This window comes from Dermacentor albipictus, chromosome 3, assembly GCF_038994185.2.
Source record: "Dermacentor albipictus isolate Rhodes 1998 colony chromosome 3, USDA_Dalb.pri_finalv2, whole genome shotgun sequence".
Taxonomy (NCBI): domain Eukaryota; kingdom Metazoa; phylum Arthropoda; class Arachnida; order Ixodida; family Ixodidae; genus Dermacentor; species Dermacentor albipictus.
Window position 1 is genome coordinate 146,696,334 of NC_091823.1, and position 284,092 is coordinate 146,980,425.

Consider the following 284,092-nt stretch of genomic DNA (forward strand, 5'->3'; position numbering starts at 1 on the left):
ATATAAGTGGCATGCACTGCTTTGTTGGTTTCCAACTGATATAGTTCCAAATTTCGTGTGATACGTCCTTTACCTATTAAAAAGGCAGAAAACATGGAAGCATTGATATCAGCTATTTCGGGCACAATTTTTGGAGACATGCTTGTATATTCGTTTATGAAAAAATACATATTTTACTTGTCTTGAGAGTGCGTAGCGTTCAATAATTCGTTTGTAGCATTTTTTGGCAGTGGTAATTCAGTGTGATGTGTGGTGCGCGACATGGTGCGGTGGTCGGGAAGGTCAGGAGCAGACGACGCTGAGTGCACGCGCGCCGAGGTGGAAGAACGAAGACAACGACGCCGAAAAGCGTCCGGTGCGAGAACGCGCAGCGCATGAAAAACAACAAAAAGAAGAAAAGCAACCAAATAGAAAAGACCACGGGGCGTCAGGCAGCCAATCCGAGAATGCGAAATCGGCGAGACCAGAAGAAAAAGCGTGGTGCGCTGGCAGAACGGAAGGGACACGCAAGGAGACGCAGAGGAGACGCAGGGGAGACGCCAGGAGAGTCCCAGGAAGCGACGGCAGGAGGCGGTCAACGACCGGAGCGGGCGTTGAAGACGGGCCGTCGGGTTCCGGACCCGAGCCCACCAGGACTTCACCCGACCGGCGCCTCCTGCCAACCTGTTCCTGTGCGTCGCCCGTCTACCCGAGCGTGTCGTCACCTCGTCAACGCCGGTGAGCTTCTGCGCCAGTGCGCAGGACGAGAACAGTCGGGCTACGGGCCCGAGTTCTACGCCAGCTGCCCGTCCAAAACGCCACCCCGTCTGTCGTGCCGCTTGCTGCCTTAGGCCGGCGTTCGAGCTTCTGCGCCCGAGGGCGAGACGAGAGCAGTTGGGCTACGGGCCCGAGCTCTACACCCAGCTACCCGGCCAGAACCCCGCCGCCGTCTGCTCGTGCCACCAAGCCGCGCGTTTTACCTCGCCTAGCCAGAGCTGGCGCGCTCCGGTCGCCCGGTCGGTCAGCTTACGCCGCGCCCTATGGTGAGACCGGCGCCACTCCTTTCGCCAGCTTGTCGCCGTGTTGCAGCGTCGAGACTGCCCTCGTTGCAAGCCCGGACTCACGCACTCGTTAACCTCATGCTAGCCCTATGTGTGTTCCTTGCCGCAATGTCTGCTTGAGTGTTTATTTTAGGCATGCTTGCTATTTCCTTCTATTTGCTTTATGCCTCTTTTTAGTTTGATTAAAAGTCTTTGTGTGTGTGTTCAAACCAACGGCTTTGTCCTCAATTGGGTTCTCGGAGGCTCCGCCTTAGAGAACGAACCGAACCATTGAGTACACGAACCTTTGCCCCATATTAGGGTCATCACATGCAGCTATTATCAATGTATTTGATCGCTCGACAAATTCTATAAAGAGGAGGCCGAGCTGCAACGTGAACCTGCCCGATTAGATGCTTCTAAAAATAGTTTTCCTTCTGTATTGCGAGTGACGCCTGCCTTACGCACCTGTCACCACATTTATTGATTAGGTTGGCCTCTCAAATGAGGCGGGTATTTTTCATTTTTGTTTGTCCAGATTACACTTGTGCGTTCAAAAATGGCCTTGCAACTGCAAGCTGTGCAATGGGTGCTCAAATGTAATAGACCAGCGTTCTTCATTCTGTAAGAATGTTCTTGCAACCTTTTGTTTATACACCTGCCCGTTTGGCGGATGTAACAAGAGCCACATGACAAGGTAATCTCGTACGCAACATTATTGCAGCAAGTCACGAATTCAGGTCTGTGCTTTACATGAATTGTGCGCAACTAAATCTGACACTTTTGCTCGTGCTTACACAGACTGGCACAGAGTGGATAATTTATTTGGAAATAGAAATAATTCTTGAAACCATAACGATTCCCGACGTTGTTTAGGCCATGTGCCAGCCTATGTATATAAGCAATAAGTGCTGGCCTTTTGCGATGACCAATGTCACTTCGATCGCTAGCCCTTTCTCTGCTTTTTAACAATTTCGCCTGTTTTTCGCTGTGAGCCTGAATATGTGTTCAGGATAACCAGCCATGGTTAGCCTGGTGACTTGATCCATAGCCGCATCCAGCAAGCAGTGCTGACAAGATTTTGTTATGGCGAAACGGAGGCAAAACAGGGCGATACCATATTTTACCAATTTGCTGTGTCACGAATTGCTTGTGCAAGGCATGGACGTGACATATGAACTCTTCTTCCTGGCTTCCACAGAATCTGCGGAACCGGCAGCTGAAATTGCGCCCGCCGCAGTGGTATAGCGGCTATGGTACTGCGCTGCTGATTACGCGGTCGCAAACTCAAACGCGGGCTCTCATTTCGATGGAGGCCAAATGCACAAATGTCCTTGTCCTTCCATTAGGAGCACGTTAACTGTCCTTTAGTGGCCAATATTAATACATTATCCCCCGATACACAATGCCTCATAGCTTCATAGCCTCATAGACAAATCGTAGTTTGAGCATGTCATAACCATAGAAATCCATTCAGCTGAAAGTGCAAACGTTTCCCGCCTCAAGACGTACTCCACTGCGTGATATCTACCGTAGAATGAACCAGGACGCTGCATTTGCTGTCGGGGTTCGTGTGTCGGGCGATTTGTGTCACGGTGAAGATGATGACACTGTCTTGGCGCACACCCTGTGCGGGTGCTGTCATACTAACAGTATGTTTAAAAGTGTTTTGTTAATTATAATCTCCCCGTAACAATACACATGTCGGAAATGTGTTCTGGACACTCCCAGTTAAGAATGTGAAACGTGATTCCTCCCGAATGTTTTATTATCGACAGCACTATCTTCAACAGACAAATATCCCAATGATACTGAGCGTGGTACTGCACACGAAACTGCCGAACGACCGGTTTCAAAAAGAAAGCATTAAAAATATATCATTAAGAATTGCAATAGTGCGGAGTAACCATGTAGACTGCGGTTCCCTGTTAAAGGTAAAACTACAATTTGTGATTGTTAGTTTGCAGGAGCTAGATGCAAATTCTGGATGAATAAGCGCCAATGCACTACACAGCCGCGTAGGAAGGTGCCACCGCCAGCCACAAGGCATCTGCAGCAAAGCAGTGCAATTGTACAACGCTAACGGGAAACATCCACACGGGATATGATCATGTCCCTTTTTACCAATAGATTACACTGTACGCAAGTGTCATCATAATCATTAATGATTAGTCACTAGTCTTACGACGTCTGCAAACATGAGGCTAGAACGTTGTCATATGACTTCCCCTTCCCTCTACGTAAGAGTTCCGTCTCGGCATGCGCCCGACCGTCCATGTTACCCAACGCGCAATTTATCGCTCACCCAAGGCGGCTAAGATGGCGGCTGACCAGAACACCTCGCCACAGAGCGCCGGCAGGAAGAGCAGGCCACCCATGCGGGTTCCGAAATGCTTCTGGAAAGGGTCCAGCATCGTCTTGTAGCCGGCTTTACGCATCTTCACCGCAAAGAGGTTGCCACCTGCGTCAGTATGCAGATGTGTTGTATGTGTGTGGGGTAGTATCGCCGCATATACCTATGCAGATAGGTCTGGTGAAGGCGCAGATCTTAAGTTTCGGCGCAGAAATCCTAATGATCTGGAGGCGTTAGTTAGGTAACGCGATTAATCCATGAAAGTCTTTCTGCAAGGAGCACTCCTAAGTACTTATATCCAGTGTTGTGGTCAACTGTGTTAGAGGCCAAATAAGAAAAGTCATATATATATATATATATATATATATATATATATATATATATATATATATATATATATATATATATATATATATATATATATATATATATATTATCACTTCGTCACATCACCTTTATTTCAGCTAACGCCTCCAGCCCATTAGGATTTCTGAGCCGCAACCTAACTGCGCCTTCACCCCTACGAAAACTAGCTTAAATAACTTTTCTACGGCTGCAAATTGAGCACGCCTCTTGTATATCGTTACTTCATCAAAATACGTTATCGAACTCCTGGAGAACATCCGGAATAGAGCGAGCCGTTTCATTTGAAAACGTTATCGTAACCAGCCAAATGCAACCCAAATAGAAGTCGAACTTTCGTTGCATCCACTAACCACTCACCGCGATATTTCCCTTCTATTATTGTTCTATAGATTCATTCACATAGTTGGCCTATCCTTATCCAACCTGAAGAAACGATCCTCGATGTCACAACGACTGAACAATCAGTTCAGCCACACTTGAATTTACAGCAACACACGCGCTTTCAATTTTTCAGCTTTTACCCCGTGCGGTCCGTTTAGGAAACGCTCTCCCAAATAACATCGCTTTCCAATTGATACATAGGGCATTTCACAATCTCATAATTAATCAGTATGCCGTTTCAACAATCAAACATGTCTTGCGTTCTTCTAATTTGTTGCATTTCTTACAGTATCTATTACTGTATACATGCAAAAACATTTATAATGCTCGTATGTTATGTTATTGTTTTTTGTTATTGGTCTTCATGCTGTATGTGCAATATCGTAATAATTTTCCGCTTTTTCTCCGCTATTCCTATACGAATGTGTTACTGTATTTGCCCCTTAGCACAAAGCCGTCTCGAAGGCTGTAAGGTACTTGTAAATAAATAAATAAACAAATTTCCGCGGGCGAGAAGACGACTGCAGCATTAAGCCGGCGCCGATGAATAAGAGGTAGAGGTTGGTCTTCGCCGTCTTGGCGGTTCTTACGCCTGGGCTACTCGCGTTTCTGGTAAATATTTGTAAATGTAGGTTTCTTGCGCCACATTTTAAGTGCGGAGTACTTCAGAATCCGGGAAATCGTCCGTCCAATGTCCTTGGGTGTCGCGCACCAAGGCCGATACCGTAACTAGTCAAGAGAGGGCGCCACAGCGTCTTGGGCGTCACGCACCTAGGCTGATGCCGAAACGAATCAAGAGCCACAGCATCAGTCAGGAGCCACAGCACCTAGGGTGATACCGAAACTAGTCAGGACAGGGCGCCACAGCACCTAAGCTGGTACCGAAACTAGTCAGGAGCGGGCGCCACAGCACCTAGGCTGGTAAGTAAGTAAGTAAGTAAGTGGTCCTGATCCCTTTTGACTCAGGCCAGGCGTTTGTCAACGCCACAGGAGATGTTCAGAGGACAAGAAGGAAAGAAAGAAAGGAGAGAAAGAACATAAAACACAGGTTTGTCACTGTCACTGTCTGCGAGTCCGTCTGGCTGGTCCGGTTTGTTGTATTCTAGGCTCCAGTCGCCTCGGATTTCACCAAAGCGACAACAATCCAATCCGCCAGCCATACCGGTTCAAGTCAGTGCGTCCCAGCTGCGTCGCTACCTCGTTTGCCGTTTCTCTTAGGAGCTCTTGTAGCTGAGGTGGTCGGCATCAGCGGCCACTCGCTGTGACTGGGCGGCTCTAGCCGGGCGATGTCTGTCTGCGGGTTTCCTTCACCTATTCGGCTCGCCTGCTCAGTCGTTCCCACTGTTCTAGCCGGATCTTCGTAGTCTCGACGCGTGCAGTTCGGTCCTCCTCGGTGAGACCAGTCAGCGCCAGGCTCTCAGCCAGGGGGCACGGCCGGGGAACTGCGGGAAGTCTAGGACATTGTTGTAGCACGTGAAGAAGGGTTTCTTCTGGTGCACCGCACAAGCGGCACGTCGGATCCACGCCGAATAGTTCGTGTCGGCGTTGGTTTGTGAGGAGAGCGCCAGTGCGGGCTTGAAACAGCAGGGCGCTGCCTCTATCTCCTCGGTAGTCTGGTGATGGGCATGGTTCCGGCTTGTGGTGGTAATATAGTGCCAGGCTTTGCTTTTTTGCCACTGTCGTGCGCCAGATCGTTTTTTCAGCCTCATTGATTTCCTTGATGACTGCCTTGCGCCAATCTGCCTCCGTCTTGGTGTCGTGTTGTTTTGAATTTTCGCTGTATTTCGTGTCTAGGGACGTGTATTTCCGAATCCAAGCCGTCTTGATGTTTTTGTATCTTAGGTGTAGGTACCAAAACTAGTCAAAAGAGGGCGCCACAGCCTCTTGTGTGTCACGCACCCAGGCTGATGCCGAAACGAGTCAAGAGAGTATTCCACTGTGAGGTTAGAGGAAGGTGAAAAATCCCTGTCGTAGCGACAGTAGATAAAACGAACAGATTTCGTTTGTAAGGACTCAATCTTGCTAATATCATTTTTTTATCAAGAGGGTTCCAAACTATATATGCATATTGAAAGATAGGGTAGATTAGTGTTTTGTATGCTACCAGTTTGCTTTCTTGAGGAGTCACACGAAGGGAGCGTTGGAGATGGCCGATGTTTTCGATGAATTAGTATATATTACTTCAGCAGGCTTGCTCCAAGTTAAGTTGTGGTTGAATAAGAGTTCGTATTACTTATATTCGGGTATTCTTGGTACGAAAGGAGTCACTGAAAAAGTACTAGAGAAACGAAGCAGTTAAAAGCCTAGTGAATGTGAATGAAACGGCTTTCGTGAAGTTCACACTCATCTGCCAGGTGTTACACTATCAGTAGAAGTGTAAGAATGCTAATTAAGAGCAGTATCATCTTGAGGGGAGTTAATATTGCGGTAGAGGATGCAATCATCAGCATAGAGACGCATGTTAATTATGTTTTGTGGCAAGTCAGTTATGTAAAATAGCAACAGAATTGGACCGGGCAATGCACCTGCGGGGCGCCAGAGGAGACATGATCAATAGGCGGGTCAGAAGTATTGTAGCGTGCAAAATGGGAACAGTCGGACAGAAAACTGGCAATCCAGTCTGCGCAGTTAGGATTATTTAGGATGAGGCTGAGTTTAACTAGTAGATTATGCTGAACCACAGTGTCGGACGCTGTGGACAGATCTATGAAAATTTCGTCAACCTGTGCACCATGGTCTTGTGCTTTAGCAATGTCATGCATGAATTCAACCAGATGAGTTACGGGTGCAAACACCGCGACGAAAACCATGCTGGCAATCAATCAGTACGTTAATGGATTCTAGGCAATCTACGATATATTGTAAACTATATGTTCGAGTAGTGTGCCAGAATTACAGGTTAGGCAGATTGGTCAGTAGCTAGTTGTCATCATCTTATTGCCAGATTTGTGAAAAACCAGACATTTAACACGTCGCCACGAAGAAGGAACAAGGGCAGTTGCTAATGATTTGTTAAACATAACAGAGAGATAACTATTATACCAAAGGAAGTAAATAACAATGAAAGCATTACAAATGCCGCCAGGACCACAGGACCTTTTACTGTCGAGTTTACAGTAATACAGAGAGGTCACTAATTGTTGAAGCTATATAATATTGAAAAGCAGGGAGTTTCAGGTGGTCTTAAATCGAAACGAATTGAAAATATTAGTTGAAGGCACATGCGGTTTTATTGGAGTTACTAGAAGGCTTCCCAATAATTACAAAAGTAGTAATATAATTTGCGCAAGGCAAGATAGACTGCAAAAATTTCTTGGAAATTGGTTTTTAGAAGCTGAGGAAATATAACTCTGAAATATAAATCTTTGCCCGATTTGAGTTTACCTCGAAGTTCCTGCTTCACTTCGTTAAACATTACAGTTTTAGCCGGATCACTACTCAGCTTTGAGCGACTTGGTCTCGTGACACATCGTGACAAGTGCAAAGCACCTCTCGTCAGCCATGTTTCAGCTAAGTGTTGGTTTACTGCGTTATAAGAGCGACAAAACGGTGAATGTATGAGGGAATAAGGTTTTCGAAAACAGAAACTAAATGATTAACATCATCATCGGCACTCATTTAAACAGTTATTGACATTTTCACTCAGGGTTTCAATAATGGAAACATTATTAAACGTTGGGAAGCGAGGAGTGCAAAATGTGTGGCTTTTTTGCCTGCAAAGCAATACAACCTGCAACTACCCGAAATCGCAAATATCTTTAGTCACTGCGCATTCAAAACTGCCTTCCACGAGGCATTGGCTGAGAAAGTCTAGATCTAGAAGGTCTTCACTTCTGGTAGGCTGGCTGTTGTTTAAGACCAGTCGACTGTGACAGCTCCCGAAAACTCCTTCGATGAGCGAAACTCATGACGAGGCAGGGCTAATGACGACCATTGATATACCTGGAGCATTAAAATGCCCCATAAGCAGTATGTGTGAAGATAGGATGTTGCACTCGTGCGAAAACATATTCAGACTAGATAAGCCGCCATGAGGTGAACGGGGCAGCAATATAGGATGCCAATTATTACTGATCTATTTTCAAGGTATACCTTACGCCAAGCAGACCCTAGTTTGATCAGAGCTTGGATTACATAATGGTCACATTTCAGGAAAAGGACTGCACCACCTCCTCGGCCGTGTTGCCTGTCAACTCTAACAAAGTTGACATCAGGTGGTGCTATTTCATCATATATATCACCGTGTAGCCACGTCCCTGTGACGCCTATAATACAAGCATCGTGACAAGTAATGAGTGTGAAAAAGTGACTAAATTTGTTAAGCAAGTTCGTGGCATTGACTTTCAGAACTTGTAGGTTACTATGTGAAGTAAGATAATTTCATCTAGTTTTATGGGCGGGATTGTGTGCGGCAGCGCCTGACCTGCGGTTGAATGCTTCGACAAGATCATTGGTGTATTTATGCCAGTTATAGCATACGTTATCGACGAACCTATTATCAAAGCGTATCCTTACAGAAGGCCCAGTGTAACGAAAGCATGTGGTAGCATCCCATAGATGCTTACATATTCGGTTAGAAAAATCCTGCCGAATGCTTTAGCAAGTGTCTTTGTGCTTGAATTCCTGAGTACCTGTATTTTCTCATTCAAATCCAGGAAGTTAATGAACACAGGACGTGCATTAGTTCTGCAGGCAACACCTATAATACCTAAAGTGGTATTATCAGTTGGACAAGGTATAATGGATTGCCAATTTTTTTGGAATTGCTGTTTAAAAGCCGAGGCAGTGTTACTCTGAAATGGAAGTCCTTGGCCGATTAAAGTTTAGCTCGCAGTTCCTCCTTAACTTCGTTGAACATTGCTGATTTAGCGGGATCACAACTCAGCTCTGAGCGCCGTAGTTATTGACACGTCGCAACAAGAGTAAAGTATATCTTATCATCCATACTTTATCCAAGTTATTGTTTACTGCGTTTTAACAGGAACAAAATGGTCAATGCAGTATTATATAGTGAAATCTTTCAATGCTAGCGAACTGCATTTTAAGCACATCCGATAACCACAAGGATACACTCGAAAGTAGTACGTCGTCGTTTTAGTCTTGTACTTCAGGTAATCCATGCCAGACCACTTTATTTCTACGCGACTATTTTCGAAATAATCAACGCTCAAAACGAGCTAACCAACTGTGTCAGTAAAGTGATCCTGAAACTGCTGTCTTTAGCATTTATGCTTCAGACGGTAGTGTTAACTTTCTCAGTCAAAGTACACGTTCAATTTCCCATTTGCCCACAACGCTTTACTGACAGAGCAGATTCAATGGCATTCACACAAGATTCCAGCGCCTCGAGAGGCGAATTAACAGGCTGTCCGAGTAACTTAATATCAAAAGACATTTGTTCCTGGTCAGCAATTAGCCTCGCAAATATATCAGCATGTAAAGTATGACGCTATCTGCAGAGCAATCAACATTCAGAGAACCTGTTCCTGCGACATTCGTTTGATTGGGGTTCAGGTTACTTCCAGGACGCGTACTGTTGGCAGTATTGCGAGGGCCTGCATTTAGTCCAATAGCCCCGATTAAAAAGACATCGCTGAAGCAATTTAGTGCAATAGGACATAAGTAAAAGTCACCGCCCCTTCCACTTCGTGAAGATGGTCGAAGAGCGAAGCGGTGCTAGTTTTTTTTTTTTTTGTGAGGGTTAATGCCTCAGGGCATACAGGCTTATAGGGTGCGGGCGAATGAATAATGAATAAAATTATGAGTAAATGAATAAAAAAAGATTTGTGGATCTATTGAAGTTCAGGAGGGATCGATAATGCGGACCCTGCGTCCCAGCAGTGCAGTCGCTAGGATTATGCGGCGAAAGTCCCGCTGCTGCGAGGTGCCGGAGCATGGTCAGTTTCAAGGCAGGGCAAACTCACAGCATGTGGGGCATGTCGGCTTCGGCACTGCGTGACTTGCAGACCGGACGCCTAGGGCGTGGATATAACTGGTGAAAGCGCTGCCACTTCCGAGTCATGACAGGAGTGAGGGCAACCCCGACGCGTATCCTCTGAAGCACAGCCTCCTCTCACGGGTAAGACCACCGCGGGAGAGTTACCGCACACGGAGGTACGAGAGCACGTGTGCGGCGCCGGAGGTGATCCTTTCTTCTTAAAAAGAGGGTGGCATCACCTCGGTATGTGGTGTTACTGGCACCGAGTGTTACATCATGCAAGTCAAACTTCACGAGCAGTCTATATTGCAAATATTTTACCATTCTTTCCCACGTATCCCGCGCGCACTTCGGGATCGGCCTCCCAGCACTGCCGTTTAAACTATGCGTCTCTGGCGCGCAGCAAGACGTCGGCCCTACGATGACGAGTCCATTAACGAGCCAACTCTCACTGACGCTCGCGGTAGGCAGCTTTTCCCTGAGGAATACGCAATTCTCGTGGTATTCTCATAGTTGTAGCTGAAATCGAACGTATGGAATCACTAATGCAAAGCAGCGTAAATTGGGCGCGAGGCCCACCACTGGAGATCCGGGTGCTGCCATCGTTTCCACGGGTGGTTGGTTTGGTGTGGCGTGTCTTCCAGCACTTATTGCGCCAGAAAGCAGTGCCGGCCGCCACGCGCTCTTCGTATCGCGTCTATCACGCGTACGTTGCTGCTGCCATGCCCACTGAAAAAGGAATGTGCTGCCGGCGCCTTTATACACAAAGGCTCGTGGCTGACGTCACAAACGTGAACGTCATGTCCATTTTTGTTCATCAGGTTTTTGGCAGACAGGTTGACAAGCAAACCAAGATTACCATTCGCTGGTGATACAAGCGTTCTTTTGCACAAGGGATCCGAAATGTGCGCATGTACTGTGGTAGTCGAAGATGCGGCAGCTGCCAGATAAGAAAACGAATTCTGCACGGAATGCTCGTGTGGGACCGGATGACCGAGGCAGGCAAGAAGCTGTGTGAAAAAGAAAAGACGGTTCAGCATCCTGTGTACATTGCTGAGTCCTCACCCACTATCGCCGGCTTCTGACACATTGACAAGCATCGTTCATCGTGAAATAGAAGTAATGTCACCAGCTCCATTGTCTCGACTGCCAACAAGGGTATGATTTCTTTCGTTCAAGCTGTGGTTCCACAGAAGGTCGCTGATTTGGAACTACCCTCTGTCTGATCTATTCGTGTTCGAAACACCAACCACATTCCGCAAGTCTCTTCGAGAAAGGAGCTCTTACTCCCGATGCCGCCACCTTTCTGAGTGGAGGAAGCTGGATAATCGCCCAATGTGTTTCACGGCCTCTTTAGGTGGGCATGTTGCGCGACACTGCTGGAGGCACCTTGAGAGAGCACGGTCTCACTGACGACGCCGATAATTGGACGCGAGGAGTGGAGGAGCCCATTTCGCAAAAGTCCGTAAGCACGGATGAATGCGGTTTTTGTTTCCTTTCACGACTGCGGCGCGAAGGCGGTCGGCCGCGACGTCATGTTGACACAGTGACACCAGTGGCTGCAAGGGCAAAACATGAATTGCTCTTGAGTTGTACCGGACAAGAGAGGTGAGGCAAGCTTTGTCATGGCCTTGACCTTCCCTGTGTTGGCACTGACTTCTGTTGTGGATACCACATTCCTTAGAAATGCGGCTTCGGTTTGACGAAATGTGCTTGCCAATGTTCAGGGTAACAGCTGTACCAACCAGCTTCTTTAGCCCACGCCGTAGATTAGCATCCGGGTCTTCAATTGTCGTTTGACAGAATGCTGTGTTCTTGCAGAAAACTCACGTCGGCTAGTCCTTCCAGCGCTCGGAGCATGTCGCGTTGGTAGAACTCTGCTGCCGTGGAATTTCCGAATAATAGTCTCCAGAAATAAAACCTTGCGATAGGTCTGATGAGAGTTGTGTATTCGCGACAATTTTTGGGCAATAGAACGTGCCAGTATCCTGCTCGTGTATCCAACTAGGCGGTTAAACACTGTTACACACGCCAGTTTTGCGAGACACTCGTCGCCATAAGCAAGCGATCATGAATTATCTGCTGAATGAGCTGGGCATATCAACGCAGATGTGAAGCTCGTTCTTTTTCCTTCCGACGACCATCGGAAAACACTATTGGGTTGTTCGCTCTACTTTCTGGATGACATCCATGTTAAGCATCCTTTTCAGCATCTGCACAAGTGGGTAACGGTGGATGTGGGTGCACTAAATGTAGTTATAGACAACTTATTGGTTTTCTGAGCCTGAGGTTTCACCTTTGGGCTTCAACAGGCGCGCGGAATCGTAGTGGCCTTTCGTCCCACAATGGTTACGTGTCTTGTTCGCCGTAGGGCACTGTGCCTTCGTGTGGTCGCGCACGCTGCCACACCACGTGCAGCGTTCATCTTACAGCTTCATTTCGCGTCGTGGGCACGACGACCTGAAAGGGCCTTTTTTTACCTTGCGGTGGGCTTTACTGCTGGCCTAGCCGCGCACTTCTACGCAAAGAGCCGGCTGTTAAATGGAGTGCAGTTCTTTGCGTTCAGGTTTCGCGGCCTCTGAATTGCGGGCAGCTGTATAATCGCTTTCTACAGAGTGAGTTCTGCGTCAAGCTGCAGCTTCTCACTGACTTTCTCGTCATGCAAGCCAACCACGAGCCTATCCCGAATCAATTCGTCTTTGAGAGTTGCGTATATAGTCGTAGTTTTCTGCAAAACGCTCAGTAACGAACGCATCGGCGCTTTCATGTGGCTCTCATTTCCGAGATTTGAATCTCGCTCGCTCGTATGAAATTATTGCAGGACAGAAAATACTTTTCAAAAGCATTCACTGCGACATTATACGATGGCATCTGTTCGCCAGTCAGTTTCATGGAGATGAGCAGGTCCACCTCTTCTTCACCCGAGGTGCAGAACAATGTGGGTCCGGTGGCAGCATCGCAAACATGCGCTGCAAATTTGCCTACTTCTAGTTACAGATTGCTGCAAGTACCTTTTTCCACAATCTTCAATGTTGTGATCCTTCGGATTACCGGCTCGTCGGTCTGCCCCACCGGACGGGCGACGCTTGCTCAGGAAGCTTCACGAGTCCATTGCCAATGAAGGCACTAAACGCAAACGTGTCAGCCGGCGTGGACTGCTTCCTCCCCTGCTGGCCAGCACTAACCTGGCGGTACTGCGCATGCTCCGGCACCTCGGCGACATCTACGGGCTCGCAACAGGATAAAGGATGAACGCCTCTGCGGTTCCACTTCAGTGGGTCTGGTGGCAGCATCGCAAACATGCGCTGCAAATTTGCCTACTTCTACTTACAGGTATGCAATTGGTATGGTTGTAAATGTTATAGAAATGATGATCGCTTCTTGTTGCTGCTGCCGGACCCTCCCACGTTCTTTTTCCCGAAAAGTGGTATCTCTTGTGCACATGTTGAAAGGCCTGTTGATTCTTTCAGGAGACATAGAAACTAAGCCGGGTCCCGTCACTGAAAAAATGTTCGCCGAATTGCTGTCAGGACAGGCTCGCACAAGCTACGAAATATCTGCACTAACCTCTAAAATTGCCTGTTTCGATGATCGTCTCTCTAAACTAGAGTCATTTGTCGCCAAGGCCAAAGATGTCGGTGAGCGCGTGCAGGAACTAGAAAATACTGTTTCTGGTCTCTCAGATATGATCCAAAAGCTGGAGCGTAAGAATGACGACCTTGAAAATCGGTCGCGACGGAATAACTTGGTTATTCATGGTTTATCTGAAACACTGAATGAGACACCTGAGGCAGTTCTTACTTCAGTACTAAGCATGCTAACGTCAAAGCTTGACGTAACGTGTGATAACATCGAGCGTTGCCACAGACTTGGGCAAAAAAGGACAGGTAAAGATAGACCAATAATTATCAAACTGTTGGATTTTCGAACTAAAATAGATATCTTAGCTAACGCACGCAAACTGAAGGGTTCGAACATTTACGTCAGTGAAGACTTTTCTGCACGCGTGCGACAGGTGCGCAGAAGCCTATGGCAGAATTCAATGGAACTCAGAAAAGTTGCAAAGAAGGTACCGTTACAACAAGAGCACCTGATTATCGACAGTGTTCGATACGAGTGGAGCGACGCCAGAAAGTGCGTTGTTAGGGCGGCTGATTACACCGCTCCCAGGAATACCAACTGACTTCCACATAAAAGGAAACTGACACTTCTGAACTTTAATGCGCGCAGCTTGGTTAACAAATATGTTTGTTTCAACTGGCTTGTAGAATGTCACAAACCATCAATAATATGTGTTACTGAGACTTGGCTAAATGACTCCATTTCTGAGAATGAATTTTTGCCACCTGGTTACTCAGTGTTGAGAAATGACAGGACTGTTGGTCGTGGTGGTGGCGTAGCACTTTTTATTTCTAAAGATATTAAATACGTTTTGCTGCCGAAGCTTCATGACAGCGAATCGGTTTGGTGCAAGATTGACCTTAGCTAGCGGCTTTACTACTGTGATTGGCGCTGTATACCGACCGCCAAATGATGTCAATTCTATCCACGCTGTCTCGGATTATATTGCAGTGAACAGGCTACAGAAAAGCCAGTTAATATTATGTGGCGATTTTAATGCCCCCTACATTGACTGGCGTTCTCTTTCTTCTACTGGACGTGATCGACCGATCTGCGATGCTCTAATCAATCTTGCTGTGTCGTATGATTTAACACAGGTCGTTAGCTCGTGCACCCGAGAATCTGCTATTTTGGATTTGGTCTTGCTTAGTGATGGGCTCCTGTGTAGCGAATGTGACGTTGTGGAGGGCATCTCCGATCACAAGGCGGTAATTGTGCACCTAGATATTGCTCTAGAGCCCAATAAACCAACGTATAGTACTGTCCATGACTTTTCTCGAGCTGACGACAATTCTATCGTCGCCTCGCTTGCATCACACTTTGATGAGTTTATGTTTTCGAGTGATGCCTTAAGTGTTGACTTGTTAGTTGAAATGTTTCAGAAAATTGTCAAAGAGTGCGTAGCTAATTTTGTACCAAAAAATGTGTAAAGCATAACTCGAAACACCCTTGGTACACTAGAGAGATTATTCAGTTGATTCGCCGGATAAAGCGCTTCCGCCGTGGCTCTCGCACTCGGAATGTCCGAGAAAACTCAGTGCTAACATCGCTTAGACAAACTCTTAAGACTAAAATGCAGCACGCTAGAGACTACTACTATAACAACACTCTAACAACATTCCTAAAAGACAACCCATCCAAATTCTGGAAAACAATTGTTCCTCCTGTGCCCAACTCAACTTCTATGGTCATCAAAAGACAGTCGTGTTCAAATGCTGTTATGATCTCTGAAGCGTTCAATAGATATTTTAAATCGGTTTTTGTTGAAGATAACGGCATTATCCCTAAGTTTCACTGTGATAGTGCTTCAGCATGTTTTCCAAAACTTCAGTTAACGATTAGCAGAGTTCACGCCCTCTTGTTAAATATTGATACTAGTAAAAGTGCTGGACCAGATAACATTCCAAACACGTTTTTAAAAAGATACTCAGAATACTGTGCGCGGTATCTCACTATCATATTTCAAAAATCTGTAGAATCGCAAACTGTTCCCCGTGTCTGGAAAGTTGCTCAAGTTGTACCGATACACAAATCTGGCATTAGGCAATCAATTTCCAATTATAGACCAATCTCGTTATTATCTACTTGTTGTAAACTACTAGAACACATAATTCATAAACACATTATACAGTACCTAAATAATAACAACATTCTTTCACATCATCAGCATGATTTTAGATCGGGTTTTTCCACGGTTACGCAACTAATTGAATTCACTCACGACGTTGCTACTACACTTAACAATCGTGGCCAGATTGACGCCATATTTGTTGACTACTCCAAAGCGTTTGACAAGGTATGTCATGCTAAGTTACTCATGAAGCTTGACTCTTTATTCAGAGGCATACACGGCAATCACTTACTTGGCTGGGTAAGAGACTACTTGCACCTGCGGTCCCAGTTTGTCTCATTTAATCAGGCGCAATCATCCTCAGTAGGTATTTCTTCCGGCGTCCCACAGGGCTCCGTACTGGGACCACTTTTATTCATTATTTACCTTAATGATGTCGAGAGTGTTGTTACTAACTCTGCTGCTAAGGTCCGTTTGTACGCAGACGACTGTGTCTTGTACTGCAACATCGCCAGCGCCAGTTCTCAGGAGCTGCTGAATAACACGTTCAATGCCTTCTGCAACTGGAGCAAGACCTGGTAAATGGAAATCAACTTCGATAAAACAGTATCAATGACCTTTTCAAACAAAAAGGAACCCCTGAAGTTTGCCTATAGTAATGATGAGAAGACTTTGACTTCCGTCACCGAGTTCAAATATCTTGGTGTAATTTTTTCTTACAACTTAAAATGGCACAAACACGTCGACTTCATTTGTTCCAGGGCTCTAAAACGACTTGCATATTTAAAAAGCACACTAAAACCAGCAACCAAGGAATGCAAACTAGCAGCTTACAGATCCCTCGTGAGGCCCACTCTAGAATATGCATCTGTCGTCTGGTAACCCAACTGCGTATATGATGTATCAAAGATTGAGGCTGTGCAGAAGAAAGCTATTAGATTTATTTACAATCGATACGATCGCAATTTCTCCCCTTCTCTGCATGCTGGCCTGCTATCACTTGAGCCATTGGCACATAGGCGCACGTGTGAAAGGATTATATTGTTGCACAAAATTGTACATGCTTCTGTCACTGTCGACGTACTTGACATTTGTTGGCTCCTCGGCACGTGTAACGCGAAGAGCCAATCCCTTGATTATTGTTCCCTTTAGAGCTCACATAGATAGCTTCAAATTTTCTTTCTTGCCATTAACCATTGAATTGTGGAACACGCTACATACTAATCTACGAGAATTGTCACTTGAGCGTTTCGTGGACGAAGTTCGTTTACATGTGACATGTTGATTGTATGTTATCTTGATGTACTCACCCACTCCTGCTATGTCTCAATTTTGAGACAGCATTATTTGTAAATAAATAAATAAATAAATAAATAAATAAATAAATAAATAAATAAATAAATGTGTTGGTTTGTGTCATCTAGCCCGGGCTCTTGAGACCGAATATTTAAAAAGACAGTAACCTTCCCGCCTACGATGCCATTGAGTACAATCTTCATGCTTGCGGAAGTGGAGCTTTGTCGGCAGGTCTGCGGCAAGCGGGTCAAACGCCGTTGTTGCATGGCGCCCGTTTCGGTGTGCGGCTTACTACGTCGAGATGGCTGTACTCGTGGGCACCTTCTTACCTTGGTTATCCCACCGCTGCCTTCATGTGGTAGTCGCGGCCAGTAACCAGTAATGAAGACTGCTTTGCATTACATTATTATGCTGGCGGGCTGACTTAGCGGTGCCGTTGGGTTTACTGCTGCGTCTCCGCTCGTGTGTGGGAGGCCGGGGTTTTCTCAGGAGTCCGCTTGGCTTTCTGGCGACTTGGGGTGGTGCGCTCGCGATGGCTGTATGGCATATCCGATAAACTCAAGCAAGCCGAGTGACTGTTCGTCACCACCGCCGTGCAAAGGGAATGGCAATAAATCATCATCGTCGTCGTCGTCGTCGCCGTCGTCGTCGTCATCATCATCATCATCATCATCATCTTCTTCTTCTTCTTCTTCACCACCACCGACAGGAATTATACGGGTATCAAGAAAAAGAACAATCATACGACGAAATCAAGAAGTTCTGTGCTGCGTGTGATCAAGAAGTGACCTTTCAGTTGTCAGTGCGCCTTGCGATGGTCTCGCACTCCTTGGTTGTTGCTCGTGTTCTCTGGCAACATCTCCTCCCCGCCCCCCGTTTGCAGCTGTGATAAACCCACTAGCTGAAGAACAAAATAACATGTTTCGACTAGAAATGGCACCCATCGTGGTTGCTTAGTAGCTATGCGGCTGAGCTGCTAAGCACTAGGTCGCGGGATCGCATGCCGGTCATGGTGGCCGCATTTCGATCACGGCGAAACTAGGAAACACCCCTGCGCTTAGGTTTATGTGCACGTTAAAGAACATAGGGTCGTCTAAATATCAGGAGTCTCCCACTACGGCCTACCTCAAAATCAGATCGTATTTCTGGCCATCATTAAAAAAATAACTAGCAACAGCAGCTGATATTCATCGCCTCGATGCTGCTGGCACTGCGCGCCACTGGAGAGTTCGACATATCCAATGTCCAGTTAATTATAATGGAGTTATTTTACATCAGTATCGCGCAGTAGGTTCTAGTGTTCTGCATAGAGAATAATGCTATTGATCCGGGTTCGGTATGGTTGGATTCAACTGTAAGCTAAAGTTTTGGTTATGTTTGCAATCTCGTCTCCTCAAGTCATATGCATCAAAATATTCTCTGAAGTTCACCTACATATAGCTGTGTACGATGCATACCCCGTATGTTTATTTTTGCAATTACTTCGTTATGTGAGCCTTGGCAACAGTACGGCTCTATTCCTAAGCTTGATTAGGGAGGCTTAATTACGAACTTCTAGCGTAATATTTTCTGCATATTTTGAGCAGGAATACAAATATTTTACCCACAACATGCTTGTGAACGTTATTTCCGTTAGCCATTTGTGTCAGGCATACAATTTTAAACACACAATGAAGTTCGTGTCTGTTCTCATTTCTATACAACCAGCTTCCAAAGTCTGTCGCGAGCATTCAGGGTTATCCAGCATTTCAAAACCGCAATAATAAATATCTCTTATTAAATGGTGAATCATCATTCTCCAGTGCTGTTCTCGTATTGTTGCATGTGTTTCTATGTAATTGGTGTATTTTTCGACATACCGATTGTCTAAGGCCACCTTACTGTTTTAATCTCTTACTTGCCTGCATAATTTTATGCGCGCATATTTGATCGCCCCTGCCCTTTTAATGTTTCTATGAAGATGCAGCGTAAAATAAATGCCTAAAGGGTCCCTAGCGCTTCTTCTTTTCATTGCGAGTGCTACGGTTGCTCCTTCTTTCTCTCTCCCTCTCTCTCTCTCTGTCTCTCTGCGCACACTGAGCCCACACACATGGAGGTTCCCTCACCGATGGCAAGGCTGATGGCGTAGCCGAAGGGAGCCTGGCACCAGGCGAGGCCGCTCACGTAGATTATCTCGGCGGTGCCATTGATGTACCCTCCGCCTACCCAGGTGGCTGCGCAAAACATAAAATGTTAGCAGCACAACACGTCGCACTTTCCTTACCAATATTCAAGCTGTGGCGACATTCATTCAACTGTAAGGACAACTGGATATCTAGGATTGTGTTGTCGTCACGTCAGACGTTCGCCGCACGCCACAGCTTTGTGCCGGCACAAATATGATTAGGCGCAAAGGCATTTACGTGTGCATCCATAATTCTAAAATATGTAAGGTGGACATTCGCTGGCAAATGTTTTTCATTAGCTGTATTGAAGGAAATGTGGACCTATGTATAGCTCAGTGCAGGCTATGCATAATCGCCTGCGACATGTTACATGTGCGCAAAACGTCAAATTGCTAGCAGCAAATAAGCAAAGCAAAATCTGCTTACTAAAATTTTAAGGTGCACAAAAAATATTTATACACAAGCGTCACGCCCATGTGCCCGCACCAGTTACATTTTCGTATTCATCTTTTTTTTTAACGCGCAGCACCCGAATGAAACGACCTTTCCCACCACATCGCAACAATCACTTGTTCATCAACCTTCTTGAAGAGCGTAACCGATTTTCTTTCCGATTGGCAGCAAGTGGCTATATTGTGAGCCCGCTTTTATGTAATATCCCCTAGAGGGGTCTTTAAGAAAATAAAGCGATGTGATCATCACCATCATCATCATCAGCCTGGTTGCGCCCACTGCAGGGCAAAGGCCTCTCCCATGCTTCTCCAACAACCCCGGTCATGTACTAATTGTGGCCGTGCCGTGCCTGCAAACTTCTTAATCTCATCCGCCCACCTAACTTTCTGCCGTCCGCTGCTACGCTTCCCTTCCCTTGGGATCCAGTCCGTAACCCTTAATGACCATCGGTTATCTTCCCTCCTTATTACATGTCCTGCCCACGCCCATTTCTTTTTCTTGATTTCAACTAAGATATCATTAACTCGCGTTTGTTCCCTCACCCAATCTGCTCTTTTCTTATCCCTTAACGTTACACCTATCATTCTTCTTTCCATAGCTCGTTGTGTCGTCCACAATTTGAGTAGAACCCTTTTCGTAAGCCTCCAGGTTTCTGCCCCGTAGGTGAGTACTGGTAAGACACAGCTATTAAATACTTTTCTCTTGAGGGATAATGGCAACCTGCTGTTCATGATTTGGGAATGCCTGCCAAACGCACCCCAGTCCATTATTATTCTTCTGATTATTTCCGTCTCATGATCCGGATCCGCCGTCACTACCTGCCCTAAGTAGATGTATTCCCTTACGACTTCCAGTGCCTCGCTGCCTATTGTAAATTGCTGTTCTCTCCCGAGACTGTTAAGCATTAATTTAGTTTTCTGCAGATTAGTTTTTAGACCCACTCTTCTGCTTTGCCTCTCCAGGTCAGTGAGCATGAATTGCAATTGGTCCCCTGAGTTACTAAGCAAGGCAATATCATCAGCGAATCGCAAGTTACTAAGGTATTCTCCATTAACTTTTATCCCCAATTCTTCCCAATCCAGGTCTCTGAATACCTCCTGTAAACACGCTGTCAATAGCATTGGAGATATCGTATCTCCCTGCCTGACGCCTTTCTTTATTGGGATTTTGTTGCTTGCTTTATGGAGGACTACGGTGGCTGTGGAGCCGCTATAGATATCTTCCAGTATTTTTACATATGGCTCATCTACACCCTGATTCCGTAATGCCTCCATGACTGCTGAGGTTTCGACTGATGCAAACGCTTTCTCGTAATCAATGAAAGCTATATATAAGGGTTGGTTATATTCTGCACATTTCTCTATCACTTGATTGATAGTGTGAATATGGTGTATTGTTGAGTAGCCTTTACGGAATCCTGCCTGGTCCTTTGGTTGACAGAAGTCTAAGGTGTTCCTGATTCTATTTGCAATTACCTTAGTAAATACTTTGTAGGCAACGGACAATAAGCTGATCGGTCTATAATTTTTCAAGTCTTTGGCGTCCCCTTTCTTATGGATTAGGATTATGTTAGTGTTCTTCCATGATTCCGGTACGCTCGAGGTCATGAGGCATTGTGTATACAGGGTGGCCAGTTTCTCTGGAGCAATCTGTCCACCATCCTTCAACAAATCTGCTGCTACCTGACCCTCCCCAGCTGGCTTCCCCCTTTGCATATCTCCTAAGGCTTTCTTTACTTCTTCCGGCGTTACCTTCGGGATTTCGAATTCCTCTAGACTATTTTCTCTTCCATTATCGTCGTGGGTGCCACTGGTACTGTATAAATCTCTATAGAACTCCTCAGCCACTTGAACTATCTCATCCATATTAGTAATGATATTGCCCGCTTTGTCTCTTAACGCATACATCTGATTCTTGCCAATTCCTAGTTTCTTCTTCACTGTTTTTAGGCTTCCTCCGTTCCTGAGAGCATGTTGAATTCTATCCATATTGTACTTCCTTATGTCAGCTGTCTTACGCTTGTTGATTAACTTCGAAAGTTCTGCCAGTTCTATTCTAGCTGTAGGGTTATATGCTTTCATACATTGGCGTTTCTTGATCAGATCTTTCGTCTCCTGCGATTGTTTGCTGGTACCCTGCCTAACGGAGTTACCACCAACTTCCATTGCACACTCCTTAATGATGCCCGCAAGATTGTCGTTCATACTTCAACACTAAGGCCCTCTTTCTGAGTTAAAGCAGAATACCTGTTCTGTAGCTTGATCTGGAATTCCTCTATTTTCCCTCTTACCGCTAACTGATTAATCGGCTTCTTATGTACCAGTTTCTTCCGTTCCCTCCTCAGGTCTAGGCTAATTCGAGTTCTTACCATCCTGTGGTCACTGCAGCGCACCTTGCCGAGCACGTCCACATCTTGTATGATGCCAGGGTTAGCGCAGAGTATGAAGTCTATTTCATTTCTAGTCTCGCCGTTCGGGCTCCTCCACGTCCACTTTCGGCTATCCCGCTTGCGGAAGAAGGTATTCATTATCCTCAAATTATTCTGTTCCGCAAACTCTACTAATAACTCTACCCTGCTATTCCTCGTGCCTATGCCATATTCGCCCACTGCCTTGTCTCCAGCCTGCTTCTTGCCTACCTTGGCATTAAAGTCGCCCATTAGTATAGAGTATTTAGTTTTCACTCTACCCATCGCCGATTCCACGTCTTCATAGAAGCTTTCGACTTCCTGGTCATCATGACTGGATGTAGGGGCGTAGACCTGTACAATCTTCATTTTGTACCTCTTATTAAGTTTCACAACAAGACCTGCCACCCTCTCGTTAATGCTATAGAATTCCTGTATGTTACCAGCTATATTCTTATTAACCGGGAATCCGACTCCCAGTTCTCTTCTCTCCGCTAAGCCCTGGTAGCACAGGACGTGCCCGCTATTTAGCACTGTATATGCTTCTTTTGGCCTCCTAACTTCACTGAGCCCTATTATATCCCATTTACTGCCTTCTAATTCCTCCAATAGCACTGCTAGACTCGCCTCACTAGATAACGTTCTAGCGTTAAACGTTGCCAGGTTCATATTCCAACGGCCGCCTGTGCGGAGCCAGTGATTCTTAGCACCCTCTGCTGCGTCGCAGATCTGACCGCCGCCGTGGTCAGTTGCTTTGCAGCTGCTTGGGACTGGGGGAAGCGATGTGATGCGACACATTGAATGAGACAGCGAGATTTTAGACCCGATATATTCGCAAGCATGCAGAGAAGAATGTGTCTACGATTTCCATACACCGCATCCACAAATACAGCGTCTTACAGAGATGATCGAAGCACATAGAAATCATGTTTATCTTTTGCATGGTGCTCACGTAATTGTTCCTCATGAAATGAGGAACAATCACGTGACCAAAGCTTATTCGAATACGCGCGTTGCGACTGATCAAAAGAGCGAGCCTGCCTTGTTTAACTTTTGTTGTGGAGGGCGCAGAAGCTTTTTTTGTTTTGCTTTTTCTTTGAAGGTAGTGCCTTGAAAAAAATTTCAGTATGCAAAATTACAGAAAGATTTTATTTGTAACTGTGCATAGCTAATTATTTATATGCCTCCACATCACGCGCGCCGTGTTATTCGTCTGCTACAGGCGCGTTGTCAAAGCCACTCAAGTTCGAGTGATTTTAGGCCTGAGAATAGCAAGGCATCTTAATCAGAAAAAAACGCTATATGTTTACTGGTTACTTGAATGCAACATGGCACAATTCCGCGAATACGTAGACATTAGACTTCTTTTACTTATTTTAGTACAGAACGTAGACAGTAAGCGGCAAGCTTCCTTGGTCATCATCACGCTCTATGCAATACTGCCAGATGGTTTTAGATAACAGCAAAAGGAAGCATCGTTTCAGGTGACTGAAACACGTCACAGTTTGGAAGGGCTGAAATATAGGATGCGTGGTTGCGATTCTGTAGCGATCCCTTTTCTGACGCTATTGCTTTTCCCGGTTTATGCTATTCTTCAGTGATCAGAACGATTTTCCGACCGTGTTATCAGACGGATATGCCGGCCTTGAACGGTGGCTGATAAGAGTGGCGCAGAATCGAGCGCAAATCAACGCTGCGAAATCGCAGCACTGCATCGCTCATTCGCACCTGTCATTGTGAAGACGCCGACAAAGAGGCCGATGTTTCTTCCGGCGAGCATGATATTAGACTGGTCGCCAATGGTGACATTCTGTGAGTCCTTTTCCGGGCCGCCACCTTTGCGTCCTGCCCAGATGCCTACGACAAGGATGACCAGGTAGAAAAACACCATGGCCACCAGGCCAGGGACGTTGATCGCCATGGCCTCGGTTTAAGAAAGACGGAGAAGGGCTCTTGACGCTTGGCGTCAGTAACTGCTTGCCAGCCGTTGCCAGTCTTCTTCTTCCACGCACATGATTATGGCGACGACGATGATGAGGAGGAGGAGAATTACTATGCTGTCTTCAATAAAAACTGAGAGAAATGCCTAATTCTTGGTCTGTCCCTGCACTCTGCGAACGATAAGCCAATTTAGAGTCTGTTTCGGGTGGCACTAAGTGGGCACGAAATCATTGTTTCGGCTTTTAAAATATTTTCAATATATTTGAAAATATGGCACGTACCCATGAGGAGGGATTTATATTTCATTTGAACCTTCATTGAATAAAAAAATGAATTCTTTGCAAAAAACTGTTTGTGCCGATAGCTGCGAAGGCTACTGGCCGGTCCAATTCAAAAATTCAAAATACTTTATTTATTAGTAATTACCCTCAGGACCAAAGGCAATAATGAGGGGTCTGGGTTACAGCAAATGAGCAAAAAATATAATACAAGACATTCATTCCCGTTAGCAATGAGGTATGTCTTCTCGCTTTCAGAAAAACAAGTTCACCGATGATTACCATACTCGCTAATATGAATTTAGAGCGCAGCTTTTCAGGTGTTTAGAATTCGCTATATATTGTGGCAGTGAATTTGATTCTGAACGACAGGTTCCTCTCGGAGACGGCGCTAAGCCTCTGCTTAGGCAGCTATATTAGACTCGGCGGCAGATGAAGCACTTCCACCTGTTGCATCCCTCATTGTTCAGAATGAACTGGCTGACGACATTTTGGATCATGATTATATTCTTCCGTGGCAGTGAAAAACAACACAGTGTCGAAACTATGCATTCGACATTCAACTATTTATTTGGCGAACTTAAGACGGCAAACAAGTTACACTCAAGCACAACGATAGCGGTGAGCGAAGTCGGTGATCGTCGGCAATCTATCTGCAGGTCAAGCGCGTCGGTTCTCATACGTGATTAGTTGAATGTTCCAGCATCGAGAGACATTCAATAAGAGCGGACCCTCCCATAGAGCCCAGCGGCCGCATTGACTGTAGTGCACCAACCAGATGAGATTCACTTTCGGTTTCGGTTCTAGGCGCGCGTATTTTGAACGCTAGCTGGCACGTGCTACGCCGGCAGGGCTACTCGGCGCTTTTTTTTTATTACTTCTGCTGCTCAATCGTGCGCGGTAATGAATGATTGCCGAAATGAGTTAAGTGATATTAACAGGATTGCAAACAATGTAACGTTACAAGCCTCCATTGAATCTGCGCCACGTGTAATTTCATAAAGTAGACGCAAAACGCCTTGTAAATTAGAAATCGTTTGTTTCGTTCTAAATAAATACTGGTTCCGCCCTTTTTGTGCGTTCATCCAACGTTGTGGCACCAGATAAGTAGCAGTAGTTCCCGCACGAGTCTACCGGATTACGTCAGCTGAAAGAATTTAATTACAAGTACGTATCATTTTGGTATTGGGACCTTATTGTAATACTGCCTGTAGAGGAGAAACGTGCGAAAGTGGTGAATGCGGGACGTTACAGACAAAAGCAGTTCACGTTTACGTGCACGGCGTTGCAAATACCCGACTCATTCTAAGCCTTACTATAAATCATGAAGAAAACATCCAATTTCCAAGGAATTTCCTACTCCTTAAGAGCACAATTCAACGGCGACTGTGTTTTTTCAAAACAACTCCGCTTCAGCAGACGCGATAGTGCGCTACACACATAGAAGTTGCCACAACACAGGCTCTCAGCCGGACCATGCTAGACGCTCGCAAAATACCTTATACTCGCACTCAGGAGAAGGGCGTGGATGCAAAGCCTGTTTGCAGTCGTCCAGAGGACGGAATTTTCATGTTCTTGATTTTTGTGCTCTTCGGCGTTACCTTTCGCGCGTTCTCCCAGCGCAAGAAACAAATTCCAGTGTTTTAACTCTTGGCAATCACTCGTCGTGTCTTCCACAAGCGTGAATACCGAAAGTAGGTATGTGTCACGGGGCCATAGAAAGCGCAACAAACTTGTCTCCATAAAATTCAGTACATGCCCAACTTACTGCGTGACACGGCCAAGCAGCTTTTCGTAAGCTGCGTCACAACTCCAGGCGCGGCGAGCGTGCCTCTGAAGTATCACAAAAAGTTGCGAAATCAATTACAATAATGTTGGGGGTCAGGGAAAGCGTCACGAACTTGTCCCAGTCAAGTTTAGCAGACGTGAAACCGTCACCACGATCGAGCTACTTTTCGCTCACTGCGTCAAAAAGCCGGGTGCGGCGAGTGCAACCAGAAACTACATAAATACGGTACTATGAATAATGTTGGGGCTCAAAGAGAGCGTCGCAAACATCTCTCAGTGCCACAAATTATCTGAAATTAACTGGTCGAGAACGGCCGAGCTGTTTTTCGGTAACTGCGTCACAAGTCTCGGTTCCGTGCCGTAAAAGCCAAAATTGCTTGAAATGCGTCGCAGACTGTCGAACAAATTTTCTCACCTTGCCGTAGTCCAATAGTGCAGTGGTGCCGTGTTGAAGTGCAGAAAGAACGCAAGAATGCGCCGGGAGCCCAACAAACACGCTACATACAAAAGAGGCGGGTCGCCGATAGATGGATAGAAACTTTATCAAATGGAAAAGATTTGAGGGTGGGGTGGTCAGAGCCTCTCGGTCCAGGGCTCCACTGGCCTCTGCCGCCTGTCTGAACTGGCTAATTAAGGACTTTTGTACTGCCAGGTCGGAGCGGGCGAGCTGCGCCTCCCACTGCTCCATTGCGTTACTGGTATTTGGCCTATGGGGGTGCTTGGTGCACTCTCAGGTTATGTGTATTAGGGTAGGTATGCCACCGCAACAAGGACAGTTGGCCCTATAACGAGTGGGATACATGGCATTTAGCTATTTTAAATGGCAGAATACCCCGGTCTGTATTTTACGCCAATCGGCGACCTCTTCCCCGCTAAGTTGTGGGTGAGGCGGCGGGTATTTTTGCGGACACCGCGCTGATGAGCAAGGATGTCTTTGGCATTTGAATTGGTAGAATTTTGTGAGGGATAGTGCGGATGGTTGGGGTAAGAAGAGGACGCCGTCGCTCGGTTAGTGAACCCTCGAGCTAACGCGTTAGCCTTTCCGTTCCCCTGTACCCCCGCGTGGCCTGGGCACCAGAGTAGGCGATGATGGTGGTTGAAGGATTTGGGGATTATCGCGAGGCTAGCCGCAGTCACGTGCCTCTTGAGAAACATGCGACATGTCTCCTGGGAGTCCGTGACCACGACAGAGTCCCTTGGCGGAAATCAGCTTGTTCGGGCACCGATGAGTGTCGTGCCCCGCCGCCCTGCACACGGCGCACTTCACTGCACATTCGTGTCCTTGCGGGGGGGAATTTTCGAGTCCACAGCCACGACATATGTTCTTCGCGTTCGGACAAACGTCCCAGCGGCGTCCCTCTTGCATGCACTCCAGGCCCATTTGGATTGTTGGTCTGTACTCTGTACACCGCAACTCTACTCCTATGTAGTACACGCATTTGGGGTGCGTGCCTCACGAGAAGGTGAGGACAGCGGTATTTGAGCTTCCTAGCATTCGGGCCCTTTCGATGGTGACTTCTTGGGTTCTGCTTCGTAGGTGTTGCTGGAGATCTGCTGATTCAGTGCGTGCTGGAAATCCGTGCACCACCCCTCTGTAGCTATCATCTGCATCCACTACGTACACGTTGAAGGGGTGGTGCTTGCCTCGAAGCTCCATGCACTCGATTCGACGAATGACGTCCGCCACTTCCAGTGAAGGTGTGGAGACGATGATATTCGTTCCCTCACGGATTCGCAGTATGAAATCCTCTCCAGCGATTTTTCACTGGCTCGGTCCGTTTCCTGCGATTATCGTCCCAGTAGCCCGAATAATCGCTTGTGGTATTTCTTTCCTCAGATATTCCTTGAGCATTAGACCCTTGTGATGCCTCAGTATTACCTTGATGTCATTCTTCGGTAATGGTGGCAGAGGCTTCCCCTTCCTCGGGCGCATGTTGCAACGACCGATTTGCCCGTCTCCTCTCGCGCCTACTGCTGATGGCTATCCGTTTATGTTATTCTTGTTGTTGGAAGCCGTTTCCTTGTCGTTGTGCTTGACAGCCTCTCGCTGTCGCCGCGATAGAACTAACTGCCAGCTGTCCGTCACCTGATTATAGGCGGCGATCTCTTGGCTTTTGCTAGTCCCCGCTTCAGAAATTATTCTTGTGTCCCCGTTTTCGTCCGCGTTGTTAACCGGATGCAAGGGGGTCATTTGGAGGTCCATGTGTTCTGATGTAACCATCTCATACGCTAGGCAGAAGCGATCCGGTTATTAAGTGATGAGGCGGTCGCTCACCCGCTAAGCCTATCGAGGCCTAACGGGCTTCCGCCGCTTCGAATTTTCCACGTCGCGTGGGATGACGAAAAATTCAATTAGGGCTTGAACTTGGTCTTGAAACGGAGCTTTTGTAGAATGGAACCAGATCGGATAGTCCAGGCTGGTGCTGTTGACGAGTTTTCGGCTAAAACGTCGATAGTCGGCGTAGCGCATGTGAAAGAGCGTGTTCTGCCGGAACTTCTTCATTTTCTCCCCGGGTCGCCAAACAAGCGAACTTCGCATGGGCAACCGGCCTCGCTGGCTTCGGTGGCCTTTCTGGCGCATGACGCACGCATGATTGCATACATGACGCATGCATGTCGCTCCTCGCGTGCCGTTAGCCTGTTGCTAGTGACGCAAAAAAAATAAGTCGCAAAGTACAAGTTTATTTATACGCAAAATATCTTATTTTTAGCAGGAGAGCAGATAAAAAAAAATAAAACGCTTCCTGTAAGTTTATTTCATATTCTTTTCTTCCAATGCTCGCGTCAACGGATGAAATTGACACTAGGCGTGACGTGTTTCCTTTTGCCAGTTTTCGCCGAGTATTACAGCGTAATCCAGCGATTCCAGTGTAATCGCTGAGGCCCGCATAGCTTCCAGAAAGAACTACGCAATACGCGTCGCGCATGCTGTCAGATTACAAAATTCGCAAACCATGACACTCGAACCAAGCGCAAACGATAGTAAACGAAGCAACCCAAAGAGCCACGAGCGAGAGCTGACGCGAGCAGACGATAGAACGAAACGAGAAGTGAGATGGCTTCGTATGGCACCAGTTTTGCGCGAGCACTTCATTGAAGGGGTCACTCTCATTGGTCTCTGGCATTCGCATCTAAAGTTTTTCATCTCCCCCTGAGCATTCGCTCTGTCTTGTGTCGCTGTTTGCGTTCGCTCGGCTTCGCTGCCGATGCCGATGCTCGCCGCAGGAATGGGCGCATGAGAGCTGCGCTCTAAAAATTGAAGGTAATGATGAAGAAGTCCTCTTGAAATAGTAGCAGAAAAACTAAAATGCGAATGAAAATACGCGAGAAACTATAGAGTGTACTAGAGTACGGTTGAGTGGGACGAGGGGCCAGTGTGCACATTCTTTGCAGTAAGAGAGAGAGAAACAACTTCATTTAGTCGCCTGCAGAACGACGCCATGACTAAATGGCGCCGTGACGCGGACCCTGACGTCTTCTCAGCGGGTGGTCTCTACTTAACTCCAGCGCGTGTTACTCCCGGGGTTGGTCGCCCTGAGGGGCAAGGTTCCGTCGGTTTCGCTCTACCTTTGTCTTTCAAGAGCCGCCAAGACGGGATGGACGGCCCAGGTTTGGTTTTCTTAGTGGTAGCATTCCGCCGCAGCTGCGAGTCGTGGCGGAACCGTTGTACTTGCCGAAGCTTCATCGGGGAACTTGGTGCAATGCCATAGGATGAGCGTCAGGGTGGCCCTCTCCCGTTGGCACACGCGGTACACATCACTCATAATTTCGGGTACAGATGATTCATTAACACTGGAATGGGTAAGAAACAGGCTTGTAATTGTCTGAACAGAGCCCCGGGTGCGGGGGTGGGAAAGTCTTTCTAGCCAGGCGGTGAAACTGTGTAAGTTCGTTGAACCTCGTCATGCGGTCTTTGGCACTACACCACGTTGGACGGTCGGTTGCAGCGGCGTGGTTGGTTAGCACTCGCGCGTCTGCGTGTGCCGTCTCGTTGTGGTTATCACGCTTCTCCGACGCATCGTTGCCCGCGTGCGCCGGGAAACACTTCATTTTAACATACCTATTCTCTCGTTGCAGGTCAGCCGAGCACACAGCGCGCACAGCCTCACCACACACTTTGCTCTTGACATAATTCCGCAATGCACTTCGCGAATCACACAACACCGTTTGGCACCCAGGGTCGGCAATGGCCAGGGCAATGGCCCCCTCCCCCGCCTGAAACGCCTCGCGGACCCGTAAGCTCGCCGCTGCCCTCGTCGCACCGGATGACGCCTTGATGACGGTAGCTACGAAAGCCGCGCTGTCTGTGGTATTCTGCCGCATCCACGAATCTTGCGTGCTCGTCCTTGGCGTGAAAGTCGATGAGAGACTTGGCCCTCACCGCTCTTATCTCCTTGTTAAACTCCGGGTTCATGTTTTTCGGGATGCGGCTTACCCGAATCTTGCACCTGGTCCCGTCCGGAACAGAAACGTCGCTGCTCGCCTTTCTAGGCCCGGGCGTGAAGCCCAAGTATTGAAGTATGCACCTGCCAGCTTCGGTCATAGAGAGTCGCTCCAGCTGGGCGGTCCATTGCGCTTCCGCAATTTCCTTGAATGTATTGTGTCGTCAGCTTGTTGGTGTTCGTACACTCGAATAGCCCGAGCGCCGCCTTGTAAGCTCGGCGTATCAGGGCGTTGATCTTATTCGCCTCACACTGCATCCAGTTGTGGAAGGCTGCAACGTAGGTGACATGGTTGATTACGAAGGAGTGCACAAGCCGAATCAAGCTTTCCTCTTTCATCCCAGCCACCTGTCTGATGAGGCGTATTGCGGTGCTAATCTTGCCTTTAAGGCGGGAAATGGTCTCGCCGTCGCCCCGTCGTTTGTCTATAATTATGCCAAGCACCCGAATTTTGTCGACCTCCGTGATTGCTTGGCCGTTCCTCGTCCCGATTTTGATGGCCTCGTAATCCCTCGGTTCACTCTTGTTATGTCTGACGTACTTCGGCGGTAACACCGGCAGGTCTGACTTGCTGAGTGAGCAGATCAAACCGGAACCGTTTAGTTGGTCTTCGATTGCGTCGACGGCTTCTTGCAGCGTGCTCTCAATGTGACCATCACTGCCTCCGGGAATACACAGCGTTATGTCATTGGCGCTGATGGTGTGCCGGACCCTCTCGTCTCAAGAGAGTCGCTTGGCCACCCCGATCATAACGAGGTTGAATAACAATGGCGCGATGACTAAGCCTTGGGGGCGCCCGACACTGGCGAGCCTCTTCTTCTCTTGGAGCCGTAGATCGCCGGTGCAGAGCTCGGTAGTCCGCCCCGTCACAAAGTCCTTGATGTAAGTGTACGTTCTTGCGCCCATGTTGACTCTGGACTCCTGGGCTAGGATCGCAGAGTGCTTCACCTTGTCGAAGCCGCTCCGCAGGCTCAGCCCCAGGGTAGCCTTGTTGTCTTTCGTTAGGGGTTCATCGTCAATGATATCTTTCTTCAACAGAATCATCGCGTCTTGGGTGTCGACGGAATGCCGAAACCCGATGATAGTGGTAGGGTACAGTGACGACTCCTCCAGGTAGTCCTGCCACCTTCACATGAGGACGTGGTCCAACACCTTGCCCACGCAGGACGTGAGCGAGATGGGCCGTCGGTTGACCGCGTTCCCCGGCTTACCTGGTTTGCGGATGAGGGTGGTCTTGGCAGTCTTCCACTGCTGTGCCAGTGACCCTGCACTTTGAGGTTCTTGAGCGCTCTGTTCGAGATATGATCCGGGCAGGCTGCCGACTTGCTGTTTAGTTCGTGCAGGGCCGCTCGCACCCTCTCGACACTGATGACGATGATGATGACGAGGCTGGTCATGATGTCGAGCTTCTCGTTGGCTTTACCGCCGTACTCGGGATGCCTTTCTGTGGCTGTAACTGTGAGGTACTTGCCGTCTATGCGTCTGATAACTTCGGGTTCCGCATTTTCCTTGACTGCTCTGTGAACGATCTTTGCGAGGTGGTGGCGTTGGCAGGGTTTTGTTTTAGTCTCATCGAGCATTTGCCGCATCAAGTTCCAGGTCTTACCGCAATGCATCTGCCCGTCCGCAGCGCTACAGATTTCGTTCCACTGTTGCGAGCGGAGCACCCGACAATGGACTTCGATGGCGCAATTCAGCTCCGCCCCCTTCTTCCCCAGCTGCAGATTTTGTCGTTGCTTTTCCACCTGTTTAGGATAGATGGTTTTGCTTCGATTTAGTGCGCAAGGTGGCTGTAAATCTTGTCGTCCTGCTCATTCGTTTCTATGAACTTGGTCGCCTCCTTGATCTTCCCCGCGATGTAGGCTAACCATTTTTCTATGTTCTCGATATCCGGCATCTCCGTTGGTAACAGGATACGCAAGGCATCCCAATCTGTATAATTATGTTTTCTGGTGTCCTCCCAGGCCTTGACCTCATCAGGTATGATGTCCTCTACAATGTAGTGGTCGCTGTCGAGCTCAGACCCCGTGATGCGCCAGGAGATATTTCCATTCTCATCGTTCCCCACGAAGGTGAGGTACGGCGTCATATCCCTGGAGACAGAGTTCCCAATCCTCGTAGGATCAGTCGGGTCTGTGATGAGGGCGAAGCCCAGGTCTATTGTGTCTTGGAACAGGTCTCGCCCCTTGGCCAATTGTTTGTTTTATCCCTTTGCCGGCTGCACCGCGTTGAAGACCCCGCAGGTGACGGCCCTGTGCGTTCCCGCCACGGTGCAGGCTCTGTGAAGGAGCGTCTTGAATTTTTTATTCCAGTGTGAAGGGCTACTGTAGACGTTAAGAAGAAAGGTGCTGTTCTTTTGTTTCTTGCCCGTGTTCCCTTAAACGCATGTTTCCTCTTTTGCGCCCAACAAGCTTTCGAAGCTGTGTTCTCAAGTTTGCTGTGAGAGCAGGCGGCAGCCCCGAATGCTTTCACAGCAAACTAGAGAACACAGCATCGGAAGCTTGTTGGGCGCAGGAAAGGAAACATGCGTTTAAGGAAACATGTTCCCGTTCAAAGGAACATGCGCGAAAACTAAAGAAAAAGGAGGATAAAGGCGCACATTTGGTGACCCATGTTAGGGCATGTGGTTGTGACGCTCGATTTTCTGCGACAACTCTTTTGGGCAGGAGCGGCAACGCCTCTTCTAGGCTAGCTCTTGAGGCCTTCTTTATCAAGAAGAATAGAGATATGTGTGTAAGTGAGCCTCCTACCACATTCCTAGATGACGACTTTAACTTCTTGCGCAACCGCCTATGTTTTGCATGCGCCTGTTTCTCTTCTGCTTGGTAGGCGCGTGCGTGACAAGAGGATATATGTATTCTCCTTGACTCCAATAATAAATTGTGAGTAGTGCTTGTCCTTGTCCGGCTTTCTTGTTTCTGTGTTTTTAAAAGCGAATTGGGTCGCACCAAGAACGCGACGTTGGTAACTACTGGCAATACTGCTCAGCGGGGTCGTTGATGCTGAAACCCCTGAAACTGCAAATTAGCGGCACGCTTTGAAGAATGCCGCCTCCTGAGTGCGTGCCCTCGAAGAGGCCAACGACGCGTCGCTATTGGCCTAATAGCATCACGTGGCAGCTCGTGCCTACTTTGTTTGGTTACAGTCGCGGGTCACCACTATTTATGGTCCAAAAGCGTCCACCTACTGGTGCGAAGCACATGCTTGCGGTATTTCTCTTCCGTGTGTGTTCTGTTTGTTGTTTGCGGTCGCCCCAAACCACATTTTATGCTAAGTGCGACGATGCACCACGGTGTTTTCCATTACAACGAGCTTCTCAGCCTTCGGATGTAGAAATAGACTCACTGAAGGCAACAGCCTCTTCGCGATATTGTCCGAAAAGCCCGTCCGGGTAAGAATAAAGACGTCGGTTAAGCGAATTGGGAGGGAGAACCTATGACCGACATATTTCACCGTACTATGCGAAGTAAATTGCGAATCTCTCATGTGTCGAGAGATTGCGTAATTTGCTACGGGCCATAACGTAGTATATATGACACAGTTCTCTGAGCACGTTGCCCTCTATGTGCCCATTTTAACACTATTCCTACGCAACGGATACTTTCGTTTATAAGAGTACTACCTGCTCGTATTTTGTGTGCTCACGCGCTAACAGTCTTGAATTTACTGCTTCACGCGGCTGCGTCTGAACACTTGATCGTAAAACTATTAAATCCAGGAAAGTATTTTTACAGAATTTGAGGCTGGAGCGAGAAAGGTATCTTCTAAATGTAACTCTCTGCCTTTTGTAGTTACACAATTACTAGCCTTCTCTAGAGCGATTAGCTTTCTTTGTCGGTCATTGAATTTACGATACAAGCACACCGATTAAAATCGTGCGCGCTCTCCCGAAAGTGAGCTACGGGACGCGTTCTTAGCCAAACAGCATCATAGGCCTTTGAAACGCACGGGGGATTCCAGGTGACGTTTAAAGTGTGTGATATTTCAGTAGAGTACTCGCAAAAAAAATATAGGGTCGCCCACTGTGCCATTGGCTGGTTCAGTCGTTTGCTCGGTCATAATTTGCCTATACACTAATATCTTGCAAATGGAATTTCGGAGCGACTGCAACCGTCCTCAGTGCATGCCCCTCTAAATTACTAATGGTGCAACTCAATTCACGACAAGTGCATCGCTTCATTGTGGAACGAGCTAACGCACGATAAAGTGTTACTCGGGATCAGTTACTAACCTGAAAGACTAAAATCAATTTACTCAGTGTAAGCTTTAAGCTCTTGCTTGAGGCTTAGTCAAGCGTTGTTACCTCTTTCGCGCTTTGCGAATGAACGCTAAAAAAGTGATTTAATTTTCTACGCACGCCCAGTTCTGACTGGATGATCGACCGCGCTTATTTTATCGACTTCGAGGCAAGAAATGCACAATAGAATCAATGCCCACTTCTGAGCCTTTGCGCGCGCATAGAAGATTGGCAAGCACGCACGAAGGCTAGGACGTTGGCGGCACTGTTGCTTGTAATACTCTATCGAATTTTAGAGCAGTGATTGTTCGTGCCCTCAGCCAGCCTTTGTGCGTCATAGCTGACGCACGCCGGAAATTCACCTACTAAGGACGGTGCCGATTATATAGGTTACTGAGGGCTTGCTGAGGGTCGGGATATTAGCATTCAATCGTAATTTGCAACCATTTGCAACAAGATCTTGCGACACGAGCTCGACAAATGTCGCGTACCTAACTGTAGCGTACGCGATACATTCCTAATGGCCATGGGACTACGTTAGTGGTAGTTTAGATACTTTTTTTGTAAAACGTTATCAACACAGGAAACAAAGTTGCAGTTACTGACTTTGTATGGCCCTCTGTAAAGAAATTCTATGCTGTACACGAACTTACTCGCTGCTAGAAAGCCAACACGAGTGCTTAATGCGCTCCACCTTGCTATACGTGCATTCACTCTATGAAAGGTCGTTTGCTATGCTTACGCATGGTAGGATGTGAGCTCCAACAAGTCTGGTGAGGCCGGGGTAACCACACAGTCCCCACAAACCCAACAAGAAGACTCGAGGTACGCCTCAGCGGGGGCCTCATACCTGAGAAGCCATTGCTGAGGGTGCTGGGCATGTGGCAGCAGTCCAACCAGCGGGCTACACAAACCCTTACGCTCCTCAAAACCAGTGTCAAGGCGATATCACGCAAGATCTCCCGCGTAACATCCAAGAATCGAGGCATGAAGGAAAGGGACACCCTCCGACTGGTCAGAAGCCTGGCGTTGAGCAGAATCACATACAGCCTGCCCTACTACCACCTCGCACAGTCCGAGGCGAAGCAGGCCGACACAATTTTGAGGATGGCTTTCAAGACCACTCTCCGACTGCCAATGAGTACATGGACTGAAACAATATTGGCGCTTGGGTTGCACAACACCATCAGCGAACTGATAGAAGCCCTTTAAGTGTCGCAATAACAGAGACATGCGCGGACTCTCATGGGCCGGCAGGCCTTACAAACCTTGGGGTTCCCGGCGATAACAACACAAACCCAAGAGACCTGCATGATACCTCGTCACGTCCAGGACAGGTTTCAGCTTGCCCCGATACCACGCAACATGGACCCTAACCTACACTCCGGCAGGAGGAGAGCAAGGGCCCAGTACATGGAGAAAGCATTCAGGTTCAATACCACGGCCCCTTTTACGGACGCCGCCATGTATGGGACGGAGAACAAGGGCGCAGTAGCAATGGCATGCGACCACCGAGGCTACGGTAACTCCGCTGCATCAACCCGCCCCTGCGTGATTACGGAAACCGAAAACCTGGCCAACTGTTTAGTCATCCGCGAGGGCTACACGTAAACCAACCACTGACGATCCTCGCGGATTCCCAGCAGGCCTGCCGCAACTTCCTACAGGGAAGAATTGGAAGACCTGCTGCACAAGTCCTAGCCCGAATGCTCAAGGAGGACACGGAGGACTTCACCACCCAAACCACCATATGGATACCGGGCCATAGTGGCATTACGGGTAATCTGCAGGCCGACAGCTCGAGGATTCGTACATAACCGAGTACTGATCACGCCGGCTGCAAAAGACCCGGACCCTGTCGACCTTGAGCCATCGTGAACTGCCGCAGATGGCATCGCTTGCGTTATCCACCACCCCACCGAAATCTAAAGACAGAGGATGCCAATGCCTGGCGTAGGCTCCAGGCAGGCACTTACGCGAACCTACACATATTACATCGGATACACCCCACAGCCTACAGGGACGAATACCTATGGTGTGGGTCCACACCAAACCTATACCACAGTACGTAGGCGTGCACACAACACATCATCGAACACCCAGACATGAACATCACGAGGGAGCAATGGGAGGCACTGCTGTCCAGCTCGGCCCTGGACGACCAGCTCAACCTGATAAAGAGAGCTGAGAAGATGGCAACAGCCAGCGGAGCCCTGGACTAGGGGCCCCGACCATTACTGGTTTTTCTGATTATTCTTTTAATAAATATTATCTATCTATCTGGCAGCACGGCGGAAGAGAAAGCGCGAAAGAAAGGAGAAACAAGGAGAAGCGAAGGCAGAGGAGGGGAGTGTTGCTACTTTAAGAACTTTCAGGGGCTTTAGTTCTTGATACTTCACACTTTTGTATTTGTGGTCGGATAAATCAAATGGTGTTCCTAATCGCATATGACGGGTATTTATGTCTAAAGAATAAATGCATTTATTTTTAATTTTTTTTACGCGGCGCGTTGATTGCGTGTGAATTGTTACCGCAGTGTCACCTTTCATTCTACTATGGTATTGTAGTCGGGAGGTCGCAGACAGCCACACGAGTCCAAGACCACATCTTGGAGGATCTGCCAGCAGAGTAGGAGTCTTCGGGGTTCAGCACAAACGCCCTTGCTTGTTACCGATGCACGAATTATCATAAATAGAGAAATACTGCAGCACCAGAAGAAAACCAGCATGCCAGCAGAAAAACTTCGTCGTCGTCTCTAATTGTAAGGGTGCTGTCTGTTACTCGACCGAGCATTACCGCGACCTATTGAAAGGGTTGAAAGTCGCGATATGCTGGCTCGAGTAACAGACAGGAATCGTAATGAATTGTCTTTGACGCCCTGTCGTAGGCTAGAGGAGTGGCCAGTGCACAGTCAATGACCAACGTTCCGGATGCCCGATAATTTGGAAGGCTTTGCGGCACCACCACATAGCCCATAGAGTCAATGTATCAGGACGTCTGAACTTTCGGATGCGAGAACCCTCCACCGTACGATTTTCCGGACTTTTTGCCGTTACCGCAGGTCTGAAACGGCATTAATCAAAGCAAACGCCATTGCCATTTTGATTACCTCGCCGTCTCGAACCGGCGCTCTCGTTCGCAGATCCGCTGGCAGCCATAACCACCACTGCGGCAACGCTAGATCTAGCTGCTTCGACGTTCGCTATTAAGCTTCTTGCCATTGAGCGCCATGTTTTTCGTTGAGGGAATTAGCTTCTGTCAGCAATGGCACCGACTCCGCTTTGTGGTCCTCGCGATTGGCTTAGAAACTTGGAAAGCACGATGCGTTGCATAGTGCCAGTTTCCGAAAGTCAGCTTCGCCTCTGCATATAAATGTTATTTGGTGAAGCATCGGCAAAAGTATTGCAGTGAAGCATAACAAGCGTGTGAACGGGCTATTGCCTTGGGACACAGTATGTATTGTTTAATTAAACACGAGTGTACCTTGTATCTACTGTTACAGTCCGAGCACCGATATGCCTAATACGTGTGCCGACATGCCTTCAGAGCGTTTTTGAATGTGCCTGTGGCTGTTTGAGACCTTAAGGGTAGTAAATACTATGCATTTATTTTTTCCAACTTGCCGAGTTTTCGGACGTTTTCGCGGCCCCTAAGGAGTTCGACAAATCAAATGTCGGCAATGCAGCTGACAAAGAAGATGCTTGAAATGGTCCGTGGGGCAAACGAGTGGTGGAAAGAGGACAAAAACAGAAAGGACATATGCATAGAGGAATGAACGGGAAAGCAAGTGTGCTGCCGCCGTTTTGAAGGAGCTTGAGCTCAAAAAACAGTGTTGCTTGATGCCGAGATGCAACTGTCCCTCATCCAAACCAAAATAAACTCTTTAAAACAGTGAAACCCAACACTGAGGCGTCGTTTGCGGGCTGAGAGTATGTCAGGACAGTTGAGGTTGAACTAAAAGCCGGTGATAAAGAATCTCAGTTGTGACAAAGCTCGGGCCTCATACCACTGAGCTTGGCATCAGTTGATAGAAATAGATTATATTAGGAAATATTTGCTTCTACATGCATCTCCTTTTTATTCGTATTTGAAAATTTCCGACACAATTTGCAATATTTTCCGAAGACATTTTATTTGCTGTGCATTTTACTAACCCCTCGTTTCTATTCTCTTATTGAATAACATAAACACTACTCCTTAGTATTCAAATATGATTAAGTCCTTTTTTTATTTTTTTCATATGCTTACTACAGAGTGACATCATCGGGTGATATGGTTTCAGCCCGTTTTGACTTAAAACATAGTTCTGCATCACTCAGCGAATTTCGCAAAGGCACTCAGGGAAAACCTGGAAAACTCAGGGAATTCGGAAATGTCAACTTGGTCAATTTATGTCAATGTCAATTTATCGCTTCTTTCTTTCATTTATTAAGCACAAGTAATTCCCCCTATGTTGTCCTTGGTGTCAGTGTTTGTTGGCTTCTTATGATATTCCTACGGCACAATATGTGCGATCACGAAAGGCCAGCAGTGTGAAGACGACGATGACGAAGCTAGCGTGGGCTGTTGCCTCTTGGCCAAGCGCAGCGTATTTTCCTTGTAAATATATTTGTACGTAGCTTTTCGTCTGCGTCTCCCTACGTAACATAACCCCACCCCAGTCGCCTTAGTACCACCGACTTCGTTCGCTTGCCCCCTTCGGCACTGACCTACGTTGACCTGGTGTCATCCCCACCAGTACCCGACGGTCACTACATCGCGGCTCCTATGCAGGACGTCCTCCTTACACACGGGATCACGGTACCCCATACAGTTTTATCTATTACGGCGACTTGCGTCTGCCTGCCAGTGGTCAACTTTGGCTTGACGACACAAGTGCTGCCACGTGGGATGTCTTTGGCCCAGCTTTGTTCATTCGAGGATCACTCAGTAGCATCCATTGCAGTAGACGACACTTCATCCGATACTCCTCTACCATCGCAGTCGCCAAATTGTACCATCGCTGACTTACGGAAAATGATTGCCCCTGACTTGCCCTCCGTGCACGCTCGTGAACTCTGCCGCGTTCTGTTTTCCTACCACGATATTTTTGACTTTAACGATCGTCCTTTGGCCCAAACTACAGCTGTCAAACATCGCATTAATACCGGCGATGCCCCTCCTATTCATCGCCGCCCGTATCGAGTGTCACCAGCTGAGCGTCAAGTTATTCACGCAGAACTTCGCAAAATGCTTGCCAAGAACATTATTGAACCGTCATGTAGTCCTTGGGCGTCACCGGTTGTGCTGGTAAAAAAGAAGGACGGCTCATGGCGCTTTTGCGTGGATTATCGGCACCTTAACAGGGTTACCAGAAAGGACGTGTATCCCCTACCTCGGATTGATGACGCCCTTGACTGCCTCCACGGTGCTCGCTATTTCTCCTCTATTGACCTTCGCTACGGCTATTGGCAGATTGCCGTGGACGATCTCGACCGCGAGAATACTGCCTTTGTAACACCCGACGGTCTTTATCAATTCAAGGTGATGCCGTTCTGCCTATGTAACGCTCCTGCCACTTTTGAACGCATGATGGACTCCCTTCTTCACGGTTTCAAATGGTCCACGTGCTTGTTCTACTTGGACGACGTTATCGTATTCTCCCCAACGTTCGCCACGCACCTCGAGCGCCTCTCAGCAGTCCTGGACGTTTTTCGCCGAGCCGGTCTTCAACTCAACACATCGAAGTGCCAATTCGGCCGTCGCCAGATTACCGTCCTTGGACATCTCGTTGACGCGAACGGAGTGCAACCGGACCCAGGCAAGATCCATGCTGTTACGCACTTCCCTGTTCCGAAGTGTGTCAAGGATGTGCGCAGCTTCATCGGCCTTTGTTCGTACTTCCGCCGTTTCGTGAGGAATTTCGCCGCCATAGCACGACCACTAACCGACCTTTTGAAAAAAGATGCTCCTTTCCAGTGGGGCGATAACGAGGCCTCTGCATTCTCTCATCTAATCGACATTCTCACAACGCCTCCCGTTCTGGCCCATTTCGATCCTTCAGCGCCTACCGAAGTCCGTACTGATGCCAGCGGTCACGGAATTGGAGCAGTACTGGCACAACGCCAGCGTGGCCACGACCGTGTTATCGCTTACGCCAGCAGGCTCCTCTCACCCGCGGAGCGCAACTATTCCATCACTGAGCGTGAGTGTCTGGCCCTAGTTTGGGCGGTTGCGAAATTCCGCCCATACTTATATGGCCGATCCTTTTCCGTTGTCACAGACCATCACGCGCTTTGTTGGTTATGCTCATTGAAAGATCCTTCAGGAAGACTTGGTCCCTAGGCCTTGCGCCTCCAAGAATATTCGTTCTCTGTCACCTACAAATCTGGCCGACTACACAAGGACGCTGACTGCCTGTCTCGCTACCCGGTAGACGAGCCTGACGACGCCGACAGTAGTACCGCCGACGGCATTTTCTCTGTGTCTGCCTTCGCTAACATCGCCGATGAGCAGTACCGAGACCTATCGCTGCGAGTACTCATCGAGCGTCTGCGCTCTACACCTACCGACGCATCCGTTCGCCGATATGTCCTCCAGGGCGGCATTCTGTACCGAAGGTGCTTCCTCCCTGATGGCCCTGATCTTCTTCTTGTCGTGCCAAAACATCTACGACAGACTGTGCTCTTTGAGATGCATGACGCACCACTGCAGGACATCTTGGGGTAACCCGCACGTACGACCGCGTCCGCCGCCGCTTCTGTTGGGCTCGTCTCGCCCGCTCCGTTCGACGCTATGTTGCTGCCTGTGATCCCTCCCAGCGTCGGAAGACACCTCAGGTGCTACCTGCCGGTCATCTCCAGCCGATCACCGTCCCTGTGGAACCATTCTTTCGTGTTGGATTAGACCTGCTCGGTCCCTTGCCCACGTCATCCTCTGGGAACAAATGGGTAGCCGTCGCGACTGATTACGGCACCCGATACGCTATCACTTGGGCTCTCCGTACCAGCTGCGCCACTGACGTCGCGGACTTTCTCTTGCGTGACATTATCTTGCTTCATGGCGCCCCGCGACAGCTGCTTACTGACCGTGGTCGAAACTTCCTCTCGAAAGTTATCGCTGACATTGTGCGTTCCTGTTCCATTCAACACAAACTGACTACTTCATACCATCCTCAAACCAATGGCCTGACAGAGCGGTTAAACCGTACTCTTACCGATATGCTGGCCAAGTACGTTTCAAAGGACCACCACGACTGGGACATTGCCCTTCCTTACGTAACATTTGCGTACAATTCTTCCCGGCACGACACCGCCGGATTTTCTCCCTTTTATCTACTGTACGGTCGCGAACCTACCTTGCCCCTAGACACGGCACTTCCTCCTGCTGCGGTCTCAACAAGCGAGTATGCGCGCGACGCCATCGCCCTCGCCGACCATGCACGCCAGCTTGCCCGTGCTCGACTTACGGCGTCACAGACCACTCAGCAGTGTCAGTACAACGCCCGCCATCGTGACGTACAGTTTTCACCTGGTGCGCTCGTGCTCCTGTGGTCGCCCTCTCGTCACGTCGGACTTTCAGAGAAGCTTCTTTCGCGATACACAAGGCCCTACCGCGTGCTGCGCCAGGTGACGCCTGTGACTTACGAAATTGCTCCTGTGGGCTCAACCTCGTCCTCTGCTGTGTCATCTAGTGATGTCGTACACGTCAGTAGGCTCAAGGCCTACTACACTGCTTCCGAGTCCGAGCTTTAGTCGCTCCGGGATGGCGCTTTTGCAGCCGGGGGTAGTGCTACGGCACAATATGTGCGATCACGAAAGGCCAGCAGTGTGAAGACGACGACGACGGTTAGAAGCTTGCGTGGGCTGTTGCCTCTTGGCCAAGCGCAGCGTATTTTCCTTGTAAATATATTTGTACATAGCTTTTCGTCTGCGTCTCCCTACGTAAGAATATGACTAATAAAAATCGGGACCCTCGGTTAACCCCCTCTCTTCTCATTTCTTGCTAACCTATAGTTACATTTGCAGGTTCACATAGGTTGGAGGAGTACTCATCGACGAGGTGTTCCTGGAACAGCTTAAAATGGCCTGCCAAGTTGGACCAAACGAGTTTTCAAGTCTTACTCCACCACGTGTTCACAGAGCAGGAGCTCATGGGACTCTCTTTGGACAGAACAGGGCAAAAAGAAGCCCTTCACCTTAGCGGCGTCAATGGTCTTCTAGGCAAGCGCCATACATCCTTTCCCATTTCATTTTCGCATTCACATTTCGGACTTTAAGACCTTGCGATTAGCATAACATAAAGACTTCAAGTAGCCTGTGATTGCAACTGCGTGCTACAATATTCTGCCATCGGGAATGACTCTCTTCGTCCAGTTCTTTAGCGCTGTTTGCTACTCGCAATCCTGAGCCAACCTGCCCAAATGCGTACTCTTCTGTAATTGCTTTCTTCTTCTGCCGGGATGCTTTCTTTAACCAACATCAGCAAATATATGTAGCTTTCCAAATGTGTCAGTGCCGAATTAGTCTCCGATTCCTCTGTTAGCCCTTGCTGTGGTATTCGTCTTTCCTTTCGCCTCTCACAGTCTTCTTTTTTTCGAGTTTTTCGCGCTAAAAACAGCATGTTAACCTATCCTCAGAGACTCTCACTGAGCCGGATGCATCCTCGCTAGAGCATTTCCACTAGTTTCACTAGCTATGGGATGTGATTCCTGACTGTCTACGTCACGACGAATATTTTTGGCTTCGTTGCCGTTATTTATCTCCACCGCGATCTCTGGAGCCTCGGTGGTGGTGGTGGCGGTGGTGAATTGTAGCAACAGGCGGGCTTAGCCTGGCGATCAAGGCCGGCAATTGCTCCGCCCGAGCGTCTCGCACAATACTGCTGAAGGGTTTCACCATATGTCCATCAAACCAGTCTCTCTTAAGAATTCGATGAGGAGACGGGAAGTGCCTTTGCGGGCCCTCGGGAAATATAAGGCGCTGCAGGCGCGCATGCGGGAGGTCCTTGTTTTGCAGACTCTTCAGCAGAGTGCCTCTTTCATCTTGGAATTGCTGGCAGGACCAACGCATGAGGACTTGGACTGTATGGAGGCCAAAACTCAGGCCCTTTTTCTTCAGCAGTATTTCCAAGTGCTTTCAAGCTAAGTAAAATAACATTCTGACAGATTTGGCGATACTGCCGCTTCAGTCAGCAATAGTCCAAACGGCTCTTCAGTCTTCACGCTGGGTGTGGGCAAGCAAACAGCATTCTTTTCGACCACCTGCCGGATCCACGCATATTCCCTGGTGATATACATAGGTTTCACAAAGGCAGAGTCGACAACGTCCATTGCCGTAGCTGAGTCTCTAAGTATCTGAGATGGCATTTCATACAGGCTGCGAAGGTAGAATTAGAAGAGGGCCAAATTGCCATCATTGCCATTCACGAAAGAAAACACAGTTCTAGGATTCAAACAGTCGATCGCATGGTATCCAGGCTCCTGGCAACAGAAACAGACCCCTGGTTTTCTAGTCTCAAACACTTTTTCTGTTTTTTTTTATTTTACTGTGGTGATTTTCTCTCCTGAATCATCGGACTGCATGCCTTTTGTACGACCTCCAGCTTCATCGCGGTGAAGGGGCGCCTGTTTTCCTCTTTGCTCAATTTGGTGAACGGCCTGAGGCGCGTTTTTCGGGATTCGCGACGTGTGGCGAATTCATCTCGAAGAGCTGCAGCAAGTTTCAAGCCTTTTTCGCCCTACCTTCCGTGAATCCACAGGTGCACCTTCTCGCTAAAGGATCCATAGAACTACTCCCTGGAGATTAGCTCCACAACCTTGTCGTGACAATCGAACGCACTTTCTTCTTTTAGCCAATCAATTAAACTGGATTTCAGCTTGTAAGTGAAATCTTCAAGCGACATGCCCGGTGATCTGGCTGTCTCCCGAAATCGACGGCGGAAAGCCTCCCCTGAGAGCCGACATTGTCTTAGTAACACAGATTTTACTTTCTGATAGTCATATGTGTAGCCTATCGTTAGCTTTGCAATTATTTCGCTCGCTTCCCCAGCAAAAGTTGACAGAATTTGTTGCAGCCAACTATCTAGTGCCAACTTGTTTTTCTAACAGGTTAGTTCAAATGTACCGAGAAACAATCCCATGTCATCGTTCACATTGTACAACGGCATGAGATCCATTATTCTCACTTCTGCATCACCTGAACGTATCTCATTTGTCGAGAAGTTATTTGCTGATTGCCTGGCCAGATCCCCTTGCACGTCTAGTTCTTTCAGCTTTAGTTCATGAGTTCTATGTTCCTTTCGTTCCATTCTTCTGCAGCTTCATTTTCGTTTGGTTCAGCTTTCTCAGCATTCTGTCTTTCTTCTGCAGTGGTTTGTTCAGCTTTCTCAGTTCGTTTCTCCCTCTCTTCCCATGCTCCTGAAATTTCGTCCCCATGAGCTCTGCACTTCTCAATCCCCTTAATAAGCTGCGGCTTTCTATGACTTGTCCAGACGTCACTTCCTGCCTCTTGACAAAGTTATAACTCTGGCTTTCTCCGTTCACTTTTATCCATGGTTAATCCCGAACGAAAATGTTCTAACTTTCATGTGATGTGAGGAAGCTTCAACATGGCCGTGCACGTACATAAACTAATTTGTCGTATTAGAAAACAGGCGAGCTAAAGGATGGCAAATTCTAAAAGAAAGTCAAGTGCTCACCAATCTGCTTCGGCCAGTATAAACGGTGGAATACCCTTTGCTGCCAACCAGCTGATACAATCTGGACCGGGTAGATGCGCCTTCACCGCAGGAATAAAGAAACGACGACGCAGGTGGGCATTGCAGTGGTGAAAAAAAAGTAGAAAAGAATGCCCTAGCTTCACTGCTACATAGTTATGACTCTCTACGAATCTCGAGCGGTTCTGCCATACGCGGGAGCCACGACGGCCTTAAATACCCCTCGTGGTCTCTTGGTAGTCAATGCCTTGCAAAACTTGGGGAGTTCGTGGAAGTGTCAGTGCCTTTGTTACGTTGTTAAGCCGAGGACCTCCTCCCCTTTGTGTCTTCTCCTCTTGGGCCCTCGCCTTTGCGTCTGCTCAAGGTGGAGATAGGTGACGCTTTTTCGAGGAACAGGCGAATAATCTCGACATGGGAGCACCTGATGAAATGTTTCCCACACTGAGAGGTCGATTATAACAGTGCCAAAACTACGATAAGATTGAAGGGCTGGCTGTAGTGGCGGACTCCGGAAATTTGGGCCACCTGGGGATTTTTAACAAGCACGTAAATCTAAGTAACTAAGGGGACCAATTTCAATGCATGCTAGGTGACCTGGAGAAGCAAACCAGCAGCAAAATTAATCAAAATTAATCTGCAGAAAAGTAAGTTAATGTTTAACAATCTCGGAAGAGAACAGCAGTTTACGATAGGTGGCGGGGCACTGGAAGTGGTAAAGGAATACATCTACTTAGGACAGGTAGTGACCGCTGACCCGGATCATGAGACTGAAATAATCGGAAGAATAAGAATGGCTTCGGGTGTGTTTGCCAGGCATTCTCAGATCATGAACAGTAGGTTTCCATTATCCCCCAAGAGAAAAGTGTATGACAGCTGCGTTTTACCAGTACTCACGTACGGGGCAGAAACCTGGAGGCTTACTAAAAGGGTTCTCCTTAAATTCACGACGCAAGGAGCTATGGGAAAAAGAATGATAGGTGTAACATTAAGGGATAAGAAAAGAGCAGATTGGGTGAGGGAACAAACGCGAGGTAATGACATCTTTGTTAAAATTAAAAAAATAAATAGGCATGGGCAGGACATGTAATGAGGAGGGAAGATAACCGATGGTCATTACGGGTTACGAACTGGATTTCAAAAGAAGGGTAGCGTATCAGAGGACGGCAGAAATTTAGGTGGGCGGATGAGATTAAGAAGTTTGCAGGGACAAAATGGCCACCATTAGCACAGGACCGGGGTAGTTGGAGAAGTATGGGAGAGGCCTTTTCCCTGCAGTGGGCGTAACCAGGCAGCGGCTGCTGCTGCTGATGATGATGAAATCTAAGTACTTGGGTGTTTTCGCATTAGGTCCTTATCGAAATGCAGCCGCCGTGGCTTAGGTTCGATACTGCGACTTCGTACTTAGCAGCCGAACGTCAGACCCAATAAGCAATTACGGCGGGTTTTTTGTTTGGTTGTTTCGATCAAAGCGACAATGGGGATATAGTTGTCAGCATCACTAAGGTCGTTCCCAATAGATCGGGAATCTTCGGCGAAAATTGGGTCAGAACAATATGAAACCGACGTCAGCAAGGGTGGTTATGGAAGCAGAGAATATGGAGCTACTATGCGAGGAAGGAACGACTATTGGGAATTTTTTTTAATTTAATACAAGGTATAGTTTGATTCATTCAACAAAAATAGAACACCTAACCAATTTAATTTACGCGTGACGAAAAAAGACAACGCTATTTTACTCATTCCTTGAAATAAATACCTTTTTTCAGCGCCAACCATAAGAGAGGGTGTTGACGAAGTCATTTGAAATGCAATCTAGCTCTTGAATTGTCAACCTTTGTCAACGTTTTTCTGAATATGATGGCACGTGTGGTTTCATCATTGCTCAACCTGTTCAGTCAAAAGTAGCGAGTTACGATCGCCATATAACCATTAAGTTTAGCAATTTTCGTGGCGCAGTGCTGGCTGACCGGCTTCGCGACGGGCGATAGGACGAGCACTCTACACCCAAAGCTTTCGTCGCCCTCCAAAAAAAGTATGTTGTGTGCGAGGCTGCAATTTTGACACCCGTACGCCTCACCCTTTGCTGCATCGCTTCCTGTGCTGGAAGCTCGAAACGCCCATCAAGTCGAATGGCGGGCATTTAAGCATACAGTTCTAATGGCAGGCTGTCAAAACAAATTTCTTGCTTTTGACATCAAAGTGGCGTCGCTTCTGTTTTAGAAGACATGGCGTCACATTACTTTTCTTCAGCCGGAAGTATTCCCTCGCCACACAGATGGCACTAAGCCCCTTTGAAGTGCCGCTGAACCACCATGTTTTGAACGTATGAGTTTCTATGGAAGCTTCGCTACAAGGTGTACTTACTTTGGCATCAATGCCAACATTCCTAGCTGCAATGAACGCTTATTCATTCTAAGCGCCTAATCTATTTGTCAAGATGCACTTTGTCAGTTTGTATTGTAAGATATGGTAAAAAAAACATTATGTGGTTTTTCCTGGCATATGTTAAATAAATTGAGGAGCACTGAATAGGCCCTTGACATCTACAGTCTAAAGCTTCTTAGAGACCATGGGACATGTCCACTGCCCCATTCAGAAATCGTTGGAAGTGTCTCCTGCTTTCTTGCTTCAAGCGAGCGCTTGCCAGTTTACAGGGTTATTATGAACCATTATTCAAGTAGCCTATGGGTTCAAATTGATCAAAAAGATGAATGGGCTCTCAAGTTGTCCTTGTTTAATTGGTTGAGGGTCACATTTTGGGGGGAAATATTTCTCGCAATTTAGGTTTCATATATTTTTTCGGTTTGCGAATACTCGACACTTTCAAATAACGAACTAAATAGTGTCCCATTTGATACGGTTTTCGAATACAAAGCCGCTATTCGTAAATGTAAATATTTTTTAATTGATGAATCAATCAATGAACCTTTATTTCAAACAGAGACTGGTTAATCGAGGGGGGAGGGTCCCTTATTCCAGGAATCCTTTCCCCTGGAATATCTTTCAATAGTATTCAAATATTTCCAAAGACCAATTAAACATAAAATTGGAGCAATAGTACGGTAAATTATAACCTTTGCGGGCTTAGTATCGAAATAAAACATCAGAACTTGTGCAGGTGGCGTCGCTTAGGTAGGTAGGTAGGTAGGTAGGCAGGTTCGCTTAGGTAGCCGCACTTTACAGGCTACGCAACAATCATTCACGCTTACTGAAGAATCCTATGCATCTGGAAAAGGAACTGGTTTGGTGCTTCATTTGTGCTTTTATTAAGCGCTTCATAAGGTACTATGCAGTGACAGAAACTTGGCAATTTTAAGAATACTAGGATGTTAGCATGCTATTATTCTTGGTCTCCTGAAGAGCCCAAGTTGTTCATCTGAAACCAAGAACCAAGTTTGCTTTTCTAAGTGTCGATATTTTTATACCAAATTCAATAATGTTTGTTACGTTAGTCTCCTATAGAGTCCAATTCAAATTTCTGAAACGAGCGAACAAACGTTGTGTTTTTGTAACTCTTCAAATTTTATGTTAATTTGAGTTATGTTAGTTATACTGGTCTCCGTAACGGCCAGTCATTGGTGACTGAAATCAGAATGCCAGTGTTGTGCCTAGTTCTTACCAGTTCTTAAGGTTTTACCTAGTTCTGCCAAATATAGTGTTTGTTTACTACGTTTACTGTTTTGTGTTTTAGTTATCTTGTGTTTTTCATGTCATACAGCCCAGTTTTGTGAAAAAAAATTGTTCCATGGTGCCACACCATTTCAAGTTACTAAGAAAAAGTTTCAGAAAATTTTGTTTCATGCATATGTCTGCAAGTGAATCAATGGCATTGTTGGAGTGGTTCTCGTTAATAGAAAATTTCTGAAATTCTGGAAATTGCACGTATGCACATATTGCCATGGCCATTCCGGTGGCAAACAATGTTTAGGGTTTAGTAAACAGCTGACAGATTTTTCTCGGCGCTTCCAACCCCTTCAGTGCAATCGTACCAATTGAACCGGAACTCCGGCCACTAGCGCGCATCGACGGAGCAGAGCGCTCAAAATCGAGCAGCTGCCGCGGTAGCGCATGAGGAGTGGAGTGATGGGAGAGTGCATGGCCGCGAAGCCATGTCATCTTCACTGCCGCTCGCGCAAGCATGAGTTATGCGCGCGTTCCTTGCTCCCTCAAGCTCTCGCCTGCTTTCCCACTGCGTCTCGGTAAGGCCCGATGAAAACAATTCCAAGCGTCTCAATGCACTCGCTTGCACGCGAGGTGATCAAAACTCGAAGGGCGCTCAGCAGCGCTCACTTGTGCATTTAGCCACCCCAATATCTCAAGTATGTTCACTCCCAAATTTCAAGTTGGCCCAGCCGCAAATTTAGGTCGGCTGATTAGCAAATTCATTTCAAGTTGGCTCAACTCCAATTTCAAGTTGCGCACCCCCAAATATCATGTTGGTCCACCCCCAAATTTTCATGCCACTACTCGCGCGTTCTTCGTCGTCTTCTCGCACAGTTGGACGCCTCTATCTTGAGAGCAATCATCTTAGGCTAAGGAGGGACGGACGGATAGTTTTCTCGTTTGGTAACGATGGAACTGCTTACGGATTTAAAACTGTGATTTAATTAAGTTCAGGTAAATGTTTTTTTGCTATCCCGATACATGAGCAAAAATGAAAGGTATCAGTTAACTTGAATTTAGGGCACCGCAAAATCTGTCGAGTAATGGCAATGATGTGCCATTCATATATGCATGAAACTAGATTTTTTGGGAATTCATTCATTCTATGTTTTCTTGTGGCACTAAACAAAACTGAAATGGAACTCATTCGAGGAATAATTATTTAATGTCTTCGAGAAGTTCACTAGTATTCACAATTTTTCGAATAACAATTTGAAGCATTTAAAATAAATAACTCGCTTGGTACGCAACAATAAGAAATACAGTAATCCATGCCAATTAACCCACATTGCACTAAAAACGAAGACTAAGAAATACGTAGACACTACACTTTCAACTGGAAAATTTATTGAATAAATGAATCAGTATTAACTTGAACAGTGCATTTGCGCGTAAAGCACTGAATAATTCGCGATAAGTATTCATGGTCAGATCAGGTTATACAACAATACTAAAGTAATGAATTAACAAGGATCGAAAACCAGCGTGCTGATCGGCTATCAAAGACTTGCGTGGTCTAAAAAGGAAATTTACCTTTCTTGTGGGCTATTCACAGCCGAATAATACAATGTGGTCCTGCTTTAGGTATTATATCATCATCAGCCTGGTTACGCCTACTGCAGGGCAAAGGCCTCTCCCATACTTATCCAACTACCCCGGTCATGTACTAATTGTGGCCATTTGCATTCTATAGGCATCACAAATCTGACGCGTCAATTAGTCTGGATGGCGAAAATGAGTCTCGGTGCGAGCGAAATCTGCGGTGCAGCCGTAATCCCTGCAACGCACTGCCAAGTAAGAAGAGAAACCAGTGCCTTTAGCGCATTTGGGTGCTCCTTGACGTGCACGTTTGCACATAACCCTGATTGTGCCACCTATACTGGGCCACACGTGAAGGGATGCTGTTTACTACCCTTAACTAGCTTCGTGGAAAAGGCACAAGTGCAAAAGATATCTGCCCTGTATATCTGAACACACACTAATTTGTGTGTGTTCTGTGCCTCTGGGGTAGTGTGCAGCGTCCCCCTCACGTGTGGTCCAGTCTACGTGGGACGATCAATGCGGTATGCAAAGGTGCACTTCGGGGAGCATGGAAGTGCGCTTAAAGGCATTGTTTGCTTTTCACACTTGAAAATGCATTGCCTTCACAGCGGGCTTCTGCAAAGGCTACTCGGGCCGAATGTCTTTTTCGCCATCCATACCAATGGACGCACGAAATTTCTGAGTTATTTAGCATACAGAAAACAGGACCAGATTGTCAGCCTTAAATGGCCCTCCAAGAAAAATAAATTTTCCTTTTAAAAGACGAAAATAGTTGGTAGCCGAGCAGTACGCTGGTTTTGATTTTTCTTAATTTATTGTTGTTTGGTATCACCTGACCTAACCACGAATGCCTGTCATGAATTGTTCACTGCTTGCAGGCGCATGCGCTGTTCAAGTGTATACGAAGTCGTTCATTTATTATGCTTGCCAGTTGAAAGTCAGCCCTTGTGTCGGCGTCTTCTTTCGCCTTTGTTTGCAGTTCACCCTTGCTTAGTGGCCTTCGAATCAATACCAACTCGCCCAGCTTTCTATTCCTTTCAGTCTAGTAATCATAGCAGGAAACACGAATGGTTCTTGCGACAAGCAAAGTAGCGCAATAAACTGCTACTACGGATTCACTTATTGAAATTTCCATGTTGTTTCCGAGGTCGACCATATTTAGCAAAATTGGCACACACCATTCAAAAATTAAATAGGAGGATTATACGGGGTGATCATTTTATAGTTCTGCGGCATTTTTAATTATCGCCTGTGGCAGATAGCAAATTGTTGTTCCTCAGCTGATTATTCATAGAGGTAGACATTATCAGTCCAAGAAATTGAAAAACCTACACTATTCCACTAATAAACACAAAGTTAGTAATTCACCGAAATAATTGCTTTGCGGCACATATTGTAGTTTACAAGCTTTATCCGGTAAAAATTCAAGACGTATTCATGGAATTTATCTTACAGAATGACAGCATTTTCGAAATATTTCCAAAATATGCTAGAAAAGACAGGGGCATTCCAGTTGCTTTTGTGTTTCAATGCAACAAAATGTTTTTTTTTGTCATTTTGAATAAGTGCAACAAGAGTGAATTTCCATGGCCAGTATTGTGGCGTATATTTAGAAACTGGTGTCATTCTATAAATTCCTTCAATGCATGTGTGTGGCAAATTCCGTGGCAACAATTCGTAAATTGGAATAGGCGCCATCAAGTAATTAAAAAAAGTAGATAATGGATTTTCGTTTTTCTCTTGAAGATGTATTTTAATTTCTCATGCAAGAAACGTGTGCCTCCCTAATTCCGCTCAAGGACTGGAATTATGTTATCTGCAACAGCCGATTTTCTTTTAATTCACCAAAACTTATATATCACCACCTAATGTATCAGTGTTTGCCATGTGCTTGTGCGAGTCGTGTCTTGGTTACTGTCACTGGCTACCTAATAAATAAATCAAGTACCTTTCTTGAGTGTTTTTGTCTGCTATGACGCAGTTCTACTTGCATATAATTTAATTGCTTGTTATATGTTTTGCTATTTATTAAAATAGACAAAATATTTTACTTCAGGGCCACGCAGACTTTACATCTGACAGTATTAAACCTTGTTATGGTGTCAAGCTATAGGTAGTTTGTACTTTACAAAACCTTTTAGGAAGCTTCTGTTGTTCTCAAGCTGCAAATGGTTGTACATTTACACAAAGGTTTGGTGACAAGTAAACATTTAGAAACATGGTTTTAGTCTGCATCAATTTTAAATTGTTCATTTTGAGAAGGAGCATTCATTTCGCTATATTGTGCCAATTGAAAAACTGGCATAACGATTGTACTGGCAGCTTTGCAATATGGTTTATTCCAGGCTTATCACAGGTTTATAGGTTTATTAGAGAGCAGCATGCTTTTAAGCCTAAGGCGACCCACGCCTGCCATAGAGATGCACCCGTATTTAAGTTTGCCCGTGTCGTTTCACATGCAAGGACTATATCAACATGATGGCAAAGCTAATGATGTGTGACATAACATAGCTGAACAGAATTGTAATAAAAGTGCCGTTTTAAACATCAGTCAAGAAACATTGCGGGCGTGATTCAATCGACTTTCAACATCCTTTCAATGTTGACGTTAAATAAAGCTCCAACAATATTGCGACGGGCTTTCCCTCTTCACACGCAACGCATTTGAAAAATGTTTCGATAAGTTTTCAATACCGACATGCAACACATCAACAATGCTTCAATGGAGCCTCACCATTTACATTAAACATGTTTTCAACAGATCAATGATTTTTCAAAGGGAAGTGTCTGAATGGTTTTATACAAAATATCATGGGCCCATTAACACTTGTCAACGTCTTCCTCAGAGGTGTTTCAACAACGCCACAATGAACGTTCGATGGCATTTATTGGCATTGACCAAAATATTTCAATAACTAGTGAAATATTTTTTTGTAAGGAAAGGTTGTGTTTTACACCATACATAGTGGCCCAATGCCTGAACGACGTGAAATATGAGGTAGTGCCAAATGGTGAAAGTTGCACGCGGTCCCAGAATACCCACCCAAAAGGGTGCATGTGGTGACATGAAATCGTACCTATACAAGTGACTTACGTTATCATGTTTTCTGTAAAGATGTTACGCATCGGTACGCTGCTTTTTTTTTCCTGTGGAATGCAACTGCCGCGTCTGTAGTGCAATAAGGACGATGAGATGTATCGGCACTTTAAAGAACAATGATGTGACTTACGCACGATAATAAATCATTCTTATTACTGCATCTCATAGCAAGTGTTTTTCTTTATCGCGGCAATATGCTGGAATGCTCGTTCTGTCAAACGAAGGCAGGCGTGCTAACCGCCATACTGGTGACACTGACACAGGCGTATATATGCTTAGCATAAGTCAATCAATGGTGGAATAAACAGGCAAGGCACGGAAACAGCCAAGAAATTTCCAAATCCAATCATGCGCACTTCAACTTGCCAGGTAAAAACTTCAAAGAATTTAGAGTATTTACAAAATGTACAGCTTTTACAGTATAAAGTATTTACTGTCACACTTTCGTTCTCACAGATCCAGAAAATATACAGGATTGCATCCCATCCTGAAGTTCGCTGCACTGCAACCACCAGTCAGAAAAGTTTCAAAGGCAGCTCTCGAACCTGTTTATTATAATATTGAGAAGGAAATAAAAGCAGCCCTTAGCTTTTGTGGTGTTATACCTATTCGGAAGAGAGCTAAACTTATCGTAAAACCCTATTTTTTATTTTTTTTTCACACAGGTCAGTTTTTACTTATATCTCACAATAGTTTACTCTCAACTTGAGTTAAATTGTAGTGGCGATCTTTTTTTATATTCTGTGTTATATTTATTGGCTTTTTCACCTTTTGCTACCACAACTTCAGCAAGACTATATATTCATGCTCATTGTATTAATTTCTCCTTTGCATTTTCACTCTTAACCAGTAAGCTGTGACAGGGCTTCCTTTAAATTATTTTGCTGTTTATTATTCCCCTGACCAAAGCCCCTGTACTTTTACTGAAGGAAAGATAGAGCATACCGAAATGAAGAACACATACTGGCGAAAACGTTCAACTAATTTATATCAGAAGCCGGCAATATAAGTACGTTATCAAACAATGACAGTGAGGCAGGATGGAATCACTATGCAAGAAAGAAAAGTAGAGTGGTAAAACGTGGACGATGTGCTGGCGCCTTATCGCCGCTGTTAAGAAGGTAGCTGCTGTTTCGCCCACATATGCGGTATCTTCAGAAGTCATACACAAGGCACCAATCAGCTCGCTCAATGTAAATGTTTTCCTTCTTTCCAGAACATTGATCCCTCCGCGTCACCAGCACATAGGCACGGGCAATAATGCACTGGCAATTTCGCACTACTGCTACATTTGATCTAATGTTCGCACTCTCCTTGCAGCTAGGGCAATAATGCAGTGCCTTTGAAGTGCAGTGTGAACATAAGAGCTGTTTTATCTCTCCTTTCTCCGACAGATACGTCCCTATAAGTGTCCTGCGAGTGACGCACAGCTGAACTAAACAATCCGCTCCAGTCTGTAATAAATGTGACGTTATTGGACTAGTACTGACTTCGCTTGTAGATTCGGTATATTTCTTGACTTACGAGCGCTTATCAATATTTATCTGACACCACCGACTGTATTCTGACGAAAGCCCTACCCACGACCGAAGCACAAATAATTTTTTTATAGGTAGTTTTATTTTTGCTTTCAATATTTCACGATGCTAATAAGCGCTTCCTCTTGTTATTGATTCATTCGATGTTGCACCATTGGGTGAAAAAGAAGCAAAAGTAAACAGAAGTGCGGGGCAAATTAGCTGTTCCAGTAAACTGACAAAATGCGTTACATAAAAGTTGTAGCGGCAATATTTTCCAAGATGTTTATATACTCAGGGAACATAAAGTGCGAGTAAGGAAAACGAAGAGAAATCCATGGGCGGTGAAAACGCTGGAAGACCAGTTCGTGGCTGCTTGAAAACCAACTACGTTAGGTAACATGTTGTATTTGACAAGTTCCTACTGCAGTGAATACCTAACGAGAAGCCTCGATAATTAGTTATCTTTAACTGAGCTCCTGTGTACGCCTTGCAGCTAAAATTGGATATTATTTCGAACACAATTCGCAATATAATGTAAGCGTGCCCTGGAAGTTCCAGACTTCGTTCAGAAGGTTGCTGTGGCCAGACGCAAGCTTGAGGAATAAATCATCGGTAACCAGTCTCCAAACAACATTGGGCTAAAAAAGAAAACAAACATTAATAAGAATCCTAATGTCTGGAAATATATTTTTTTTCAGAATGCTCAGCGAAACTTCTCCGTAAAACTAAAACGCGCCTTCAAAGCAAAGTTATGATGGCTGTGGCTCCATTATTCGGACTGCGAAATTCCCGTGTATAAGAACGACAGCTCAAGTAAAATGAACCCCATAAGTGAATATTTTGCAAATGTTATATGTCAGTGGAAAGAGGTAAAGCTTATATTATTTGTGACAAGAAAACGATAAGAATACAATGTGGCGTGTAGCGGCTCGTTTATATGACTCATCAGATTACGAGTAGTCATAAGACAGCCCTTGAGTCATGGGGGCCTCCCTGTCTGCATTCGCCAGTCAATTTATGGACGCTCTAAACTCCCATATCCACATAAATTTATTTGCACTAAATTATGATATGTCTCACACTCTTCATTAGTAACATAAAACCCTGAATCAACTACAGTTCCTCAGAATCGTGCAATTATCGTGTTTATCCAAATGAGTTCAAGTGAAAAACTCAAGTTGAATGAAATATCGAGTTCCATGACAGAAAACTCGCAATGCAGCTCCTCCTCCTCCTTCCCTCACAATAGCATAATATTGTTGCCGGGGGGTAGTATTACGCCGCCGGGCGGGGGGGGGGGGGGGGGCGGTAGTATTACGATATGATCAAGCGATCTTCAAGAAACGAGCCGCCGCGAGAACGACGATGAAGTTGGTCTGTGCCCTTGGCGCGAGCGAGTGTCGGCCTGGCTGCCTGGCTCCAGTGTAAATAGCCTGTAAAAAGCGTCAACCGGAAAACTAGGCACTGCAGCTTCTGGAGGTCAAGCTGCGTTGTCGACCCTGCTCTCAAATCCTCTGCTCACGTTACCTACAAACCGAAACCTTCTTGATGTTGACGTTGACGGCTATCCTGTCACGGCACTTATCGATACACGAGCACATCTTTCAATTGTGAGTGCTGCCTTCCGACGACAATTGCACAAGCTCCTTACCCCAGCGTCAGCACGCGTCGTCCGCGTTGCGGATGGCGGTACTGTGCCTATCATCGGCATGTGTACGGCATGCGTCAGCATCGCCGGCCGCCACACTCCTGTCCTCTTCACCGGAATTTCTCATTGCCCCCGCGACCTCATTCTCGGCCTCGATTTTCTCTCCGCACATTCTGCTCTTATTGACTGCTCTTCCAGTACCCTTCGCCTAGAGTTGCCGATGCTCGCAGAACCTTCTGACGCACCCCACTGCCGCTCACGTTCCACCGGCTTTCTTCGCCTGCAGCCAAAGCCAATAGCCTACATTGAGCTGTTGTCTTTCCCACCAGTTCCTGATGGCGAGTACCTCGTCACTCCTCTGCCCGACATTCCAATAAGGTATGACGCCACGGTGCCTCACAGTATACTAATTATTACTGGGAACCGCAGTCGCCCGTGCCAAGCGCACCGACCAACTTAATCGTCGTTCTCACGGCGGCTCGTTTCTTGAGCATCGCTTGATCATATTGTAATAATATTATAAATAACCGTTATGATGCAGTCTATACGAAAACTGATCTTCACAGTTGAAAAGCAGTTTACCAATGATTGGTAATGGCTCGCTCCGCTTTCTTTCTTGTGCAGTTATTCTAGCATATCATCGAACAGGGAGACGAGCGTATGGCACAGCCAAACCGAATTAACCGACAAATCGAAGAGCTGAGGCCGTCACGTAATGCAGTTTACGTAATTTACACGGATATTAGAAGGTTCCGAATGTTTTGTGTAAGATAAGCGTTGCTGTAGCAGCGTGTTACAACGAAATGAACTGTTGTGAACACAGAGGCAAATTTTCATGTTCAAATGCAGCTCCTCCTTGTTATGAGATCGCATCAAAGGCCACTGCATTTTCCAGCAATAGTCTAGATTCTGTTTCTAAATGTTGTCTAAATGACTTAGCTAGACAGCCATTCATTCTAATCCGAAGTGCCTCACAACGACACAGAAATTCATCTTATTCTTGCATGCTGTAACCCTTCCAGTCGTGCTTGTGCCGGCGTCAACACACTTTCCTGTTGAATAAAGGGGAAAATCAGATATCCACCCGTTCGTAGCAATTGCTACAAAGGAAACCCATGCGAGTTCGGCGAAAGAAAAGCCTCATAGTTGAAGAAAAATTTGTCCTGGTCCGGGACTCGAACCCGGGACCACCACCTTTCCGGGGCAGCCGCTCTACCATCTGAGGTAACCAGGCGGCTAGCAGATGGCAGGGCGAAGTCGAATTCGTCGACAACACGAAGCAAAGGCAAGAGTTTGTCGTAGCAGTTCTACGGGTGGATGTCAGATTTCCCCCTTTATTCATTACTTCTCTCCACCTTGCAGGTTTCCGCAGAACTACTACGACAAACTCTTGCCTTTTCTTCGTGTTGTCGGCAAATTTGACTTCGCCCTGCCATCTGCTAGCCGCCTGGATAGTTCAGATGGTAGAGCGGCTGCCCCGGAAAGGCGGTGGTCCCGGGTTCGAGAACCGGACCAGGATGATTTTTTCTTCAACTATGAGGCTTTTCTCTCGAGGAACTCGTATGGGTTTCCTTTGTAGCAATTGCTATGAACGGGTGGATGTCTGATTTCGCCCTTTATTCATTACTTCTCTCCTACTTGCGGTTTTCCGCAGAACTACTACGACAGACACTTTCACTTTCCTTGTTGTGTGAGTGCTTCTAGCGACAAATATTTCTTTCACATAATATCAATTATTCCGCGCATTACCTCTTAATGAGCGCAAAATGCTCTTAAAACTTTCAGCCGCTTTCGTAATCTACTCTTCTGTAAGATAGAAAACGCTTACGCGTTATCCAGTTACTTTGAGTGCTCCGCAGATTGCTATTATACGCAAGTATCTACCGCTTCCTCTATATTGGCACACGCTAGTTATGCTAGAAGCCGAGGATGCAGAACTGTGCATGGGGCCTGCTGAAGAAACGCACAGTAAACGGCCGTTCGCTTGGAACTGGCTGCTTGCCTTTTCCTCTCGCGATAGACTGGTGGAGACGCCGGGTACGCACCCGCCCTATTCCTACTGGTCCTGAAGAAGTCCTGTTTGCTTACACGAACATTAAACATACATATATGCCGAAGGAAATGCCAATGACGGAACCGTTTACACAAAGTAACGCAAACGGAAGATACTTATACGCACTTCTCTCTAGCCTACTTATTAAATTTTGTGTTGTCGGACATTTTCTATGGTTGCCTGCTGCCTTGCTTCTCTACACGGGTACCTAATTGGCCAATAATAGCGAACGCAAGCCGGCCTCCTCTGCATGCACTCTTCCCTCCCTTCAGTGTCTATCGGCACGATGGGAAGTAGGCCCTCCTATATTGCAGAAGCTAAGGCATCGTTTGGCTCGTGGTAGCTTTCAGTGACGACCTCGTAGCGGTCAAGAACGGCCACCCGCCCTACACACCCTCCCCTATACACCCTCCATATGCTTGGTGGCTAGCAATTACCGCTTGCCTATTACGGAACAACGGCCTGTTTCTCACGCGCCTTTCCTTTATAGAACTTTCAAAATTGTCACGGGGCACTCCTTTCTATAGTAATTTCTTTTCCGATGTATACGTTCATGCCACCGGAGCCAGACTTAGGATGTGACGCACTGGCTCGCTTCCATTTCCGGATCAATCGCCGCATGTGGCCGGTCCTTTATATTGTCACGGAAGTGTGAACGAAGAGAGGAAGAAGAAGATCGCGAGGCGCTGGCTGCTGCGGGTTGTTGGTGGTCAGCCATCTTAACTACTCAGACTCATTATATCGCGACAGCGTTAAGGAGCTCGTGTCGCAGAAAAGCCGGTGTATTCGGCGTCGGCGGCATTGGCCATGAGCGAAAATGGCGGAAGTCACTTCATAAATAAAAACAACTTACAAGATGGGCGGGGTGGGAATCAAATCAGGGTCTCCGGAATGTGAGACGGAGACGCTACCACTCAGCCATGAGTTCGACGCTTCCAAGCGGGAGAAAAGCGCCTCTAGTGAATGCGGCATTGCCTTAGAAGCGTGCCATAGAAAGTTATACTGCGGTGTATATTGGTATAGTAGCATGTAAATTACAGAAGTCGCAGTTAAACGCGTAGCTAAGTACGTTACCGCTACATTTCTTTTGCGCTTGGCGCGCATGTAGAGCCCTCTTGCGGCAAACACAGAAGACCCCCTTCTCACAATGTACGGCGCTGTCCGAACATGTGGCGCGCCACTCGCCCGCTCCTCCCCTTCGTCTCGTTTGAGCGCATTGGGGTCGTGCGGGGACCGGTGCGAGGATGCCCCAATACCCTTGCGTTTAATAAGTTTTCTCGTTCTCTCTCCTTCGAACTTCCAGCGTGCGTCACATGAATCCTCGTGTTTAGGCGACAAGGCTCCTCTTTCCGCTCACAGCGCGATTCCTAGGTGCAGCGTCCGATGCGGCACGCCTCTGACGTGATCGCTGCGCCGTAGTGCGTCTGGCGCGATAGCTTTCTCTGCGAAGTGTGCCGTACTGCTGGCGAGGAGTCATGCGTCTGCGTGGTGCTCCCAAGCGAGATAGAGGATCGAGGCGTCAGACCCACGATCACGTCTGCCTTTATAGCGCGTCCCGGCCCGGCTGTCCGTGCCGATCACGATGTTTGGCTCTCGTAGATCGTTTCTCTCTCCGAGACACCAAGCTCTTTAGTTCCTTCCGCTTGCTCTGGCGCACGTTTCGTCTTTGTATGACTCAAGAGCATGCCGTGCGAATGAGTGGCTGGTGCGAACGGGGTGCGATAACGCTAACGCGTCCACTTTTGAAGGCGAAGCTTAAGCGTTCTCGAAGTTTTGGTATATATATTGTAAATATAATATTCTATACTCTGAACATCCGCGTTACATATATGTGAAAGGTGCGGGGTACCACGGCTGGAAACGAAACTACGCAGTGGACGTCGCGTCACCGTCCGCACCATGAATGACGGTGAGCACGTGGGATCAACGTCCTTGCCGCCTTCTACGTCACCGTCGCCAGCTTCGTCGCTGTCACCTTCGGTTGTCGTCGTGCAACCCAACGATCCTGGAACTTTCTGCGGGACCGATGGCGCCGACGTTGACGAGTGGGTGGCCATGTACGAACGCGTGAGTGGAATCAACAGATGGAACTCTACGCTTACGCTAGCTAACCTGTTGTTCCACCTAAGAGGGACGACAAAGATGTGGTATGAAAACCAGGAAGTGGAGCTAACTGGATGGGACAAATGCAAAGAGAACTTGACAGACTTGTTTGGCAAACCAGCCAGCCGTAAAATTGACGGAAAGCAGGAACTGGCCTCCAGTGCCCAATTCCCCCCGGACGCCTATTTCTCATACATCCAGGATGTGCTGGCACTTTGTCGTAAACCCGATAATGACATGACAGAAGCTCAGAAGGTCGGGCACGTGCTTAAGGGCATTGCTGACGACGCGTTTAAATTGCTGATGTTCAAGAGTTGCTCTACAGTTGATGCAATCATTTAAGAGTGGTGAGAATTCGAGCACGCCAAAAGCCGAGGCATCTTGGAACCACTCGCCAGACTTCCCAATACTGCGGCAATCTGGGCATTTGAAGATCAACCCGCACAGCAGCATTCGTCGCCATCAGAGGATGTGGTGCGAATTGTTAGACGTGAACTGGATGCGATGGCTCCCGCAGCTTTCTGTTCGCGTAGCCTTGATGCTACCACATTTTCAGTTATTCTTGTACAAGCAATCGTTCGCCAGGAACTCGAAAACGTTGGTTTACATTGTGCGAGCGCTGTCGCTAATCCCAGAGATAACGAACGCTTTCTACTATTTTCGCTCCACCCCGATGCTTCTCTCAGCGTTATCGGGACACGACTGAGTTGAGAACTGCGGACGACCAGCCTATATGTTTCACCTGTCGCCGCATTGGTCATGTCGCCGATACTGTCGCAACTCGCGGCCGTCAACACCTCGCGCGCCCACCAACCTGAGCGATTTTGATGGAAATACGGGCAATGTTTCGCCTACCGCCGATTCTAACAGCGCGGACAACTCTGCTAGGAACACGCGGTACCGCCGCTCACCATCACCACGCGCACACCAGTCTCGTTCACCGCAAACACGTCGCCCACCTTCCCGTTCACCGTAGCCACGTCGCCGTTCGTACCCTGTGGCGCTTGGTCGCACTTTTTCGGAAAACTAAATGCAGCCCTTGGAGGTGGCGCTGCATCGCCGACTTCCGCAGCAAATACTCTGTCTGCGCCCACAAGGAGAAGTGTAATAGACATTAAAATAGACGGCGTATCTGTCCAAGCACTCGTCGACACTGGAGCCAACGTATCTGTGATGAGTGCTAGCCTACGTAGACGTTTAAAGAAGATCCTCACCCCAGCAGCTGCCCGAGTGCTTCGTGTGGCCGACAGCGGCGTGCTGGTTGTTCTTGGAATGTGTGCTGCGCGTTCCATTATATTCGGCCGCCCTACTTCTGTTCTTTTTGCTGTGATCGACAACTGTCCTCACGACGTTATCCTTGGATTACGCTGCTTATCCACTCATTCTGCTCTAATCGAATGCGTGACCGGCGTTCTTCAGTTGGAACTGCCTCAACTCGCCGATGCGCCGAGTACCCCCCCACAGCGCCTCTGCTCGCTTCTAGCTGTGCGTCTGTTACCCGAGGCAGTTACTTACGTCACTTAGACCACCCAGCCACAGGTTCCTGACGGTGAATATGTGCTTCGCCCCATCATCGACGTGCTTTCGAACAGGAAAGTTGCTGTTCCGCGTATGTTGGTCACAGTGACTAATAACGACATCGTTCTACCGCTTCTAAATTTCAGCCTGTGCCCTCAAGTGATTCCGGCAGGGATGTTCTTGGCCAGCGTTAGTACTTGTTCCGAATTTGACATTGAGAGTCTGAATGCCGAAAGTGGCTTATTAGCACACATTGCAGCTCACAGCACTGGTTTCTTAACGGATGACTTCTCGAAAATGATTGCACCGGACCTCAGCTTTTTACAGGCCACGGACATACGTCACCTGCTTGAATCGTACAGAGACACCTTTGATTTCGGTGACAGACCTTTAGGCCAAACATCTGTTGCGCACCCCCGCATAAACACTGCGGACACAAATCATATTCGTCGGCGTCCCTATCGGTTATCGCATGCTGAAAGTCGAGTCATCCAATCATAAGTGGACAAAATGATCCCCAAAAGGGTCATCGAGCCATCAGGCAGCCCTTGGGCTTCGCCTGTCGCCTTGTGAAAAATAAAAATGGTACCTGATGTTTTTGCGTCGATTATCACCACTTAAACAATATCACGCAAAAAGACGTCTTCCCACTACCACGCATCTATGACGCCTTGGACTCCTTGCAAGGAGCTAAATTCTTCTCGCCCATCGATCTTCGATCCGGCTACTGGCAGATTTCTATTGAAGAAATGCACCGCTAGACGACATCTTTCATCACGCCGAATGGCTTTTCCCAGTTCAAAGCCATACCCTTTGGCCTATGCAATGCTCCTGCGACATTTGAACTTCCTGGACTCTCTTATGCGAGGCTACAAATGGACCACCTTTCTTTGTTACCTTGATGAGGTTATTTTTTCTCTCGCGTTCGGCAGCCACTTTACCCGACTCGCTGCCATTCTTGAGGTCTTGCGAAAAGCCGGCCTTAAACTAAACTCCACGAAGTGTCAATTCAGGCGCCGTCAGATTACCGTGTTGGGACACCTCGTTGACGCATCTAGTGTCCAACCAGATCCCGAAAAAGTTCGCGCCGTGCGCAGTTACCCTGAGTCACGTTCTGCTTCTGACGTGCGCTGCTTCGTCGGCCTGTGTTCTTACTTTCACCATTTTGTCAAAACTTCGCCGACGTTGATCCGCCTTTGACAGATCTAAAGAAGAAGACGCCATTCTCAAGGGGCCCAGAGCAAGCTTACGTGTTCGCCGCTGTCATCGGGTTTCTGACCACTCCTCCCATACTTGCCCACCTTGATCTATCTGCACCAACCGAAGTCTACACTGGCGCAAGCGGCCATGGCATCGGCGCAGTTCTCGCCCAACAGTACCGAGTGCGTGATAGCTTACACCAGCCGCCTGCTCTCACTTGCTGAGAGAAATTACTCCATCACCAAGTGGGAGTTCTTAGCTTTAGTTTGGGCTGTCACCAAGTTCTTGTCATATTTGTACGGCCCCACGTTTTCGGTCATTACAGACCACCACGCCCTCTGCTGGCTGTCTTCCCTGCGGGACCCCACAGGACGGCTTGGTCGCTGGCCTTTGCGGCTCCAGGAATTTTCATTCTTTGTCAACTATAAGTGTGGAGGTCTGCACAAAGACGCTGACTGCTTCTCGCGTCACCCCGTGGGCCCCCCTGATCCTGTTGCGCATGATCCGGTAACCTGTGTGATGGCTTTGACTGACATGACCGACATGCGCGCTGAACAACAACGCGATCGCATCCTTACAATTCATCATTGCCAGAGTTCAACGTGGCAGCTCTGATGGCACGTGCCACATGTTCGTGTTGCACAACGGCATCTTTTACCGCCGTAACAATCAACCCTGACGGCCCCGAGTGGCTCTTTGTGCTTCCTTGTCATCTGCGATCCGTCGTTCTCGAACGACTTTATGATGCACCGCCGGCGGGACACCTTGGAGTTTTGCGTACGTATACGACCGCGTACCACGGCAGGGTTCTGGCCGTGTCTTTACCGCTCTGTGCGTGGCTACATCGCAACTTGCGAATTGTGTCAGCGCCGGAAGAAACCTCCCCTGCCGCCTGTCGACCGACTCTATCCTATTGAAGTTCCCTCTGAACCATTCTTTCGCGTAGGCCTTGACCTGCTTAGCCCTTTTCCGACGACGACTATAGAGGCAATAAATGGATCGCCGTCTCTACTCATTACGGGACGCGCTACGCGATAACAAAGGCGTGTCCGACTTGTTGCGCAATAGACGTCACCGATTTTCTCCTTCGCGACGTCATTCTTCAGCGCGGTGCACCTCGACAGTTACTTACAGGCCGCGGCCGCTCGTTCTTGTCTCGAGTTGTGAACGACCTCCTCCACTCTTGTGGCACTGACCACAGGCTGTCCATCGCCTACCACCTACAAACGAACGGTCTTACGGAACGTCCAAACCGAAAACTCACAGAGGTGCTGTCGATATATGCTTCCAACGATCCCCGCGACTGGGACGCCACGCTGGCCTGCGTGTCATTCGCGTATAACTCGTTCCCACATGACACCGCAGGATATTCACCCTTTTATCTTTTGTATGATCGCTACCCCACTTTGACACCATCCTACTTTCTTTGCCTCGCGTTGTCACTGATTACACTCGCGAAGTCAACGATCGCGCTCACATGGCGCGTAAAGTCGCCCGATCTCGCTTATTAGCCTCGCAGCATCTGCAAAAAGAGCGTTACTACCGGTGCCATCGCGATGCTCAGTTCGCCCCAGGTGCTTGGGTGCTGCTTTGGTCACCATGTCGTCGGGTCTGCCTCTCCCAAAAGCTTCTCTCTCGCTACATAGGGCCTTATGAAGTCCTGCGACGTCGTGCACGTTTCGCGGCTGACGCCATACTTGGCTCACAGTTCTTCGCTTCAAAACCCGGGGGACGTGTTACGGAAGGATGAACGAAGAGAGGAAGAAGAAGATCGCGGGACGCTGACTGCTGTGGGTTGTTGGTGGTCAGCCATATTAACTACTCAGACTCTTTTTGTATATATGTTGTAAATATAATCTCCTATACTACCAACATCGCTTTTTCTCTGGGTGAAAATTCCTGAAGGTGCGGCATTTGTTCGCGAAAACCGATTTAGAAACTCTGGAGAGGTTCAATCAGATGAAGAAAACATAATGGTACAAATCTAGAAGAGCATTCCCAAAAATGATGTAAATGTTTCGGCTACACGGTTCATATTGAATTGGTAACATGCTGCTGACCACAAAAGAAAAAAAGAGAGACAGGGCTGACGCAGAAATGACATAATGCCCTGCCCTCTCTCTTTCTTTATTTTTTGGTTACGCAGCACGTCATTATCTATAAAATGAAGTTATAGCAAATAATACACACCGACAGAGTAAGGCGCTGATTCTGCATGGCGCTGAGCCATTTCGAGAGCGATCTGTTGCCATAGCCTGTTACGCAGCTGCGAGCTTGCATAGTCGGCGTGCTTTATATTCATTAGCGCGGCGAAACCATCAACAAGAGGAAAAAATGTGCCGGTTGTTTCGTCACTTAGCATTTTCTTGTGCACCTCACTCATTTTGAGTTCACGCAGGCTGCGCGGGCTAAATAGAAATGCGCGCGCAACCACGACTCACCTTTCCCGCTGCACTACAACAAAAGCACATGCGGTCACTCCTGCACACTCCTGCACAAAAACACGCGTGGCATCAAGCCACGGACGCATCACGCCGACAACACGCCATCGTAGCCACGCCAAACCATCCAATGTTGGCAGATTTGACGCTGACTGCGTTAAATTGAGGCCAGACGACCGCCAAACGGACGGATGGAAATACCGGCGAACATTTTCAATCCGGATCGCGAGCGGAGGAGGCCGGACAAGACGAGGGCGGCAAGTTCTGATGCCGCGCGCGTCATGTGATGCGCCATCCGCTGCGAAAATTCCTCTTCCGTCCGGTCGTGTAAATGCACCTTTAAGGCCAATCCACACGACGGACCAAGTCCCCGGGCCGCTAGGTCACGTGATGCGACGTCACGGCCCGCCGCGGTCCGGTCCGGCGCAGAGCACATCCACATGGCGGACCGCCATAGCAGACGGCAGAGCAGACCAACCAGCTACGCTCCCAGCCAGAGTGTTATCATTGTTATCGTTCCGGCTCGAGTCTCACAAAGCCGGGAACTGCTCAACGAGGCATACAAAATGAAAAAAACAACCTCGTCACTTCAAGAGGACACGGTGTTTAAAAAATATATCTGCTGCACGCACGTGTAGGCGGAACGGCAGACATGAAACGACTGGCTTGACTGGCTTTTGCTGAGCCGAAAACTAGATTAGATTTGGCTAGTACACTGTAATTTGGCTGAAGACACTCTGTTGCCGCACAACCTTCGTTGGCTACGCCAAAATCGCTGCGGTTTGCATGCGGTCCGCCGCACAAAACAGAAGCGGGAAAAGCTTCGGCGATTTGTTGGACCGCGAGCGCCGCGGTTTTGCGCGGGCCAATGGTGGTACGCACGAACTGGTGACGTCCTATCACGTGATGCACGGACCGCGGTCCAAAAGAGCAATTTGGTCCGTCGTGTCGATCGGCCTTTAAAAGCTGCCTGAGTGGAGCGTGCCGCGCAGCGCTTTGGCTAGCGTTGGAGTCAGAACGGATTGGATTGGATGCAAAAAGCAAGCGCGCTGGCTAACACGTGGCACTCCCCAAGACGGCGCTTTATTTTCCATTGGATAAAATGGACTGGTGACGCATTGCAAGCCCACGTCTAGATACTTCATAGAGAAATAGTTATATATATACATATCTACGTTTTACTGTACAAGAGTGATCATAAAGTGTTTTTATTTTCTTTCATTACCCTGAATATCGCCAGGGGGCGCTGCAACTACGAAAGGTTCGCTCCGCTCCGCTAAACGTATAACTAACACGTGAAAATCGCCCGTCGCTCCGGTGTGGCTTAGTGGGGCAGCTCGGAGCGAAGCGTACCGTAAAGAGGCTCAGCTACAACACTCTATTATCTTGAAAGCCATCTGTGACGAGGAACACACTCTGACGCACGCTCTGTTCTGCGGCTTAGCTCGCGCTGATGCGAGTCGCAGCACGAAGGTCAATTTGCTCGCTGCTGCTGCCGCGCTTCCTCGCTCCAGCGATTAGACCGCGAGTTTCCGCGGTCATCGAGGGAGGTGTGTTCATGTTCGCTTGTGCATGCGTGACCCCGAAATTGTTAATTTTTTTAGCATGCCTATGTTTACAAACTCACATGGCCGATAAATCTACTATCCTTACTTCGTATACCTGTCCACTGATTTGCTATCGCCTTTCGGGCGAAACTGCGACGTTTTTATTATCATATCGAATAGTAGTACAAATTTTTATTTGTTGTTTTGTAATGAAGTAATAGAGGATGGAGCACTCAGTCTAGCGCCCATTTTTTTTCTGTTATCGCGCTGGTCCGGTCAATCAGACGTCGCTTGGTCGTCCGAAGCTTTGATGGAAAGAGCGGCTTCCCGCTGGGAAGGGGAGGCGTTGGGTACTCTAGGAAGGCCGGGTTGTTTGGAGCATTCACACGTAGACTGGTAGAGGTTTGGGTGTCCTCTAAAGAAAGGACATTTGTCGCAATAGCGGGTAGGGTAAATGTGCGGCGGAGAGCAAGGCTGGGGAACGTATTAGTGTGGAGCTTGCGCCAAGCGGCTGCACCTACACGGTTTACTTCCACGTATGGTGGAGGGAACGTTCTAAGCGATAGTGTGTAGTGTTGCAGTTTATGCGTGTATGTAAGTGGTGTCTTTTCCACCATGTCAGCGTTCCAGCTGCGCCAGGAGGCTGACGCATCGGGCTGTCACACGAACGCGCTCATTGCCAGGCAGACACGCATGCCAAGCTGTCCAAACCAGGTGAACTCGTGGGATATGTTGGTCCTTATGCAGCACTTTATGACCCATCGGGGATCACAGCTTGTTGACCGCAGATTCTTTCAAGTAGCTGGGTGTTACAATAGTGGATATAATTTAAAATGGCATACAGATATAGATAATAAAGCGACCGGCCAGCTTTTTATATGTTCAAAATATATAATGGATGATTCAGTTAACTTTAAGTTAAAGTTGTGGAGTTCAGAATCGCTACACGAACGTGGACTTCTCTTTCTTTGTGAGGCTTCTTTTTTATGAAATAAGATTTTAATATTAGTAAAAGTACTGCTTATAAACGTGCGTTTATATGTATTGAAGTGTTCTTTTACTAAGTGTTTTACTAAGTGAAGTGTTCTTTTGGTAATGCAAACCCTTCCATTCTTGTTATAGCCTGTATGGTACATCTCTCGATCGCGTAGAACATTTTAAATTCTTGGTGTCTGTTTGTCTACTGAAACATGTAGGCCACGCAACTGCTAACGCCATTGGTGTGTTAAATTTCCGCAAATGTAATTTCAAACCTGTTCCGAAAAGTCTTAAAAAACCTCTGTGTGTAACAAATGTGTATCCAATCTTTGAATATGCTGATACAGTACGGCATTCTCACGGCCAAGTGCTCATCTATAAACGTGGCTCATCTATAAACATCTATAAACTATAAGCATATAAAATCACGTTGCACGCTTTGTCAGCGGTATTTATCACTTTCATTTTAGTATAACTCTCAGTAAAAATAAAATAGGTTCTGAACCTTTCCAGCAGCGAAGAAAAGTATTGCGTTGAAATTATTCTCATTCCATTTTGTATTATGAAACTGGTATTATTAAAATTTTACACATTAGAAGCCCATTCAACATATCGCGCAGAAGTGCTCATGCTAAAATGGTTGTTGAAGTAGAATGTCAACGAATGTATTTGGTCATTCTTTTTTTTTTGCGATCAACGAGTGGAAACGCTTTGATGTCAGTGTTATTGATGTTCTCGCAAATGTGTTTTCCTCTTCCTTGCAAGGCGTAGGCTTTAGTTGAATGTTCAATTGACGGCTGTGCCTATCGGCTTTCTTATTTTGATTGTGGCTCCTGTTCCAACCTCCCTACAACAATGCCTAAATGGGCGATGTAGGCTTCTAAATAAATTCATAAAGGTAAATAAAAAAAAATGAAGTTTCGTAGTCCCATGCTGCCGAATTCCCAATAAGTGGATGTACTTCCAAGCGTCCGAACAGCAATCGTAGTCGCTGAACACCAAGGCGGGAGGGCGTTTGTGCCTGTTTTACCGGCCCGTACCCGGCGGCAGCACTGATTTGACTAAGCTGTTCGAGCGAGGAGATGAGCAGCCGCAGCCATTCAGCAGCGGATGAAATGAACAGCCGACTAGGTGGACTCTTACAGAATACCCTCTCTGGTCTGCCTCGAAGAGCAGCGGTGGATACTTGTAAATTTCACAAACGCTGTGGCGGGAAAAAGTTGCGGCAAAACCCATCACACAATGACTGTCGACGATATTGCGTTTAGCATTGAATCAATACAGAGACACAATGTGTATCAACCGTCGGAATGAGCTATGTTTGAGGCGTGTACTGAAGCGGCACTCCCCTTTCGCACTTCCCTAAGAATACGCGACGCCATCTGGCGCCGCCGCCACGATACCTGCGCTTGGCCCCGAAATGCATGGCGCGACGGCGCGTGCGAACGCTGAGAAACACGTCATGGGGCAGCCAAGCAGCTCTCTCGTGCTTCTGTTTTTTTTTCTGGATACGCGGCTCCATCTGGTGGCGCTGCCGAGAAGTCCGCACATAGCCTCCGAGACCAGAAGCGTGGCGTATTAGTACCTGTGAAGGTCGAGAATTGTTGCCTTGCTTGCCACACAGCTAGAGCCATGTACACAGTGAACCAAGTCGGTGAGAGATGCATTGATGAACGGCACAATCCTATTGCATTCATGGCGCAGCTCCCTAAAGCGTTGGCGGGATAGACGTTCATTGAAAAGCAGCGCATACGCAGTGCGCACTCTGCTAATGCGTTGGTGTGTAATATATTTTGGCAAATATTCGCCAAAAAGTACGTTAGTACAGTGTGACGAAGCCTCGCTGCCGCTTTCGTTGTTCAACTCGTCCGCGATAAGAACCCTCTTCGGGCAAGGCATGTCGAACGACATCGTGCGATGCTTTCTTTCCTTGCTCATTATTCCATGGCGCTACGGGAGATTGGCGAAGAAGCAAACGCACAATGCTGCTCGCAAGCAGAGTCGTCTTCTTCGTCATCGAGATCCCGCTGCCGCTTGAAGCAATGCCCACTTGGCAGCGATAAAACGCGTGGATTCGAACCCTGTTACCTCAGCACCGCAGTCCGAGGCACGCTGCCCGTTCGACCGTTGAACCCGTGACCCAGCTAGGCGAGAAAACGGTTTAGTAGAAACATACAAACTTTTATAGATACATAGCCCTCCAAAAGTGCGTGACGTACCCCACGAATGCTAATGCTATAAAAAAATATCAGTGGTTGTGTGGGCCCCTCACCTATCCGAGATCCGCGAAGCACGAAAGCACTCCCAGCTCGGAGCCAGCCGTGACCTGCCCCTTATTTCGAGAGACTCGGCCATCTTACAATTAAGCCGACAACCGCACCGGCAGCGTGCGTGCTCGTGCAGCGCACGTGACCACCCCAACCGGGGCCAGCCACACTGATACGACGAGGCCGAGCACATCTCGCCACCTCCCAGAAGCCAACCCGCGCGACATTCGCCACACGAGAAGTCTTGTGGTGATTGCATGAGGCGCCATGGGAAACTAAGTATTAATGCACAGACATCCTATGGCTCGTGAGGCGAAAAATCCGACGTTGTCGGCGTCGGCGTGGACCACACGCTGGTCCAAAAACGCTACGAAGACTCGACCTTTGGTAGGAGCAGAATCCACGACATTTCGTTTTAATTTAGGCGAAGTTAGTTAAGATAAAGCTAATTAAAGGAGATTTAAATAAGGGATTCGAAACCGCAGCCTTTGGTCGGTGTTGTACCCAAGACGTTTTCTGCTAAATAACACTAACTTAATAAACAGAGTTCACTGAGATAGAGTTATGGTACTCGCGCCCGCGACCTTTCGTGTATTTAGGCAAAGTTAATTAGGACAAATTTAACTAAAATGTGGTTATTTAAGGCGCTCGAACCCACGAGCTTGGGGGGCCGTCGAATCCTCGTCATGGCATGGGAGTCGAGCCCACTACTTTGGTGTTAAGAAGAACTTATTTAAGGAACAGTTATTTAAGGTAGAGTTATGTAGGAACCCGGACCCAAGAGCTTTGCTGGAAGGCGAACTCTCGCCCTTGCGTTGTGCCCACCTAGTGAGGAACACCATTCGACATGTGACGTCAATGCGCTTCTGCTGACGTTGCAGCAACACCTTTGCATTGATCCAGGTAGGGATAACTAAGGTACCCTTGACTGTTTTGGTATGTCGGAGAGCGTGAAGAAGGTATCCTACCTGCAAGACGTGTTATAGATGTCTGTGACCAGCCAAAATGGGCAAAGCGTCTACAACTGTTCAAAAGAGCTACAACACATCCCGCAAAACTTCTTAAAGCTACTTTAAGGAGGCTACGAGAAGTCCTGCGAAATCTGATGCAATCCGCAGGAAGAAAAGTAAACCTAACGGCGAAGCTATGCTCACCGAAGGGCAGTCCAGAGAAAAGGACCGTTAGGTCACGGTGATTCCAGACTATAAGGGATATCAACCGTTTTAAAGAAACCTTACATGACATTTTGTTTTGAGTACTCTTGTTTTCACTGTGCTTGCAACTATGGTTTGAGTGCGCTTCTCACATTGAATTGTGCACTCTGCTTGCTAACGTCCCTTATACAACTTTATGTAATGGTTTATGTAATCAATGTACGCTAAAATATGTAATAAGAAATAATATTTATTTACATTGTTTCTTATCCGCTAGTATTGTATATTAGTACTTTTACATCTTGGCTGTTTGCTTACGCTGTTGTGCATAATATATGTTCAACTTATTCCCCACTCCCATCTGTAATGCCATTGCCCCTGAGGGTATAATAAATAAATAAATAAATAAATAAATAAATAAATAAATAAATAAATAAATAAATAGGGGTGTGTGAATATTGAAATTTTTGAATACGAATCGAATGCGAATAAGGCAAAAACCTGTCTTCGAATATCAAATCGGATATCGAATATGTGTGTAGTATTAAAATGTTGAAAAACGAGGCAACAATAGCTTTATTACCCTTTTAAAAATTATATTGCATTTTACAAGGCTGCTTCAGATTAAAGAGGCGCTCATTATAGGTAATGCAGTCAGGTAATGTCAGGTAATGCTCTCAGTCAGGTAATGCGGTTGCTACAGATTATCGTGAAGGAAAATTACCTGCTGTCAACATGTTCAGGACGTAAGCGCTCTCAATGCACTGTGACAACATTTCCACCGGTAGAAGAGCCCACTGGGAACTGAGGTGGCAGGGATGGCCAAGTAATTCTGGGTGAGTGCACTTAAAATAGGGTGCATGAAGCGGTCAATGGTCTACCACCACTCACAAGGATCCTTGCCCCTTTCAAGAAGAGGCTTTTCCGCATTGTGTGTAACTTCCCTCTCAGGGGCAGATGCCAAATGTGTCTTCTCCTTGTTCATCACTAGATCGTCAAAAGCATTCCATACACTGGATAACAACAGTGGACACAAAGTCGACGCGGGCACGGCGGTGTCCCCGCTGGGTTCCACGTCAGCTGCCTGCAGCTCCCTTGTCAGAAGGTCTTTCAGCCAGATCATCTCACCAGATGCCTGAGGAAGTGTGGCCTTAAAGCGCGGATCAAGAAACATGGTCAGGCTGGCCACTTCGTTTAATTCGCACTCCGCAAAACGAGTCTTGATGCATTTTTCAAGATTGTTAGCAAACCCTGAGTTGCCTTTGTAACCTCCTAGGCAATGCAACATTCCAAAAATAATTGGAATTTGACACGACAAGGAGGGGTACTTTTCAGCACTTAAAATCACAGTTGCGTCAAACAAGGGCTTCAGTGCCTCCACAAACTCCACTGCATATATTAACTCTGCAAAGTTAAAGGTATTTATATGCTCGGGTCCGAAGTGGTGAGCTCAAGTGCGAGGGACTCTTTGAGTTCAAGGAGCCTTGAGAGCACGAGGTACTGACTCTTCCATCTTGTAACAACATCCTGCACGAGATGGAGCACGTCTTCGTTCAACTGCTTCTGCAAATCGTTCAGTCATTCCTGCGCACTAGGGCTGTGCTTCTAGTGTCTTACAATCGTTCTCGCCTTCTTGCAGAGTCTGTTGTGTTGATTTCCGGAGTACACGACATTGCATCGCTGATCGCCAGCTGCCGAGTGTGCGCCAAGCATGCCCGCTAGAGCCATGGCAGTCTCCTGGCAGCCGCTCGGGTATTGCGGCCGTTGTCCGTCACGATGTACTTCCCACAGTCGATTGGTATCTCCCAGTCGGTGCATAGCAGCTCCAATGAGGCAGCTGTGTTCACATTCATGTGATTTTCCGGCATATGTAGCGTGCTTAAAGTGAACTTTTTCGTCTCAAACTTCACCTAAAGAAAATGACGCGTGAGACATATAAAGCCCTCGTTGGCACTCGTAAAATCGCTCATAAAAGCGAGAGTGCTTGTTCCGTGTTCAAGTGCTTTTCGCAGCTGGTGTGGTACCTTTGCTCTTGTTTCGTCGTTCAGGCGTTGGACGAGCACACACGACAGTTTTGCTCGAGATGGCAGGCTGTAGTACGGTGAAGCTGCTTTCATCAGTGCTTTGAACCCCCTGTTTTCTACAAAGCTATAAGGGGGAAGATCTAAGGCGACCATTTCTGCCCCTTTCTGGTTAAGTGCATTTTCTTTCTTCTCAGACAATGACTGCTGTCTCTGCTGTAGTATATGGTCCAGTGTTGGTTGATTCTTCAACGGCGCGTTTGCAGCGGCGTCTTTTTTGTGCTCTTCCGTCAACAAAGGGTGCTGTTTCGTGTGTTTTTGAAGAGAAGCAGTCGTTCCTGTCGGCGTTTGAAGAACACGTTTGCACTACTTGCACCGAGCTGTCGACGGCGAGAGGCTTGTGTGTTACCCCTATAGTAGATTTCTTCCGGCTTTCTTTTCTTGCTTTCGCGGTGGTTCGTCATCCGCAGTTGATGCCATTCTTGGAGAACACGGTTGAATGAGGGCTGTATCAGCACTGAGATAGCTGCAAATAGCAGAGCGGCGAAGTAACCGTGGTTTGCGTTTGCCTCAAAGAGCAGCAGCGCTTAACGTAGAAAAGAGCCGGCGACCACCTTAGAAAAGCGGGAACACAAGGCGGGAGTTGTCGGTTTCAATACCACGTTTCCCTCGGACCTATATTTTTATCTTTTTAATTTTCACACATCTAAAAATTGTCCACGTAGCATTTTAGAGATGCATATTTTATCGCGGATGCTTACACAACACGAAAGTACATCATATATTGTTGTGGAAGAGCCCTATAATAAAGCTTGCTAAAAAAGAAACCGAAACTGATCATGTCTCACGGGCGTGATGCAGATAGACTGAAACAGAGCATACAGATAATGAGCGGATCATGCGAAGTTGTAAGTGAATAAACATGTTCTTAGCAGAGTGGGGAGCAAGCATGTAATTCATTAATTGCTCATTTAGTCGCAGTCTGTCCGAATATTTGTCGTTTCTACCGTAATTCGGCCGCCCTCGAATATTCGGGAATTTCCGAATATGCATTAGTCGAATCGAATACGCTTCGAATATGCAAAATATTCGATTCGTATTCGAAATTTAGAATATTCGCACACCCCTATAAATAAATAAATAAATAAATAAATAAATAAATAAATGGTGGCAAGCATCTGTCTCCGTCACTAGAAGACGACTGTATGGGCATGTTGCGACTGATGTAAAGTGTGGCATGTTTCATACAGAAGTGACAGCCTGTGTAACAGCCACCCTCAGCATGACACCTCTAAGCATATCTTCCTCAGCCCTAGTTAGGAGACTTGGGGTGGGGTGGGAGAGAGCAGACACATGGGGTGGGGGGAAAGGGAGTATTAGCGTGTGGGTCCCACCAGAGTCCCATCCGGTTTTACACACACGGCGAATTGCTGGAGTATCTCGAATGGGAGGGCTCTGTGCCTGCTGGTCAGCAGCAATATTGTAATGGTTCGAAGCATGTCCTTCAATCCAGTGTTACGTGACCCAGGTACGTGTATTGCGATTCATTGCGTGTATCGTGTCAGTGCTCGAACACAATGAAAATAACAAGACAGTGAGACTACAAGACAACGCAGCTGGTCTTGTGGTTCCGCCCGTGTTAAGCCTATTCGACGTCTTGAAGACGTTGTAGACGTGAATAGCCCCAATGAGTCATTACCTCGGCGTGCAGTCGGAAGGCATTATCGAAGCGACGACTCACTGCCGTTATTCAGCCGGAAGTAAAGTTACAGCGCACTGATTCCTTTTCCATGCTTTGTTTTAATCTATGCATCACAGCACACGACAAGTTTCGCAACGGGTGAACCATGACCCAAAGTTATGATCGCTCCAGCATTGTTAGTGTCGCTGCGCAGTTGGCAGGAAAGTAAATGTGTAACATTCCAGGCCATACATCACTGGGCAGATTGAATGCTACTGTGGTGCTTACGTGCAGTAGCCGCTATCATGATGCGAGCTCTCGGAAACCCTAGTTTACAAATATTGCAAGCTGTCTGAGCAGTGTCTAAATATGCATTTTTTCCTGTTTGGTTACCTTTACTTGACCCTCTTCTGGCTATTGTGTTAAGTCGTCACATTGTACAGTTAGAGTTGTATCGTGATTTTTATTGTAGTTTAGAAATAAATTTCTCGGTAGATTATGTGTAAACAACAAAGAGCAAGAACTTATATCTGCTTCAAGCGGTGAGTCTATAAAAGTTCCACATTGATATAAAATTAGCGTAAGCCTGTCGGATGGAGTGGCCAGCGAAGCCATTTCTCCGTTCTGATCTATCTAGGCGGCAGCTCCAGAGAGAAAGGTTCCTTATGTTGAAAAATGCAAATTTGTACCTCGTAGTAACATTTAGGACTGAAAGCATGCCGTTACCTGGAATAATAACGCCAATTATGACATGTTTATCACAAAGACACACACAAAGAGAACGCCATGTAACAGCCGTTCGGCGTATTACCGACTGACTGCCGTAGGAAAACTTTCTTCGCTGGTCCCATTTTAAAGGATGACCAACTCTAATTCAATTAATCGTTTTTACCTAGGAAACCTTTAAAATTTCATTTCGAAAGTGCTCTATGGCATCGAGAACCTTGCTGGACACTGGCATCTGAACAAGCCTGTTAACAAAATTGTTTATACTCTTGGGTTTTATTAGATAAGACCACGATACAATTCGACGACACGTCGTCGTGGGAGACTGAATAATTTCAACCACCTGAGGGTCTTTATTGTGCGTTAAGCCTAACTAAGCTAACGTTATTGTATTCCTCTCTTAAGTCCTTCCAGAACCTAAACTTTCGCAAGGTATGTCTCACATTTTTCTGCAAACTTCATTGACTCCGAACCTCAGGAAATTATCCATCTGAACCGTCCTGTTGTGGAATCCGTAGTTTTGCAAAAGGAAAGAACGCATTTTTCTAAACCCACCACTACCTTTTCTTTAAAAACATGTTTATTGACCAATTTCAGGTTCCATTTGCCTAAAAGGGAACAGTCGTCAACTCGTAAAAAGGTGAGCGCTGACTTCAGCCTGGTTAACAGTTGCTAAAAAGCTTTTACGGCTAAGCAGAGCCGCACTATTGGTCTCGGTTCCTCTGCAGGTCATTGCTCTTGCTGCAGAAAGTCGGTGCTGTTCGCCCGCTTTCGCTTGTTGGAACGCTCCATGGCAGCAGCTGCGTTCTCGCTCTTCGGATCCTCCTCTTCGTCGTCCAGAATGTCACCGACCTTGAGGTAGGAGCGTAGGTAATCCAACATGTCGGCGCCAAGTTTGTCGAGCTGGCGCACCTTCTTGCCGTTTGCCCCAGTAGGCGGCGCATTGCAGATGAGCTGTCCTTTGACAATGCCAGACAGCTGCCAGAACTGCATGAAAAAAATACATGTATGGCAAATCAGTTTTGCGGAAACCTGCAATGTCACTGAAGGTTCAAGAGGGAAGGAAGGAAGGAAGGAAGGAAGGAAAGGGAAAATTCGCGCGCGCTCACGCACGCACGCACACGCACACACAAGCGGAAAGTAAATGGGTCAAAGCCTGCCGCATGATGTACTCCTGGTCTAGTCAAATCTATTATTCAAATTGGAATAATCAAATAAGTTGTTGGCTGCAATGAGTGGGCGGTGACAAACGGAAGCAAAGCGAGGTTTTCCAAGGCATGCAGCCATGGATTATTGAGCGAAAAGAGACGAATAGCCTTGGTTTGTCGACGACCTGCCTTTGGCCATTGTGCACCTTGGTTATCGCGTCATGCGCGCCGATACTTGCAGGGATGTGTGCAACTGCTATTCCTTCAGTACCTGGTAGCGCGGTAGATGGGAGTTGATCTTCGTCGGAGTCACGTTATTAATAATTTTGTATGAATAACATGCGTGTTGGTTTTACAGCCCGCGTTCATAGAAAGCCATCATGCCTTATGCTTTTAGGACATTAGAAACTAGCAAAGACAAATCTCCGCCCTCTGCCTAAAATAAGCAATCTCAGTCCTATCCCTACAGAATGCACCGCAGTTTTGACAAAGAATTGGCGATGATTTTTAGAGCCGGATACCCAGGCTAAGTCTTGAAAGCGGTCCATCAGATCCTCCCGAAGAAGGTGAAAGACCCTAGACGAAAATGAAAATATGCAGAGTCCACGCACTATGGGAATCGATGTAATCGATGCTTGCAGTGCTGTTTCTGTTATTTGACTGAATTTGGCTTTGATTTCGACGGCATGCAGCAGTGATTAGGTGTTAAAAGAAGCTTCGCATGCACCACTTGCGTTTGTCTAAATTGCGCACACAGCACACAGCGAGACGTGTTTGCTGGAGACGTTGCTGCGCGCCGCTGTCCGTAGCCTGCGAGAAGGTTGGCACTGCCACTCCCACACACGGCGTATTGCATGGTGGATGAGACAGAGGAATCCTTTTACTTAAGCCTTAGGAGCAATAGCTGCTTCAACGTCCCTTGACTTACGGACCAGCACCCGCTGGCCACCCGTGCTCCATTACGTATCAGGCATCTCCCCCCCTCCCCCACCCAGGTGTTGCAGGGTAACGGCACCGCGGATAAAGTGTGTATTTGCTGGATCACCACTTGCGGGCCGTCATTTTCAGGCCGCGGTGCTGTAATGCGGCTTTGCGTTTGCGCACAAAGACCCTGCTTCAGTTGTCCGCGTGGACGAACTTCCATGGTGCTTATTTTTCAGAATTAGCAGAAACGTGCCATACCATACCTCGAATTATTATTATTATTATTATTATTATTATTATTATTATTATTATTATTATTATTATTGAAGTGAGGTGAAAGAGAAGATGCCGGATAACATCCGAGGGAACCGGGAGGCAAAGGAGAAGAATAAACAAGTAAGAACTGGCGACATGACGCTAATTTGACCTATTTGACATGTGTGGGCTTATTGGAAATTTAGGCGCAGCCGACAATGGAACAAAGATGTAAGCGTTTTTTTTTTTTCCTGGAGAGGTACAACGATCCAGTTCTATTCAAAGGCTGCTATCTCCACGATTATTCTCCGGTCGACCTAACCGTGGACACAACGGGTAAGCTCCTGGATCTTGTTCTGGATCGAGCTTCTGTGTCGACCGAAGAGCTTGTTTAACGAGGCTCAGCGAAGGTGAATATCCCATTGGCCCTGTTTAGTCAGGTGGTACTCGGACGACCATTCGGTCGTGCAGCATCGTATGACCGCAAATCATCAATTCTACAAGCCATGCCCATGCAACAAGAACATTTTTCGCAACAGAGCGCAGTGGCGGATGTTCGCCTGTCTGCTTTAAGCTACAAGAGAAACCATCTACTTGCAATTTTAACGCCAGAAACTTTTGACGTGTCTTCAAATAACCTAGAAAGATGAATGAATTTTTATGAGACCATAGCGAAATACATTGGGTAGATTTCTGACCAATACCCGGTCTTAAACATGCGACAATATCTGAGTGGTGTAGCCAGAATGCTGCATTAGTTGCCCTACATAGAGCTTGTTGGCGAACCTTGGTGCATGTGGAAAGAGTTTTTTTTTTTTGTCAGCATTCCGAAGAAATAACGTGCAGCGATAAGACCAGGCACTGTTTTAACGTTTTAGGTGCGGTTCCTCGCTTGGCCACTTTCTTGAGAAGCAGTGACTGCTTCGACTTGCTGAACCAGATTTGCAATCACGATCCGCCTTAACGCTTGTATTTCACGGTCTCCCAAAAGATTTGCAACTACATGCACAAATAAAAGGGCCGAAAACTCCCGAAGCACTACTAGAGCTGCTGCAAGTATTCCCTCATCTGTGGTGTTAGAGGAGCTGTAATACGCGGCAAGCTCCTCACGGACAGTCAGATTCTCAGTCCAGCAAATGTAAGGTAGCCACTAATTAAATATAGTGCAAATATTAGACTTCGTGCGATCGACTCAGGACCTGGTGACGCCTTGCAGTCATGGACACTGTTCGAACGGAGACAATTGACAAAAAAGCCTCAGTGTGTTCCATGGACACGAAGCGAGACCGCGTTACTAGTTTCTTCAAGTTTACTTGACATATAGCTCAATGTGAATGCACATAACCTGCGATCTCTTCAGTATCAATACTCAGAGAAGCGGAGCAAGTGCAGAAGACAGATGCAAAGACAGATCGGTCCTTGTTCGACGTTATGACAGTTGTGAAGAGGAGCACGGCGAACGGACAAGCTTAAGGCTAAAATATCAGTCGACGCACGCGGAAATTCTTGCCTTGATGATGGAAGGTGTCTTATGCGACTTTCTTCTCGTCTTCTCTCTCGTCATTACGGAGTTGGCTTTACGCATCCTGTTCCTCCTGCCTACCGTTCTGCCTCCCTCTCGGCCATTGCGCGTGACTGAAAATGTAAGCGCTGAAGCTTTTGCAATGCTTTTGTGAGGGGCACTTGCGTAATTACATCATTGTGTCGACGGAGAGAGAATTCCAGAGAGCATTGTGGCATTGGCGACAGACTTGCGTAGGGGATAGTGGCGACGCCCCCGAAGTTCATTGGAAAGGTTTCCCACGTTCTTGCAATGCATACATTAGGCACGTTATCAAGCATCTCCCTACGCGGCGTGCAAAACAACAGCAGTAGCATCGAATAAGTCAAAGGAAAAGACAAAGAAAGATTTGTTTTAAAAAAAACTGTCTCGGCCCAGAAGCAGATAGAGCCCTGAATAGTGCCTTATGTCCTCCATATGTCCCACAATGTGAAGAAGGTAGCCAACATGTATGGCGCTCCAGTCATGTTTTTGGCGCCACGTAAACTCGTGCGCTCTTAACGCGGGAATGTTAAGGGCCACGTGTCGCAGAAAATCTGGCGTCGCGTGTTTGGCGTCCCTGCGACAAAACGAATTTCGAACTTGAAAGAGCGTAGGTTAGGGCGTGTTGGTTCATAACTGAGGTTTTTTAGCGCACGAAAAGGGACGCAGGACAGTGGCAAGACGCGGACACAGCGCTAACTTCCAACAATTGTTTTATTCCACGAAGCGATACATATATATAGGGAACAGACACCACCGTACGCATGCGCATATGTACTGATTTTTTTGTAAGATGAGACAGCAACAACACACGTGTAGGGATATATCGAAGATGAAAAATGACTGTGCATAGCCCCGGCAAAACTTTATTTTGTAATTGCAAGATTAAAATGTCATCTCCATCAGGCCCCCCTCTGTGTCACGTTTAAAAATTGACTTCATTTTTTGAAAGATCAATTGAAGGTGCGCTAACACAAGCGCTCCCCAACCTTCTGATCTTCGCCGCTTCAATTATCTCACGTGTTGTTTGCGTCGGGCTTCTTCCTATCGCCGTGCACTGTTTATAAATGGTGCTGCATCCATGCTTTCTGCAGTGAATAGCCAGATGCCCCACTCCTCGAGTTCGCACATTATTCGCGTGTTCACGCAACCTGTCATTTACACACCTTCCCCTTTGGCGGATGTATTTTTTGCCGCACGACAGGGGTGGTTCATACACGATATTGTTTTCACAAGGAACTTGACATTCCTTGAGATTTGCCCGGCAACTGGGCTTCTCAGAACCATTGTAGCTAGCGTTGCACAAGTTGGACAGCTTGATTGGTGCTGAAAAGATGACGCTTACCATTTGCGTTATTGCCAATCTCCTTCAGTGTGTGCGAAATATCGTGGATGTACGGTATTGTCACGTGGTAGTGACGGTGAAGAAAGAACACAGTAGCAGTACTGTGAAAGACAAAACTAGGTTTTATTGGGCGAACCTGTGCCCACAAAACAGGCTACACCTAAAGCACAACGATAGCGGCAAACACAGTCGGCGATCATCGAAAATCTGATCAGCGGGTCAAGCGCGTCGGCTTTGATAGAGCAGTCGTCGAACGTTCCAGACTAATCGTTCGGACCCGCATGCCTTCCACAAAGTTCTACACCATTCGCGTTACGCGATGAAATCAGATAGCACAAGGTTCGGTGACAACAGACAGCCGGGTAGAAGCATCGATAACTTTCCAGAGACGTCGGATACATGCAGGCGCGTCCCTTGCTGTGCGATTACAGTTAAGCGGTGAAACGTGGTCGCCCGATAAAGATAAGTACACGTGTCAGTATGATTGCGCGCTTCTGCTTCATTCCCGCATTTTCCGGTGAAGTGCACCGCTCATCCTGTCGCCCGCGATTTGTGGTCTTAAGGAGACTTTTTGCCACAGCTGTGATGATATGCTGCAGAAAACCGGCCTGTTTGAAGCGATTCACTTGCGCCAGAAAGCTAGACATACACTTGTGAGGACATGAGCGGCGAAGCGCATTCATTAAGGTTGACATTGCGATGCCCCTCTTAAGTTTGAGTGGCCCGATGAAAATGGCAGTAGCGGCTTGTTCGCCCTTGGTTCATATGCCCAGCACACCCGGTGTCTTTCAAAAAACATTGTAATATCGAGGAATCGCAAAGTACTATCCGGTGGCGTTTCATGTGTAACAGTGAGCGGTTGTAACCACTTGTTGAAAAGAGCTAGCACTTGCGTGACTTCAAGACAAACCTCCCCGCTAGGATTTGGATCCAGAAGCAAAAGGTAGTCGTCAACGTACCTATGCACCTCTTTTTAGATTTGCATTTTCTAATCTGGCATCCAGTATCCTGTTTACACGGGCAAGATAAAGGTCACTTAAAATGGGCGTAATACAGGAACCAATGGAAATTCTTTGTTTTGGAAGATAAACACTTCAATCCCACTTGGAGAACGTCGAGCGAAGATACATGGATAATAGTTCAAGAAAACTCTCTGTAGTACGAGAGTATGCGTGCCCTGCAAAAGGCGGCTTCGATGACGCTGATGAGTATGGAACGATGCAACGTATAACATAGAACAGAGCCCGATGTACTAGAAACGTAACTTGAAAGAGTGTAGGTAAGGGCGTGTTGGTTCATAACTGAGGTTTTTTGGTGCACGAAGAGGGACGCAGGACAGTGGGAAGACGCGGACACAGCGCTAACTTCCAACAGTTGTTTTATTCCACGAAGCGGTACACATATATATGGGGAACAGACACCACCGTACGCATGCGCATATGTACTGATTTTTTGTAAGATGACCTGAGGTAAGGCACCACCGTACGCATGCGTACGGTGGTGCCTGTTTTCTATATATATATGTGTACCGCTTCGTGGAATAAAACAAATGGTTGGAAGTTAGCGCTGTGTCCGCGTCTTGCCACTGTCCTGCGTCTCTTTTCGTGCGCTAAAAAACCTCAGTTATGAACCAACACGCCCTAACCTACGCTCTTGCAAGTTACATTTCTAGTACATCAGGCTCTGTTCTATGTTCTACGTTGCACCCCTCCATACTCATCACCATCATCGCAGCGGCCTTTTGCAGGGCACGCATGCTCTCCTACTGTCTACGGCTCGACCAGATGCCGCCGGACGTGCAACGCTTCTGCGGGGACCTTGAACCCTCGCGAGGACATGGACGAAGAATTTGCAAGATTCTGGGGTCAGAATGCCTCAGGCAAGCACGGCTTTACAGGGACTTGCTAAATGCAAGAGTGTTCCTTCAGGAAAATCAACCTGCAGCAAAAAGGAAGAAGTGGCGAGAGTACTCAAGAATTGACGACAGTGTGGAAACCCTCTGGAGACCTCTGCTCAGGCTGCTACGGGCTAAACAGAATCAACAGAAAAAGAATCAAGGGAACCGGAACAACGCAGTCCACATCGAGGGAGACATACAGTAGCCTGGGTATGTGAAAGACACCCTGAAGCTAGGACCAAAATTTGCTGTTGAACCTAAACTGTCTGCTCCTGAACTCTTAACCTTGGTTAGAGATGTTTCAAAATGTGCGGATGGAAATGAAGCAGGAATGTGTATCTCAGCAGGTGTGGATGTTGTGTCGCGAGCTAAGCCATCCAGGGCAGCCGTGCCCTTAAAACGTGTGAAACAGTTCCTTTGTGAAAATAGCCTGGCACTGCTTCCTGTAGATAAAGGTGGGTTTGTGGTCATCCAGCATAATTCGTTGAAACAGAAGGCAGATGAGGCTTTGCATTCCGTGTTTCATGGCAGGCGTGATGTCTCACTTGCGAAAGTGAAACCAGAAGCTAAGAAGCTTTGTCAGAAATTAAACCTGAGTAAACTGGTCCACGAAATAGAAAGTAAAAAATCTGGGATCCTTGAAACGTTTTTTTTTTAATCAAAACCCATAAACCAGAATGGCCACTGCGTATTATAGTGTCAGAAGGTGGAACTTGGCAGAGGTCCATAGGTCTTTTTCTTCAACGCAAGTTGAAATTGCTACCAGTGAATGATCCTTTTCTAACGAAGAACTCAGAGGAAGTAATAGTTTACCTGAAGACGCATGTAGGCAGTAATTTGAAAGCTTTCTGTATAGATGTAAAAGATCTATATTATTCACTGCCACATAATGAGTTATTAGTATGTGTTCAAGAGGCTATTGATGCTTACGATGAGCTGAAGTTTGTAAACATCATTTGCATATCTACGCAGCGTTTTCTTGAACTATTATCTGTGTATCTGCGCTCGACGTTCTCCAAATAGGATGGAAGTGTTTATCTTCCAAAACAAAGAATTTGCAATGGTTGCTGTATTGCGCCAATTTTAAGTGACCTTTATCTTGAACGTGTAAACAGGATACTGGATGCCAAATTAGAAAATTCAAATCTAAAAAGAGGTGCATAGGTACGTTGACGACTACCTTGTGCTTCTCGATCCAAATCCTAGCGGGAAGGTTTGTCTTTAAGTCACGCAAATGCTAGCTCTTTTCAACCAGTGGTTACAACCGCTCACTGTTACACATGAAACGCCACCGGATAGTACTTTGCGATTCCTCGATAATACAATGGTTTTTGAAGGACACCAGGTGTGCTGGGCATATGAACCAAGGGCGAACAAGCCGCTACTGCCATTTTCATCGGGCCACTCAAAGTTAGTTAAGAGGGGCATCGCAAAGTCAAGCTTAATGAATGCGCTTCGCCACTCATGTCCTCACAAGTGTATGTCTAGCTTTCTGGCGCTAGTGAATCGCTTGAAACAGGCCGGTTTTCCGCAGCATATCATCACAGCTGTGGCCGAAAGTCTCCTTAAGACCACGAAACACGGGCGATAGGATGAGCGGTGTACTTCACCGGAAAATGCGGGAGTGAAGCAGAAACGCGCAATCATACCATACATCCCCGATATCCCACACAGACTGAAGAAGATTGGCAATAACGCAAATGTAAGCGTCATCTTTTCAGCGCCAATCAAGCTGTCCAAATTGTGCAAAGCTAGCCACTGTGGTTCTGAGAAGCCCAGTTGCCGGACAAATCACAAGGAATATCACGTTCCTTGTGAGAACAATATCGTGTATGAACTACCCCTGTCGTGCGGCAAAAAAATACATCGGCCAAATGGGAAGGTGTGTAAATGATAGGTTGCGTGAACACGCAAATAATGTGCGAACTGGAGGAGTGGGGCATCTGGCTATTCACTGCAGAATACATGGATGCAGCCCCATTTATAAAGAGTGCACGGTGATAGGAAGAAGCCCGATGCAAACAACACGTGAGATAATTGAAGCGGCGAAGATCACTAGATTGGGGAGCGCTTGTGTTAGCGCGCCTTCAATTGATCTTTAAAAAAAGAAGTCGATTTTTTAAACGTGACACAGAGGGTGGCCTTATGGAGATGACAATTTAATCTTGCAATTACCAAAAAAAAATGTTTGGGCTATGCACGGTCGTTTTTCATCTTCGATATCATCCTACATGTGTCTCGTTGCTGTCTCATCTTACAAAAACTTAGTACATATGCGCATGCATACGGTGGTGTCTGTTCACTATATATATATATATATATATATATATATATGTACCGCTTCATGGAATAAAACAATTGTTGGAAGTTAGCGCTGTGCCCGCGTCTTGCCACTGTCTTGCGCCCCTTTTCGTGCGCTAAAAAACCTCAGAACTTCGAACCACGCATACCCAACAACGCAGGCCTTCCATGTGGCGCAAGGAAATTACTGAAGTAATTATACTTCGCAACAGAAAATATGTAGAAAAATCGTAAACTACGACTTGCACACAACCTACAGACAGATAGCATGGAATTGTAATTTTAATATACAAAAAAAACATAATTCTGTTATGCGAAAACTAAAAAAGAACAAGTCCACTTTCCAGCGTTTGTACCACCCACAGAAGGGCCATGGCCTCCCAGATTTGCGCACGAAGATCTCAAAGGCCATAAAGCAGCGCTGCCGGTTCCTTGCAGCACCTGCAGATAGCGCTGGCCTCCGCCGCATCGAGGCCGACGCAAGGGGCGCGTTTGTACCAGAGAGATCGCCTTCATGCATAGCGTTCGACGCCAGCGTTTCCCTGTAAACATTACAGTTTACATAAGCAGCCATCCGGATAGCAGGGTAGCTACCAACCGCGCCCCAAAACTCCTCCCTGAGAACGGCCTCTCGCGACGGGACCGTTCCACACTCCGTCTGCGCACGGGTTCCGTGTGGACGGCAGCTAGGCTCCATGCCAAGGGACGCATCATCTCGCCAGCCTGCAGAAGGTGCGGTGACGCCGAGACCCTCGAGCACCTACTCTGCACCTGTCCTGCATTAGCCCAGGAGCGCGCTCCAGTCACTGCCACCAACCGATGGTATGGACTCCCGGCTACCTCAGAAACACACCTGCTCTTCCCGGCCCGCTACCACCTACCAGCACTGGCAGCCCTCCCAGAACTGGCTTGAATATGTGTACTCAAACGGGCTCCTAGATCGCCAATAGAATTCGGCTTTGCACGGCCTCTGCCCGAGCGCTGGCCCCTGGATGATGCTGACGCCTGCTGCCTGAAACCTACTCTCCCTTTCCCCCCTCTATCCTCTCTTCTTTCCCCGCCCCCATCTCCATTACGCTGCGCCGTGCTCCCATATGGGCTGCAGAACTGAGTGTATTTTCCCTCTCCCAAATCACGAAGAAGCAGCAGTTGCCGGGAGACGTGAGAAAGTCAAGGAATTTCAATTGCTGTAGCCTTCCACTACTAAAGGAAATGCTTAAGCGTGCTCTAATTATTTTCATGTTAAAACACAAAGCAATAACGCCAGAACAATCACGTGAGACCGCATGATAGATGTGCAGCCGGCGTGGTTTGCTTTATTGAATTTTTACCTGTTCACCTCGTGCGCGTCTGACGGCGACGCTGCGAATGACGATGCGAATGACGCTACAGTGACATCATTGTGAGGATTCGCATTTCTCGTCTGCTACATTTCCGCTATAACAGCTGGATTTTAATTCGTTTCCTGGCGCCGTGGATGCATGCTCGCGTGGCACGGCGTTCTCCGATAACTACTTGTAGTTTTCCTAGGTTGGTTTAAAAATACCAGCATTATTACGAGCAACAAGCTTATCTTCCCTATAACAAAGCACTGTGGCTGCTTAGCGGCTATGACGTTTCGCTGCAGAGCTGTCGGTTGTGGGGTAGATGTAAATGAAGAGCAAAGTGCAGATATGCTCGCGTACTTAGATTTGACTGCACAGAACAGAATCCGAGATGGTCAAAGCTAGTGCGCAGTCCTCTGTTATGGCGCACCTCTTAATGATTGTTCCTGGTACGTGAAATCCCAGAATAGCTTTCTTTTTGAATATAATTACAGACGTCTTGGTAAGGGCATGAAGTCACGACTCAGTCACCAAGCGTCACACATAGCAAGTAAACGGCAGTCTACTCAGCTTTGAAACAATAACGATCGCAGGGCTCGCTGGCTAAATTGTACATCAACCATGGAGTAAGTTGGCGCAAATTTTACATTCCGTTCATAATTATATTCAGTTAGTATTCCACGTATGAAACTCTTGCTCATATAAATAACCTAATTTCACTGACAGTTGGCTTATCACGAATATTAGTTGCATCACGCTTTATTATGTTTCATAGTCGCCAAGCATGCGTTACACTATATGTTTTGTAAATAAAGTTCTTGGCGATAGTGTAATACAAAAAATTGACATTTGAAATGCGAGAACAGTGACAAAATTTCTGTTGAACGGATTTTTAGGCTACTGGAGAGCGCTCAGAAAATATCACTTGATATAAGTGCAAGAATAAAGATATGTTAATAAGAAGCAAGAAAACCTATCACCGAATTATTGCGTCGATGTGTGTTTGGTCAATTTTTAGTCCTGAAACCAACCGGCTAAGAACAATGAACGGACAGCATGCATTTCTCGCCCATCACAATTTCCGGATGAGAAGTGTAGAAACTTCCCCTTTGAAGTAAAAGTTGCATGATATCTTAGGCAAATCAGATCTAATCCTCAGCCACACATGTTTTTATAATTGCTTCGTGCTTTCTGGGCAGGTTCAGCTTGCATCGTGTTGGACCATTTAGAGTTCCAGATACATCACTTATTTACCTGATGTCATTTTCAACTGATGCCACATTGTAGCAATATACCGCATTCTACTGCAAAGGCGGTAAAGTAGCACTTGCAATAATGCGGCGCAGAAACCACCTAATTTTTGGGAACAGGATAAGGTGTCTTTCATGAAGTGCTTACCGCTCTCGGCAGCAACAAAATTGAACTACCGGTGGCCAAGGGATCAGGTACTTGAGCAGGCAGCGCGCGCTGGCGAGAGACAAACAGTATAGCAGCATAGACGTCGAGGAAGACGAGTAGAACGGTGGCTGGGTAGGAAGGACAACAACAACAACTACAACGGCAGTCCACTGCGTAGGGAGTGAAGCGCGCACCCGGCCTACATCACGAGTGGCCGGCGCGAGGCAGCCAGGAGAGTGATCCCTCTAAGTATGAGCGTCAGCTAAGGCCTTCCGGTCAGTGAAAATGTACTTGTGTTTGTTGTGACTCATCGTCATCACTGATTTTGCACCCCACAATATTGGTGACCACGGACGGTGGACATGGAGTTAAGACAACCGCAATGCTTCCAATGATCGATCATCGCCACGGTTGACAGCAATCGAAGAACCCCTGCACCGCAGCGCGACTTGGCTACTATTTCGCAAAGGTTACCCCAAAACTGTCCAGTGGACCCCGAACTCTTGATCGCTCAAATAAACAGCCAGTTCACCATTGCGCGAGTAACTTCGCAGGCTCGAAAATTCAACCATCTCCTATCCTCGATGCTGCCGTAGATTGCCACCCAGCTTCGCGATCTCATCCTTCAACCTCCTGGCGGCAGGCCCTTCTGACATCACGAGCGAATTCGTCAAACGTAGGACGATGTCGGAACAGCGACGCCTACATCAGTTTCTCCAAACTGAAGAGCTCGGGGATCGCAAATCTTCGCAGCTCCTGAGTCATTTTCAACAGCCCCTTGAAGACAAGGAAACCACCTTCGGTTAAAATTTGCTTCGAGAATTTTTCCTACAACCTTTGCCCTCCTCCGTCCGCATGGTTCTGGCGACCCGTAGCAGTTTGCCCGTGTCCCAATTAGCCAAACTTGCCGGCTGCGTCCTGAACACATCAATTGATTGATGATTGATGTTTATTGATGCAAGGGCATCAAAGGCCAATGAGCGCCAGGACGTGTGTTATATTTAGTAAAATTGAGAGTTTAGGACAATGACCTAAATAAAGGCTGTATAGAGGCCTACACGTAAGATATATCTATAAATACTAGTAGATGATTTCTAAAATAAATACTAAGATAAATATACGGCCTTAAAGGCATTTGCTACAGGCTCACATGTTAAATTATTCTGGATCGTCTGAGTCCCTTGATGTACAATTCTTGCTTGCGCAAGGAGTGCGAGAGATCAGACATACTTTTGAGCATCAGATTGTACCTAAACCTGTGAGGCACAACCTGAAGCTTAGGATGGTATGAGATGATGTCGAGAAAGTTAGCTTGTGCAAGATAATTAAGAACTATTTTAAAGTTAAAAAGTGCATCCTCTGATAAGAACATCGAGGGATGGTAGGGGCGATGTATATGGTGCGAGTAGAGTTCCCTAATATGAGCTAAGCGGTCTCGGTGAAGTTCAGGAAACTGAATGAGGACATGTAGGATGGTTAGCTTCTCATCGCAGCATGTGCTCGTCGGTGGGCCAGTTGCTGTCAAGATATATTTGTGTGTGCCATCAGTGTGCCCTATTCTCAGTCGTGCAAGGGTGACTTCGGTGTGTCTATCAAGCTTCAGTGGAAAAGATTTGGTTAACTGCGGTTTAAGCCGGTGTAGCTCATTTTTAACTTCCTTGTCCCACTCAGTTTGCCAATGATTACGGAGCGCCTTTCATACCACAGGTTACATATCTACACCAGGTACCCAGCTTACATCAATTGTATCCCGATGATCCACTTGTGCAGCATTTTTGTCCGCACTTTCAATGCCTGCAATCCCAGAGTGGCCTGGCACCCAGCATACAACAAGAGCAAGGTTTTGTTTATACGCTACCTGAATGTGCTTATGGAGCTGGTTAATTACAGGGTTTCGGCTTGCTTTGCTACAGGACAGAGCTACTACAGCGCTTAAGGAATATGTGTATATTATGGAGTTTCGTATCTTGTGCTGGGTACTATGTACTCAACAGTGATCAGGATACCGTACGCTTCGGCTGTAAAAATGCTGCTATGGTTATGCAAGGTTTTAGAGTTGGAGAAGTTTCGGCCATGGACTGCACATGATACCGAAGTTGCAGACTTCGGTATCATGATTTGATGATGACAGATTTTCATGATGATGATCATGATTTGATGATGACAGATTTTACTGCTAACGGGAATGGTGGAGCGTGTGGAAGCCTGTTTAAATACAACTGATTTGTGGACTGATCATTTAAGAGTGCTTTGCATGAATGTTGTTTAGTGACAAGGTTCTTATTGCGTAGGTGACTCCCAGATATGTACGCTGATTATCCAGCGGCCACTGATCCGATTCTGCATATAAACTGTGGACGGGACTCGTACGAAAGGCACCGAGTGCTAGGCGGATACCTAAGTGATAGACAGGATCGAGTGGCTTAAGTGTTGTTTTTGAAGCTGACTGATAAACAATACATCCATAGTCTATGCATGGCAACACAAGGCTTTTAAAAAGAGATAGGAGACAATACTTATCGGTTCCCCACGACTGGTGAGGTAAAATTTTTAAAAGGTTCATAGTTTTAAGACATATCAGCTTCAACTGTTTTATATGCTGCATGAAAGATAGCTTACTATCGAAGATTACACACAGAAAGGTTTTTTCTTTTCTAATTACCAGGCTTCTCCCATTCATCGTAATGCATGGGTCAGAACATACCCCTCTTCGCCTGGAAAGCAGCACACAGGTAGTTTTCTCTGCGCTGAATCTAAACCCGTTTTCGTCTGCCCATTTCGCGAGCCGATTAACACTTAACTGTATCTGGCGTTCACATATGGACAGATTGCAAGATTTAAAACTGACTTTGATGTCGTCCACAGAGACAGAATGAGACACCAGGAAGGTATAGCAAAGCGGAGAGAGTTCATTTTAATTAGGAATAGTGTGCAACTTAGCACTCCTCCCTGTGGTACGCCGTTTTTTGAACAAATATGCGTGATAGAACATTGCCAATTCTTACGCGGAACTTCCTTTCAGATTGGTAATTTCGCAAGAAGTTCAGCATATAACCACAAATTCCAAAAGACGACCGGTGTTGCAGAATACCGTATCACCAGGCAATATCATATGCCTTCTCAAGATCAAAGAATACAGATAGACAGTATTGGCTGTGTACAAATGCATCACTTATATATGACTCAAGGAGAACAAGATTATCTGTTGCAGACCTTGCTCTTCGGAAGCCAGATTTGTGAGGGTCCCAAGATACTATTATATTCTGAAAAGAACACAAGACGACGGTTAACCATTTTTTTCAAATACTTTAAGTAAAGAGCTCGTGAGTGCAATTGGTCTGTCATTGTTAACTGAGGAAGGGTATTTGCCGTGTTTCAGTATTGGCAGGACTAGTGCCAAGATGAATGTATATGACGAGTTGCAAAAATCTTATTGTATACACCTAAAATTCAGTTTAGGGTCTCACCAGGCAGATTGTTGTTTATTTCGTAAGTAATTGGGTAAGAGCCTAGAGCTGAGCTGCCACAAGTGCCTAGGGCAAGCTTCAGTTCATGGCATGTTAGTGGTTTGTTGTATCCTTCGGATGACAACTTGTTTGGACGCAGAGGAATACTTTCAGCTATTCTTTTATGGTGTAAGAACTTTCCGGCATAATTTTCGGAGCTTAATACCCTCCGAAAGTGCTCACAAAGAGTATTTGCTTGATCTTGTATTGTCTCGCCAGTGCCAGGTTTGAGAGGAAAAGGATTTGGACGTTGTCCTTTTCGTTTGCGTACCCTATCACATACTTTGCTAACATCCATGTATGGGTTTACGGAGGATACGTAGCGGGTCCAGCTTTCTCTTTCGGATATTCGGCGGATACGGCGGCCATTCGCTTCGCCCTACTTAAGTTCTATTATATGTTCTGTTGCTGGGTGGCGTGAAAATCTGCTCCATGCTCTGTTCTGGCGTTTCTTTGCGGTTTCACAGTCTTTGTTCCACCATGGTTTTGGATTGACTTTTTTTTCCGGAGGACTGAGGTATGCACTTTTTAGCAGAAGAGAGGATATGTGCAGTGATGTAGGGGGTCAGTTCCTCTACGCCTAGGTGGTCTGCTTCTTCCAGATACAGTTTAGTTATGTTACTAAATTTCGACCAGTCCGCACTATTAGGTCTCCATTTTCGGGGGCAAGCTGGTCCATCGTGCCACTTTGTTGTTTCAAGGAGTGTTGGGAAATGCTCGCTCCCGTATGGATTACTGATAACTCTCCATTCCAGGTATGAAAGAAGTGAGGCGGACCCTATGGCTAAGTCTATACACGAATACGTGTTGTGTGTAGGACTGTAAAATGTTGGCTCTGTCTTGTTAAATAGAAAGGCTCCAGATGAAAGAAGGAACTTTTCAATTGCCCGTCCTCTCGCATCACATCTTGAGTCACCGCAGAATATGCTGGGAGCATTGAAGTCTCCGATTACTATATAGCGTTCGGGAAGCTGGTCAATCAGCTTTTCAAATTCTGCTTTGTCAAACCGTTCATCAGTCAATATATCAATGGACCAAATAGTTATAAATTGGTTGAACAATATAGCCCGAACAGCCACTGCTTCAAATGAAGTCTGGAGTGATACATGCTGGCATGCTACGGACTTTGGGCTATGATTGCCACACCACTGGGAGAATTACCATTATTTCTGTCTTTACGGAAGATTATGTACTGTCTTTAGAAGTTCTTGTGTGTAGACTTTAAATGTGTTTCTTGAACACAAAACAGTCGTGGCTGATATTCCTCTAGTAGATCTTTGACATCCTCTAGATTTTTAAGTAGGCCCCTGCCATACCACTGAATTTGTTGTGTAGCCATATCGAGGAAGATTTTTGTTGTCTGTGTTGAAGAGGCCGCGTTAAAGATAGACATATATGTATACAAGGACGGTAATCGTTTAGGTTACCGGCCACTTTTTTTTAGCAGTTACAAGTACTATATCTCTTCTAGTCGCCGGGGATTTTTGATCGCCCTGCATAACCTTCTCAGGCGCCGGAAGATCGTGAGCTAGGCGCTGAAACTTGCGTCCCAGGCCGTGGAGTTCGGACTAGCTTTGGGACCTGCGGAACAGGAGTTGGCGGGTCCACCTTGAATGTTGGTGGAGCAGCACTTTTTTGCAGCCACCAGGGGGGCAGGCGGAGTGATTACAGGACCACTATCAGTGACCGCGGTAGACTCCCGAGGGATTTGTGATGCTGTCCTTGTCGCGCCACCTCGGAAAAGCTTTTGTGATTGAAGTATGACACACATTTCCTTCCTTCATGAAATGTTATATTTTCTTTGACCTTTACTGAAATTATTTCTTTTGTCTTTCTCCCATTTAGGGCACGTTCTAGAGTAGGCTGGATGGCTTCCATCACAGTTCACGCAATGTGGAGATGAGTCGCAAGTGCCTGATGGATGATCGTTCGAGCTGCATTTCGCGCAAGTCTGCGTTCCTCGGCATGTCTGGGATCCGTGCCCATACCTCTGGCACGTAAAGCATCTTCGAGGATGTGGGATGTACGACCTAACACGTACTTTGATATAGCCTGCATCCAATGTACTAGGCAGCACACTGGTACTAAAGGTTAATACAGTGTGTTTTGTTCGAAGTTGTTCGTTATTTCTGCTGATTAGGATTCTTTCTACCTTGGTGACATTTGGTCTTGAAAGCCTTCAAGCACCTTTTCGTTACTAAGCTCCAAGTTGTCGTCTTCAGAAATTACTCCACGGCTCGTATTCATGGTTCGATGTGCCGGCACAGTGAATGCAACATCGCCAATCCATTTTAAGTCATTCATATTATCATATTGGATTTTATCTTTCTATTCAAGGAGTACGTCTCCATTGGACATCTTTGTGGCTTTGTAGCCAGGTGCTATCGTGTTTGCGAGGCATTTCGCCTCCAAGAAGGGGAAGAATTTGCGCACGCTTGTGTTGCCTTCACTATGTTTGACATGGTACTTAGGGAAGTGTTTCTCATTGTTCTTTTAAAAGAATTGGAAGCTTGCATCGGTGCGCACTTTTTTCAGAGGGCCATCAAGGGATAGTAGTTTACGTGAAGCGAGATAGGGGTCTTGAATTCGGTAGCAGCGGCAATCGCCCAACCACCGAGACCAACATGGGACGGAGCAGATCCTGCGAGCAAGACAAGCCCTCGCCAGTTGTACGGTGCTACTATAAACCAATCTGGAGTACCCAAGGTTGGCCACCCACACAAGGTTAAACCTCGCTGCTAGGAAAGTCGGAAGTAAATAGAAGAGAAGAGAAGGCAGGAAATATTGAAAGGAAGAGAGAAATACGGAGAATGGAGAGGGGGACAGGAAAAGGCAACTACCGATTTGCCCCGGGTGGGTCAGTCCGGGGGTGCCATCTACCTGAAGCCCGAGGCCAAAGAGGTGCGTTGCCTCCACTGAGGAGCCGTAGAGGTCCAAACACTCGCCATCATATCAACCCCCAGGATCCGCTTTTCCCCGGACACGGCAAAGCCGCGCACGGTTAGACGCGGGAGGGTCCAACCCCCATGTGCTCGGGTACGTGGTGTCGCAGCACACCAAACGCCTGCTGACGCAGACGCCCCTGCGGTGCATGGACATATCAAGTCCCGCGGTTTCAGTCGTGTAATGTTGAGATGCATCCATTGTGCCACCCTTGCCCTCCCTGCAAAGTCTGCGGAATGAATTCCGCGAGGAGATTTACAAACTATCAGACGAGACTACCGCTCTATCTCGTCGATATCAGCGCTCTTTCTCGCGCAGCCACTCCCGTCCTCGTCACAGCAAGGCGAATTCTGGTACCACCGTACGGTCGGTAACGCATCGTGAAAGTGCACCGCGCCCTGAAGTTTTCAGGGCAATTTCCCTCAGGGTGAACTGCGAATTCGGCGCACGCAAATTGGACTTCAATCACCATGTCGAGAAGGATGGCATCTATCTCTTGTCGTTAAAAGTCAAGTCCATACAAGATTTTCGTCAGCCATCTTCCATCCGTAAACCGTGCGAGTTTTTTGGCCTCGTAAATTTCTACAACCGCTTCATATCTCATTGCGCTGCTTTTCACGGGCCATTAAGACATGTTGCAGGGCAACAAATTCAAAAGAACTGAACTCGCTTGGTCGCCAGAAGCACTAACTGTTTTGATACAATGAAGACCAAGCTGTCTTAGGCAACCCTTCTTGTCCATCCAAGACTAGGAGCCCCACTTTTCCTCATGACTGATGCGTCCAATGCTACAATGGGAGCGGTGCTTTAACAGTTTGCGGATAATGACTGGCAGCCCCTTTTCTTCTTTGCTCAGAAACTCTCTCTAATGGAGACCGCTACAGCACATTAGGAAGAGAACTCCTGGGAACGTACATGGCTGTATGTCAGTTCAGACATTTCCTGGAGAGTATCACGGCGCACACGCGATTGCCGAAAGCCAGACGCTGCAGGTCATTGTCAAAAAATTGCTGACAAATAATTAAGAGTGCGCCGCGAAGTGTAACAGGAATGGAGAGAAACCAGTGTCATGCAAGCACGTGTGGCGACTGATTGCTAGTAGACGACACCAACAGCAATCCACACTGAGCATAGTAACGACAGCCAGTGCGCTGGATTTACCGAGGGATAATTTTCCAAAAGACTTGCTTACTGTTGTACATACCTGCCCACTCACGCTTAAAAACTCGAATGGAACAGGTCGGCCGACACCGCCAAGTTGCCTTCCCGTAACGAGGGAGCGCGCGGCAGGACGGAGGAGTCCATCGCTGAGGTCAAAAGAAAGAGGGCGCCACTCAAACATCTCATGGCTAATACATGCGAAATTGGGCGATGCGTTAGTGACCGAGCACGGAAGCACTATCTCTTAATTAAAAATAAAAGCAATGCAATGTTCTGTTCGAACATTGTATGGCTTGTAAGTGCGAGCCTTCGTTTCGCCACATTAAGATTCTGGGCAGTAGCAAGCAGTCTTTCGCACACGAACTTTTCGAAGCCGCCCATATCAAGAAAAGAAGTACGAATTGCATTAGATGTTCTTGTTTGTCTATTTCGTAGCGAGGTCTGATTTAATTCACCTTTCTTTTTCGTAAGAATCTCCTGTGCATGCGCATTTTAGCATACGTTTCTTCTGGCTTTCAAGAGACCTATAAATCAGATATGAGTGTAGCGCCCGTTGTGTCCGGTCTAGTGTTGTGGTCATTTTTATTTGGGCTACTATGGCTTAAGCAAGCCTTGTCGCACTTGGACTTCGTACTTAACTTGAAGGCGAACATTCGTCTGGATTGGTCATGTAATTGGCTTCGGAATGACATGACATGTGATGACATATGATGACATGTGACCATGACATGTGATGATCCATATTGTTATTGGTTCGCCGTCTACGCTGCATTGGCGATTTCACCAATGAAGTTCTGCAGTTCGATATGTCGGCACGTCACAGGCACGATGGGGCCGCTTTTAGCTATGCCAGAGCTGCGAGGACCAAAGAACGAAATTACAGGACAAATCGCACCATATGAAACAGATTTTTGCAAACAGCGTCATCATTGGGCAAGATTGTTTGGGAGTTTTTCGGATGGTATTGAATTTCTCCGAAGGTTTGTAATGCGCGAAATTGGGCTAGTAGCTCCTGCCATTTCGTAAATGCACTGTGGCGCTCAACGTGAGCAGGCGTCAAAGGACCATCGAGAAGCCATAAAGTTGGGACTACACGAGCAAGAGGTGCTCCGTAGATGGAACAAATACAGAGAAGAGGGTGGCGAGTTAGCTTGTGCAAGATAAAATTAAATGCACAAGTGAATGTTGGGTGCATAACATTCACAAAACAGACAAAGGCGCACAAAAATGAGCACCAACTAAATATTCGTATATGGCTGTAAGGAACGAAGGCAATAACATTTTCGAAGATGACTATGCGCTGCGGTACACCAGAGACGGTATTACGTATGACTACGGCACAAAAAAAACAAAGCATAGTCCGGACTCAAACAGATCCAGCAACAACAGAGAAGCCTGAGGGACCAAAACTTAGTATAGAAATCTATTGCTAGAAGACAGTAGAAGAAAATGACCCCAATAACACTGCCGCAGCATCCCACAAAATTCCGATGCAGGTAATCAAAAACATTGGTGCAAAGAACAAGCGACTGCTACCACAGAGGAATTGAGTAGATGGATGGAAATTGAGGTTGGATGGCGTAAAAGCAAGATTGAGCTCATCTACAAAAGCGAAAGTGATAAAGATAAGATGAGCACGCATAGGCCAGTTACCTGATGTCGGTGATATACAGAGTGGTAATGCAAGCCATAAAATTACAACTGTCTAAGTAGGTTGAAATAAAATTACGTACTCGGGCAACTAGAGAATTGGTTCAGACCAGGCAGACGTTTAGAGAATTCGGCCGTAATTACTCAGTGCGAGCTCAATTGCTCAGAATATAGCTTTATGGATAGCATTTCCAAATGTCAAAGGAGCCTACAACAACAACATAGGCAAGGAATTGTTATGGTATATTCCCAAGCACGAAAGTATAAATAACAATTTCTTGGAGCGGCTGAGGTACATATATAGAGACAACATAGTGTAAGTCGTGCCGGAATGTCGAAAATGTAATGGAGTGGTAGAAATTCACCTAGGACTGAAGCAGTCGTGTCCTTTGTTTCCAGTGTTGTTCACGCTTTATGTAAAAGGCATAGAAAGACCACTGCAAAAAAAGTCAATTAGGGTTTGATTGGTCCAACATGCGTAATATACAAATGGTGCAACAGAATGTCCGCGGACTGGTGTATGCGAACAACATAGTGCTACTAGCCGGCAATGCAGGAGGTATACAGACACTTGCGAATATCTGTGATAAGACGGCGACCAATATAGGCGTTGAGTTTAGCACAGAGAAATCGGTAATTATGACCTTTTATGAAAAGTCGGGTAATTTCGTGGTGTCAATTAAAAAGTCATACCGATAGACAAAAAGTATAAATATCTCGGCGTATACAAAACGAAGGAAATAATTTCTGAAGCACCACCCACGATATTCTGAAAATAAAGGGGAAGCGCAATGCAACTATGAAACTTAGAGCACTTTGGGGCCACAATAAATGTGAGGTGGGGCGTGGAATCTGGAAAGGAGTCATGGCAGCAGCAATAACGTTCATAAATATTAAGTACTTAATATCGGATTTCATGGCGTGGTTAGAAGTTGACCAAACATTGGTAGGCCGGTCGGCTTCGGAAGCCCACGGTAGAATCACAAATAAGGCAGTGCAAGGTGACATAGGTTGGGCCTCTTTTGAAATGAAAGAAGCGCAGAGCAAATGAGTTTTGAAGAAAGACTCAGGAACATGCATCAACATAAATGGGCAGCTAAAGTGCACAAGTATCTTAACCTGACAAGCGTGGGCATGGAATGGCGGACGAAGTCAAGAAACTTGACAGCCAAGTACAGGGTAATTTAAAGGGTAAATAAACAAGCAAGAGTCATCAGAAATAAAGTCAAAGTAACACAGACAGGAAATTGGATGCAAAGAATAGAAATAAAAAAACATGGAGATTTACAATAGCAAGAAGGAAATTAGACTGAAATCTGTGCGATAAGAGAAAAGAAAGTACCTTGCTATTTCATGCTCGAGCTGGTTGCCGAAGAACAAAAACATACCGGATCAACTATTCGCAATAAGACGAGGCATGTGTATGCTGCAATCCGGAAACGGCTCATCACATCCTAATGATATTAAATGTGATTCACCTAGTGAGAGCCTTGGACCACCGCCTACCTCATCACGAAGCCGAAGGCGGCTTTGCTCCACTCTCGCCTTGGCCTCGCTTTCACTCAGAGATCCCATGTACTCGACAACCTCGGGAAGCTGCGGGTGCCACGAGACCAGTTCGTAGGCGACCGCAGCGCGTTTAAGCGAGCTTCCCATGACGAACGCAGCTGCGCAGTGCACCAATCCGCAGTTACGCCGAGTCTGCAGGGTTTCAGAATGGTTCGTGGGCTCAGGCAATGGTGACAAAAAAACACTGAACATTCAAGGAATGCTTGTGATGCGTGTTCAGAAATGTCGGCGCTCACAAGGACACCGCAGACCTGTTGAGCACCTGCTGTAAGCGTGGCCGTGTCGTTAGGACCATGCCTGGCCCTGCCGACACTAGCTGCCAACAGGTACTTAAATATTTAGTCTGTACAGCAGTGTTTCAAGGTGCAAGAAAAATACAACAACAAAGGTGAAGTCGCGTTTAATTCAGGTTGGCAGCCGGGGAAAGTTGGCAGTGAATTCGCTATTTTATGTGCCTGACGGATGCCAACTGCGGCTACGTCGGCTACGGCTACGTCGGCTACGTCGAGATTCCGAGAAAAATAAAAATATAATAAACAAATACAAATGCATTGAATGATACCATTATAAAAATGCATAAAATAAAATTACGTAGAAAAACGAGGACTGTTACCTAGAAGGAAGGCAAAAAGCTGAATGGATGTATTCTTTTTAATGTTCACGCCTCGGCGTTTGAAACATTCTGGCAAGCTAGACAAAGTGTCGTGTTAAATAGACACATACCTAATTTTTTTTTATCCGATGAAGGAGTAAACTAGCAGTATGAACGATTTTGGCTGACGTGGCATGTTTTTAAGATCCGATAACATCACTACAATTGGCTCTGAGAAAAAAAAAAGAAAAGGCATATCAAACGCTGGAATTCGTGTGAAGCAAAGCTTCAGTGAACAGATGATTAAAGGATGTACAACTAAGGCGAATGCGCACAATTGTGCTTATTTACATATTGGGTAACATGTATTCTCACGCATTGGTTGTGTATAAGTACCACATTGTTCAATTATCATTTCGGGCAATGTCTATGCACTACACCCTTCACAAGATACGCCTAAATGCTAGAAAAAACTCAGGTGGATGGCGACATCAATGCAGCGATGCCATGAGGACGAACGCGATGTTTGATGCTTGTTGCAGGAAGAATGGGGAAAAGAGAAGGATGGGGGGATAGGAAAGTGCGGCACTTATTTAACTTCGTTTGACGCTTCTGTAACCATGGTGCCTCACTTAACCAAGAATTTAGAAATTAGAACTTGACTGGAACCATGAACAGGGCGAATATGTTTTTGATTGCAAAACTTTCCGAGTTTGAATCTTCCTCCAATTTGATCGTTTTCACAAAAGTCTATTGACATTTCGATTGAAGCAATAAAAATACACTGAAATGCGCTCTCTTTAGTATATTCACTTATCGCAAGGTAAAGGCTGTGTAAAGGCTGTGTTTTAAAACAAATGCTATCTTGAACTGTGTGAAGGATGTTTCTACACGTAGGAAATTTTCATGTGCTGAAGCTAGTAATAAAAGTGCCTACTAAACAACACCTCTAGTGCTCTGTAAACATTCCTTAGGTCTTCTGTGATGCAAAGGAGTTGCATGCGTGGTATTAGCACTGCTTGCCCTTTCGATTGACTAGGGGCTACCATAGCAATTATTTAAATACCGCTACGACGCTCTGACCACGACGGTCATCGTTATACAGCATGCGGCCATAGTAAAACTAACTTCATGTTATGGCCAAGCACTAGTTACGTTGGAGTAACCCTTGGCAGGTATAACGAGAAGAAAAGGGGTTAACCGAGGGGCCCGTTTTTTATTAGTCATATCATAAGAAGCCAACAAACACTGACACCAAGGACAACATAGGGGAAATTACTTGTGCTTAATAAATGAAATAAATAAACGATAAATTAATGGAAATTAAAGTGGATGAAAAAACAACTTGAAGATGTGTTCAACCTATAAGCTAATCAACTAGGAAGGTTTAGCAGTGAGAATCAATGGCGAATAACTCAGCAACCTTCGAGATGATATGACTATCTCGGGATGATATTGTCTTGTTCGGCAACATTGGGGACGAATTAGAGCAAATGATTGAGGACTTTAACAGAGGAAGTGTTAAAGTGGGGTTGAACACTAATATGCAGAAGACAAAGATAATCATGAATAGTCGGGCAAGGGAACAAGAGTTCAGGATCGCCAACCAGCCTGTAGAGTATGTGGAGGAGGACGTTTATTTAGGTCAATTACTCACAGGGGACCCTGATCATAAGGAACAATTCGGATAAATTTCAGGATATGTGCTGTGAAGGGATACGTGGCCTGTGGTGAGGTTGCTACTTTGCCTTATATGCTCTGGGAGTGCTGGTCGCTTGGCCCGAAGTTCACCAAGGAATAGTGGGACGCGCTCCTGCGAAGTCCCGTCTTTGAAGACCACATCCTGGCAGTCCAGCGCGCCCGTGGTCGGGCCGGCAGACTAGGTCTTTCAGTCCCGTCGAGGCACTAGGCGGTTGCGCGTTCTATTGCGTTTTGCTGAACCCAATAAAATTTATTCACTAACTCACTCACTCACTTACTGATCATGAGGAGGAAATTTACAGAATAGAAATGGGTTGGAGCGCGCATACGGCAGAGAATGTTAGATTCTGACTCGAAGCTTATCATTATCATCAAATAGAAAGCTGTACAGTCAGGGCATTATACTGGTGCTAGCATATGGAGCAGAAACTTGAGACTGACAAAGAAGCTCAAGAACAAGTTATGGACCGTGCAAAGAGCAATGGAACGAAGAATGTTAGGCGTAACATTAAGAGACAGGGAGCGCTGTGAATGAAAGAGCGAACGGGGATAGCCGAGATTGCAATTGATAAGAAGAGCGAAAAATGAACCTATGCAACGCATGCAATGCGTAGTATGGATCGACCATTGGTCGATCCATACTCGCATTGCATGCGAGTATCGATCCATCTAGTATGATCGATCCATCCAGTATGATCGACCTGTTGGTCGACCTTTAATGGTCGACCACCAGATGTGGGAATAATGCTCCACCAGATGTGGGAATATTTTGGAGCTCTGCGCCTTGCACATCTCCACGACCGTCTGCTTACTGCGGAAAAGGCTGGACCCTGCAAACGTTTGTTAAAGTGAATAGCTTGATTTTGCACTTTCACCCGTTTTCGTGGTCGGCGGCTGCCAATGGTCGGACTTGTGACACAAAGGAGCCGAGGGAAATGGTGCCCATGCAAATGAGTTGCGGGGAGGGCCCATCATCGAGAAGTAAAGTGGAGGACTGTCTCGCGCTAAATTTGTCGAGTGTTCGGGAAGGGAAACGCTCGTGCGTTCGCTCGTTCTTCCATTCGCGCTGTTCTTTTAAATTGCCTTTCCTCGTCGATTGTTCTTGCTGAATTGTATGCGTTTTTGATCACTCATTTTAGAAGCATTAATGTGCTTGCTCAAGACATTTACTGGTGGATATGTCCTCATTTCTAACCCATGCCGAATCAGCTGTTTTACATTCAGAATATTTTGTGTCTTCCCTCTTATATTTGTTAATCATGATGACTACACTTAGTGCACTGCGCATCCTATCGTGAAATACATTGCATTGTGTAGTATTAGTGGTTTGCTTTGTTAAAGAGTAAATTATTCTTTGTTATAGCAGAAACTGCTCTCTCAATCTCATGCAGTATCTGAATGCGAGGTTTTATGCGTCACGTGAATGAATACAAAATAAACATACAAGCAAGTGCAAGCGTATGTAGCGCGTATATTGGGCATCACACAGAGCTTTCTTACGATGTTCTTTATGCGCATCCAGGCTGCTTGTGTGAGATCACGGTCAAATATTTTCATTGCCGTGACGGAGTAGTTACTCTCGAATGACGTTGCCCAGGATTTGACCACTGCCGCATTTTCTCTAGGAGGCGAGATGTCCAGGTTGTGCAAGCGCCGATTGTCGATCAGCCAATTGCTCAAGGTTGCCCAGTCATCATCCTTCACCGAGAACCCTGCGATCACAAAAGGTAATTCAGAACCAAGTCTCCGCGCCAAAGCTACGAAAGCTGTGAAGGCTGCCGTACTATGCTATAAAACGTTGTTGCCGGGACTATTGGTATCTAGTGCACAAGTACAACGCCATCCACAGTGCAAGTGTGCGTGCTTGGGAGTGTTCTTCCATTTTACTCTGAACACTTCTTAGCCCAGGGTCAGGAAATCATGCGAGAACGAAGCGTTGATTGGTGATCTGGTAGCGTGGTAATATACTACATGTCGGTTAGGTTACGAAATTAGTATGGCGATCACAAGCACACAAAAAAAGAAAATTTTATATGGGATTGTGTCTGTTCTGGCAGAGTTTTTCAGTTTTATATGCGGGCAAGACTATATCATAGTCACCGTGACGCGCTGCTGTATCAAAGGTAAGGCAAAGGTACACGTCCATTACATTGAAGCTGAAGTAAACGTTGGTTGGCAACCTTCAGAGAAAGATATACTATGGTCGCTACTGCAGAGCATACTAGTAATCATCATGCCGCAGAAAACAAAATTCTGCTTGTTAGAAGACTATACAGTGTCGGTTGAACTGAAACAAGGTAGGGAATAAAGTGATTCCAGCTGATACGCTGATTGTTGTAGCCAAATTCGCTGTGTATTGCAATGGCAACCTCCCAACAAACAACCTTTTTGAGAAATCACATGTTGCTCATGGAGTTGAAATCCAGTTAGCCATCACACTTTGAGCAATTTCTCAATAGCTCCAACCAGTGACGTGTTTATGAATTTGTTTGCGCAGAGATGAACTGCAATTTTTTGCAATGAATAGTGAGTTAACATTTCTGCAAACGTGCTAAACTTCCGAAAATGCTGGGGTACCTGACAGGTAAGTTGAAGCAGCCACTGTAGTAGCGAGATTTGTCCAACCACAAATCTCACTACCAACCATTTGCCTTGTCCAATCACAATGCATTTAACACGTTTAGCTGCTACGGGAGGCTTCGTTTAAAAAAACTGAAACAACTTATGCACATCAAAAGCACATGTTGTGATCTACCTGAACTTTTCGTGATCCGTTTATTCAACCGCATTAAATTATCCCATTTCATTCCTGCGTCTTTGGCTTAAAGAAATCTGGTGCGCGCGGGATGCTAGGCTACGTGACACACCCCGTGATCATCTTGAAGAGCTTGTTGATGTTTGCACAAACAATACGTACGACTGTGGGCTGATAGGGCATTTGGACGGGGTATTGGGGTGACCGTGGGTCAATCCAACCATTGCGAATTTTTTTAATGACCTCTCCGGCAAGACCCCACCTGCACCCATCAGCAGCCATGGTTAGCAGAGTCTGCCAGGATTAACTAATAAACATTTGCGTTAGAAAGGCTCTGTGTTCACCTTATGTTCTTTCTGCAGAAAATTCACGCTAGCAGCTATTATACAATAATTGGTCACCAATCTTACATCCGCTTATTCTGGTAATGTTCTGCGCCAGCAGCAGAGTCCTTTAGGCTGTCCGCAGTATTCCGCAAAACGCAATTCACTTATTCGCAATTCATCTTAGGTGTCCTGACTTAACTGCAAAGAATGTTATGCTGCCCACAATATCTGTAAATTGAAAAGTAACGATGGGCTACGTCACAGCACTGAAAAACTCAAGACAATTCTGCATTTTACGCGCAGTTCACTTACTTTCTATCCGCAGCTGCTCAATGCTCTTATTTTTTGCGATGCCTTCTATGATGGTCTGCGCCGAGTCATGCGACGTTTCAAATTCCATGCCCAACTTTCGTAGACTGCGTGTGAGTGCCAGGTAAAGGCCCAATCCTTTAGCGACATCCGGGGGCACTTTTGTGAAGTACGTGCCGCCCAAAAGCAAAAAGGTCAGATGGTCTCCACAGGGGACATTGGGAGGACCGCACGAGTGTCCCAGCGGAGCAAAGATCAGATTAAGAGGCTCGACCCTGTCGGGGCTTGAGAGAACCTCGTGGCAGCAGGCAATTTGTTTAGCGGCATTGAGATGCACGCTAATCCAAAATCTGCAAAAACCAGACAGAACACAACGACGTCACTAACATCTTGTGGTTGTTGTGGTCACGTGGCGACTATTCTCAGCTGGAATAATTCAGCGAGCAATAATTCGATATCCAGTCCTTAAGTAAAATGCACAACATGCTGTATATAATTTACTTACTTACGTATTTATTGCATACAGGGAAGCAGCGTGCAAGCAGCTCAAGAATCAGAAGGCAAATGTGCACGTGCGGACAATTGTTACTATAATGTCGACGAAATTCTGAAATAAAAATTCAGTGGCTAGCTAACCCGATATATACGACAGCGGTATAAGCAAGCTATGCAAGTCTGTGAGAGCCACCCTTCCACACACGCTGTAGGGATGTAAAATATGTGAACATAAAATGGCAGTCTCCCTGGAAAATCTACGGGTGCGGTGGTTGGCTGCGCTACTTAGCTCAGAACTCCAAGACCAACTTTAGACCGTCCAGCGAGCCATGGAGATCGTTCGGGAGCAGCAGCTCCCAGTGGCAATCTAGGCGGCCCCAGCAACGGGCCTCCCAATCGTCGGATTCCAAATAATGTTATCTCGTTCACTCGCTATTTAGCAGTAAATTCAAGAGAAATGCGTAAGAACTACGTAGCATTTTTTAAATCCATGGTTCTATCATTTAAATCGTGTCTGCCACATTGCAACGTGTTGTTTGGGAGCACACTCGACACGTCGTGCCTCTTGGAGGAGCGTAGTGCAACCGATTGTGGTGCGAAGGTGGCCACAGTCAGTTGCACTTTATATAGTTGAGGCATATATATATATACATACATATACATACATACATACATATACATACATACATATATATACATACATACATATATATACATACATACATATATATACATACATACATATAGATATATATATGTATAACGGAACACGCTGCGGAATATATGCGGACGGCATTACTTTCTCGTGCGCGAACGACAATGCAGGGAGCAATACGACAGGTTGGAGAATGGCCTCAAAGTAAGAAATGCACATGCAAAGAAGATGTGCCTGCCCAGTGTTAAAGATACATCAGTACAAGTGAGAGTCAACTTGAACAACACGACTGCGAAAACTTAGCAGAAATTCTGTAACGCTTTCAATATACGGCCTTCCGAGGACACGAATATGAAAAAAAAATCAGGAGTTTTACCTGCCAGAAGCTCCTTCTGTGAGAACGCTATAAGAGAGGGGGGTAGGGGGTCTTGGGTCTCTAGATTCATTTTAGCCACCTGCGGTTCTTTGTAATATGTGCAGAATGCATGCTTTTGTGTTCCGTCTTAATCAGAATATTGTCACGTGGTGGTGACGTTGAACACAGTATAAATACTGTGAACGACAAAACTAACTTTTATTAGACGAACCTGTGCCCACAAGACAGGCTACACTTATAGCACAATAATAGCGGCGAACACAGTCGGTGATTGTCGGAAATCTGATCAGCGGGTCAAGCGCATCGGCTTTTATAGATCAGTCGTCGAATTTAGCAGATTACCCGCTGGGACCCACATGTCTTCCACAAAGTTCTACACTATTCGCGTCGCGCACACATGCTATCAGCTTACACAAGTTGCGGCGAAAGACAGTGGAGGGATCCATCCATAACATTCCAGAAACTTCTTTTACATGTAGGCGCGTCCTCCACTGTGCGATAACATTTGTTAGGCGGCGAAACATGGTCGCCCGATAAAGATAAGTACACGTGTCAATATAACCGTCTCGGCCAGGATCCAAGCCTCGAACTCGTGGTGAATAACCTAATGCCATAGCCTCTGGGCTACCGGCTGAGATTCGTGGCTTATATTGCTTAAAAGATGAAAATATATGGTGTTGGTCAGGCGCATTGCACAGCTAATGTACCAGTTCGCGTAAACAGAAATAGGAAACGTCTGTCTGGCATTAAAGAACATGAACTGGCCCAAGTCACGCAGGCAACAATTTACACTCTAGTTCTTTGCGGGCACATTACATGGGTCTCAATGAATAGCAACCGAATGAACTACACGAGAAAGCCTTCGGAGGTTAAAGAGGAGAAGTCAGTCTTCTACCTTTTACCAGAAAACTTTATTTCAAGCTGGCATCACTCACAACACCTGAAAAGAATTTATTGATGCGCATAAGAAAGGTTAGCAATATCGACTGAAGACGGCTTATTTACTATCACGCTATTCTGGAAGTGTTGATGTGCGAGACTAGACAAATGCTTATTATCCAGCAAGCTATGTTAATGGGACGTGGTTCGAAGCTTTAAGCCGTCCCTTCACCAAGTTTGGGCATTGCAAACAAAGAGGTGCGGTGCGTGAAGCACGAGCTGGTTACTGTACCTGCTAAAGTGTGAAACGGCATCGTCACGCCAAAACGGCTGGAATTTTGAACCGAAGGGCGCCAACCGGTCCTCACGAGGCAGCCGCGCTATGAGCGAGAGAGTCAATGTAACATGCACAAATGCCTCTACGCAAGACTCACAGCTTGCAGCGACACTGACCATGGCGCGTGAGTTCGGTTATTCCTTAAATGCGGAACACGTAGTGCCGCCACTAGAAACACGCTGTCTAACAAAAAAAAGAAAAAGCAGAAGAAAAGAGGTGGACCTTGTCATAGGATTGTGCATTGGTTCATCGAACCTTACCGAAACTGCTGTGTCAGCAACGCTGAACCATAGAATCTATGACCTCATTCGCCAAATCCGTTCGACAAAAAGGCCCGCTTTTTCGAAGTTAACGCGCCATCACACAGAGCACACCGACTTTGCAATTGGTCTCGAGATAAAAAGAAAAACGCCCGAGAAGTGAACGTCGCTGCTTACGTTTTACCTTCGAGCATGACGTAGCAAAAAATTGCATAAGAAAGGTGAAATGCGGTACGAGCAATTGGCGCCATGTTAAAACAATGTGCGATTCTAAGTTGAGGAAATACACCACTGGACTCCGCCATTACCTCACCAGATACAACTCGAGCTCACTGGTACGAGCACTTCCAAACGGCTCGTATACCTCCAAACAGCTGTTGCATGGGCAGTTGGACCCGAAATTGCTAGCTCGCGTTTTATTGGATAGAGTGAGCCAGCGCTGTTTTGTGACCGAGTAATTGACTGAGGAACTAGGTAAATTGTCAAGTACACAATCACTAGTGTCATACAGTGAACATTTTTTAGGGCATCATGACGAGAAGACTTTCCGACGCGTGCTTGTAACTGAGTTCAGTGCATAGTTGAAAGTCACTGCGAATCGAAGCTCTCGTCTCGACCAAGGTCTGCGACCAATCCATACCATGTCCGAGTAGACACTTTGTCGACAACTGCGAGCGCCGACATTATGAATTCATTGACATCGATCAAGCGTAAAGCCCAAAAGCTATCGACCTGTTAATTGGCTGTGACTGTTACTGGTCATTTGCCACGGGAAACGCACGGAAGCTGGACAACGGAGTCAAAGCCGCTGAGACTTCATTAGGCTGGACTCTGCACGGAGGTTAGCCTCTGGCAATTAACAGTTGCGCATTTCAACGAGACAATTTTACTGAAAGCGGCAGTGACGTACCATTAAATGACCACAGTTAGCTACTGGGACCTAAAAATTATGTGGATAATATCCGATGGCCACAACAAGACTCGGGACATGCACCGTATTCTGTGTTTATTCAGCAGCGGAGAAAATATGGAAAATCGTCATTGCGTAGTTTCGCTTACATGGAAACAGAAAATCCGCAACCACAACAATCCAGCCAACTCACGGAAGCGTTTGACTCAACTTCGAGAACTTAGGCGATATCCTCAGCTTCTGCGATAATGTAATGCTGTCGTACGCAAATACACTAACGATGGTGTAGCCTAGAATGGAAATTAGCAAAAAGAAAGCCACAGTGTGTTACATGCCACACCATGCAGTAATCAGCGAGGATCATCCAATAAGCGTAAGAGTGGTCTTCGATGCTTCCACCCATGGAAAACGGGAACTTTCGCTTAACAACAGCGTGTAGTGCCGACCAAACCGCACTGCCGATCTCATAGGGTTCCTACTTCGCTTCAGAAAACATTGCACTGTTTTAGTAGCAGACATCAAAAACGTGTTTCTGTAAAGAAGCGTCCCCAGCACAGGCCAAGAAGCGTTACGATACCTGTGATTGGAGAAAGAGCCCAGGCCAGGTCAACCGCTCTCTAACGTTGGCATAAGGGGCATGGCCAGAGTACTATTCCGCACGACCTTTAGTCCTTTTTGGGCAGCGCCCAACCATCATCTTGAGCAAATATTGTCGGCTACTCCGAAAATACAAAAAGACTGTGGCGTTCTATATATCTTGACATTTTAACAGAAGTGGACTCTGTCGCAAGCACGTCCAAGCTGCAGTCAGAAGCCACTGAGGCATTCGCAAGTGCATCCATGAAGCTCTGAAAATGGGCTTCGAACGACGCACGCGTTCTCAGCACACAATCGATGCAGCCTCCGGAGTTGCCTCTCAGGCAACTTACAGGATAATAATACAGTAAAAGCTCGTTAATTCGAACCGCAAGGGGAAGCCGCTTCAGTTCGAATTAACGAAAGTTCGAACTAACGAAAGTGAAGGAGGGCAACAGTACCCTCCGATTTGGAAGCAGTAGGGCATGTTAGAAATTTGGCGTGTCAGAAAGTGATGGCGTGTGCCGCGGGCACACGCCATCTTCAAGTCGAAGCTCTGGGTCCGACTGTACCACACCACCGATGTCCACGGAAACGAACGTTAGCCGAGGCTTAACACCATCACAATAAATCGCGACGGCTGATACCTCCTAAGCTGAAAACAGAGGTGCACAACCGATGAAGACTGCCGAGACTAAGACACTGAACATGTGAAGGCGGCGAAGGCCCTGATTCGTTAGTTCTTGATTGCAAGCGCAGCTGCGACGTACTTGATTCGCTGTGTTTTGGAGCTTGCCATGCCATCTCCGCACAACATTAGCAGCTGTACAAGATTTGCAAAGCCTCCGAGATTCGCAACGGGCAAGAAGTCTCGGAGGTTACGTAGAACGGAGAGGCCGCAGCCGCCGCTGCCTTCTGGCTGACCCCGCGTCGGTTAGATTTTTTTCCGTTTTTGCCTTCTCTCGCCGTTCTCTCCGTTTCGAAGGCAATACAGCCTTGTGTGTAGGCAGTACGCACGTTTCTCTGGCCGTGTGCCAGGCGAGCGTAGTTCGAATTATCCGTGAGGGAACCTTCTCGCGTTCGAATTAACGGACTTTTTTATACATAGACTTCTGTGGAGCTTGGCCGGACCAAATCGTACAGTTCAAATTATCCACAAATTCGAATTATTGAAGTTCGAATTAACGAGCTTTCACTGTAATATTTGGGGTTTTATGTGCCAAAACCACTTTCTGATTATGAGGCACGCCGTAGTGGAGGACTGCGGAAATTTTGACCACCTGGGGTTCTTTAACGTGCACCTAAATCTAAGCACACGGGTGTTTTCGCATTTCGCCCCCATCGAAATGCGGCCGCCGTGGCCGGGATTCGATCCCGCGACCTCGTGCTCAGCAGCCCAACACCATAGCCACTGAGCAACCACGGCGGGTACAACTTACAGGAGTACTGAAAGTCCAGTGAATTTTATAACATTTTCACCCGACGTACTTTTGTTTAGGCCCGGAAGCGCTATTGAGTTTGTTCAACAAAGAACCGATACCAAGTGGATCATACCACAGACGACTTCTAGCCTATACGACACTCTAAGCATGCCGACCCTTTCGACAATAAGGATCAAGATCTTTTCCGAAAAGCTTTGGAGGGAAGCAGTTGACTGGGAAGAATAACTGCCACTGGACGCTCTACACGATTGGAAGAATCGCTGCAATGAACTTCCACAGTTCTGGGATATTGAAATTCTCCGGTTATACCAATAGGGCATACATGGACTTGGCGACAAATACGCAAGGCTTTTCTTCGCTGACGCCAGTAATTGTCAGCCTGCGGCACCGTTTGCTACAGTTACACAGCAGAAAATAAGAACAGCTCGACTATAGTCTTGTGCAAGTACAGGCTGGCGCCAATCAAGGAGACAAGCCTTGCGAGACTCGAACTGCTAGCCATTCTCGTCTTCGAACGAATGTACCAGTATGTGCGTCAAGGCCTAACTGAGGGCATATCAGCGCAGTTTTGGACTAATTCAATGACTGCAGCGTGCTGAATTACCGGCGATCCTAACCGATGAAAAAACTTCATTTGCCATTGCGTAACGGAGATTCAGATCAGAACGAATATCACATTGCTGGGGCATTGCCCTGGAAAGCATATTCCTGCTAATTTCTTTTTTTCCGAGCGACGTCTCCGCCCATAAATTGACAAAGTACGGTGGGCAGGACACCATTGCCTTAATTGGTAGGAGAATGAATGGCCAGCACACCATAGGCGGAACTCTACCGATCTTTCACCAAGTGTCACAGAGGAACGTCCTTATCGGGCATCAACTTTGCAAATCGCTATGCAAACCGAACCACTAATCATGGATATTCACAAATACAACACAAATACAAACTGCAACTGCACCGTGTTCAGGTTTGGATACCACGATTTGCCTCGAAGCTGGAGAAGTTTCACGGGGAGCCCTGAATGCTGAAGAATTGCAAGCCATCCAACTATACTGAATAAAAGAAAGGTTCAAAGCTCAGCCTTCTCGCAATAAATTGACCATGTCCTTAAAGGAGCTCAGCATATAAAGTATTCACCCCTTCGTGACCTGACCTGCTTTCTCGACAAGGGAGTTCTACGAGTCGCAAGACGCCTGCAACTCAGCAAAAAATCTTGCGACGAAAAATATCCAACCAATGGACCACCACTACTGCGAGCTCCCCTCGTCGTGTGACACCATCGGCAACTTCTTCATGCCGGAGTTCTTGATACACTTGTACAAATAAGGGAACACTTATGGATATTACCAGGACGCTAGGTAGTCGAGAACGTCATCAGAGGATTCATCATGTGCCAATGCCACAACGGCAGACCTTTCTCTTAAGTAACTGCACCATTCCCACCTGAAAGATCGGAGCTCTCAAATCCCCAGACTAGATTTCGCTGGTCCCCTCTACGTTAACCATCTAGATGACTACGCCGAAGTGTATAGTTGCCTGTTCAAGTGTGCCGTGATTACAGCTGTTCACCTCGAACTAGTCGAAGGCATCACCGCAACAAGTTTTCTCAGCGCTCTCCGACGCTCTGTGTCATCGCGGGTACTTCCTTCTGTTATATATTCTGACAATGCTGTCGCATTCATAAAGAGCGAGAGAGCTTTCGATATTGCGGAAATCATTCAGAAACGAAGTTTATAACTACATCGCTAACCATAGCATAAAATGGAAATTTATCGCCGATCATGCACCGTGGCGGGCGATTTCTGCGAGACACTTATCAGGTCTGTGAAGCTGACATTGACGAAATGCATTGGCAAGGCATTTCTTACGGACAACCGCTACAAACAACCCAAACTGAAGTAGTAGCTGTGATCAGTTCCAGGCGAATCACACACGTTTATAGCGACTGCCGTGATCCGGACCCTCTCTTCCCGCCTCACTTTCTCATTGTAAGGCGAATATCTGCACTTGCCGACGTAACACTCAGTGAGATTACAGTAAATAGTCGTCATATACTATCGATGTGGGAACAATGATTGAAAGGTAAAGCCAGTTCCAAGCAGTGAAAGCTGTTAAAACAGCGAAACTGGTGGTCGTTTTCTCAAGTTTGAACACGTGTTGAGCACAATTTTCATGAAATTATTTTGTCTGACTGTCCTCATTTTACTAGATTCTAGCATCGGTTCTGGATTGTGCACTCTTGACTTTCGCGAGGTTGTGATCGAAACGCAGTCTATCACACGGCTTGCAGCTATGGCCGCACTCCCGGTCGAGGAGTGCGCTCTTGAACCGTTAATCGGCACCTCCCCCGGGAGGAATCTCTCTGCTTCGACGGCTCTGCTTGGCCTCCTAATCTCAAAGCTGGGGGTTGACTTGCCTTCACAGGCGCTTGGCTTGCGTTTCCCGTTCTCAATCCTCGGCGATAACGACTTCCATCCGCTAGAGCTTTCATTGCCCTTCTCGCTCTCGAAGCGAGGCGTTTGCGCAACGTCGGCGCTGCCACTCTCTTGCCAGCTTCAGCATTTATTGTGCACTCGATCATCTGTATAGTATCATCATCAAGTTTGTGTGGGCGAATCATAAACGTCGACTGTGCCAAGGCTGCATCGCCGTGTCTCCTGGACTCAGTAAACGCAAGCCCATATTCTGATTACACACACACAACGCACACACACGCGCACACACCCACACATTGTAACAGACAAAAGAGGCCTGCGCCTCCGCAGCATTGCGAACAATATGAGCTCGTTGTTTCTGTCCATGGCAGAACGCTGGTGACTGTTACCCATTCGCCTGCGTCCGCTGATAATAAATCTATTATCAAGTTGTGGAAGTGCTGGGTTTCGACCACCCTGGAAATTCGGAGGCGCACTCTACCCTCCATCAAGCCTGACAACTCAAGCCCTCTTCCAACGGCGCCGCCCACCCTGGTTTGTGCTGGTGCGGTGCGTCAGGGAGATCCCTTATCTTCTCCGGCACAGATGACAAAGTTGACGATTGGATCTCCTCTTATCAGCAAGTGAGTGCCCATAACCAGTGGGACGATGATACCAAGTTGAGCAACGTCGCATTGTATCTTACGGACGTTGGAAAACTATTGTTTCTAAACCATGAAGCCGACCTCACTTCGTGTTGGTCTTCAGGACCAGCTTCAGACAAGTTTTCCGTTGGCCAGCAGTCCCAAAGCTTCGTGTAGAACGTTTGCGTACACGATCCCAAGAGGTCAGAGAAATTTCACGAGCTATATCGAGAACAGGGTTGACCTTTGCAAAGGAGTGTGACGTGTCCTTGTCAGAGGAAGTGAAGATCAAACATATAATGAAGGGTATTGAGGACGACGTGTTTTATATGTTATTATTGAAGAGTCCTCACACTGTCATCAATGTCGTCCAATTGTGTTAGGTTTACGGCGAGTTGCACAGGCAACTACTTCACACCTGAAATCCCACTACGCGCGTCGACTCTGTGAAGTCGTGAAATCGCCAACCATGCTTCTCTGTTCCTGAAAACTCAGGCGTTCGTTCGAGCAGAGGTCGCTCGCCAGCTATTTTAAGTGGCAAAACCACCACCCGTTTTGCCACTTACGATCCGCGATTGCATTCAAGAGCAAGTTTCTCAAGCCGTTCTTCCAACCCGTGAGCAGACCAGTCAGTGGACCTCTCACGTACGCTGAAGCAGTTGTCTGATCTCGTTCACGAACGCTCTTGCCGCCCTCCATCCATCGACCGCATTTCAGACAGCATTTTCCTGCTATGTCACTTGCAGACTGAAGCATTTTTCTCATATGGCGCTACCAGGCCGACAGCATTTTGAGACTCCTCAACCCCGACTCGGACCTTACCCCCACCAGTGGTGCACCTTCAATGACCGTCCAATATGTTTTGCTTGTGGTGATGCTGGCTACGTGGCACGCCATTGTCGTAGTTCCATGCTTCCTTTCCCGAAGATCCAGTGAGCGCCACCATTCCACGCTCAGTTATGCTCTTCGCCTTCTAACCTTCATACCGCTTCCTAATTCTCTGACCGTCCAACCGCGTCTACCCGCCGCTCACCATCTCCACGTCATCATTCGCTTTCTCCGATGCGGTGCAGTACCATGTCCACTGAGCCGGACAACTGATGGCTGCAGTTCCCGAGGCAGGAACCGCATCCACGCCGCAGTGCCCAAGTTCCCGTCCCTCTCCAGCCAATGTATATGACATGTTTGTCGAAGGAATTGCCATCCTGGCACTTGTGGATACAGGAGCTGGCGTGTTTTTAATTCCCGCCGAACTCTGTCACACACTACGAAAGGTTTTGTTGACTCTCTTCGACTTCTCCCTTCGAATCTAGAAAACTGAAGATGTTACACTTCTCGCTGCCTGTACTGCTCTCGTCTTCATTAAAGGACTACTGTATACCGTCGAAATCGTCGTGATGCGCTCGTGTTAACAAAACGTTATGTTAGCTGGGACCTCCTTGCAAATAATAACTCCGTTATTGACTGTTGTCATGCCGAACTCTAACTTTCTGCACTTCCTAACCTTGAAACAATCGAAAACCGCCCTTCTAATGATAAACTGTGTCCGAAGACAATGCCGACCTTCCGTGCTTTCCATGCTTGTGCCTGTGTCATGCGCCGCTATTTCTGATGGCACTCTTCTCTTTCTGCCCTCTGAAGCGTTCATTCTCCGCAAATCTTCTCCGATACCCTTTGCTCTCCTTACTCTTCGCAGTGGCGTCGCGAAAATGGTCGTCGACAATCCCACGGCGCGCCCTTTACCGTTATATTATGGTGAATGCCTAGGCCACGGTCAACTTGTCGACACCTTCTGCATCTTTGACGCTCGTGCCGCTTCTGCTTCTACGGACCATAGCGCACTTGCTTTTGACCCTGCGGTTGATCAGTCACTCCTCGACGTTTCCCACAGCTCCATCGACGATGAAACGTCATCTTCAGAACTAAGCCAGCTTCTCGTTCTCCTGCAGAAGTTCCGCGCTTCTTTCGACAGCCGTGCTTCTGGTTTGGGCCGCACATCGACCTTTCTTCACCGGATAGATACCGGCAGTCGTGCACCTCTACGGCACCGCCCTTACCGTGTATCCACCTCTGAATGCCGTGTCATTGATGACCAGGTTGCGGACATGCTCAAGCGTGCCGTTGTGCAGCCTTCAAACAGTCCCTGGGTTTAACCAGTCATTCTCATTATAACGATAGGTCTATTCGGTTCTGCATCGACTACCGATATTTGAACAAGATAACGTACAAGGAGGTTTACCCGTTACCGCGCATCGATGGCACCCTCGACTGTTTGCTGGGATCGTAGTTCGCTGGATTTATGCAACGGATAATGGCAAGTCCCTTTTGCAACAGCTCATCAACCTAAAACGACATTTTTTAATACCTGACGGATTATACGAAATCATCATAACGCTTTTCGGCCTGTGTAACGCTTCAGCCACTTTTGAGGGGATGACGGATATTATTTTAAGCGGCCTCAAATGAAACACATGTCTATGCCAGCTGGATGGCGTAGTTGTCTTTTCCGCTCACTTCCGAACACATCTCAGCCGTCTCGAGCACGTTCTGAAATGCTTTACTGACGTAGGACTTCAACTCAACTTGAAAAATGTCATTTCGGCGCCTGAAAGCTCACTATTCTTGGCCATGTTGTATCGCGAGACGGCATCCTGCCTGACCGAGCCAAGCTGCGCGTTCTTACCGACTTTCCACAACCAAAGAAGTTTATCATCATTATCATCAGCGTGGTTACACCCACTGCAGGGCAAAGGCATCTGCCATACTATTCCCAATACCCCGGTCATTTACTAAGTGTGGCCATGTTGTCCCTGCAAACTTCCTAATCACATCCGCCGGCCTAACTTTTTTCCACCCCCTGCTACGCTTCCGTTCCCTTGGAATGACGTCCGTAACCCTTAATGACCATCGGTTATCTTCCCTCCTCATTACATGTCCTGCCCATGCCCATTTATTTTTCTTGATTTTAACTAAGATGACATTAACTCGCGTTTGTTCCCTCATACAATCTGCTCTTTTTGTATCCCTTAAGATTATACCAATCATTCATTCCATAGCGCGTTGCGTCGCCCTCAATTTAAGCAGAACCCTTTTCGCAAGCCTCCAGGTTTCTGCCGCATACGTGAGACACAGCTGTTATATACTTTTCTCTTGAGGGATAGCTGCAACCTTCTGTTCATGATTTGAGAATGCCTGCCGAACGCACCCCAGCCCATTCTTATTCCTCTGATTATTTCAGCCTCATCATCCGGATTCGCAGTCACTACGTACCCTAAGTAGATGTATCCCCTTACCACTTCCAGCGCCTCGCTACCTATCGTAAACTGCTGTTCTCTTCCGAGACTGTTAAACATTGCTTTAGTTTTCTGCAGATTAATTTTTAGACCCACCCTTCTGCTTTGTCTCTACAGGTCAGTGAGCATTCATAGCAATTGGTCCCCTGAGTTTCTAAGCAAGGCAATATCATTAGTGAATCGCAAGTTACTAAGGCCTTCTCCATTAACTCTTATCCCCAATTCTTCCCACTCCAAGTCTCTGAATACCTCCTGTAAACACGATATGAATGCCATTGGAGAGATCGTATCTCCCTGCCTGACGCCTTTCTTTATTGGGATTTTGTTGCTTTCTTTATGGAGGACTTCGGTGGCTCTGGAGCCGCTATAGATATTGTTACGTGTGGAAAGACACAGATTAAAGAGGCTGTATACAGGCTATTTACACAGGAGCCAGATCGCCAGGCCGACACACGCTCGCGCCAAAGGCACAGACCCCTTTCGTCGTCGTTGTCGCGTTGGCTCGTCCCTTGAGCATCGCTCGATGATATCGTAATACTACCTCCCAGCGGCAAAAGCGCCGTCACGGTGCTGTTAAAAATCCAAGGCGCGTGAAGAGTTGTAGGGTATGAGTCGCGCGACGTGGACAATGTCACTGGTTGTCACAGCGGAGGACGTGTTGGCCGTGGCTAGAGAAATTTCGTAGGTGACATCGGTTACTTGGCGAAGGACGCGATATGGGCCTGTGTAGCAGGAAAGCAGTTTTTCACAAAGGCCAACTTTACGTTATGGTGACCAAAGCAGCACGAGGGTGCCGGGCAGAAGATGGACAACATGGTGACGGAGGTGGCAGCGTTGCTTTTGCTTGCCTTGAGAGACTTGCAGGCGAGTGCGCGCAGGTTGGCGAGCATGGTCAGCATGGGCGATAGCATCACGGGCATAACCGCTAGTTGAAGCTGTGGTGGACAGAAGCACAGTGTCCAGTGGTAGAGTCGGTTCACGGCCATACAAGATGTAAAAAGGCGAAAAGCCAGCAGTTTCGAGACAGGAAGATTAATACGCAAATGCAATGTAAGGTAGAGCCTGGTCCCAGTCACGGTGGTCGTTTGAAACGTATTTAGATAGCATGTCTGTAAGGGTGCGGTTCAAACGATCAGTGAGGCCGTTCGTTTGAGGGTGGTAGGAGGTGGTAAATTTATGCTGTATTGAGCAGGCACGCATGATGTCGTCAATGACTTTGGCTAAGAACGTACGGCCACGGTCTGTTAGCAATTGACGCGGAGCACCATGAATCAAAATGATATCATGCAGGAGGAAGTCCGCGACATTAGTTGCGCAACTGGTCGGAAGAGCGCGGGCTACGGCACAGCGGCTCGCGTAGTCCACCGCGACTGCAACCCACCTGTTTCCTGATGTAAAAATTAAATTATGGGGTTTTACGTGCCAATACCACTTTCTGATTATGAGGCACGCCGTAGTGGGGGACTACGGAAATTTCGACCACCTGGGGTTCTTTAACGTGCAGCTAAATCTAAGTACACGGGTGTTTTCGCATTTCACCCCCGCCGAAATGCGGCTGCCGTGGCTAGTTTCCTGATGTATATTCCGGAAATGGGCCGAGAAGGTCTAAGCCGGCACGATGGAAGGGCTCGGCAGGGATGTCGAGCGGCTGCAGATAACCAGCGCGGAGCTGGGAAGGCTTCTTGCGTCGTTGGCAAAATTGGCAAAGTTCACAAGCAGCGACATAACGTCGTACGGAACGGGCAAGGCCCGGCCAGAAGAAACAGCGACGTACACGGTCAAAGGTTCGAGATACGCCGAGGTGTCCCGCCATTGGTGCGTCGTGAAGCTCTTGTAGAACAGTTGAGCGGAGGTGTTTAGGTATGACAAGTATGAACTCAGAGCCGTCCGGATGAAGCTCACGATGGTACAGAGTACCGTCACGGAGGACGAAGAGGCGTAGAGTGGCGTCTGCCGGAGAGTGTTCAAAACGGTCGATGACTGCTCTGATGTAGGCGTCACGACGTTTCTCGTCGGCGAAATGAAGCAGCTGCGACAGAGAGAATACACAAGCAGCACTATATTGGAGGAGTCAGGGTCGTCAACAGGGTAACGCGGCAAGCTGTCAGCGTCCTGGTGCAGGCGGCCAGGCTTGTAGACCATGGAATATGAAAATTCTTGTAGCCTTAAAGCCCATCGACCAAGCCGGCCTGTAGAATCCTTTAGCGATGAGAGCCAGCAGAGACCATGATGGTCAGTGACTACGGGAAAAGGGCGACCGTAAAGGTAAGGACGGAACTTCGCAACCGCCCAGACTACAGCAAGCCATTCTCGTTCCGTAATGGAATAGTTGCGCTCCGATGGTGTGAGGAGGCGGCTCGCATAAGCAATAACGCGATCCTGGCCACGCTGACGGTGGGCTAAGATGGCACCTACGCCATGACCGCTGGCATCTGTACGCAATTTTGTAGGGGCATCAGGGTCGAAGTGGGCGAGAATGGGTGGTGAGGAGAGAAGAGTGACGAGACGAGAGAAGGCGGCGGCTTCTTCAGTGCCCCACGAGAACTGTACGCCTTTCTTCAAAAGAATAGTGAGGGGTATAGCGATTGCCGCAAATTCTTGAACAAAACGACGAAAGTACGAGCATAGCCCGACAAATCTTCGAACGTCTGCGGCTGTCTTCGGAACCGGAAACCCTCTGACAGTGCGAGTTTTGTCGGGATCAGGCTGTACTCCGGAAGCATCAATGAGGTGGCCCAGAACAGTAATTCAGCGGTGGCCGAAACGACATTTGGACGAGTTAAGTTGCAGCTTCGCCTTTCGAAATACATCAAGTATAGCTGTTAGGCGCTCAAGGTGAGTGTCGAACGTGGGCAAGAAGACGATGACATTGTCGAAATAGAAGAGACATGTGGACCACATGAAACCACGGAGCAAGGAGTGCATGATACGCTCAAAAGTGGCGGGGGCGTTGCATAGTCCAAACAGCATTACTTTAAATTGGTATAGGCCATCAGGTGTGATGAACGCGGTTTTTTCTCTGTCCATATCATCAACAGCAATCTGCCAGTATCCAGAACGAACATTAATGGAAGAGAAATAGCTGTAACCGTGGAGGCAGGTAAGGGCGTGGTCTATACGTGGGAGCGGATAGACGTACTTCTTACTGATGTTGTTCAGATGGTGGTAGTCTACACAGAATCACCACGTGCCATCCTTCTTACCCAACACTACAGGTGACGCCCAGGGACTCGAAGACAGCTCAATGATATTTTTGTCTAGCATTTTGTTGACTTCACTTTGAATTACTCCGCGTTCCGACGTAGAAACTAGATACGGTCGTCGGTCAATAGGAGTAGCATCGCCAATAAGAATCCGATGCTTCACCGCGAGCGTCTGGCCTAAAGGGCGATCGTCGTAGTCAAAAATAACTCTGTAGGACGATAATACTTGGTAAAGGTCTTGATGCTGCACAGAATACAGGTCCGTCGCAACCAGTTTCTGTATCTTCGGGTCGGTGGCCGAGGCCGGCACGATGGGCCCGCGAAGCTCGCAAGAAGCGTCGCTCGATAAAGTTGCCACGTGATGGTCCCCGAGACAATCAACGTTGGCAAGGCAAACACCTTGCGGTAGAATTTGCTTTGCAAATCCAAAGTTAAAGATAGGCAGGAAAGTGCGGTTCGCAGTAATAGTAAGTATACAGTGAAGCACGGTAACGTCATACTGTAGTGGAATGTCGGGCCGAGGAGTGACGAGGTACTCGCCATCAGAGACTGGTGGGGAAGACAAGAGTTCAATATAAGCTATTGATTTCGGCGGCGGGCGAATACAGCCGGTGGGGCGTAGGCGGCACTGGGGTGCGTCAGAAGGTTCTGCGAGGATCGGCAACTTAAGGCGAAGGGTACTGGCAGAGCAGTCAATAAGAGCAGAATGCGCGGAGAGAAAATCGAGGCCGAGAATGAGGCCGGGGGGGGCAATGAGCAATCATGGGGAAGAGGCCAGGAGTATGGCGGCCGGCGATGCTAACACGTGTCGTACACATGCCGATGATAGGCACAGCGCCGCCATCCGCAACGCGGACGACGCGTGCCGATGTGGGGGTGAGGAGCTTGTTCAGTCGTCGTGGGAAGGCAGCACTCATAATAGAAAGATGTGCACCTGTATCGATGAGTGCCGTGACAGGATAGCCATCAACGTCGACGTCAAGAAGATTTTGGTTCGTGTGTAACGTCCGCAGAGGATTTGAGTGCTGGGTGGACAATGCAGCTTCACCTCTACAAGCTGCAGTTCCTAGTTTTCCGGCTGGATCCGGGAAGCGATAAGCGATGGATAGAAGCGACGGGGTTGGGGCGAACGAGACTTATGGCATCGAGGTGAGGGCGAGCGGCTGTAGTGAAGGTTCGGGGCAGGAGCATCAGCGGCAGTGGGTTCATGGCGGGTGGCATAGGGAACTGAAGGTCCAAAGGGGCGGGAATGAGCGGCGGTGTGGGTCCGAGGCGGTGGTGGCCATCGGTTGCGGCAGTGACGAGCGACGTTGCCGATGCGACAGCAGTGAAAGCAGATCGGCCTGTCAACGGGGGTATGCCATTCAGACGGGTTGCTGCGAGATGCGGCAGAGAAGGACTGCCGGGGACGAGGAGGGCTGCTAGAGAACTGGGCAACCGTGGGTGTAGATGATGAACACACGGAGTTGAGACCCATGCTCTCAAATTCCTTTCTGACGACGGCCTGAATAAGCGCAATCGTGGTTGCTTGTGCATCGGGAGGCGTCGTGGAGAAAGCTGGCAAACATGCAGCCTCGAGCTCGCGGCGAACGATACGAGTTACGTCGTCGCAGGGAGTGGTCTGACACGGTCGACCCTCACATGTCGACGTAGCAGCAGTGTTGGGTAGCCGCGTGATGCGATATGTGATACGGCGGCTCTTAGCTTGTTCAAGGTGACGGCATTATTTGATGATGGCGTCGATAGTCGAGACGTGGCCGAAAACAAGCAAATTAAAAGCAACGTCGGCGATGCCTTTTAGCACATGCGACACTTTATCTGCTTCAGACATAGTATCGTCAGCTTTGCGGCAGAGAGCCAAGACGTCGAGGATGTAGGAAACGTACGGCTCTGTAGATGTCTGAACACGAGACGCCAGAGGTTTTCTCGCGGCAGCCTTGCGCCCAATGGGGTCGTAGAACAGTTCCCTGAGCTTTTCTTTGAAACTGTCCCAACTGTTTATCTCGTCGTCATGCGTTTGGTGCCCTACGCGTGGGGTGTCGCCGAGATAAGAGATGGCATTGGCGAGGATTATCGTTGGGTCCCACCTGGTATTAGCACTGGCGTGTTCATAGAGCTTGATCCATTCGTCAACGCCCTTTTCCTCCAGGGCAGAGAACACACCAGGGTCGCGATTTTGGGCAACCATGATGATTGGAGCAGTCGGACAAGCCGAAGCCGTTGCAGAGGCGGTCTCGCCACCGGGAGGCATGGTGACAAGCTCGATGTACCAACCACTCCGGAGTTCCGTGGTGAGGACGGGGATAGCCGACCTCCACCAGAATGGTACTTGTGGAAAGACACAGAATAAAGAGGCTACATACAGGCTATTTACACTGGAGCCAGATCGCCAGGCCGACACTCACTCGCGCGAAAGGCACAGACCCACTTCGTCGTCGTTCTCGCGGCGGCTCATCCTTTTAGCATCACTCGATGATATCGTATTAATATCTTTCAGTATTTTACATATCCCTCGTCCACACCCTGATTCCGTATTGCCTCCATGACTGCTGAGGCTTCGACTGAATGAAGCGCTTTGTCGTATTCAATGAATGCTATATATAAGGTTTGTTTATATTCCGCACATTTCTTTATCACCTGATTGATAGTGTGAACATGGTCTGTTGTTGAGTAGCCTTGACGGAATCCTGCCTGGTCCTTTGGTTGACAGAAGTCTAAGGTGTTCCTGATTATATTTGCGATGCCCTTAGTAAATACATTGTAGGAAACGGACAGCAAGCTTATCGGTCTATAATTTTTCATCTCTTTGGCGTCTCCTTTCTCGTGGATTAGGATTATGTTAGCGTTCTGCCAAGATTGTGTATACAAGGTGGCCAGTTTTTCTAGAACAATCTGCCCACAATCCTTCAAAAATTCTTCTGTTAGCTGATCCTCCCCAGCTGCTTTCCCCCTTTGCATAGCTCCCTTGACTTTCTTTACAACTTCTAGTGTTACTTGTGGGATTTCAAATTCCGCTAGATTATCGTCTCACAATATCATCGTGGGTGCCACTCTTACTCTATAAATCTCTATAGAACTCCAAAGCCACTTCAAATTTCTCATTCGCATTAGTAATGATATTGCGGACTTTGTCCCTTAACGCATACATCTGGTTCTTGCCTATTCCTAATTTCTTCGCTGCTTTTGGACTTCCTCCATTCCTGAGAACAAGCTCAATTCTACTCATATTATCGTTCCTTATGTAAGCTGTCTTACGCTTTTTGATTAACTTAGAAAGTTCTGCCAGTGGTATTCTAGCTGTAAGGTTAGAGGCTTTCATAGATTGGCATTTCTTTATCAGATCTTTCGTCTCCTGCGATAGCTTACTGGTATCCTGTCTAACGGAGTTACCGACTTCTAGTGCAGACTCCTTAATGATGCCTTTAAGATTGTCGTTCATTGCTTCAACACGAAGGTCCTATTCCAGAGGTAAAGCCGAATACCTGCTCTGTAGCTTGATACGGAATTCGTCGAGTTTGCCTCTTACCATTAACCCAATTATTGGCTTCTTATGTACCAGTTTCTTTCGTTCCCTCCTCAAGTCTGGGCTAATTCGAGTTCTTACCATCAGATGGTCACTGCAGCGCACCTTGCCGAGCACGTCCACATCTTGTATGATGCAAGGGTTAGCGCAGAGCATGAGCTCTCTTTCATTCCTAGTCTCGCCAGTGGGGCTCTTCCACACCCACTTTCGCCTATCCCGCTTGCGGAAGAAGGTATTCATTATCCGCAGATTATTCTGTTCTGCAAAGTCTACTAATAACTCTCCCCTGCTATTCCTAGAGCCTATGCCATATTCCCCCACTGACTTGTCTCCAGCCTGCTTCTTGCCTACCCTGGCATTGAAGTCGCCCATCAGTATAGTGTATTCCGTTTCGAGGTTTCCCATCGCCGACTCCACGTTTTCGTAGAAGCTTTCGACTTCCTCGTCATCTTGACTGGATGTAGGGGCGTCAACCTGTACAACCTTCAACTTGTACCTCTTAGTAAGTTTCACAACAAGACATGCCACCCTCTCGTTAATGCTATAGAATTCCTGTATGTTAGCAGCTATATCCTTATTAATCAGGAATCCGGCTCCTAGTTCTCGTCTCTCAGCTAAGCCCCGGTAGCGGACGACGTGCCCGCTTTTAGCACTGTATACGCTTTTGTCCTCCTTTGTCATTTACAACCCTGTAATTCCTCCAATAACACTGCTAGATTCGCTTCACTGGATAACGTTCTAATGTTACCAAGTTCAGATTCTAATGGCGGCCGGGAGCTTTGAAGTTTTCTTGGTTTACGCTCGTATTTCTTACGTTTCATTCAAAATTTCGCCTCCATACGTGTACCCCTGGCAGCCCTTCTATGTGGTGACAAAGATGACTGCGGCGTCGGACTCAGAGCTCTACTAGTGCATCTAAAAGCGGCGTTTGAGGAATATGTCGTCGCCTACGTGAGCCGAATTGTAACAAAGGCAGAGGCTAATTACTCAGTTCCAGAAAACGAGTATTCAGCCATTATTTTGGCCCTTAGAAAATTCGGTCCTTATTTGTATGGTCACCCTTTCGATGCCGTCACTGACCACCACGTCCTTTGTAGACTGCCACCCTTAAGGACCCATCTGGCCGACTTGCTCGCTGAGCCCCTTAAGCTACAGTAGTAGGACATCCGCGTTCTCTACCGTTCCGGGCGGAAAAACACGGACGCTAACGCCCTTTCTCGCTCACCGGTCTCCGCTGAAAGCGCTTGTCTATCCGCCCTTACGCACACACCTACATCTCATGCACTGCGCAACATTCCGTCGGAGCAGTGCAAGGATCCCTGGATCAGCGCTCTCATCAGCATCCTTTATGAACCATCCACCTCTTCACCACCTCACGCTCTTCGCCGCCAGGCTGCCCACTTCTGCATTCGCGACGGCCTTCTTTATCGTCGTAACTACCTTTCTGATAGTCGCAAGTGGCTTCTTGTGATACCACGCCATATCCGTGACTTTGCAACGCTTTCCACGCAGACCCTCACTGCACGCATGACGGCCTCTTCAAGACCTACGCTCGACCACACCTTCGATTTTATTGGCACTCCACGTATTCCTACGTCCAAAAGTTCATTCAATCCTCTGCTCAATGGCAACCCGAAAATTACCTCCGGGAGAAGTGTACCCGCCACAACATTTCGCTGCCCTAGTCAACCCTTTGATCTGTTGGTATTGACATATACGGACCGCTACCATCCACTCCAGCAAGCTTCCGCTGGATTAGTTTTGCAGTGCATCACTTGACCCGCTATGCTGAACAGGCGCTCTGCTGAATACTACCGCCCGAGACGTTGCATCGTTTCTGCTACGACATTTCGTTCTTCGCCACGGTGCCCACTTCTCAGCGATAGAGGCAGCGCCTTTCTATCTGATGCTTCGAGGGTACTACTCGACGAATGCCCAATAGTCTATCGCACCAGTACAGCGTGCCATCCTCAGACAAACGGCATGACCGAGCACTTCAACCGCACTCTGGGCGTTATGCTCTTGATGTACGTTGGCTCTGATCATTCAAATCGGGACCAAGTTCTTCCTTTCGTGAGGTACAAATGCTGGATTTTCCCCTTACATTCACCTATACGGAAGAGAACGATCTAATACGCTCGATACCATTCTTTCATATAAACCTGACGCGTCCGAAAGTACTCCGCTATCTGAAGCTGCTACATATGCCGAGGAATGCCGCCAGCTTGCCCGCTCTATTTCCACCGACGACCAGTGGCAGCAGCAATCGCGTCAACCTGCCGACTGTTCTGCACCAACTTTTTCTCCTAGCTCCCTCGTCTGGCTTCGGGTACCCGCTACCACACCCGGCCTCTCCGCAAAACTATCAAAAATACCAGGATGGCGCCTTTTCCTGCGTAGGGCAGTGGTAACGAAGAAGAGTAGCCTGCGCCTCAGCAACATCGCGACCGGTGTGAGCACGTGGTTGCAGTCCATGGCAGAACGCTCGTGACTGGTGGCCATCCGCTTCCGTTCGTTGCTAATAAATTTCTGAACAATATTATATATATATATATATATATATATATATATATATATATATATATATATATATATATATATATATATAGCCCTAAACTCAAGTCCTCGGCACAGTGCACATTGCACGTAGTGCGCTTTTCAGCATAAACCGTACGTATCCGGTAACATGTAGTGTTTCCATTATTCGTCGCGCAATCACGGCGGTATGTCGTACCCATCGGGCGGCCTGGCCGAACAAGCCTCAGAGATCCGAACGGCCTCCAAGCGCCTGGTGTGTTAGCTAGTTAAGCCTTATTATCATCATCATTTCGGTGCCGTGCCTGAGCGTTTTGACGTCGTGCAAGGTACGACCCACGTCATGCCGAAGCTCGTATAAAAAATACCGGGTGCTCAGCATAACAGAAAATTTTGTCATTGTTCGTGCTATCGAAGTGGCACCAAGAAGTCGGCGCCAGAATGAGAGAGGAATCTACCCTTGACTACGGCGTGCGGCATTTCGGAGACTAAGTTTCTACTAGGGTTGACTTCTCGCTCAACGTTTCCTCTGTTGTTGCCGAAGTGTCGCCTAACGACAGTGATGAGCACAACACGGAAAGCGACATACACGGGCGATTCAGGCCTGACAGCGGCAGAAGCTGCTTGTTACGCCAGCCTCATGAACGCAATCGACGCCACCAGAAAGCACCCCGCAAGGAAAAAGGTGCCCCGCGACTTGTACAGTGCTACTGCGCCCGTGCACGGAGGATATGTAACGCCAAGAAGGAATATGGCATGTGCGTGCTTGCGGAGGCGGCTGGCTTAAAACATTATTCGCAGCTCTAGCAAGTTTTAGGCCACTGTGGTTGCTGCTTGGCCACCGCGGCATTAAACGAAAATAAACTTTTGTCGCGCGACGTGAATAAATACTGCACGTTTTTGCCCTTTCACTGCTCTCTCCCCGAGTTACGTTTGTCACACATAAGGGGACAATCTCGTGCTATTTGGGTTAAGGAGTACTACCCTTTTGTACGTACTTTTTCCGAGCTCCGGCCAACTTTGGTTTAACAAGGTTGCGCTGCATATATTATATATATATATATATATATATATTGAAATGGGGTTTATTGCAGCTCGTTCGAGGGATCGCAGGTAGCTCTAGATCATGAGTCCTAGCGCTTCGCATGAACAGCCCGAGCTCGGGTCTCGCGCCGCAGCGGTGGCAGTCCGCACTGTGCAACATGCATATTATCCACTACAACTTTCCCCGTGGCGAAGAGGAGCCATCCTGGCGACCTAAGGTGATGACGTGATAAGGGGGTCGTGGTACAGCTTCAGGCGGCTGACGTGAACGGTCTCGTGACCACGGCGGCGTTTGTCCGAAGATGGCGTCACCGGTTCGACCACATAATTCCCAGGCGGAGTACACGCGACGATCCGGTACGGACCTTGATATTTCGGAGCAAGCTTTGGGCTAAGGCCTGGAGCTTGGAAGGGCAGCCGAAGCCAGACGTGAGAGTCCACGGCGAAGGAGTGTGGGCTGATCGTTGTCGTGGCGATGTTTGTGGATTCCTTGGGTATCCGACGTGAACGAGCGAGCCAGTTCGCGGCACTCTTCAGCATGGCGAGCAACTTCGGAAAGAGGGGTGAATTCAGAGGCATCCGGGTGATATGGTATAACGGTGTCGAGGGTAGTGGATGGTTCACGTCCATAAAGAAGGAAAAATGGTGAGAAGCCTGTGGTAGCCTGAACGGCGGTATTGTATGCGTACGTCACAAAAGGGAGGACATCGTCCCGATTGGAATGATCAGACGCAACATACATGGTGAGCATGCCCCCAAGAGTGTGGTTGAATCGTTCCGTTAGACCGTTAGTCTGTGGGTGATACGCCGTAGTGGTGCGGTGAATAGTGCGGCACGCGGCGTGTAGCTCATTAATAACTGCGTACAAGAAGACACGGCCTCGGTCACTGAGCAGTTCTCGCGGTGCGCCGTGCCGCAGGACGAAATGTCGTAAGATTAACGCGGCGACGTCGCGAGTAGCAGCCGAAGCAAGTGCAGCAGCTTCAGCATATCTTGTCAGGTGGTCTACAGCGACAATTATCCAACGATTTCCGTTAGCACTGCATGGAAGAGGCCCATAAAGGTCAATGCAAACCCGATCAAAAGGACGTGCAGGACACGGTAAAGGTTGCAGAGGGCCTGTCGTATGAGATGTCTTGCGTCGCTGACAGGCTGCACATGACCGAATGTATTTGCGGACATAAGAATACATGCCGCGCCAGTAGCACCACTGGCGGAGTCACTCGTATATATAGGTTTTCAGGACGCCAGCATGAGCTTGATGTGCGTCTGCATGGAAATACGTGCATACGTCGCAACGCAAATGGCGAGGGGTGACTAGAAGCCACTTGCGACAGTCTTGCTGATAGTTTCCGCGGTACAAGACGGCGTGCCGTATTACGAAGTGGGTGGCTTGGCGACGAAGGGCTCGAGGGCATGTGGGCGTTGAAGAACTGCTAAGAATGTCAATGAGAGAAACAATCCACGGATCTTTTCTCTATTCAGACGGCATGTCAGTAACAGCAAGCGTAGTAACCGAGCACTCTATGGATGAAGGTGGCGTTTCGTCGGATCGCATGGGCGAACGGTAGAGCGCACCTGCATCAGAATGTTGGTGCCCGAATCGGTATTAGCCTCGAGCTCCACCACTGGAAAAGCTGGCGCCACCGTCGGCGTGACGTGCTAGGAGGGACCACGTGGACATAGCGGCCGCGTCGGCTGCTTCGGGAGCGCCGAAGCGAGCTGAAAACGAGAGTTTAAATTCCCTCGTACGCTGCGGTCCTCATTTAGTGGCGAAATTTTCCCGCTACGAGTGTCTCCTTTACAACGCTTAAATGCACTACAATAGGTAGTGGCTGCCTTTGAAGGCGCGCAACATGGTAGGCTACTGCTCGGTGCGACAATGCCGGATGTACGGAACGTAGCCTGCAGTCAGCCTTATTCACACGTAGCCGCAGGACAAGCTGCGTGAAGTTTGGCTCGCGAAACATAAAACCGGCAAACATCGGCTACAACTCGGGTATGCAGCAAGCACAGACGTGAGGAAGATTTCTGCTACGGCGCCCGGTCCGCAATGCTCTGAAAACGCGCAGAGACGCTCGCCCGAGTCCGCTGCCCGACTAATGTCATGACAGTTTGGTCTATGAACTTTTCGATGCTATAGATACTGGCAAGTTCACTGGAGTGGAAAGGGAGTGGTAAGAAGCACATTAAAGAAAGCATGGCATATGGTCATGTTTGTGTTATGGATTAATGCATGCACTGGATTACAAAAAAGGAGCAGCGGGAAATTGCACGCTGAGAACACCGATAAACATACAGTGCGACGCAACTCGAGAAATAATATAGAAAGGTCAAAGAATTTAGAAAAAAAAAGATTGAATCGTCGCGATGGCACATCACAGTCCCCATAGGCGTCGAAGTCTCTACAATGAAATTATTTTTGAACAGCTCTAGCGCCCACGTAACAATGGTTGCTTGTATACTGTCAAATGCTCATATTCTGCGGCCTAAAGCTCATGGCACGGTGCGAAAACGCGCGCGCGGAGAAAGCGAAACAGTGCGCGGACAAGCATGCAGACGCGCAGTCGCTCGCTGCGAATCTGCGCGATCGCTGCATTGAGGCTTCATTCTATTACGCTCCATTTAGTTATACAAACACTATAAGAACATATTTAAGATAGTTTGCTCTCAGCGTTCACCTACCTTCCACCCAAGAAGCCGCTTCGGGAGACTCCATCGCGGCGACTGCGCGTAGTGGCGTTCATTGTACGTATTCGGTAAAGAGATAGCGTCTGTAAACGATTGTGTGCTTTCATTTTGCCCAAGATTATTATTTCGACAGTAAAAAACTTCTCTCGTTTCGAAAGTACTTACAGAAATGTCCGGGAGAGCTCGCGCGTGGTGTTTTCAGTGAGCGCTGACAGTAAAACCTATGAGGAGCGCCCCGCATGATCCCTCATACTACGCCAGCGAGGCGCTTTCGCTAGATGGCGACTCCGTAACTCCTCGCCGCCAATATGACGCGAATGTCAAATTCTTGGAGCCGAAGAGCCCAACGTCCAAAGCGCCCCGACGGGTCTTTCAGTGACTCAAGCCAGCAGAGCGCGTGGTGGTCTGTCACAACGTCGAATGGACGGCCATACAAGTAAGGGCGAAATTTGTTTAAGGCCCAAACTATAGCCAAACATTCTTTTTCCGTGACAGAATAATTGGATTTTGCCTTCGTGAGGGCATGACTCGCATATGCAACCACATATTCTGGAAAGCCACGCTTCCGTTGTGCAAGGACGGCTACAAGACCAACGCCGCTGGCGTTAGTATGAACTTCAGTCGGTGCACTCGGGTCGTAGTGGCGTAGAACAGGCGGTGAGGTAAGCCGACGAGGCAAAGTCGTGAAGGCTTGGTCACATGCCAGAGTCCAGTCGCAAAGGTCACCAGGGCCAGCCAGGAGCTTCGTCAGAGGAGCGATGATGCAGGCAAAATTGCGTACAAAGCGTCGAAAATAAGAGCAAAGACCGATAAAACTTCGGAGCTCTTTCACTGTAGTCAGCCGCGGAAATTCTGCGACAGCACGAAGTTTGTCATGGTCGGGATGGACGCCGTCTTTGGACACGACATGGCCAAGTATGGTCAGCTGGCGGGCTCTGAAGCGGCACTTTTTCAAGTTGAGTTGAAGGCCGGCGCGGTGGTAAGGCAAGTAAGGACTTCGCGTTGACGAGAGAGGTGAGTGGTGAAATCAGGGTAGAAAACTTCCACGTCGTCTAAATAACACAAGCACGTCTTCCGTTTGAGGCCTCGTAGAGTATTGTCCATCATCCTTTCGAATGTCGCGGGTTCATTGGAGAGGCCGAATGGCATTACTTTAAACTCATACAGGCCATCAGGCATAATGAAAGCTGTCTTCGAGCGGTCGGATAAGTAAAACAGCACATTGTGCAACTTGGGGACGTCGTCCCACTTGTTATGCTGGCTCACCCGTTCGTAAGATGACAACCAATCCTCCACGTCATGATCATTGGTGCCACTAAAGATGGCAGGACCACGCTGGCGCAATGCACTGGAAACTACGACCGTCGGAGGCTGTGGTGCATCTTCCTGGGTGGTTTCGTCAGGCATGGTCGCAGCAGTCCGTAGCGTCCGGCTTCGGAGTTCCAGTTTTAAAGGTTACCCCGCAGCTCCAACAAATGAAATGGGGTTTATCGCAGCTCGTTCGAGGGATCGCAGGCAGCTCTAGATCACGAGTCCTAGCGCGTCGCATCAACAGCCCGAGCTCGGGTCTCGCGCTGCAGCGGTGGCTGTTGATCTCAGCAACTGTGCCACATGCACATTACGCACTGCAATATATATATATATATATATATATATATATATATATATATATATATATATATATATATATATATATATATATATATATATATATATATATATATATATATATATATTGCGACGAGGTCTATTGTCGTTCACAACGTTCTGGAACGCCAGGTAAATCAAAACACTGCAAGGGCTGTCCGTAGCACAGGGCTGGCTCGCGATCACGGCTCGGCCCTTCGTCTTCCTGCAAGGTAGTCAAGTAACAATGCAAGGGTTGGGTCCTCGCGCTGCTCTGTGCGCACGTCAGTGGTAGTGAATGGAGACAGGGTGGACGAGGACGCTGACAAAGACGCCAAATCAGGCGTCAGTGGGGAGCGAGAGAGCGCATCAGCGTCGGAGTGCTTGCGACCGGAGCGGTACATGACGTGGATATCGTACTCTTGCAAGCGAATCGCCCAATGTTCTTACCGTCCAGACGGGTCTTTCAGGGAAGAAAGCCAACAAAGGGCATGGTGGTCAGTAACAACGGCGAAAGAACGGCCGTAAAGATACGGGCGAAACTTGTTTAGCGCCCAGATGTTCGCTAGACACTCTTTCTGTGAAGGAGTAATTTATTTCTGCTTTCTTTAGAGTACGGCTCGCTTAAGCGACGACGTATTCATCATAGCCAGCTTTCCGTTGCGCTAAGACCGCGCCAAAATCAACTATGCAGGCGTCAGTATGTATTACCGTGGGAGCGTCAGGGTCGTAGTGGCGAAGTATCGGTGGTGAGGTCAACAAGTGGTGCAACTGCTGAAACGCTGCATCACATTCAGGTGACCACGCTGATATGCCGTTACTGGCGAAAAGTAAACTTGTCAAAGGCGCCATGATGGGTGCGAAATTGCGTACGAAGCGATGAAAATAGGAACATAAGCAAATAAAACTTCTAAGGGTTTTGATAAACGTGGGCGTCGGGAAGTCTGCAATGGCGTGGAGCTTGCTTGGGTACGGGAGGACGTCGTCTTTTGAGATAACGTGACCCAATATGGTTAGCTTTCTTGCAGCAAAACGGCACTTATTGAGGTTAAGCTGTAGGCCGGCAGATTTGAGACAGGTCAGAACGTCATGCAGGCGAGCGAGGTGCGTCGGAAAATCGGTTGAGAAGACGATGTCGTCTAGGTAACATAAACAGGTCTTCCATTTGTGGCCACGAAGGATGGTGTAGATTATACGCTCAAACGTAGCAGGCTCGTTGCACAACCCGAAGGGCACGATGTTAAACTTGTAGAGGCCATCGGGTGTAGCGAATGCGGTTTTCGGACGTTCAGGCTCAGCCATTGGAACTTGACAGTACCCGGAGTGGAGATGCAAGGAACTGAAGTATTCTGCGCCTTGTAAACAGTCTAGAGCGTTATCAATTCGAGGCAGAGGATAAAAGTTTTTCCTCGTTATCTTGTTTAGGCGTCCGTAGTCGATACAAAAGCGAATTGAGCCATCATTTTTCTCAGCAATAGGGCAGGTGAAGACCAAGGATTTAGAAATCTACGGATGACTTCACGTTTGAACATGTCGTCCACTTGCTCTGTGATGATTCGGCGCTCTTCGTTGGAGACATGATGCGGGTGCTGTCGCAAGGGGGAGTGGGAAGCGGTGTCTATGGAGTGAGAAACAATGGTGGCACAGCCCAGCGATGTCTGATGACAGTCGAAAGAAGAGACAAACTTGTGAAGGAGAGCGAGAAGTTGGCGGCGATGACATGGGGAAAAAGCAGGGACGATGGCGTTGTGGGACGGTGGGACGAAAAAACTCTGGTGGCGGTCGGGCAACCGGAAAGGAATCCGGATGCATGGGCGATGAAAAGGAAGCTGTCTGCGCAGGTGGCCGGGCAACCACGGCTGCATAACTGAGAGGCAGCGACGTAGGGGGAGTGGTAAAGTTGGTATGCGCTGGCGGAGCACCCATAGGTTTGCGTGGCGGGGGGGGGGGGGGGAGGGGAGGGGGGGCTGTAGGATCTGCAGGAAGCGCTTCAGATATCTGAGTTCAGATGGCTTGCTGCAGCGCTGGAGGCAAAGCTGCCGTAGGCGTGTCACTGTGATGCAGCAGCGAGAGCTGCCTGGCCACCTCTTCACGAATAAACACTTTGATATGCTGCGAGAGGATCGAGTTGGTTATTTCGGCAGAAACAGTGATGCTCGTGACGGAATCGGCGTGCTGAATGTTCTGGTGGGCGATGGAACATTGGCGGCGCAGCTCGTCAAAGCTCTGGCAGAGGTTAATGAGGACGGATACGCTACTTGGGCTTTTGGCCAGCAACATCTGGAATGCGCTGTCCTCGATGCCCTTGAGGATGTGTTTGAACTTTTCATCCTCTGACATGTTCGGATTTACCCGCTTGCACAAATCGAGAACATCCTCGATGTAGCTGGGGAGTGTCTCTCCAGGCTGCTGTGCGTGCTGGCGTAGACGCTGTACACCGCGTAGCTTACGCACAGGTGGGCTATCAAACACTTCAGCAAACACAATCTTAAACGCGGACCAGCTTGTAAAGTCTGATTCGTTGTTGAAGAATCAAACTTTCGCTACGTCGTCTAGGTATAATGGCACGTGGGTCAGCTTAGACTGGTCATCCCATTTGTTATGGGCACTTACACGTTCGTACGATGACAGCCAGTCTTCCACGTCCTGTTCGGTGGTCCCACTGAAAATGGGTGCGTCGCGTTGACAAGCGACGCCGGCGCAGATGACAGTGTCAACCGGTGGTGCAGGCAACGAGGTGGCGGGATCAGGCATAGTGCAAGGCGATCTTGCTGGCAGCTTTCGAGTGCGAAGCTCCAGGATGAGGCGAAGGACCCCAGCAACCTCCACCAAATGCGAATGAGGTTTATTGTCGTTCACAACGTTGTGGAACCCTAGGTAAATCAATGCACTGCAAGGGCTGTCCGTAGCACGGGGCTCCCTCGCGATCACGGCCTGGCCGTTCATCGTCCTCTTCAGACGGCACATACACAGGGGCGCGTCTGCTTCATTACAATATATATATACATATGTACATACATACGTATACACATATATACATATATATATATATATATATATATATATATATATATATAAACGAGAAGAAAGGGGGTTTACCGAGGGGCCCGATCTTTTATTAGTCATATCATAAGAAGCCAACAAACACTGACACCAAGGACAACATAGGGAAAATTACTTGTGCTTAATAAATGAAATAAAGAAACGATAAATTAGTGGAAATTAAAGTGGATGAAAAAACAACTTGCCGCAGGTGGGAGCCGAACCCACAACACACACATATATATATATACACACATATATATATATATACACACATATATATATATATATATATATATATATATATATATATATATATATATATATATATACGAGAAGAGAAAGGGGGTTAACCGAGGAGCCCGATTTTCATTAGTCATATTATAAGAAGCCAACAAACACTGACACCAAGGACAACATAGGGGAAATTACTTGTGCCTAATAAATGAAATAAAGAAACGATAGATTAATGGAAATTAAAGTGGATGAAAAAACAACTTACCGCAGGTGGGAACCGAACTCACAACCTTCGCATGTCGCGTGCGATGCTCTACCAATTGAGCTACCGCGGCGGCGCTTCCCCATCCACTTTTTTGGGTATTTATGTGTCCTAGTAGAACCCTGGGAGTGTTAGCCAGCGCCACCACTCACAAACCTTGGCGGCGGACGTGGAACGTCTTTTTGCCGCAGGCGTCACGAGAACGTGATCTTTTAGGATGAAGGCAGCTGGTCAATAAACCCACATATGCTACCTGAAGGCGTCAATGTAGCCGGATTCGAGACCCTCGTTATGTAATGAACGAGAAGAGAAAGGGGGGTTAACCGAGGGGCCCGATTTTTATTAGTCATATTATAAGAAGCCAACAAACACTGACACCAAGGACAACATAGGGGAAATTACTTGTGCTTAATAAATGAAATAAAGAAACGATATATTAATGGAAATTAAAGTGGATGAAAAAACAAATTACCGCAGGTGGGAACCGAACCCACAACCTTCGCATTTCGCGTGCATCCACTTTAATTTCCATTAATCTATCGTTTCTTTATTTCATTTATTAAGCACAAGTAATTTCCCCTATGTTGTCCTTGGTGTCAGTGTTTGTTGGCTTCTTATGACATGCATACATGCATGCATACATGCATACATACATGCATACATACATACATACATACATACATACATACATACATACATACATACATACATACATACATACATACATACATGCATGCATGCATGCATGCATACATACATACATACATACATACATACATGCATACATACATGCATGCATACATACATGCATACATACATGCATACATACATGCATACATACATGCATACATACATGCATGCATGCATACATGCATGCATACATGCATGCATACATGCATGCATACATGCATGCATACATGCATACATGCATACATGCATACATGCATGCATACATGCATACATACATACATACATACATACATACATACATACATACATACATACATACATACATACATACATACATACATACATACATACATACATACATACATACATACATACATACATACATACATACATACATACATACATACATACATACATACATACATACATACATGCATACATACATGCATGCATGCATGCATGCATGCATGCATACATACATACATACATACATACATACATACATACATACATACATACATACATACATACATACATACATACATGCACACTGAAACACACACACACACACACACACACACACACACACACACACACACATACATACATATGTGTGTGTGTGTATGTGTATATGCGCGTGCACGTGTGCCCGGGCGTGCATATATAAACAGTACCGGAAAACGCCAAGAGCAAAGAAGAGAAAGAGAATGGTAAGGAGACCGATAGAGTAGTAGGGACTGAGGTGCCTCTTGGCGAATCCACCATAGTGGGCATGCGCCCCGTGTTTGGGAGCAAACACAAACTCAGGAACCTGCCCCCGTGCGTTACACCGGACAATGGACGGCGAAGACTCAACTCGAAACAGCTCCGCTGCTCAGAACGCGAACTTCCTGGGAGCATTGGTAAATGAATACCTTTCTGTGTTAACAATGCCCAGCCCCAAGTCAGCGACCTCGTTCGACAGAATTAAGAAAAGTGACCTCGTCCTTCTACAACAGTCAAACAAGCCCTCGCAACTGTGGAATATTGTTTGAATAGAGGTGCTCCATGGAGGAAGGAACGGCAAGACAAGATCATGTACCTTTAGAATACCGGGTGGATCTGCGGTTAAACGGGCCGTTCAACACCTGTAGGTGCTGGAACCAAACTTTTCGGTATCTTCTGCGAGCGGGGTAGTTTTTTTGGAACTAGAACGACAAAGGAGGAGACGGCGCGTTCTCGTACCTCGGACCACGCACAACAGCAGCTACTTACGGAGTCTCGTTATAGTTTAAGGTTAATAGACCCCTTTTTTGATGCACAGAAAGGCATGATTTTCTGCACAGCCTATGCGTATGTTTTGAACACTGTCACAACGCAAGCCGATAAGGTTCTGGAGAATAACAGTTACCTAATGAATGATGGCACACAGTGTGCTTTGAATGCGGGCCATGAACTTAAGGTTATCAGGAATCTATGGTAACAAGAGAACAAACTGTGCGTTGCCAGTGCTGCTGTTCTGCGCCAACGTCGATGACACGCGAGTATGACACTGGCTTCAATAATATCGCTTCAATGAAACATTCAACTTCAAAGCTTCCACATAAGTTAAGATTTCTTTCTATCGTAACATGGTACTCTGAGCACCGGAATCCCCTTGGAGGCTATGCAATCTCGATAACGTAGAGAAGTAATCAAATTACTCACTGTCCAATTGTGATCTTCCAGTTGTTGGTCATCTCCTGACGCGCAGCAGATATCGGCTCAACATCGTCCTCAAGGATAACCGAAAAGTGCAACTCTTTCAGAGACTCACATACTTGAGTGGCTTCGATGATACAACGAATCTCGGCAACAGAAAAGTCAGATCCCAGAGCGAGGCGCCGGAGTGACTTTGCTTGTCTGAGGCCACCTGCCAAATGGTCAGCGTGCCACCTGATCTTCTGCTTGTCGGAATACAAAATGTTAGACAGAAGAATTAGTTCTTGATTCATCTCTATAAATTATCAGACGTAGTACATTTGTTCTAGGAATGCGAGTAGCTGAGCAAAAGCTGCATGCTGAGGCTCAACTCTACTCTCTTACAACACAAACACGCAGCTGTGAAGTGCATTCCATTTACAGAGTCCACAAAGCCTTGCATGTGTACTTCAAAAAAAAAACTCAGATGACCGATAAAAAATTTTGTAAAGGCATTCTCGCATATAGGCCGAATACATATTTCGGAATATTCATCATGCCGGAAACTATCTGTAACAAACGTTAACCTTCATGAACCCATAGCAAATCTAGAAATCAAGAATGAAAAGTAGCGAAATAAATCCCTCACATATGTTGTAGAAGTTTACATATGTCTTGCGTTTTGAGAAAACGTGTTTTAATTCGGGATGTTCGTGATTTGCATTCGCAAATTACGGATATCTTACAAAGTCTTTAAATTTTCTGTCAGCTTTCGCACACATGGTATTTAAAAAGTTTGCGACTTATATTGTTGTGTTCGATGAGCATAAGTAGCAGCTGTTGTGGGTTCTTTCAGCTGCTAACATGTCCGCTTGCATCTGTTGCCTGTGCAGCCAGAATATCACCGATAGGTAACGCTCCCTTTTCATTGCTGTAATTACATGTATGGTGTAGTTTCAGTAGGATAAGCGACTTGCAGAACCTTCATAGTCTATTAGAAATTGATATTTTGGTGGTATTTATCCACATCTGTAACAGCAGTTAGCCTGGATAACGAATTCATGCCCAAATTGACTTATAGTCTTATGTCTGACAAGACTGATTGTCTGACATGACTTTTTTATTGACAATACTTATTGACTCACAAGACTTATTCATTGACAAGGCTTATTGTCTCCGCAGCCGGCGAGTACCAACCAGTGTCGTCCAAGTAGAAGTGTTTGAAAAGGGCGGACCATTGGATTAATAGATGATAATGGCAGCAAACGCAGTTTAAACTGAAATCAAGATGCGTACCAATCTTGTAAATGTCACTACACTGCAGTCAAAAAAGGAGTGCACAATGACTTGCATTGCGAAAATAGAGGCTTGGTAAAAATAAAGTCCATTCCGACAGATCCTCACTATTACTTTTTCTAAGACATGTTCTACCACCTCATTTCGAGATACCTCGAAAGATACCATAGAAACAAGTTTGATCACGTCAAAAAGGTCATAAAATCACTTCCAGTCATAAAACGTCTTAGCAAAAGCCGAGCGGAAGAGCAGCTAGCGCGTTGCGCCGTTGCTGCAAGAGTGACTGTGTATTTTAAAGCGGAGGTTGTCTTTAACACTGAAATTTATTCTTACAATTTTCATTCAATGACAGTTATTCTCGTGAAGAAGACTCCTTTTCGTCAAACACTTAATGGAAGAAACGCCGAATGTGGAATTTCTAAAGGTTCTCTTGCATAAACGTCTGATCACAAATGAGGTCTTTCAAAACATTCTTTGAAATGCAGTCGTTCAAATTTGGTCTCTTTCGCCTCAAGGAGAGAATATTGTCATTCGTGCCAGAGATAGTGGCTGACCGATATTATAGGCGCAGCCTTCCGGCATCTTGGAGAGACTAGTAGGCTGCGCTTATACCTTCAGTAAGGCAATAGGACAGCAGGGGCACGATATTCACATTGTAGATGCAAGTGACCACATCATAGCATATCAGCAATCGTGGTAAGGTAGATAAGCTTCATTATAAAGTTACTCGTGTACATTAAGGCGACGCCAACGCATAGGATAGTTTTGGGCGTGAATGAGCCCACGTCTTGGTGTTTCAAGTAGTTGAATTTGAAGACCATTGTGAGCATTGGTCTTATTCCTTTATTTGACGTGTTCTTGGGCACTGATTAATCGGTTGATAGGGCCACCAAACCGCAAGAAAAACCGAAGGGCACAGATGGGACAATATATAGGCGCAGCAGCGGGAATACGAGGGCCTAAAATATTTTGCGGCACTGATTAACTACCGAAGGTCATTGAAGAAACACTTTTTTGAGAACGTTTCTCCCACAAAATGAACATTGACAGTGAGAAAAATTGCTCTACTTTTTTAGCCACTTTAATATAATTACTTTAAAATTATAATGTCCGCATATTCAAAACTCTAGTCATCAATATAAGAAAGAAAGTATTATCCTTAGTTTGCATCTATGAAGACATCACGCGATGGAAATTTTGAATTGTGCTGACACCATAGGAACTTCTAGCTTGTGCTACTCAACAATTTGAAAACTGGCGGAAGTCTTCCTCACCTGAGTTTTCTGTTTCCTCAAGTCCCACTCAACACTAACGAGTGCCATCTCCTGAATGGTATTGTTGGTGGCAAGGAACTTCGAGATTGACTTAGAATCCTGGACACCCAATTTGAAGCCCTCAATGGTGAGCTTGGTCACTGTTTTGTTGGTAATGAGGGCTCCGAACACAATGTTTGCCTTGGTGCGGTAAGTGTGGTTGTGGCAAATTACAGTCACGTCGGGAGGAGCCGTAGGTCTGGCAAGCATTCGCTTGAAGCTTGAGCCGCATCGGTGAGATGAAAAGGAGGCATCCAAGATTAGGCAAGAGATGTCGGTGCTCTTTTCAAGGGCCTGCAGCAGCTTTCCGACGAAGTCGAACACCTAGACAGAAACAGGCGTACGTGGCAAGTGAAAACAGTAAAATTACTTCTACAAAAGCCTCACGCCATTTCATGAAAGGTGCGATCAGCAGCCTCGAGTCAGTGAATATGCTGAGCGGCTCATTGCAATGTGACCGTTCACGTGAGCAAGAAAAACTAGTCATACAGCAGAAAAAAATGTTTGCAGAATACTTTGCCATAACCTCACTGTTCCTCTGCAAGCGGACAAATTCTTCCCAAGCTTTATTTTTGCTTCCAAGGCGTAGAGCGTTACGTTGCATGCACCTGTAATTTTACACTAAACTGTGACGCTGCAGGAATATCCCGACATTTAGTTCATAATGACTGAGCATGCTGCAATTCTGCTCGCAAGTAACCGGGGCCTCACTGTTTATTAGGTGATTATTTAGAGAAAAAATTAATATGTGGAGTTCTGAGTGAGAAAAGCACGAGCTCATTATAAGGCACACCGAAGTTGGCGACTCCGGGTTAATTTTGACCACCGCGGTTTATTGAACATGGACTTACAGCTAATACACTGGTGTGTTTTGCATTTCGCCGACATTTTTTTTTTGCAAAACGACATTTCTTATTGCTCAAATCGTAAATTCTTAGAGTACTTAAGAAATGAATTATGGGGTTTTACATGCCAAAACAATAATTGATTACGAGGCACGCTGTAGTGGGGGCTCCGGAAATTTAGACCACCTGGGGATCTAACATGCACCTCAATCTAAGTACACCTGTGCTTTCGCATTTCGCCCCCTTTTTCACCACGGCGGGTATGTTTGTGCAGGGTTAGTGCAGTGCTAGTCAGGCGTTACAGCAGTGTTACAGCAGTGTTAGAGCAGTTACAGGAGTGTTACCGCAGTTATAGCAGTGTTAGTGCAGGTGCAGTGCAGCCTCGGTGCGGTATCAGAGCAGCCTCAGAGCAGTTCCAGCCCAGTATCAGCCCAGTTTCGGCACAGTGTCGGCGCTGTGCCAGTGCGGTGCCAGTGCAGTGTCAGTGCAGTGTCAGTGCAGTGCAGTTGATAGTGTATCAGTGCATTTCGCCCCCATCAAAAGCTGCGTTTCAAGCAGAGGTGTTAACGATAACTGCGTTTCTTATTGCTCAAATGGTAAATTGCTAGTGTACTTTAGGAAAAAGCGCATGACAGACGCAATTTATAAAATCATCAATGCTACGTGCAGCCACAAGTATTAGTATTCGTACAAATATATTCTACTTTATATGAACAAGACCGCTGACTATGCTTCGTCTCAAGGATACCGTTGTTAGATACGGGACCTATTCCTGAGCCTCCTTCGAGTTCACCAGACCACATCGAATCGCGTCACAGAAAATTAAGGAGCGCAGAAGCACATCTACCCCGTTCTCGAGGCACGGCACGTGCAAACGAGTTGGCGTCCCCCACCTCGTGTGCCGCAGTTGGAGCTATTCACTACTTGACTCTTCCCGAAAGTGAAGCGAGAGCCTGGTACTGTTCCAGGTAACGTGGGTCCCGAGGCAAGACGGCTGTAATGCACCGTGAAGCCCTGGCAGTAATCCCCCCCCCCCCCCCCGTCCGCTTTGGTGACGGTAGTTGCAGACCGGGAAGGCAATACCGCAGAGAGAAGTAAGTCTTCGGACAATTGGGGCCCAAGGAGCGACCCTCTCCGCCGGGTGTGGCACAATCGCATGGGCGCCTACCGTTGGCCGAAAATGACGACACCTGAGCGGGCTCGCCGACTGGCCGAAAATGGCGTCACCTGAGCGGGCTCGCCGATTGGCCGAATGTGACGTGACTTCGAGACACTGAAGGGCTTAAAGCCAGAGTCTGGGAGCAGCAAGAGAGCATTCCTTCATTCATCTCTTTCGAGCATCTTGCCATGGGCCGCAGCGTCCGAGTTGCTGCCGGCCCGTAGTGACTATGACTTAATTTCTTGGTCCTCTCACTGTGAATAATGTAAATAAGCTTCCAGTTTTCTCCTCTAGGTCATCTTCAACCTCGCCAAACTCCCACACCCAAGGGCAAAGCCCAAAAATCTGGGGGACAGCAATTGGGATCGGCCTCCAGATCCAACACCGTTAATACTTGTTCTTCTCTAGTAACGTAATTGAGATAAAAATAGAATTTATTGAGGGAATGCAGACGACCACCTTAGGTACACGCAATGCACAGGATTGTAAAGAAAGCATTGAAGAAACACCACTGAACACCTCACTACACATCTACCGATTCTACAGCTTTTATAATACTTAGAAGCGAAATATCAGCTAAGAACAACTGTTTGTCCCTCCAACCACAGGCTTATGTTAAACCACTCACAGCGCGTCGAACACGGCATCGTCACGCTGATTCTTTACCATCTTATAACAACCGAACTAACCTCTAAGGTTTCCTTCTTCCCGCGCACTGTAACAGATTGGAACACCCTGCGGTTATCACAATTCATAAACACCGATTCTACTGAACGCATGTGTCTTCAATATTAACGGTATTGCAATTGCGGCAAGGCTTGTTACTGTTTTCGTTTTCCTCTTTTACATGTGAATTTTGTTTGATACTTTCCACATCTTCCTTACTCTATTATTTTCAGTATTTTGCAATAGTCGCTTGCTCCACTTCTGGCACTATATTTCCCCCCTCTCGCGATAGTGGTTGCAAGTGCTCATATATGCGTGTGATACTGATCTAATGTTTGTCAAGCTGTCTTCCTTGAATGTATGTACCTTCTCTTAATCTTACTTAGTCGTGGCTTTCATTTTTTTATATTTACCTACGTTGCATTGCTAATGTATTTTTTTCATAAGTGTATGTATATGTTATATGTGTATATGTAAATATTTATGTATTTATGTATTCTGCCCCTCCTGCTTGGGCTCCCATTTGGGCCTGCAGTATTGTATGAATAAATAAATAAATAAATAAATAAATAAGTGTTTGCAGACGAAGACAAAATCTGTTAAACTGTATGCTTGCTACAAATATTTCCGAAGGCCGATTAGGGAGGATCATGGAGGGTAGCCAAAAAGAAAATCTAAGCTACCATCGACCTGAGTATGACAGTTACTTTGTGCAACTTTGGGACTTTCAAGGTGTGATAAATGATATGAACTGGACAATATTGAGAGTTACACCACGACAGAGACGCAAGAGCGCAGAGAAGGACAAACTGAGACGACAGACGAGCGCTAACCATGAACAAATGTATTTTTCTAATAAATTTATGCATTTCAGCGCCATGATTTGTCATATTGGCGAACCAGGAAGCCCAAACGTCTAAAAATATTAAGGGCCGTTTAGGGGATCAAATGTATGAACCTTAGATAAACCACAATGTACGCAGCATAATGACGACGGTCTACAGACCACAAGCCAGTATTTCAAAAGACATGCACGCAAATAGGTAATGATATAGACTGATAAAAGAAGAAGAGTTCCAGACTAGCCATCAGTCTTGTGAAGCTGCATAGAAGTGCCAGTTTAGGCGAAGATATTGTGACGCACAGTCCAGTGAGCGCAGGTAAACAGTCAGCGCGGCGAGCACGACTAAACTGCGAGAACTTTATTGGCCAAACTTGTGCCTTCAAACAAAGTAAATATGATTCTGGGGTGGTGTTAGCAGCAGGCGCGGTTGGTTGCGGCAAAATCGTGTGCCAGTGCTTACGGTTCGCCTCTTTCATGCGTGGAACATCGTATCCTTTATACGCGCTCGGGACTAAGAGTTTGAGTATATAAAGCGTATCGCAATCATCTATTAGCGCACCTACAAAGAGGCAAGTATTACCTTTAGTAATAGTACGACAGCGTTTTGGATGTATGCTTTTTATCGCACCGCGCCAGCGCTCTCTCGTGATTGCAGAATCATCATAAAGCCACGCAACGAAACTGAACAATCGAGAGTGCATGACACTCGCGTTGCAATAACAAGGACCACGGTCCGTGTGCAGCAAACCTGTTGGTGATTAGAAATGGAAGTGCATGCGGTCGGAATTTTTAATTATAAACGGCAACGTATCGTTGTTCTTGAAAAGGAAAAGAATAAAATGCGTGCATTTTAGCACTTGTAACATACGGGGGCTAATTTGAACGATAACGGTGCTTACCAGGCGTTGTTGAGCGGGTGCAGACGAAGATAAAGTGTTAGGTTAGGAAGGAAGATAAACGTGGACATTCAAAAAAAGATAACGCGAACAAAAAAATATAAGGAGAAAAAAAAGAACAAGAGGCGTCGCATAAAGCGTTAGGATTGAAGTTGGTAAACGAAGTAGGGGGGTGATTCTAAATACGACAAATCTGTTATTCGCAACAAAGACCAATATTTAGCAAAGTTCGGCAAAGCGTGCAGCTGAGAACCTTCCAAGTAACCAATCGGCTGTCAATGAGGAAAGAAGACGCCTTCGCGGACGGTAGTGAATTCGAAATAAGGGGTAATCGTAAGTCAGTTGTAGAAGCCTTCGCTTAACAGTTGCCAAAGTCATTTGAGAGATGGTAAAGAAGGGCACATTTCAAAGTTTGATAGAGCAGAAACCGAAGCGTTATTAAACATAATCTAAACCACCACCAAAAATTGGCTGGGTTTCATTGCATACGTCCCGCGTTTGTGCTAGTAATACGAAAGAGACGGGGCAATGATACAGTAGATGGAAAACATATTCGCGGGAAATGAGCAGAAAGGTTGAATATGAATGATTTTACGGGAAAGAAGGAATGTGAAGTGGAGGAAACACGGAAAGGAAAAAAATGAAGGATTAAAACACATTAGCTGACCAATATACGGAAGGATAGCAAAGTAGCATAGTGAACTACGTCGATATTCTTCTAAAATATGTAGTCAATGATTTCAGGTAAATGAATGTGGCCATTCGATTAAAATCTAGATGCCTGTGAACCTGGTGAAATTCTGCTTGTAAGGCATCTTAGAAAAGTTCAGAATATGTTCTGTGTGTAAGCACGTCATCAATATGAAAGGGAACTAATTGTTAGCGCTTGCAACTCATGATGTGTGCTTCCGAATTGAGGAACATCAAAGGTAATTCGCTTTCCAGTGGGGCATTTAGTCTCACTGACCACTTGACGGTATGCAAGTGACGTTGCATACAGGCAAGCACGAAACGTTGCCGCGACGTCTATATTTTGGAAAAAATGGAGCGTGGAAAATTTTCACGGATAGAAAAGTCGCCAATAAGGCACAAGAAACCTGCGTTTACAGTGAGCGAAACCGAACTTACGAAAATGCCACCACTTGTTTTCTCACCACAAATACTAGTTCAGGTCAGGTGAGTACCTGATTTGCTACAAGGTTTTGGATGCAGTCAACTCAGGTATATAAAGTGAACGACTGTTTAGTTACAGTTACGTTATCTGACCAACTTACCCGTCATACGTATTATGTGAAAATTTTCAAAAGCAGGTTCTAAAGAAGAAATGTCGCTGGACATGCCCCGGACATCAAATCTGAAAGGTGTGTTGCAGGCGGTGTGGATGTTTTAACGCGTTGCAAGCCTTCCACAAAGGTACTCCCGATCGCATGTGTTTCATCGTTTCTGAAAGCGAACTCGTTATCACTTTTACCCTCTGATAAAGATGGTGGTTTCGTTGTCCTGCCGCTGGGTGACTTCAATGCGAAGGCCACCCTTGCCGTTGATTTAGTTTTTAAAAGTGATGACAGAATTTCCCGTGCAAACGTGAAATTAAAAGCAAGAAAACTATGCAAATCCCTTAGCAAAAGGGATTTGCAGGGAAAGCTAGCAAAAGTAATAGAAAAAACTAAAAAGCCAAGCTTAGATATTTTCTTTTCAGCTAAGACGCATCAGAATTACTGCCCTCTGCGGGTTACCGTAACTAATACGGCGACTTAGCAGAAAGCTGTTGGCTTGTTTTTGCCAGATAAACTAAACCTTATATTCATTGACGATCCTTTTCTTGTTAGAGATTCTGTTGAAGGTATTAGTTTAGGAGAGAATGAAAAGGGACTCTGTTCTCGATCGACATTAAACATCTGTACCATTCACTTCCACGTCACAAAATGCTACTGGTTGTTGAAGAATACATTGATGACTTTGGATCAGTTGGCTTACAGAATGCTGCAGGTGTTTCTATTAGCGGCTTTCTTGAATGGCTAAACTTCTACTTGAAATCAACTTACGCCTCTAGGAATGAACAAAATTACATACAAAGGAACAGTGTTTGTATAGGATCATGCGTAGCGCCGGTACTAAGCGATATTTATCTAGCTAATCACGATCGCAATATTCATGGTCAACTAGCCGCGTCCCCTGTTGTCGAAGTGTGCAGGTTTCTGGACGACTACCCGATATTTATTGAATGTACTGATCACGCTTTTGAGCCTGCTGTTTTGAAGTCTTGGATGTCTTCAAGAAAGAGCTGGAGTCTCTAGAACTTACGCATGAGGTCCACATTGATGACTCGTTGCGCTTGCTAGATCTCAGGCTGTGCCTTGCTAACAAACATGTGCGCTGGTGCTTCGAACCAAGAAGTAAGAAGCCACTCTTGCTCTTCAACTTAGCACACTCAAAGCTCGTTAAACGAGGTATTATAAAGTTCTCTCTCGTTAACAGCCTCAAGAAATCTTGCCCACATGAGATGTAACATAGTCTTGCTGCACAGGTTGATCGCCTTTCTTGGGCTGGCTACCCTTCGGCCTTAATTTCAGCCATAGCGGAACACCTTCTGAGGCGCACAAAACGTTATGAGCCCGCTTAGTCAAGGAACCAGCTGGCTGAAAGACGCAGGTTTGCAGTGCCACCGTATGTGCATGATGTCTCCCATAGGCTAAAGAAAATTGGGCAGGGTGCAAGAACCAGTCGTTTTATCAGCCCCGAAAAGTTGGCAAGGCGCTGTAAGCGTGTAAGCACGCCTAAATCACATCAGAGTTGTTGCTCTTTCGGGCACAGAAAACGTTTTGTGAAGTGCACAACAAATGTAGTCTACCGAATTTCCCTGTCTTGCGGCATTAAATATGCTGGAGAGACTGTTAGGTGCTCAAACGATCGTCTAAGAGAGCACTGTAACAAAAAAAATAAATTACGGGGTTTTACGTGCAAAAACGCCTTTCTGATCATGAGGCAAGCCGTAGTGGAGGACTCTGGAAATTTCGACCACCTGGGGTTCTTTAACGTGCACCTAAATCTAAGTACAGGCTTTTTCGCATTTCGCCCCCATCAAATTGCGGCCGCCGTGACCAGGATTCGATCCCGCTACCTCATGCTCAAGCACTGTAACAACGTCCACAGCACTGTACAAGGTCACTTGGGCATCCACTGACGGGACTGTGGCTGCGTGCCACTCTTTGAAGATACTGAAGTTTTAGCGAGACACAGCTCATAGCTCACCCGGAAAATTGCGTAAGCTGATATTGTCACGTGGTATTGACGGTGAAGAAAGCAGCCAAACTAAGAAAGTTGAAACTAGCGTTTTGTTGGGCGAGCTTGTGCCCTCAAGAACAGGCAACACTCAAAGAACGGCGACAGCGGCGAACACAGATGGCGATCGTCGAAAATCTGATCAGTGGTTCAAGCGCGTCGGCTTTGATACATCACTCGTCGAATGTTTCAGAGTAATCGATGGGACCCGGGTGCCTCCCACAAAGTTCTACACTGTTCGCGTCGTGCACACAAGCGCTCAGATTACACAAGGTTCGGTCACAGACAGGGGATGTAAGCATTGATAACATTCCAGAAACTTCAGATGCGTGTAGGCGCTTCCTGCGCTTCGCGATAACATTTATTAGGCGGTGAAACATGTCACCGGATGAAGACAAGCACACGTGTCAATGTCCCTCTCTTAAAAAGCATCGACCCGATGCTGCAAATGAAAGTGATAAAGAAAAACAGTCGTAGCAAAAAGAACAACAAAATAAGGAAGTTCCTCAGCGTCCGTAAAATGGTTTATGATCCACCACGTGGACCCCTTCAGATCGCGCGCGGCGCTGCTGTGAAGGCGAAATGTCATCTGATATGACCTCATAGTCCAGTGCGCCAATACGTCGAATCACCTTGTAGAGTCCGAAATAGCGTAGCAATAGTTTCTCACTCAGTCCTCGCCGGCGTATCGGGATCCAACCCCAAACACGGTCGCCGGGCTCGTACTCGAGGAAGCGTCGTCGGAGGTTGTAATGTCGGCGGCCAGTACGCTGCTGGTTCTTGATTCGTAGGCGTGCGAGCTGTCGAGCTTCTTCGGCACGCTGGAGATAGGTATCGACGCCAAGATTCTCTTCATCAGTGATGTGCGGCAGCATGGCGTCGAGCATCATCATCGGGTTCCTACCATAAACCAGCTTAAACGGCGTGATCTATGTTGTTTCCTGCACCGCCGTGTTGTAAGCGAATGTTAGGTACGGCAGGACCGCATCCCAGGTCTTGTGTTCGACGTCGACGTACATTGCCAGCATGTCGGCGTGGCTCTTTTTCAGGCGCTCCATAGGACTACTCGTCTGTGGCTCGTAGGCAATTGTCCTCCTGTGGCTTGTATGGCTGTACTGCAGAATGGCATGGGTGAGTTCTGCTGTAAACGCTGTTGCTCTGTCGATGATGAGGCTTTCTGGGGCGCCATGTCACTGCAGAATGTTCTGGACGAAAAAAAATTTCGCCACTTCGGCTGCGCTGCCTTTCGGTGGAGCTTCAGTTTCAGCGAAGCGGGTGATATAGTCCGTCGCCACGATGATTAACTTATTTCCGGATGTTGCTGCCGGATACGGTCCCAGCAAATCCATCCCGATCTGCTGAAATGGTGGACAAGGAGGTTTGATCCCCTGTACTAATCCTGCTGGTCTTATCGGTGGTGTCTTGCGTCGCTGACAGTCTCGGCATGTCTTGACGTAACGGGCGACGTCGGCGGTCAGACGACGCCAGTAGTACCTTTCCTGTATCCTCGACAGCGTTCGGGAGAATCCGAGGTGCCCAGCAGTTGGCTCGTCATGTAGGGCACACAGTACTTCTGGACGCAGCGCTGACGGAACAGCAAGAAGGTAGCTGGCGCAAACTGGTGAGAAGTTCTTTACGAGCCGGTTGTTTTGTAATGTGAACGAAGACAATCCGCGCTTCAATGCCCTAGGTACTACGTCGCGTTCCCTTCCAAATACTCGACGAGGCCTTTTAGCTCCGGGTCTGCTCGTTGCTGTTTAGTGAAGTCTTCTGTGCCTATTATTCCGAGAAAGGCGTCGTCATCCTCGTCATTCTGCGGCGGGGAGTCAATGGGGCCGCGTGAAAGGCAATCGGCATCAGACTTTTCGTCCGGACTTGCAGGTTACAGTAATATCCTATTCTTGCAGTCTTAGGCTCCACTGCTCCAGCCGTCCTGAAGGTGCGTTTAAATTTCCTAGCGAACACAAGGCGTGATGGTCGCTGACGACTTTGAATGGCCTGCCATAGAGGTAAGGGCGAAATTTCGCTGTAGCCCAAACAATGGTGAGATTTCCCTTTTGGTTGTAGAATAATTGCCTTCCGCTTTTGACAACGTCCAGCTAGCGTAAGCTATCACGCGTACAAGTACGTTTTTTTCTCTGGACTAGGATGGCACCGAGTCCTATGCTACTGGCGTCTGTGTGGACTTCGGTATCGGCGTCCTCGTCGAAGTGCGGAAGTACTGGGGGTGACTGCAAGCGTCGTTTGAGTTCTTCAAGTGCGTCGGCCTGCGGCGTTTCCGACTTGAAGGCGACATCACATTTAGTTAGGTGTGTCATCGCCTCAGCTACGCGTGAAAAGTCCTTGACAAACCACCTGTACTAGGCATGCATGCCAAGGAATCGACGCACTGCCTTCTTGTCCATGGCCTGTGGGAACATCGCAATGGCAGCAGTCTTCTGCGGGTCATGGCGGACTCCAGACTTGCTGATGACGTTTCCTAGGAACAGAAGCTCATCGTAAGCGAAGCGGCACTTCTCTCGCTTCAGCGTGAGCCCTGATGATTTGATGGCCTCTAGTACTGTCGCAAGCCGCCTAAGGTGATCGCCGAAATTTCCGGCGAAGACAACGACGTCAACCTAGTAAACAAGACAGGTCTGCTACTTAAATCCTGCTAACACCGTGTCGGTGACGCACTGGAACGTTGCAGGCGCCGAGGAAAGTTCGAATGGCATGACTTTGAGCTCTAGAGGCATCTGGCGTGATGAAGGCAGTCTTTTCGCGATCTCTCTCGTCGACTTCTATTTGCCAGTAGGCCGACTTGAGATCCATTGACGAGAAATATTTTGCGTTGCAGAGTCGATCTAATGCGTCGTCTATCCGTGGAAAAGGGTATAGGTCCTTCGTGATCTTTTCAAGTCGACGATAATAGACTCAGAAACGTAGGGTTCCGTCCTTTTTCTTCACCAAGACTACAGGAGATGCCCACGGGCTTTTCCGCGGATGTATGGTGTCATCGCGCTGCATTTCGTCGACTTGTTCTCTTATAGCTTCACATTCTCACGTCGAAACTCGGTAAGGGCTCTGGCGGAGTGGTCGAGCGCACTCTTCGGTAATTATGCGAAGCTTTGCGACTGGTTGTCGAATCACCGATGACGTCGAAAAGTAGCCTTTGTATCGTCGGAGGAGACTTCTGGGCTGTTGCTGCTTAATCATGGGGAGAATTAGATTTATGTCGAAGTCTGGTTCGGGAACTATGGTCGTCAGGGTAGACGCGGCAGAATCCGATAGGACGAACTGATTACTGGCTTCCAGAATTTCCTCGATGTACGCGATCGTAGTGCCCTTGTTGATGTGTTTGAACTCCTGGCTGAAGTTTGTCAGCAACACTTTAGTTTTTCCTCCGTGCAGTCGAGCGATCCCTCTTGCGGCGCAAACTTCACGGTCTAGCAATAGACGTTGGTCACCCTCAATGACGCCTTCTACGTCGGCAGGTGTTTTGGTGCCGACGGAAATGACGATGCTAGAGCGGGGCCGTATACTGAGTTGACTTTCAAGCACGCTTAAGGCGTGGTGGCTGCGAGAGCTCTCCAGCGGTATCGGTCGATCTTCGGACAGCGTTACTGACTTCGACTTCAGGTCGATGATTGTACCGTGATGGTTCAGGAAGTCTATATCTGGAATGACGTCTCCTGAACACTGTTGGAGGATGACGAAGGTGGTAGGGTAAGTCCGGTCATGAACGGTAATTCTTGCCGTGCGTATTCCAGTCGGCGTGATGAGGTGTCCTCCAGCGGTCCGAATTTGAGGGCCTCCTCATGCAGTCTTAACTTTCTTCAGCTGGGCAGTGATGGGTCTACTCATGACGGAGTAATTAGCGCCTGCGTCTACTAAGGTGGTGACTGCGTGGCCATCGAGAAGCAGGTCGAGGTCTGTGGTTCTTTGTCTTGCGTTACAGTTAGGTCTTGGCGTCGGATCACGGCTGCGTCTCTTTGACCAGTGGCTGCTACGTGGCGTCATCAGTTCGTCTTTCGTCGGCGTATTCTTTGCTTCCAGACTTCATCGGGACGGCGGCGTGTCGTTGTTTTGTCGAGTTAGTTTCTTCTGCGCAGGATCTTCGTCAGTTCGATGAGCAGCAACCGCACCTCCATCGGTTGCTGCTCTTAGTTTTCCGGATATGGGCGCGCAGAACGGCCCCGGGCTGGGCTAGGCTCCGGGCTGCGCTAGGCGACAAGTAGCGCCGGGTGACGGCGAACGGGACTGTCATCGTCCCGGTCACTGAGTGTCACTCCTCCACTGAGTAGTGGCGAGGTAGTCGGTGATATCGCGAAGTCGTTCGCCAATCTGTGGTCGCGGTGCGTTAACGGCGAAACGTCGCAGTCCCATCTCCCGAGATGGGCATCGGTGGTACACACGGCTGGCTTTTTCGCCGTGATAGCTGAGCTGAAAGTGGGGGGGGGGGGGGGGCTCGCAAAATGTCCGTCTTCCTCTCGTAGGTGCACTGGGCGACGGGTGGGCATCGTGGCGGTGGCGGCGGCCAACGACGGAATGTTGACGTTGCAGGGCCCTGGCGCGGTCGCGAAGGAATACCTTGGCGGCGTGTGACGGCGGCGTATGTCATCACTTCTGGCTGGGGCTGCGGTAATTGTGGTTGCAGCTCAGGAACTCCAAGTGATCACTGCACCTGTTCTTTCACGATGTCGGTGCTCGAGGCCACCTGAGGCTGCTACTAAGGCAAGACCTTGCGCAGTTCTTAGCGCACAATGGCGCTGATGGTCTCGCGCAGATTGTTCGTAGCCAGTGATTCAATTCCTGCGTAGTTGGTAGAGTTCGTACGGCAGTCGAATTGCCGGTTCCGCATTGCCAGTGTCTTCTCGATGCTGGTGGCCTCGCGAATGAACTATTTTATGGTCTTCGGTGGACTTCGTATCATTGCGCCGAAAAGTTCTTCCTTCACACCACGCATGAGTAGGTGGACTTTCTTCTCCTAGGGCATATCCGGGTTGGTGTGGCGGAACAGATGGCTCATTTCTTCCGTAAAGATGGCAACGTTCTCATTAGGTAGCTGCACTCGGGCGTCCAGCATAGCTTTGGCCCTTTCCTTGCGCACGACGCTCGTAAAGGAGCCCAGGAAGCCACTACGGAACAGGTCCCACATTTTCATGGTCGACTCCCGGTTCTGAAACCATGTTCTGGCGGAGTCTTCTAAGGCGAAGAATACATGCCGCAGCTTGTCGTTGGAGTCCCAGTTGTTGAAAGTCGTGATTTGCTCGTAGGCGTCCAGCTAGGATTCCGAGTCTTCAGTAGCTGCTCCACGGAAGGTCGGTGGGTCCCGAGGTTGTTGCAGGATAACGAGGGGCGCTGGGGCAGCCATTGGGGTTGTTTTGGGCACGATCTTTGTCGTCTCAGGTATTTGTCCGTGCTTTGGGGGTACTCCTTGCAGTCTGCGGCTTGCACGCTGGTCTTGGGCGATCTTGGTGTTGTCTTCGGGCTTCGGGCTTGGATCGCGGCTTTGCGGGGGCATTCGGTACATGAACGCACAAGCACCTCCACCAGATGTCACGTGGTAGTGGCGGTGAAGAAAGCAGCCAAACTGAGAAAAACGAAAGTAGCGTTTTATTGGGTGAACTTGTGCCCTCAAAAACAGGCTACACTCAAACGGCGACAGCGGCGATCGTTGAAAATCTGATCAGCGGGTCAAGTGCGTCGGCTTTTACACATCAGTCGTTGAACGTTCCAAAGTAATCGCTGAGACCCGCGTGCCTTCCACAAAGTTCTACATCATTCGCGTCGCGCACACATGCGCTCAGATTTCACAAAGTTCGGTCACAGACATCGGATGGAAGCATTGATAACATTCCAGAAACTTCCGATACATGCAGAGGCATCCTGCGGTGTGCGATAACAATTGTTAGGCGGGGAAATGCGTCGCCCGATAATGTCAAACAAGTACAAGTGTCAATATCTTTAGAGAACTCGGTAGTATCTGCGTTAGTGCTCCCTCTATGGCGCTGACCCCTAGTGAAGTCACGTATCTAAACAGATAGAAACCGCAATGGTTTTTTTTTCAAGGGACCATGCTTTTAGTACAGTCAATTGCTGTTAAAACACCCCTTATGACGGCCTTTTATTTTTTGCGCATGCTGCCTCTAGTACATGTACACACGATGGGGTAACGCAACAAAATATTGTTGGAAGCACCGCCGTGTATGTCGTCTCTCGCAGTCCTTGTCCTTCGTGCTGTACATTACTTTTAGATGAATAAATGTTCAGTCCACAAATAATATTACGTACAGAACCGTGCCTCGGTTTTATTGTCCAACAACAATGACCTGACGCGCATTCGATCTCGTAATCTCAAGATTACAAAATCGAGTCTCAAATTCAATCTCTGTAATTCATTCAGATTGAATTTCCTTGTTTACTCATGGTTACGACCCTGCATTATTCCGCCTTCTCGACATTTAACGCCATCGGCTATGTGGGTTTCAAAGAACACTGCTTCTTGGACTAATTCGCATGTGCTTTTAGTTAGTATTTGCAAGCTTTGTCGTCACGCATGTGTCTTTCGTGCGCGTCTTATCTGCTGCAAATGTGTCTTGCAGTAGACGTTGTTTAATTCTATCAGTTATTTTGGTTCCTCTTAAGCTTTTTAGTGGTACGAGCATCGAGCGAAACTCTTAGTTCTTGCGCAGAGGTTCCGGTTCACCTCCTGAGACGACCGGAGACTAAATTAAATATAAAATCAAGAAAGAAGCAATAAAATAAGGCAGTACAATATTTGCGGGTTTCATTGTAGGTTTGATATCAGAACACAAGTTTAGTTACAAGTTGAGTTACCGAAGTGTCTGGAATTTATAGAATTAGAAATTACTGATTACCGCTCACCATAGCACAGAATCGTAGAATTTAGAGACCCACCACGTGAGCACGACTTTGGCGAAATTCCTGGAAACACGAAAGTAGAAAGCGGACGTAATGGCGTCACTGATGAAGTCACACACAAGAAGGTGGCCTGATATTTAACCGGCTAATTAACGGAAAAGTGTTGCCTCGCACAGACTGAACATCTGCCTAGCATAGTGGATGTGACGTCACTCTCCTCTCTCGCGGCGCTCAACTGCTTGCTCGCAACAGCTGCGCGCGCGCGCTCTTTACAAGCTGTGACGTAAGCACTGTAATGTGCGCTTCGTGCGCCGTTCGCTGAGGGGTTACGCCTCGCCAGGTGACGCGCGCTGCGCTTCCTCCTCGCCCGCTTATCGTGCCAGCGAAAGACGTTCACCCGCTTAACCAAAAGAACACCAACGCCGAGGTGCGAGTGCCACTAAGAGACACGTAAGTAAGAGATTAAGATGGTCTACTATTCTTGTTACTTACCTCCAAAGACGTTGCCCATGCAAGCGCGTTCAAACTGGAGAGCTTTCCATCACGCGAGTTGGCGGTATCTTATCGATGACGAAATGGCCACGTTCCCGACAAAGTTGTCGTGCGTGAAGAAATGTCTGTCGCGATTCACTAGCTCTCAAGAGAGGGGCTGTGCATGGACTGAAGTTCGCTACTCTCTTCTCGCAGGTCAGTTACGAATTCACGGCTAGTGCAAAAGTATTTCGCTTATCTGCACAAGTAACGGAAAAAGATTAGATACACTGTACAAACAACAAACGTAGACCCTATGTTACTTAGGCGCATGCGGTCACAGGCTCGCAGAAAAATTATACAAACCCCACCCGCTTCGGGAAACGGGAAACATGAGCAAGCAAGGCAAAATTACGCAGCACGAGGAAATGGGCGCTGAAGATTATGGAGACAGATGTATCCCTGAGTCACCAGGATGAACCTTAAACAGCTAGCAGAAATTTTACTAGGCATTATAGAACGTGTTAAGCCACAAAACGCGCCGTGATCGACCCCGTAGAAATGCGCCCCACTAAACTAATACTGTTCACTGTCCGAAAAAAAAAGATGCGTATTGTGTTCCATGGCTTGAAACAAGCGCAGCGTTTTTTTTTTTCGGGGACAGAAATCGTTCCCGCACCGAATGGTAAGACGAACTTTTTGCGCGGCGCAAAGCATGTTTTCCTGTCGCCGACCAGATCAGCACCTGAAAATCCCTAAGTGTGAACAGGGCCTTAGAATGTGTTGACCTGGGGTGCGATCGGAGATCGTTCTTCGAAACGCGCGTTCAGTTTCAGCTCACGCATATAGGCTGCGCCGAGTCGTTAGCCGCCGACACAGCGCGGCCTAGGCCAATCGCGTGAGGTGAATGGAACGCAAACTGAACGCACTTTTGGAACAAGGATCTCCGATCGTGTAGCTGATCCTGTTTTCCTAGAGCTGTTATTCCTTTTGACCACTTATAACTGGGAACCAGAACTTCAGGCAGAATGCTTACTTATTTCTTACCTCCTTATCGCGCCTATTTAGCATATAAACATTTACTACGGCTACAAACATTTTATTGGCGTCTTTATTGGGTATTTGAATGACTAGTTCGATGTTACTGCCTACATTCGATTTTCAGGGCCTACAAATGTCTAAGAGTTTTGTGCTAGCCTTGCCTTGTATAGAATGTTATAACTCACTGTGGAACTGGACTGAAGGCAGCCGATTGTTACCGCGAATGCTTTGCCGGCGTTAAGGCTCTTATTAACAGATTTGCGGCTGGCTAGTGCGCTTCTGTGAGAAGGGCTGAAACTGCTATACGCGAAGATACACTCGGAGGTGTCTTAACCTACTTGTGGGCTGAATTGATATGTTCAGCTGACGTCATCTGCAAACTTGAATGCCTAGTTGCGACTCTGACCACGAGTATGGGGCTAACATGGAAGTTTAAGAAAAGGTTCGTTGCCATCCCTAATGAACCTGCTGTTGTTCAAGCTATTTAGAAGCTTCAAACTACGTGGTACAAAAGTATCAGCTGTTAGGTATTGAAAGAACTGTTGCAGGTTTTGACCAGCGAACATGTTGCAATTCCATAGGGCAATAGATCATCAAACGTACCGAACGAGAAGTATGTGCCGGTAACTTCGGTGGATGTTGAGTGTTGTTTGCCCTCACAAACCGATACCAAGCAAAAATAGGCACAACTTGAAACACGAAGATCTTGAGGTGGTGCGTGTTTGTGACTGCTTTCACAACTTCTCCCGCGGTTGTATGTCTGGGCACACTATATTTAAGATAAATCGTGCAGCCTTCTTTTATTGTATTGAGAAAATAAAATGAATTTCACGAAACATGCATTTAATGGGTTTTATTTCTCGCAAAATCATAAGTTATGCTCAGATGGACAGGAGAAGTTATTTTAGCCTATACACGGCTAATTATCGGTTTTTGGCGCCTACAAATGCGTAAGTAGCAACTATACTGCCAGTTAAAGGCGACCAAAAACAGCGATATTTAGTGTCTGAGGAACCGGTGTCTAGTTATGACAAGGTGTTTTAGGATTCCTTTGACTTTATTGAAAGGAGAAAAAGTTAGCGCTTTCCAACTTGTTTAGTGCGACACCCGGCGAATTAGTTACAAGCGTTACAAGAAGGAGGACTTTCTGAAGTTTGCTAGCTTTCTCGGTCTTTACCGAAGAAGTTACACATCGACCGAAAATTGATCATAAATTAGTACACTACCTGCGCACACCGCAATCATATCTTCACCGATGTGGTAGGGTGCACTGCATAAATTTATGACCATCTGGCGTGGTGTCTGTAAATTTTCCTGAAAAGCGTTGGGATCACAGGCCGTAACGTTTTCCTTCGTCCGCGGTCTGGTTTCATCCCCGACTGTATGCCCACGTGTGCACGCGGAAGGAATATAAATCCCCTCGTATAGGGACATTTGATACACTAAGAAAAAAAAAATGTTTCTAATCCACGCTGTTAAGGTGGTTCGACAGTGGAGCTGTGAATAACTAGAACGACTACCCATTGAGACGTAGTCTCATATTAGTCACACAGCGACATTCACATGCACGTTACCTAATTGTTAGGCTGTAACGGTTCAACGGCTCACGACTTGGCTTGCGCCGCTACTTCGTGCACCAACAAAGAGTAGACCAGACTGATTAGAAATGCACTCAGCCGCACTTTCACCGCGCTTCGTATGCACGCTGGACATCGGAAGTACTCACTATACGCGGCCTTGCCCGTGGCACCGTCCCAACACAAATCAATTCCTAGGCGGGTTCTTTTAAGCATGAAGGTGTAGTTACATCGCTCCCTTCTTCGTATGCTACACTTGCCGCATCCCGGCGATTGCAAAGAATACAGCCGCAATCTTTACTGGGAAACGCGGGCGGCGAACGCTATGCTCGAAGGCGATACTTCTGTTTCTTCTATATTTACCCCGCACGACCGGCGCCGTCACTGCCACGGAGGCGAGCGCCATCTGTTGGTGCTGCAAGAACCCCAGTGGCGCGCGCCTCCCGTGTTTTTTGCCTGCGAACACGACAGACCCATTGTGAGGTGGCCAATACAGCTTTGCTGCAAAAAAATTATCGCACAAAATGTCGAAAATATTCCGGAGCCCTCAACTGAGGCGCACTCTGTGACTGTGGGAAATCAAACGCAAGAGCTTATTTTATTATTTTCACATTTAATAACAGCACGTATCGCAGGGATAAAAGAGGGTGCTTAAGAAGTATTTCTGTGCAGCTCTATTCTTCCGCTTGCAGAGATTTAAAAACTGCACTCACTTCAGGGCTACCCTATCACTAATCAACTGCGTCACATTTCTTAGCGCACACGCACACACACAGGCACACATACAGAGGCACGCACGCGCGCAAGTTACCTCGTTTGGGAAGAGCGTATTGAAGACTCTGAGCCACTTGAGTGCACTTGTCTCCGAAAGTGCCGTCATGAAAGCATACAGCGGAGCACACGCTTCCTTGCAAAGATTGGTCAGTCGCATGTGTTCCAGAGAGAGTTCAGTGAGTCGCGACCGCAACAGATGAGTGACAGCTGAGAACACCGCAGCCGTGATCGTTGTATTAGTTAAATCTGAGTCACTCAGGCAAAAGCTGCTCAGCAAAGAGATCCGCTTCATGGTGTTGCACATCAGTGAATCGAGGTTACGTTGTTCCCGTGGCTGAAGTCTTAACTGCGACAAGAAGAAGAAAAAAATACATTATGTAAACCCCCGCCTTCAGTAGAGGCATCTGTATTATCCAACAGTTCAAACATCTACGTTCTAGTAGTGGCAACAACGACAAATGCAGAGTTAACTGCAAGCATTGTCGTTTCCTAACGAAACAATACCACATTCTACCTCGATATTGAAGAAAGCTCAATTGGCCTATTTTAGGTTAGAAAGTTTGTTGGTTACACTTCAGTAAGGGAACAACTTCTTCCTCCATCTCAAATATATAGTACTCTTTTTCTACTTGGGCGTCCGAGACGGACCGCCAGAGACGGTATCCGCAAGTGAAGAATACTGCCTCTAAGTAAAGCGGTGATAGGTTGACTGGAAACCTAAGGTGGATAGAAGCAGACAGATGAAACTTGTATTTACAATTTCTTACAAGAAATTACGCATAGAAATGCAAGGTGGAACAGTAACACACCGGGGGACCCTATGTCGGCAGAGCCGATGGTTTGTAGCACCGCGAGTCCGGAACGCTTGGTCGGGGCAACGGCACCACGTTTTCCATTCCTCGATACGCAGCCCCAAACATATAGAGCCCGAACACCATCGAGTGGTTTTCAGTATATATGGTCCGCCGGTACGCCAATCGCCAATCTTGTACAAGCATCACCACGTGAGTGGTCCGCCGGCTATTCAAGCAGGATACAGCCTTTGAGCGTCCCCTTTACAATGGTGGCCGTAGGTTGCACCCCCAAGCTCTTCTTAGTATATAGTTTAATATCCCACTTATGTTAAATAAAACGAAAGAAAAGGTAACCCCAAGAAATTATTTGTCCTTTCCCTACTTTTCTTCGACCAATCTTCCAAAAGACTCGTACTAATCTACTGGGTACATGTTTGCTTTCCCCATGCTCTCGCTGAATCCAGTGGCCTCAATGAGGCCAGTGGTGCCTAAATAGACCGCTGGGCAGATATCTTCACATTCTAATAAATGATGCTCCATTGTTTCCCTAACTCTACCACAGGAAGCAGATGCTTCTTCCTTGTATTTCGGATTATAAGTGCGTGTTCTAAGGCAACTTTATCTCTATTTGATAAGTAATGAGTCCCCCTTTAAGCTGACATGAATTGCTTCTTTCCCGATTTCATTTCTTGCTCTTATGTAGTTACTCGTAGCAAGTTTATGTTACATTGCCGCCCCCCCATAAGATTGTCGTAGCCTCTCTGAGTTTCCGCTTGACGCTCTTTGTTGCTCACCAAACCCGCCTAGTAATTGCTGGCAAGCTTCCTAGTTATTTTCCTCCACTTTGAATCAATGTTTTCCCTGTAGAAATATCTGAACACTCTCCCAGCCCATTTACTTCCTTATTCCTCAGTCGTTCTTAACAATCAATTTTACTTAGAGCTTCCCTCCCTTCAAAACTTGTACAGCCGATTTCAACCTGGGCAGCTTCCTTTGTAGAAGGGCAGCGGATTGGGCGAATTGGTGTTCCATGGTAACAGTAAAATTCAAACAGCACTAGACGACGCGCTGTTTGACTTTTACAACTTCATTTGTAGTCTTGCAGTGAGCGCCAAATGCGAGGCGTCCCACTTTCCTTTCGTTGTCATCGAGTCCAGATTTTAGCCCTGACTTCAAGCAAGCAATCGTGTTTCGAAATAGAAGTCCTGGAACCCTTACACTTTTCCACATACTCCGGAGCACCTCGTACCTATTGCATCCCCATAGCCCTGTGTTCCAGTATGGCCGCATTTCCCTTCCCCTTAACTGTTATTGCATTTTTTCTGTGTTTCCATATATTTATTGCCATCTTTGATGCATATAAAAACGTATTTATATTCTTTATCGTGAGGTATTTCCTGGCCCTGTATTGTCACTGTATGTTCGTTGTTTTTATTCAATACCACAACACCACATTTCTGAACGCTAAATTCAAGACGTAACTTATCGCCTTGCTGTCCAAAGATATTAGCCAAACACTGCCTATCACCCTGCTTCTTAGCTATCACCACAATGTTGCCCGCATAAAGCAAACCTGGAAGTTGCTGTTCTACTACTGTACCCGCCTCTTTGTACAAAAGATGAAACCTAGTATTACCTCCTTCTAGCGCCCTTTCCGTCCACACCATGTACATCGTAAATAGCAGTGGTGATAAAGCGCACCCCTGCCTAAGTCCCTTGTTGATATCAACTTTCTCCTCGCTCCCGTTCAACAGAATCTGTATTTTCTAGGTAAATATCTCAAAATCTGTATATAATCGTCACCTAAGCTTTCCCCTTCCAGAATATCCCACAAAATGTCCCCGCCTACGTTGTCACATGCTCCTGTAATGTCTAAAATAACCACACATAACGGCCTCCTTTGTACTCAGGATATTTCAATACACTGATTAAGGACAAATAACTTGTCATCCAGACGCCTACCGACTCTGAAGCAATCCTGATGTTCTCCCAATATGTCATTATGATCTGCCCATGCTTGCAGCGTCGATTTGATAGCCTGCATTGCTAACCGTTATATTACCAATGTAGGGGTCAGCGTCTATATGAGCAAATTCTCTATTTTTCCCCCTTATACCTTGAATTAATTCTACTTAGTCGCCAATTGTCTGGCATTCGTACGTCTTCTAACGTTTTTTTTCCGCTGATTTCAACAGAGCTCACTTACATATTGTCATAGTTCATTAATCAACCTGACGGCAACCTCGTATAGTAGTACAGCTGTGCACTTAAGAATTTGCTCTTCGGCCTTCTTCCAGTTTGAATTTGTCAGCACCAGCTCCTTTTCCATCTGGTTTCCTTTCAAGCATCGTAAGGCGAAAGATTTTCTAGACTCGTGGTGAAGTTTGTGTCAGCAGACCTGACCGCCGGAGTGTCCGCCGAAGCGTCATCACGCCATACGAAGAGACTTTAAAGACAGATTAAAAAATTAAAAACGATTGAGAATGACAGTTAGTGAATGATTACGTCATAATAGAGATTGGTAGAGGTTAATAATACTAGTAATGACCAACGTTGACCTAATGATTATTAATGACTATTAAAGGCTCCGAAAATACCAATATGTCTATCGATGAATTGTAATGAATACAATTGATTATAAATGAATAGAAATGCTTAGTAATGCCGAGTAATGACTAATAATTACTCCAGTGACCTGTGATGCCTACTGATGACTATGACATGACGAACATGTTTAACGACGGCTTATAATGGACCACGATTGACTACAAATGACTAAAAATGCTTAGTAGTGAGCAGTAATGACTAATAATGACTGAAATGACTTGTAATGACTAGTAACGACTACAAAATGACCAATATGTCTAACAAGAACTTGTAACAAATACAATTCGTTTCAAATGTCTAAAAATACTTAGTAATGACCAGTAAGGGCAAATAATAAATTTTGCTTCAAATTCAATAACTTAATTTATGAAAACATTGACGGCCTTAACTTGAATAATAACAACGCAGTATAACATGACGCGAGAAAGGGACAGACAGCGCTGCTTATGTAGAGAATAGATTATAATTTTCTCGTTCGAATTTACCACGCCTGTGATACCAGTTGTGTAATGTGTCCTGCACCTCGTTCCTCCCATGATCATCCCTCATTGTGACCCTTTTTCTTCCCCTCTTCCCCTTCCATTACGTAGAGTAGCAGGCCAGATGCTCCATTATCCGGCCGACATCTCTACATTTTCCAGTCATTAAAATACTTCTTCTTAATACAAGAAAATGGTTGCCAGCAAAAACAATTTCTCCATTCTTATCAGCTCAGATAGGAGACCCAGACTAAAACTGCCACTTAAGAGGAAGCTGTAACGCAGTGCTAACTCCAATTTTCCTATTCGAATGGACACATATAGAACGCCAACTTTTTTAAATGCCGGAACCACTACTCCAATGGCAATATAATTTCCGAACTGGGAACAGGTATATTTTAGTGTTTGTAGTAAGCAGCATTCAATATAGTGTCGGGAGTTCTTATAAAAGGTTTGTTGAAAATCACTGGATGCGTTGAAGAGGAGATTTGCCGGTGGTGAGTGGATGCTGTAGTTTCTAAGGGAACATGAGAAATGAGAAGTGAGGTATCCTGAAGAACTGCCCTATCTAGAGACACGTTCGAAATTTGTAGGGAATTTTCCATAAAAACATGAATGAACGGGGTTGCGAGACTGAAACTACTAAATGCAATCTTAAAATTAGATGTGCCATTACGAATAAATGTCTAAAATGAACGAAATCGTTGAGCACACACGTGTCTTCTCGAACGTAAATATTGCCCATTCAGGAGGAGCTCATAAAATTAGAGCATAGCATCTAAATCCCTGAGAAGTCGAAGAAGTATGTAAAGTTAGGTTTAATTCTCTAGTTTTACATGCCAAAATCCCGGTAAGATTACAAGACACGTCGTATTGGAGGACTCCGAATTTATTTTGCCCGCCTGGGATTCTTCGCTGTGCAGCCAATGCTCCAAACAAGGGCATTGTTGCATTTAGCTCACATCGAAATATGGCCGCCGCCGCCACAATTCGAAACCGCAACCTCGTGCTTAGCAGCGCAATGTCAAAGCGACCACTCAACCATGGTGAGTGTAGAGCGCTCCCAAGGAAGAAAAAGCTCGGGAGGTACGAAAGATATGAAGAGCTATGGCTTCACCTTACGAAACGCGCAACAGTTGAGCGCCACTGTTAAACTGATCTTCTCAATAGTACAATTAATAAGTTTCAGAACGTCCTTTGAAAGAATATATATTGGCTACACCTAATTAGAAGTAACTAAACCACGGGGCTTTGCGTGCCAAAACCACGAAATGAGTTGGCGGCACTCGAGGCCAACAAAGTGTGCTTCGTGCCAGCGTGGTGCGTGTCTCTGCCGTGCGTTAATCGTCCAGTGCTCGAGGGTGATTTCTGCTTAAAGAACTTTGTTGAAAGACTATCGGGGACTCATTTCTAACATGTAGGCCACTAGTCAAGCACTCTCCTTATCAGAGTGCAAGGGTTTAGGCTATTGATTTCTATCTGCGGTGTCACATTTCTCACAACGCACTGTAGTTTTCTGATGACACTGGCAACAGATAGCTAGCCTGTCGTGTAGGATCACAATTTTGTCCAATCGGGGCAACCTATTTGGTGTTTTCAGCAAATATTGTTGGCTCCCTGAACGCAATGACTCTTCAATGGGCTCTTCAAATGTGAGCAGGTCAACGTCATCCCTTTCTACGCGGTAGTGCTAGTACGCATTCACACACATAAAGGCATGCAAGTATCGAATAAGACTGCTTCTTGCTCTTATAACGGCGCCGTATGTTGCAATGGTTTGGTTACACCTCAAAACTCCATCCTTGTTAGATTATACTGGTTGATTCTGAGAGGCGTAGATTCCTGACCACGACATTTAGGTAACTTTCTATCCAATCTCTTATTACCACGAGCTTGGGCTCCCCACACTGTGTGTTAGACGTGCCTGCAGCAGTACTGTGGCATTTGCAGTGAGAGACGATTACAACCGACTCACAACTCGGTAACCAAAACCTTGTGCCCATTATTTTAAAATTACTTCAACAAAGTTCACTAAGACTGCCGTAGCTTAGAAAACACGCACAAAAAAGAGCACCTGAAAGCACATTTCATGCACATTCCAACTATATATTACAATGGCGGCCATAGCAGTTGGCGTCATGTGCAAGAAAAGTGACCACTTCGTCTACGAAAAACTGTGAATGTATCTATTCCAGACAGAGATGCATCTTGATGCATTAGCGTGTTGCAGGACTAGGTGCTCAGAGAACATGTTCAGGTCATGGTAGCGCCTACTTTCTGCATACTTTGACATTTTACTGGCGCTTCAGTGACAAACAAGTAGCCGCACAATTCTAAGCTGTGCCTACTTCTTTACCCATAAGAGTGCTGTCCGGCGAATTGTTCATGCCCGTGGCCTATTCATTACTGTTTTGCTTGTCTGTTACTACCGCGGCATACATCCAGGCGGAATAAGGGAGAGTGCTGAGTGTACCTTATCACAAGGGTCAATGGTTGAAAATTATCTTCAGCCTTTGGCGGGCAGGCGGTTTTTGTTTGCCTGCCCTCCTAAAAGGATGAAAACAAATCACGGTTGCTTTAGTTTATCTGCGGTAGGATGTTTGATACCCCATTACTATATGTTCCCGAAACCGCATCTAATCTGCCTAGTGTCCTGCATGTAGGTCAATGCTGGTTGAAATGCTGCAAGTCACGAAATTGTAACTACAGAGAATAGATAGTCTGCCGCGCGTACATTTCGTCCCATATGGACATGTAGTCATGTTCTCGGCAACAATCAATCAATGACATTTCAATTCTTATGGGTAACGTTTTCACCATGAGGTGGTGCCATTCACGAAGTCCCAATATTCACGATGTTGCAAAGGCCCATTACGTAGAAACAATTTAGCACATACTTACCAAAGTTTGCACAGAAAAGAGCTATGACCTCCTACATAAAGGCTGCCAAATGCAAGCTTTTACACAAGAAATGTTAGGAGGTACTGCCAACGGGAGAACTGTACTACATGTAGGACACTAGGCATATATTGGTTAAGCGTGAAAAGCCATTCTGTCATTTTTTTTTCATTCTGACAAATATCGAATCCTTATTATAACCTCCCATCTTGCTCCAATTAGTGTGCTCATATGTAAATCATTTGCCGCACGTAAGCCACGCCTGATGAGTTGGTAACGAGCATGCATGCTTCACGCTTGCATTCTTCACATCCTCACCTATCCCTTTCATTTTACGATATTTATACTTCTTCCAATTGTTTCTCCTGTTCTTCACTCGTTATTCTTTTTCTACGTACGTGCTGTATTCTAGAGCAGACATGCATAGTGTCCCTCCTGGTGGCTATCTCCAGTTTGCTCTCTTCTTCGTCTCTTAGGTTTATGGGTGCCCACCAGAGAAGTCACTAAAAAATATGCTGCAGTAAGTAACCGGCAACGGTGGAGAGGGGCAGGCAACCGCAACGGACACAGTTCACATGCGATGAACATATACGGCCTTCGGCATGCGAACTTAATTACGACATGGTACAGCTACGTATTGAATAAAATCAAGAGATAAGCTTGTGGAGATTTCAGACGCAAACCATTTCTTGCCTCATCGTAGCCACATTTCTGTAGGTAGGTAGGTAGATTTACGTCTCACCTCATTTTAACGAAAGAAAAAGAAAAAGAAAAGAAATCCAAAGCAACAGTCCACAACTTACCACTAGGCCACAATCCCACGCACACATTTCTGTCAAAAGCCTGCCAACTCTTTGAAACATTTTGCTAGTGAGTCCCTATGCCCTGTCTCTTGTTTCTTCGTGACATACGACGCTTTAGGGTGCTTTCTTATTCTGTACTATCTCCGCGATCGGCCACATACCCCAGTACTCTCCTCGTAGTAGACAAGGACATGTAAAAGCTGTGCGACGCCTTGCCGATCTCATCAGGCCAAGTTAATTACGCTTTAACGATTCTTCCCCGCAGTAGAAGCACCATCATTGTGCTAACATACACTCCATGACATACACATGGGCACGTACGATTTCAGAACACTCAGTTGCAAATCGCGTCGCAGTCTCTCCCTAACTACCGTTGAGTTCCGGTGTCGAACCCAACTACTCGCAAGTTTTAATTTGCGTTAATTTCTACCGCAGAAATCGTGCGATTGCCGCCATACGATTGTCTTCAGCATGATCGTCGTCGTGCTGTAGACGTCATACACTCGTTCGTCCGCGATACACACACACAACAACTGGATTTACACCAACACATTGGTCCGCCTGGTAACACTTTGCAGAAGCAATGCTGGGTAATCTTCTACCAGCACATTGCTTCGCATAAGACTGATTCCAACAGTGCGCGGGACCTGGCCATTTTTTTGCATTTCCTTTTCTGTTAGCATTTCAGAAAGCAAAATGGGCCGGATTAACGTCGAAGTTAAGATTTAAAGGGTTAACAAGTCGGGAATTGAACCCGTGACATCGTGCTCAGCAGCAGAATGGCATCCCAAGATTATGATTTAAGGAAGGGAGATAGAGAGAGCAGGGAGCAAGAAAACGCAGGGAAGTTATCCAGACTGAGTCCAGTTTGCCAACTTACGCATGGAGAGGAGGGTGGGGGAGTGAAGGCGAGAGGATATTCCGTCTAACCGCACTTCCACATGCACTAAGTTAGATGCAGCATGTATGCATTCCGACACTCGTCCGTTGCCTTCAGGTACTGAGGAAGCACTCGAATGGCTTTCTTAGCTAATGAAATGCGAGGCCAGGCTCCCAAGACATTTGCTTCTCCAAATGCCCTATCGTCTCGTCTGTTCAAGGTACACTGGAGAGCCTGACGTTGATCATCGAAGCGAGAACAGTGGCACAGAAGACGACTTATGGTCTCTTCACACTTGCACTTAGAACGCATCGGCGAGTCCGCTTTTCCAATACGACAGTTGAAGGAGTCAGCGAATGCTACTCGTCCACACAGCCGACACTGAAATTTTGCGTCACTTGGTGAAGGGTTTGCCGGCAATGTAAGTTTCAGTGATGGGTCGAGGCTGTTTCAGCGATGGCCAGTAAATGAACGCGGTGGCAAGAGCGAGATTGCGAATCCCTTTTGCAGCGTTTACTCTCGATAAAAGTATAAGGAGTGTCGGTGCTCCAGCCTGGCCACATAGGCCAGCGTCATTGGCCACGACATGATATATTCTTTCAATGGCTGCAGTGAGATTGCGGCATTGTTAGTCATCACCTTATGGAAAAGAAAGTTAACCAAGAACCGATAGTAACACTGCTAACGAGCTGTAACGACGTTTGTGTCGGAGAGCTTAGAAGACAAAATTCTAAATATTTATTTACTATATTGCGTTGTCGAGTACGTAACTTCTTTCCTGTATAGACGAACTCTCAGTGGAAAAAAATACTGATGAACTATTTGCTCTGAATATTACATGATGTGGATAACTGTGCTGGAATTACAGGGTCAACGTTCTTTATATTATGTGCGGGAACCTCAATGTAACAATCATCTTGTAAGCATACCTGAAGTATGTCGACGCAGCGGTGCCTAGTGACGATGCAGTGGAGGAATATGATCGCTGTCACCATGTGGGGGTCTCTCTTAATTTGTTCATCATTGTTGAAGCTTGTGTAGCAGCGGACAGCAATTTTTCCCGGCCCGACTTCAGTCAAATCAGCCCCTATGTAGTACAGCAGTTCATTCAGTGCTGAAAGCTGCTTGAGAAGGTGGCAGGTCCTCGTCTGGCTGTCGGTGCAGTGAACAGGCAGCAGCTGGCTTGACACGCTGGCCTCTGTTCCGAAGGCCACTAGTCTTCTGGCTAGTGCAGATACATCCTCTACTTCCGAGTTCATTAGCTCCATGAAAAAATCGTCGTCCAGAAAAGCGTTCGAGACCTGTGGTCGTTCCATCACTTCCTGCGAAAATATAAAACACCGAAATATAGAAGCATCGAAGTAAGTCTAAAATATTCTGGTTTTGAAAGTTATAGGAGCGTATAGTTTCGTGGACAACAAGTACGAAATATCTCGCTGAAATTGTTTAGCAATCGCGGCAATGATAGGTGGGCAAATATTTTTCTTCATTACAGCGGCCTCTTTGAGAGACCGCGTGCAAATTGTTTGTGCCTCATTTATACCAGTAGGAAATGCCATGTTTCAATGATGGTTTATTTATTTTTCTTCTGTAATCTTCCGTACGAATGAACTATCGAACCCATAACTACACCATCACAGTGCATAGTCCAAGAAAACGTGAATAGAAAAACTTCGAGGACACCTATGCGCTTCTTATCAGTTGTGAATGCGAAAGCGCAAATGACCAATTGAACGCCACTGACCGCTCCTTCGATTTATGAACTCCTCGAAGGCAAGCGAGCCCGTTCAGACTGTTGACTAGCGCCTCCTAGATAGCACGATTCCGCGCGTCTTGGTCCGTGACGTCAAGCTACCGTATAATCTAATGGGGACACTCCCGTATAAGCCTAAGTAAGCCGCGGTAATTTTGACGTGGCCGCTTTCGTCACGCTGTGCTTGGCAATGAGCCCTTCGATTTTCGATGTTTGGGTAGCCAGACTGCAGCTCTGAGAGGAAATTACGTCACGTTGGCATTGTGGCCACGTGAGAGAAAAGTCTCCGGCAAGTCTCAGGCAGCCCTAGGCGTCCGAGGCCATACGAGCCTCGCAAGATCGAACAGCTGGCAGTTGGCGCTAGGGCGCTGACGCTGCCGTTCACTCAGTGTCGTCTGCTCCATTCTGTTCTTGAAGGACATGGTGGCTTCGGCGGACGAGATAATTGTGCTGCTTCTAGCAGTAACCGAACTGTCGGACGCATACGAGGCTACTGAAGAGGAACGCGACGAAGTGGATGAGCATGTCGTGAACCTTCTGCTCACCTGTCATTCTTAATTTATTACGTGTGCATGCAGTGCTTATCTCCATACTTGTAAACATTGCACTCAGCAAGCGTGAATCACAGATAATTTTTTTACTCGTTCACTTGTGGAACAAGCAACATACCTACATGCTTTTTAATTCGAACAGTCGGTGCTCGTGCGGAAATTTTGAATGAATTTCATAAGGAAATGGGCCTTTATATGCAAATATACAGAAGCGATTTCCACCTACCCTTATACAGATATAAAAAAAAAACTCGGCAGCCTGGGTTTCTTTTTGGAAGCGCAATGGGTGTGTTGCTTGCGCCTCTTCGCCTCCTCCATATGCCTTGAAAAATTAACGAACAAAATTTATCACTTACACACGAATTGTCTGCGTAGTCTATATCTTAAAGAACGCCAAATATATAACGCACGTTTTTTTAATACGCGAGATCGATGTTAGGTATAATTTGTTCCAATGAATGACGGTACTTAGCCTCTATGACATTAGTTCATATTTAGCTACAATACTGGGAAGATATATATTGTTACGATGCGCTCAAGGAAGATACTTTTTCCTCTGTGCTTCTATTGCAGTGCATTGAATAATATCGAGCACCGTGAGGTTACTGCCGCCCTTACTACATGTCGGAGGATCCCTCCAGTCAAGAGCTAAGAGCGAGTACCGTAAGTGTGTCCTACTCTTAATCGGGAAACAAATACTTCATGGCACAGTGCTGTTTTCTCACTTATCCAGCTCCCTAGTTTTGGTTTTATCATGTGTAGCTGATTCAATGTTTGGGTATCCCACTCTCCTTGCCAATGCTTCCTCAGTTTACGGCGTAGAACAGACTAAGTCTGTGGCAGAGATGGGGATATTTCGCCCTCTGTCTCTGAAACTTACTGACGGAGAGTTTTTGTCAGCAGCAACGTTACCTTTTATACCTTTGCGGCCATGTACCCAGCATAAGCCAATCACTTGGCTGCATAAATATGCGGAGCACACCAAGCTGTACAGTTCATTCAAAACAGAGTTCTTTTGTTTTCGCAGGATAATCAGAAGTCACTAAAGTTAACGAGTCTTAATTAGCCTTAACGATATTTGTGTGCCTTATGTGTTGAACAGCCCAGAGTATAGCGTACGCTTCCGCTGCGAAGATACTGGTGTGTAGAATTCATCCCCCAGTTGTTGAAAATGAGGGTCTTAGAGCTGCTTGAGGAACTTCAGCAGGAGGCTTCGAAGCATCTGTGTAAAATTGAGCAGAGGTTCAAAGAATTGTGAATATAATTAGCCTCAGGTGCTCGTTTCGATATTTCTACGAAGGAGATGTCACAGCGGATATTATGCCACTGCCAAGCCGGTGGAAGCCAAGTAGGAGCCATTAGGACATTCTACACTACATTACAGCGGCCTCTGTTGGGACTTAACAGGGACTCCTGTTGTTTCTCAGAGTGCTTACAACTGGAGGGACAGAGGAGGCTGGATGGCTGGACGGTTACAGAACAGCCTGAAAGTGGACATGTCGCGAATAGTCAATTTACATGGATGCTGAATATCTGATTAGATTTTCAGGGCGTAGCAGAAAGGTAAAATTTCCGTTGCAGATGTAGGCACCTTCTGTCACTTCCCCAGGGTTTGCGGGATAAGACCTTCAGTATATTCACTATATTCATACACTTCGCTTTCAGATAGTTGAAGTGGGGAATAAATGTAAATTTATAGTCCAAAATGAGGCCCAAACTTTATGCTCATGGCTGGCAGGTACCTCTCGTCGATTAACATAGATAGAGAGGGCAGGTAATATGCCCTTCCTATTCCAGAAAAGAACAGACATGCTTTTTACTGGTTTAGTTTAATCCCATTCTCGCCAGCCCACATACACAATTTATTAGGCCCAAGCTGTACATGTCTCTCAAAGATCGAAACGCTACACGATTTAAAAGCTATTTGTACGTCATACCCATACACAGGATAAAATATTGTCACGTGGTCGTGACGTCAAAGAACACAGTAGCAATACTGTGAAACACAAAACAAACTTTTATTGGGCGAACCTGTGCCCACAAAAGAGGCTACACTTATAGCACAACGATAGCGGCGAACACGGTCGGCGATCGTCGAAAATCTGATCAGCGAGTCAAGCGCGTCGGCTTTTATAGATCAGTCGTCGAATGTTCCAGATTAACTGATGGGACCCGCGTGTCTTCCACAAAGTTCTACACCATTCGTGTCACGCGATGAAATCTGATAACACAAGGTTCGGCGACAACAGACACGCGGATAGAAGCGTCGATAACTTTCCAGAAACGTCGGATACATACAGGCGCGTCCCTCGCTCTGCGATTACAGTTGTTAAGCGGCGAAACGTGGTTGCCCGATAAAGATAAGTACACGTGTCATTACCCCCCTCTTAAAAAGCATCGACCCGATGCTGCAAACAAACGAAAGCAACAAAGAAAACCACTCGTAGCAAAGAAAACAACAAACTAAGGAAGTTCATCAGCGTCCGTAAGATGGTTTAAGGCGCACCACGTGGACCGCTTCAGATCGTGCGCGGCGCCGCTGTGAGTGCGAAATGCCGTCTGGCACGACCTCATAGTCTAGTGTACCAATACGTCGGATGACCTTGTAGGGTCCGAAATAGCGTCGCAGCAGCTTCTCACTGAGTCCTCGCCGGCGTATCGGGGTCCATACTCAAACACGGTCGCCGGGCTGGTACTCGACGAAGCGTCGTCGGAGGTTGTAGTGTCGGCTGTCCGTACGCTGCTGGTTTTTGATCCGTAGGCGGGCGAGTTGTCGGGCTTCTTCGGCGCGCTGGAGATAGCTAGCGACGTCAACATTCTCTTCGTCAGTTACGTGCGGCAGCATGGCGTCAAGCGTCGTCGTCGGGTTCCTGCCGTAAACCAACTTGAACGGCGTGATCTGTGTTGTTTCTTGCACCGCCGTGTTATAAGCGAATGTTACGTACGGCAGGACGGCATCCCAGGTCTTGTGTTCGGCGTCGACGTACATCGCTAGCATGTCGGCGAGGGTCTTATTCAGCCGTTCCGTAAGACCATTCGTCTGCGGGTGGTAAGCCGTTGTCCTCCTGTGCCTTGTCTGATTGTATTTCAGAATGGCTTGGGTGAGCTCCGCTGTAAAGGCCGTTCCTCGGTCGGTGATGAGGACTTCTGGGGCGCCATGTCGCAGGAGGATGTTTTCGACAAAGAATTTCGCCACTTCGGCTGCGCTACCTTTCGGCAGTGCTTTTGTTTCAGCGAAGCGGGTGAGGTAGTCCGTCGCCACGACGATCCACTTATTTCCGGTTATTGACGTCGGAAAGGGTCCCAGCAAGTCCATCCCGATCTGCTGGAATGGTCGGCAAGGAGGCTCGATTGGCTGTAGTAATCCGGCTGGCCTTGTCGGCGGTGTCTTGCGTCGCTGACAGTCTCGGCATGTTCTGACATAACGGGCGACGTCGGCGGTCAGGCGCGGCCAATAATACTTTTCTTGTATCCTCGATAGTGTCCGGGAAAATCCGAGGTGTCCAGCGGTCGTATCGTCATGTAAGGCATGCAATACTTCTGGACGAAGTCCTGACGGGACAACAAGAAGGTAATTGGCGCGGACTGGCGAGAAGTTCTTCTTCACGAGTAGACTGTCTTGAAGCGTGAAGGAAGATAATCCGCGCTTAAATGCCCTGGGGACAACGTCGGTGTGCCCTTCCAAATAATCGACGATGCCTTTAAGTTCTGGGTCCGCTCGTTGTTGTTCGGCGAAGTCTTCCGCGCTTATTATTCCAAGGAAGGCGTCGTCATCCTCGTCATCTTGCGGCGGCGGGTCAATGGGGGCGCGGGATAGGCAATCGGCGTCTGAGTGTTTTCGTCCGGACTTGTATGTTACGGTGATGTCGTATTCTTGTAGTCTGAGGCTCCACCGTGCCAGCCGTCCTGAGGGATCCTTTAAATTCGCTAGCCAACACAAGACGTGATGGTCGCTGACGACTTTGAATGGCCTGCCATATAAGTAAGGGCAAAATTTCGCTGTAGCCCAAACGATGGCGAGGCATTCCTTTTCGGTTGTAGTATAATTGCCTTCCGCTTTGGACAACGACCGGCTAGCGTAAGCTATCACGTGTTCATGTCCATCTTTTCTCTGGACCAGGACGGCGCCGAGGCCTAGGCTACTGGCGTCAGTGTGGATTTCGGTATCGGCGTGATCGTCGAAGTGCGCAAGTACGGGCGGCGACTGCATGCGTCGTTTGAGTTCTTGAAATGCCTCGGCCTGCGGCGTTTCCCACTTGAACTCGACGTCGCATTTAGTTAGCTGCGTCAGCGGCTCAGCGATGCGTGAAAAGTTCTTGACAAATCGCCTGTAGTAGGCACACATGCCAAGAAATCTACGCACTGCCTTCTTGTCGATGGGCTGTGGGAACTTTGCTATGGCAGCTGTCTTCTGCGGGTCGGGGCGGACTCCAGATTTGCTGATGACGTGGCCTAAAAATAGAAGCTCCTCGTAAGCGAAGAGGCACTTTTCCGGCTTCAGAGTAAGTCCTGATGACCTGATGGCCTCTAGTACTGTTGCCAGCCGCCTAAGGTGAACGTCGAAATTTCCGGCGAAGACGACGACGTCATCCAAGTATACGAGACAGGTCTGCCACTTCAATCCTGCTAAAACCGTGTCCATCACGCGCTGGAACGTTGCAGGCGCCGAGCACAGTCCGAATGGCATAACCTTGAACTCGTAGAGGCCGTCTGGGGTGATGAAGGCGGTCTTTTCGCGATCTCTTTCGTCGACTTCTATTTGCCAATAGCCAGACTTTAGGTCCATGGACGAGAAGTATTTAGCGTTGCAGAGCCGATCCAATGCGTCATCTATCCGTGGGAGGGGGTATACGTCCTTCTTCGTGATATTGTTCAGACGACGATAATCGACGCAGAAACGTAGGGTTCCGTCCTTTTTCTTTACCAGAACAACAGGGGATGCCCACGGGCTTTTCGACGGCTGGATGATGTCGTCGCGCAGCATTTCGTCGACTTGTTCTCGTATAGCTTCACGTTCTCGCGCCGAAACTCGGTAAGGGCTCTGACGGAGTGGGCGAGCGCATTCCTCGGTGATTATGCGATGCTTGGCGACTGGTGTTTGTCGAATCCTCGATGACGTCGAAAAGCAGCCTTTGTATCGTCGGAGCAGACTTCTGAGCTGCTGTTGCTTAATCACAGGGAGATTTGGATTAATGTCATAGTCTGGCTCGGGAACCATAGTCGTCGGGGTAGATGCGGCGGAATCCGAGAGGTCAAACGCATTACTTGTTTCCAGAATTTCCTCGATGTACGCGATCGTCGTGCCCTTGTTGATGTGCTTGAACTCCTGGCTGAAGTTTGTCAGCAACACTTCAGTTTTCCCTCCATGCAGTCGAGCGATCCCTCTTGCGACGCAAATTTCATGGTCTAGCAGTAGACGTTGGTCGCCTTCAATGACGCCTTCTACGTCAGCGGGTCTTTCGGTGCTGACTGAAATAACGATGCTACAGCGAGGCGGGACGCTCAATTGATCTTCGAGCACACTCAAGGCGTGGTGACTACGAGGGCTCTCCGGCGGCATTGCTTTATCTTCCGACAGCGTTACTGACTTCCACTTCAGGTTGATGATTGCGCCGTGTTGGTCCAGGAAGTCCATACCGAGAATGACGTCTCGTGATCACTGTTGGAGGATAACGAAGGTGGCAGGGTAAGTCCGGTCATGAATGGTTATTCTTGCCGTGCAGATCCCAGTCGGCGTGATGAGGTGTCCTCCAGCGGTGCGAATCTGAGGGCCTTCCCATGCGGTCTTAACTTTCTTCAACTGGGCGGCGATGTGTCCACTCATTACGGAGTAATCGGCCCCTGTGTCGACTAAGGCAGTGACTGCGTGGCCGTCGATAAGCACGTCGAGGTCGGTTGTTCTTTGTCTGGCATTGCAGTTAGGTCTTGGCGTTGGATCACGGCTGCGTCGTGTTGAACTGAGGTTGGAACGTCGCGTCATCAAGTCGTCCTTCGTCGGTGTAGTTTTGGCTTCCAGACTTCCTCGGGACGGCGGCGTGTCGTTATGTCGTCGAGATGGCCTCTTCGTCGTCTTCGTCGGCGGCGGAGGATCTTCGTCAGTTCGACGAACAGCAACCGCACCTCCATCGGTTGCTGCTTTTAGTTTTCCGGGTATGGGCTCGCAGAGCGGCCCCGGGCTGGGCCAGTGTATGGACGGCGCTGCGGCGACAGGTAGCGGCCTGGTGACGGCGAACGGGACGGTCGTCGAGAGTTCCACTGAGTGGCGGCTAGGTAATCGGCAATGTCACGTGGGCGCTCCCCAAGCTGTGGACGCGGCGCGTTGACGGCGAACCCTCTCAGTCCCATGTCGCGGTATGGGCATCGGCGGTACACATGGCCGGCTTCTCCGCAGTGATAGCAGAGCGGGCGGTGGTCGGGGGCTCGCCAAATGTCCGTCTTCCTCGTATAGGTGCGCTGGGCGACGGGTGGGCGCACTGGCGGCGGCGGCGGTGGACGACGAAATTGCGGTGTTGCAGGACCTTGGCGCGGTCGCGCAAGGGGGCCTAGACGGCGGGCGACGGCGGCGGCGTAGGTCATTGCTTCCGGCTGCGGTGGTTCTGGTTGCATCTCAGGAACTCCAAGGGATCGGTGCACCTCTTCCTTCACGATGTCGGCGATAGAGGCCACTTGACGCTGCGACGGAGGCAGGACCTTGCGCAGTTTTTCGCGCACAATGGCCCTGAGGGTCTCTTGAAGGTCGTCCGAACCTAGTCCTTGGATGGCATACTGCGGCGTGTGCCCCTTGCGGTTATATTGGCGGGTGCGCATCTCCAGAGTTTTCTCGATCGTCGATGCCTCTGCAGAAAACTCAGCCACAGTCTTCGGTGGGTTACGAATAAGTCCGGCGAAAAGGTCTTGCTTGACGCCGCGCAGCAGGAAGCGAACTTTTTTCTCCTCCGACACGTCCGGGTCGGCGTGCCGGAAAAGACGGGCCATCTCCTCCGTGAAGATTGCGATCGTCTCGTTTGGCAGCTGCACTCTGGTTTCGAGTAGAGCTTGGGCTCGCTCTTTTCGCACGACGCTTGTAAACGTGTGCAAGAAGCCGCTTCGGAAAAGGTCCCACGTCGTTAAGGTGGCTTCCCGATTCTCGAACCACGTCCTGGCGGCGTCTTCCAATGCGAAATAGACATGCCGCAGCTTGTCGTCGCTGCCTCAACTGTTAAACTTAGCGACCCTCTCATACGTTTCGAGCCAGGTTTCCGGGTCCTCGAATGTTGAACCGCGGAACGTCGGTGGTTCCCTGGGCTGCTGCAGCACGATCGGGGACGCTGGGGCTGCCATTGGAGTTGCCTTGGACACAATCTTCTTGGTCTCAGGTAAAAGTCCGCGCTCCGGGGGCAGCTGTTGAAGACGGCGGCTTGCTCGATGTTCCGGGACGGCACTGGTGTTTTTGCGGTCCGGGCTTGAATTACGGCTTGTCGGGGGCGTCCGGTACATGAACGTAAAGCACCTCCACCAGATGTCACGTGGTCGTGACGTCAAAGAACACAGTAGCAATACTGTGAAACACAAAACAAACTTTTATTGGGCGAACCTGTGCCCACAAAAGAGGCTACACTTATAGCACAACGATAGCGGCGAACACGGTCGGCGATCGTCGAAAATCTGATCAGCGGGTCAAGCGCGTCGGCTTTTATAGATCAGTCGTCGAATGTTCCAGATTAACTGATGGGACCCGCGTGTCTTCCACAAAGTTCTACACCATTCGTGTCACGCGATGAAATCTGATAACACAAGGTTCGGCGACAACAGACACGCGGATAGAAGCGTCGATAACTTTCCAGAAACGTCGGATACATACAGGCGCGTCCCTCGCTCTGCGATTACAGTTGTTAAGCGGCGAAACGTGGTTGCCCGATAAAGATAAGTACACGTGTCAATATAGTGTACATTGTATGATATTATGCAGAGAGCTCATTTTGCCATAAACAGAGTGCAGCTAAGCACCCAACCTGGTGGTACACCTGCTTCCTGTGTAATTAGCACATCACCGACTCTAACACGGAACGTGCTGTTAAACCGGTAAATTTGTATGAAATTAAGCAAATCGCCTGGCATTCCCCTTTTAGCAAGGTCAAGGAGAATTACGAAAAGCCACGTGCTGTCGTATGCCGTCATATCAATAAATACTCACAGAAAGAACTGCTTATGCACAAAAACATCGCGAATATTCCTCTCGATTCGGACAAGGTGATTAGTTGTGGATCTACGTTTCCTGAAACAACACTGTAGTGGGTCTAATAGTTTGTTACTTTCCAGAAAATTAGGCAGACAGGAGTGAACCATTTTGTCAAACCATTTATATAAGCAACTTGTCAAGGCTATACGCCTATAACTGTTGACCGAAGTTTATTATTGCTTCTTTCCAGACGGACGGAGTGCAGCCGGCAGAGGACACGGAGTAGGAGAGTGACAGTAGTGTTTTTTGGCTTTCAGGGTGTAGGTGCAATAATTTCATACACTATTCTATTGCTTTCTGAAGCGGACTTGTTACAACCGTTTAGTGCATCCTGAAATTCCTACATGTTGAACGGACGGTTGTCCAGCTTATTTCTATTTCCTTTCGGATCCAGAGGTAATTACTTCGCTTGATGCAGGTATCTCGTAAATGTATCTGAGTATTGGGATGAGCTAGAAATCGTTTCAAAATGTGCCCCTATAGAATCAGCTTGGTCAATATGTGTGCACCTTGTGTGTTTATTAACGGCAGAGGATGAGTTTCGCGGCGTTTTATTATGTTTTCCCTGTTCCAGGCTTTTCTTTAGACTGTATATGAATTAATCCTAGATATGTATTTTTGCAAGAGAGAAACGAAGAGTGAAAGGCAAGAATTTTAACGAAGGACCTGCCCGGTTGGCTACCCTGCACTTCGGGAGGGGTAAAAGGGAAGAACAAATGAGGAGAGAAAATAACAGTAACAGTCATTCAAAGTCAGTCGCAGTGGAATTTCCATTGTCATTTTTTTGTGAGCTTTCTTTTTTGGCACGCTGGCCTGTTTTCCCACTTTCAGACTTTGGGTGGGAGACAGAGGATGTGGCGTTGCCCCCGGCGCACCACGTGACTGTAGGACGGATTCGATTGATTGTGAGCAGAAAAACGCTTGCGTGCTGCTGGGAAGAAAATGTTTGGTTTGACCTTGAGTTGAATTATTTCTTTTTCTTTCTTCCATAACGGGCACGATCATAAATAAGCGGGGTGATCTCCGTCACAGTTAGCACAGTGGTTTGTGAAAGTACAGATGTATGAGGCTTGCTATATGGATGCATACTTTGCCCAAGTAGCGTGCCCTCAGCAGCTCGGGTACTCATGCCCAAAACGCTTACACGTGAAGAATCGTCACGGATGGGGAATGTATGGTCGTACGTGAAGTCTACAATATCGGGTCACTATTGAATCAGGGAGTTCACTTGTTTCAAATGTAATTATTACGTGCGAGGTTGGAATACCCTTGCTGTCGCGCCTTAATCCGTTGCACCTTTATCACATTCTGGTCTTCCCATATATCCAACAGTTCGCTTTCACTGAGTTCAATAAGGCCATAATTGGAAATGACACTGCGCACAGTGTTCATTAGCCTGTGTGGACCCACATAGACAGGAAGGGCACCAAACGCAACAATTTCTCTCTGTTTATTGTATTGAAGCTTATGACGCACTTACACAAGGTCGCCGCTTCCCATCTAAGTTACTTTGTAACAAGAGCCGATTGCTTCAGTCAGACATATTGCAACAGCGTATGGAGATAATGAACGGACTGTATTGGTTTCATGTTGACTATGTAATGAATGGCACATGGGAACTGTTTCTTTTGGTTTCGGGAAAATGTTGAGGGTTTCATCAGTGAGCTATCACGAAGGGGGGGGGGGGGGACTTGAAGCCATAGATGACATTATTGCGCTCTGCCCACCTCCGAACCAAACCTGGGCATGTCACAGGATTCATGAACATCATCATCAGCCTGGTTACGCCCACTGGAGGGCAAAGATCTCTCCCATACTTCAACTACCCCGGTCATGTACTAATTGTGGCCATGTTCTCCCTGCAAACTTCTTAATCTCATCCGCTCACCTAGCTTTCTGCCGCCCTCTACTATGCTTCCCTTTCCTTGGAATCAAGTCCGTAACCCTAAACGACCATCGGTTGTCTTTCCTCCTCATTACATATCCTGCCCATGCCTATTGCTTTTTCTTGATTTAAACTAAGATATCATTAAATCGCGTTTGTTCCCTCACCCAATCTGCTCTATTCGTATCCCTTAACGTTACACATATCATTCTTCTTTGCATAGCTGGTTGCGTTGTCCTCAATTTAGGTAGAACCCTTTTCGTAAGCCTCCAGGTTTCTGCCCCGTACGTGGGTACTGGTAAGACACAGCTGTTATATACTTTCCTCTTGAGGGATTATGGCAACCTGCTGCTCATGATCTGAGAATGTCTGCCAAACGCACCCCAGCGAATTCTTCTTCTGATTATTTCAGCCTCATGATCCGGATCCGCAGTCGCTACCTGTCCTAAGTAGATGTATTCCCTTACCACTTCCAGTGCCTCACTACCAAGCATAAACTGGTGTTCTCTTCCGAGACTGTTAAACATTACTTCGGTTTTCTGGAGATTAATCTTTAGGCCCACCCTTCAGCTTTGTCTCTCCAGGTCAGTGAGCATGCATTGCAGTTGGTGCCCTGAGTTATAAGCAAGGCAATATCATGAGCGCATCGCAAGTTACTAAGGTGTTTTCCATTAACTCTTATCCCCATTTCTTCGCAATCCAGGTCTCTGAATAGCTGCTGTAAACACGCTGTAAATATCATTGGAGAGATCGTATCTCCCTGCCTGACGCCTTTCTTTATGATTTTGTTGCTTTCTTTATGGAGGACTACGGTGGCTGTGGAGCCGCTATGGATATATTTCAGTATTTTTATACACGGCTCGTCTACACCCTGATTCCGCAATGCCTCGATGACTGCTGAGGTTTCGACTGAATCAAACGCTTTCTCGTAATCAGTGAAGGCTATATATAAGGGTTGGTTATATTCCGCACATTATTCTATTACCTGATTGATAGTGTGAATATGGTCTAATGCTGGGTAGCCTTTGGTCCTTTGTTTGAGGGAAGTCTATGGTGTTCATGATTCTATTTGCAATTACTTAAGTAAATACTTTGTAGGCAACGAACAGTAAGCTGATCGGTCTATAATTTTTGAAGTCTTTGACGTCCCCTTTCTTATGAATTAGAATTATGTTAGCGTTTTTCCAAGATTCTGGTGCGCTCGAAGTCATGAGTCATTGCGTATACAGGATGGCCAGTTTTTCTAGAACAATCTGCCCGCCATCCTTCAACAAATCTGCTGTTACTTGATCCTCCCCAGCTGCCTTCCCCCTTTGCATAGGTCCCGAGCCTTTCTTCACTTCTTCCGGCGTTACTTGTGGGATTTCAAATTCCTTTTCACTATTCTTTCGTCCATTATCGTCGGGAGTGCCACTGGTACTGTATAGTTCTCTATAGGACTCCTCAGCCTCTTGAACGATCTCATCCATATTAGTAATGATATTGCTGACTGTCTCTTAACGCATACACCAGATTCTTGCCTATTCCTAGTTTCTTCTTCACTGATTTTAGGCTTCCTCCGTTTCAGAGAGCATGTTCAATTCTATCCATATTTTACTTTTATGTCAGCTGTCTTACGCTTGTTGATTAACTTAGAAAGTTTTGCCAGTTCAATTCTAGCTGTAGATTTAGAAGCTTTCATACATTGGCGTTTCTTGATCAGATCTTTCGTCTCTTGCGATAGCTTACTGGTATCCTGTCTAACGGAGTTGCCACCGACTTCTTTTGCAGACTCCTTAGTGATGCCCATAAGATTGTCGTTCATTGGTTCAACACTAAGGTCATCTTCCTGTGTTAAAGCCGAATACCTGTTCTGTAGCTTGATACGGAATTCCTCTATTTTCCCTCTGACCACTAGCTTATTGATCGGCTTCTTATGCGCCAGTTTCTTCCATTCTTTCCTCAAGTCTAGGCTAATTCGAGTTCTTACCTTCCTATGGTCACTGCTGCGCACCTTGCCAAGCACGTCCACATCTTGTACGATGCCAGGGTTCGCGCAGAGTATAAGGTCCATTTCATTTCTAGTGTCATCGTTCGGGCTCCTCCAGCTCCACTTTCGGCTATCCCGCTTGCGGAAGAAGGTGCAAATTATCCGCATCTTATTCGTCTCTGCAAAGTCTACCAATAACTCCCCCCTGCTAATCCTACTGCCTATGCCATATTCCTTCACTGCCTTGTCTCCAGCCTACTTCTTGCCTATCTTGGCATTGAAGTCGCCCATCAGTACAGTGTATTTTGTTTTGACTTTACCCATCGCCGATTCCACGTCTTCATAGAAGCTTTCGACTTCCTGGTCGTCATGACTGGATGTAGGGACGTACACCTGTACGACCTTCAATTTGTACCTCTTATTAAGGTTCACAGCAAGACCTGCCACCCTCTCGTTATTGCTATAGAATTACTGTGCGTTACCAGCTATATTCTTATTAATCAGGAACCCGACTCCAAGTTCACGCCTCTCCACTAAGCCCCGGTAGCACAGGACGTGCCTGCTTTTTTAGCATTGTATATGCTTCATTTGTCCTCCTAACTTCACTGAGGCCTATTATATCCCATTTACTGCCCTCTAATTCCTAGAATAGCACTGCTAGACTCACCTCACTAGATAACGTGCTAACGTTAAACGTTGCCAGGTTCAGATTTCAATGGCGGCCTGTCCGTATTGTCACAGGATTATCTTACTCTATGTTGCGTACGCTAGCGGCACGTTCCCGCCGTAAACAACACACACACACGCACACGCGCACACACGCTCACGCAAACACAGGCACACACACACACAAACACACACACACGCACGCATCGAAGACTGGATATGAGCAAAACGAGCAGAAGGCAAAAGCGGGAGCCAACGTTCTGAAAAGTGGACTTTTTGATGGCTTCGATATGTTACACAAGTTTAACCATTGCCACCCAGAAAATAGGAAAGTAAAAGAAGTGGATAGAAGACCGGCGAAATGGTAAAAAGTGAGTGAAAGCAAAAAAATTCGAGAGGCGAACACGAAAAGGCGACAGCCAATTTATTCCAGCTAAGTCAGTCTGGAAGTGTCATGCGAAGCAGAGGCCGAAGGGGTGTGTTGTCTCTTCCGGGGGACCTTAAAGGTCCGAAAACCCGGCATCAGCTCAACCGCGAGGATCCCCCTTTCCCTACAGACGACTAGGCCGCACACTGCTACACGTGGGAGGGTCTAGCACTGCGGCGCTCGGGCATCTGGTGTAACTACACACCTAACGCCTGCTGACGCAGACACCCCTGCGAGTCCTGAGGTCACACAGGCATTAGGCCCTCCCCATACGTGGCCCGATCCCGAAGATAGTGAAATGCCGGGCCGACCAGCCGCGGAGGTGCAGTTCGCCATTAAGGAGCCCACGTGCACAGCTTCGTTGGTCATCTTTCACAGAATGGAAGGGCAGTGGGTTTCTTTCTTCGAAGAAACGCTTTGCCAGCATATGCACACGCAAATTCCAGAGAATGTCTAGGTGAGTAGATATGCGCGATCATTGGTTCGCTACCCTTGTGCAAAAGACATAAGGTGGATATAGTACTCATGATGTAGCTTGGGCGTATTGCAATGTAACCAGCTTGTGGTGTGAACATTTACCAAACGTGATGGTCTTCAGCGAGCGTAATGCGTGAGTCTGAAGTGGTGCTGAGGCAAGCTACAAACCTTCATACATGCTGATATGCGGCAAACGACGAAGTGTGAACGCCTGGATCGGGTGCTTGAGCAGATGAGATACGGGAGAGAAGCGGGCGGGAGTTAAATGCGACTACACTCAACAAATGCACACCCTGTCGTTCGTATCTTGCTACACATCAATAATCGCCATCTGCCTTACTTGAGTTTCCTTGCTTGAAAACGCTGTGCTCGGTACTTTCCTTTCAAGAACTGATAATGTATTAGTGTGTAGCATAATGACAAAAAAATTTAACTGAAGGGTGTACAGGCATTTTTTTAACCATTTTATGACATCTCCTGGGCCTCCACGGTGTGACATACGGTAAATCGGTACAGGGAGCACAGTGTCCATTGGGTCCGTATACAGTTTTTTCCTACTAATAGTGGTGAGGTGCTGCATTGAAAACCGCACATCCAACATTCTGTACACATGCACGAAGTCTCGCAGGTAACCTTTAACGGAACTATGGATTGCTTCACACGTGCGCACAAATCCTGGAACGTGACGACATAGAAGCACTTGCACGGATGTACGAAGGAAAAAATCATTCTGATCGCGAAGGTACATAAAGCGCCGCACAACTTCTCGCACAAATAAATGTGCCAACCCAAGGTCTCCTTTGTTTACGGGCAAGAGAAAGTTTGGACGGCTGGTTCATTCCTCAAGTCCACGGCCATATGAAAATTGTGAAAACACGGGGAATTTTTCGTATCTTGATCCCCGACGCTCACAGCAGAGCATACTACATCGCGGTGGTAAGATATAGCTTACAGGCTGTGGCATGCGAGAACATTGACAGCTGTCGCCCTTGCCACGATTTAACCTTTTTCTTGTGCTCTCACCCATTGTTTCTTCCAGTTCGGCTCCGGGTTGGGATAAGTATCGGGAAACATGCCTAGATATGTTGTTGCAGGGGTTCACCACCGAAGTCGAGAGAAGTAGTCTGGTATTTTATCCCATTCACCATGCCATAATCCATAACTGTTCTCCCAATTTATTTGCGCCCTGGTGTATTCGCAGAAGGTTTGAACTACCTCCACGGCCTGACAAATAATATCTGTATTTGATCAAAATATGGCGATGCCAGCGACATACGACAAAATTCTTACATGTGTTGACTGTAACATGGCGCCAGTTATACGTTCGTTATTCTCGATGGCCTTGCACAGAGATTCAAGGTTGGCTGCGAACAGCCGGTGCGACAGTGGACATTCGTTCCTAGCAAAAGCCCGCACTTGCTGTCAGGCAGGTCCCCGTTTAAAGTGAGCCGTTTTTAGCAGTTGGCATACGCCATTCTGACACCACCTCTTATTACGTTTCCTAGGTTTGGATGCTCTAATATGGCGAATAGAGGATTGTAGGAAACACGGTTGAAGGTGTTGGCGAGATCTAATTACACCAGAGTCACTCGGTGCCCAAATACACTACAACATTTAGCACATTTTGAGCTACATGTAAGTTTGTGGCGACGCTTCAACCCTTTATACCACAAGTCTGATGCGTGCCTATCAGCCTCCTTATCATACCCGGCAATCGTTTGGCCAAAAGCTTCATAAATATTGTAACGTAGAAAGACGCTGTCGAAAATCTATATACAAATATATATACAAGGAAATACGCCGCACTTGGCCAAGAGGCAACAGCCCACGCTAGCCTCTAATCGTCGTCGTCGTCTTGACCCTGCCCACGTCTTTGTCATCGCGAATACTTTTCCGTAGCACTACCCCCGGCGGCGAAAGCGCCGTTCCGGAGCGACTAAACGCCGGACTCGGAAGCAGTGTAGTAGGCCTTGAGCCTACTGACGTGTACAACATCACTAGATGCCAGAGTAATGGACAAGGTTGAACGCACAGGAGGAATTTCGTACGTCACAGGCGTCAGCTGGCGCAGCACGCGGTAGGGCCCTGTGTATCGCGAAAGGAGCTTTTCTGAACGTCCGACGTGACGAGAGGGCAACCACAGGAGCACGATCGCACCTGGTGAAAACTCTATGTCATGGTGGCGGGCGTTGCACTGACGCTGCTGAGTGGTTTGCGAGGCCATCAATCGAGTACGGGCAAGCTGGCGTGCATGGTCGTCGAGGGCAATGGCGTCGCGCGCATACTCCCTCGTTGAGATCGCAGCAGCAGGAAGTGCCGTGTCAAGGGGCAATGTCGGTTCGCGACCGCACAGTAGATAAAATGGAGAAAATCCGGCGGCGTCATGCCGGGAGGAATTATATGCAAATGTGACGTAAGCAAGGGCAATGTACCAGTCGTGGTGGTCCTTGGAAACGTACTTGGACAGCAGTGAAGAATATGGTTTAACCGCTCTGTCAGGCCATTGCTTTGAAGATGGTATGAGGTAGTCAGCTTGTGTTGAATGGAGCAGGAACGCACAATTTCGGTGATAACTTTCGAGAGGAAGTTAGGACCACGGTCAGTAAGCAGCTGTCACGGGGTGCCATGAAGCAAGATAATGTCACGAAGAAGAAAGTCCGTGACGTCAATGGCGCAACTGGTAGAGAGAGCCCGCGTGATAGCGTATCGGGTGGCGTAATCATTTACGACGGCTACCCATTTGTTCCCAGAGGACGACGTGGGAAAGGGACTGAGGAGGTCTAATACAACACGAAATAACGGTTCCACAGGGACGGTGATCGGCTGGAGATGCCCGGCAGGTGGCACCTGAAGTGTTTTCCGACGCTGGCAGGGATCACAGGCAGCAACACGGCGTCGGACGGAGCGAGCAAGACCAGGCCAATTGAAGCGGCGGCAAACGCGGTCGTACCTACGGGTTACCCCAAGATGTCGTGCAATGGGTGCGTCATGCATGTCAAAGAGCACAGTCTGTCCTAGATGTTTTGGCACGACAAGAAGATCAGATCCGTCAGGGTGGAAGTTCCTTCAGTACAGAATGCTGCCCTGGACGACATATCGGTCAACGGATGTTACGGTTGGTGTAGAGCGCAGACGCTCGATGAGTGCTCGCAGTGATAGGTCTCGGTACTGCTCATCGGCGATGTTAGCGAAGGCAGCACATGCGTTCCAACCAGCCTCGTTATCAGACCCGGAAATCGTTTGGCCAACAGCTTCATAAATATGCTACAGTCGACATTCGTAAGGCTTATCGGGCGATAAGACCCCACTAACGAACGTTTTTCGAGTGCCTCAGTTCTTGGGATGAGAACGATCTGCTAAGATGTGAAGCTCAGTGGTTTATGTTTTTGCTCATACGATTTGGCGATAACTGAACACAATCTAGGCTAATATTGTTTTGAATGTTTTAAAAAATGCCTACTCCTAGGCCGTCAGTGCCAGGTGCCTTGCCAACAGGTAGTGCATCTATTGCGTCCTCAATTTCTTTTGTGGAAATCGGCTGTTCCAGAAGCGTTCTTCTTCATTCAGCTTAGGCACTAACAACAAATTCTACTTTAAAGCCCCCTATAATGGTGTGTGGTTGACCGATCAATTCATTGAAATATTCCACAACGACGCGCTCGATAACATTACCGCACGTCGAACCGTCATGCCCACTTCCTATTTGTCGTATTTCCTTATTAGAAGCGTATCGTTTGTTAGTCCAATAACTCACGTTTTGTGGGCTCTTACCCGGCCCGCAGCTTCTCGGCCCGTGCACGAGTAACCGCCACTGTGTACTTGTCTGCATCAATCGTTCCAACTGAATTGTTATGCTTAGTAATTTGTTGGTATAAGTACCTGTTTCGGAGCATTCTATACCCGTAAAAAACTCCAAGTTGCTCTCGAGGGAAGGTTTGTCATGAACAAACCTTTCTCGAGGAATTGTCATGAACATGCGATGCAGACCGACCACTGTCGGTCTGCATCGGATGTTCATGACATTATTCCTTTGCAGACACTGTCGGTTCATCATACGGGCCCTATAAAGCGGGACTTTATATGCCTGAAGAAGTTGACACAGCGCAAAGCGTGAGGCAATCACAGACGTCCTCTCCCTCTGGAGGAGCAGGATGGAAGGGATGAGACTGCGCGTCCGCTCGCCTCGGTGCCTGCCGTTTCCCTCCAGTTTAGGCCCGGCAATCAGATGGCGAGGCCACACTTTATTCGTTTTGCCGAAGAGCAGGCTGCGTAGAAGGAACATCAGCGGGCCCTGCATATTGCGCTCGGGTGAAGAATAGGAGGCGTTTAATGAACGTTGCCGGGAAGTCACGCGAGAAAGGGCTCGTCGTCGACGTGCTGACCTCGTCGTGAGGTAGCGAGAAGCTCAGGCGCTACGACAACGAAGAATACCGAGCTTCGCTCGCACCCTTGTTCACAGTACTTAAGTGACTGCCAATTTTTTTCAACTTTGATAGATTTTTCATAGGGTATAACGCCATTCGGACACGATATCATACTTTAATGATTTGCCCTACTTCTTTGTGCCCCTATACATGTCGCATAACTACTCTTCCTTTCAGGAGTATCGGACATCGCCTTCGTGGTCTTGAGATCGCTATGTCAAGGTCCCAAAGTTTAAGTTCTCCAGAATTGATGTGTGCGAACATGCAAACACCTTTCGAACAGTGTACTTCATAATCGCAAACATTTCACAAAATTGATGTTGTGACCTATGCGTTACCTAAGCGTAAATATTGCGTCAGATTACAGAACGCCTATAGGTTGAAAATGTACAGAAATGTGCACATTTGATGTAATTCTATATTATATATTTACCATGTCGCTTAACCTTCGTTGTACATAGAATAAAATAAGTGCGTTAGATCCGCATAGTTTTGATGGATGGCAAAGACGGTCGTTATCAGCCTTTTGTGCCACTGTTTTGTTGGTTGTGCTGGTGGAGAATAGACGCAAGTGGATGTGATCAGAGGATACTAAGGTGTAGGGCTAGAATAGTTGGAATTGCATAACTAATGTTTTCCCAGAGCATTAAACATGAACACATAATGCATACATACAGCTCTGTGTGTGCATCTTGTCCGTAAATACTGCGCTGGAAACTAAGAGCACTACAGGACTCAAAGAAGTGCCACTTTAGTTATGGATACGTTATCAAAAAACCGGTAGATATAACCTGTAGGTGTTTGCATTCTGAAATTGGTATCTCACGTTGTCTGCCTCTTAAATTTGATATCGTAAATTTGGTTGGGGTAAATCATCACTTAATTTAGTGCATTCTTGACACGGATATTGCACGAGACTGAGGTCTATCCTGAGGAACGACGCTGCGTGAAAAAACAATTCACTGACGATTACGGTACTGCCTAACTTGAAATTTGAGAACAGCTCTATAGTGTTATTTCACGATATATTGAGGCAGAATTTGCATCTTTGCATCTTTGCATCGTGCATCTTTCAGCAAACACCTGAGCAAAAATTCCTAGGTGTTTGGTTCCAAGAGTCTTTGGTATGGTCATGTCACGTCGACCATTTGGTAGTCGATATAGCTCGATCAATAGGATGTATTAGAAAGATTTCTACATTAATACCTCTTCGGCTAAAAAAACTCTTTATTACACTCTAGTATATTTTAAGATTGCCTACTGTTCGCTAGTATGGGGCACCACCACTCAGCGCAACTATAATAGATTAACGGTACTACAAAAGCGCGTGCTACGTATATTTGAAAATTATGCAGGAGATATGCGTGAGTTACCTACCAGGGAGTTATTTCTGAAACACAACATGCTTATGGCCAATCAAATTTATCTCTATAAATTAGTGCAACATATGCACACAACAAACATATACAAAGACTGTGATATGGTAGTTGAACATAAGTACGGGTTTAGGCAGCATAGGAGGAGGCTTCCGAAGATTAGGACAAATTACGGGAAACAATCGGTAACGTATCAAGCTATACAGATTCTAAATAAACAGAAAGACATAATAAATTGGGCAGACAGCCGTGGTAAACTTAAAAGAATGTACAAAACGTTCCTTGTCAGAACAGGATGTGTATTGTAGACTGTTTTACATTACTTTCTACTATGACCATGACATTCCTGATTTTCTTTTTTTTCTGTTTTGTCAGCACAATGTACTGGTGTATATAGTCGTTATCTACATATCTGTAACAGGATAAAGGGTCTCCTAGCTATATAACACATGAATCCTGTGTGACCTTTTCTATATGTATATCTATCTGCGTGATCTATGTACACATGTATGCATTTCATATTTCTTATCTGATGTACTAGAAGTCACTTTCTTTCCTTCATCGGCTGTACATTGAGTGCAACTGTAATTTTAATATAATGTGCACGTTACTGTATATGTTATTGTACGCGTAAACGCTGTATGAACTGAACGGGGGCAGGGGCCCAGTCAGGCTATTTCAGCCTTTAGTCTCTGTCTCCGCAGGAAATACCCTGAAATAAAGCGATTTTGATTTGATTGATTTTGATTAGAATTTGAGAGAGACGTGGTAAAGTCGTCGATCGTATAAAATGATCTGCGGGTCAAGCGCGTCCATTTTTGTACATCACTCGTCGAAGGTTCCATTGTAATCGCTCGTGCCGCGTGGCTTCCCTAAAGTACTACACAATTGGCGTCGTGCAAACAAGCAGCTTACAAAACAATCGCAAACCATGATATTCGAAAAAAGCGCCAACGAGTTCAAACCGAGCAAACCAAGCCAGCTCGAGCGACACCTGACGCGAGCAGATGACAGTAGGATACTGCACTGGTCCAGCTGAGACCAGTTACGAGGACGCATCGAGCGGTTGAGTGTGGGTGCACATGACAGTTGCTGGCATCTTTCATATCACACTACGGGTTCCCTTTTTCATCTTTCGCTGCAGTGCTCATTGCAGGAACGTGGGCCTAAGAGCTGGGCTGTAAAGCAAGAGCACATATATTGCCTCCAAAATTAGTCGACATTCGATAAAAAAAAAACGCAGCGGTGCGTAAAGCAACCATTAAAGTCTGCTGCACCGTTCGTTCTAGTGCGCCAAAGTTCTGTGCAAGTCTCCACGATATGCACTGAGGCAATGGAACTAGATAAAGCGGTGGCTTATTGCATAACCGGGAAACAGAAAAAAAAATCGCAGTTTCACCAGAAAGGCAAAGAATCGATTGCGATTGCAAATTAGTAGTTTTATCGGCCGTGTAAACTTGCAGACATAGGCAAGCGTACTAAATTAACAAGTATGGTGTCACGCGCTCGAGCAAACATCTCACCCGGTCACCGCGGAAACTAGCTGTCGAAACGCTGGCGTGAGGAAACGCGGCAGCAGCAGCGAGCGAAGTGACATTCGTGCTCTATTTCTTTAACGCAAAATGAGCGCCGAGAACACACAGTATGCCCAAAGCCATGACCCACCGACGCAGATCGCTCTTAAGATACGGCCGCGCGGCCACGTGCACCGCCACAAGCGTTGTTGCAGTCGGAAGCGAATGCCGCTTGCCCCCCCCTTCCTTCCCCCCGCTCCCTCGCAATGTTGGGTCCCTCGCGCGCGCCGGAAGCCTGCACGCTTCTTTCTGGCTTTCCTCTCTCGGTTCAGGAGCGATCGTCGGCTATCCTTGCATGATTTTACTCGCAAATAAGCGTAGTACGCACGGCGACTGGCACTCTCGGATTTCATACGGGACCTCACAGTGACGCCGACTGCGACGGCAGAACGGCGCTTGAAGCTGCTCAATCTGTCTGGTGACAATGCAACATAAGTGGTGCAACAACGTGCTGCACCGCTTACTGTGCTTCGGCAACCCGAGTTCACAGGACGCACACGATGACTTCCGCGGCGATGGGTGCGATGCCGTACGCGTTCTGCGACTGCGTGTTGTGCAGCACTTCGGCAAGGTTCTCTGTCACTGCGAAAGCGTCTGATTCGGGGATTAATTTTTAAATGTTCTGAAACTAGACCACTGGTCCGCGTCTAAGCGCAATGGGGAACAGTCCAGAATACGTGTGGTGTGCGCATATTACGTCAAGGATTCCATTGCGTCTAAGGCCTTTTGTAAACGATGGCAGAGTACTATGAGCTACGAGTCACTCCAAATGCAAAGTTTTATTGATCAGTGTGACCTGCGTAAATCAAAGCAATATGAGCTACAGATAAATTATGCATTTGGCACATTGTCTAGGCGGGTAGGAGTGAGACAAAGTGAGAAGTTCATTTGATTGCAGAATGTGAGCTGATATCAACGACGTGTGCTAAGTTAAAAAAGGCCCGAGTAGATCTGGATGCTCGGCTCACGACTAAGGTCCGTGAAATGCGGCGGTCTTTTCCTCTATATTTGTCGATTTGCTTTTTCCTTAGTTGGCGAGCACAAACCTATGCTTTGTGCGCGAATAAAATAACAAGAACATCACGTCGGGATTATCAAGGCATCCTGGCATCCCCAAAACAAGGCGAGGCAAAAGCGTTTCGCTAAAAAAAAAGCACACTGCGATTTTACTTTTTCAGTGGTTTGTACAGCAGATAGCAAATGTCTACGGACCACACCAGATCATGCCAAACTAGGGTGACTGGATTGTTTCCTCTTCGCCGCTGCGCAGTCAGTTGGGGACACACATTGAAGAGGCCCTTGCCGCCTCTACTTGATTGGCTCGACCATCCCCGCCATTACCGCACTCTCTACGCACCGCGACTAGGTCAGAGCTTGTATATGTGACTTTGTATCGAGCTTACTTATCGAGTTGTTGTCAGAGTAATATATTATATAGCAACAACTGGAATTCTGACGGAATGCCAGCATTTTCCAACACTGCATCTCCCTCCAGAATATCCTGCGAGGGTCTCTTAGGGGTTTAATAAGTTCTGATAAGTGTTATCAGCCCGGCAGCATGTGGGTGGTATGAGCAATATCATTTCCATTGATACTGCTTTTAAGAGAGAAAGGCGTCGCCATGGTTGTCGAAGAATTCGTCGCGTAATCAAGAGAAATATAAAATAAATATTATGACAACAAGAGGCATTTGCAGCCTAGCTTGCTGGTGCACCAGAATTTTCGCGGAGGGGCCGCTTCACGTGTACGCTCACGTGGTCACTAAACTTTTGGGGTAGACTGCAGATAAACCGAGCCGAAAAACTGAGGCACGTAAAAACTGTCATATAAGTCCCATAATGAGAATGCTTTGTTTCATCTCATAGTCTGAACTCTGTTACTGGCTGCTGGCCCTAATTGCGCCTCACAGAGCAGCCGTAACGGTAACAGACGAATCGCTACGGCATTCATTACGGGGGCGACACCTGTAGCAGACGCGAAAAATTTTTTTCGGACGCTTTGTGCAGGCGCCATAGGCAGCGTTCTCAGCTAAAAAAAAAAGCCCAATATATTCGCTTGCTGGATGTCGATAGGTTCTCGCAGGGCAAGTTGATGTGCCGTACTTTACCAAGACGTCCAGCTCATTCTACGCATCGCTTACATAGTCATTTGTACCAAATATAAATAAATGGGTGTCGCTAAGAATGTAAACATATCTTCGGCTGCCCTTCGGCTAAAACCGTCCCTCTATTTTTCTTGACAAAGAAAGAAGACCGCTGTCGCTACGCATGTTACGCTTCAAACCAAGAAAGATAGCATATATTTTAGCATACTTGCAACAAAGCAAGCGCCCACAGAATAAGTCCAGGGAATATTCTGCCCGCTTCTCAGAAATACTAGAACTTCGGCTCACCTCTTGAGGATGATGTGAGCGCGAATTTCTTGACACGTCGTGCCGAGAATCCGCGCCAGATCCTGCGTAGCTATCCAATGCGGCCGGACTACGAAGCACCACTCTACAATCGCAGCGCTATTCAAGACTAAAATAACCGCTAACACCCATCGGACTAATGGAATGCCGCTAGTCTTGGATTGAATTGGCTTTCTAAGTTCCAGTGGCCACTAACGAAAATATTTTCGTGACATTCATGTTCGGGTGTTTCTTGTCAAAATCACAAGCATAATTCGTATTGCTGCTGTAAAGCTGTTAGCGTGTTACGTAGCAGTATTATTACTTTTCTATATTACAATAACCACATGCTTGAGGACCTTGATGATCCTGCTAAAACACTATGAATTGGTGGTATCAGCAGAGGCTCTGTTGTCGACACGTGTTGAAAAACACTTTTTTTACGCTTTCATCAAGATCACGAAACGTGACGTGAGCTGTGGGCTTCTTCTAGTAAAACATTTTTCTTTTCCTTGGCAGCTATACAGCGGTGTTTGCGCTTAAAAAACAAGAACAGCGGTAGCATGCAGAATACCGTTTAACGCACCTGCCATTCCCCGTATATGTAGTGGTGGTCCGAGATAGCCGCCACGTCAGCTTGTTGATTTGCTGAAGAAATATTACGTCAGGAGTGTCACAGAAATGGACGCATCGTAAATGTTAATATGACGTGGTGTTACGTTGCATTAGGCCGCCATTGCACAGATTTTCTGATGGATTAGGTACATATATGCTGATGAGCCACTTTATGCATTGGCGGCCGAAAGGCATCTGTATCGACGCATTTTCCATGTCCTTTGGGACCATGAAAATCTTTTGCTCGTAATGCGTGTCCATAGTGTTTGCATCCCTCTCATGTGGTGTGGGCATTGTTGTTTTGAGCGATCACTTTAAAACTAAGATTTCTTTGCCTCTTCTCTCGTCTTTTAAACTGCTGCTGCTGCTGCTGTCCATGTCTTGCGCTAGTGTCCAAGGTCATACCACCATTAGTAAGAACATGGCGCAGTGTGGCCAAGCATTGAAGCTAAACGGCGCAGGCTCGCAAAGGCTTGGAAGCGGCGCTGTATATGGTCCCGCAGGGCGCATATACAGGAACACTATCTGCTCGAGCGCCGGAGCACGCCATGCTTTTCATTTCATTTCATTTATTTGTTGTTTGAGACATACAGCTGTCTCAGGTGTTGCAGCAAAAGGCAGTATTCTTGCCTGACAAAGGCTGCAGCACCCAAAGCATGTTGACACTCTGAAGCAAACAACAGCACAACAAGTTAGAATTTTCGAAATATGATAACATATCAAAAGCGATTAACAATTCGAATCTCAATCAGTACATGTTAACAAGGAAAACAAAACAATGATATTGTGGTACATAAGGAAGTTATACAATAAAGTAGTGAAGAAAATACGTTTTAACAGATTTCTTGAACCTCAAGCTTGATTTCAAGGTTTGTAATTGTTCCAGGATAGTGGGATTATTGTTTAGTAAGGTTGATATTTGAAAGTGTAATGCCTGCTTCCCGTAGTTCGTGCGAGTAAGCGGTATAGAGATTGGGTCATGTCTGAGATTATACGGAGTTTCTTTGGTGGCGAAGGTCTGATTAAATTGTATGTGATCAGCTTGACGGAGACGGAACGCCTCGAGCGATAGCTTGTGCAAAAATAGGCGATCTATATGGAGTATGCCAAGCTTATCAAAAAACGGTTTAGTGTGTGCAAGAACAGGTAGGTTACAAACTGCCCTTACGGCTGTTTTTTGCAGCCTATATAGTGACATAAGGTTAGTTTTCGTAGTAGTTCCCCAGACCAGAAGGGAATAGTGTAGACGAGAGTGTATTAGTGTGTAATATAGCTGTTTCTTTAAATTCATTGGAATAAGATGCTTTAACCTGTTAATCATTCCCGTCGCTCTACGAATGTCGGCTCTGAGGGTCTCCACATGAATGGACCAATACAGGTTTTCGTTAAACCATACGCCTAAAAATTTTACGAACTTCGTATTTTCTATAATGCGCCCCCCAAAATTTAACTCGTAGTGACCCGTCAGCTGCTTGGAGGGAACAAACATTGGGAAAGAAAAACGCGTTTTTTAATTCAAACGAGACGCAGTTAGATTCATTCAACGAAAATAAAATTCCCAGACAATTTTATACATTCTTGACGAGTGAAGAAAATACAAGTTTAATTGTATCATTATTAATAAATGAATTTCTTTTGAGCGCCCATCGCTACAGGGGGCGTTGACGCCACTATCACTCGCAATGCAATGCACGTCTTGAAATTGGCAGAAAGGCGCACTCGTATCACCTGTTGAAATACGCCCCCCTCACAGTTTGTGCTTTCTTGCTTGTCAAAGTTTGTCTGAATTTGGTGACGTGGGTAGCTTCATTGCTTCTTAATCTGTTCAGTCAAATGTAGTGAGTTACGGCCGCCAGATAATTGTGTAGTTGTTTTCGTGCAACCGCGCTGGCCGACGGGCTTGGCATCCAACAATAGGATCAGCACTCTACACCTAAAGCTTTCGTCGGCCTCCAAAGGAAGTATGTTATGTGCAGGAATGCGATTTCGACAACCGTACGGCTGGCCTTTTCCTACATCGCTTTCCACGCTGAAAGCTCGAAACGCCCATCAAGTCGAATGGTAGGCCATTTGAATATATAGCTCCAAAGGAAGAACAACAAAACAAATTTAGCCCCTTCGAAAACAAAATGACGTGACTTCGGCTTTTAACGGACATGGCATCACATTATTTTTTCTTCCGCCGGAAGTGTTCCCACCACATACAGATGGCGCTAAGCCCCATGGACCGCCGATGGACCACCATGTTTTGAACGTATATGCTCCTATGGAAGCTTCGCTACCAGGTACATTTACCTTGCTCTCCGTCCCAACTCTTTATTTTTTCTTTTTTTGGCGCAACAATGTATTCATTTGTCCTGGAAAGGTAGTAGTCCAAGATTCAATCCCGAGGCAAGGATGAATATTCTTGGAACTGTGCAGCTTTATTTGTAAAAAAATGGGTTTCCTAGTAGCTCTAGGTTACTTTCAGGTGGATAACGCAATACGGCCCTTCCATGAAACTTCCCCCGCCTCCCTTTCTGATTTCCACAGAAGAGTGCATTTGCTCATACTGTCTACTCATCAAACTGTTCAGTAGTGGTAGTTCACCAGACAGTGCATTGAATGGGCTGGGTGGAAAGTATGGGACCATTGTGAACACATTTGTTTTAGGTGCTTTGTAATATTTCCGGCTGCAAGGTCCTTTTGCTAACACACAAACTTCTCAGATGCTTCAGGGCCTGCATGTCGAAAGCTGCATTGATTGTTTGAGCTAAACATAAAAATTGGAGGTGCACCATAACATGGCAATCTGGAAACGCAATCAGCATCACTTTTATTATTTAACCTTTTCACTTCAGCTTGGTGTAGTTGTAAGTTCTTCTCTTTGCTGATGATAACTCTTTACCAAAATGTATTCTGTAAACTTAATCCTTCCAGTGAATGCAACAGCGTTCATGCTCAAACCTTTGCACATGAATCATCAGTTTTGACATTATTTTGTTGCAAACGTTCCTTTTGCAAACGTTATGTCATTATCTGGTGAACATACAACTTTCCACAAAACAAGTGCTTCTGCCATCATTCTAGCAGTCATTCGGCAGTCACGCAACGCAAGAGAGCGTACAGAACCAATGTTTCCATTTCGCATGAGGTGGAGGGAAATCCATACCTTGCATCGTCCTAGGGTCTTCAAAGCCTTCCCCCCAAAATATTGGACTCCCTTCAACAAAGTCCTTTCCTTCACGGCGCCATTTCATTGCACGTCTTGCAACTTTTGATGAATTGTTTCTCCATACATGGCCAATTTTGCAAGTAACTTGATATTCATGCTTTGGTTCCATCTGATCTTCAAGGTCAATTTCAACAACAAAAAAAAGTGAGTTGGGCAAAGAAGCGCACAAACAAAACTCTTGATTGTCACAGCGGTTGAGCTCGTACTAGAGGTCCACAGGATGTTTTTGAGTGGAGAGAAAAGGAGCATGATGCCACTATATATGAGCATGGTGCCACTATTAAATCATGTGTTACTGGACTATCATGTTTTCGTGACTTTGTCGCTGGCTCACTGCAAAAAATGTTTTGATGGCAACGCAAAGCACAACACAACACAAAAAAAGTTAAACACATAAATTTCGTAAAGTCCTTATATTTCGATTTTGTTATCAGCCAATTCCGATGTGAACATTACGACTGCATTGCAGCGTGTCAAGACTCGCATTATATGAGAAGCAGACTTAAGCAATGCCCAAGCGGCATTCGCAAAATCGCCTTTGTTATGAACAGCTCGCTGGCAAGCTTGTTTTTATAAAGACTGTCAGAGTGATGGTTTGTTGGCCGTTAATGCAAGCCGAAATGAGGATTGAGTGCACGAAGTGTGTACATAGTCCCTAAATGTTTGCCAATGTGAAGAAGTGTGACCAGGCACAGAAATAGCTCAAGGAAATCCCTGCTAAAAGAATGAAACGTTTTAGCTCTCTAGCATTTAGTTTGCTTGTATACATTGCTACAGGTGGAAGGACATGGTGCTAGAATATGTATGGTTGAAGGCACCATACGAGGAGGATAAAACTTTTCCAGGAATTAGACCATGACATGTGACAGTGTGCATATTATAGTGCACTTGCAAGCCTGTACATTGTCTTTGTATAACAGTGTTGAATTGACATATTTCTTAAATGGTAAATTTGTTCCATGTTGTGTTATAGGAATGTGGATTGAGTGAACTTTCACCTAATGATGATTTTGCTTTGAAACTCAGTCTGAATGAGATGTCGCTGTGTGCAGGGTTATGGAAACCCACTAATATTTTTTTAAATAATAATAATCTTAAAACACGTTTGCAAAAAGATTGTGCATGTTTTTAGTCCTCAGGGATATTTGCCCACAGACTTTCTTATCCGTTATTGTAGTTCACTGCAAACTCATGCAAGTGCCCTATTTACTTTTATATGGGTTGACTCCTATACATTGATTTCGTTGTAAAGAAATAATAAATTCACTAAATTGAACTCATATTTTTTTAGGAGAACTATGAACTGCGAGCATGACACCCCTTTCTTTACCTTAAGTTCGGTTTCTAAATCTTCGTAGTCAATGCCTTAAACTACATCCTTGTTGGGACTGCCAAAGAAGCAATCCTCATTGCATAGTTCGCAGGCATCGTCGACAACCCAAATAACGTACTCATTCTCATCGAGTTCATTGAATAGCAGCATTTCTTGAAGCCAGTCTGGATAATCTCCAGACAGACTTGATGGCCTACGCGTTGAAGAATCACCATTAGCTCATGAATATTGCTAGATTTTTCACGAATATAGGCCGAGATTTTTTGCCATGAGTATGAGGCGATGAGCATAACACTAAAATATGAAAACACTAAACATTAGAAACAAATAACATTAGTTATATTCCTGAATCTATGGAAGCAATATAGATAGTTTCATTGCACTCTGCGGATTTGTCAATTACCGGATTCGTGTGCAAATCTTATACCCCATTTTTTTACACCTGAGCGGCAGACAGCTAGTCCCAATAACGTTACAAGCCAAAATTTCACACTGATGTTACCAGTGGGCGCGGGTCGTAATGTGCATATGCCTCGCGTCCAAGTGCCATTGCAAGGTAACTATCTCATTCGTTTCACTCCCTCTTGCACCGTAAGCAGTTGGATATACAGACTGTCGAAGTGTCCTGAAAGCCTTGATGTCAATCCGTAAGCATAAATATCCCGTACTTATTCAGCTCTATTCCGAGCTGTGTAAAGCTTATCTAGCTAGCCATCATATCATTATATTCTGGGTACCGGGCCGTAGGGGAATCGAGGCTATGTCCTGGCAGACCAGATGGCCACATCAATCGCATCACATGCTGTTAATCCTACTGCTGCTGCCCCTGCAACAGATCTGAAGTCTTTCTTACGAAATAAAATGCGAAACCACCGGCAACGCATGTGGGACACAGAAACAAATAATAAACTGCAGGCGATAAAGCCACGATTGAGTTTCTAGACCTGTGCAACGAAATTACGGCGAGCAGATGTCCTATTCTGTGTGTCTGCATTTCACGCCAAATGTGCATTGACTTTTCTAAAGTCGTGCATCGGACCATACAACGAGACAAGCCAAATCAACGCTCTGTCAGAAATTTGACAAACCACGCAGCGAGGTCCGATGACCTGAAGCATTGTGGTGGTTCATTTGTGCTATCGTGTAACAGAAAAGAATGTCAACATTTTATTTGCACTTGCGTCAAAGCATTCATGTCGAGACACTAAAACCAGCAAGGGTAATGACGTTCTCATTTATTTTTATACTTTGACTTTTATACGCGAAGACACATTGATTCTATTCATTTTTTTTCTCGCTACCCGCGGGCTGCTGGAACCAGCCAGAGCGCATGCGTTTTTCTCGCGTTGCCCACGCCCACCGCGCGGCGCACTTCGGTGTGCGTTCATTTTTCTCTGGCCGAGATGATCTTTGTCTGGCAGAGGTTTGGATGCTTTCTGGCTAGCAGACAAGAAAAAGAAACAACGCGTTGTCGCTAGCTGCCATCACTCGGGGACTCGACGAATTGCAACGCGTTCGCTTACGCGCAACCTCTGCGGAAAATTTTGTCCCGCGCGGTGTAGGATACCGAGCAGCATGCGTATGGTTCACTGTGCACCAAGCATCTCACGCTTTCTTCGATATTCCTTCAGTAGCCACATTAGGTGCCGAAAGTAGGCATTCCATTGTGGCCGACATGCTTTCCCTACCGCTTTTTTTCATTTCCGTGCACCGGCCCCACAAAAGAATAACATACATTCTTGCGGCGCAGCAAATTCTCGCATGGTGAAAGTTCGATTTTGGTACTTGTTCTTCTTCTGCGGAAAGTAGTGGGCCGCGGGACGCTTCAGTTGCCAGATACCTTGATTATATTACTGCTACTAGTTAGTTATATAGACACTATGGACACATATTAGTTATGTAGACACTCCAGGCGCGTTCTTGCCGTCGCTGTCACCCTCACGCTCCGTATAAAATCCAAGGGTGATAACATCGTGACCACGTGCTGCGTGCCGTATGTGCGAGTGAAAGTTTACGGGGGGGGGGGGGGGGGGGGGGGGGCGTGGCACGGGTGAGCCCACGATGGTGGCTCAGTTATGTGTGCGCAAGGGAGAAAAGCGAGGAGATAGTGCCCGGCTTCCTGTCTTGCACGATACACTAGGGGGAGTAGAGAGAAAGGGTTCTGTGGTCTGTGAATTTGTGGATGCGCAACATTTTTATTTGCCTTGTTTGACGCAATATATAAAGTAACTTTTTCTTAAATTAGCGCATTTTTTAAAGACTTACACATATATTTAGATATCTTGTTGCGAAGTTTTGTATATACGCGCAGTGAACTTTGTTTCCAGTGACACTTTCTTGCCCTTTACGAAGCTGTATCTTCGCATTTGTATATTCCAGTCTATCTTCGGATTTCTAATGTACGAGGGCGAGTCAAATGAGAGTGAACCAAAATACCCCACGCAAGAATGGTTCAGTTCATTATGTGCGAAGTATGCGCGAAGCACTGAGGCATCTCTCATTCACAAAAGTGACACGCAGGTGTGAGGATAAAGGGTCTGTAATGCTCTCATACCGTGGGTTGAACATGGCTGCGGGACGTATTAGACTCTCAAAAAATTGAACAGCATTGTGTCGTGAAGATTTTGACAGCTGAAGATCTTTCCCATAAAGAAATTAGTCGCTGTATGGCTGCCGTGTACGTTGAACATTGCATTTAATTGGCCACTGTGAACCATTGTAACAAACGGTTCAAAGAAGGACGTGAAAGTTGCAAAGACGATCCGAGACCGGGCCATTGCCACCGTGCTTTCACGCCCAGCACAACTGCAAAGGCTGACTAGACAAGAACGGAGGATAAGTTCGGGTCACGCCATAATTCATGAACATCTCCGTTATCGGCTCTTGTGTGCGCGATGGACGGCCAGCACTTTGAACCACCGCCACAAGAACGACAGGTTTGGCCCTGCCTTGACTCATCTAATCCGGCATAACAATGAAGGTGACGACTTTTTTGTCTGCAATTGTGACCGGGGACAAAACATGGTGCCGCTACTACTAGCCTGAAGCAGGACGACAAAACGTACAGTGGAAACATTTGAATTCACCACCGCAAGGAAAGCAAAGGCAGTCATTTCTGCCGGAAATGTGTTGTTGACTTTTTTTTATTGTCAGGGGCCATTATTGATCAAATTTCCTAAACCTGGAGAGTCTATTAATCGCTCACGATATTGCGAAACGTCGGATCGGCTGCATGTCGCAATAAAAAACAAATGACATCGAGAATTGAGGAATGGGGTCATCCTGATTCACGACAATGCCCGTCCCCCCTTTGGTGATTTGTTTAATACAAAACTGGCAAGGTTCAAATGAAAAACGCTGCAAGGCCCTCCATACAGCCCAGACCTGTCACCTTGCAACTTCCACATTTTGGTGCATTTGAAAAAAAAAAAAGCAGGTCAAGGGAATTAGATTCGTGTCGGACGATGACGTGAAAAAGTGAGTTGTAAATTTTTTGAAACAGCAACCCAAGGAGTTTTTATCATACGGGAATCACGCGACAGGTTAGTCAGTGGGACAAGTACCTAAATGCTCATGGAGACTACCTTTGAATAAAGTACCCCATCTGTATTATATTCGTAGTGGCTCACTTTCATTTGTCTCGCCCTCGTAGATTTTGCAGAACTCCTGCTTTTTTATATGTGCTTCCTGTCGCCACTATAATTTCGGTGCAATTGCTCACAATACACGACCGGTGCCAGTTGCTCCTGCGCAATACATTGTAACAAAGGATAGCGTCATTGAGATTTTTCATGGTTGTTGCTTATGTACGAAAAATGTAAACAAGGTCCTTCAATGACAGAGAGAGAAATGCAAATGAGAGAAAGACAGGGAGGTTAGCAAAGCTGCACTGAAATATTTGCCCTCGACTTGCTCAATACATGGCCTTGCATTTTTCATATAATAGGCATGCACTGCTTTGTTGGTTTCCAACTGATATAGTTCCAAATTTCGTGTGATATGTCCTTTACCTATTAAAAAATTACCGACGATTACGTTACTTCCTAATGCGAAATTTGAGCGCAGCAAATAAGCTCTTTCACCTTTTCGATAGATTGAGGCAAAGAAATCGAGCAACACATGTATGCGCTATCACAGAATTTTTTTTATTTTTCACACGTATTCCTTTAACAAAGACTCCACTAACAGTTCTTGACAGTCATGAAGGAAGCTTTGTGGTCGGAGAAATAGACTGATATATGTTCGACTTGGTACACCAATGCTTGATTCTCAAAGACGAGATCTATACAAGTGCCTCGGGAGGTTGTCACAGCCGTGGCACGCGTTACGAGCGAGAAGAACGGGATGTTCTCCCGCATAAGTGTTAGGAAATTGCTGTTTGTCTTTATGTCAACATTAAAGTCCCCCACTACTAACATCGGTGTGGATCGATGGACGGTTAATGCGAGTTGCAGGAAGTGCACGACGTCTTTCGTGAGTGCGGTAGCGGACTCACGAAAGCGGTATCAGTCGGTCGCTGCTAGCGCTGGGGGGATGAAAGGGGGGCGGAGCTGGTTACGAGGCCGACGATAACGCCGACGACGACGCGAAACCCAGGAACGGACGCCAAAGAGCCATTTGTGTAGCCAGCCCTCCTCCACAGTCTCTCTTCCTCCCTTCCATCATCCTCCCTCGCCCGGAGAGCCGACAGCGCGCATGCGCGGCGGCGGAGCAGATTCGTCGGCGAGCTGGTTACGAGGCCGACGACAACGCCGACGACGACCCCGACGACGACGCGAAACCCAGGAACGGACGCCAAAGAGCCATTTGTGTAGCCAGCCCTCCTCCACAGTCTCTCCTCCTCCCTTCCATCATCCTCCCTCGCCCGGAGAGCCGACAGCGCGCATGCGCGGCGGCGGAGCAGCAGATTCGTCGGCGAGATGGTTACGAGGCCGACGACAACGCCGACGACGACGACAACGCCGACGACGACGCGAAACCCAGGAACGGACGCCAAAGAGCTGCGCTCTAAAAGGCAGAAAACATGGAAGCATTGATATGAGCTATTTCGGGCACAATTTTTTGAGATATGCTTGTATATTCGTTTATGAAAAAATGCATATTTTACTTGTCTTGAGAGTGCGTAGCGTTCAATAATTCGTTTGTAGCATTTTTTGGCAGTGGTAATTCAGTGTGATGTGTGGTGCGCGACATGGTGCCGTGATCGGGACGGTCAGGAGCAGACGACGCTGAGTGCACGCGCGCCGAGGTGGAAGAACGAAGATAACGACGCCGAAAAGCGTCCGGCGCGAGAACGCGCAGCGCATGAAAAACAACAAAAAGAAGAAAAGCAACCAAATAGAAAAGACCACGGGGCGTCAGGCAGCCAATCCGAGAATGCGAAATCGGCGAGACCAGAAGAAAAAGCGTGGTGCGCTGGCAGAACGGAAGGGACACGCAAGGAGACGCAGAGGAGACGCAGGGGAGACGCCAGGAGAGTCCCAGGAAGCGACGGCAGGAGGAGGTCAACCACCGGAGCGGGCGTTGAAGACGGGCCGTCGGGTTCCGGACCCGAACCCACCAGGACTTCACCCGACCGGGGCCTCCTGCCATCCTGTTCCTGTGCGTCGCCCGTCTACCCGAGCGTGCCGTCACCTCTTCAACGCCGGTGAGCTTCTGCGCCAGTGCGCACTACGAGAACAGTCGGGCTACGGGCCCGAGTTCTACGCCAGCTGCCTGTCCAAAACGCCACCCCGTCTGTCGTGCCGCTTGCTGCCTTAGTCCGGCGTTCGAGCTTCTGCGCCCGAGGGCCAGACGAGAGCAGTTGGGCTGCGGGCCCGAGCTCTATGCCCATCTACCCGGCCAGAACGCCGCCGCCGTCTGCTCGTGCCACCAAGCCGCGCGCTTTACCTCGCCTAGCCAGAGCTGGCGCGCTCCGGTCGCCCGGTCGGTCAGCTTACGCCGCGACCTATGGTGAGACCGGCGCCACTCCTTTCGCCAGCTTGTCGCCGTGTCGCAGCGTCGAGATTGCCCTCGTTGCAACCCGGACTCGCGCACTCGTTAACCTCATGCAAGCCCTATGTGTGTTCCTTGCCGCAATGTCTGCTTGAGTGTTTATTTTAGGCATGCTTTCTATTTCCTTCTATTTGCTTTATGCCTCTTTTTAGTTTGATTAAAAGTCTTTGTGTGTGTGTTCAAACCAACGGCTTTGTCCTCAATTGGGTTCTCGGAGGCTCCGCCTTAGAGTACGAACCGAACCATTGAGTACACGAACCTTTGCCCCATATTAGGGTCATCACATGCAGCTATTGTCAATGTATTTGATCGCTCGACAAATTCTATAAAGAGGAGGCCGAGCTGCAACGTGAACCTGCCCGATTAGATGCTTCTAAAAATAGTTTTCCTTGTGTATTGCGAGTGACGCCTGCCTTATGCACCTGTCACCACATTTATTGATTAGGTTGGCCTCTCAAATGAGGCGGGTATTTTTTATTTTTGTTTGTCCAGATTACACTTGTGCGTTCAAAAATGGGCTTGCAACTGCAAGCTGTGCAATGGGTGCTCAAATGTAATAGACCAGCGTTCTTCATTCTGAAAGAATGTTCTTGCAACCTTTTGTTTATACACCTGCCCGTTTGGCGGATGTAACAAGAGCCACATGACAGGGTAATCTCGTAAGCAACATTATTGCGGCAAGTCACGAATTCAGGTCTGTGCTTCACATGAATTGTGCGCAACTAAATCTGACACTTGTGCTCGTGCTTACACAGCCTGGCACAGAGTGGATAATTTCTTTGGAAATAGAAATAACTCTTGAAACCATAACGATTCCCGACGTTGTTTAGGCCATGTGCCAGCCTATGTATATAAGCAATAAGTGCTGGCCTTTTGCGATGACCAATGCCACTTCGATCGCTAGCTCTTTCTCTGCTTTTTAACAATTTCGCCAGTTTTTGCGCTGTGAGCCTGAATATGTGTTCAGGATAACCAGCCATGGTTAGCCTGGTGACTTGATCCATAGCCGCATCCCACAAGCAGTGCTGACAAGATTTTGTTACGGCGAAACGGAGGCAACACAGGGCGATACCATATTTTACCAATTTGCTGTGTCACGAATTGCTTGTGCAAGGCATGGACGTGACATATGAACTCTTCTTCCTGGCTTCCACAGAATCTGCGGAACCGGCAGCTGAAATTGCACCCGCCGCAGTGGTATAGCGGCTATGGTACTGCGCTGCTGATTACGCGGTCGCAAACTCAAACGCGGGCTCTCATTTCGATGGAGGCCAAATGCACAAATGTCCTTGTCCTTCCATTAGGAGCACGTTAACTGTCCTTTAGTGGCCAATATTATTACATTGTCCCCCGATAGACAATGCCTCATAGCCTCATATACAAATCGTAGTTTGAGCATGTCATAACCATGGAAATCCATTCAGCTGAAAGTGCAAACGTTTCCCGCCTCAAGACGTACTCCACTGCGTGATATCTACCGTAGAATGAACCGGGACGCTGCATTTGCTGTCAGGGTTCGTGTGTCGGGCGATTTGTGTCACGGTGACGATGATGACACTGTCTTGGCGCACACTCTGTGCGGGTGCTGTCATACTAACAATATGTTTAAAAGTGTTTTGGTAATTATAATCTCCCCGTAACAATACACATGTCGGAAATGTGTTCTGGACACTCCCAGTTAAGAATGTGAAACGTGATTCCTCCCGAATGTTTTATTATCGACAGCACCATTTTCAACAGACAAATATCCCAATGATACTGAGCGTGGCACTGCACACGAAACTGCCGAACGACCGGTTTCAAAAAGAAAGCATTAAAAATATATCATTAAGAATTGCAATAGTGCGGAGTAACCATGTAGACTGCGGTTCACTGTTAAAGGTAAAACTACAATTTGTGATTGTTACTTTGCAGGAGCTAGATGCAAATTCTGGATGAATAAGCGCCAATGCACTACACAGCCGCGTAGGAAGGTGCCAGCGCCAGCCACAAGGCATCTGCAGCAAAGGAGTGCAATTGTACAACGCTAACGGGAAACATCCACACGGGATATGATCATGTCCCTTTTTACCAATAGATCACACTGTACGCATGTGTCATCATAATCATTAATGATTAGTCACTAGTCTTACGACGTCTGCAAACATGAGGCTAGAACGTTGTCATATGACTTCCCCTTCCACCACGTAAGAGTTCCGTCTCGGCATGAGCCCGACCGTCCATGTTACCCAACGCGCAATTTATCGCTCACCCAAGGCGGCTAAGATGGCGGCTGACCAGAACACCTCGCCACAGAGCGCCGGCAGGAAGAGCAGGCCACCCATGCGGGTTCCGAAATGCTTCTGGAAAGGGTCCAACATCGTCTTGTAGCCGGCTTTACGCATCTTCACCGCAAAGAGGTTGCCACCTGCGTCAGTATGCAGATGTGTTGTATGTGTGTGGGGTAGTATCGCCGCATATACCTATGCACATAGGTCTGGTGAAGGCGCAGATCTTAAGTTTCGGCGCAGAAATCCCAATGATCTGGAGGCGTTAGTTAGGTGACGCGATTAATCCATGAAAGTCTTTCTGCAAGGAGCACTCCTAAGTACTTATATCCAGTGTTGTGGTCAACTGTGTTAGAGGCCAAATAAGAAAAGTCATATATATATATATATATATATATATATATATATATATATATATATATATATATATATATATATTATCACTTCATCACATCACCTTTATTTCAGCTAACGCCTCCAGACCATTAGGATTTCTGAGCCGCAAACTAACTGCGCCTTCACCCCTACGAAAACTAGCTTAAATAACTTTTCTACGGCTGCAAATTGAGTACGCCTCTTGTATATCGTTACTTCATCAAAATACGTTTTCGAACTCCTGGAGAACATCCGGAATAGAGCGAGCCGTTTCATTTGAAAACGTTATAGTAACCAGCCGAATGCAACCCAAATAGAAGTCGAACTTTCGTTGCATCCACTAACCACTCACCGCGATATTTCCCTTCTATTATTGTTCTATAGATTCATTCACATAGTTGGCCTATCCTTATCCAACCTGCAGAAAGGATCCTCGATGTCACAACGACTCAACAATCAGTTCAGCCACACTTGAATTTACAGCAACACACGCGCTTTCAATTTTTCAGCTTTTACCCCGTGCGGTCCGTTTAGGAAACGCTCTCCCAAATAACATCGCTTTCCAATTCATACATAGGGCATTTCACAATCTCATAATTAATCAGTATGCCATTTCAACAATCAAACATCTCTTGCGTTCTTCTAATTTGTTGCATTTCTTACAGTATCTATTACTGTATACATGCAAAACATTTATAATGCTCGTATGTTATGTTATTGTTTTTTGTTATTGGTCTTCATGCTGTATGTGCAATATCGTAATAATTTTCCGCTTTTTCTCCGCTATTCCTATACGAATGTGTTACTGTATTTTCCCCTTAGCACAAAGCCGTCTCGAAGGCTGTAAGGTACTTGTAAATAAATAAATAAATAAATTTTCGCGGGCGAGAAGACGACTGCAGCATTAAGCCGGCACCGATGAATAAGAGGTAGAGGTTGCTCTTCGCCGTCTTGGCGGTTCTTACGCCTGGGCTACTCGCGTTTCTGGTAAATATTTGTAAATGTAGGTTTCTTGTGCAACATTTTAAGTGCGGAGTACTTCAGAATCCGGGAAGTCGTCCGTCCAATGTCCTTGGGTGTCGCGCACCAAGGCTGATACCGTAACTAGTCAAGAGAGGGCGCCACAGCGTCTTGGGCGTCACGCACCTAGGCTGATGCCGAAACGAATCAAGAGCCACAGCATCAGTCAGAAGCCACATTCGCCACAGCACCTAGGGTGATACCGAAACTAGTCAGGACAGGGCGCCACAGCACCTAAGCTGATACCGAAACTAGTCAGGAGCGGGCGCCACAGCACCTAGGCTGGTACCAAAACTAGTCAAAAGAGGGCGCCACAGCCTCTTGGGTGTCACGCACCCAGGCTGATGCCGAAACGAGTCAAGAGAGTATTCCACTGTGAGGTTAGAGGAAGGTGAAAAATCCCTGTCGTAGCGACAGTAGATAAAACGAACAGATTTCGTTTGTAAGGACTCAATCTTGCTAATATAATTTTTTTTATCAAGAGGGTTCCAAACTATATATGCATATTGAAAGATAGGGTAGATTAGTGTTTTGTATGCTACCAGTTTGCTTTCTTGAGGAGTCACACGAAGGGAGCGTTGGAGATGGCCGATGTTTTCGATGAATTAGTATATATTACTTCAGCAGGCTTGCTCCAAGTTAAGTTGTGGTTGAATAAGAGTTCGTGGTACTTATATTCGGGTATTCTTGGTACGAAAGGAGTCATTGAAAAAGTACTAGAGAAACGAAGCAATTAAAAGCCTAGTGAATGTGAATGAAACGGCTTTGGTGAAGTTCACACTCATCTGCCAGGTGTTACACTATCAGTAGAAGTGTAAGAATGCTAATTAAGAGCAGTATCATCTTGAGGGAAGTTAATATTGCGGTAGAGGATGCAATCTTCAGCATAGAGACGCATGTTAATTATGTTTTGTGGCAAGTCAGTTATGTAAAATAGCAACAGAATTGGACCGGGCAATGCACCTGCGGGGCGCCAGAGGAGACATGATCAATAGGCGGGTCAGAAGTATTGTAGCGTGCAAAATGGGAACAGTCGGACAGAAAACTGGCAATCCAGTCGACGCAGTTAGGATTATTTAGGATGAGGCTGAGTTTAACTAGTAGATTATGCTGAACCACAGTGTCGGACGCTGTGGACAGATCTATGAAAATTTCGTCAACCTGTGCACCATGGTCTTGTGCTTTAGCAATGTCATGCATGAATTCAACCAGATGAGTTACGGGTGCAAACACCGCGACGAAAACCATGCTGGCCATCAATCAGTATGTTATTGGATTCTAGGCAATCTACGATATATTTGTAAATTATATGTTCGAGTAGTGTGCCAGAATTACAGGTTAGGCAGATTGGTCAGTAGCTAGTTGTCATCATCTTATTGCCAGATTTGTGAAAAGCCAGACATTTAACACGTCGCCACGAAGAAGGAACAAGGGCAGTTGCTAATGATTTGTTAAACATAACAGTGAGATAACTATTATACCAAAGGAAGTAAATAACAATGAAAGCATTACAAATGCCGCCAGGACCACAGGACCTTTTACTGTCGAGTTTACAGTAATACAGAGAGGTCACTAATTGTTGAAGCTATATAATATTGAAAAGCAGGGAGTTTGAGGTGGTCTTAAATCGAAACGAATTGAAAATATTAGTTGAAGGCAGATGCCATTTTATTGGAGTTACTAGAAGGCTTCCCAATAATTACAAAAGTAGTAATATAATTTGCGCAAGGCAAGATAGATTGCAAAAATTTCTTGGAAATTGGTTTTTAGAAGCTGAGGAAATATAACTCTGAAATATAAATCTTTGCCCGATTTGAGTTTACCTCGAAGTTCCTGCTTCACTTCGTTAAACATTACAGTTTTAGCCGGATCACTACTCAGCTTTGAGCGACTTGGTCTCGTGACACATCGTGACAAGTGCAAAGCACCTCTCGTCAGCCATGTTTCAGCTAAGTGTTGGTTTACAGCGTTTTAAGAGCGACAAAACGGTGAATGTATGAGGGAATAAGGTTTTCGAAAACAGAAACTAAATGATTAACATCATCATCGGCACTCATTTAAACAGTTATTGACATTTTCACTCAGGGTTTCAATAATGGAAACATTATTAAACCTTTGGAATCGAGGAGTGCAAAATGTGTGGCTTTTTTGCCAGCACAGCAATACAACCTGCAACTACCCGAAATCGCAAATATCTTTAGTCACTGCGCATTCAAAACTGCCATCCACGAGGCGTTGACTGAGAAAGTCTAGATCTAGAAGGTCTTCACTTCTGGTAGGCTGGCTGTTGTTTAACCCTTTGTGGGACAACATATATTTTTTGCAAGAATTATAAAAAATTTTTTATTACACTTGAAAATGAGGTGTACAGAAATGATTCTAAACAAATTTCACAGTTTTATTATGTATAGTTAAAGAAAAAAATGTGGGACGCATTTGTCCCATTGACACTAAATGGGAAAATGAAATGTGGGACGTATTTATCCCATTGACCTACACGGGTGCCACACTAGGTTAGTTCTGACTAACCACTTCATGGAATGGTCCAAAACAGGTCACACAAAGCGGGACTGAGCATGCCTTGCACAAGAAACTTGTTCGCACTTCTTTCCCCCTCGTGGAACACCAACGGCATCTGCGCCTATTTTCCACTTTCACAGGGTTGTGCTCTCTTCCCATGAACCGAACTTCATCCGATACGCCAACCATTTTGTGGCCATTTTTTCTACCCTCCTTGTTCATTCTGAACGGCTTCCTGCTGCCGGTGGTTCTGAATGTCTGGCCATTGATGAGTTCCCGTCCAAGAACCAATCGAAACCATAAGTAGGTCATTGGATTCACAGCATTTACTTGAATGAACGCGTTGACGATGGCTGCATCGAGCAAGAAATAAAATATTCTGTACCAGGACTTTTTGGACCTCGTGTCAGCTCGGTATGCATTGCGCTTTTGGTCGAATTTGTCGACTCCTCCCATCCAAGTGTTGTAGTCGGATATAGCCTTTGGACACTGGACGGAAACCGAAGACCCATTTGCAAGCTTGCGGACAACTTCTTCTGTGTCCTTTGGGTGGTGAAAATTCGATAAAGCATGCACATTTTTTGTGTCACGCCACTGATATGCAACAATGCTTCCTTTTGATCGGCAGATATATTCTCCTTTCTGGAGTTTGTTGTCCATTTTTAATTCATCAGGCAGATCCTTCCTGTTTGTCCGGACTGTACCAACAGCAAGAATTCCTTTCTGTGCAAGGTCCTCCATGAGGCGAGTGGAAGTGAAGAAATTGTCAAAGTAGAGTTGCGTGCCAGGCTCAACGCCTTCTACCAGAGACAATACGACGTACTCTCCAAGTGCTTGGTTGGCAGGACGCTTCGCATTTTTTCCTTCATACACCTGAAACGCAATCAGGTAGCCGGTTTCTGAATCGGCCCGGCACCACACCTTGTAGCCGCGTTTGATGGGCTTCATTGGCATGTATTGCTTCAGAGACGATCTTCCTTTGAATAGGATCATACTCTCATCTATAGCTTGATGAGCCGATGGCGTGTACTCTTTCTGAAAACGTTTGTTCAGAGCATCGATGAGAGGGCGTACTCTTGCCAGCCGGTCATATCCATCTTCGCCTCTTTTTTTTTCTTTCGTGTTGTCACTCAAATGCAGGCAATTCATGATGGATTGGAATCGCTTGAACGACATGACTTTTGAGATTTCTGGTGCATTGAAAAAGTTATCGCTGCTCCAGTAAAGGTACAGCTGATGTCTCGGGTTTACACTCATGAGAATCAGAATGCCGAAGAAAGCCCGAAGCTCATCTAACGTGATCGTTTTCCATTTTCGCCGGTTTTTCTGTTCTGCAAAGTGGTTTGTTTCCTCTACAAGGAGCTGCATTACTTCGTCGTCGAAGTAGAGTGAAAAAGCTTCAATCGGTTTGGATGGCAACTTTTGTGACATCTCAGGATCCCATGTTTTTGGGACTTGCAGAGCATGGTCTGGCTCGTCACAACCCCATGTGCCCGGCGTTTCTTCCTCATTTTCCACGATGTTGTCGCACAGGTCTAGCGATCTTTTCCGCCTCTTTGTTTTCTTTTTTGTATAGGTTGCCTTGCGTTTTGCCTGTCTGCTCGTTGACGCAGCCATTTCATCTGCACTGGCATCCTCATCTGTACAATGAGGCGCAAGCTCGGGAATGACATTCTCGTCTGTGCTTTCCCCATCCGAATCATTGGAGTCCGGATCGTCCGATATGCTAAAATAGAGCTCGAGAGCTTCTTCTTGTGATAGAAATCGCTTGCCTGCATTAGAAAGCAACGACAAGTTCTAGATCAAATAATTCGAAAATTACCGCTCAAAATTCTGCCATTAGGCTTAGCAAAATGTGCAACTTTTTTCAGCATGGTATTGAAAATTTGCATTTATCTCATTATATGTAAGCTCAAATCTCAGAAACAAGAGCTGATTTTAATCCAGGGTTGTTTCTCTGAATGCAGAAAAAAGGAATTACTTACCAGGCATGTTGATTTTCTTTTCTGCCGGATCGCATATAGTCGAAAACTTCCAATGCATCAGAAAAAAAGAACGAAGTTTCAAGTTCTGGACTCACTGCCTCATCTAGTGGAGGCTGCTGAAACTATATTTAAAAGAAGTACTGAAACCTCTCAATAGGTGGTAGCACATCACAAGAATGATTCCGGTTTCCTTCTGCTTCGTACGAGCCCTTTAGAGTGGAGCACTATGTGGGACGTATGTGTCCCACTGTCCCACAAAGGGTTAAGACCAGTCGACTGTGACAGCTCCCGGAAACTCCTTCGATGAGCGAAACTCATGACGAGGCAGGGCTAATGACGACCATTGATATATCTGGAGCATTAAAATGCCCCATAAGCAGTATGTGTGAAGATAGGATGTTGCACTCGTGCGAAAACATATTCAGACTAGATAAGCCGCCATGAGGTGAACGGGGCAGCAATATAGGATGCCAATTATTACTGATCTATTTTCAAGGTATACGTTACGCCAAGCAGACCCTAATTTGATCAGAGCTTGGATTACATAATGGTAACATTTCAGGAAAAGGACTGCACCTCCTCCTCGGCCGTGTTGCCAGTCAACTCTAACAAAGTTGACATCAGGTGGTGCTATTTCATCATATATATCACCGTGTAGCCACGTCCCTGTGACGCCTATAATACAAGCATCGTGACAAGTAATGAGTGTGAAAAAGTGACTAAATTTGTTAAGCAAGCTCGTGGCATTGACTTTCAGAACTATAGGTTCAGAACATGTAGTAAGATAATTTCATCTAGTTTTATGGGCGGGATTGTGTGCGGCAGCGCCTGACATGCAGTTGAATGCTTCGACAAGTCCATTGGTGTATTTATGCCAGTTATAGCATACGTTATCGACGAACCTATTATCAAAGCGTATCCTTACAGAAGGCCCATTGTAACGAAAGCATGTGGTAGCATCCCATAGATGCTTACATATTCGGTTAGAAAAATCCTGGCGAATGCTGTAGCAAGTGTCTTTGTGCTTGAATTCCTGAGTACCTGTATTTTCTCATTCAAATCCAGGAAGTTAATGAACACAGGACGTGCATTAGTTCTGCAGGTAACACCTATAATACCTAAAGTGGTATTATCAGTTGGACAAGGTATAATGGATAGCCAATTTTTTTGGAATTGCTGTTTAAAAGCCGAGGCAGTGTTACTCTGAAATGGAAGTCCTTGGCCGATTAAAGTTTAGCTCGGAGTTCCTCCTTAACTTCATTGAACATTGCTGATTTAGCGGGATCACAACTCAGCTCTGAGCGCCGTAGTGATTGACAAGTCGCAACAAGAGTAAAGTATATCTTATCATCCATACTTTATCCAAGTTATTGTTTACTGCGTTTTAACAGGAACAAAATGGTCAATGCAGTATTATATAGTGAAATCTTTCAATGCTAGCGAACTGCATTTTAAGCACATCCGATAACCACAAGGATACACTCGAAAGTAGTACGTCGTCGTTTTAGTCTTGTACTTCAGGTAATCCATGCCAGACCACTTTATTTCTACGCGACTTTTTTCGAAATAATCAACGCTCAAAACGAGCTAACCAACTGTGTCAGTAAAGTGATCCTGAAACTGCTGTCTTTAGCATTTATGCTTCAGACGGTAGTGTTAACTTTCTCAGTCAAAGTACACGTTCAATTTCCCATTTGCCCACAACGCTTTACTGACAGAGCAGATTCAATGGCATTCACACAAGATTCCAGCGCCTCGAGAGGCGAATTAACAGGCTGTCCGAGTAACCTAATATCAAAAGACATTTGTTCCTGGTCAGCAATTAGCCTCGCAAATATATCAGCATGTAAAGTATGACGCTATCTGCAGAGCAATCAACATTCAGAGAACCTGTTCCTGCGACATTCGTTTGATTGGGGTTCAGGTTACTTCCAGGACGCGTACTGTTGGCAGTATTGCGAGGGCCTGCATTTAGTCCAATAGCCCCGATTAAAAGGAGATCGCCGAAGCAATTTAGTGCAATAGGACATAAGTAAAAGTCACCGCCCCTTCCACTTCGTGAAGATGGTCGAAGAGCGAAGCGGTGCTAGTTTTTTTTTATGTGAGGGTTAATGCCTCAGGGCATACAGGGTTATAGGGTGCGGGCGAATGAATAATGAATAAAATTATGAGTAAATGAATAAAAAAAGATTTGTGGATCTATTGAAGTTCAGGAGGGATCGATAATGCGGACCCTGCGTCCCAGCAGTGCAGTAGCTAGGATTATGCGGCGAAAGTCCCGCTGCTGCGAGGTGCCGGAGCATGGTCAGTTTCAAGGCAGGGCAAAGTCACAGCATGTGGGGCATGTCGGCTTCGGCACTGCGTGACTTGCAGACCGGACGCCTAGGGCGTGGATATAACAGGTGAAAGCGCTGCCACTTCCGAGTCATGACAGGAGTGAGGGCAACCCCGACGCGGATCCTCTGAAGCACAGCCTCCTCTCACGGCTAAGACCACCGGGGGAGAGTTACCGCACACGGAGGTACGAGAGCACGTGTGCAGCGCCGGAGGTGATCCTTTCTTCTTAAAAAGAGGGTGGCATCACCTCGGTATATGGTGTTACTGCCACCGAGTGTTACATCATGCAAGTCAAACTTCACAAGCAGTCTATATTGCAAATATTTTACCATTCTTTCCCACGTCTCCCGCGCGCACTTCGGGATCGGCCTCCCAGCACTGTCATTTAAACTATGCCTCTCTGGCGCGCAGCTCGACGTCCGCCCTACGATGATGAGTCCATTAACGACCCAACTCTCACTGACGCTTGCGGTAGGCAGCTTTTCCCTGAGGAATACGCAATTCTCGTGGTATTCTCATAGTTGTAGCTGAAATCGAACGTGTGGAATCACTAATGCAAAGCAGCGTAAATTGGGCGCGAGGCCCACCACTGGAGATCCGGGTGCTGCCATCGTTTAGATGAGTGGTTGGTTTGGTTTGGCGTGTCTTCCGGCACTTATTGCGCCAGAAAGCAGTGCCGGCCGCCACGCGCTCTTAGTATCGCGTCTATCGTGCGTACGTTGCTGCTGCCATGCCCACTGAAAAAGGAATGTGCTGCCGGCGCCTTTATACACAAAGGCTCGTGGCTGACGTCACAAACGTGAACGTCATTTCCATTTTTGTTCATCAGGTTGCTGGCAAACAGGTTGACCAGCAAACCAAGATTACCATTCGCTGGTGATACAAGCGTTCTTTTGCACAAGGGATCCGAAATGTGCGCATGTACTGTGGTAGTCGAAGATGTGGCAGCTGCCAGATAAGAAAACGAATTCTGCACGGAATGCTCGGGCGGGACCGGATGACCGAGGCAGACAAGAAGCTGTGTGAAAACGAAAAGACGGTTCAGCATCCTGTATACATTGCTGATTCCTCACCCACTATCGACGGCTTCTGACACATTGACAAGCATCGTTCGTCGTAAAATAGAAGTAATGTCACCAGCTCAATTGTCTCGACTGCCAACAAGCGTATGATTTCTTTCGTTCAAGCTGTGGTTCACCAGAAGGTCGCTAATTTGGAACTACCCTCTGTCTGATCTATTCGCGTTCGAAACACCAACCACATTCCACAAGTCTCATCGAGAAAGGAGCTCTTACTCCCGATACCGCCACCCTTCTGAGTGGAGGAAGCTGGATGATCGCCCAATGTGTTTCACGACCTCTTTAGATGGGCATGTTGCGCGACACTGCTGGAGGCACCTTGAGAGAGCACGGTCTCACTGACGACGCCGATAATTGGACGCGGGGAGTGGAGGAGCCCATTTCGCAAAAGTCCGTAAACACGGATGAATACGGTTTTTCTTTCCATTCACGATTGCGGCGCGAAGGCGGTCGGCCGCGACGTCATGTTGACACAGTGACACCAGTGGCTGCAAGGGCAAAACATGAATTGCTCTTGAGTTGTACCGGACAAGAGAGGTGAGGCAAGCTTTGTCATGGCCTTGACCTTCCCTGTGTTGGCACTGACTTCTGTTGTGGATACCACATTACTTAGAAGTGCGGCTTCGGTTTGACGAAATGTGCTTGCCAATGTTCAGGGTAACAGCTGTACCATCCAGCTTCTTTAGCCCACGCCGTAGATTAGCATCCGGGTCTTCAATTGTCGTTTGACAAAATGCTGTGTTCTTGGAGAAAACTCACGTCGGCTAGTCCTTCCAGCGCTCGGAGCATGTCGCGTTGGTAGAACTCTGGTGCCGTGGAATTTCCGAACAATAGTCTCCAGAAATAAAACCTTGCGATAGGTCTGATGAGAGTTGTGCATTCGCGACAATTTTTGGGCAATAGAACGTGCCAGTATCCTGCTCGTGTATCCAGCTAGGCGGTTAAACACTGTTACACATGCCAGTTTTGCGAGACACTCGTCGCCATAAGCAAGCGATCAGGAATTATCTGCTGATTGAGCTGGCCATATCAACGCAGATGGGAAGCTCGTTCTTTTTCCTTCCGACGACCATCGGAAAACACTATTGGGTTGTTCGCTCTACCTTCTGGATGACATCCATGTTAAGCATCCTTTTCAGCTTCTTCACAAGTGGGTAACGGTGGATGTGGGTACACTAAATGTTGTTATAGACAAATTATTCGTTTTCTGAGCCTGAGGTTTCACCTTTGGGCTTCAACAGGCGCGCGGAATCGTAGTGGCCTTTCGTCCCACAATGGTTACGTGTCTAGTTCGCCGTAGGGCACTGTGCCTTCGTGTGGTCGCGCACGCTGCCACACCACGTGCAGCGTTCATCTTACAGCTTGATTTCGCGTCGTGGGCACGACGACCTGAAAGGGCTTTTTTTTACCTTGCGGTGGGTTTTACTGCGGGCCTAGCCGCGCACTTCTAGGCAAAGAGCCGGCTGTTAAATGGAGTGCATTTCTTTGCGTTCAGGTTTCGCGGCCTCTGAATTGCGGGCAGCTGTATAATCGTTTTCTACAGAAAGAGTTCTGCGTCAAGCTGCAGCTTCTCACTAACTTTCTCGTCATGCAAGCCAACCACGAGCCTATCCCGAATCAATTCGTCTTTGAGAGTTGCGTATATAGTCGTAGTTTTCTGCAAAACGCTCAGTAACGAACGCATCGGCGCTTTCATGTGGCTCTCATTTCCGAGATTTGAATCTCGCTCGCACGTATGAAATTATTGCAGGACAGAAAATGCTTTTCAAAACATTCACTGCGACATTATACGATGGCATCTGTTCGCCAGTTAGTTTCATGGAGATGAGCAGGTCCACCTCTTCTTCACCCGAGGTGCAGAAGAATGTGGGTCCGGCGGCAGCATCGCAAACATGCGCTGCAAATTTGCCTGCTACTACTTACAGATTGCTGCAAGTACCTTTTTCCACAATCTTCACTGTTGTGATCCTTCGGATTACCGGCTCGTCGGTCTGCCCCACCGGACGGTCGACGCTTGCTCAGGAAGCTTCACGGGTCCGTTGCCAACGAAGGCACCAAACGCAAACGTGTCAGCCGGCGTGGACTGCTTCCTTCCCTGCTTGCCAGCACTAACCTGGCGGTACTGTGCATGCTCCGGCACCTCGGCGACATCTACGGGCTCGCAACAGGATAAAGGACGAACGCCTCTGCGGTTCCACTTCAGTGGGTCCGGTGGCAGCATCGCAAACATGCGCTGCAAATTTGCCTACTTCTACTTACAGGTATGCAATTGGTATGGTTGTAAATGTTATATAAATGATGATAGCTTCTTGTTCCTGCTGCCGGACCCTCCCACGTTCTTTTTCCCGAAAATTGCTGCCTGTCTTGTGCACATGTTGAAAGGCCTGTTGATTCTTTCAGGAGACATAGAAACTAACCCAGGTCCCGTCACTGAAAAAATGTTCGCCGAATTGCTGTCAGGACAGGCTCGCATAAGCTACGAAATATCTGCACTAACCTCTAAAATTGCCTGTTTCGATGATCGTCTATCTAGAGTCATTTGTCGCCAACGCCAAAGATGTCGGTGAGCGCGTGCAGGAACTAGAAAATACTGTTTCTGGTCTCTCAGATATGATCCAAAAGCTGGAGCGTAAGAATGACGACCTTGAAAATCGGTCGCGACGGAACAACTTGGTTATTCATGGTTTATCTGAAACACTGAATGAGACCCCTGAGGCACTTCTTACTTCAGTACTAAGCATGCTAACGTCAAAGCTTGACGTAACGTGTGATAACATCGAACGTTGCCACAGACTTGGGCAAAAAAGGACAGGTAAAGATAGACCAATAATTATCAAACTGTTGGATTTTCGAACTAAAATAGATATCTTAGCTAACGCACGCAAACTGAAAGGTTCGAACATTTACGTCAGTGAAGACTTTTCTGCACGCGTGCGACAGGTGCGCAGAAGCCTATGGCAGAATTCAACGGAACTCAGAAAAGTTGCAAAGAAGGTACGGTTACAACAAGAGCACCTGATTATCGACAGTGTTCGATACGAGTGGAGCGACGCCAGAAAGTGCGTTGTTAGGGCGGCTGATTACACTGCTCGGAGGAATACCAACTGACTTCCACATAAAAGGAAACTGACACTTCTGAACTTTAATGCGCGCAGCTTGGTTAACAAATATGTTTGTTTCAACTGGCTTGTAGAATGTCACAAACCATCAATAATATGTGTTACTGAGACTTGGCTAAATGACTCCATTTCTGAGAATGAATTTTTGCCACCTGGTTACTAAGTGTTGAGAAATAACAGGACTGTTGGTCGCGGTGGTGGCGTAGCGCTTTTTATTTCTAAAGATATTAAATACGTTTTGCTGCCGAAGCTTCATGACAGCGAATCGTGTTGGTGCAAGATTGACCTTAGCGGCTTTACTACTGTGATTGGCGCTGTAGACCGACCGCCAAATGATGTCAATTCTATCCACGCTGTCTCGAATTATATTGCAGTGAACAGGCTACAGAAAAGCCAGTTAATATTATGTGGCGATTTTAATGCCCCCTACATTGACTGGCGTTCTCTTTCTTCTATTGGACGTGATCGACCCATCTGCGACGCTCTAATCAATCTTGCTGTGTCGTATGATTTAACACAGGTCGTTAGCTCGTGCACCCGAGAATCTGCTATTTTGGTTTTGGTCTTGCTTAGTGATGGGCTCCTGTGTAGCGAATGTGACGTTGTGGAGGGCATCTCCGATCACAAGGCGGTAATTGTGCACCTAGATATTGCTCTAGAGCCCAATAAACCAACGTATAGTACTGTCCATGACTTTTCTCGAGCTGATGACAATTCTATCGTCGCCTCGCTTGCATCACACTTTGATGAGTTTATGTTTTCGAGTGATGCCTTAGGTGTTGACTTGTTAGTTGAAATGTTTCAGAAAATTGTCAAAGAGTGCATAGCTAATTTTGTACCAAAAAAATGTGTAAAGCGAAACTCGAAACACCCTTGGTACACTAGAGAGATTATTCAGTTGATTCGCCGGATAAAGCGCTTCCGCCGTGGCTCTCGCACTCGGAATGTCCGAGAAAACTCAGTGCTAACATCGCTTAGACAAACTCTTAAGACTAAAATGCAGCACGCTAGAGACTACTACTATAACAACACTCTAACAACATTCCTAAAAGACAACCCATCCAAATTCTGGAAAACAATTGTTCCTCCTGTGCCCAACTTCTATGGTCATCAACGGACAGTCGTGTTCAAATGCTGTTATGATCTCTGAAGCGTTCAATACATACTTTAAATCTGTTTTTGTTGAAGATAACGGCATTATCCCTAAGTTTCACTGTGATAGTGCTTCAGCATGTTTTCCAAAACTTCAGATAACGATTAGCGGAGTTCACGCCCTCTTGTTAAATATTGATACTAATAAAAGTGCTGGACCAGATAACATTCCAAACACGTTTTTAAAAAAGATACTCAGAATACTGTGCGCGGTATCTGACTATCATATTTCAAAAATCTGTAGAATCGCAAACTGTTCCCCGTGTCTGGAAAGTTGCTCAAGTTGTACCGATACACAAATCTGGCATTAGGCAATCAATTTCCAATTATAGACCAATCTCGTTATTATCTACTTGTTGTAAACTACTAGAACACATAATTCATAAACACATTATACAGTACCTAAATGATAACAACATTCTTTCACATCATCAGCATGGTTTTAGATCGGGTTTTTCCACGGTTGCGCAACTAATTGAATTCACTCACGACGTTGCTACTACACTTAACAATCGTGGCCATATTGACGCCATATTTGTTGACTACTCCAAAGCGTTTGACAAGGTATGTCATGCTAAGTTACTCATGAAGCTTGACTCTTTATTCAGAGGCATACACGGCAATCACTTACTTGGCTGGATAAGAGACTACTTGCATCTGCGGTCCCAGTTTGTCTCATTTAATCAGGCGCAATCATCCTCAGTCGGTATTTCTTCCGGCGTCCCACAGGGCTCCGTACTGGGACCACTTTTATTCATTATTTAACTTAATGATGTCGAGAGTGTTGTTACTAACTCTGCTGTTAAGGTCCGTGTTTACGCAGACGACTGTGTCTTGTACTCCAACATCGCCAGCGCCAGTTCTCAGGAGCTGCTGAATAACACGTTCAATGCCTTCTGCAACTGGAGCAAGACCTGGCAAATGGAAATCAACTTCGATAAAAGAGTATTAATGACCTTTTTCAAACAAAAAGGAACCCCTGAAATTTGCCTATAGTAATGATGAGAAGACTTTGACTTCCGTCACCGAGTTCAAATATCTTGGTGTAATTTTTTCTTACAACTTAAAATGGCACAAACACGTCGACTTCATTTGTTCCAGGGCTCTAAAACGACTTGGATATATAAAAAGAACACTAAAACCAGCAACCAAGGAATGCAAACTAGCAGCTTACAGATCCCTCGTGAGGCCCACTCTAGAATATGCATCTGTCGTCTGGTCACCCAACTGCGTATATGATGTATGAAAGATTGAGGCTGTGCAGAAGAAAGCTATTAGATTTATTTACAATTGATACGATCGCAATTTCTCCCCTTCTCTGCATGCTGGCCTGCTATCACTTGAGCCATTGGCACATAGGCGCACGTGTGAAAGGATTATATTGTTGCAGAAAATTGTACATGCTTCTGTCACTGTCGACGTACCTGTGATATTTGTTGGCTCCTCGGCACGTGTAACGCGAAGAGCCAATCCCTTGAATATTGTTCCCTTTAGAGCTCACATAGATAGCTTCAAATTTTCTTTCTTGCCATTAACCATTGAATTGTGGAACACGCTACATACTAATCTACGAGAATTGCCACTTGAGCGTTTCGTGGACGAAGTTCGTTTACATGTGACATGTTGATTGTATGTTATCTTGATGTACTCACCCACTCCTGCTATGTCTCAATTTTGAGACAGCAGTATTTGTAAATAAATAAATAAATAAATAAATAAATAAATAAATAAATAAATAAATTTGTTGGTTTGTGTCATCTAGCGCTGGCTCTTGAGACTGAATATTTAAAAAGACAGTAAACTTCCCGCCTACGATGCCATTGAGTACAATCTTCATGCTTGCGGAAGTGGAGCTATGTCGGCAGGTCTGCGGCAAGCGGGTCAAACGCCGTTGTTGCATGGCGCCCGTTTCGGTGTGCGGCTTACTACGTCGAGATCACTGTACTCGTGGGCACCTTGTTACCTTGGTTATCCCACCGCTGCCTTCATGTAGTAGTCGCGGCCAGTAACGAGTAATGAAGACTGCTTTGCATTAATTTTTATGCTGGTGGGCTGACTTATCGGTGCCGTTGGGTTTACTGCTGCGTCTCCGCTCGTGTGTGGGAGGCCGGGGTTTTCTCAGGAGTCCGCTTGGCTTTCTGGCGACTTGGGGTGGTGCGCTCGCGATGGCTGTATGGCATATCCGATAAATTCAAGCAAGCCGAGTGACTGTTCGTCACCACCGCCGTGCAAAGGGAATGGCAATAAATCATCATCGTCGTCGTCGTCGTCGCCGTCATCATCATCATCATCATCATCATCATCATCGTCACCACCGACAGGAATTATACGGGTATAAAGAAAAAGAACAATCATACGGCGAAATCAAGAAGTTCTGTGCTGCGTGTGATCAAGAAGTGACCTTTCAGTTGTCAGTGCGCCTTGCGATGGTCTCGCACTCCTTGGTTGTTGCTCGTGTTCTCTGGCAACATCTCCTCCCCGCCCCCCGTTTGCAGCTGTGATAAACTCACTAGCTGAAGAACAAAATAACATGTTTCGACTAGAAATGGCACCCATCGTGGTTGCTTAGTAGCTATGCGGCTGGGCTGCAAAGCACTAGGTCGCGGGATCGCATGCCGGTCATGGTGGCCGCATTTCGATCACGGCGAAACTCGGAAACACCCCTGCGCTTAGGTTTATGTGCACGTTAAAGAACATAGGGTCGTCTAAATATCAGGAGTCTCCCACTACGGCCTGCCTCAAAATCAGACCGTATTTCTGGCCATCATTAAAAAAATAACTAGCAACAGCAGCTGATATTCATCGCCTCGATGCTGCTGGCACTGCGCGCCAATGGAGAGTTCGACATATCCAATGTCCAGTTAATTATAATGGAGTTATTTTACATCAGTATCGCGCAGTAGGTTCTAGTGTTCTGCATAGAGAATAATGCTATTGATCCGGGTTCGGTAAAGTTGGATTCAACTGTAAGCTAAAGTTTCGGTTATGTTTGCATTCTCGTCTCCTCAAGTCATATGCATCAAAATATTCTCTGAAGTTCACCTACATATAGCTGTGTACGATGCATACCCCGTATGTTTATTTTTGCAATTACTTCGTTATGTAAGCCTTGGCAACAGTACGGCTCTATTCCAAAGCTTGATTAGGGAGGCTTAATTACGAACTTCTAGCGTAATATTTTCTGCATATTTTGAGCAGGAAGTACAAATATTTTACCCACAACATGCTTGTGAACGTTATTTCCATTAGCCATTTGTGTCAGGCATACAATTTTAAACACACAATGAAGTTCGTGTCTGTTCTCATTTCTATACAACCAGCTTCCAAAGTCTGTCGCGAGCATTCAGGGTTATCCAGCATTTCAAAACCGCAATAATAAATATCTCTTATTAATTGGTGAATCATCATTCTCCAGCGCTGTTCTCGTATTGTTGCATGTGTTTCTATGTAATTGGTGTATTTTTCGACATACTGATTGTCTAAGGCCACGTTACTGTTTTAATCTCTTACTTGCCTGCATAATTTTATGCGTGCATATTTGATCGCCCCTGCCCTTTTTAATGTTTCTATGAAGATGTAGCGTAAAATAAATGCCTAAAGGGTCCCTAGCGCTTCTTCTTTTCATTGCGAGTGCTACGGTTGCTCCTTCTTTCTCTCTCTCTCCCTCTCTCTCTCTCTCTCTCTCTGTCTCTCTGCGCACACTGAGCCCACACACATGGAGGTTCCCTCACCGATGGCAAGGCTGATGGCGTAGCCGAAGGGAGCCTGGCACCTGGCGAGGCCGCTCACGTAGATTATCTCGGCGGTGCCATTGGTGTACCCTCCGCCTACCCAGGTGGCTGCGCAAAACATAAAATGTTAGCAGCACAACACGTCGCACTTTCCTTACCAATATTCAAGCTGTGGCGACATTCATTCAACTGTAAGGACAACTGGATATCTAGGATTGTGTTGTCGTCACGTCAGACGTTCGCCGCACGCTACAGCTTTGTGCCGGCACAAATATGATTAGGCGCAAAGGCATTTACGTGTGCATCTATAATTCTAAAACATGTAAGGTGGACATTAGCTGGCAAATGTTTTTCATTAGCTGTATTGAAGGAAAGGTGGACCTATGTATAGCTCAGTGCAGGCTATGCATAATCGCCTGCGACATGTTACATGTGCACAAAACGTCAAATTGCTAGCAGCAAATAAGCAAAGCAAAATCTGCTTACTAAAATTCTAAGGTTCACAAAAAATATTTATACACAAGTGTCACGCCTATGTGCCCGCACCAGTTACATTTTCGTATTCATCTTTTTTTTTTTTTAACGCGCAGCACCCGAATGAAACGACCTTTCCCACCACATCGCAACAATCACTTGTTCATCAACCTTCTTGAAGAGCGTAACCGATTTTCTTTCCGATTGGCATCATGTGGCTATATTGTGAGCCCGCTCTTATGTAATATCCCCTAGAGGGGTCTTTAAGAAAATAAAGCGATGTGATCATCATCATCACCATGATCAGCCTGGTTGCGCCCACTGCAGGGCAAAGGCCTCTCCCATGCTTCTCCAACAACCCCGGTCATGTACTAATTGTGGCCATGCCGTGCCTGCAAACTTCTTAATCTCATCCGCCCACCTAACTTTCTGCCGTCCGCTGCTACGCTTCCCTTCCCTTGGGATCCAGTCCGTAACCCTTAATGACCATCGGTTATCTTCCCTCCTCATTACATGTCCTGCCCACGCCCATTTCTTTTTCTTGGTTTCAACTAAGATATCATTAACTCGCGTTTGTTCCCTCACCCAATCTGCTCTTTTCTTATCCCTTAACGTTACACCTATCATTCTTCTTTCCATAGCTCGTTGTGTCGTCCTCAATTTGAGTAGAACCCTTTTCGTAAGCCTCCAGGTTTCTGCCCCGTAGGTGAGTACTGGTAAGACACAGCTATTAAATACTTTTCTCTTGAGGGATAATGGCAACCTGCTGTTCATGATTTGGGAATGCCTGCCAAACGCACCCCAGTCCATTCTTATTCTTCTGATTATTTCCGTCTCATGATCCGGATCCGCCGTCACTACCTGCCCTAAGTAGATGTATTCCCTTACGACTTCCAGTGCCTCGCTGCCTATTGTAAATTGCTGTTCTCTCCCGAGACTGTTAAGCATTAATTTAGTTTTCTGCAGATTAGTTTTTAGACCCACTCTTCTGCTTTGCCTCTCCAGGTCAGTGAGCATGAATTGCAATTGGTCCCCTGAGTTACTAAGCAAGGCAATATCATCAGTGAATCGCAAGTTACTAAGGTATTCTCCATTAACTTTTATCCCCAATTCTTCCCAATCCAGGTCTCTGAGTACCTCCTGTAAACACGCTGTCAATAGCATTGGAGATATCGTATCTCCCGGCCTGACGCCTTTCTTTATTGGGATTTTGTTGCTTGCTTTATCGAGGACTACGGTGGCTGTGGAGCCGCTATAGATATCTTCCAGTATTTTTACATATGGCTCATCTACACCCTGATTCCGTAATGCCTCCATGACTGCTGAGGTTTCGACTGATTCAAACGCTTTCTCGTAATCAATGAAAGCTATATATAAGGGTTGGTTATATTCTGCACATTTCTCTATCACTTGATTGATAGTGTGAATATGGTCTATTGTTGAGTAGCCTTTACGGAATCCTGCCTGGTCCTTTGGTTGACAGAAGTCTAAGGTGTTCCTGATTCTATTTGCAATTACCTTAGTAAATACTTTGTAGGCAACGGACAGTAAGCTGATCGGTCTATAATTTTTCAAGTCTTTGGCGTCCCCTTTCTTATGGATTAGGATTATGTTAGTGTTCTTCCATGATTCCGGTACGCTCGAGGTCATGAGGCATTGCGTATACAGGGTGGCCAGTTTCTCTAGAACAATCTGTCCACCATCCTTCATCAAATCTGCTGCTACCTGATCCTCCCCAGCTGCCTTCCCCCTTTGCATATCTCCTAAGGCTTTCTTTACTTCTTCCGGCGTTACCTTCGGGATTTCGAATTCCTCTAGACTATTTTCTCTTCCATTATCGTCGTGGGTGCCACTGGTACTGTATAAATCTCTATAGAACTCCTCAGCCACTTGAACTATCTCATCCATATTAGTAATGATATTGCCCGCTTTGTCTCTTAACGCATACATCTGATTCTTGCCAATTCCTAGTTTCTTCTTCACTGTTTTTAGGCTTCCTCCGTTCCTGAGAGCATGTTAAATTCTATCCATATTATACTTCCTTATGTCAGCTGTCTTACGCTTGTTGATTAACTTCGAAAGTTCTGCCAGTTCTATTCTAGCTGTAGGGTTATATGCTTTCATACATTGGCGTTTCTTGATCAGATCTTTCGTCTCCTGCGATTGTTTGCTGGTACCCTGCCTAACGGAGTTACCGCCGACTTCCAATGCACACTTCTTAATGATGCCCACAAGATTGTCGTTCATTGCTTCAACACTAAGGCCCTCTTTCTGAGTTAAAGCTGAATACCTGTTCTGTAGCTTGATCTGGAATTCCTCTATTTTCCCTCTTACCGCTAACTCATTATTCGGCTTATGTACCAGTTTCTTCCGTTCGCTCCTCAGGTCTAGGCTAATTCGAGTTCTTACCATCCTGCGGTCACTGCAGCGCACCTTGCCGAGCACGTCCACATCTTGTATGATGCCAGGGTTAGCGCAAAGTATGAAGTCTATTTCATTTCTAGTCTCGCCGTTCGGGCTCCTCCACGTCCACTTTCGGCTATCCCGCTTGCGGAAGAAGGTATTCATTATCCTCAAATTATTCTGTTCCGCAAACTCTACTAATAAATCTCCCCGGCTATTCCTAGTGCCTATGCCATATTCGCCCACTGCCTTGTCTCCAGCCTGCTTCTTGCCTACCTTGGCATTAAAGACGCCCATTAGTATAGTGTATTTAGTTTTCACTCTACCCATCGCCGATTCCACGTCTTCATAGAAGCTTTCGACTTCCTGGTCATCATGACTGGATGTAGGGGCGTAGACCTGTACAATCTTCATTTTGTACCTCTTATTAAGTTTCACAACAAGACCTGCCACCCTCTCGTTAATGCTATAGAATTCCTGTATGTTACCAGCTATATTCTTATTAACCGGGAATCCAACCCCCAGTTCTCTTCTCTCCGCTAAGCCCTGGTAGCACAGGACGTGCCCGCAATTTAGCACTGTATATGCTTCTTTTGGCCTCCTAACTTCACTGAGCCCTATTATATCCCATTTACTGCCCTCTAATTCCTCCAATAGCCCTGCTAGACTCGCCTCACTAGATAACGTTCTAGCGTTAAACGTTGCCAGGTTCATATGCCAATGGCCGCCTGTGCGGAGCCAGTGATTCTTAGCACCCTCTGCTGCGTCGCAGATCTGACCGCCGCCGTGGTCAGTTGCTTTGCAGCTGCTGGGGACTGGGGGAAGCGATGTGATGCGACACATTGAATGAGACAGCGAGATTTTAGACGCGATATATTCGCAAGCATGCAGAGAAGAATGTGTCTACGATTTCCATACACCGCATCCACAAATACAGCGTCTTACAGAGATGATCGAAGCACATAGAAATCATGTTTATCTTTTGCATGGTGCTCACGTAATTGTTCCTCATGAAATGAGGAACAATCACGTGACCAAAGCTTATTCGAATACGCGCGTTGCGACTGATCAAAAGCGCGAGCCTGCCTTGTTTAACTTTTGTTGTGGAGGGCGCAGAAGCTTTTTTTGTTTTGCTTTTTCTTTGAAGGTAGTGCCTTGAAAAAAATTTCAGTATGCAAAATTACAGAAAGATTTTATTTGTAACTGTGCATAGCTAATTATTTATATGCCTCCACATCACGCGCGCCGTGTTTTTAGTCTGCTACAGGCGCGTTGTCAAAGCCACTCAAGTTCGAGTGATTTTAGGCCTGAGAATAGCAAGGCATCTTAATCAGAAAAAAACGCTATATGTTTACTGGTTACTTAAATGCAACATGGCACAATTCCGCGAATACGTAGACATTAGACTTCTTTTACTTATTTTAGTACAGAACGTAGACAGTAAGCGGCAAGTTTCCTTGGTCATCATCACGCTCTATGCAATACTGCCAGATGGTTTTAGATAACAGCAAAAGGAAGCATCGTTTCAGGTGACTGAAACACGTCACAGTTTGGAAGGGCTGAAATATAGGATGCGTGGTTGCGATTCTGTAGCGATCCCTTTTCTGACGCTATTGCTTTTCCCGGTTTATGCTATTCTTCAGTGATCAGAACGATTTTCCGACCGTGTTATCAGGCGGATATGGCGGCCTTGAACGGTGGCTGATAAGATTGGCGCAGAATCGAGCGCAAATCATCGCTGCGAAATCGCAGCACTGCATCGCTCATTCGCACCTGTCATTGTGAAGACGCCGACAAAGAGGCCGATGTTTCTTCCGGCGAGCATGATATTAGACTGGTCGCCAATGGTGACATTCTGTGAGTCCTTTTCCGGGCCGCCACCCTTGCGTCCTGCCCAGATGCCTACGACAAGGATGACCAGGTAGAAAAACACAATGGCCACCAGGCCAGGGACGTTGATCGCCATGGCCTCGGAGTAAGAAAGACGGAGAAGGGCTCTTGACGCTTGGCGTCAGTAACTGCTTGCCAGCCGTTGCCAGTCTTCTTCTTCCACGCACATGATTATGGCGACGACGATGATGAGGAGGAGGAGAATTACTATGCTGTCTTCAATAAAAACTGAGAGAAATGCCTAATTCTTGGTCTGTCCCTGCACTCTGCGAGCGATAAGCCAATTTAGAGTCTGTTTCGGGTGGCACTAAGTGGGCACGAAATCATTGTTTCGGCTTTTAAAATATTTTCAATATATTTGAAAATATGGCACGTACCCATGAGGAGGGATATATATTTAATTTGAACCTTCATTGAACAAAAAAAATGAATTCTTTGCAAAAAACTGTGCCGATAGCTGCGAAGGCTACTGGCCGGTCCAATTCAAGAATTCAAAATACTTTATTTATTTGTAATTACCCTCAGGACCAAAGGCAATAATGAGGGGTCTGGGTTACAGCAAATGAGCAAAAAATATAATACAAGACATTCATTCCCGTTAGCAATGAGGTATGTCTTCTCGCTTTCAGAAAAACAAGTTAACCGATGATTACCATACTCGCTAATATGAATTTAGAGCGCAGCTTTTCAGGTGTTTAGAATTCGCTATATATTGTGGCAGTGAATTTGATTCTGAACGACAGGTTCCGCTCGGAGACGGCGCTAAGCCTCTGTTTAGGCAGCTATATTAGACTCGGCGGCAGATGAAGCACTTCCACCTGTTGCATCCCTCATTGTTCAGAATGAACTGGCTGACGACATTTTGGATCATGATTATATTCTCCCGTGGCAGTGAAAAACGACACAGTGTCGAAACTATGCATTCGACATTCAACTATTTATTGGGCGAACTTAAGACGGCAAACAAGTTACACTCAAGCACAACGATAGCGGTGAGCGAAGTCGGTGATCGTCGGCAATCTATCTGCAGGTGAAGCGCGTCGGTTCTCATACGTGACTTGTTGAATGTTCCAGCATCGAGAGTCATTCAATAAGAGCGGACCCTCCCATAGAGCCCAGCGGCCGCATTGACTGTAGTGCGCCAACGAGATGAGATTAACTTTCGGTTTCGGTTCTAGGCGCGCGTATTTTGAACGCTAGCTGGCACATGCTACGCCGGCAGGGCTACTCGGCGCTTTTTTTTTATTGCTTCTGCTGCTCAATCGTGCTAGGTAGTGAATGATTGCCGAAATGAGTTAAGTGATATTAACAGGATTGCAAACAATGTAACGTTACAAGCCTCCATCGAATCTGCGCCACGTGTAATTTCATAAAGTAGTCGCAAAACGCCTTGTAAATTAGAAATTGTTTGTTTCGTTCTAAATAAATACTGGTTCCGCCCTTTTTGTGCGTTCATCCAACGTTGTGGCACCAGATAAGTAGCAGTAGTTCCCGCACGAGTCTACCGGATTACGTCAGCTGAAAGAATTTCATTACAAGTACGTATCATTTTGGTATTGAAACCCTATTGTAATACTGCCTGTAGAGGAGAAACGTGCGAAAGTGGTGAATGCGGGACGTTACAAACAAAAGCAGTTCACGTTTACGTGCACGGCGTTGCAAATACCCGACTCATTCTAAGCCTTACTATAAATCAGGAAGAAAACATCCAATTTCCAAGGAATTTTCTACTCCTTAAGAGTACAATTCAACGGCGACTGTGTTTTTTCAAAACAACTCCGCTTCAGCCGACGCGATAGTGCGCTACATACATAGAAGTTGCCACAACACAGGCTCTCAGCCGGACCATGCTAGACGCTCGCAAAATACCTTATACTCGCACTCAAGAGAAGGGCGTGGATGCAAAGCCTGTTTGCAGTCGTTCAGAGGACGGAATTTTCATGTTCTTGATTTTTGTGCTCTTCGGCGTTACCTTTCGCGCGTTCTGCCAGCGCAAGCAACAAATTCCAGTGTTATAACTCTTGGCAATCACTCGTCGCGTCTTCCACAAGCGTGAATACCGAAAGTAGGTATGTGTCACGGGGCCATAGAAAGCGCAACAAACTTGTCTCCATAAAATTCAGTACATGCCCAACTTACTGCGTGACACGGCCAAGCAGCTTTTCGTAAGCTGCGTCACAACTCCAGGCGCGGCGAGCGTGCCTCTGAAGTATCACAAAAGGTTGCGAAATCAATTACTATATTGTTGGGGGTCAGGGAAAGCGTCACGAACTTGTCCCAGTCAAGTTTAGCAGACGTGAAACCGTCACCACGATCGAGCTACTTTTCGCTCACTGCGTCAAAAAGCCGGGTGCGGCGAGTGCAACCAGAAACTACATAAATAAGGTACAATAATGTTGGGGCTCAAAGAGAGCGTCGTAACCATCTCTCAGTGCCACAAATTATCTCAAATTAACTGGTTGAGAACGGCCGAGCTGTTTTTCGGTAACTGCGTCACAAGTCTCGGTTCCGTGCCGTAAAAGCCAAAATTGCTTGAAATGCGTCGCATACTGTCGAACAAATTTTCTCACCTTGCCGTAGTCCAATAGTGCAGTGGTGCCGTGTTGAAGTGCAGAAGGAACGCAAGAATACGCCGGGAGCCCAACAAACACGCTACATACAAAAGAGGCGGGTCGCCGATAGATGGATAGAAACTTTATCAAATGGAAAAGATTTGTGGGTGGGGTGGTCAGAGCCTCTCAGTCCAGGGCTCCACTGGCCTCTGCCGCCTGTCTGACCTGGCTAATTAAGGACTTTTGTCCTGCCAGGTCGGAGCGGGCGAGCTGCGCCTCCCACTGCTCCATTGCGTTACTGGTATTTGGCCTATGAGGGTGCTTGGTGCACTCTCAGGTTATGTGTATTAGGGTAGGTATGCCACCGCAACAAGGACAGTTGGCCCTATAACGAGTGGGATACATGGCATTTAGCTATTTTAAAGGGCAGAATACCGCGGTCTGTATTTTACGCCAATCGGTGACCTCTTCCCCGCTAAGTTGTGGGTGAGGCGGCGGGTATTTTTGCGGACACCGCGCTGATGAGCAAGGATGTCTTTGGCATTTGAATTGGTAGAATTTTGTGAGGGATAGTGCGGATGGTTGGGGTAAGAAGAGGACGCCGTCGCTTGGTTAGTGAACCCTCGAGCTAACGCGTTAGCCTTTCCGTTCCCCTGTACCCCCGCGTGGCCTGGGCAACAGAGTAGGCGATGATGGTGGTTGAAGGATTTGGGGATTATCGCGAGGCTAGCCGCAGTCACGTGCCTCTTGAGAAACATGCGACATGTCTCCTGGGAGTCCGTGACCACGACGGAGTCCCTTGGCGGCAATCAGCTTGTTCGGGCACCGATGAGTGTCGTGCCCCGCCGCCCTGCACACGGCGCACTTCACTGCACATTCGTGTCCTTGTGGGGGTGAATTTTCGAGTCCACAGCCACGGCATATGTTCTTCGCGTTCGGACAAACGTCCGAGCGGCGTCCCTTTTGCATGCACTCCAGGCCCATTTGGATTGTTGGTCTGTACTCTGTACACCGCAACTCTACTTCAATGTAGTACACGCATTTGGGGTGCGTGCCTCACGAGAAGGTGAGGACAGCGGTATTTGAGCTTCCTAGCATTCGGGACCTTTCGATGGTGACTTCTTGGGTTCTGCTTCGTAGGTGTTGCTGGAGATCTGCTGATTCAGTGCGTGCTGGAAATCCGTGCACCACCCCTCTGTAGCTATCATCTGCATCCACTACGTACGCGTTGAAGGGGTGTTCCTTGCCTCGAAGCTCCATGCACTCGATTCGACGAATGACGTCCGCCACTTCCAGTGAACGTGTGGAGACGATGATATTCGTTCCATCACGGATTCGCAGTATGAAATCCTCTCCAGCGCTTTTTCACTGGCTCGGTCGGTTTCCTGCGATTATCGGCCCAGTAGCCCGAATAATCGCTTGTAGTATTTCTTTCCTCAGATATTCCTTGAGCATTAGACCCTTGTGAGGCCTCAGTATTACGTTGATGTCATTCTACGGTAATGGTGGCAGAGGCTTCCCCTTCCTCGGGCGCATGTTGCAACGACCGATTTGCCCGTCTCCTCTCGCGCCTACTGCTGATGGCTATCCGTTTATGTTATTCTTGTTGTTGAAAGCCGTTTCCTTGTCGTTGTGCTTCACAGCCTCTCGCTGTCGCCGCGATAGAACTAACTGCCAGCTGTCCGTCACCTGATTATAGGCGGCGATCTTTTTTTTTATTGATATGATATAAGGAGATGTTGGCGCGCAATTTAAGGCGCCGGCTACTCCTTATCTCTAGGGTGGTTCCGTCATACATCATTCAGGGTTCACGGTTACGTATCAAATAGTCATTTCACACAAGCACCAAGACTTATAAAGCAACGTTTCCACAGGCAGACTATTGTAAATGTCTCCACACCTATGTAATCGAAAGTCTCAAAAGTAGAAACGATACTGTCGCCTAATAACACATTTTCTAGTCAGCGGGTCAGCGGGTACATACAATATACATGGCAAATGTCTCCACACTTATGTAGTCGAAAGTCTCAAAGGCACAAACGATACTGTTGCCTAATAACACATTGTCTAGTCAGCGGGTGGTATGTACATCGTGTAAATATATTAGCACATACAGTCACAACAAAGCAGTCAACATAACATAATTCCCAAACAGATGGATATATAGGGTCACATTGAAATGGACAGAACAATGAAAGCACTAATAGCGTCCAGCGATGCCGCTGTCTTCAAAGAAAGTCTTTAGTGCTTTTAAAGCGCTCTTCTGCAAGGCCGTTGTTGGCCAAGGGCCCAAAAGTTTCCTTAAACTGAAAGGTCTGCGGTCTAATTTACTTAGCGCTGATTTAAGTCGGCATCTTGGTGTGTCTTGATGTGGGCAATCTAGAAGGAGGTGATATATATCTTCATCTACAAATCCGCAATCACATTCGGGGGTTTCCGCTCGGCCAATTCTGTGTAAGAAATGCTTTGTGTAGGCAGTGCCTAGCCTTAATCGATGAATAAGCGTTTCCATAGTTCTATCTAATGACAATGAAAATTTGAATTCAATAAGTGGATCAATATGATATAAGTCAGAGCTCTTAGAATTCTGGTCAAACCAAGTGTTTCTAGACATGTTGAAAGACGTTGTCCTTATAATGCAGCGTAATTCATTCTTGGATATTGGGAGCGGAACCGTATCATCTTTCAGGTGCGCTTGTCGTGCTGCTTCATCGGCTGCTGTGTTGCCAGGAATGTTGCAATGCCCTGGTATCCACTGGAATGCTATTGCATGTTTTGCTTCGCTTGCCTTTGTGAGGTATTTAAGTGTTTCATATATTACACTATCGCTGAATGTTTTCCCCTTTGTGCTGCAGAGTGATGTTAGAGCCGCCTGTGAATCGCTGAAAATTACCCATTTTTGCGCTTCTGTTGCAGACAATATAAATTTTACCGCACATAGGATTGCGAACAGTTCAGCCGTTGTGGACGAAGTCGCACGAGATAACCTAAATGATTCTTGTTTGTTTTAGTGAGGTATAATGAATGATGAAGTTGAAGAGGTTGCTGTAGTGGAGCCGTCTGTATAGACGTGTGTGTATCCTGAATACCGCATATATATCTGGTATAGTGCTAGTTGTTGAGCAGCTTGAATGAATATGTCTCTTTTGCTGAATATCCCTTCTACTGACAATTCAATTTTTGGAACTGTAAGCAGCCATGGAGGATATTCGATGTCTGAGCTCCAAAATTCATTTTCTAGCAATATGTGAAGATTTTTTTGAATTTCTATATGAACATAACTTCTATCACGTTTCATTATGTCTAGAGCCAATGGGTGGTTTTTATGCTGGGTTTGAAGGCGGAAATAATGCCGGCATGTTTCTGTAGTTCGCATAACTGGAAATGGTGATTGGCGAGCTTCAGCTATTACAAGAGAACTCGAAGTCGCTCGTGGAACTCCTAGACATAGGCGTAGTCCTCTAGCTAAAAGTCTTTGAAGTCTCTCTTCTGACGTGTGGGAAAGTCCGTGTAAGATGGGCGCGGAATATGCAATTTTTTGTCGTATTAATGCATTGTAAACAGTCAGCATGGACGATACTGATCCGCCCCATGATGTGCCTGCAAGTCTGCGAAGTACAGTCACTATGGCATTGACCTCGTTTTCGAGTTTTTTTAAGTGGGGTGCCCAGGATAGCTGCCTATCAAGTATTATGCCAAGAAATCGATGCTGTGTGACAATCATTAGAGGGTGTCCTTCCAGATTAAGAGTGAAATTTTTTGACACCCTCCGAGTGAAGGGCAATACAGCAGTCTTTGCATGTGATAGTACCATTCCTCTTTCTCTCAAAAATTGGTTGATGATATTTATGCCGTCTTGCAATGTCATCTGGAGTAGTTGAGCTTTAGACCCAGATGTCCAAATACACACATCATCTGCATACATTGGAAACTTTAACTGTGATGGCAGTCTTCGCGTTAAATCAGCCATGACGCAGTTAAAAAGGAAGGGGCTGAGTACGCTTCCCTGTGGTACTCCCTGTTTGACAATATGTTCAGCACTCTTTCCTTCACCCGTCTGAACAAATATCTTGCGACCTGATAAAAATTCAGAAATCCATCGCAAGGACCTGCCAGACAGACCAAGTTCCAACATGCTTAGCAGAACATGAACGTGACTAACGGTGTCAAATGCCCTCTTGATGTCTAGGAATACTGCTATCGTCATGTTTCCACGTGCACGCTCGTGCTCCACACAGGTTACTATATCTAATATTGCATCCATTGTGCATCTATGTTTTCTAAAACCTACTAAGTAGTTGGACAACACCTTCGTTTCATTACACCACCATTGAAGTCGCGCGTCAATCATTTTCTCCATTACTTTGCATAAACAACTTGTCAAACTAACGGCGCGGAAGGATTCAAGGCACAAGGGCGTCTTACCAGGTTTTAAAATTGGTATGATTCGAGCGACTTTCCAAGAGTCAGGTACAGTTTCCTCTATCCATAAGTTATCATAGATGTCTAAGAGCGCATTTGTACCTGTCGGTCCGAGGTTTCTTAGCATATTGTACGTAATGCCGTCAGGCCCAGCAGCGGACTTTTGGCGACATGATGCAATTGCACATTGGAGCTCGTTTAATGTGAAAGTGTGATCTAATTGAGGATGTTGGGCCCAGTAGCAAGCAGTAATTTTTCGCTTAGCCAACTCTACTGAAATATCAAATTCTGCACATTGTGATGAAAAGGCAGATCTGGAAATGAGCTCACAAAATTCATCTGCAACTATTATTTCACACGTGTCCCGGGCTACAGCGAGAGCACGAAATGGGAAGCTTTGTGTTACAGGTCCGCTTAAAGAACGGATTACTAGAAAAATTCGTGGAACAGCCGTGTGAGGAGACAGCGTGCCGCAGAAATCGCGCCAGCGCCGTTTGCCTAAGCTTTCCATTCGTCTGCGTATTACATTGTGTATTTTCTGAGCGTTTCTGTATGCTTCTAAACTTCCGCTCCGTCGGTAAGCTCTTTCGGATCGGCGTCGGATGGCTCTTAGGTGTTCATATTCTCCGTCAACTGCAGCATAGTCTTTTGGTATTGGGACCTTCTTTGTGCATATGTTCATATTATCCTGCAAAAATTCTATAAATTTTTCCACTGTTGCATGTTGGTTAATTTGATCCGTTAGGCGGTATCGAAAAGCTTGCCAGTTGGTTAGTCTGCTGTAACGCCTGATATCACAGTGCATGCTAGGGTGGTTAACAAGAATGGGAAAATGATCACTTCCGCGCGTTTCCATATCTGTTGTCCATCCCACACCATTCACTAGATCATGTGAACACAGGGTAACATCTATGCAGCTTGAGTAATTATATCCACGAAGGAATGTTGGCGACCCATCGTTTAAAACAGTCAAGTTGCATTTATCTATGGCGCATTCAATAACATTACCCCGTGCATCACAGTGATCACTGCCCCAGATGATGTTGTGTGCGTTGAAGTCGCCACATATAAATACATTAGAATGAGCTATTTTGAATATATCCACTAGCGCTTCTACTGAAATCCGGTTTGAAGGTTGTAGATATAGATTAATGACTGTTATACAGAGCTTGCCAAAGGATACTTTACATGCGATGAATTCCGGGAAGTCTGAATCACTGGAATGAATTTGATAAGATGGTAGGTCCTTTCTGACGCACAGGAGCACTCTGCTAACAGCACCTTGACGAGAAGTCTTATATATCACATAATTCGAGAGGCGAAAGTCGTCAGTGATTCCCGCCTCTTGAATGCAAAGTATTGGGAAGTTGTATTGCACAAGCAGTTTACGAAAGTCAGCGCACTTTCTTCGAAGACTGTTGGCATTCCACTGAAATATGGAGACATTTTTGTAGCGGTCATTCATGTAGTGCCTGCCGCAGTTTCGGCCCGGATTGTTGACACAACAGTGCTTCTAGAGGCAACAAGGCTTTTACTTCTGGTAGGTTGTTTGCTTCCGGCAAAGCAGATAGGATTGCCTTAAGAGCTGCGAAAAGCATTGGCAAAATCAGTTGTGTCACCGATGCTGTAGTATGTTCGCTATTAGCTGGTGTTACTTCTGCAGTAGATGCGTAAGGTCGCTGAGAGAAATGTGTGGGAGTACACGAGCTTTCTTGTGTATTACTTTCTGCCTGTTGTCCTCTGGGTTTCCGTAGTACTGATGCATAGGACTGGGCGCTTGACTGTGATCCTCTTGATTGGTCTCTTGATTGCACTGTTGGTTGTTCTCTAGAGGAGGGATATCTTGTTGGTGCTCTTGGCTGTGGTGGTTCCGGTGTCCGCTGAGGTGGGTGATCTGGCACTGGATGAACAATCTCGAGGTTTGGTGCGGGTTCATTGCGTCGCGGTTGTCTTCCATGAATTAGTTCATGTCGACGCATTTGCGCCGCTGCTTTGTTCTGTGGGCAGCCTGAGAAGGAGGCGGCATGGTTCCCCGCACAGTTCGCACATTTAGGTTGAAGAAGTGACTTGCACTGCTTGTGGTCATGGTCTTCTGAGCAGATTTTGCATCTGCGTGTGCTACGGCAGGTTTTCGCCATGTGCCCGAATCTCTGGCAACTATAGCAGCGAAGTGCGGGTCCTAGGTATTCCTTGACAGGGTGACTGGTGAAACCCAAGTAAATTCTTCCAGGAATAGGGCGGTCGTTTCTGAAAGTCAGGATTACCGTGTGAAGTGGATATGACTTCACTGCTCCATCTTCTTGGCGGGAATACCTTATCTGTCTGCGTGCCGATATAACTCCTGCGTCTTTAAAGAAGTCTAGGAGTTGATCGTCTGTGTACTGCAGAGGCACATGTTTTATTTTCCCAACGTTGCACGTGTACGACTCTGGGATGAATGGCTTGACTTCCAGGCCACCTACACTTGAGAGCATCAAAAGGCGTTTCGCCGATGCTAAGGAAGCAACGCTAACACTGAAACTTCCATCTCTGGTCGTCCTGAAAGACTGTACTTTCTCTTTGGCAGCAGAAACTATTTAGGCAGACACTCGGTTTGGATTTACTTGCCAAGAAGTAGTACCTTCATTTGTTGGGCGAAAGACAACCGGAATGCCTTCGGCTCGCTTTTTCTTATACGTGACCACAGTAAATGGCTCATCTTCACCCATATCTTCTTCATCACTTAGCTCATAAGTCGATGTTCTATCATCGTACTTGCCGTCTTCTAGGCGAGGTTTCTTGGTCTCGGCTTCACCATCAGCCATCATTCCTGAATTCGCTGAAGTTGATTCTGAGTTGGGGAGAACCAAACGTGCCGGCTTTATGAAGTTTTGTGACGCTTGCAAGGCTCCAGGCTTTTCATTACGGCCCGTAGCGTAATTCATATGGCTTGTTACGTTTGGACGAGCATAAGGCTCGTGACGATGTTCTCGGCTTCCGACCACCGTAGCGGCGGGGTAATAGACAGGTCTTCAAAAAAGAAATGTCGTACCTGTAAGGCGCCTGGCTCGTCGAATCATCACCCGATGTCTTGTTAATCAATCGTCGTGAAAGGTAACCGTAACTATCCAAAAAACCAGAAAACTCAGAGCACCACATAAAAACAGCGACCGAACAGATACATTTCTTGCTAGTCCCCGCTTCAGAAATTATTCTTGTGTCCCCGTTTTCGTCCGCGTTGTTAACCGGATGCAAGGGGGTCATTTGGAGGTCCATGTGTTCTGATGTAGCCATCTCATACGCTCGGCAGAAGCGATCCGGTTATTAAGTGATGAGGCGGTCGCTCACCCGCTAAGCCTATCGAGGCCTAACGGGGCTTCCGCCGCTTCGGATTTTCAACGTCGCGTGGGATGACGAAAAATTCAATTAGGGCTTGAACTTGGTCTTGAAACGGAGCTTTTGTAGAATGGAACCAGATCGGATAGTCCAGGCTGGTGCTGTTGACGAGTTTTCGGCTAAAACGTCGATAGTCGGCGTAGCCCATGTGAAAGAGCGTGTTCTGCCGGTACTTCTTCATTTTCTCCCCGGGTCGCCAAACATGCGAACTTCGCATGGGCAACCGGCCTCGCTGGCTTCGGTGGCCTTTCTGGCGCATGACGCACGCATGATTGCATACATGACGCATGCATGTCGCTCCTCGCATGCCGTTAGCCTGTTGCTAGTGACGCAAGAAAAATAAGTCGCAAAGTACAAGTTCATTTATACGCAAAATATCTTATTTTTAGCAGGAGAGCAGATAAAAAAAAATAAAACGTTTCCTGTAAGTTTATTTCATATTATTTTCTTCCAATGCTCGCGTCAACGGATGAAATTGACACTAGGCGTGACGTGTTTCCTTTTGCCAGTTTTCGCCGAGTATTACAGCGTAATCCAGCGATTCCAGTGTAATCGCTGAGGCCCGCATAACTTCCAGAAAGAACTATGCAATACGCGTCGCGCATGCTGTCAGATTAGAAAAATCGCAAACCATGACACTCGAAACAAGCGCAAACGATAGTAAACGAAGCAACCCAAAGAGCCACGAGCGAGAGCTGACGCGAGCAGACGATAGAACGAAACGAGAAGTGAGATGGCTTCGTATGGCACCAGTTTTGTGCGAGCACTTCATTGAAGGGGTCACTCTCATTGGTCTCTGGCATTCGCGTCTAAAGTTTTTCATCTACCCCTGAGCATTCGCTCTGTCTTCTGTCGCTGTTTGCGTTCGCTCGGCTTCGCTGCCGATGCCGATGCTCGCCGCAGGAATGGGCGCATGAGAGCTGCGCTCTAAAAATTGAAGGTAATGATGAAGAAGTCCTCTTGAAATAGTAGCAGAAAAACTAAAATGCGAATGAAAATACGCGAGAAACTATAGAGTGTACTAGAGTACGGTTGAGTGGGACGAGGGGCCAGTGTGCACATTCTTTGCAGTGAGAGAGAGAGAAACAACCTCATTTAGTCGCCTGCAGAACGACGCCATGGCTAAATGGCGCCGTGACGCGGACCCTGACGTCTTCTCAGCGGGTGGTCTCTACTTAACTCCAGCGCGTGTTACTCCCGGGGTCGCTCGCCCTGAGGGGCAAGGTTCCGTCGGTTTCGCTCTACCTTTGTCTTTCAAGAGCCGCCAAGACGGGATGGACGGCCCAGGTTTGGTTTTCTTAGTGGTAGCATTCCGCCGCAGCTGCGAGTCGTGGCGGAATCGTTGTACTTGCCGAAGCTTCATCGGGGAGCTTGGTGCAATGCCATAGGATGAGCGTCAGGGTGGCCCTGTCCCGTTGGCACACGCGGTACACATCACTCATAATTTCGGGTACAGATGATTCATTAACACTGGAATGGGTAAGAAACAGGCTTGTAATTGTCTGAACAGAGCCCCGGGTGCGGGGGTGGGAAAGTCTTTCTAGCCAGGCGGTGAAACTGTGTAAGTTCGTTGAACCTCGTCATGCGGTCCTTGGCACTACACCACGTTGGACGGTCGGTTGCAGCAGCGTGGTTGGTTAGCACTCGCGCGTCTGCGTGTGCCGTCTCGTTGTGGTTATCACGCTTCTCCGACGCATCGTTGCCCGCGTGCGCCGGGAAACACTTCATTTTAACATACCTGTTCTCTCGTTGCAGGTCAGCCGAGCACACAGCGCGCGCAGCCTCACCACACACTTTGCTCTTGACATAATTCCGCAATGCACTTCGCGAATCACACAACACCGTTTGGCACCCAGGGTCGGCAATGGCCAGGGCAATGGCCCCCTCCCCCGCCTGAAACGCCTCGCGGACCCGTAAGCTCGCCGCTGCCCTCGTCGCACCGGATGACGCCTTGATGACGGTAGCTACGAAAGCCGCGCTGTCTCTGGTATTCTGCCGCATCCACGAATCTTGCGTGCTCGTCCTTGGCGTGAAAGTCGATGAGAGACTTGGCCCTCACCGCTCTTATCTCCTTGTTAAACTCCAGGTTCATGTTTCTCGGGATGCGGCTTACCCGAATCTTGCACCTGGTCCCGTCCGGAACAGGAACGTCGCTGCTCGCCTTTCTCGCCCCGGGCGTGAAGCCCAAGTATTGAAGTATGCGCCTGCCGGCTTCGGTCATAGAGAGTCGCTCCAGCTGGGCGGTCCATTGCGCTTCCGCAATTTCCTTGAATTTATTGTTTCGTCAGCTTGTTGGTGTTCGTACACTCGAATAGCCCGAGCGCCGCCTTGTAAGCTCGGCGTATCAGGGCGTTGATCTTATTCGCCTCACACTGCATCCAGTTGTGGAAGGCTGCAACGTAGGTGACATGGCTGATTACGAAGGAGTGCACAAGCCGAATCAAGCTTTCCTCTTTCATCCCAGCCACCTGTCTGATGAGGCGTATTGCGGTGATAATCTTGCCTTTAAGGCGGGAAATGGTCTCGCCGTTGCCCCGTCGTTTGTCTATAATTATGCCAAGCACCCGAATTTTGTCGACCTTCTCGTCACGATTTCGATGGCCTCGTAATCCCTCGGTTCACTCTTGTTATGTCTGACGTACTTCGGCGGTAACACCGGCAGGTCTGACTTGCTGAGTGAGCAGATCAAACTGGAACCGTTTAGTTGGTCTTCCATTGCGTCGACGGCTTCTTGCAGAGTGCTCTCAATGTGACCATCACTGCCTCCAGGAATACACAGCGTTATGTCATTGGCGCTGATGGTGTGCCGGACCCTCTAGTCTCAAGAGAGTCGCTTGGCCACCCCGATCATAACGAGGTTGAATAACAATGGCGCGATGACCAAGCCTTGGGGGCGCCCGACACTGGCGAGCCTCCTCTTCTCTTGGAGCCGTAGATCGCCGGTGCAGTGCTCGGTAGTCCGCCCCGTCACAAAGTCCTTGATGTAAGTGTACGTTCTTGCGCCCATGTTGAGTCTGGACACCTGGGCTAGGATCGCAGAGTGCTTCACCTTGTCGAAGCCGCTCCGCAGGTTCAGCCCCAGGGTAGCCTTGTTGTCTTTCGTTAGGGGTTCATCGTCAATGATATCTTTCTTCAACAGAATCATCGCGTCTTGGGTGTCGACGGAATGCCGAAACCCGATGATCGTGGTAGGGTATAGTGACGACTCCTCCAGGTAGTCCTGCCACCTTCACATGAGGACGTGGTCCAACACCTTGCCCACGCAGGACGTGAGCGAGATGGGCCGTCGGTTGACCGTGTTCCCCGGCTTACCTGGTTTGCGGATGAGGGTGGTCTTGGCAGTCTTCCACTGCTGGGCCAGTGACCCTGCACTTTGAGGTTCTTGAGCGCTCTGTTCGAGATATGTTCCGCGCAGGCTGCCGACTTGCTGTTTAGTTCGTGCAGGGCCGCTCGCACCCTCTCGACACTGATGACGATGATGATGACGAGGCTGGTCATGATGTCGAGCTTCTCGTTGGCTTGACCGCCGTACTCGGGATGCCTTTCCGTGGGTGTAACTGGGAGGTACTTGCCGTCTATGCGTCTGACAACTTCGGGTTCCGCATTTTCCTTGACTGCTCTGTGAACGATCTTTGCGAGGTGGTGGCATTGGTGGGATTTTGTTTTAGTCTCATCGAGCAGATGCCTCATCAAGTTCCAGGTCTTACCGCAATGCATCTGCCCGTCCGCAGCGCTACAGATTTCGTTCCACTGTTGCGTGCGGAGCACCCGACAATGGACTTCAATAGCGCAATTGAGCTCCGCCCCCTTCTTCCTCAGCTGCAGATTTTGTCGTTGCTTTTCCACCTGTTTAGGATAGATGGTTTTGCTTCGATTTAGTGCGCAAGGTGGCTGTAAATCTTGTCGTCCTGCTCATTCGTTTCTATGACCTTGGTCGCCTCCTTGACCTTCCCCGCGATGTAGGCTGACCATTTTGCTATGTTCTCGATATCCGGCATCTCCGTTGGTAACAGGATACGCAAGGCATCCCAATCTGTATAATTATGTTTTCTGGTGTCCTCCCAGGTCTTGACCTCATCAGGTATGATGACCTCTACAATGTAGTGGTCGCTGTCGAGCTCAGACCCCGTGATGCGCCAGGAGATATTTCCCTTCTCATCGTTCCTCACGAAGGTGAGGTCCGGCGTCATGTCCCTGGAGACAGAGTTCCCAATCCTCGTAGGATCAGTCGGGTCTGTGATGAGGGCGAAGCACATGTCTATTGTGTCTTGGAACAGGTCTCGCCCCTTGGCCAATTGTTTGTTATATCCCTATGCCGGCTGCACCGCGTTGAAGACCCCGTAGGCGACGGCCCTGTGCGTTCCTGCCACGGTGCAGGCTCTGTGAAGGAGCGTCTTGAATTTTTTATTCCAGTGTGAAGGGCTACTGTAGACGTTAAGCAGAAATGTGCTGTTCTTTTGTTTCTTGCCCGTGTTCCCTTAAACGCATGTTTCCTCTTTTGCGTCCAACAAGCTTTCGAAGCTGTGTTCTCGAGTTTGCTGTGAGAGCAGGCGGCAGCCCCGAATGCTTTCACAGCAAACTAGAGAACACAGCATCGGAAGCTTGTTGGGCGCAGGAAAGGAAACATGCGTTTAAGGAAACATGTTCCCGTTCAAAGGAACATGCGCGAAAACTAAAGAAAAAGGAGGATAAAGGCGCACATTTGGTGACCCATGTTAGCGCGTGTGGTTGTGACGCTCGATTTTCTGCGACAACTCTTTTGGGCAGGAGCGGCAACGCCTCTTCTAGGCTAGCTCTTGAGGCCTTCTTTATCAAGAAGAATAGAGATATGTGTGTAAGTGAGCCTCCTATCACATTCCTAGATGACGACTTTAACTTCATGCGCAACCGCTTATGTTTTGCATGCGCCTGTTTCTCTTCTGCTTGGTAGGCGCGTGCGTGACAAGAGGATATATATGTATTCTCCTTGCTTCCAATAATCAATTGTGAGTAGTGCTTGTCCTTGTCCGGCTTTCTTGTTTCTGTGTTTTTAAAAACGAATTGGGTCGCACCAAGAACGCGACGTTGGTAACTACTGGCAATACTGCTCAGCGAGGTCGTTGATGCTGAAACCCCTGAAACTGCAAATTAGCGGCACGCTTTGAAGAATGCCGCCTCCTGAGTGCGCGCCCTCGAAGAGGCCGACGACGCGTCGCTATTGGCCTAATAGCATCACGTGGCAGCTCGTGCCTGCTTTGTTTGGTTACAGTCGCGGGTCACCACCATTTATGGTCCAGAAGCGTCGACCTACTGGTGCGAAGCACATGCTTGCGGTATTTCTCTTCCGTGTGTGTTCTGTTTGTTGTTTGCGGTCGCCCCAAACCACATTTTATGCTAAGTGCGACGACGCACCAGGGTGTTTTCCATTACAACGAGCTTCTGAGCCTTCGGATGTAGAAACAGACTCACCGAAGGCAACAGCCTCTTCGCGATATTGTCCGAAAAGCCCGTCCGGGTAAGAATAAAGACGTCGGTTAAGCGAATTGGGAGGGAGAACCTATGACCGACATACTTCACCGTACTATGCGAAGTAAATTGCGAATCTCTCATGTGTCGAGAGATTGCGTAATTTGCTACGGGCCATAACGTAGTATATATGACACAGTTCTCTGAGCACGTTGCCCTCTATGTGCCCATTTTAACACTATTCCTACGCAACGGATACTTTCGTTTATAAGAGTACCACCTGCTCGTATTTTGTGCGCTCACGCGCTAACAGTCTTGAATTTACTGCTTCACGCGGCTGCGTCTGAACACTTGATCGCAAAACTATTAAATCCAGGAAAGTATTTTTACAGAATTTGAGGCTGGAGCGAGAAAGGCATCTTCTAAATGTAACTCTCTGCCTTTTGTGGTTACACAATTACTAGCCTTCTCTAGAGCGATTAGCTTTCTTTGTCGGTCATTGAATTTACGATACAAGCACACCGATTAAATTCGTGCGCGCTCTCCCGAAAGTGAGCTACGGGAGGCGTTCTTAGCCAAACAGCATCATAGGCCTTTGAAACGCACGGGGGATTTCAGGTGACGTTTAAGTGTGTGATAGTTCAGTAGAGTACTCGCAAAAAAATATAGGGTCGCCCACTCTGCCATTGGCTGGTTTAGTCGTTTGCTCGGTCATAATTTGCCTATACACTAATATCTTGCAAATGGAATTTCGGAGCGACTGCAACCGTCCTCAGTGCATGCCCCTCTAAATTACTAATGGTGCAACTCAATTCACGACAAGTGCATCGCTTCATTGTGGAACGAGCTAACGCACGATAAAGTGTTACTCGGGATCAGTTACTAACCTGAAAGACTAAAAGCAATTTACTCAGTGTAAGCTTTAAGCTCTTGCTTGAGGCTGAGTCAAGCGTTGTTACCTCTTTCGCGTTTTGCGAATGAACGCTAAAAAAGTGATTTAATTTTCTACGCACGCCCAGTTCTGACTGGATGATCGACCGCGCTTACTTTATCGACTTCGAGGCAAGAAATGCACAATAGAATAAATGCCCACTTCTGAGCCTTTGCGCGCGCATAGAAGATTGGCAAGCACGCACGAAGGCTAGGACGTTGGCGGCACTGTAGCTTGTAATACTCTATCGAATTTTAGAGCAGTGATTGTTCGTGCCATCAGCCAGCCTTTGTGCGTCATAGCTGACGCACGCCGGAAATTCACCTACTAAGGACGGTGCCGATTATATAGGTTACTGAGGGCTTGCTGAGGGTCGGGATATTAGCATTCAATCGTATTTGCAACCATTTGCAACAAGATCTTGCGACACGAGCTCGACAAATGTCGCGTACCTAACTGTAGCGTACGCGATACATTCCTAATGGCCATGGGAATACGTTAGTGGTAGTTTAGATACTTTTTTTGCACAACGTTATCAACACAGGAAACAAAGTTGCAGTTACTGACTTTGTATGGCCCTCTGTAAAGAAATTCTATGCTGTACACGAACTTACTCGCTGCTAGAAAGCCAACACGAGCGCTTAATGCGCTCCACCTTTCCACCTTGCTATACGTGCATTCACTCTGTGAAAGGTCGTTTGCTATGCTTACGCATGGTAGGATGTGAGCTCCAACGAGTCTGGTGAGGCCGGGGTAACCACACATTCCCCACAAACCCAACAAGAAGACTCGAGGTACGCCTCAGCGGGGGCCTCATACCTGAGAAGCCATTGCTGAGGGTGCTGGGCATGTGGCAGCAGTCCAACCAGCGGGCTACACACACCCTTACGCTCCTCAAAACCAGTGTCAAGGCGATATCACGCACGATCTCCCGCGTAACATCCAAGAACCGAGGCATGAAGGAAAGGGACACCCTCCGACTGGTCAGAAGCCTGGCGTTGAGCAGAATCACATACAGCCTGCCCTACTACCACCTCGCACAGTCCGAGGCGAAGCAGGCCGACAAAATTTTGAGGATGGCTTTCAAGACCACTCTCCGACTGCCAATGAGTACATGGACTGAAACAATATTGGCGCTTGGGTTGCACAATACCCTCAGCGAACTGATAGAAGCCCTTTAAGTGTCGCAATAACAGAGACATGCGCGGACTCTCATGGGCGGGCAGGCCTTACAAACCTTGGGGTTCCCGGCTATAACAACACAAACCCAAGAGACCTGCATGATACCTCGTCACGTCCAGGACAGGTTTCAGCTTGCCCCGATACCACGCAACATGGACCCTAACCTACACTCCGGCAGGAGGAGAGCAAGGGCCCAGTACATGGAGAAAGCATTCAGGTTCAATACCACGGCCCCTTTTACGGACGCCGCCATGTATGGGACGGAGAACAAGGGCGCAGTGGCAATGGCATGCGACCACCGAGGCTACGTTAACTCCGCTGCATCAACCCACCCCTGCGCGATTACGGAAGCCGAAAGCCTGGCCAACTGTTTAGTCATCCGCGAGGGCTACACGTAAACCAACCACTGACGATCCTCGCGGATTCCCAGCAGGCCTGCCGCAACTTCCTACAGGGAAGAATTTGAAGACCTGCTGCACAAGTCCTAGCCCGAATGCTCAAGGAGGACACGGAGGACTTCACCACCCAAACCACCATATGGATACCGGGCCATAGTGGCATTACGGGTAATCTGCAGGCCGACAGAGCAGCTCGAGGATTCGTACATAACCGAGTACTGATCACGCCGGCTGCAGAAGACCCGGACCCTGTCGACCTTGAGCCATCGTGAACTACCGCAGATGGCATCGCTTGCGTTATCCACCACCCCACCGAAATCTAAAGACAGAGGATGCCAATGCCTGGCGTAGGCTCCAGGCAGGCACTTACGCGAACCTACACATATTGCATCGGATACACCCCACAGCCTACAGGGACGAATACCTATGGTGTGGGTCCACACCAAACCTATACCACAGTACGTAGGCGTGCACACAACACAACATCGAACACCCACACATGAACACCACGAGGGAGCAATGGGAGGCACTGCTGTCCAGCTCGGCCCTGGACGACAAGCTCAACCTGATAAAGAGAGCTGAGAAGATGGCAACAGCCAGCGGAGCCCTGGACTAGGGGCCCCGACCATTACTGGTTTTTCTGATTATTCTTTTAATAAATATTATCTATCTATCTGGCAGCACGGCGGAAGAGAAAGCGCGAAAGAAAGGATAAACAAGGAGAAGCGAAGGCAGAGGAGGGGAGTGTTGCTACTTTAAGAATTTTCAGGGGCTTTAGTTCTTGCTACTTCACACTTTTGTATTTGTGGTCGGATAAATCAAATGGTGTTCCTAATCGCATATGACGGGTATTTATGTCTATAGAATAAATGCATTTATTTTTAATTTTTTTTACGCGGCGCGTTGATTGCGTGTGAATTGTGACCGCAGTGTCACCTTTCATTCTACTATGGTATTGTAGTCGGGCGGTCGCAGACAGCCAGACGAGTCCAAAACCATGTCTTGGAGGATCTGCCAGCATAGTAGGAGTCTTCGATGTTCAGCACAAACGCCCTTGCTTGTTACCGATGCACGAATTATCATAAATAGAGAAATACTGCAGCACCAGAAGAAAACCAGCATGCCAGCACAAAAACTTCGTCGTCGTCTCTTATTGTAAGGGTGCTGTCTGTTACTCGACCCAGCATTACCGCGACCTATTGAAAGGGTTGAAAGTCGCGATATGCTGGCTCGAGTAACAGACAGGAATCGTAATGAATTGTCTTTGACGCCCTGTCGTAGGCTAGAGGAGTGGCCAGTGCACAGTCAATGACCAACGTTCCGGATGCCCGATAATTTGGAAGGCTTTGCGGCACCACCACATAGCCCATAGAGTCAATGTATCAGAACGTCTGAACTTTCGGACGCGAGAACCCTCCACCATACGATTTTCCGGACTTTTTGCCGTTACCGCAGGTCTGAAACGGCATTAATCAAAGCAAACGCCATTGCCATTTTGATTACCTCGCCGTCTCGAACCGGCGCTCTCGCTGGCAGATCCGCTGGCAGCCATAACCACCACTGCGGCAACGCTAGATCTAGCTGCTTCGACATTCGCTATTAAGCTTCTTGCCATTGAGCGCCATGTTTTTCGTTGAGGGAATTAGCTGCTGTCAGCAATGGCACCGATTCCGCTTTGTGGTCCTCGCGATTGGCTTAGAAACTTGGAAAGCACGATGCGTTGCATAGTGCCAGTTTCCGAAAGTCAGCTTTGCCTCTGCATATAAATGGTATTTGGTGAAGCATCGGCAAAAGTATTGCAGTGAAGCATAACAAGCGTGTGAACGGGCTATTGCCTTGGGACACAGTATGTATTGTTTAATTAAACACGAGTGTACCTTGTATCTACTGTCACAGTACGAGCACCGATATGCCTAATACGTGTACCGACATGCCTTCAGAGCGTTTTTGAATGTGCCTGTGGCTGTTTGAGACCTTAAGGGCAGTAAATACCATGCATTTATTTTTTCCAGCTTGCCGAGTTTTCGGACGTTTTCGCGGCCCCTAAGGAGTTCGACAAATCGGATGTCGGCAATGCAGCTGACAAAGAAGATGTTGAAATAGTCCGTGGGGCAAACGAGTGGTGGAAAGAGGACAAAAACAGAAAGGACCTATGCATAGAGGAATGAACGGGAAAGCAAGTGTGCTGCGGCCGTTTTGAAGGAGCTTGACCTCAAAAACAAAGTGTTGCTTGATGCCGAGATGCAGGTGTCCCTAATCCAAACCAAAATAAACTCTTTAAAGCAGTGAAACCCAACACTGAGGCGTCGTTTGCGGGCTGAGAGTATGTCAGGACAGTTGACGTTGACCTAAAAGCTGGTGATACAGAATCTCAGTTGTGACAAAGCTCGGGCCTCATACCACTGAGCTTGGCATCAGTTGATAGAAATAGATTATATTAGGAAATATTTGCTTCTGCATGCATCTCCTTATTATTCGTATTTGAGAATTTCCGACACAATTTGCAATATTTTTCGAAGACATTTTATTTGCTGTGCATTTTACTAACCCCTCGTTTCTATTCTCTTATTGAATAACATAAACACTACTCCTTAGTATTCAAATTGGATTAAGTCCTTTTTTTATTTTTTTCATATGCTCACTACAGAGTGACATCATCGGGTGATATGGTTTCAGCCCGTTTTGACTTAAAACATAGTTCTGCATCACTCAGCGAATTTCGCAAAGGCACTCAGGGAAAACCTGGAAAACTCAGGGAATTCGGAAATGTCAACTTGGTCAATTTATGTCAATGTCAGTTTATCGCTTCTTTATTTCATTTATTGAACACAAGTAATTCCCCCTATGTTGTCCTTGGTGTCAGTGTTTGTTGGCTTCTTATGATATGACTAATAAAAATCGGGACCCTCGGTTAACCCCCTCTCTTCTCATTTCTTGCTAACCTATAGTTACACTTGCAGGTTCACATAGGTTGGAGGAGTACTCATCGACGAGGTGATCCTGGAACAGCTTAAAATGGCGTGCCAAGTTGGACCAAACGAGTTTTCAAGTCTTACACCACCACGTGTTCACAGAGCAGGAGCTCATGGGACTCTCTTTGGACAGAACAGGGCAAAAAGAAGCCCTTCACCTTAGCGGCGTCAATGGTCTTCTAGGCAAGCGCCATACATCCTTTCCCATTTCATTTTCGCATTCACATTTCGGACTTTAGGACCTTGCGATTAGCATAACATAAAGACTTCAAGTAGCCTGTGATTGCAACTGCGTGCTACAATAGTCTGCCATCGGGAATGACTCTCTTCGTCCAGTTCTTTAGCGCTGTTTGCTACTCGCAATCCTGAGCCAACCTGCCCAAATGCGTACTCTTCTGTAATTGCTTTCTTCTTCTGCCGGGATGCTTTCTTTAACAAACATCAGCAAATATATGTAGCTTTCCAAATGTGTCAGTGCCAAATTAGTCTCCGATTCCTCTGTTAGCCCTTGCTGTGGTATTCGTCTTTCCTTTCGCCTCTCACAGTCTTCTTTTTTTCGAGTTTTTCGCGCTAAAAACAGCATGTTAACCTATCCTCAGAGATTCTCACTGAGCCGGATGCATCCTCGCTAGAGCATTTCCACTGGTTTCACTAGCTATGGGTTGTGATTCCTGACTGTCTACGTCACGACGAATATTTTTGGCTTCGTTGCCGTTATTTATCTCCACCGCGATCTCTGGAGCCTCGGTGGTGGTGGTGGCGGTGGTGAATTGTAGCAACAGGTGGGCTTAGCCTGGCGATCAAGGCCGGCAATTGCTCCGTCCGAGCGTCTCGCACAATACTGCTGAAGGGTTTCACCATATGTCCATCAAACCAGTCTCTCTTAAGAATTCGATGAGGAGACGTGAAGCGCCTTTGCGGGCCCTCGGGAAATATAAGGCGCTGCAGGCGCGCATGCGGAAGGTCCTTGTTTTGCAGATTCTTCAGCAGAGTGCCTCTTTCATCTTGGAATTGCTGGCAGGACCAACGCATGAGGACTTGGACTGTATGGAGGCCAAAACTCAGGCCCTTTTTCTTCAGCAGTATTTCCAAGTGCTTTCAAGCTAAGTAAAATAACATTCTGACAGATTTGGCGATACTGCCGCTTCAGTCAGCAATAGTCCAAACGGCTCTTCAGTCTTCACGCTGGGTGTGGGCAAGCAAACAGTATTCTTCTCGACCACCTGCCGGATCCACGCATATTCCCTGGTGATATACATAGGTTTCAAAAAGGCAGAGTCGACAACGTCCATTGCCATAGCTGACTCCCTAAGTATCTTAGATGGCATTTCATACAGGCCGCGAAGGTAGGATTAGAAGAGGGCCAAATTGCCATCATTGCCATTCACGAAAGAAAACACAGTTCTAGGATTCAAACAGTCGATCGCATGGTATCCAGGCTCCTGGCAACAGAAACAGACCCCTGGTTTTCTAGTCTGAAACACTTTTTCTGTTTTTTTTTTGTATTTTACTGCGGTGATTTTCTCTCCTGAATCATCGGACTGCATGCCTTTTGTACGACCTCCAGCTTCATCGCGGTGAAGGGGCGCCTGTTTTCCTCTTTGCTCAATTTGGTGAATGGCCTGAGGCGCGTTTTTCGGGATTCGCGACGTGTGGCGAATTCATCTCGAAGCGCTGCAGCAAGTTTCAAGCCTTTTTCGCCCTACCTTCCGTGAATCCACAGGTGCACCTTCTCGCTAAAGGATCCATAGAACTACTCCTTGGAGATTAGCTCCACAACCTTGTCGTGACAACCGAACGCACTTTCTTCTTTTAGCCAATCAATTAAACTGGATTTCAGCTTGTAAGTGAAATCTTGAAGCGACATGCCCGGTGATCTGGCTGTCTCCCGAAATCGACGGCGGAAAGCCTCCCCTGAGAGCCGACATTGTCTTAGTAACACAGATTTTACTTTCTGATAGTCATATGTGTCGCCTATCGTTAGCTTTGCAATTATTTCGCTCGCTTCCCCAGCAAAAGTTGACAGAATTTGTTGCAGCCAACTATCTAGTGCCAACTTGTTTTTCTAACAGGTTAGTTCAAATGTACCGAGAAACAATCCCATGTCATCGTTCACATTGTACAATGGCATGAGATCCATTATTCTCACTTCTGCATCACCTGAACGTATCTCATTTGTCGAGAAGTTATTCGCTGATTGCCTGGCCAGATCCCCTTGCACGTCTAGTTCTTTCAGCTTTAGTTCATGAGTTCTATGTTCCTTTCGTTCCATTCTTTCTGCAGCTTCATTTTCGTTTGGTTTAGCTTTCTCAGCATTCTGTCTTTCTTCTGCAGTGGTTTGTTCAGCTTTCTCAGTTCGTTTCTCTCTCTCTTCCCATGCTCCTGAAATTTCGTCCTCATGAGCTCTGCACTTCTCAATCCCCTTAATAAGCTGCGGCTTTCTATGACTTTTCCAGACCTCACTTCCTGCCTCTTGACAAAGTTATAACTCTGGCTTTCTCCGTTCACGTTTATCCATGGTTAATCCCGAACGAAAATGTTCTAACTTTGATGTGATGTGAGGAAGCTTCAACACGGCCGTGCACGTACATAAACTAATTTGTCGTATTAGAAAACAGGCGAGCTAAAAGATGGCGAATTCTAAATGAAAGTCAAGTGCTCACCACTCTGCTTCGGCCAGTATAAAGGGTGGAATACCCCTTTGCTGCCAACCAGCTGATACAATCTGGACCGGGGAGATGCGCCTTCACCACAGGAATAAAGAAACGACGACGCAGGTGGGCATTGCAGTGGTGAAAAAAAAGTAGAAAAGAATGCGCTAACTTCACTGCTACATAGTTATGACTCTCTACGAATCTCGAGCGGTTCTGCCATACGCGGGAGCCACGACGGCCTTAAGTACCCCTCGTGGTCTTTTGGTAGTCGATGCCTTGCAAAACTTGGGGAGTTCGTGGAAGTGTCAGTGCCTTTGTTACGTTGTTAAGCCGAGGACCTCCTCCCCTTTGTGTCTTCTCCTCTTGGGCCCTCGCCTTTGCGTCTGCTCAAGGTGGAGATAGGTGACACTTTTTCGAGGAACAGGAGAATAATCTTGACATGGGAGCACCTGATGAAATGTTTCCCACACTGAGAGGTCGATCATAACAGTGCCAAAACTACGATAAGATTGAAGGGCTGGCTGTAGTGCCGGACTCCGGAAATTTGGGCCACCTGGGGCTTTTTAACAAGCACGTAAATCTAAGTAACTAAGGGGACCAATTTCAATGCATGCTAGGTGACCTGGAGAAGCAAACCAGCAGCAAAATTAATCAAAATTAATCTGCAGAAAAGTAAGTTAATGTTTAACAATCTCGGAAGAGAACAGCAGTTTACGATAGGTGGCGGGGCACTGGAAGTGGTAAAGGAATACATCTACTTAGGACAGGTAGTGACCGCTGACCCGGATCATGAGACTGAAATAATCGGAAGAATAAGAATGGCTTCGGGTGTGTTTGCCAGGCATTCTCAGATCATGAACAGTAGGTTTCCATTATCCCCCAAGAGAAAAGTGTATAACAGCTGCGTCTTACCAGTACTCACGTACGGGGCAGAAACCTGGAGGCTTACTTAAAGTGTTCTCCTTAAATTGACGACGCAAGGAGCTATGGGAAAAAGAATGATAGGTGTAACATTAAGGGATAAGAAAAGAGCAGATTGGGTGAGGGAACAAACGCGAGGTAATGACATCTTTGTTAAAATTAAAAAAATAAATAGGCATGGGCAGGACATGTAATGAGGAGGGAAGATAACCGATGGTCATTACGGGTTACGAACTGGATTTCAAAAGAAGGGTAGCGTATCAGAGGACGGCAGAAATTTAGGTGGGCGTATGAGATTAAGAAGTTTGCAGGGACAAAATGGCTACCATTAGCACAGGACCGGGGTAGTTGGAGAAGTATGGGAGAGGCCTTTTCCCTGCAGTGGGCGTAACCAGGCAGCGGCTGCTGCTGCTGATGATGATGAAATCTAAGTACTTGGCTGTTTTGGCGTTAGGTCCATATCGAAATGCAGCCGCCATGGCTTAGGTTCGATACTGCGACTTCGTACTTAGCAGCCGAACGTCAGAGCCAGTAAGCAATTACGGCGGGTTTTTTGTTTGGTTGTTTCGATCAAAGCGACAATGGGGATAGAGTTGCCAGCATCACTAAGGTCGTTCCCAATAGATCGGGAATCTTCGGCGAAAATTGGGTCAGAACAATATGTCACCGACGTCAGCAAGGGTGGTTATGGAAGCAGAGAATATGGAGCTACTATGTGAGGAGGGAACGACTATTGGGAATTTTTTAAAATTTAATACAAGGTATAGTTTGATTCATTCAACAAAAATAGAACACCTAACCAATTTAATTTACGCGTGACCAGAAAAGACAACGCTATTTTACTTATTCCTTGAAATAAATACCTTTTTTCAGCGCTAACCATAAGAGAGGGTGTTGACGAAGTCATTTGAAATGCAATCTAGCTCTTGAATTGTCAACGTTTGTCAACGTTTTTCTGAATATGACGGCACGTGTGGTTTCATCGTTGCTCAACCTGTTCAGTCAAAAGTAGCGAGTTACGATCGCCATATAACCGTTAAGCTTAGCAATTTTCGTGGCGCAGTGCTGGCTGACCGGCTTCGCGACGGGCGATAGGACGAGCACTCTACACCCAAAGCTTTCGTCGCCCTCCAAAAAAAGTATGTTGTGTGAGAGGCTGCAATTTTGACACCCGTACGCCTCACCCTTTGCTGCATCGCTTCCTGCGCTGCAAGCTCGAAACGCCCATCAAGTCGAATGGCGGGCATTTAAGCATACAGTTCTAATGGCAGGCTGTCAAAACAAATTTCTTGCTTTTGACATCAAAGTGGCGTCGCTTCTGTTTTAGAAGACATGGCGTCACATTACTTTTCTTCAGCCGGAAGTATTCCCTCGCCACACAGATGGCACTAAGCCCGTTTGAAGTGCCGCTGAACCACCATGTTTTGAACGTATGAGTTTATATGGAAGCTTCGCTACAAGGTGTACTTACTATGGCATCAATGCCAACATTCCTAGCTGCAATGAACGCTTATTCATTCTAAGCGCCTAATCTATTTGTCAAGATGCACTTTGTCAGTTTGTATTGTAAGAAATGGTAAAAAAACATTATGTGGTTTTTCCTGGCATGTTTTAAATATATTGAGGAGCACTGAATAGGCCCTTGACATCTACAGTCTAAAGCTTCTTAGAGACAATGGGACATGTCCACTGCCCCATTCAGAAATCGTTGGAAGTGTCTCCTGCTTTCTTGCTTCAAGCGAGCGCTTGCCAGTTTACAGGGTTATTATGAACCATTATTCAAGTAGCCTATGGGTTCAAATTGATCAAAAAGATGAATGGGCTCTCAAGTTGTCCTTGTTTAATTGGTTGAGGGTCACATTTTAGGGGGACATATTTCTCGTAATTTAGGTTTCATATATTTTTTCGGTGTGCGAATACTCGACACTTTCAAATAACGAACTAAATAGTGTCCCATTTGATACGGTCTTCGAATACAAAGCCACTATTCGTAAATGTAAATATTTTTTAATTGATGAATCAATCAATGAACCTTTATTTCAAACAGAGACTGGTCAACCGAGGGGGGAGGGTCCCTTATTCCAGGAATCCTTTCCCCTGGAATATCTTTCAATAGTATTCAAATATTTCCAAAGACCAATTAAACATAAAATTGGAGCAATAGTACGGTAAATTATAACCTTTGCGGGCATAGTATCGAAATAAAACATCAGAACTTGCGCAGGCGGCGTCGCTTAGGTAGGTAGGTAGGTAGGTAGGTTCGCTTAGGTAGCCGCACTTTACTGGCTACGCAACAATCATTCACGCTTACTGAAGAATCCTATGCATCTGGAAAAGGAACTGGTTTGGTGCTTCATTTGTGCTTTTAATAAGAAGCGCTTCATAAGGTACTGTGCAGTGACAGAAACTTGGCAATTTTAAGAATACTAGGAAGTTAGCATGCTATTATTCTTGGTCTCCTGAAGAGCCCAAGTTGTTCATCTGAAACCAAGAACCAAGTTTGCTTTTCTAAGGGTCGATATTTTTATACCAATTTCAATAATGTTTGTTACGTTAGTCTCCTATAGAGTCCAATTCAAATTTCTGAAACGAGCGAACAAACGTTGTGTTTTTGTAACTCTTCAAATTTTATGTTAATTTGAGTTATGTTAGTTATACTGGTCTCCGTAACGGCCAGTCATTGGTGACTGAAATCAGAATGCCAGTGTTGTGCCTAGTTCTTACCAGTTCTTAAGTTTTTACCTAGTTCTGCCAAATATAGTGTTTGTTTACTACGTTTACTGTTTTGTGTTTTAGTTATCTTGTGTTTTTCATGTCTCACAGCCCAGTTTTGTGAAAAAAATTGTTCCATGGTGCCACACCATTTCAAGTTACTAAGAAAAAGTTTCAGAAAATTTCGTTTCATGCATATGTCTGCAAGTGAATCAATGGCATTGTTGGAGTGGTTCTCGTTAATAGAAAATTTCTGAAATTCTGGAAATTGCACGTATGCACGTATTGCCATGGCCATTCCGGTGGCAAACAATGCTTAGGTTTTAGTAAACAGCTGACAGATTTTTCTCGGCGCTTCCAACCCCTTCAGTACAATCGTACCAATTGAACCGGAACTCCGGGCACTAGCGCGCATCGACGGAGCAGAGCGCTCAAAAGCGAGCAGCTGCCGCGGTAGCGCTTGAGGCGTGGAGTGATGGGAGAGTGCATGGCCGCGAAGCCATGTCATCTTCACTGCCGCTCGCGCAAGCATGAGTTAGGCGCGCGTTCCTTGCTCCCTCAAGCTCTCGCCTGCTTTCCCACTGCGTCTCGGTAAGGACCAATGAAAACAAGCCAAGCGTCTCAATGCACTCGCTTGCACGCGAGGTGATCAAAACTCGAAGGGCGCTCAGCAGCGCTCACTTGTGCATTTAGCCACCCCAATATCTCAAGTATGTTCACTCCCAAATTTCAAGTTGGCCCAGCCGCAAATTTAGGTCGGCTGATTAGCAAATTCATTTCAAGTTGGCTCAACTCCAATTTCAAGTTGCGCACCCCCAAATATCATGTTGGTCCACCCCCAAATTTTCATGCCACTACTCGCGCGTTCTTCGTCGTCTTCTCGCACAGTTGGACGCCTCTATCTTGAGAGCAATCATCTTAGGCTAAGGAGGGACGGACGGACAGTTTTCTCGTTTGGTAACGATGGAACTGCTTACGGATTTAAAACTGTAATTTAATTAAGTTCAGGTAAATGTTTTTTTGCTATCCCGATACATGAGCAAAAATGAAAGGTATCAGTTAACTTGAATTTAGGGCACCGCAAAATCTGTCGAGTAATGGAAATGATGTGCCGTTCATATATGCATGAAACTAGATTTTTTGGGAATTCATTCATTCTATGTTTTCTTGTGGCACTAAACAAAACTGAAATGGAACTCATTCGAGGAATAATTATTTAATGTCTTCGAGAAGTTCACTAGTATTCACAATTTTTCGAATAACAATTTGAAGCATTTAAAATAAATAACTCGCTTGGTACGCAACGATCAGAAATACAGTAATCCATGCCAATTAACCCACATTGCACTAAAAACGAAGACTAAGGAATACGTAGACACTACACTTTCAACTGGAAAATTTATTGAATAAATGAATCAGTATTAACTTGAACAGTGCATTTGCGCGTAAAGCACTGAATAATTCGCGATAAGTATTCATGGTCAGATCAGGTTATACAACAATACTAAAGTAATGAATTAACAAGGTTCGAAAACCAGCGTGCTGATCGGCTATCAAAGACTTGCGTGGTCTAAAAAGGAAATTTACCTTTCTTGTGGGCTATTCACAGCCGAATAATACAATGTGGTCCTGCTTTAGGTATTCTATCATCATCAGCCTGGTTACGCCTACTGCAGGGCAAAGGCCTCTCCCATACTTCTCCAACTACCCCGGTCATGTACTAATTGTGGCCATTTGCATTCTATAGGCATCACAAATCTGACGCATCAATTAGTCTGGATGGCGAAAATGAGTCTCGTTGCGAGCGAAATCTGTGGTGCAGCCGTAGTCCCCGCAATGCACTGCCAAGTATGAAAAGAAACCAGTGCCTCTAGCGCATTTGGGTGCTCCTTGTGGTGCACGTTTGCACATTGCCCTGATTGTGCCACGTATACTGGGCCACACGTGAGGGGATGCTGTTTACTACCCTTAACTACCTTCGTGAAAAAGGCACAAGTGCAAAAGATATCTGCCCTGTATATCTGAACACACACTAATTTGTGTGTGTTCTGTGCCTCTGGGGTAGTGTGCAGCGTCCCCCTCACGTATGGTCCAGTCTACGTGGGACGATCAATGCGGTATGCAAATGTGCACTTCGGGGAGCATGGAAGTGCGCTTAAAGGCATTGTTTGCTTTTCACACTTGAAAATGCATTGCCTTGACTGCGGGCTTCTGCAAAGGCTACTCGGGCCGAATGTCTTTTTCGCCATCCATACCAATGGACGCACGAAATTTGTGACTTATTTAGAATACAGAAAACAGGACCAGATTGTCAGCCTTAAATGGCCCTCCAAGAAAAATAAATTTTCCTTTTAAAAGACGAAAATAGTTGGTAGCCGAGCAGTACGCTGGTTTTGATTTTTCTTAATTTATTGTTGTTTGGTATCACCTGACCTAACCACGAATGCCTGTCATGAATTGTACACTGCTTGCAGGCGCATGCGCTGTTCAAGTGTATACGAAGTCGTTCATTTAATATGCTTGCCAGTTGAAAGTCAGCCCTTGTGTCGGCGTCTTCTTTCGCCGTTGTTTGCAGTTCACCCTTGCTTAGTGGCCTTCGAATCAATACCAACTCGCCCAGCTTTCTATTCCTTTCAGTCTAGTAATCATAGCAGGAAACACGAATGGATCTTCCGACAAGCAAAGTAGCGCAATAAACTGCTACTACGGATTCACTTATTGAAATTTCCATGTTGTTTCAGAGGTCGACCATATTTAGCAAAATTGGCACACACCATTCAAACAATAAATAGGAGGATTATACGGGGTGATCATTTTATAGTTCTGCGGCATTTTTAAATATCGCCTGTGGCAGATAGCAAATTGTTGTTCCTCAGCTGATTATTCATAGAGGTAGACATTATCAGTCCAAGAAATTGAAAAACCCACATTATTCCACTAATAAACACAAAGTTAGTAATTCACCTAAATAATTACTTTACGGCACATATTGTAGTTTACAAACTTTATCCGGTAAAAATGCAAAACGTATCCATTGAAATTAACTTACAGAATGACAGCATTTTCGAAATATTTCCAAAATATGCTAGAAAAGACAGGGACATTCCAGTTGCTTTTGTGTTTCAATGCAACAAAATGTTTTTTTTGTCATTTTGAATAAGTGCAACAAGAGTGAATTTCCATGGCCAGTATTGTGGCGTATATTTAGAAACTGGTGTCATTCTATAAATTCCTTTAATGCATGTGTGTGGCAAATTCCGTGGCAACAATTCGTAAATAAGAATAGGCGCCATCAAGTAAATAAAAAAGTAGATAATTGATTTTCGTTTTTTCTTGAATATGTATTTTAATTTCTCATGCAAGAAACGTGTGCCTCTCTAATTCCGCTCAAGGACTGGAATTATGTTATCTGCTACAGCCGATTTTCTTTTAATTCAGCAAAACTTATATATCACCACCTAATGTATCAGTGTTTGCCATGTGCTTGTGCGAGTCGTGTCTTGGTTACTGTCACTGGCTACCTAATAAATAAATCAAGTACCTTTCTTGAGTGTTTTTGTTTGCTATGACGCAGTCCTACTTGCATATAATTTAATTGCTTGTTATATGTTTTGCTATTTATTAAAATAGACAAAATATTTTACTTCAGGGCCACGCAGACTTTACATCTGACAGTATTAAACCTTGTTATGGTGTCAAGCTGTAGGTAGTTTGTACTTTACAAAAACTTTTAGGAAGCTTCTGTTGTTCTCAAGCTGCAAATGGTTGTACATATACACAAAGGTTTGGTGACAAGTAAACATTTAGAAACATGGTTTTAGTCTGCATCAATTTTGAATTGTTGATTTTGAGAAGGAGCATTCATTTCGCTATATTGTGCCAATTGAAAAACTGGCATAACGATTGTACTGGCAGCTTTGCAATATGGTTTATTACAGGCTTATTACAGGTTTATAGGTTTATTAGAGAGCAGCATGCTTTTAAGCCTAAGGCGACCCACGCCTGCCATAGAGATGCACCCGTATTTAAGTTTGCCCGTGTCGTTTCACATGCAAGGACTATATGAACATGACGGCAAAGCTAATGATGTGTGACATAACATAGCTGAACAGAATTGTAATAAAAGTGCCGTTTTAAACATCAGTCAAGAAACATTGCGGGCGTGATTCAATCGACTTTCAACATCCTTTCAATGTTGACGTTAAATACAGCTCCAACAATATTGCGACGGGCTTTCCCTCTTCACATGCAACGCATTTGAAAAATGTTTCGATAAGTTTTCAATACCGACATGCAACACATCAACAATGCTTCAATGGAGCCTCACCATTTACATTAAACATGTTTTCAACAGATCAATGATTTTTCAAAGGGAAGTGTCTGAATGGTTTTATACAAAATATCATGGGCCCATTAACACTTGTCAACGTCTTCCTCAGAGGTGTTTCAACAACGCCACAATGAACGTTCGATGGCATTTATTGGCATTGACCAAAATATTTCAATAACTAGTGAAATATTTTTTTGTAAGGAAAGGTTGTGTTTTACACCATACATAGTGGCCCAATGCCTGAACGACGTGAAATATGAGGTAGTGCCAAATGGTGAAAGTTGCACGCGGTCCCAGAATACCCACCCAAAAGGGTGCATGTGGTGACATGAAATCGTACCTATACAAGTGACTTACGTTATCATGTTTTCTGCAAAGATGTTACGCATCGGTACGATGCTTTTTTTTCCTATGGAATGCAACTGCCGCGTCCGTAGTGCAATAAGGACGATGAGATGTATCGGCACTTTAAAGAACAATGATGTGACTTACGCACGATAATAAATCATTCTTATTACTGCGCCTCATAGCAAGTGTTTTTCTTTATCGCGGCAATATGCTGGAATGCTCGTTCTGTCAAACGAAGGCAGGCGTGCTAACCACCATACTGGTGACACTGACACAGGCGTATATATGCTTAGCATAAGTCAATCAATGGTGGAATAAACAGGCAAGGCACGGAAACAGCCAGGAAATTTCCAAATCCAATCATGCGCACTTCAACTTGCCAGGTAAAAACTTCAAAGAATTTAGAGTATTTACAAAATGTACAGCTTTTACAGTATAAAGTATTTACTGTCACACTTTCGTTCTCACAGATCCAGAAAATATACAGGATTGCATCCCATCCTGAAGTTCGCTGCACTGCAACCACCAGTCAGAAAAGTTTCAAAGGCAGCTCTCGAACCTGTTTATTATAATATTGAGAAGGAAATAAAAGCAGCCCTTAGCTTTTGTGGTGTTATACCTATTCGGAAGAGAGCTAAACATATCGTAAAACCCTATTTTTTTTATTTTTTTTGCACACAGGTCAGTTTTTACTTATATCTCACAATAGTTTACTCTCAACTTGAGTTAAATTGTAGTGGCGATCTTTTTTTTATATTCTGTGTTATATTTATTGGCTTTTTCACCTTTTGCTGCCACAACTTCAGCAAGACTATATATTCATGCTCATTGTATTAATTTCTCCTTTGCATTTTCACTCTTAACCAGTAAGCTGTGACAGGGCTTCCTTTAAATTATTTTGTTGTTTATTTTTCCCCTGACCAAAGCCCCTGTACTTTTACTGAAGGAAAGATAGAGCATACCGAAATGAAGAACACATACTGGCGAAAACGTTCAACTAATTTATATCAGAAGCCGGCAATATAAGTAAGTTATCAAACAATGACAGTGAGGCAGGATGGAATCACTATGCAAGAAAGAAAAGTAGAGTAGTAAAACGTGGACGAGGTGCTGGCGCCTTATTGCCGCTGTTAAGAAGGTAGCTGCTGTTTCGCCCACATATGCGGTATCTTCAGAAGTCATACACAAGGCACCAATCAGCTCGCTCAATGTAAATGCTTTCCTTCTTTCCAGAACATTGATCTCTCCGCGTCACCAGCACATAGGCACGGGCAATAATGCACTGGCAATTTCGCACTACTGCTACATTTGATCTAATGTTCGCACTCTCCTTGCAGCTAGGGCAATAATGCAGTGCCTTTGGAGTGCAGTGTGAACATAAGAGCTGTTTTATCTCTCCTTTCTCCGACAGATACGTCCCTATAAGTGTCCTGCGAGTGACGCACAGCTGAACTAAACAATCGGCTCCAGTCTGTAATAAATGTGACGTTATTGGACTAGTACTGACTTCGCTTGTAGATTCGGTATATTTCTTGACTTACGAGCGCTTATCAATATTTATCTGACACCACCAACTGTATTCTGACGAAAGCCCTACCCACGACCGAAGCACAAATAAATTTTTTATAGGTAGTTTTATTTTTGCTTTCAATATTTCACGATGCTAATAAGCGCTTCCTCTTGTTATTGATTCATTCGATGTTGCACCATTGGGTGAAAAAGAAGCAAAAGTAAACAGAAGTGCGGGGCAAATTAGCTGTTCCAGTAAACTGACAAAATGCGTTACATAAAAGTTGTAGGGGCAATATTTTCCAAGATGTTTATATACTCAGGGAAGATAAAGTGCGAGTAAGGAAAACAAAGAGAAATCCATGGGCGGTGAAAACGCTGGAAGACCAGTTCGTGGCTGCTTGAAAACCAACCACGTTAGGTAACATGTTGTATTTGACAAGTTCCTACTGCAGTGAATACCTAACGAGAAGCCTCGATAATTAGTTATTTTTAACTGAGCTCCTGTGTACGCCTTGTAGCTAAAATTGGATATTATTTCGAACACAATTCGCAATATAATGTAAGCGTGCCCTGGAAGTTCCAGATTTCGTTCAGAAGGTTGCTGTGGCCAGACGCAAGCTTCAGGAATAAATCATCGGTAACCAGTCTCCAAACAACATTGGGCTAAAAAAGAAAACAAACATTAATAAGAATCCTAATGTCTGGAAATATATTTTTTTTTCAGAATGCTCAGCGAAACTTCTCCGTAAAACTAAAACGCGCCTTCAGAGCAAAGTTATGATGGCTGTGGCTCCATTATTTGGACTGCGAAATTCCCGTGTATAAGAACGACAGCTCAAGTAAAATGAACCCCATAAGTCAATATTTTGCAAATGTTATATGTCAGTGGAAAGAGGTAAAGCTTATATTATTTGTGACAATAAAACGATAAGAATACAATGTGGCGTGTAGCGGCTCGTTTATATGACTCATCAGATTACGAGTAGTCATAAGACAGCCCTTGAGTCATGGGGGCCTCCCTGTCTGCATTCGCCAGTCAATTTATGGACGCTCTAAACTCCCATATCCACAGAAATTTATTTGCACTAAATTATGATATGTCTCACACTCTTCATTAGTAACATAAAACCCTGAATCCACTACAGTTCCTCAGAATCGTGCAATTATCGTCTTTATTCAAATGAGTTCAAGTGAAAAACTCAAGTTGAATGAAATATCGAGTTCCATGACAGAAAACTCGCAATGCAGCTCCTCCTCCTCCTTCCCTCACAATAGCATAATATTGTTGCCGGGGGGTAGTATTACGCCGCCGGGCGGGGGGGGGGGGGGTAGTATTACGATATGATCAAGCGATCTTCAAGAAACGAGCCGCCGCGAGAACGACGATGAAGTTGGTCTGTGCCCTTGGCGCGAGCGAGTGTTGGCCTGGCTGCCTGGCTCCAGTGTAAATAGCCTGTAAAAAGCGTCAACCGGAAAACTAGGCACTGCAGCTTCTGGAGGTGAAGCTGCGTTGTCGACCCTGCCCTCAAATCCTCTGCTCACGTTACCTACAAACCAAAACCTTCTTGATGTTGACGTTGACGGCTATCCTGTCACGGCACTTATCGATACACGAGCACATCTTTCAATTGTGAGTGCTGCCTTCCGACGACAATTGCACAAGCTCCTTACCCCAGCGTCAGCACGCGTCGTCCGCGTTGCGGATGGCGGTACTGTGCCTATCATCGGCATGTGTACGGCACGCGTCAGCATCGCCGGCCGCCACACTCCTGTCCTCTTCACCGGAATCACTTATTGCCCCGCGACCTCATTCTCGGCCTCGATTTTCTCTCCGCACATTCTGCTCTTATTGACTGCTCTGCCAGTACCCTTCGCCTTGAGTTGTCGATGCTCGCAGAACCTTCTGACGCACCCCACTGCCGCTCACGTCCCACCGGCTTTCTTCGCCTGCAGCCAAAGCCAATAGCCTACATTGAACTGTTGTCTTTCCCCCCAGTTCCTGATGGCGAGTACCTCGTCACTCCTCTGTCCGACATTCCAATAAGGTATAACGTTACAGTGCCTCACAGTATACTTAATATTACTGGGAACCGCAGTCGTCCGTGCCAAGCGCACCGACCAACTTAATCGTCGTTCTCACGGCGGCTCGTTTCTTGAGCATCGCTTGATCATATTGTAATAATATTATAAATAACCGTTATGATGAAGTCTATACGAAAACTGATCTTCACAGTTGAAAAGCAGTTTACCAATGATTGGTAATGGCTCGCTCCGCTTTCTTTCTTGTGCAGTTATTCTAGCATATCATCGAACAGGGATGCGAGCGTATGGCACAGCCAAACCGAATTAACCGACAAATCAAAGAGCTGAGGCCGTCACGTAATGCAGTTTACGTAATTTACACGGATATTAGAAGGTTCCGAATGTTTTGTGTAAGATAAGCGTTGCTGTAGCAGCGTGTTACAATGAAATAAACTGTTGTGAACACGGAGGCAAATTTTCATGTTCAAATGCAGCTCCTCCTTGTTATGAGATCGCATCAAAGGCCACTGCATTTTCCAGCAATAGTCTAGATTCTGTTTCTAAATGTTGTCTAAATGACTTAGCTAGACAGCCATTCATTCTAATCCGAAGTGCCTCACAACGACACAGAAATTCATCTTATTCTTGCATGCTGTAACCCTTCCAGTCGTGCTTGTGCCGGCGTCAACACACTTTCCTATTGAATAAAGGGGGAAATCAGACATCCACCCGTTCGTAGCAATTGCTACAAAGGAAACCCATGCGAGTTCGGCGAAAGAAAAGCCTCATAGTTGAAGAAAAATTTGTCCTGGTCCGGGACTCGAACCCGGGACCACCACCTTTCCGGGGCAGCCGCTCTACCATCTGAGGTAACCAGGCGGCTAGCAGATGGCAGGGCGAAGTCGAATTCGTCGACAACACGAAGCAAAGGCAAGAGTTTGTCGTAGCAGTTCTACGGGTGGATGTCGGATTTCCCCCTTTATTCATTACTTCTCTCGACCTTGCAGGTTTCCGCAGAACTACTACGACAAACTCTTGCCTTTTCTTCGTGTTGTCGGCAAATTTGACTTCGCCCTGCCATCTGCTAGCCGCCTGGATAGTTCAGATGGTAGAGCGGCTGCCCCGGAAAGGCGGTGGTCCCGGGTTCGAGAACCGGACCAGGATGATTTTTTTCTTCAACTATGAGGCTTTTCTCTCGAGGAACTCGTATGGGTTTCCTTTGTAGCAATTGCTATGAACGCGTGGATGTCTGATTTCGCCCTTTATTCATTACTTCTCTCCTACTTGCGGTTTTCCGCAGAACTACTACAACAGACACTTTCACTTTCCTTGTTGTGTGAGTGCTTCTAGCGACAAATATTTCTTTCACATAATATCAATTATTCCGCGCATTACCTCTTAATGAGCGCGAAATGCTCTTAAAACTTTCAGCCGCTTTCGTAATCTACTCTTCTGTAAGATAGAAAACGCTTACGCGTTATCCAGTTACTTTGAGAGCTCCGCAGATTGCTATTATACGCAAGTATCTACCGCTTCCTCTATATTGGCACGCGCCAGTTATGCTAGAAGCCGAGGATGCAGAACTGTGCATGGGGCCTGCTGAAGAAACGCACAGTAAACGGCCGTTCGCTTGGAACTGGCTGCTTGCCTTTTCCTCTCGCGATAGACTGGTGGAGGCGCCGGGTACGCACCCGCCCTATTCCTACTGGTCCTGAAGAAGTCCTGTTTGCTTACACGAACATTAAACATACATATATGCAGAAGGAAATGCCAATGACGGAACCGTTTACACAAAGTAACGCAAACGGAAGATACTTATACGCACTTCTCTCTAGCCTACTTCTTAAATTTTGTGTTGTCGGACATTTTCTATGGTTGCCTGCTGCCTTGCTTCTCTACACGGGTACCTAATTGGCCAATAATAGCGAACGCAAGCCGGCCTCCTCTGCATGCACTCTTCCCTCCCTTCAGTGTCTATCGGCACGATGGGAAGTAGGCCCTCCTATATTGCAGAAGCTAAAGCATCGTTTGGCTCGTGGTAGCTTTCAGTGACGACCTCGTAGCGGTCAAGAACGGCCACCCGCACTACACACCCTCCCCTATACACCCTCCATATGCTTGGTGGCTAGCAATTACCGCTTGCCTATTACGGAACAACGGCCTGTTTCTCACGCGCCTTTCCTTTACAGAACTTTCAAAATTGTCACGGGGCACTCCTTTCTATAGTAATTTCTTTTCCGATGTATACGTTCATGCCACCGGAGCCAGACTTAGGATGTGACGCACTGGCTCGCTTCCATTTCCGGATCAATCGCCGCATGTGGCCGGTCCTTTATATTGTCACGGAAGTGTGAACGAAGAGAGGAAGAAGAAGATCGCGAGGCGCTGGCTGCTGCGGGTTGTTGGTGGTCAGCCATCTTAACTACTCAGACTCATTATATCGCGACAGCGTTAAGGAGCTCGTGTCGCAGAAAAGCCGGTGTATTCGGCGTCGGCGGCATTGGCCATGAGCGAAAAATGGCGGAAGTCACTTCATAAATAAAAACAACTTGCAAGATGGGCGGGGTGGGAATCAAATCAGGGTCTCCGGAATGTGAGACGGAGACGCTACCACTCAGCCACGAGTTCGACGCTTCCAAGCGGGAGAAAAGCGCCTCTAGTGAATGCGGCATTGCCTTAGAAGCGTGCCATAGAAAGTTATACTGCGGTGTATATTGGTATAGGAGCATGTAAATTACAGAAGTCGCAGTTAAACGCGTAGCTAAGTACGTTACCGCTACATTTCTTCTGCGCTTGGCGCGCATGTAGAGCCCTCTTGCGGCAAACACAGAAGACCCCCTTCTCACAATGTACGGCGCTGTCCGAACATGTGGCGCGCCACTCGCCCGCTTCTCCCCTTCGTCTCGTTTGAGCGCATTGGGGTCGTGCGGGGACCGGTGCGAGGATGCCCCAATACCCTTGCGTTTAATAAGTTTTCTCGTTCTCTCTCCTTCCAACTTCCAGCGTGCGTCACATGAATCCTCGTGTTTAGGCGACACGGCTCCTCTTTCCACTCACAGCGCGATTCCTAGGTGCAGCGTCCGATGCGGCACGCCTCTGACGTGATCGCTGCGCCGTAGTGCGTCTGGCGCGATAGCTTTCTCTGCGAAGTGGGCCGTACTGCTGGCGAGGAGTCATGCGTCTGCGTGGTGCTCCCAAGCGAGATAGAGGATCGAGGCGTCAGACCCACGATCACGTCCGCCTTCATGGCGCGTCCCGGCCCGGCTGTCCGTGCCGATCACGACGTTTGGCTCTCGTAGATCGTTTCTCTCTCCGAGACACCAAGTTCTTTAGTTCCTTCCGCTTGCTCTGGCGCACGTTTCGTCTTTGTGTGACTCAAGAGCATGCCGTGCGAATGAGTGGCTGGTGCGAACGGGGTGCGATAACGCTAACGCGTCCACTTTTGAAGGCGAAGCTTAAGCGTTCTCGAAGTTTTGGTATATATATTGTAAATATAATATTCTATACTCTGAACATCCGCGTTACATATATGTGAAAGGTGCGGGGTACCACGGCTGGAAACGAAACTACGCAGTGGACGTCGCGTCACCGTCCGCACCATGAATGACGGTGAGCACGTGGGATCAACGTCCTTGCCGCCTTCTACGTCACCGTCGCCAGCTACGTCGCTGTCACCTTCGGTTGTCGTCGTGCAACCCAACGATCCTGGAACTTTCTGCGGGACCGATGGCGCCGACGTTGAAGAGTGGGTGGCCATGTACGAACGCGTGAGTGGAATCAACAGATGGAACTCTACGCTTACGCTAGCTAACCTGTTGTTCCACCTAAGAGGGACGACAAAGATGTGGTATGAAAACCAGGAAGTGGAGCTAACTGGATGGGACAAATGCAAAGAGAACTTGACAGACTTGTTTGGCAAACCAGCCAGCCGTAAAATTGACGGAAAGCAGGAACTGGCCTCCAGTGCCCAATTCCCCCCGGAGGCCTATTTCTCATACATCCAGGATGTGCTGGCACTTTGTCGTAAACCCGATAATGACATGACAGAAGCTCAGAAGGTCGGGCACGTGCTTAAGGACATTGCTGACGACGCATTTAATTTGCTGATGTTCAAGAGTTGCTCTACAGTTGATGCAATCATTTAAGAGTGGTGAGAATTCGAGCACGCCAAAAGCCGAGGCATCTTGGAACCATTCGCCAGACTTCCCAATACTGCGGCAACCTGGGCATTTGAAGATCAACCCGCACAGCAGCATTCGTCGCCATCAGAGGATGTGGTGCGAATTGTTAGACGTGAACTGGATGCGATGGCTCCCGCAGCTTTCTGTTCGCGTAGCCTTGATGCTACCACATTTTCAGTTATTCTTGTACAAGCAATCGTTCGGCAGGAACTCGAAAACGTTGGTTTACATTGTGTGAGTGCTGTCGCCAATCCCAGAGATAACGAACGCTTTCTACTATTTTCGCTCCACCCCGATGCTTCTCGCAGCGTTATCGGGACACGACTGAGTGGAGAACTGCGGACGACCAGCCTATATGTTTCACCTGTCGCCGCATTGGTCATGTCGCCGATACTGTCGCAACTCGCGGCCTTCAACACCTCGCGCGCCCATCAACCTGAGCGATTTTGATGGAAATACGCGCAATGTTTCGCCCACCGCCGGGTCTAACAGCGCGGACAACTCTGCTAGGAACACGCGGTACCGCCGCTCACCATCACCGCGCGCACACCAGTCTCGTTCACCGCAAACACGTCGCCCACCTTCCCGTTCACCGTAGCCACGTCGCCGTTCGTACCCTGTGGCGCTTGGTCGCACTTTTTCGGAAAACTAAATGCAGCCCTTGGAGGTGGCGCTGCATCGCCGACTTCCGCAGCAAATCCTCTGTCTGCGCCCACAAGGAGAAGTGTAATAGACGTTAAAATAGACGGCGTATCTGTCCAAGCACTCGTCGACACTGGAGCCAACGTATCTGTGATGAGTGCTAGCCTACGTAGACGTTTAAAGAAGGTCCTCACCCCAGCAGCTGCCCGAGTGCTTCGTCTGGCCGACGGCGGCGTGCTGGGTGTTCTTGGAATGTGTACTGCGCGTTCCATTATATTCGGCCGCCCTACTTCTGTTCTTTTTGCTGTGATCGACAACTGCCCTCACGACGTTATCCTTGGATTAGACTTCTTATCCACTCATTCTGCTCTAATCGAATGCGTGACCGGCGTTCTTCAGTTGGAACTGCCTCAACTCGCCGATGCGCCGAGTACCCCCCCACAGCGCCTCTGCTCGCTTCTAGCTGTGCGTCTGTTACCCGAGGCAGTTACTTACGTCACTTAGACCACCCAGCCACAGGTTCCTGACGGTGAATATGTACTTCGCCCCATCATCGACGTGCTTTCGAACAGGAAAGTTGCTGTTCCGCGTATGTTGGTCACAGTGACTAATAACGACATCGTTCTACCGCTTCTGGATTTCAGCCTGTGCCCTCAAGTGATTCCGGCCGGGATGTTCTTGGCCAGCGTTAGTACTTGTTCCGAATTTGACATTGAGAGTCTGAATGCCGAAAGTGGCTTATTAGCACACATTGCAGCTCACAGCACTGGTTTCTTAACGGATGACTTCTCGAAAATGATTGCACCGGACCTCAGCTTTTTACAGGCCACGGACATACGTCACCTGCTTGAATCGTACAGTGACACCTTTGATTTCGGTGACAGACCTTTAGGCCAAACATCTGTTGCGCACCCCCGCATAAACACCGCGGACACAAATCCTATTCGTCGGCGTCCCTATCGGTTATCGCATGCTGAAAGTCGAGTCATCCAATCATAAGTGGACAAAATGATCCCCAAAAGGGTCATCGAGCCATGAGGCAGCCCTTGGGCTTCGCCTGTCGCCTTGTGAAAAATAAAGATGGTACCTGATGTTTTGGCGTCGATTATCACCACTTAAACAATATCACGCAAAAAGACGTCTTCCCACTACCACGCATCCATGACGCTTTGGACTGCTTGCAAGGAGCTAAATACATCTCGCCCATCGATCTTCGATCCGGCTACTGGCAGATTTCTATTGAAGAAATGCACCGCTAGACGACATCTTTCATCACGCCGAATGGCTTTTCCCAGTTCAAAGCCATGCCCTTTGGCCTATGCAATGCTCCTGCGACATTTGAACTTCCTGGACTCTCTTATGCGAGGCTACAATTGGACCACCTGTCTTTGTTACCTTGATGAGGTTATTTTTTCTCTCGCGTTCGGCAGCCACTTTACCCGACTCGCTGCCATTCTTGCGGTCTTGCGAAAAGCCGGCCTTAAACTAAACTCCACGAAGTGTCAATTCAGGCGCCGTCAGATTACCGTGTTGGGACACCTCGTTGACGCATCTAGTGTCCAACCAGATCCCGAAAAAGTTCGCGCCATGCGCAGTTACCCTGAGTCACGTTCTGCTTCTGACGTGCGCTGCTTCGTCGGCCTGTGTTCTTACTTTCACCATTTTGTCAAAACTTCGCCGACGTTGATCGGCCTTTGACAGATCTAAAGAAGAAGACGCCATTCTCAAGGGGCCCGGAGCAAGCTTACGTGTTCGCCGCTGTCATCTGGTTTCTGACCACTCCTCCCATACTTGCCCACCTTGATTTATCTGCACCAACCGAAGTCTACACTGGCGCAAGCGGCCACGGCATCGGCGCTGTTCTCGCCCAACGGCAGAATAGTACCGAGTGCGTGATAGCTTACACCAGCCGCCTGCTCTCACCTGCTGAGAGAAATTACTCCATCACCAAGTGGGAGTGCTTAGCTTTAGTTTGGGCTGTCACCAAGTTCTTGTCATATTTGTACGGCCCCACGTTTTCGGTCATTACAGACCACCACGCCCTCTGCTGGCTGTCTTCCCTGCGGGACCCCACAGGACGGCTTGGTCGCTGGCCTTTGCGGCTCCAGGAATTTTCATTCTTTGTCAACTATAAGTGTGGAGGTCTGCACAAAGACGCTGACTGCTTCTCGCGTCACCCCGTGGACCCCCCTGATCCTGTTGCGCATGATCCGGTAACCTGTGTGATGGCTTTGACTGACATGACCGACATGCGCGCTGAACAACAACGCGATCGCATCCTTACAATTCATCATTGCCAGAGTTCAACGTGGCAGCGCTGATGGCACGTGCCACTTGTTCGTGTTGCACAACGGCATCTTTTACCGCCGTAACAATCAACCCTGACGGCCCCGAGTGGCTCTTTGTGCTTCCTTGTCATCTGCGATCCGTCGTTCTCGAACGACTTTATGATGCACCGACGGCGGGACACCTTGGAGTTTTGCGTACGTATACGACCGCGTTCTACGGCAGTTCTTCTGGCCGTGTCTTTACCGCTCTGTGCGTGGCTACATCGCAACTTGCGAATTGTGTCAGCGCCGGAAGAAACCTCCCCTGCCACCTGTCGACCGACTCCATCCTATTGAAGTTCCCTCTGAACCATTCTTTCGCGTAGGCCTTGACCTGCTTAGCCCTTTTCCGACGACGACTATAGAGGCAATAAATGGATCGCCGTCTCTACTGATTACGGGACGCGCTACGCGATAACAAAGGCGTGTCCGACTTGTTGCGCAATAGACGTCACCGATTTTCTCCTTCGCGACGTCATTCTCCAGCGCGGTGCACCTCGACAGTTACTTACAGGCCGCGGCCGCTCGTTGTTGTCTCGAGTTGTGGACGACCTCCTCCACTCTTGTGCCACTGAGCACAGGCTGTCCATCGCCTACCACCTACAAACGAACGGTCTTACGGAACGTCCAAACCGAAAACTCACAGAGGTGCTGTCGATATATGCTTCCAACGATCCCCGCGACTGGGACGCCACGCTGGCCTGCGTGTCATTCGCGTATAACTCGTTCCCACATGACACCGCAGGATATTCACCCTTTTATCATTTGTATGATCGCTACCCCACTTTGACACCATCCTACTGTCTTTGCCTCGCGTTGTCACTGATTACACTCGCGAAGTCAACGATCGCGCTCACATGGCGCGTCAAGTCGCCCGATCTCGCTTATTAGCCTCGCAGCATCTGCAAAAAGAGCGTTACTACCGGTGCCATCGCGATGCTCAGTTCGCCCCAGGTGCTTGGGTGCTGCTTTGGTCACCATGTCGTCGGGTCGGCCTCTCCCAAAAGCTTCTCTCTCGCTAGATAGGGCCTTATGAAGTCCTGCAACGTCGTGTACGTTTCGCGGCTGACGCCATACTTGGCTCACAGTTCTTCGCTTCAAAACCCGGGGGTCGTGTTACGGAAGGATGAACGGAGAGGAAGAAGATCGCGGGACGCTGGCTGCTGCGGGTTGTTGGTGGTCAGCCATATTAACTACTCAGACTCATTTTGTATATATGTTGTAAATATAATCTCCTATACTACCAACATCGCTTTTTCTCTGGTTGAAAATTCCTGAAGGTGCTGCGTTTGTTCGCGAAAACCGATTTAGAAACTCTTTAGAGGTTCAATCAGATGAAGAAAACATAATGGTACAAATCTAGAAGAGCATTCCCAAAAATAATGTAAATGTTTCGGCTACACGGTTCATATTGAATTGGTAACATGCTGCTGACCACAAAAGAAAAAAAGAGAGACAGGGCTGAGCGCAGAAATGACATAACGCCCTGCCCTCTCTCTTTCTTTATTTTTTGGTTACGCAGCACGTCATTATCCATAAAATGAAGTTATAGCAAATAATACACACCGACAGAGTAAGGCGCTGATTCTGCGTGGCGCTGAGCCATTTCGAGAGCGATCTCTTGCCATAGCCTGTTACGCAGCTGCGAGCTTGCATAATCGGCGTGCTCTATATTCATTAGCGCGGCGAAACCATCAACAAGAGGAAAAAATGTGCCGGTTGTTTCGTCACTTATCATTTTCTTGTGCACCTCACTCTTGTTGAGTTCACGCAGGCTGCGCGGGCTAAATAGAAATGCGCGCGCAACCACGACTCACCTTTCCCGCTGCACTACAACAAAAGCACATGCGGTCACTCCTGCACAGTCCTGCACAACAAAAACACGCGTGGCATCAAGCCACGGACGCATCACGCCGACAACACGCCATCGTAGCCACGCCAAACCATCCAATGTTGGCAGATTTGACGCTGACTGCGTTAAATTGAGGCCAGACGACCGCCAAACGGACGGATGGAAATACCAGCGAACATTTTCAATCCGGATCGCGAGCGGAGGAGGCCGGACAAGGCGAGGGCGGCAAGTTCTGATGCCGCGCGCGTCATGTGATGCGCCATCCGCTGCGAAAATTCCTCTTCCGTCCGGTCGTGTGAATGCACCTTTAAGGCCGATCCACACGACGGACCAAGTCCCCGGGCCGCTAGGTCACGTGATACGACGTCACGGCCCGCCGTGGTCCGGTCCGGCGCAGAGCACATCCACATGGCGGACCGCCATAGCAGACGGCAGAGCAGACCAACCAGCTACGCTCCCGGCCAGAGTGTTATCATTGTTATCGTTCCGGCTCGAGTCTCACAAAGCCGGGAACTGCTCAACGAGGCATACAAAATGAAAAAAAAAACAACCTCGTCACTTCAACAGGACACGGTGTTTAAAAATATATCTGCTGCACGCACGTGTAGGCGGAACGGCAGACATGAAACGACTGGCTTGACTGGCTTTTGCTGAGCCGAAAACTAGATTAGATTTGGCTAGTACACTGTAATTTGGCTGAAGACACTCTGTTGCCGCACAACCTTCGTTGGCTACGCCAAAATCGCTGCGGTTTGCATGCGGTCCGCCGCACAAAACAGAAGCGGGAAAAGCCTCGGCGATTTGTTGGGCCGCGAGCGCCGCGCTCTTGCGCGGGCCAATGGTGGTACGCACGAACTGGTGACGTCCTATCACGTGATGCACGGACCGCGGTCCAAAAGAGCAATTTGGTCCGTCGTGTCGATCGGCCTTTAGAAGCTGCCTGAGCGGAGCGTGCCGCGCAGCGCTTTGGCTAGCGTTGGAGTCAGAACGGATTGGATTGGATGCAAAAAGCAAGCGTGCTGGCTAACACGTGGCGTTCCCCAAGATGGCGCTTTATTTTCCATTGGATAAAATGGACCGGTAACGCATTGCAAGCGCACGTCTAGATACTTCATCTAGAAATAGTTATATATGTATATACATATATACGCTTTACTGTATAAGAGTGATCATAAGGTGTTTTTATTTTATTTTATAACCCTGAATTTGGCCAGGGGGCGCTGCAACTACGAAAGGTTCGCTCCGCTCCGCTAAACGTATAACTAAAACGTGAAAATCACCCATCGCTCCGGTGTGGCTTAGCGGGGCAGCTCGGAGCGAAGCGTACCGTAAAGACGCTCAGCTAAAACACTCTATCATCTTAAAAGCCATCTGCGACGAGGAACACACTCCGACGCGCTCTCTGTTCTGCGGCTTAGCTCACGCTGATGCGAGTCGCAGCAAGAAGGTCAATTTGCTCGCTGCTGCTGCCGCGCTTCCTCGCTCCAGCGATTAGACAGCGAGTTTCCGCGGTCATCGAGAGAGATTTGCTCATGTTCACTTGTGCATGCGTGACCCCATTATTGATAATTTTTTTAGCATGCCTATGTTTACAAACTCACATGGCCGATAAATCTACTATGCTTGCTTCGTATACCTGTTCACTGATTTGCTATCGCCTTTCGGGCGAAACTGCGACGTTTTTATTATCATATCGAATAGTAGTACAAATTTTTATTTGTTGTTTTGTAATGAAGTAATAGAGGATGGAGCACTCAGTCTAGCGCCCATTTTTTTCTGTTATCGCGCTGGTCCGGTCAATCAGACGTCGCTTGGTCGTCCGAGGCTTTGATAGAGAGAGCGGCTTCCCGCTGGGATGGGGAGACGTTGGGTACTCTAGGAAGGCCGGGTGGTATGGAGCATTCACACGTAGAATGGTAGAGGTTTGGGTGTCCTCTACAGAAAGGACATTTGTCGGGATTGTGGGTAGGGTAAATGTGCGGCGGAGAGCAAGGCTGGGGAACGTATTAGTGTGGAGCTTGCGCCAAGCGGCTGCACCTACACGGTTTACTTCCACGTGTGGTGGAGGGAACGTTCTAAGCGATAGTGTGTAGTGTTGCAGTTTATGCGTGTATGTAAGTGGTGTCTTTTCCACCATGTCAGCGTTCCAGCTGCGCAAGGAGGCTGACGCATCGGGCTGTCGGACGAACGCGCTCATTGCCAGGCAGACACGCGTGCCAAGCTGCCCAAACCAGGTGAACTCGTGGGAAATGTTGGTCCTTGTGCAGCATTTTACGACCCATCGGGCATAACAGCTTGTTGACCACAAACTCTTTCAAGTAGCTGGGTGTTACAATTGTGCATATAATTTAAAATGGCATACAGATATAGATGATAAAACGACTGGCCAGACTTTCTATATATTCAAAATGTATAAGGGATGATTCAGTTAACTTGAAGTTAGCGTTGTGGAGTTCAGAATCGCCACACAAACGTGGACTTCTTTTTCTTTATGAGGCTTCTTTTTTATGAAATAAGATTTTATTATTAGTAAAACTACTGCTTATAAACGTGCGTTTATATGTAATGAAGTGTTCTTTTACTAAGTGTTTTACTAAGTGAAGTGTTCTTTTGGTAATGCAAACCCTTCCGTTCTTGTTATAGCCTGTTTGGTACATCTCTCGATCGCGTAGAACATTTTAAATTCCTGGTGTCTGTTTGTCTACTGAAACATGTAGGCCACGCAACTGCTAACGCCATTGGTGTGTTAAATTTCCGCAAACGTAATTTCAAACCTGTCCCGAAAAGTCTTAAAGAACCTCTGTGTGTAACAAATGTGTATCCAATCTTTGAATATGCTGATACAGTACGGGATTCTCACCGCCAAGTGCTCATCTATAAACTTGGCTCATCTATACACATCTATAAACTATAAGCATATAAAATCGCGTTGCACGCTTTGTCAGCGGTATTTATGACTTTCATTTTACTATAACTCTCAGTAAAAATAAAATAGGTTGTGAACCTTTCCAGCAGCGAAGAAAAGTATTGCGTTGAAATTATTTTCATTCCATTTTGTATTATGAAACTGCTATTAATAAAATTTTACACATTAGAAGCCCATTCAACGTATCATGCAGAAGTGCTCTTGCTAAAATGGTTGTTGAAGTAGAATGTCAACGAATGTATTTGGTCATTCTTTTTTTTTGCGATTAACGAGTGGAAACGCTTTGATGTCAGTGTTATTGATGTTTTCGCAAATGTGTTTACCTCTTCCTTGCAAGGCGTAGGCTTTAGTTGAATGTTCAATTGACGGCTGTGCCTATCGGCTTTCTTATTTTGATTGTGGCTCCTTTTCCAACCTCCCTACAACAATGCCCAAATGGGCGATGTAGGCTTCTAAATGAATTCATAAAGGTAGATAAAAAAAAAATGAAGTCTCGTAGTCCCATGCTGCCGAATTCCCAATAAGTGGGTGTACTTCCAAGCGTCCGAACAGCAATCGTAGTCGCTGAACACCAAGGTGGGAGGGCGTTTGTGCCTGTTTTACCGGCCCGTACCCAGCGGCAGCGCTGATTTGACTCAGCTGTTCGAGCGAGGAGATGAGCAGCCCCAGCCATTCAGCAGCGGATGAAATGAACAGCCGACTAGGTGGACTCCTACAGAATACCCTCCCTGGTCTGCCTCCAAGAGCAGCGGTGGATAATTGTCAATTTCACAAACGCTGTGGCGGGAAAAAGTTGCGGCAAAACCCATCGCACAATGACTGTCGACGATATTGCGTTTAGCATTGAATCAATACGGAGACACAATGTGTATCAACCATCGGAATGAGCTATGTTTGAGGCGTGTACTGAAGCGGCACTCCCCTTTCGCACTTCCCTAAGAATACGCGACGCCATCTGGCGCCGCCGCCACGATACCTGCGCTTGGCCCCGAAATGCATGGTGCGACGGCGCGTGCGAACGTTGAGAAACACGTCATGGGGCAACCGAGCAGCTCTCTCGTGCGTCTGTTTTTTTTTTCTGGATACGCGGCTCCATCTGGTGGCGCTTCCGAGAAGTCCGCACATAGCCTCCGAGACCAGAAGCGTGGTGCATTAGTACCTGTGAAGGTCGAGAATTGTTGCCTTGCTTGCCACACAGCTAGAGCCATGTACACAGTGAACCAAGTCGGTGAGAGATGCATTGATGAACGGCACAATCCTATTGCATTCTTGGCGCAGCTCCCTAAAGCGTTGGCGGGATAGACGTTCATTGAAAAGCGGCGCATACGCAGTGCGCAGTCTGCTAATGCGTTGGTATGTAATATATTTTGGCAAATATTCGCCAAAAAGTACGTTAGTACAGTGTGACGAAGCCTCGCTGCCGCTTTCGTTGTTCAACTCGTCCGCGATAAGAACCCTCTTCGGGCAAGGCATGTCGAACGACATCGCTCGATGCTTTCTTTCCTTGATCATTATTTCATGGCGCTACGGGAGATTGGCCAAGAAGCAAACGCACAATGCTGTTCGCAAGCAGAGTCGTCTTCTTCGTCATCGAGATCCCGCTGCCGCTTGAAGCAATGCCTACTTGGCAGCGATAAAACGGGTGGATTCGAACCCTGTTACCTCAGCACCGCAGTCTGAGGCACGCTACCCGTTCGACCATTGATCCCAGTGACCCAGCTAGGGGAGAAAACGGTTTAGTAGAAACATACAAACTTTTATAGATACATAGCCCTCCAAAAGTGCGTGACGTACCCCACGAATGCTAACGCTATAAAAAAATATCAGTGGTTGTGCGGGCCCCTCACCTATCCGAGATCCGCGAAGCACGAAAGCACTTCCAGCTCGGAGCCAGCCGTGACCTGCCCCTTATTTCGAGAGACTCGGCCATCTTACAATTAAGCCCACAACCGCACCGGCAGCGTGCGTGCTCGTGCAGCGCACGTGACCACCCCAACCGGGGCCAGCCACACCGACACGCCGAGGCCGAGCACATCTCGCCACCTCCCAGAAGCCAAGCCGTGCGACATTCGCCACACGAGAAGTCTTGTGGTGATTGCATGATGCGCCATGGGAAACTAAGTATTAATGCATAGACGTCATATGGCTCGTGAGGCGGAAAATCCGACGTTGTCGGCGTCGGCGTGGAGCACACGCTGGTCCAAAAACGCTACGAAGACTCGACCTTTGGTAGGAGTAGAATCCACGACATTTCGTTTTAATTTAGGCGAAGTTAGTTAAGATAAAGCTAATTAAAGCAGATTTAAATAAGGGATTCGAAACCGCAGCCTTTGGTCGGTGTCGTGCCCAAGACCTTTTCTGCTAATTAACACTAACTTAATAAACAGAGTTCACTGAGATAGAGTTATGGTACTCGCGGCCGCGACCTTTCGTGTTATTTAGGCAAAGTTAATTAAGACAAATTTAACTAAAATGTGGTTATTTAAGGCGCTCGAACCCACGAGCTTGGGGGGCCGTCGAATCCTCGTCATGGCATGGGAGTCGAGCCCACGACTTTGGTGTTAAGAAGAACTTATTTAAGGAACAGTTATTTAAGGTAGAGTTATGTAGGAACCCGGACCCAAGGGCTTTGCTGGAAGGCGAACTCTCGCCCTTGCGTTGTGCCCACCTAGTGAGGAACACCATTCGACATGTGACGTCAATGCGCTTCTGCTGACGTTGCAGCAACACCTTTGCATTGATCCACGTAGGGATAACTAAGGTACCCTTGACTGTTTTGGTATGTCGGAGAGCGTGAAGAAGATATCCTACTTGCAAGACATGTTATAGATGTCTGTGACCAGCCAAAATGGGCAAAGCGTCTACAACTGTTCAAGGGAGCTACAACACATCCCGCAAAACTTCTTAAAGCTACTTTAAGGAGGCTACGAGAAGTCCTGCGAAATCTGATGCAATCCGCAGGAAGAAAAGTAAACCTAACGGCGAAGCTATGGTCACCGAAGGGCAGTCCAGAGAAAAGGACCGTGAGGTCACGGTGATTCCAGACTATAAGGGATATCAACCGTTTTAAAGAAACCTTACATGACATTTTGTTTTGAGTACTCTTGTTTTCACTGTGCTTGCAACTATGGTTTGAGTGCGCTTCTCACATTGAATTGTGCACTCTGCTTGCTAACGTCCCTTATACAACTTTATGTAATGGTTTATGTAATCAATGTACACTAAAATATGTAATAAGAAATAATCTTTATTTACATTGTTTCTTATCCGCTAATATTGTATATTAGTACTTTTATATCTTGGCTGTTTGCTTACGGTGTTGTGCATAATATATGTTCAACTTATTCCCCACTCCCATCTGTAATGCCATTGCCCCTGAGGGTATAATAAATGAATAAATAAATAGGGGTGTGTGAATATTGAAATTTTTGAATACGAATCGAATGCGAATGAGGCAAAAACCTGTCTTCGAATATCAAATCGGATATCGAATATGTGTGTAGTACTAAAATGTTGAAAAACGAGGCAACAATAGCTTTATTACCCTTTTAAAAATTATATTGCATTTTACAAGGCTGCTTCAGATTAAAGAGGCGCTCATTATAGGTAATGCACTCAGGTAATGTCAGGTAATGCTCTCAGTCAGGTAATGCGCTTGCTACAGATTATCGTGAAGGAAAATTACCTGCTGTCAACATGTTCAGGACGTAAGCGCTCTCAATGCACTGTGACAACATTTCCACCGGTAGAAGAGCCCACTGGGAACTGAGGTGGCAGGGATGGCCAAGTAATTCTGGGCGAGTGCACTTAAAATAGGGTGCATGAAGCGGTCAATGGTCTACCACCACTCACAAGGATCCTTGCCCCTTTCAAGAAGAGGCTTTTCCGCATTGTGTGTAACTTCCCTCTCAGGGGCACATGCCAAATGTGTCTTCTCCTTGTTCATCACTAGATCGTCAAAAGCATTCCATACACTGGATAACAACAGTGGAAACAAAGTCGACGCGGGCATGGCGGTGTCCCCGCTGGGTTCCACGTCAGCTGCCTGCAGCTCCCTTGTCACAAGGTCTTTCAGCCAGATCATCTCACCAGATGCCTGAGGAAGTGTGGCCTTAAAGCGCGGATCAAGAAACATGGTAAGGCTGGCCACTTCGTCCAATTCGCACTCCGCAAAACGAGTCTTGATGCATTTTTCAAGATTGTTAGCAAACCCTGAGTTGCCTTTGTAACCTCCTAGGCAATGCAACATTCCAAAAATAATTGGAATTTGACACGACAAGGAGGGGTACTTTTCAGCACTTAAAATCACAGTTGCGTCAAACAAGGGCTTCAGTGCCTCCACAAACTCCACTGCATATATTCACTCTGCAAAGTTAAAGGTATTTATATGCTCGGGTCCGAAGTGGTGAGCTCAAGTGCGAGGGACTCTTTGAGTTCAAGGAGCCTTGAGAGCACGAGGTACTGACTCTTCCATCTTGTAACAACATCCTGCACGAGATGGAGCACGTCTTCGTTCAACTGCTTCTGCAAATCGTTCAGTCATTCCTGCGCACTAGGGCTGTGCTTCTAGTGTCTTACAATCGTTCTCGCCTTCTTGCAGAGTCTGTTGTGTTGATTTCCGGAGTACACGACATTGCATCGCTGATCGCCAGCTGCCGAGTGTGCGCAAAGCATGCCCGCTAGAGCCATGGCAGTCTCCTGGCAGCCGCTCGGGTATTGCGGCCGTTGTCCGTCACGATGTACTTCCCACAGTCGATTGGTATCTCCCAGTCGGTGCATAGCAGCTCCAATGAGGCAGCTGTGTTCACATTCATGTGATTTTCCGGCATATGTAGCGTGCTTAAAGTGAACTTTTTCATCTCAAAGTTCACCTAAAGAAAATGACGCGTGAGACATATAAAGCCCTCGTTGGCACTCGTAAAATCGCTCATAAAAGCGAGAGTGCTTGTTCCGTGTTCAAGTGCTTTTCGCAGCTGGTGTGGTACCTTTGCTCTTGTTTCGTCGTTCAGGCGTTGGACGAGCACACACGACAGTTTTGCTCGAGATGGCAGGCTGTAGTACGGTGAAGCTGCTTTCATCAGTGCTTTGAACCCCCTGTTTTCTACAAAGCTATAAGGGGGAAGATCTAAGGCGACCATTTCTGCCCCTTTCTGGTTCAGTGCATTTTCTTTCTTCTCAGACAATGACTGCTGTCTCTGCTGTAGTATATGGTCCAGTGTTGGTTGATTCTTCAACGGCGCGTTTGCAGCGGCGTCTTTTTTGTGCTCTTCCGTCAACAAAGGGTGCTGTTTCGTGTGTTTTTGAAGAGAAGCAGTCGTTCCTGTCGGCGTTTGAAGAACACGTTTGCACTACTTGCACCGAGCTCTCGACGGCGAGAGGCTTGTGTGTTACCCCTATAGTAGATTTCTTCCGGCTTTCCTTTCTTGCTTTCGCGGTGGTTCGTCATCCGCAGTTGATGCCATTCTTGGAGAACACGGTTGAGCGAGGGCTGTATCAGCACTGAGATAGCTGCAAATAGCAAAGCGTCGAAGTAAGCGTGGTTTGCGTTTGCCTCAAAGAGCAGCAGCGCTTAACGTAGAAAAGAGCCGGCGACCACCTTAGAAAAGCGGGAACACAAGGCGGGAGTTGTCGGTTTCAATACCACGTTTTCCTCGGACCTATATTTTTATCTTTTTAATTTTCAAACATCTAAAAATTGTCCACGTAGCATTTTAGAGATGCATATTTTATCGCGGATGCTTACACAACACGAAAGTACATCATATATCGTTGTGGAAGAGCCCTCTAATAAAGCTTGCTAAAAAAGAAACCGAAAATGATCATGTCTCACGGGCGTGATGCAGATAGACTGAAACAGAGCATACAGATAATGAGCGGATCATGCGAAGTTGTAAGTGAATAAACATGTTCTTAGCAGAGTGGGGAGCAAGCATGTAATCCATTAATTGCTCATTTAGTCGCAGTCTGTCCGAATATTTGTCGTTTCTACCGTTATTCGGCCGTCCTCGAATATTCGGGAATTTCCGAATATGCATTAGTCGAATCGAATACGCTTCGAATATGGAAAATATTCGATTCGTATTCGAAATTTCGAATATTCGCACACCCCTATAAATAAATAAATGAATAAATAAATGGTGGCAAGCATCTGTCTCCGTCACTAGAAGACGACAGTATGGGCATGTTGCGACTGATGTAAAGTGTGGCATGTTTCATACAGAAGTGACAGCCTGTGTAACAGCCACCCTCAGCATGACACCTCTAAGCATATCTTCCTCAGCCCTAGTTAGGAGACTTGGGGTGGGGTGGGAGAGAGCAGACACATGGGGTGGGGGGAAAGGGGGTATTAGCGTGTGGGTCCCACCAGAGTCCCATCCGGTTTTACACACACGGCGAATTGCTGGAGTATCTCGAATGGGAGGGCTCTGTGCCTGCTGGTCAGCAGCAATATTGTAATGGTTCGAAGCATGTCCTTCAATCCAGTGTTACGTGACCCAGGTACGTGTATTGCGATTCATTGCGTGTATCGTGTCAGTGCTCGAACACAATGAAAATAACAAGACAGTGAGACTACAAGACAACGCAGCTGGTCTTGTGGTTCCGCCCGTGTTAAGCCTATTCGACGTCTTGAAGACGTTGTAGACGTGAATGTCCCCAATGAGTCATTACCTCGGCGTGCAGTCGGAAGGCATTATCGAAGCGACGACTCACTGCCGTTATTCAGCCGGAAGTAAAGCTACAGCGCACTGATTCCTTTTCCATGCTTTGTTTTAATCTATGCATCACAGCACACGACAAGTTTCGCAACGGGTGAACCATGACCCAAAGTTATGATCGCTCCAGCATTGTTAGTGTCGCTGCGCAGTTGGCAGGAAAGTAAATGTGTAACATTCCATGCCATACATCACTGGACAGATTGAATGCTACTGTGGTGCTTACGTGCAGTAGCCGCTATCATGATGCGAGCTCTCAGAAACCCTAGTTTACAAATATTGCAAGCTGTCTGAGCAGTGTCTAAATATGCATTTTTTCCTGTTTGGTTACCTTTACTTGACCCTCTTCTGGCTATTGTGTTAAGTCGTCACATTGTACAGTTAGATTGTATCGTGATTTTTATTGTAGTTTAGAAATAAATTTCTCGGTAGATTATGTGTAAACAACAAAGAGCAAGAACTCTGCTTCAAGCAGTCAGTATATTAAAGCTCCACATTTATATGAAATCAGCGTAAGCCTGTCGGATGGAGTGGTCAGCGAAGCCATTTCTCCGTTCTGATGTATCTTGGCGGCAGCTCCAGAGAGAAAGGTTCCTTATGTTAAAAATGCAAATTTGTACCTCGTAGTAACATTTAGGACTGAAAGCATGCCGTTACCTGGAATTATAACGCCAATTATGACATGTTCATCACAAAGACACACACAAAGAGAACGCCATGTAACAGCCGTTCGGCGTATTACCGACTGACTGCCGTAGGAAAACTTTCTTCGCTGGTCCCATTTTAAAGGATGACCAACTCTAATTCAATTAATCGTTTTTACCTAGGAAACTTTTAAAATTTCATTTCGAAAGTGCTCTATGGCATCGAGAACCTTGCTGGACACTGGCATCTGAACAAGCCTGTTAACAAAAT

General features: G+C 46.8%; 3 protein-coding genes and 2 long non-coding RNA genes across 9 annotated transcripts in view; 1 reads left to right on the forward strand and 4 right to left on the reverse strand.

Moving 5' to 3' along the window:
• The window catches only part of LOC139057611 (NLR family CARD domain-containing protein 3-like), a 123,030-nt gene extending 119,578 nt beyond the window's left edge, over window positions 1–3,452 (reverse strand). Inside the window, exon 1 of the mRNA XM_070536145.1 lies at window positions 3,325–3,452. The gene's annotated coding sequence lies outside the window, so the exon portion shown is untranslated. The remainder of the gene's footprint in view (window positions 1–3,324) is intronic.
• On the reverse strand, window positions 3,453–66,352 carry LOC139057612 (uncharacterized). The gene is made up of 3 exons (XR_011512938.1): window positions 66,240–66,352; window positions 19,151–19,258; window positions 3,453–3,480 (listed from the first exon to the last, which is right to left on the reverse strand). It is a non-coding gene; the product is annotated as an uncharacterized lncRNA (long non-coding RNA).
• Window positions 66,353–77,175: 10,823 nt separating this feature from the next.
• LOC139057613 (NLR family CARD domain-containing protein 3-like) lies at window positions 77,176–206,681 on the reverse strand. 5 transcript variants are annotated; one of them, XM_070536149.1, is made up of 9 exons: window positions 206,660–206,681; window positions 168,473–168,865; window positions 159,120–159,428; window positions 140,625–140,987; window positions 138,082–138,317; window positions 105,265–105,611; window positions 103,372–103,583; window positions 99,516–99,710; window positions 77,176–77,600 (listed from the first exon to the last, which is right to left on the reverse strand). In XM_070536149.1, exons 2-9 carry the CDS (start codon window positions 168,857–168,859, stop codon window positions 77,343–77,345), a joined length of 2,307 nt encoding a protein of 768 aa, XP_070392250.1. In that variant the 5' UTR covers window positions 168,860–168,865; window positions 206,660–206,681; the 3' UTR covers window positions 77,176–77,342. The 5 variants fall into 5 exon arrangements, 4 of the variants coding, with proteins under 4 accessions (XP_070392250.1, XP_070392249.1, XP_070392252.1 ...); XM_070536148.1 differs by lacking the exon at window positions 206,660–206,681 and adding an exon at window positions 193,256–193,492; XR_011512939.1 differs by lacking the exon at window positions 206,660–206,681 and adding an exon at window positions 193,256–193,493 and having other exon boundaries at window positions 77,463–77,600; window positions 99,516–99,676.
• LOC139057614 (uncharacterized) lies at window positions 170,459–188,129 on the forward strand. Its single transcript, XR_011512940.1, has 3 exons — window positions 170,459–170,510; window positions 178,256–178,325; window positions 188,091–188,129. It is a non-coding gene; the product is annotated as an uncharacterized lncRNA (long non-coding RNA).
• A 3,710-nt stretch (window positions 206,682–210,391) lies between the features above and the next one.
• Window positions 210,392–212,036, reverse strand: LOC139056966 (piggyBac transposable element-derived protein 4-like). Its single transcript, XM_070534751.1, has one exon. The coding sequence runs from the start codon at window positions 212,019–212,021 to the stop codon at window positions 210,585–210,587; it is 1,437 nt and encodes a 478-aa protein (XP_070390852.1). The 5' UTR covers window positions 212,022–212,036; the 3' UTR covers window positions 210,392–210,584.
• Window positions 212,037–284,092: the final 72,056 nt, after the last annotated feature.

What these genes read in the sequence shown, in the direction of transcription:
- LOC139057613 (XM_070536149.1), bottom strand. Translation starts at nt 168,859, where the DNA reads ATGGAACGACCACAGGTCTCGAACGCTTTTCTGGACGACGATTTTTTC. An exon ending in GGATGCGCATAAAGAACATC is followed by an intron (nt 99,711 to 103,371) that starts GTAAGAAAGCTC and finishes GAAACCCTGCAG; the next exon opens with ACTCGGCGTAACTGCGGATT. An exon ending in GCCTTCGGCTTCGTGATGAG is followed by an intron (nt 77,601 to 99,515) that starts GTAGGCGGTGGT and finishes TTTTTCATGCAG; the next exon opens with TTCTGGCAGCTGTCTGGCAT.
- LOC139056966 (XM_070534751.1), bottom strand. Translation starts at nt 212,021, where the DNA reads ATGTCACAAAAGTTGCCATCCAAACCGATTGAAGCTTTTTCACTCTAC.